This window comes from Phyllobates terribilis, unplaced genomic scaffold (assembly GCF_046119375.1).
Source record: "Phyllobates terribilis strain yellow unplaced genomic scaffold, ASM4611937v1 Scaffold_8__6_contigs__length_399053987, whole genome shotgun sequence".
In the NCBI taxonomy this organism is placed as follows: Eukaryota; Metazoa; Chordata; class Amphibia; order Anura; family Dendrobatidae; genus Phyllobates; species Phyllobates terribilis.
In genome coordinates this window covers 174,604,968-174,893,325 of record NW_027362768.1, presented here as the reverse complement: position 1 = coordinate 174,893,325, position 288,358 = coordinate 174,604,968, and the positions used below count along the sequence as shown (strand labels likewise).

The 288,358-nt window shown below is 45.7% G+C and overlaps 5 protein-coding genes across 20 annotated transcripts in view; 1 reads left to right on the top strand and 4 right to left on the bottom strand.

The window, feature by feature from the left end:
* Positions 1–101,583: 101,583 nt before the first annotated feature.
* On the bottom strand, positions 101,584–123,394 carry ATG4C (autophagy related 4C cysteine peptidase). 2 transcript variants are annotated; one of them, XM_073643809.1, is made up of 11 exons: positions 123,249–123,394; positions 121,378–121,500; positions 120,711–120,794; positions 120,178–120,411; positions 119,124–119,439; positions 112,817–112,887; positions 112,513–112,634; positions 108,410–108,488; positions 106,657–106,733; positions 104,444–104,563; positions 101,584–102,287 (listed from the first exon to the last, which is right to left on the bottom strand). In XM_073643809.1, exons 2-11 carry the CDS (start codon positions 121,445–121,447, stop codon positions 102,117–102,119), a joined length of 1,344 nt encoding a protein of 447 aa, XP_073499910.1. In that variant the 5' UTR covers positions 121,448–121,500; positions 123,249–123,394; the 3' UTR covers positions 101,584–102,116. The 2 variants fall into 2 exon arrangements, with proteins under 2 accessions (XP_073499910.1, XP_073499911.1); XM_073643810.1 differs by lacking the exon at positions 123,249–123,394 and adding an exon at positions 123,004–123,151.
* Positions 123,395–142,131: 18,737 nt separating this feature from the next.
* Positions 142,132–261,700, top strand: DOCK7 (dedicator of cytokinesis 7). Of its 15 annotated transcripts, none has more exons than XM_073643795.1 (51): positions 142,132–142,379; positions 163,914–164,010; positions 164,129–164,304; positions 164,388–164,456; positions 165,090–165,219; positions 166,489–166,701; positions 166,945–167,030; positions 168,783–168,849; positions 169,063–169,212; positions 169,877–169,957; positions 170,553–170,718; positions 173,759–173,901; positions 175,054–175,147; positions 175,736–175,898; positions 206,685–206,802; positions 207,466–207,536; positions 207,848–207,986; positions 208,073–208,174; positions 208,406–208,492; positions 209,684–209,915; positions 210,061–210,225; positions 210,647–210,816; positions 212,659–212,751; positions 216,593–216,679; positions 218,801–218,896; positions 220,787–220,927; positions 221,096–221,209; positions 221,295–221,465; positions 223,603–223,742; positions 224,424–224,593; positions 228,303–228,457; positions 228,552–228,734; positions 231,726–231,852; positions 233,989–234,085; positions 234,284–234,301; positions 236,704–236,800; positions 236,911–237,045; positions 237,261–237,413; positions 243,082–243,240; positions 243,577–243,677; positions 244,039–244,231; positions 244,608–244,751; positions 246,492–246,623; positions 247,313–247,327; positions 251,475–251,600; positions 255,050–255,139; positions 255,314–255,550; positions 258,182–258,325; positions 258,595–258,701; positions 259,493–259,660; positions 259,833–261,700. In XM_073643795.1, exons 1-51 carry the CDS (start codon positions 142,342–142,344, stop codon positions 259,873–259,875), a joined length of 6,393 nt encoding a protein of 2,130 aa, XP_073499896.1. In that variant the 5' UTR covers positions 142,132–142,341; the 3' UTR covers positions 259,876–261,700. The 15 variants fall into 15 exon arrangements, with proteins under 15 accessions (XP_073499896.1, XP_073499899.1, XP_073499894.1 ...); XM_073643793.1 differs by having other exon boundaries at positions 142,133–142,379; positions 231,726–231,861; XM_073643798.1 differs by lacking the exon at positions 234,284–234,301.
* Positions 180,517–196,878, bottom strand: ANGPTL3 (angiopoietin like 3). The gene is made up of 8 exons (XM_073643792.1): positions 196,763–196,878; positions 188,924–189,599; positions 187,854–187,964; positions 187,399–187,510; positions 186,670–186,789; positions 184,828–184,923; positions 183,050–183,316; positions 180,517–182,102 (listed from the first exon to the last, which is right to left on the bottom strand). Exons 2-8 carry the CDS (start codon positions 189,410–189,412, stop codon positions 181,924–181,926), a joined length of 1,374 nt encoding a protein of 457 aa, XP_073499893.1. The 5' UTR covers positions 189,413–189,599; positions 196,763–196,878; the 3' UTR covers positions 180,517–181,923.
* On the bottom strand, positions 216,950–218,669 carry LOC141156616 (uncharacterized). The gene is made up of 3 exons (XM_073642814.1): positions 218,589–218,669; positions 217,621–218,136; positions 216,950–216,991 (listed from the first exon to the last, which is right to left on the bottom strand). The coding sequence occupies exons 1-3, from the start codon at positions 218,667–218,669 to the stop codon at positions 216,950–216,952; spliced, it is 639 nt and encodes a 212-aa protein (XP_073498915.1).
* A 15,987-nt stretch (positions 261,701–277,687) lies between the features above and the next one.
* The window catches only part of USP1 (ubiquitin specific peptidase 1), a 27,824-nt gene continuing 17,153 nt past the window's right edge, over positions 277,688–288,358 (bottom strand). The window contains exons 2-9 of the mRNA XM_073643791.1: positions 282,746–282,972; positions 282,352–282,478; positions 282,111–282,218; positions 281,859–282,019; positions 280,289–280,929; positions 279,955–280,119; positions 279,318–279,519; positions 277,688–278,946 (exon numbers count right to left, since the gene is read on the bottom strand). Of these exons, the coding sequence (XP_073499892.1) occupies positions 278,244–278,946; positions 279,318–279,519; positions 279,955–280,119; positions 280,289–280,929; positions 281,859–282,019; positions 282,111–282,218; positions 282,352–282,478; positions 282,746–282,918 (2,280 nt within the window). The 5' untranslated portion in view covers positions 282,919–282,972 and the 3' untranslated portion in view covers positions 277,688–278,243. The remainder of the gene's footprint in view (positions 278,947–279,317; positions 279,520–279,954; positions 280,120–280,288; positions 280,930–281,858; positions 282,020–282,110; positions 282,219–282,351; positions 282,479–282,745; positions 282,973–288,358) is intronic.

Sequence of the window (288,358 nt, the reverse complement as noted above, 5' to 3'; positions counted from 1 at the left end):
ATACTGCTCCCTATGTACAAGAATATAACTACTATAATACTGCCCCCTATGTACAAGAATATAAATACTATAATACTGCCCCCTATGTACAAGAATATAACTACTATAATACTGCTCCTATGTACAAGAATATAACTACTATAATACTGCTCTCTATGTACAAGAATATAACTACTATAATACTGCTCCTATGTACAAGAATGTAACTACTATAATACTGCCCCTATGTACAAGAATATAACTACTATAATACTGCTCCTATGTACATGAATATAACTACTATAATACTGCTCCTATGTACAAGAATATAACTACCATAATACTGCCCCCTATGTATAAGAATATAACTACTATAATACTGCCCCATATGTACAAGAATATAACTACTATAATACTGCTCTCTATGTACAAGAATATAACTACTATAATACTTCTCCTATGCACAAGAATATAACTACTATAATACTGCTCCTATGTACAAGAATATAACTACTATAATACTGCCCCTATGTACAAGAATATAACTACTTTAATACTGCCCCCTATGTATAAGAATATAACTACTATAATACTGCCCCATATGTACAAGAATATAACTACTATAATACTGCTCTCTATGTACAAGAATATAACTACTATAATACTGCTCCTATGTACAAGAATGTAACTACTATAATACTGCCCCTATGTACAAGAATATAACTACTATAATACTGCTCCTATGTACAAGAATATAACTACTATAATACTGCCCCATATGTACAAGAATATAACTACTATAATACTGCTCTCTATGTACAAGAATATAACTACTATAATACTGCTCCTATGTACAAGAATGTAACTACTATAATACTGCCCCTATGTACAAGAATATAACTACTATAATACTGCTCCTATGTACAAGAATATAACTACTATAATACTGCTCCTATGTACAAGAATATAACTACTATAATACTGCTCCTATGTACAAGAATATAACTACTATAATACTGCTCCTATGTACAAGAATATAAATACTATAATACTGCCCCTATGTACAAGAATATAACTGCTATAATACTGCCCCTATGTACAAGAATATAACTACTATAATACTGCTCCTATGTACAAGAATATAACTACTATAATACTGCTCCTATGTACAAGAATATAACGACTATAATACTGCCCCCTATGTATAAGAATATAACTACTATAATACTGCCCCATATGTTCATGAATATAACTACTATAATACTGCTCCTATGTACAAGAATATAACTACTATAATACTGCTCCTATGTACAAGAATATAACTACTATAATACTGCTTCTATGTACAAGAATATAACTACTATAATACTGCTCCTATGTACAAGAATATAACTATTATAATACTGCTCCTATGTACAAGAACATAACTACTATAATACTGCTCCTATGTACAAGAATATAACTACTATAATACTGCCCCATATGTACAAGAATATAACTACTACAATTCTGCTCTCTATGTACAAGAATATAACTACTATAATACTGCTCCTATGTACAAGAATATAACTACTATAATACTGCTCCTATGTGCAAGAATATAACTACTATAATCCTGCTCCTATGTACAAGAATATAACTACTATAATACTGCTCCTATGTACAAGAATATAACTACTATAATACTGCTCCTATGTACAAGAATATAACTTCTATAATACTGCTCCTATGTACAAGAATATAACTACTATAATACTGCTCCTATGTACAAGAATATAACTGCTATAATACTGCCCCTATGTACAAGAATATAACTACTATAATACTGCCTCCTAGCTGTGAGGACGTGTGTCAGTGGTTCTCCTGATGTCTGGAGCAAGCCCGGGGAGGGGCCTCCCTGGGCGGGTAAGCTCTCCAAGCAAGGCCCAGGCTTCCAGGCCTACACTGGGAGGAAACTCCCAAGCTCTTTCTAATGTGGATGCAAATCCCAAAGTGACTTTTGAGGAGAAGAAAGCTCCGAATGGAAGTAACAGCAGCAACAAGAAAGATGGAGTTTTGAAAGTGAGTAAAGTAAAGGAAGAAGGAAAAGCCGTGGTCGTATGTAAGAAGGTCGCAGTAAAGCAGTCGGCCAGCCAAGGCAAGCAGAGTGAAGTGCAATTAGGAAAGATCCAGAAGGAATCTACTGCTGGGAAGCTGAATGGAGGAAAGCAGCTTGTTGGCCAGGAGGTGAGGCAGATCCCATCACCAGCCTCAGGTGTGCAGCTCACTCCAAGCCGGCAGAGGAGGACATCTCTGGAGAGATAGACCCTCCAGGAGAACCTGCAGCAGAAGCACGTGGTGACCAGCATGGCGGGCTCTGGACGCACGAGGTCGCAGTCAGGTAGCAGCAGTAATAGTGCTGTGGAGCCTGGAGCCACGAAACCAACGGTGGTAAAACCCAAGGAGACATCTAAGTCCAAGCAGCCAGAGAGCTCGCTGAAGGCAGGATCCCAGGAGACTCCATGTGCACCTGGGCCACAGATTGCAGAGGACATCCCAGGACTGGTGGAGAGGTTGCGTGTGTTACAGCAGCAGAAGCAGCTAATACAGGTATCAATAGACTGTGCATATAAAATAAAGGCTGAGGATCCCGGGGATCACACTGTGTATGACTGGAAGCTGAACTCAATGGGGGTAGAGCTGGCAAATGTGGTGAAGGACATAGACTGTGTGTTTGAGACGATGGGGCCCCTGGCAGAGACTTACAGGAACCAGAAACCGTTTATGTTCAATATACCGTACTCTGCTGATTCGCAGTCAGACATTGTCCCAGGTGGGCCCCAGAAGCAGGTGCGGCCAGTGCTGCAACCCGCAAGCTTCTTGTTCCAAAAGGGACTGCACCAGGAGCCGCAACAGCCTGCAGCAGATCCCAAGCAGGAGCATGGAGTGCAGGGTACAACGGTGGTACCACAAGTCCCAGGATGCCCAGCACAGCAGCCGGACAGTGGACATGTGTCATTAGTTTCTGGTGGTGCCCAGCAGGACTCTCATGCTGGGGATAATCATACTGTATCTGTGGGGTCGGGGGCTGGAGGGAGCACAGAATCTGTGGTGGACATGGCGCAGTATGATAATGACATTGATGTTGATGATAACAATGTGCATGATGTCTGTGATTTTCCTCCTTTGATTCCAAGCACACAAGGTCCCCCTGCAGCAGACCCTCACCCTGTCAGTCAGCCCAGTGTGACCCCGCAAGTTCCCCCCAGTAATGCCTGGAGCCGTGGTGCTCCGTCCTTTACCTCTGGCGCTAATTATACCGGCCAGGCGTTTAAACGGAGGAACGTCGTGCGTTTCAGGCACAGAGGTGCCAAGGAAGATCTGCCGGACAGGAGGTTTGTGGTCAGGGAGCTCCTGTGCCACCAGATGGGGTTTGCGCCAGTTAACATCTGGGCGGTAATTAATCTACCAGACAGGCAGGGCTATGATGTCAGCTTTAAGCTCATGTCTGATCTGGACAGATTCTGGGCCAATTTCCCCAAGTTCAGAGACGCTGAGGGCTGGAGTAAGTTCAGCTTTATTCCCATCTCTAAGCCAGATACGGTTACGGTTAATGTCATCTTCTGGAATGAGTCTGTTCCCCCGCAGGACATTGTGGTGTGGCTCCGGAGGCATTGCGACCTCGTCTCTGACCTCACCAGAAGCAGAGATAACGATGGCATCTGGACGGGTGGGTGGAAGGTCCTGGTGAAGCTGCGCCAGTGTAATAACATCACTGCCCACCTACCCAACTCCTTCTTTATTGGGAGGGAGAAGGGTGTATGTTTCTACCCCGGCCAGCCAAGAAAGTGCTTCAAATGTGGCAAGGCGGGTCACCTGGCGAATACCTGTACAGTGGTGAAGTGCAGCCTGTGCGGGGAAGTCGGCCATGTAGCTGCAGACTGTCAGAACATCAGGTGCAACCTCTGTGGTAAGATCGGCCACCCTCACCGGGACTGTCCAGACGCCTGGCACAACATCTGTAAGGACTTTCCTGATGAGGATTTGGTGGCGGGGGCAGAGGTTCTGGAGGAGGAGGCTTTATTGTCAGAGGTCCACCAGAGGTTCACTCAGGTACCACCAGAGCAGCCATGCTCAGAGGGGACACAGGGGAGCATGGAGGTCGTCCCTCAGGAGCAGCAGTCACAGGAAGGCGCTACTTCAGTATTACCATCTGTATCTGAAGGAAATAGCCAGAATCAGAGTAAAAGGAAGAAAAAGGACAAGACCTCCCGTAAACCTGAGGAGGAGCATGACACTGGCCAGAGTGCCAGGAGGAAGGTCCAGAGTTCTGCAGGAGTAATGGTCGTGTCTAATAGGTTTGATGTTCTGTCTAACGGGGATTTTGAGGATGAACTTAAAAAAATAGACACAGAGTGTGATAGGGATGTAGAGGACTGTCCCCCGCCAAAGCGGAAGCCCTTACCTGTGGGCACTCAGGTAGAGACTGGTATGGAGACCGGTGGTGGACAGGATGACTCCGACTCAGATCTATGAACCGTCAACCAGATATTGTCCGAGCCCAGATAAAATCATAAGAAACTACTAGGAAGAGTCAGAAAAGTGTAAAGTTATGGAAGGACGTGTAACTGTGCTGAAATATGATGGTTTCTTTTACAAAGTGTTTATTTTTCATTTTTCCAACCACAGGTGTGGACTCTTTATATTGACTTTATGTGTATAATCTAGAGATGTAACGAATGTATGTACAATTCAAGTGAATCTAGTTTTGTATTATTGCAGGAATTTTGTTAATTTTTAATTGTATTTGTTTGGTTTTTATAATAAAAATTGCCCCCTACGTACAAGAATATAACTACTATAATACTGCCCTCTATGTACAAGAATATAACTACTATAATACTGCCCCTATGTACAGGAATATAACTACTATAATACTGCTCCTATGTACTAGAATATAACTACTATAATACTGCCCCATATGTACAAGAATATAACTACTATAATACTGCTCTCTATGTACAAGAATATAACTACTATAATACTGCTCCTATGTACAAGAATATAACTACTATAATACTGCTCCTATGTACAAGAATATAACTACTATAATACTGCCCCCTATGTATAAGAATATAACTACTATAATACTGCCCCATATGTACAAGAATATAACTACTATAATTCTGCTCTCTATTTACAAGAATATAACTACTATAATACTGCTCCTATGTACAAGAATATAACTACTATAATACTGCTCCTATGTACAAGAATATAACTACTATAATACTGCTCCTACGTACAAGAATATAACTACTATAATACTGCTCCTATGTACAAGAATATAACTACTATAATACTGCTCCTATGTACAAGAATATAACTACTATAATACTGCTCCTATGTACAAGAATATAAATACTATAATACTGCCCCTATGTACAAGAATATAACTGCTATAATACTGCCCCTATGTACAAGAATATAACTACTATAATACTGCTCCTATGTACAAGAATATAACTACTATAATACTGCTCCTATGTACAAGAATATAACGACTATAATACTGCCCCCTATGTATAAGAATATAACTACTATAATACTGCCCCATATGTTCATGAATATAACTACTATAATACTGCTCCTATGTACAAGAATATAACTACTATAATACTGCTCCTATGTACAAGAATATAACTACTATAATACTGCTTCTATGTACAAGAATATAACTACTATAATACTGCTCCTATGTACAAGAATATAACTATTATGATACTGCTCCTATGTACAAGAACATAACTACTATAATACTGCTCCTATGTACAAGAATATAACTACTATAATACTGCCCCATATGTACAAGAATATAACTACTATAATTCTGCTCTCTATGTACAAGAATATAACTACTATAATACTGCTCCTATGTACAAGAATATAACTACTATAATACTGCTCCTATGTACAAGAATATAACTACTATAATACTGCTCCTATGTACAAGAATATAACTACTATAATACTGCTCCTATGTGCAAGAATATAACTACTATAATCCTGCTCCTATGTACAAGAATATAACTACTATAATACTGCTCCTATGTACAAGAATATAACTACTATAATACTGCTCCTATGTACAAGAATATAACTTCTATAATACTGCTCCTATGTACAAGAATATAACTACTATAATACTGCTCCTATGTACAAGAATATAACTGCTATAATACTGCCCCTATGTACAAGAATATAACTACTATAATACTGCCCCCTACGTACAAGAATATAACTACTATAATACTGCCCTCTATGTACAAGAATATAACTACTATAATACTGCCCCTATGTACAGGAATATAACTACTATAATACTGCTCCTATGTACTAGAATATAACTACTATAATACTGCTCCCTATGTACAAGAATATAACTACTATAATAGTGCCCCCTATGTACAAGAATATAACTACTGTAACACTGTCCCCTATGTACAAGAATATAACTACTATAATACTGATCCTATGTACAAGAATATAACTACTATAAGGCTGCCCCCTATGTACAAGAATATAACTACTATAATACTGCCCCCTACGTACAAGAATATAACTACTATAATACTGCCCTCTATGTACAAGAATATAACTACTATAATACTGCCCCTATGTACAGGAATATAACTACTATAATACTGCTCCTATGTGCAAGAATATAACTACTATAATACTGCCCCCTATGTACAAGAATATAACTACTATAATACTGCTCCTATGTACAAGAATATAGCTACTATAATACTGCCCCTATGTACAAGAATATAACTACTATAATACTGCCCCCTATGTGCAAGAATATAACTACTGTAACACTGTCCCCTATGTACAAGAATATAACTACTATAATACTGCTCCTATGTACAAGAATATAGCTACTATAATACTGCCCCTATGTACAAGAATATAACTACTATAATACTGCCCCCTTTGTGCAAGAATATAACTACTATAATACTGCTCCTATGTACAAGAATATAGCTACTATAATACTGCCCCTATGTACAAGAATATAGCTACTATAATACTGCCCCTATGTACAAGAATATAACTACTATAATACTGCTCCCTATGTACAAGAATATAACTACTATAATACTGCTCCTATGTACAAGAATATAACTACTATAATACTGCCCCTATTTACAAGAATATAACTACTTTAATACTGCCCCCTATGTATAAGAATATAACTACTATAATACTGCCCCATATGTACAAGAATATAACTACTATGATACTGCTCTCTATGTACAAGAATATAACTACTATAATACTGCTCCTATGTACAAGAATGTAACTACTATAATACTGCCCCTATGTACAAGAATATAACTACTATAATACTGCCCCCTATGTATAAGAATATAACTACTATAATACTGCACCCTATGTACAAGAATATAACTACTATAATACTGCTCTCTATGTACAAGAATATAACTACTCTAATACTGCCCCTATGTACAAGAATATAACTACTATAATACTGCTCCTATGTACAAGAATATAACTACTATAAAACTGCTCCTATGTACAAGAATATAACTACTATAATACTGCCCCCTATGTATAAGAATATAACTACTATAATACTGCCCCATATGTACAAGAATATAACTACTATAATTCTGCTCTCTATTTACAAGAATATAACTACTATAATACTGCTCCTATGTACAAGAATATAAATACTATAATACTGCTCCTATGTACAAGAATATAACTACTATAATACTGCTCCTATGTAAAAGAATATAACTACTATAATACTACTCCTATGTACAAGAATATAACTACTATAATACTGCTCCTATGTACAAGAATATAACTACTATAATACTGCTCCTATATACAAGAATATAACTTCTATAATACTGCTCCTATGTACAAGAATATAACTACTATAATACTGCTCCTATGTACAAGAATATAACTACTATAATACTGCTCCTATGTACAAGAATATAACTGCTATAATACTGCCCCTATGTGCAAGAATATAACTGCTATAATACTGCCCCTATGTACAAGAATATAACTATTATAATACTGCTCCTATGTACAAGAACATAACTACTATAATACTGCTCCTATGTACATGAATATAACTACTGTAATACTGCCCCATATGTACAAGAATATAACTACTATAATACTGCCCCCTATGAACAAGAATAAACTACTATAATACTGCTCCTATGTGCAAGAATATAACTACTATAATACTGCTCCTATGTGCAAGAATATAACTACCATAATACTGCCCCCTATATACAAGAATATAACTACTATAATACTGCTCCTATGTGCAAGAATATAACTACCATAATACTGCCCCCTATATAAAAGAATATAACTACTATAATACTGATTCCTATGTAGAAGAATATAACTACTATAATACTGCTTCCTATGTACAAGAATATAATTACTATAATACTGCCCCTATGTACATATAACTACTATAATACTGCCCCTATGAACAAGAATATAACTCCTATAATTTCTGCCCCTATGCACTAGAATATAACTACTATAATACTGCCCCCTATGTACAAGAATATAACTACTATAATACTGCTTCTATGTGCAAGAATATAACTACCATAATATTGCCCCCTATTTTCAATAATATAACTACTATAATACTGCTTCCTATGTCCAAGAATATAACTGGTATAATACTGCCCCTAAGTACAAGAATAAAACTACTATTATACTGCCCCTATGTACAAGAATATAACTACTATAATATTGCTCCTTATGTAAAAGAATATAAATACTACAATATTGCTCCCTATGTTCAAGAATATATCTACTATAATACTTCCCACTCTGTACAAGAAAATAACTACCCCCTATGTACAAGAATATAACTAATACAATATTGCTACTACGTACAAGAATATAACTACTATAATACTGCCCCCTATGAACAAGAATAAATTACTATAATACTGCTCCTATGTGCAAGAATATAATTACCATAATACTGCCCCCTATATACAAGAATATAACTACTATAATACTGCTTCCTATGTACAAGAATATAACTAGTATAATACAACCCCTATGTACAAGAATAAAACCATTATACTGCCCCTATATACAAGAATATAACTACTATAATACTGCCCTCTATGTACAAGAATAAAACTACTATTATACTGCCCCTATATACAAGAATATAACTACTATAATACTGTCCCTATGTGCAAGAATACAACTACTAAAATACTGCCCCAATGAACAAGAATAAAACTACTAAAATACTGCTCCTATGTACAAGAATATAACTACTATAATACTGCCCCCATGTACAAGAATATAACTACTATAATACTGCCCCCTTTGTACAAGAATATAACTACTATAATACTACTCCTATGTACAAGAATATAACTACTATAATACTGCCCCCTATATACAAGAATATAACTACTATAATACTGCTCCTATGTGCAAGAATATAACTACCATAATACTGCCCCCTATATAAAAGAATATAACTACTATAATACTGATTCCTATGTAGAAGAATATAACTACTATAATACTGCTTCCTATGTACAAGAATATAATTACTATAATACTGCCCCTATGTACATATAACTACTATAATACTGCCCCTATGAACAAGAATATAACTCCTATAATTTCTGCCCCTATGCACTAGAATATCACTACTATAATACTGCCCCCTATGTACAAGAATATAACTACTATAATACTGCTTCTATGTGCAAGAATATAACTACCATAATATTGCCCCCTATTTTCAATAATATAACTACTATAATACTGCTTCCTATGTCCAAGAATATAACTGGTATAATACTGCCCCTAAGTACAAGAATAAAACTACTATTATACTGCCCCTATGTACAAGAATATAACTACTATAATATTGCTCCTTATGTAAAAGAATATAAATACTACAATATTGCTCCCTATGTTCAAGAATATATCTACTATAATACTTCCCACTCTGTACAAGAAAATAACTACCCCCTATGTACAAGAATATAACTAATACAATATTGCTCCTACGTACAAGAATATAACTACTATAATACTGCCCCCTATGAACAAGAATAAATTACTATAATACTGCTCCTATGTGCAAGAATATAATTACCATAATACTGCCCCCTATATACAAGAATATAACTACTATAATACTGCTTGCTATGTACAAGAATATAACTAGTATAATACAACCCCTATGTACAAGAATAAAACCATTATACTGCCCCTATATACAAGAATATAACTACTATAATACTGCCCTCTATGTACAAGAATAAAACTACTATTATACTGCCCCTATATACAAGAATATAACTACTATAATACTGTCCCTATGTGCAAGAATACAACTACTAAAATACTGCCCCAATGAACAAGAATAAAACTACTAAAATACTGCTCCTATGTACAAGAATATAACTACTATAATACTGCCCCCATGTACAAGAATATAACTACTATAATACTGCCCCCTTTGTACAAGAATATAACTACTATAATACTACTCCTATGTACAAGAATATAACTACTATAATACTGCTCCTATGTACAAGAATATAACTACTATAATACTGCTCCTATGTACAAGAATATAACTTCTATAATACTGCTCCTATGTACAATAATATAACTACTATAATACTGCTCCTATGTACAAGAATATAACTGCTATAATACTGCCCCTATGTACAAGAATATAACTGCTATAATACTGCCCCTATGTACAAGAATATAACTATTATAATACTGCTCCTATGTACAAGAACATAACTACTATAATACTGCTTCTATGTACAAGAATATAACTACTATAATACTGCCCCATATGTACAAGAATATAACTACTATAATTCTGCTCTCTATGTACAAGAATATAACTACTATAATACTGCTCCTATGTGCAAGAATATAACTACTATAATCCTGCTCCTAAGTACAAGAATATAACTACTATAATACTGCTCCTATGTACAAGAATATAACTACTATAATACTGCTCCTATGTACAAGAATATAACTACTATAATACTGCTCCTATGTACAAGAATATAACTACTATAATACTGCTCCTATGTACAAGAATATAACTACTATAATACTGCTCCTATGTACAAGAATATGACTACTATAATACTGCTGCTATGTACAAGAATATAACTACTATAATACTGCTCCTATGTACAAGAATATAACTGCTATAATACTGCCCCTATGTACAAGAATATAACTGCTATAATACTGCCCCTATGTACAAGAATATAACTACTATAATACTGCTCCTATGTACAAGAATATAACTACTATAATACTGCTCCTATGTACAAGAATATAACTACTATAATACTGCCCCCTATGTATAAGAATATAACTACTATAATACTGCCCCATATGTACATGAATATAACTACTATAATACTGCTCCTATGTACAAGAATATAACTACTATAATGCTGCTCCTATGTACAAGAATATAACTACTATAATACTGCCTCTATGTACAAGAATATAACTACTATAATACTGCTCCTATGTACCAGAATATAACTATTATAATACTGCTCCTATGTACAAGAACATTACTATAATACTGCTCCTATGTACAAGAATATAACTACTATAATACTGCCCCATATGTACAAGAATATAACTACTATAATTCTGCGCTCTATGTACTAGAATATAACTATAATACTGCTCCTATGTACAAGAATATAACTACTATAATACTGCTCCTATGTACAAGAATATAACTACTATAATCCTGCTCCTATGTACAAGAATATAACTACTATAATACTGCTCCTATGTACAAGAATATAACTACTATAATACTGCTCCTATGTACAAGAATATAACTTCTATAATACTGCTCCTATGTACAAGAATATAACTACTATAATACTGCTCCTATGTACAAGAATATAACTTCTATAATACTGCTCCTATGTACAAGAATATAACTACTATAATACTGCTCCTATGTACAAGAATATAACTGCTATAATACTGCCCCTATGTACAAGAATATAACTACTATAATACTGCCCCCTACGTACAAGAATATAACTACTATAATACTGCCCTCTATGTACAAGAATATAACTACTATAATACTGCCCCTATGTACAGGAATATAACTACTATAATACTGCTCCTATGTACAAGAATATAACTACTATAATACTGCTCCCTATGTACAAGAATATAACTACTATAATAGTGCCCCGTATGTACAAGAATATAACTACTGTAACACTGTCCCCTATGTACAAGAATATAACTACTATAATACTGATCCTATGTACAAGAATATAACTACTATAATACTGCCCCCTATGTACAAGAATATAACTACTATAATACTGCCCCCTACGTACAAGAATATAACTACTATAATACTGCCCTCTATGTACAAGAATATAACTACTATAATACTGCCCCTATGTACAGGAATATAACTACTATAATACTGCTCCTATGTGCAAGAATATAACTACTATAATACTGCCCCCTATGTACAAGAATATAACTACTATAATACTGCTCCTATGTACAAGAATATAGCTACTATAATACTGCCCCTATGTACAAGAATATAACTACTATAATACTGCCCCCTATGTGCAAGAATATAACTACTATAGTACTGCTCCTATGTACAAGAATATAGCTACTATAATACTGCCCCTATGTACAAGAATATAACTACTATAATACTGCTCCCTATGTACAAGAATATAACTACTATAATAGTGCCCCCTATGTACAAGAATATAACTACTGTAACACTGTCCCCTATGTACAAGAATATAACTACTATAATACTGCTCCTATGTACAAGAATATAGCTACTATAATACTGCCCCTATGTACAAGAATATAACTACTATAATACTGCCCCCTATATGCAAGAATATAACTACTATAATACTGCTCCTATGTACAAGAATATAGCTACTATAATACTGCCCCTATGTACAAGAATATAGCTACTATAATACTGCCCCTATGTACAAGAATATAACTACTATAATACTGCTCCCTATGTACAAGAATATAACTACTATAATACTGCTCCTATGTACAAGAATATGACTACTATAATACTGCACCCTATGTACAAGAATATAACTACTATAATACTGCCCCCTATGTACAAGAATATAACTACTATAATACTGCCCCCTATGTACGAGAATATAACTACTATAATACTGCTCCTATGTACAAGAATATAACTACTATAATACTGCTCTCTATGTACAAGAATATAACTACTATAATAGTGCTCCTATGTACAAGAATGTAACTACTATAATACTGCCCCTATGTACAAGAATATAACTACTATAATACTGCTCCTATGTACAAGAATATAACTACTATAATACTGCTCCTATGTACAAGAATATAACTACCATAATACTGCCCCCTATGTATAAGAATATAACTACTATAATACTGCCCCATATGTACAAGAATATAACTACTATAATACTGCTCTCTATGTACAAGAATATAACTACTATAATACTGCTCCTATGTACAAGAATATAACTACTATAATACTGCTCCTATGTACAAGAATATAACTACTATAATACTGCCCCTATGTACAAGAATATAACTACTTTAATACTGCCCCCTATGTATAAGAATATAACTACTATAATACTGCCCCATATGTACAAGAATATAATTACTATAATACTGCTCTCTATGTACAAGAATATAACTACTATAATACTGCTCCTATGTACAAGAATGTAACTACTATAATACTGCCCCTATGTACAAGAATATAACTACTATAATACTGCTCCTATGTACAAGAATATAACTACTATAATACTGCCCCATATGTACAAGAATATAACTACTATAATACTGCTCTCTATGTACAAGAATATAACTACTATAATACTGCTCCTATGTACAAGAATGTAACTACTATAATACTGCCCCTATGTACAAGAATATAACTACTATAATACTGCTCCTATGTACAAGAATATAACTACTATAATACTGCTCCTATGTACAAGAATATAACTACTATAATACTGCCCCCTATGTATAAGAATATAACTACTATAATACTGCTCCTATGTACAAGAATATAACTACTATAATTCTGCTCTCTATTTACAAGAATATAACTACTATAATACTGCTCCTATGTACAAGAATATAACTACTATAATACTACTCCTATGTACAAGAATATAACTACTATAATACTGCTCCTATGTACAAGAATATAACTACTATAATACTGCTCCTATGTACAAGAATATAACTACTATAATACTGCTCCTATGTACAAGAATATAACTGCTATAATACTGCCCCTATGTACAAGAATATAACTGCTATAATACTGCCCCTATGTACAAGAATATAACTACTATAATACTGCCCCCTATGTATAAGAATATAATTACTATAATACTGCTCCTATGTACAAGAATATAACTACTATAATACTGCTCCTATGTACAAGAATATAACTACTATAATACTGCTCCTATGTACAAGAATATATCTATTATAATACTGCCCCCTATGTATAAGAATATAACTACTATAATACTGCCCCATATGTACATGAATATAACTACTATAATACTGCTCCTATGTACAAGAATATAACTACTATAATACTGCTCCTATGTACAAGAATATAACTACTATAATACTACTTCTATGTACAAGAATATAACTACTATAATACTGCTCCTATGTACAAGAATATAACTATTATAATACTGCTCCTATGTACAAGAACATAACTACTATAATACTGCTCCTATGTACAAGAATATAACTACTATAATACTGCTGCTATGTACAAGAATATAACTACTATAATACTGCTCCTATGTACAAGAATATAACTACTATAATACTGCTCCTATGTACAAGAATATAACTACTATAATACTGCCCCATATGTACAAGAATATAACTACTATAATTCTGCGCTCTATGTACTAGAATATAACTACTATAATACTGCTCCTATGTACAAGAATATAACTACTATAATACTGCTCCTATGTACAAGAATATAACTACTATAATCCTGCTCCTATGTACAAGAATATAACTACTATAATACTGCTCCTATGTACAAGAATATAACTACTATAATACTGCTCCTATGTACAAGAATATAACTACTATAATACTGCTCCTATGTACAAGAATATAACTACTATAATACTGCCCCATATGTACAAGAATATAACTACTATAATTCTGCGCTCTATGTACTAGAATATAACTACTATAATACTGCTCCTATGTACAAGAATATAACTACTATAATCCTGCTCCTATGTACAAGAATATAACTACTATAATCCTGCTCCTATGTACAAGAATATAACTACTATAATACTGCTCCTATGTACAAGAATATAACTACTATAATACTGCTCCTATGTACAAGAATATAACTTCTATAATACTGCTCCTATGTACAAGAATATAACTACTATAATACTGCTCCTATGTACAAGAATATAACTGCTATAATACTGCCCCTATGTACAAGAATATAACTACTATAATACTGCCCCCTACGTACAAGAATATAACTACTATAATACTGCCCTCTATGTACAAGAATATAACTACTATAATACTGCCCCTATGTACAGGAATATAACTACTATAATACTGCTCCTATGTACAAGAATATAACTACTATAATACTGCCCCCTATGTACAAGAATATAACTACTATAATACTGCCCCCTACGTACAAGAATATAACTACTATAATACTGCCCTCTATGTACAAGAATATAACTACTATAATACTGCCCCTATGTACAGGAATATAATTACTATAATACTGCTCCTATGTGCAAGAATATAACTACTATAATACTGCCCCCTATGTACAAGAATATAACTACTATAATACTGCTCCTATGTACAAGAATATAGCTACTATAATACTGCCCCTATGTACAAGAATATAACTACTATAATACTGCCCCCTATGTGCAAGAATATAACTACTATAATACTGCTCCTATGTACAAGAATATAGCTACTATAATACTGCCCCTATGTACAAGAATATAACTACTATAATACTGCTCCCTATGTACAAGAATATAACTACTATAATAGTGTCCCCTATGTACAAGAATATAACTACTGTAACACTGTCCCCTATGTACAAGAATATAACTACTATAATACTGCTCCTATGTACAAGAATATAACTACTATAATACTGCCCCTATGTACAAGAATATAACTACTATAATACTGCCCCCTATGTGCAAGAATATAACTACTATAACACTGCTCCTATGTACAAGAATATAGCTACTATAATACTGCCCCTAGGTACAAGAATATAGCTACTATAATACTGCCCCTATGTACAAGAATATAACTACTATAATACTGCTCCCTATGTACAAGAATATAACTACTATAATACTGCTCCTATGTACAAGAATATGACTACTATAATACTGCTCCCTATGTACAAGAATATAACTACTATAATACTGCCCCCTATGTACAAGAATATAACTACTATAATACTGCCCCCTATGTACGAGAATATAACTACTATAATACTGCTCCTATGTACAAGAATATAACTACTATAATACTGCTCTCTATGTACAAGAATATAACTACTATAATACTGCTCCTATGTACAAGAATGTAACTACTATAATACTGCCCCTATGTACAAGAATATAACTGCTATAATACTGCTCCTATGTACAAGAATATAACTACTATAATACTGCTCCTATGTACAAGAATATAACTACCATAATACTGCCCCCTATGTATAAGAATATAACTACTATAATACTGCCCCATATGTACAAGAATATAACTACTATAATACTGCTCTCTATGTACAAGAATATAACTACTATAATACTGCTCCTATGTACAAGAATATAACTACTATAATACTGCTCCTATGTACAAGAATATAACTACTATAATACTGCCCCTATGTACAAGAATATAACTACTTTAATACTGCCCCCTATGTATAAGAATATAACTACTATAATACTGCCCCATATGTACAAGAATATAACTACTATAATACTGCTCTCTATGTACAAGAATATAACTACTATAATACTGCTCCTATGTACAAGAATGTAACTACTATAATACTGCCCCTATGTACAAGAATATAACTACTATAATACTGCTCCTATGTACAAGAATATAACTACTATAATACTGCCCCATATGTACAAGAATATAACTACTATAATACTGCTCTCTATGTACAAGAATATAACTACTATAATACTGCTCCTATGTACAAGAATGTAACTACTATAATACTGCCCCTATGTACAAGAATATAACTACTATAATACTGCTCCTATGTACAAGAATATAACTACTATAATACTGCTCCTATGTACAAGAATATAACTACTATTATACTGCCCCCTATGTATAAGAATATAACTACTATAATACTGCCCCATATGTACAAGAATATAACTACTATAATTCTGCTCTCTATTTACAAGAATATAACTACTATAATACTGCTCCTATGTACAAGAATATAACTACTATAATACTGCTCCTATGTACAAGAATATAACTACTATAATACTGCTCCTATGTACAAGAATATAACTGCTATAATACTGCCCCTATGTACAAGAATATAACTGCTATAATACTGCCCCTATGTACAAGAATATAACTACTATAATACTGCTCCTATGTACAAGAATATAACTACTATAATACTGCTCCTATGTACAAGAATATAACTACTATAATACTGCCCCCTATGTATAAGAATATATCTACTATAATACTGCCCCATATGTACATGAATATAACTACTATAATACTGCTCCTATGTACAAGAATATAACTACTATAATACTGCTCCTATGTACAAGAATATAACTACTATAATACTGCTTCTATGTACAAGAATATAACTAGTATAATACTGCTCCTATGTACAAGAATATAACTATTATAATACTGCTCCTATGTACAAGAACATAACTACTATAATACTGCTCCTATGTACAAGAATATAACTACTATAATACTGCTCCTATGTACAAGAATATAACTACTATAATACTGCTCCTATGTACAAGAATGTAACTACTATAATACTGCCCCTATGTACAAGAATATAACTACTATAATACTGCTCCTATGTACAAGAATATAACTACTATAATATTGCTCATATGTACAAGAATATAACTACTATAATACTGCCCCCTATGTATAAGAATATAACTACTATAATACTGCCCCATATGTACAAGAATATAACTACTATAATTCTGCTCTCTATGTACAAGAATATAACTACTAAAATACTGCTCCTATGTACAAGAATATAACTACTATAATACTGCCCCCTATGTACAAGAATATAACTACTATAATACTGCTCTCTATGTACAAGAATATAACTACTATAATACTGCCCCATATGTACAAGAATATACCTACTATAATACTGCTCTCTATGTACAAGAATATAACTACTATAATACTGCTCCTATGTACAAGAATGTAACTACTATAATACTGCCCCTATGTACAAGAATATAACTACTATAATACTGCTCCTATGTACAAGAATATAACTACTATAATACTGCTCCTATGTACAAGAATATAACTACTATAATACTGCCCCCTATGTATAAGAATATAACTACTATAATACTACCCCATATGTACAAGAATATAACTACTATAATTCTGCTCTCTATGTACAAGAATATAACTACTATAATACTGCTCTCTATGTACAAGAATATAACTACTATAATACTGCTCCTATGTACAAGAATATAACTACTATAATACTGCCCCCTACGTACAAGAATATAACTACTATAATACTGCCCTCTATGTACAAGAATATAACTACTATAATACTGCCCCTATGTACAGGAATATAACTACTATAATACTGCTCCTATGTACAAGAATATAACTACTATAATACTGCTCCCTATGTACAAGAATATAACTACTATAATAGTGCCCCCTATGTACAAGAATATAACTACTGTAATACTGTCCCCTATGTACAAGAATATAACTACTATAATACTGATCCTATGTACAAGAATATAACTACTATAATACTGCCCCCTATGTACAAGAATATAACTACTATAATACTGCCCCCTACGTACAAGAATATAACTACTATAATACTGCCCTCTATGTACAAGAATATAACTACTATAATACTGCCCCTATGTACAGGAATATAATTACTATAATACTGCTCCTATGTGCAAGAATATAACTACTATAATACTGCCCCCTATGTACAAGAATATAACTACTATAATACTGCTCCTATGTACAAGTATATAGCTACTATAATACTGCCCCTATGTACAAGAATATAACTACTATAATACTGCCCCCTATGTGCAAGAATATAACTACTATAATACTGCTCCTATGTACAAGAATATAGCTACTATAATACTGCCCCTATGTACAAGAATATAACTACTATAATACTGCTCCCTATGTACAAGAATATAACTACTATAATAGTGTCCCCTATGTACAAGAATATAACTACTGTAACACTGTCCCCTATGTACAAGAATATAACTACTATAATACTGCTCCTATGTACAAGAATATAACTACTATAATACTGCCCCTATGTACAAGAATATAACTACTATAATACTGCCCCCTATGTGCAAGAATATAACTACTATAACACTGCTCCTATGTACAAGAATATAGCTACTATAATACTGCCCCTATGTACAAGAATATAGCTACTATAATACTGCCCCTATGTACAAGAATATAACTACTATAATACTGCTCCCTATGTACAAGAATATAACTACTATAATACTGCTCCTATGTACAAGAATATGACTACTATAATACTGCTCCCTATGTACAAGAATATAACTACTATAATACTGCCCCCTATGTACAAGAATATAACTACTATAATACTGCCCCCTATGTACGAGAATATAACTACTATAATACTGCTCCTATGTACAAGAATATAACTACTATAATACTGCTCTCTATGTACAAGAATATAACTACTATAATACTGCTCTCTATGTACAAGAATATAACTACTATAATACTGCTCCTATGTACAAGAATGTAACTACTATAATACTGCCCCTATGTACAAGAATATAACTGCTATAATACTGCTCCTATGTACAAGAATATAACTACTATAATACTGCTCCTATGTACAAGAATATAACTACCATAATACTGCCCCCTATGTATAAGAATATAACTACTATAATACTGCCCCATATGTACAAGAATATAACTACTATAATACTGCTCTCTATGTACAAGAATATAACTACTATAATACTGCTCCTATGTACAAGAATATAACTACTATAATACTGCTCCTATGTACAAGAATATAACTACTATAATACTGCCCCTATGTACAAGAATATAACTACTTTAATACTGCCCCCTATGTATAAGAATATAACTACTATAATACTGCCCCATATGTACAAGAATATAACTACTATAATACTGCTCTCTATGTACAAGAATATAACTACTATAATACTGCTCCTATGTACAAGAATGTAACTACTATAATACTGCCCCTATGTACAAGAATATAACTACTATAATACTGCTCCTATGTACAAGAATATAACTACTATAATACTGCCCCATATGTACAAGAATATAACTACTATAATACTGCTCTCTATGTACAAGAATATAACTACTATAATACTGCTCCTATGTACAAGAATGTAACTACTATAATACTGCCCCTATGTACAAGAATATAACTACTATAATACTGCTCCTATGTACAAGAATATAACTACTATAATACTGCTCCTATGTACAAGAATATAACTACTATTATACTGCCCCCTATGTATAAGAATATAACTACTATAATACTGCCCCATATGTACAAGAATATAACTACTATAATTCTGCTCTCTATTTACAAGAATATAACTACTATAATACTGCTCCTATGTACAAGAATATAACTACTATAATACTGCTCCTATGTACAAGAATATAACTACTATAATACTGCTCCTATGTACAAGAATATAACTGCTATAATACTGCCCCTATGTACAAGAATATAACTGCTATAATACTGCCCCTATGTACAAGAATATAACTACTATAATACTGCTCCTATGTACAAGAATATAACTACTATAATACTGCTCCTATGTACAAGAATATAACTACTATAATACTGCCCCCTATGTATAAGAATATATCTACTATAATACTGCCCCATATGTACATAAATATAACTACTATAATACTGCTCCTATGTACAAGAATATAACTACTATAATACTGCTCCTATGTACAAAAATATAACTACTATAATACTGCTTCTATGTACAAGAATATAACTACTATAATACTGCTCCTATGTACAAGAATATAACTATTATAATACTGCTCCTATGTACAAGAACATAACTACTATAATACTGCTCCTATGTACAAGAATATAACTACTATAATACTGCTCCTATGTACAAGAATATAACTACTATAATACTGCTCCTATGTACAAGAATGTAACTACTATAATACTGCCCCTATGTACAAGAATATAACTACTATAATACTGCTCCTATGTACAAGAATATAACTACTATAATATTGCTCATATGTACAAGAATATAACTACTATAATACTGCCCCCTATGTATAAGAATATAACTACTATAATACTGCCCCATATGTACAAGAATATAACTACTATAATTCTGCTCTCTATGTACAAGAATATAACTACTAAAATACTGCTCCTATGTACAAGAATATAACTACTATAATACTGCCCCCTATGTACAAGAATATAACTACTATAATACTGCTCTCTATGTACAAGAATATAACTACTATAATACTGCCCCATATGTACAAGAATATACCTACTATAATACTGCTCTCTATGTACAAGAATATAACTACTATAATACTGCTCCTATGTACAAGAATGTAACTACTATAATACTGCCCCTATGTACAAGAATATAACTACTATAATACTGCTCCTATGTACAAGAATATAACTACTATAATACTGCTCCTATGTACAAGAATATAACTACTATAATACTGCCCCCTATGTATAAGAATATAACTACTATAATACTACCCCATATGTACAAGAATATAACTACTATAATTCTGCTCTCTATTTACAAGAATATAACTACTATAATACTGCTCCTATGTACAAGAATATAACTACTATAATACTGCTCCTATGTACAAGAATATAACAACTATAATACTGCTCCTATGTACAAGAATATAACTGCTATAATACTGCCCCTATGTACAAGAATATAACTGCTATAATACTGCCCCTATGTACAAGTATATAACTATTATAATACTGCTCCTATGTACAAGAACATAACTACTATAATACTGCTCCTATGTACAAGAATATAACTACTATAATACTGCCCCATATGTACAAGAATATAACTACTATAATTCTGCTCTCTATGTACAAGAATATAACTACTATAATACTGCTCTCTATGTACAAGAATATAACTACTATAATACTGCTCCTATGTGCAAGAATATAACTACTATAATCCTGCTCCTATGTACAAGAATATAACTACCATAATACTGCTCCTATGTACAAGAATATAACTACTATAATACTTCTCCTATGTACAAGAATATAACTTCTATAATACTGCTCCTATGTACAATAATATAACTACTATAATACTGCTCCTATGTACAAGAATATAACTGCTATAATACTGCCCCTATGTACAAGAATATAACTACTATAATACTGCCCCCTACGTACAAGAAAATAACTACTATAATACTGCCCTCTATGTACAAGAATATAACTACTATAATACTGCCCCTATGTACAGGAATATAACTACTATAATACTGCTCCTATGTACAAGAATATAACTACTATAATATTGCTCCCTATGTACAAGAATATAACTACTATAATAGTGCCCCCTATGTACAAGAATATAACTACTGTAACACTGTCCCCTATTTACAAGAATATAACTACTATAATACTGATCCTATGTACAAGAATATAACTACTATAATACTGCCCCCTATGTACAAGAATATAACTACTATAATACTGCCCCCTACGTACAAGAATATAACTACTATAATACTGCCCTCTATGTACAAGAATATAACTACTATAATACTGCTCCTATGTGCAAGAATATAACTACTATAATACTGCCCCCTATGTACAAGATTATAACTACTATAATACTGCTCCTATGTACAAGAATATAGCTACTATAATACTGCCCCTATGTACAAGAATATAACTACTATAATATTGCCCCCTATGTGCAAGAATATAACTACTATAATACTGCTCCTATGTACAAGAATATAGCTACTATAATACTGCCCCCAAGCTGTGAGGTTGTGTTTTGTAGCTCTCCTCATGTCTGGAGCAAGCCCAGGGCGGGGCCCCACTGGGCGGGGAAGCTCCCCAGGCAAGGCCCAGGCTTCTCGGCCTACACTGGGACAAGGCTCCCAGGCTACTTCCAATGGGAATAATACACCCAGAGTCACTGTGAGACCTGTGACTGCAGCACAAAGCTCCAGCAAGAAAGAAGGAGATAAAGAATCTGTGTGTAAAGGTTTGGGAGGAAAACCAGCTCCAAGTGCAACAAAGAAGCCAGATGTGAGTAAAGAAATGCAGCAAAGTGTGAAGCTTTGTAATCCACCCAGTGGAAGTCCAGTCCGTGCACAGCCCCAGCCGGCAGCTCAGCCTCCATCACCATCAGGTGTGCAGTTCAGCTCTCCAGTCTGCAGACAGAGACGGACGTCTCTGGAGAAACAAACCCTCCAGGAAAATCTCCAGCAGCAGCATGTGGTGTCCGGCATGGTGAATTCAGGTCGCACGAGGTCGCAGTCTGGTGTCAGCGGTAAACTTGCCGCAGTGCCTGAATCCAGCAAGGTAGCCACAAAAACACCTGTGGTGGACGCAAGGGACAAGTCAGTATTCAGAGTCCCTGACCCTGTGGCCAAGCCTAAATCTGTGGAGACGCAGCGTGCCCCCGAGCTGCAGCTGGCGGAGGAGATACCCGGACTGGTCAGGAAGATGGGTGAGTTGCAGCAGCACAAACAACTGCTGCAGATGCAGATAGACTTTATCTATAATCTAAAAGCAACTAACCCTGAGAGTAACGCTGTATGTGACATGAAACTGAACTCACTTGGTGTAGAGATGGCGAGTGTGGTGCAGGACATGGACAGTGTGCTGGAAAGCATGGGGCCCCTGAAGGAGACCTACGCAAACCGGGCACGGTTCGCCTCCTATAAGCAGGACTGTGCTGCGGAGTCCAGAACCCCTGATGTGAAGTCAGAGACCCCCCAGCTGCAGGCACGACCGGTGTTACAGGCTCCCCGCTTCTGTTTCCAGGTTGGAAAAACACTGCAACAGCAGGCAGCGGCGTGTGAACGGGAGTGTATACCTCAGATTCCAGCAGAGGCACCACAAGTCCCAGAGTGCCCCATTGCATGTTAGACTGTTTGTGCTGATGAGGCCGAGGCTGAAGCACAGACTGGCGCTAATGATGCTGTGCCTATGGGGTCGGGGGCTGGGGGGGATTTACAGGCTGTGATGGACGTTGTACTGTCTGATGATAATAATGCTGTTCATGATAATGTGCATGATATGGGTGATTGTCCCCCTTTACCATCTAGTACACAAGGTGTGACAGCCCCTCCTGCTGCAGACCCTATCCCTGTCAGCCAGCCTAGTGTGACCCGGCAGGTGCCCCCCAGGAATGCCTGGAGCCGCGGCGCTCCGTCTTTCACCTCCGGAGCAGGGTATACGGGCCAGACATTTAGGCGCATAAATGTAGTGCGTTTTAAATTCTTAGGTGCCAAGGAGGATCTCCCACAGCGCAGGTATGTGGTGAGAGAGCTACTGTGCCGCCAGATGGGGTTTGTGCCGACTGAAATCCTGGCGGTAACTAATCTGCAGGACAGGCAGGGCTATGATGTCAGCTTTAAGCTCATGCCTGACCTGGATAGATTCTGGGCCAATTACCCCAAGTTCAGAGAAACTGAAGGCTGGAATAAGTTTATACTGGTTCCCATTTCCAGGCCAGATACCGTCACTGTGAATATCACCTTCTGGAATGAGGCCGTTCCCCCACAGGACATCCAGGTGTGGCTCCAGAGACATTGTGACCTCGTCTCTGGACTCACCAAGATCAGAGATGAGGATGGTATCTGGACAACGGGGTGGAAGGTCCAGGTGAAGCTGCGGCAGTATAACAACATCACTGCCCACCTACCCAACTCCTTCTTCATTGGGAGGGAGAAGGGGGCATGTTACTATCCCGGGCAGCCAAGAAAATGCTTTAAATGTGGTAAAACAGGTCATCTGGCTAATGCCTGTACTGTACTAAAGTGCAGCCTGTGTGGGGTAATCGGCCATGTCGCTGCAGACTGCCGGGACGTTAGGTGCAACCTCTGTGGTAAGATGGGCCACCCTCACAGGGACTGTCCAGACGCCTGGCACAATATCTGCAAAGCCTTCCCTGATGAGGAGGTGGTGGCAGGGGCAGAGGCTCAGGAGGTGGTGGCAGGGGCAGAGGCTCAGGAGGTGGTGGCAGGGGCAGAGGCTCAGGAGGTGGTGGCAAGGGTGCAGGAGGAAGAGGATTTAACTTCAGCAGGGATACTGAATAGCTCAGGTGCCCGCCAGGAGTCCACCCATGTAACACCAGAGCAGCGGGGTACAGAGGGTGCAGAGGGGAACATGGAGGTCGTGCCTCAGGTAGCCCCCCCTTCAGCATCAATGTCTGTATCTGATGACTGGAGCGTAAATCATAATAAAAGAAAGAAAAAGAACACGTCCTCCCGTAAACCTGAGGCAGAATATGACTCTGGTCAGAGTGGTAGTAAGAAGGTCCAGAGTTCTGCAGATGTGATGGTTGTGTCCAACAAATATGGAGTCTTATCTGAGGATAATGATGATGACTATGAGGAAGAGTTGAGGAAAATTGATGCTGAATGTGACAGGGACACAGAGGACCATCCCCCGCCAAAGCGAAAGCCCTTATCTGTGGACCCTCAGGTGGAGGCTGACATGGACACCGGTGGTGGACAGAATATTTCTGATTCACGATGATGGCTGTTACTCTGCTCCTTCTATATTGTGTTGTGATGGCGGGGTTCTCATTAACACTGACATCAAGTAACGTGAATAGTATTAAGGTGAGGAGGACGAGACACGCAGTGTATGAACATCTCAGATACCTGGACACAGATGTCATCTTCCTGCAGGAGACACGACTGACATCTCTGGGGCTTTTGAGAGAGGCAGAGAGGGAATGGCGGTCCGGTCCATCTTTCTGGTCACTGGCTGTGGAGCCTTACGCCGGGGTTGCTATCCTGTTTAACACCCATGATGTGACTGTACATAGGATGACAGAAGTGGTCATGGGAAGGTGTCTGGTCCTGGAAGTCACTATCCATGGTAGGCGACTCCGGCTTATTAACATCTATGGGCCACAGACGGTGACTGACAGGATCCAGCTGTTTAATGACGTCAGGCCTTTCCTCTTCACCTCTCTCCCGGTGGTGATGGCGGGAGACTTTAATGCCATACTGACATCAGGTGACAGCTCCTCAGGTAGGACAGTGACCAGGGACGGCAAGGTCCTACATAACATCATAATGCAGGCAGGACTGACTGACATTTTCACACAGGGAGGTCGTCAGCCAAAATTTACGTATTCTTGTTCCAACAGGAGCAGTAGGATAGATTTTGTTTTTGCGAGTCCTACTGAGGCTGTCAGCTCCCTGAGTGAGAAGGTCGTCCCTTACTCTGACCACCTCGCCTTGTGCTTCTGTCTGGGGACCTCTAACCGCCCGGACATTGGTAGAGGGTTGTGGAAGCTTAATTCCAGTCTCCTAGGTGATGCCTATGTCCAGAGTCGTGTCCACTCCCTTATTCAGGTCCATCTAGACAGGGTTGATTTTTATGACAACATGACCGACTGGTGGGAGGACGTCAAGGAGGATATCAGATCCTTCTTAAAGAGACTGTCAGTTAATAAAGGGAGGAACAAGTACAGCCAGTACCTAAAGCTGCGTAAAGAATTGGAGTCATTGTATTCGGCAGGCGGGGATGATAAAGTGAAGATCGACCGGCTGAAATCTGAGATAAGGCAGTATCAGTACAGCAGGTACACCTCCCTGGTTCTTGAACGGGATTATGGGTCCTTAGGGGCACCTGATCCCTTTGAGAATTGCAGGGAGAGGGTGGCCAAAAAAATGGTCCCAGGTCTCACTGACTCCCAGGGTGTATTGCAGGATTCACGGGAGGGTATTCTGGGGGTCGTGAGATCTTACTATGCTGACTTGTTTCAGAGGAAAGTTTTGGATAAAAATAAGATGGCTCAATTCTTGGAGGCAACTCCAGTGCCTGATACTAACGATCTGGACTTTTCTTCTTTGACAGCAGAATTAACGGTGGAGGAAGTTAAGGCGGCTATTGATAAATTATATCTGAAGAAGGCACCAGGTCCAGATGGTATAACAGCAGAATTTTATAAGGAATTCAGAGACCTCCTGGCTCCAATCCTTGTGGATGTGTATAGGAATTGTCTAGAAAATCACCTGATGCCTCCATCCATGAGAGTGTCCTCGTTAATTCTGCTGTCTAAAGGTAAAGAGCCGAGTGACATCAAGAACTGGAGGCCGATTGCCCTCTTGAATGTAGACAGGAAGATTCTGGCAAAGATCCTGTTTTCTAGGTTAGTTTGTTTGTCCCCGGCACTGTTGGCAGGCTCTCAGTTTGGCACAGTAAAAGGGCGGAACATCTCTGGAGCAGTCATCTCGATACGGGAGATGTTTGAGAGATGTAAAGCTCTGCGGTGTGGGAGATATGTTGTCAGTCTGGACCAGGCTAAAGCCTTTGACAGGGTTGATCACGATTATCTGTGGGCCACTTTGTCAAAGTACGGTGTTCCGGGACAATTCGTGGATTGGCTGAAGACTTTGTATAGAGAGGCGCTGAGCTTTCCTCTGATTAATGGTTGGCAGGGTGATACTTTTGGAGTTGAGGCAGGGGTGAGACAGGGCTGCCCACTGAGTCCGCTCCTGTATGTTTTCGCCATAGACCCGTTTCTGAGGTCACTGCAGGAGTGTGATTTTCAGGGGGTGCCGGTCCCCCACTGCCTGCCTCTGACTGTTGTTGCCTATGCTGATGATGTGACGTTGGTGATCTCCAATCCTCAAGAGGTGCGGATGTTATCGGCGGCCATCAGAAGCTACTCTGAGGCCTCCGGGTCTCTGGTCAACCTTGAGAAGAGTCAAGCTCTGTGGACGTTAGACACTGATCCCGGCTTTGATCTGCCACAGTTTGCTAAGGCCTCCACCCATATTAAGATCTTAGGGGTTAAATTTGGGAGGGATGATAATGCCAAGCTAAATTGGGAAGAGAAATTGGAAACCGGAAATGCAAAGGTTCAGCGATGGAAGAACTGGAGGCTGACCTACAGAGAAAGGGTCGCTATGTTGAAGACCTACCTGGTCCCCATCTTCTTGTATGTCTCTGTTATTTTCCCTTTGCCAGAGTCTTTCTCAGCGAGGCTTTTCAGCTTGTTCTTCCAGCTCTTGTGGGGGAATAGGTTGAACCTAATAAAGAGGGGAGTAACGTACCTACGGCGGAGAGATGGTGGGCTGGATATGTTAAATCCAAGGGTTTTCTTTGACTCCCTGTTTCTAAAAGTGAATTTTGGGAACATGGACTCAAACAGTAGCTCCCTGTGGGTGAATAGTATCAAGGACTGGATATTGCCTTTTGCAGAGTCTTGGGTGCGAGGTGGCAGTCTCAAGAGGAGGAGATGGACAGGTGGCCACCTCCCCCAGTATCTGGACTACGGTCTGAAGTGTGTCAGGAAGTGGGGACTGGAGAGGTCTTACATTGAGAGCAATACGAGAAGAGACCTATATGCTCATGTATGTGGGACGTTCTTCTTTTCTCCACTGGCCCTGAGAGATTGTGTCACCACCACCCTGCAGGAAAGTCTCAGGTTCCTAAACGGGAAACGACTTCCTCCCAAACTGTTTGACATCTCTTGGCTTTCACTACATAGTCGGCTCTTTGTCAGGGGGAACCTGAAACATCTGAGTGTCTCTGATCGGAATTGTCCCCTTGGTTGTCAGCAGGAGGAGACTATGGAGCACTTTATCTGTGATTGCTGGGGAGGGAGGAAGATCTGGGAGGAGGTGTCAGGTAATCTAAAAATCCCCAGACTTCTGACCCTAAAGTATCCTGACATAATCTATGGTGTCCCATCCACTGTCAGTAATATCGACAGAGAGACCATGTACATTATAATCAGTGTCATAAAATACTGTCACTGGCACATGAGAACCCGGGTATCACTGCACAATGAGCCGTTCGATCACACCGCTGCAGCCAATCAGGTGATATCAGAACTCCGGTGGATAAAATCACTAGAAGTTGGAAGGAGTCAGAAAAACATAAAGTTATGGAGCAACGTAAAATTCAGTTAGGGAATATGATGATGATGATTATTATTATTATTATTTTTTTTTTTTTTTTTTTCCGCAGGCGTGGACTTTTTAATTTATTTATGTATATGATCTGATTATTTTAATGTTGTTTTTTTTTTTGTATATATAACCCATGTGATTTGTCTTTTTGTAATACTGGATGATTTTTGTTTGTTATAATTGTATTTATGTTTGTTTTTATAATAAAAATTGCCCCTATGTACAAGAATATAACTACTATAATACTGCTCCTTATGTACAAGAATATAACTACTATAATAGTGCCCCCTATGTACAAGAATATAACTACTGTAACACTGTCCCCTATGTACAAGAATATAACTACTATAATACTGCTCCTATGTACAAGAATATAGCTACTATAATACTGCCCCTATGTACAAGAATATAACTACTATAATACTGCCCCCTATGTGCAAGAATATAACTACTATAATACTGCTCCTATGTACAAGAATATAGCTACTATAATACTGCCCCTATGTACAAGAATATAGCTACTATAATACTGCCCCTATGTACAAGAATATAACTACTATAATACTGCTCCCTATGTACAAGAATATAACTACTATAATACTGCTCCTATGTACAAGAATATGACTACTATAATATTGCTCCTATGTACAAGAATATAACTACTATAATACTGCTCATATGTACAAGAATATAACTACTATAATACTGCTCCCTATGTACAAGAATATAACTACTATAATACTGCCCCCTATGTACAAGAATATAACTACTGTAACACTGTCCCCTATGTACAAGAATATAACTACTATAATACTGCTCCTATATACAAGAATATAACTACTATAACACTGCTCCTATGTACAAGAATATAACTACTATTATACTGCTCCCTATGTACAAGAATATAACTACTATAATACTGCCCCCTATGTGCAAGAATATAACTACTATAATACTGCTCCTATGTACAAGAATATTGCTACTATAATACTGCCCCTATGTACAAAAATATAACTACTATAATAGTGCCCCCTATGTACAAGAATATAACTATTTTAATACCGCCCCCTATGTACAAGAATATAACTACTATAATACTGCTCCTATGTACAAGAATGTAACTACTATAATACTGCCCCTATGTACAAGAATATAACTACTATAATACTGCCCCTATGTACAGGAATATAACTACTATAATACTGCTCCTATGTACAAGAATATAACTACTATAATACTGCTCCCTATGTACAAGAATATAACTACTATAATAGTGCCCCCTATGTACAAGAATATAACTACTGTAACACTGTCCCCTATTTACAAGAATATAACTACTATAATACTGATCCTATGTACAAGAATATAACTACTATAATACTGCCCCCTATGTACAAGAAAATAACTACTATAATACTGCCCTCTATGTACAAGAATATAACTACTATAATACTGCCCCTATGTACAGGAATATAACTACTATAATACTGCTCCTATGTACAAGAATATAACTACTATAATACTGCTCCCTATGTACAAGAATATAACTACTATAATAGTGCCCCCTATGTACAAGAATATAACTACTGTAACACTGTCCCCTATTTACAAGAATATAACTACTATAATACTGATCCTATGTACAAGAATATAACTACTATAATACTGCCCCCTATGTACAAGAATATAACTACTATAATACTGCCCCCTACGTACAAGAATATAACTACTATAATACTGCCCTCTATGTACAAGAATATAACTACTATAATACTGTCCTATGTGCAAGAATATAACTACTATAATACTGCCCCCTATGTACAAGATTATAACTACTATAATACTGCTCCTATGTACAAGAATATAGCTACTATAATACTGCCCCTATGTACAAGAATATAACTACTATAATATTGCCCCCTATGTGCAAGAATATAACTACTATAATACTGCTCCTATGTACAAGAATATAGCTACTATAATACTGCCCCTATGTACAAGAATATAACTACTATAATACTGCTCCTATGTACAAGAATATGACTACTATAATACTGCCCCTATGTACAAGAATATGACTACTATAATACTGCTCCCTATGTACAAGAATATAACTACTATAATATTGCTCCTATGTACAAGAATATAACTACTATAATACTGCTCATATGTACAAGAATATAACTACTATAATACTGCTCCCTATGTACAAGAATATAACTACTATAATACTGCCCCCTATGTACAAGAATATAACTACTGTAACACTGTCCCCTATGTACAAGAATATAACTACTATAATACTGCACCTATGTACAGGAATATAACTACTATAATACTGCTCCTATGTACAAGAATATAACTACTATAATACTGCTCCCTATGTACAAGAATATAACTACTATAATAGTGCCCCCTATGTACAAGAATATAACTACTGTAACACTGTCCCCTATTTACAAGAATATAACTACTATAGTACTGATCCTATGTACAAGAATATAACTACTATAATACTGCCCCCTATGTACAAGAAAATAACTACTATAATACTGCCCTCTATGTACAAGAATATAACTACTATAATACTGCCCCTATGTACAGGAATATAACTACTATAATACTGCTCCTATGTACAAGAATATAACTACTATAATACTGCTCCCTATGTACAAGAATATAACTACTATAATAGTGCCCCCTATGTACAAGAATATAACTACTGTAACACTGTCCCCTATTTACAAGAATATAACTACTATAATACTGATCCTATGTACAAGAATATAACTACTATAATACTGCCCCCTATGTACAAGAATATAACTACTATAATACTGCCCCCTACGTACAAGAATATAACTACTATAATACTGCCCTCTATGTACAAGAATATAACTACTATAATACTGTCCTATGTGCAAGAATATAACTACTATAATACTGCCCCCTATGTACAAGATTATAACTACTATAATACTGCTCCTATGTACAAGAATATAGCTACTATAATACTGCCCCTATGTACAAGAATATAACTACTATAATATTGCCCCCTATGTGCAAGAATATAACTACTATAATACTGCTCCTATGTACAAGAATATAGCTACTATAATACTGCCCCTATGTACAAGAATATAACTACTATAATACTGCTCCTATGTACAAGAATATGACTACTATAATACTGCCCCTATGTACAAGAATATGACTACTATAATACTGCTCCCTATGTACAAGAATATAACTACTATAATATTGCTCCTATGTACAAGAATATAACTACTATAATACTGCTCATATGTACAAGAATATAACTACTATAATACTGCTCCCTATGTACAAGAATATAACTACTATAATACTGCCCCCTATGTACAAGAATATAACTACTGTAACACTGTCCCCTATGTACAAGAATATAACTACTATAATACTGCTCCTATATACAAGAATATAACTACTATAACACTGCTCCTATGTACAAGAATATAACTACTATTATACTGCTCCCTATGTACAAGAATATAACTACTATAATACTGCCCCCTATGTGCAAGAATATAACTACTATAATACTGCTCCTATGTACAAGAATATTGCTACTATAATACTGCCCCTATGTACAAAAATATAACTACTATAATAGTGCCCCCTATGTACAAGAATATAACTATTTTAATACCGCCCCCTATGTACAAGAATATAACTACTATAATACTGCTCCTATGTGCAAGAATATAACTACTATAATCCTGCTCCTATGTACAAGAATATAACTACTATAATACTGCTCCTATGTACAAGAATATAACTACTATAATACTGCTCCTATGTACAAGAATATAACTACTATAATACTGCTCCTATGTACAAGAATATAACTTCTATAATACTGCTCCTATGTACAAGAATATAACTACTATAATACTGCTCCTATGTACAAGAATATAACTGCTATAATACTGCCCCTATGTACAAGAATATAACTGCTATAATACTGCCCCTATGTACAAGAATATAACTACTATAATACTGCTCCTATGTACAAGAATATAACTACTATAATACTGCTCCTATGTACAAGAATATAACTACTATAATACTGCCCCCTATGTATAAGAATATAACTACTATAATACTGCCCCATATGTACATGAATATAACTACTATAATACTGCTCCTATGTACAAGAATATAACTACTATAATACTGCTTCTATGTACAAGAATATAACTACTATAATACTGCTCCTATGTACAAGAATATAACTATTATAATACTGCTCCTATGTACAAGAACATAACTACTATAATACTGCTCCTATGTACAAGAATATAACTACTATAATACTGCCCCATATGTACAAGAATATAACTACTATAATTCTGCTCTCTATGTACAAGAATATAACTACTATAATACTGCCCCTATGTACAGGAATACAACTACTATAATACTGCTCCTATGTACAAGAATATAACTACTATAATACTGCTCCTATGTACAAGAATATAACTACTATAATACTGCTCCTATATACAAGAATATAACTACTATAATACTGCTCCTATGTGCAAGAATATAACTACTATAATCCTGCTCCTATGTGCAAGAATATAACTACTATAATCCTGCTCCTATGTACAAGAATATAACTACTATAATACTGCTCCTATGTACAAGAATATAACTTCTATAATACTGCTCCTATGTACAAGAATATAACTACTATAATACTGCTCCTATGTACAAGAATATAACTGCTATAATACTGCCCCTATGTACAAGAATATAACTACTATAATACTGCCCCCTACTTACAAGAATATAACTACTATAATACTGCCCTCTATGTACAAGAATATAACTACTATAATACTGCCCCTATGTACAGGAATACAACTACTATAATACTGCTCCTATGTACAAGAATATAACTACTATAATACTGCTCCCTATGTACAAGAATATAACTACTATAATAGTGCCCCCTATGTACAAGAATATAACTACTGTAACACTGTCCCCTATGTACAAGAATATAACTACTATAATACTGATCCTATGTACAAGAATATAACTACTATAATACTGCCCCTATGTACAGGAATATAACTACTATAATACTGCTCCTATGTGCAAGAATATAACTACTATAATACTGCCCCCTATGTACAAGAATATAACTACTATAATACTGCTCCTATGTACAAGAATATAGCTACTATAATACTGCCCCTATGTACAAGAATATAACTACTATAATACTGCCCCCTATGTGCAAGAATATAACTACTATAATACTGCTCCTATGTACAAGAACATAGCTACTATAATACTGCCCCTATGTACAAGAATATAACTACTATAATACTGCTCCCTATGTGCAAGAATATAACTACTATAATACTGCTCCTATGTACAAGAATATAGCTACTATAATACTGCCCCTATGTACAAGAATATAACTACTATAATACTGCCCCCTATGTGCAAGAATATAACTACTATAATACTGCTCCTATGTACTAGAATATAGCTACTATAATACTGCCCCTATGTACAAGAATATAGCTACTATAATACTGCCCCTATGTACAAGAATATAACTACTATAATACTGCTCCTATGTACAAGAATATGACTACTATAATACTGCTCCCTATGTACAAGAATATAACTACTATAATACTGCTCCTATGTACAAGAATATAACTACTATAATACTGCTCCTATGTACAAGAATATAACTACTATTATACTGCTCCCTATGTACAAGAATATAACTACTATAATACTGCCCCCTATGTGCAAGAATATAACTACTATAATACTGCTCCTATGTACAAGAATATAACTACTATAATACTGCTCCTATGTACAAGAATATAGCTGCTATAATACTGCCCCTATGTACAAAAATATAACTGCTATAATAGTGCCCCCTATGTACAAGAATATAACTATTTTAATACCGCCCCCTATGTACAAGAATATAACTACTATAATACTGCTCCTATGTACAAGAATATAACTACTATAATACTGCCCCTATGTACAAGAATATAACTACTATAATACTGCTCTTATGTACAAGAATATAACTACTATAATACTGCCCCCTATGTACAAGAATTTAACTACTATAATACTGCCCCCTATGTACAAGAATATAACTATTTTAATACCGCCCCCTATAAACAATGCTATTTTTTTCATGGACATGATGCTGATTTTATCTTTCTTACTTTTAGTAGAGTTTTAGTCGGATATGAAGAGAAATGCTTTGCTGGTGAATAAAAATCTTTTTTTATTGGTTGCGTAGAATAAACTTATAGAGAAGTTCTGTGATAATGGAAGCTCGTACGGCCATTACCCCCTCTTCTTGGGAAGGCAAAGAAATTTTTATTCAGGTAAGTAGGACAGGGCCAATAAATTTGACATCGCTTATGCAAGTTAGGCATTAATGAATGTCATCTTCTGTTTTGTCACGAAAAAAAAGATCTTTCTGCTGCTAAAAGAGACGGATTTAGATTATGAATGGCTACAGTGATTTGCAAAAATGGCTCCAGAGAGATGGAATAAGACTCCATGTACTCCTGACACTTCTGGTTTCTGCCCTTTTTGTTGAAAATTAATTTGTCCTGTGGGTTATTGGATTCCAGCTCAGCCAATGTATATTGCTCAGTCATCACAAATTTACTTAAAATATAGTGGAGCTGAAGTTCATTCCACAAGACTGAAAAGTCTAAAGTTGAAAGCCTCTAAAAAATCTGTCTCAAAGTGTTACCATAGGGAGGTCGGGGAAAATGGGTTTGTAATCTCCAAATGTTATGCATAAAGTTTAGAACGTTTTTCTCCTGTCAGGGAGACAAATCAAACGGTGCTCACTAATGATGAATGGGCGATTGGGGAAGACCTGAGACTGAAGATGTCCATGATGATTGACAGATCATCTGATGGGAAGGGGTTGTGATCCGAGCGACGGAGATTGATGTACGTGATACCCTAGAAAGGAGTGATAGTTGCATGGACAGTGCCAGGGGATAGTACCACAAGTACCATCATACTAAAGACCTTTTGTAGATATTGTGATCTAAACCCATTGGAATGCATTTATTGGAACTCTTGGGTCCAGTGCAACATGCATTTACCATGACACACACTTTTTATATGCTGTATAGGATTTACCTATTCCTTTGGGGTGATTTTCAGATACTGCAAATTTTGTACAAATTTGAAATGCAGATTCCTGGGCAAATTTTGTGCAAAATTGCAATATGAATTCCAGGGCAAATTTTTTACAAATTTGCAATACGGATTCCTGGGCAAATTTTGTGCAAACTTACAAGGCAGATTCCAGGGCAAATATTTTGTAGAAAATTGCAATATGGATTCCAGGTCAAATTTTGTGCATATTTGCAATGCGAATTCCAGGGCAAATTTTGTGCAAATTTGCAATGCGCATTCCAGAGCAAATTTTGTGCATATTTGCAATGCGGATTCCAGGGCAAATTTTATGCAAATTTGCAATGCGGATTCCAGGGCAAATTTTATGCAAATTTGCAATGCAGATTCCAGGGCAAATTTTGTGCAAATTTGCAATGCGGATTCCAGGGCAAATTTTGTGCAAATTTGCAATGCGGATTCCAGGGCAAATTTTGAGCAAATTTGCAATGCAGATCCCAATGAACAATCTGCAGCAAATTACAGCACAATTCTGTGCAATTAAATTACCTTTTTATAACGCCATCCAAATGTAGCGATCACCGGCCACATTTACATGCAAAGAAAGAAATGAGCATGCTCACTACACTGCAGAAATACAGAGGATTTTCAGCACAAATTTTATCCCACAGCACAAGCCACATGTAACATATGTGGATTTCTATGCAAAAACACCCCAGATTTGGGAAGAGATTTATGGCAGAAAAATTCCGCCAATTTTCAAACTCGACAATGGGATTATTTTAGACTCTGAGTTTTCAGCAGTTTCTTTATCATCAGAGGCAGGATTGCAATGACAGGTAAAATCTCTATACACAACTGATAACAGGATCCACCAATCACAATAGGTGAAATCACAGCTGACCTTGCTCCCTCTCCCTTCACAATGACCTCTGCACACGCTCATTAGATGCTTCAATACAAAAGAAAGGGTCTGTTCATTGAGGCAAATGTACATGTGAAGTTTTCTAAAAAAATAAAAATAAAAAACAACAGAAAGTTAGGCTTTAAAAGGAACCTGTAATGTAAAAAAATACTATTAATCTGCAGATATGGGGCTAATCTGCAGATTAATAGCATTCAGAAGCCTTACTAAAAAAAAACACCCCACCAGCAAGTGTGAAAATTGCAAGATTTCTAATCATTATTTTTGATAAACATTGTGATATCAGAAAAAAACATTGACAAAAATTGACATTTAACACAAAACTTGATTTAAAAAATACATTCCCTTCAAACCCCATCTACTTTGCTTAGCACTTTTCAAAAGTATCGTGAGAGGTGAGAAGAGTGTCAACTTTTAGGCTGTGTGCCCACTATGCGTTTTTCAAGCGTTTTTGCCGCAGAATTTCGTCAGCGAAAACGCTTAAAAAACGCTTGGTAATACGTGCCCCATGGTCCCCAATGATAATCCGCATGTGGTGTGCACATGCTGCGGAAATTTCCGCTGCAGATTATCATTGCGGAAAAATGCGCAGCATGTCCATTAATTTTGCGCACACGCAGCGTAATTGCCGCCATTGACTTACATTGAATCACTTAATATCCTCATGACTACATGTGCACATGCGGATATTAAGCGATTCAATGTGCGGATGGTACCCGGGTCTGTAGAAGAGGAGACTCATCCAGACCCGGGTACCATGATACCTGTTAAAAAAAGAATTTAAATAAAAAAAAAACATTATACTTACCTTCCGATGGCCCCCGGTCTCCTGTATGATGCGTCCGGTGTGTTGGGCGGCTCGCGATGGTCTAAAAGGACCTTCCATGACGTAATTTAGTCATGTGACAGGTCACACGACCACTGACGTTGGCGGTCGCGTGACCTGTCACATGACTAAATGACGTCATGAAAGGTCCTTTCACACCACCGCGAGCCGTACAAGAGACTGGACGCAGCGGAGAAAAGACCGGGGGCCATCGGAAGGTGAGTATAATCTTTATTTTTTACCATTCTTATATATTTTTTTAACTATTAACTTGGTCAGACTATATAAATCCATGCCGGTTGCATGGATTTATATAGTGTGACCAAGTTGTCAAGCACTTTCCCAGTGATGCTAAAATCGCTCGGAAAAGCGCTTGATAACCCACATGCTCAAATGCATGTGAAGAACGCTTGACAAACGCTTCTACCTGGCAGGAAAAACGCATGTAAAATCCGCATGCGTTTTTCCTGCCAGGGAGATGCGGAGAAAATCAGCAGCATTTCTGCATCGTGGGCACTTAGCCTAAGTGTAAATATGGTTTTGTACCAAAATGTACAACTTTTAGCAGTCAAACAACTGGTGCAAAGCTGTTCATACATTCTCCTATATAGCTGTACTCAAAAACATCAAAATTGTTTTTCAAAATAAAAAGATAAAATAAAACAGAGCTATCTGGTCGGACTATCATTGTGCCGATAGAATAATGACACCACACCACTGTGACATATACCTATGGCATCACTTTCCTTGTGTGACAAGGTGGTCAAAGGGCCCCCAGGTACAGAGTTTTTATCACAATGTCACAGAGGCCCAGTATATCAGTACCATCTGAAAGTTGATTGTTATACTGTATCAATCTTTGGCATTGCTTTTCAGCAGTGCTGGATGCACAAAATGGTAAAGCTACATTACCACAAATTGGTCAAGTTTCCATTGAAGGATGAGATCTGAGCTTGTTCACTTCTTGCTAATCGACACATAGTAGAAATCAGGAAATAGGAGAAAGTAACACATGACTACAGGATCAGACTACACAGGGTTTGTTTGTAGTCTGTAACCATGGAGACACATAGCTCTGCACAGGAGCTGTGAACAAAAAAGGCAGAAGATATGAAATCAAGTTGCTTTGTTACATTTATTTTAGATGCAGAATAGCAATAAAACTTACTTGCTGGGACTTGAAGTGTAAAGAGAAGACAAGGTGCGATCATCTGCGTTGGATGATATATTGTTTTATTTTGGGTTTACGTCGCCTGATGCACTTTTACTTGACTGACATAAGTTGGCCTCCTCCTGGCCGGCTTGTTGTTACACACAATTACAGATACATCATCGCACCAGCGCGCGTTCCATTTAAATGAAAAACCACAAATGAATTACTTGATGAAAGGCCAAGTCCAGCTGTCTGCTCAGAGTCACGGGTGAGAGCATTTCCCAATTCATTTGTTTTGATCCATGGTGGTTTGTAGGACTCGTCTCACACGCTCAGCGAGGAACCCCTACAGAATGTGACAGCAATCAGCTCCAGCCTTTGTTTTAAACAGGAAACAGGATTTTAATGGCTTCTGGAATTTGGGACTGTTTATCACAAAAAAAAAGAATTCCATTGTTCTCAAAATGTAAAAATATTTAATAGGAAGTCATGTAAAAAATCGCAAAATCTTGTTTTTGCTGTCATAAATTGCAAATAATTTTTTACTTTCCAATAAACCAATGATGTCAGTGATGTCACCGCTCCCTAGTGATTGATAGGCTGCATTCTCAGTGATGTCACCGCTCTCTAGTGAATGGATAGGCTGCATTCTCAGTGATGTCACCGCTCTCTAGTTATGGATAGGCTGCATTCTCAGTGATGTCACTGCTCTCTAGTGAATGGATAGGCTGCATTCTCAGTGATGTCACTGCTCTCTAGTGATGAATAGGCTGCATTCTCAGTGATGTCACTGCTCTCTAGTGATGGATAGGCTGCATTCTCAGTGATGTCACTGCTCTCTAATGAATGGATAGGCTGCATTCTCAGTGATGTCACCGCTCTCTAGTGAATGGATAGGCTGCATTCTCAGTGATGCCACTGCTCTCTAGTAATGGATAGGCTGCACTCTCTGTGATGTCACCGCTCATTAGTGATGGATAAGCTGCATTCTCAGTGATGTCACTGCTCTCTAGTGAATGGATAGGCTGCATTCTCAGTGATGTCACCACTCTCTAGTGAATGGATAGGCTGCATTCTCAGTGATGTCACTGCTCTCTAGTGAATGTATATACTACATTCTCTGTGATGTCACCGCTCATTAGTGATGGATAAGCTGCATTCTCAGTGATGTCACTGCTCTCTAGTGAATGGATAGGCTGCATTCTCAGTGATGTCACCACTCTCTAGTGAATAAATAGGCTGCATTCTCAGTGATGTCAATGCTCTCTAGTGAATGGATAAGCTGCATTCTCAGTGATGTCAACTCTCTCTAGTGAATGGATAGGCTGCATTCTCAGTGATGTCAACGCTCTCTAGTGAATTGATAGGCTGCATTCTCAGTGATGTCACTGCTCTCTAGTGAATGGATAGGCTGCTATCTCAGTGATGTTACTGCTCTCTAGTAATGGATAGGCTGCATTCTCAGTGATGTTACTGCTCTCTAGTGAATGGATAGGCTGAATTCTCAATGATGTCACTGCTCTCTAGTGAATGGATAGGCTGCATTCTCAGTGATGTCACCGCTCTCTAGTGAATGGATAGGCTGCATTCTCAGTGATGTCACCGGTCTCTAGTGATGGATAGGCTGCATTCTCAGTGATGCCACCGCTCTCTAGTGAATGGATAGGCTGCATTCTCAGTGATGTCGTCGCTCTCTAGTGAATGGATAGGCTGGATTCTCAGTGATGTCACTGCTCTCTAGTGATGGATAGACTGCATTCTCAGTGATGTCACTGCTCTCTAATGAATGGACAGGCTGCATTATCAGTGATGTCACCGCTCTCTAGTGAATGGATAGGCTGCATTCTCAGTGATGTCACTGCTCTCTAGTGAATGGATAGGCTGCACTCTCTGTGATGTCACCTCTCTCTAGTGATGGATAGGCTGCATTCTCAGTGATGTCACTGCTCTCTAGTGAATGGATAGGCTGCATTCTCAGTGATGTCAATGCTCTCTAGTGAATGTATATGCTGCATTCTTAGTGATGTCACCGCTCTCTAGTGAATGGATAGGCTGCATTCTCAGTGATGTCACCTCTCTTCAGTGAATGGATAGGCTGCATTCTTAGTGATGTCAACTCTGTCTAGTGAATGGATAGGCTGCATTCTCAGTGTTGTCAACGCTCTCTAGTGAATGGATAGGCTGCACTCTCAGTGATGTCAACACTCTCTAGTGAATGGATAGGCTGCACTCTCAGTGATGTCACCACTCTCTAGTGAATGGATAGGCAGCATTCTCAGTGATGTCGCTGCTCTCTAGTAATGGATAGGCTGCATTCTCAGTGATGTCACTGCTCTCTAGTGAATGGATAGGCTGCATTCTCAGTGATGTCTCCGCTCTCTAGTGAATGGATAGGCTGCATACTCAGTGATGTCACTGCTCTCTAGTGAATGGATAGGTTGCATTCTCAGTGATGTCACCGCTCTCTAGTAATGGATAGGCTGCATTCTCAGTGATGTCACCGCTCTCTAGTAATGGTTAGGCTGCATTCTCAGTGACGTCACCGCTCTCTAGTGAATGGATAGGCTGCATGTTCAGTGATGTCACTGCTCTCTACTGAATGGATTGGCTGCATTATCAGTGATGTCACTGCTCTTTAGTGAATGGATAGGCTGCATTCTCAGTGATATCACTGCTCTCTAGTGAATTGATAGGCTGCATTCTCAATGATGTCACCGCTCTCTAGTGAATGGATAGGCTGCATTCTCAGTGATGTCACCGCTCTCTAGTGAATGGATAGGCTACATTCTCAGTGATGTCACCGCTCTCTAGTGAGTGGATAGGCTGCATTCTAAGTGATGTCACTGCTCTCTAGTGAATGGATAGGCTGCATTCTCAGTGATGTCACCGCTCTCTAGTGAATGTATAGGCTGCATTCTCAGTGACGTCACTGCTCTCTAGTGAATGGATAGGCTGCATGTTCAGTGATGTCATCGCTCTCTAGTGAATGGATAGGCTGCATTCTCAGTGATGTCACCGCTCTGTAGTGAATGGATAGGCTGCATTCTCAGTGATGTCACCGCTCTGTAGTGAATGGATAGGCTGCATTCTCAGTGATGTCACCTCTCTCTAGTAAATGGATAGGCTGCATACTGTTAGAACTCTCCTGTTAGTTTTTTCTATCTTGTGTTTTGCGGTCATGTGACCATCTGCCTTTATATTCCAGCTCCGCCCTTCTGGCTTTGCTGGACTTCAGTGTTGTTTGACTGTTTTGCTAGCCTGGTGCTTCGGTGCCTATCTCTGTCAGTTCGCTTGGTCCTCTGGGACCTCTTGTACATTTTTGTCAGTTTGTCTTTTTTCTTCTACAACAACTTCTGTTAGGAGGTGTCCCATTTTTTGTCCCAGTTCTTAGTTCTTTTAGGGACCCCTCCCTTAATTCTATTGGACTTCATTCAGACTAGCTGAGGACTAAGGCGGGTCTGTTCACTAGGAACAGGCAGACCGCTACATTGTAGGGATTCAGCTTAGTCTTACTGTAGGGACAGCTTTCCCCTCTTTCCTTAGTATTTGTTGCAGATCATAACACATTCTCAGTGATGTCACCGCTCTCTAGTGAATGGATAGGCTGCATTCTCAGTGATGTCACTGCTCTCTAGTGAATGGATTGGCTGCATTATCAGTGATGTCACTGCTCTTTAGTGAATGGATAGGCTGCATTCTCAGTGATATCACTGCTCTCTAGTGAATTGATAGGCTGCATTCTCAGTGATGTCACCGCTCTCTAGTGAATGGATAGGCTGCATTCTCAGTGATGTCACCGCTCTGTAGTGAATGGATAGGCTGCATTCTCAGTGATGTCACCTCTCTCTAGTAAATGGATTGGCTGCATACTGTTAGAACTCTCCTGTTAGTTTTTTCTATCTTGTGTTTTGCGGTCATGTGACCATCTGCCTTTATATTCCAGCTCCGCCCTTCTGGCTTTGCTGGACTTCAGTGTTGTTTGACTGTTTTGCTAGCCTGGTGCTTCGGTGCCTATCTCTGTCAGTTCGCTTGGTCCTCTGGGACCTCTTGTACATTTTTGTCAGTTTGTCTTTTTTCTTCTACAACAACTTCTGTTAGGAGGTGTCCCATTTTTTGTCCCAGTTCTTAGTTCTTGTAGGGACCCCTCCCTTAATTCTATTGGACTTCATTCAGACTAGCTGAGGACTAAGGCGGGTCTGTTCACTAGGAACAGGCAGACCGCTACATTGTAGGGATTCAGCTTAGTCTTACTGTAGGGACAGCTTTCCCCTCTTTCCTTAGTATTTATTGCAGATCATAACACATTCTCAGTGATGTCACCGCTCTCTAGTGAATGGATAGGCCACATTCTCAGTGATGTCACTGCTCTCTAGTGAATGGATAGGCTGCATTCTGAGTGATGTCACCGCTCTCTAGTGATGGATAGGCTGCATTTTCAGTGATTTCACTGCTTTCTAGTGAATGGATAGGCTGCATTCTCAGTGATGCCACCGCTCTCTAGTAATGGATAGGCTGCATTCTCAGTGATGTCACTGCTCTCTAGTGAATGGATAGGCTGCATTCTCAGTGATGTCACCGCTCTCTAGTGAATGGATAGGCTGCATTCTCAGTGATGTCAATGCTCTCTAGTGAATGGATAGGCTGCATTCTGAGTGATGTCACCGCTCTCTATTGATGGATGGCTGCATTCTCAGTGATCTCACCGCTCTCTAGTGAATTTATGAGCTGCATTCTCAGTGATGTCACCGCTCTCTAGTAATGAATAAGCTGCATTCTCAGCGATGTCACTGCTCTCTAGTGATGGATAGGCTGCATTCTCAGTGATGTCACCGCTCTCTAGTGAATGGATAGGCTGCATTCTCAGTGATGTCACCACTCTCTAGTGATGGATAGGCTGCATTCTCAGTGATGTCACTGCTCTCTAGTTAATGGATGAGCTGCATTCTCAGTGATGTCACTGCTCTCTAGTGAATCGATAGGCTGCATTCTCAGTGATGTCACTGCTCTCTAGTGAATGGATAGGCTGCATTCTCAGTGATGTCATTGCCCTCTAGTGAATGTATAGGCTGCATTCTCAGTGATGTCACTGCTCTCTAGTGAATGGATAGGCCGCATTCTCAGTGATGTCACTGCTCTCTAGTAATGGATAGGCTGCATTCTCAGTGATGTCACCGCTCTCTAGTAATGGTTAGGCTGCATTCTCAGTGATGTCACCGCTCTCTAGTGAGTGGATAGGCTGCATTCTAAGTGATGTCACTGCTCTCTAGTGAATGGATAGGCTGCATTCTCAGTGATGTCACTGCTCTCTAGTGAATGGATAGGCTGCATTCTCAGTGATGTCACCCCTCTCTAGTGAATGGATTGGCTGCATTATCAGTGATGTTGCTGCTCTTTAGTGAATGGATAGGCTGCATTCTCAGTGATGTCACCACTCTCTAGTGAATGAATAGGCTGCATTCTCAGTGATGTCACCGCTCTGTAGTGAATGGATAGGCTGCATTCTCAGTGATATCACCTCTCTCTAGTGAATGGATTGGCTGCATACTGTTAGAAAAAACTAACAGGAGAGTTCTATCTTGTGTTTTGCGGTCATGTGACCATCTGCCTTTATATTCAAGCTCCGCCCTTCTGGCTTTGCTGGACTTCAGTGTTGTTTGACTGTTTTACTAGCCTGGTGCTTCGGTGCCTATCTCTGTCAGTTCGCTTGGTCCTCTGGGACCTCTTGTACATTTTTGTCAGTTTGTCTTTTTTCTTCTACAGCAACTTCTGTTAGGAGGTGTCCCATTTTTTGTCCCAGTTCTTAGTTCTTTTAGGGACCCCTCCCTTAATTCTATTGGACTTCGTTCAGACTAGCCGAGGACTAAGGCGGGTCTGTTCACTAGGAACAGGCAGCCCGCTACATTGTAGGGATTCAGCTTAGTCTTACTGTAGGGACAGCTTTCCCCTCTTTCCTTAGTATTTGTTGCAGATCATAACACATTCTCAGTGATGTCACCGCTCTCTAGTGAATAGATAGGCTGCATTCTCAGTGATGTCACTGCTCTCTAGTGAATGGATTGGCTGCATTATCAGTGATGTCACTGCTCTTTAGTGAATGGATAGGCTGCATTCTCAGTGATGTCACTGCTCTCTAGTGAATTGATAGGCTGCATTCTCAGTGATGTCACCGCTCTCTAGTGAATGGATAGGCTGCATTCTCAGTGATGTCACCGCTCTGTAGTGAATGGATAGGCTGCATTCTCAGTGATGTCACCTCTCTCTAGTAAATGGATTGGCTGCATACTGTTAGAACTCTCCTGTTAGTTTTTTCTATCTTGTGTTTTGCGGTCATGTGACCATCTGCCTTTATATTCCAGCTCCGCCCTTCTGGCTTTGCTGGACTTCAGTGTTGTTTGACTGTTTTGCTAGCCTGGTGCTTCGGTGCCTATCTCTGTCAGTTCGCTTGGTCCTCTGGGACCTCTTGTACATTTTTGTCAGTTTGTCTTTTTTCTTCTACAACAACTTCTGTTAGGAGGTGTCCCATTTTTTGTCCCAGTTCTTAGTTCTTGTAGGGACCCCTCCCTTAATTCTATTGGACTTCATTCAGACTAGCTGAGGACTAAGGCGGGTCTGTTCACTAGGAACAGGCAGACCGCTACATTGTAGGGATTCAGCTTAGTCTTACTGTAGGGACAGCTTTCCCCTCTTTCCTTAGTATTTGTTGCAGATCATAACACATTCTCAGTGATGTCACCGCTCTCTAGTGAATGGATAGGCTACATTCTCAGTGATGTCACTGCTCTCTAGTGAATGGATAGGCTGCATTTTCAGTGATTTCACTGCTTTCTAGTGAATGGATAGGCTGCATTCTCAGGGATGCCACCGCTCTCTAGTAATGGATAGGCTGCATTCTCAGTGATGTCACTGCTCTCTAGTGAATGGATAGGCTGCATTCTCAGTGATGTCACCGCTCTCTAGTGAATGGATAGGCTGCATTCTCAGTGATGTCAATGCTCTCTAGTGAATGGATAGGCTGCATTCTGAGTGATGTCACCGCTCTCTATTGATGGATGGCTGCATTCTCAGTGATCTCACCGCTCTCTAGTGAATTTATGAGCTGCATTCTCAGTGATGTCACCGCTCTCTAGTAATGAATAAGCTGCATTCTCAGCGATGTCACTGCTCTCTAGTGAATGGATAGGCTGCATTCTCAGTGATGTCACCACTCTCTAGTGATGGATAGGCTGCATTCTCAGTGATGTCACCGCTCTCTAGTGAATGGATAGGCTGCATTCTCAGTGATGTCACCACTCTCTAGTGATGGATAGGCTGCATTCTCAGTGATGTCACTGCTCTCTAGTTAATGGATGAGCTGCATTCTCAGTGATGTCACTGCTCTCTAGTGAATCGATAGGCTGCATTCTCAGTGATGTCACTGCTCTCTAGTGAATGGATAGGCTGCATTCTCAGTGATGTCATTGCCCTCTAGTGAATGTATAGGCTGCATTCTCAGTGATGTCACTGCTCTCTAGTGAATGGATAGGCCGCATTCTCAGTGATGTCACTGCTCTCTAGTAATGGATAGGCTGCATTCTCAGTGATGTCACCGCTCTCTAGTAATGGTTAGGCTGCATTCTCAGTGATGTCACCGCTCTCTAGTGAGTGGATAGGCTGCATTCTAAGTGATGTCACTGCTCTCTAGTGAATGGATAGGCTGCATTCTCAGTGATGTCACTGCTCTCTAGTGAATGGATAGGCTGCATTCTCAGTGATGTCACCCCTCTCTAGTGAATGGATTGGCTGCATTATCAGTGATGTTGCTGCTCTTTAGTGAATGGATAGGCTGCATTCTCAGTGATGTCACCACTCTCTAGTGAATGAATAGGCTGCATTCTCAGTGATGTCACCGCTCTGTAGTGAATGGATAGGCTGCATTCTCAGTGATATCACCTCTCTCTAGTGAATGGATTGGCTGCATACTGTTAGAAAAAACTAACAGGAGAGTTCTATCTTGTGTTTTGCGGTCATGTGACCATCTGCCTTTATATTCAAGCTCCGCCCTTCTGGCTTTGCTGGACTTCAGTGTTGTTTGACTGTTTTACTAGCCTGGTGCTTCGGTGCCTATCTCTGTCAGTTCGCTTGGTCCTCTGGGACCTCTTGTACATTTTTGTCAGTTTGTCTTTTTTCTTCTACAGCAACTTCTGTTAGGAGGTGTCCCATTTTTTGTCCCAGTTCTTAGTTCTTTTAGGGACCCCTCCCTTAATTCTATTGGACTTCGTTCAGACTAGCCGAGGACTAAGGCGGGTCTGTTCACTAGGAACAGGCAGCCCGCTACATTGTAGGGATTCAGCTTAGTCTTACTGTAGGGACAGCTTTCCCCTCTTTCCTTAGTATTTGTTGCAGATCATAACACATTCTCAGTGATGTCACCGCTCTCTAGTGAATGGATAGGCTGCATTCTCAGTGATGTCACTGCTCTCTAGTGAATGGATTGGCTGCATTATCAGTGATGTCACTGCTCTTTAGTGAATGGATAGGCTGCATTCTCAGTGATGTCACTGCTCTCTAGTGAATTGATAGGCTGCATTCTCAGTGATGTCACCGCTCTCTAGTGAATGGATAGGCTGCATTCTCAGTGATGTCACCGCTCTGTAGTGAATGGATAGGCTGCATTCTCAGTGATGTCACCTCTCTCTAGTAAATGGATTGGCTGCATACTGTTAGAACTCTCCTGTTAGTTTTTTCTATCTTGTGTTTTGCGGTCATGTGACCATCTGCCTTTATATTCCAGCTCCGCCCTTCTGGCTTTGCTGGACTTCAGTGTTGTTTGACTGTTTTGCTAGCCTGGTGCTTCGGTGCCTATCTCTGTCAGTTCGCTTGGTCCTCTGGGACCTCTTGTACATTTTTGTCAGTTTGTCTTTTTTCTTCTACAACAACTTCTGTTAGGAGGTGTCCCATTTTTTGTCCCAGTTCTTAGTTCTTGTAGGGACCCCTCCCTTAATTCTATTGGACTTCATTCAGACTAGCTGAGGACTAAGGCGGGTCTGTTCACTAGGAACAGGCAGACCGCTACATTGTAGGGATTCAGCTTAGTCTTACTGTAGGGACAGCTTTCCCCTCTTTCCTTAGTATTTGTTGCAGATCATAACACATTCTCAGTGATGTCACCGCTCTCTAGTGAATGGATAGGCTACATTCTCAGTGATGTCACTGCTCTCTAGTGAATGGATAGGCTGCATTCTGAGTGATGTCACCGCTCTCTAGTGATGGATAGGCTGCATTTTCAGTGATTTCACTGCTTTCTAGTGAATGGATAGGCTGCATTCTCAGGGATGCCACCGCTCTCTAGTAATGGATAGGCTGCATTCTCAGTGATGTCACTGCTCTCTAGTGAATGGATAGGCTGCATTCTCAGTGATGTCACCGCTCTCTAGTGAATGGATAGGCTGCATTCTCAGTGATGTCAATGCTCTCTAGTGAATGGATAGGCTGCATTCTGAGTGATGTCACCGCTCTCTATTGATGGATGGCTGCATTCTCAGTGATCTCACCGCTCTCTAGTGAATTTATGAGCTGCATTCTCAGTGATGTCACCGCTCTCTAGTAATGAATAAGCTGCATTCTCAGCGATGTCACTGCTCTCTAGTGAATGGATAGGCTGCATTCTCAGTGATGTCACCACTCTCTAGTGATGGATAGGCTGCATTCTCAGTGATGTCACCGCTCTCTAGTGAATGGATAGGCTGCATTCTCAGTGATGTCACCACTCTCTAGTGATGGATAGGCTGCATTCTCAGTGATGTCACTGCTCTCTAGTTAATGGATGAGCTGCATTCTCAGTGATGTCACTGCTCTCTAGTGAATCGATAGGCTGCATTCTCAGTGATGTCACTGCTCTCTAGTGAATGGATAGGCTGCATTCTCAGTGATGTCATTGCCCTCTAGTGAATGTATAGGCTGCATTCTCAGTGATGTCACTGCTCTCTAGTGAATGGATAGGCCGCATTCTCAGTGATGTCACTGCTCTCTAGTAATGGATAGGCTGCATTCTCAGTGATGTCACCGCTCTCTAGTAATGGTTAGGCTGCATTCTCAGTGATGTCACCGCTCTCTAGTGAGTGGATAGGCTGCATTCTAAGTGATGTCACTGCTCTCTAGTGAATGGATAGGCTGCATTCTCAGTGATGTCACTGCTCTCTAGTGAATGGATAGGCTGCATTCTCAGTGATGTCACCCCTCTCTAGTGAATGGATTGGCTGCATTATCAGTGATGTTACTGCTCTTTAGTGAATGGATAGGCTGCATTCTCAGTGATGTCACCGCTCTCTAGTGAATGAATAGGCTGCATTCTCAGTGATGTCACCGCTCTGTAGTGAATGGATAGGCTGCATTCTCAGTGATATCACCTCTCTCTAGTGAATGGATTGGCTGCATACTGTTAGAAAAAACTAACAGGAGAGTTCTATCTTGTGTTTTGCGGTCATGTGACCATCTGCCTTTATATTCAAGCTCCGCCCTTCTGGCTTTGCTGGACTTCAGTGTTGTTTGACTGTTTTACTAGCCTGGTGCTTCGGTGCCTATCTCTGTCAGTTCGCTTGGTCCTCTGGGACCTCTTGTACATTTTTGTCAGTTTGTCTTTTTTCTTCTACAGCAACTTCTGTTAGGAGGTGTCCCATTTTTTGTCCCAGTTCTTAGTTCTTTTAGGGACCCCTCCCTTAATTCTATTGGACTTCGTTCAGACTAGCCGAGGACTAAGGCGGGTCTGTTCACTAGGAACAGGCAGCCCGCTACATTGTAGGGATTCAGCTTAGTCTTACTGTAGGTACAGCTTTCCCCTCTTTCCTTAGTATTTGTTGCAGATCATAACACATTCTCAGTGATGTCACCGCTCTCTAGTGAATGGATAGGCTGCATTCTCAGTGATGTCACTGCTCTCTAGTGAATGGATTGGCTGCATTATCAGTGATGTCACTGCTCTTTAGTGAATGGATAGGCTGCATTCTCAGTGATGTCACTGCTCTCTAGTGAATTGATAGGCTGCATTCTCAGTGATGTCACCGCTCTCTAGTGAATGGATAGGCTGCATTCTCAGTGATGTCAATGCTCTCTAGTGAATGGATAGGCTGCATTCTGAGTGATGTCACCGCTCTCTATTGATGGATGGCTGCATTCTCAGTGATCTCACCGCTCTCTAGTGAATTTATGAGCTGCATTCTCAGTGATGTCACCGCTCTCTAGTAATGAATAAGCTGCATTCTCAGCGATGTCACTGCTCTCTAGTGAATGGATAGGCTGCATTCTCAGTGATGTCACCACTCTCTAGTGATGGATAGGCTGCATTCTCAGTGATGTCACCGCTCTCTAGTGAATGGATAGGCTGCATTCTCAGTGATGTCACCACTCTCTAGTGATGGATAGGCTGCATTCTCAGTGATGTCACTGCTCTCTAGTTAATGGATGAGCTGCATTCTCAGTGATGTCACTGCTCTCAAGTGAATCGATAGGCTGCATTCTCAGTGATGTCACTGCTCTCTAGTGAATGGATAGGCTGCATTCTCAGTGATGTCTTTGCCCTCTAGTGAATGTATAGGCTGCATTCTCAGTGATGTCACTGCTCTCTAGTGAATGGATAGGCTGCATTCTCAGTGATGTCACCGCTCTCTAGTAATGGTTAGGCTGCATTCTCAGTGATGTCACCGCTCTCTAGTGAGTGGATAGGCTGCATTCTAAGTGATGTCACTGCTCTCTAGTGAATGGATAGGCTGCATTCTCAGTGATGTCACTGCTCTCTAGTGAATGGATAGGCTGCATTCTCAGTGATGTCACCCCTCTCTAGTGAATGGATTGGCTGCATTATCAGTGATGTTACTGCTCTTTAGTGAATGGATAGGCTGCATTCTCAGTGATGTCACCGCTCTCTAGTGAATGAATAGGCTGCATTCTCAGTGATGTCACCGCTCTGTAGTGAATGGATAGGCTGCATTCTCAGTGATATCACCTCTCTCTAGTGAATGGATTGGCTGCATACTGTTAGAAAAAACTAACAGGAGAGTTCTATCTTGTGTTTTGCGGTCATGTGACCATCTGCCTTTATATTCAAGCTCCGCCCTTCTGGCTTTGCTGGACTTCAGTGTTGTTTGACTGTTTTACTAGCCTGGTGCTTCGGTGCCTATCTCTGTCAGTTCGCTTGGTCCTCTGGGACCTCTTGTACATTTTTGTCAGTTTGTCTTTTTTCTTCTACAGCAACTTCTGTTAGGAGGTGTCCCATTTTTTGTCCCAGTTCTTAGTTCTTTTAGGGACCCCTCCCTTAATTCTATTGGACTTCGTTCAGACTAGCCGAGGACTAAGGCGGGTCTGTTCACTAGGAACAGGCAGCCCGCTACATTGTAGGGATTCAGCTTAGTCTTACTGTAGGGACAGCTTTCCCCTCTTTCCTTAGTATTTGTTGCAGATCATAACACATTCTCAGTGATGTCACCGCTCTCTAGTGAATGGATAGGCTGCATTCTCAGTGATGTCACCGCTCTCTAGTGAATGGATAGGCTGCATTCTCCGTGATGTCACCGCTCTCTAGTGAATGGATGAGCTGCATTCTCAGTGATGTCACTGCTCTCTAGTGAATCGATAGGCTGCATTCTCAGTGATGTCACTGCTCTCTAGTGAATGGATAGGCTGCATTCTCAGTGATGTCACTGCTCTCTAGTGAATGGATAGGCTGCATTCTCAGTGATGTCACTGCTCTCTAGCGAATGGATAGGCTGCATTCTGAGTGATGTCACCACTCTCTAGTGATGGATAGGCTGCATTCTCAGTGATTTCACTGCTTTCTAGTGAATGGATAGGCTGCATTCTCAGTGATGTCACCGCTCTCTAGTAATGGATAGGCTGCATTTTCAGTGATGTCACTGCTCTCTAGTAAATGGATAGGCTGCTTTCTGAGTGATGTCACCGCTCTCTAGTGATGGATAGGCTGCATTTTCAGTGATTTCACTGCTTTCTAGTGAATGGATAGGCTGCATTCTCAGTGATGTCACTGCTCTCTAGTGAATGGATAGGCTGCATTCTCCGTGATGTCACCGCTCTCTAGTGAATGGATAGGCTGCATTCTCAGTGATGTCAATGCTCTCTAGTGAATGGATAGGCATTCTGAGTGATGTCACCTCTCTCTATTGATGGATGGCTGCATTCTCAGTGATCTCACCGCTCTCTAGTGAATGGATGAGCTGCATTCTCAGTGATGTCACCGCTCTCTAGTAATGAATAGGCTGCATTCTCAGCGATGTCACTGCTCTCTAGTGGTGGATAGGCTGCATTCTCAGTGATGTCACCGCTCTCTAGTGAATGGATAGGTTGCATTCTCAGTGATGTCACCACTCTCTAGTGATGGATAGGCTGCATTCTCAGTGATGTCACTGCTCTCTAGTTAATGGATGAGCTGCATTCTCAGTGATGTCACTGCTCTCTAGTGAATCGATAGGCTGCATTCTCAGTGATGTCACTGCTCTCTAGTGAATGTATAGGCTGCATTCTCAGTGATGTCACTGCCCTCTAGTGAATGTATAGGCTGCATTCTCAGTGATGTCACTGCTCTCTAGTGAATGGATAGGCTGCATTCTCAGTGATGTCACTGCTCTCTAGTAATGGATAGGCTGCATTCTCAGTGATGTCACCGCTCTCTAGTAATGGTTAGGCTGCATTCTCAGTGATGTCACCGCTCTCTAGTGAGTGGATAGGCTGCATTCTAAGTGATGTCACTGCTCTCTAGTGAATGGATAGGCTGCATTCTCAGTGATGTCACTGCTGTCTAGTGAATGGATAGGCTGCATTCTCAGTGATGTCACCGCTCTCTAGTGAATGGATTGGCTGCCTTATCAGTGATGTCACTGCTCTTTAGTGAATGGATAGGCTGCATTCTCAGTGATATCACTGCTCTCTAGTGAATTGATAGGCTGCATTCTCAGTGATGTCACCGCTCTCTAGTGAATGAATAGGCTGCATTCTCAGTGATGTCACCGCTCTGTAGTGAATGGATAGGCTGCATTCTCAGTGATATCACCTCTCTCTAGTGAATGGATTGGCTGCATACTGTTAGAAAAAACTAACAGGAGAGTTCTATGTTGTGTTTTGCGGTCACGTGACCATCTGCCTTTATATTCAAGCTCCGCCCTTCTGGCTTTGCTGGACTTCAGTGTTGTTTGACTGTTTTACTAGCCTGGTGCTTCGGTGCCTATCTCTGTCAGTTCGCTTGGTCCTCTGGGACCTCTTGTACATTTTTGTCAGTTTGTCTTTTTTCTTCTACAACAACTTCTGTTAGGAGGTGTCCCATTTTTTGTCCCAGTTCTTAGTTCTTTTAGGGACCCCTCCCTTAATTCTATTGGACTTCGTTCAGACTAGCCGAGGACTAAGGCGGGTCTGTTCACTAGGAACAGGCAGCCCGCTACATTGTAGGGATTCAGCTTAGTCTTACTGTAGGGACAGCTTTCCCCTCTTTCCTTAGTATTTGTTGCAGATCATAACACATTCTCAGTGATGTCACCGCTCTCTAGTGAATGGATAGGCTGCATTCTCAGTGATGTCACCGCTCTCTAGTGAATGGATAGGCTGCATTCTCAGTGCTGTCACTGCTCTCTATTGAATGGATAGGCTGCATTCTGAGTGATGTCACCACTCTCTAGTGATGGATAGGCTGCATTCTCAGTGATTTCACTGCTTTCAAGTGAATGGATAGGCTGCATTCTCAGTGATGTCACCGCTCTCTAGTAATGGATAGGCTGCATTCTCAGTGATGTCAATGCTTTCTAGTGAATGGATAGGCTGCATTCTGAGTGATGTCACCGCTCTCTATTGATGGATGGCTGCATTCTCAGTGATGTCACCGCTCTCTAGTGAATGGATGAGCTGCATTCTCAGTGATGTCACCGCTCTCTAGTAATGAATAGGCTGCATTCTCAGCTATGTCACTGCTCTCTAGTGATGGATAGGCTGCATTCTCAGTGATGTCACCACTCTCTAGTGATGGATAGGCTGCATTCTCAGTGATGTCACCGCTCTCTAGTGAATGGATGAGCAGCATTCTCAGTGATGTCACTGCTCTCTAGTGAATCGATAGGCTGCATTCTCAGTGATGTCACTGCTTTCTAGTGAATGGATAGGCTGCATTCTCAGTGATGTCACTGCTCTCTAGTGAATGGATAGGCTGCATTCTCCGTGATGTCACCGCTCTCTAGTAAATGGATGAGCTGCATTCTCAGTGATGTCACTGCTCTCTAGTGAATCGATAGGCTGCATTCTCAGTGATGTCACTGCTCTCTAGTGAATGGATAGGCTGTATTCTCAGTGATGTCACTGCTCTCTAGTGAATGGATAGGCTGCATTCTCAGTGATGTCACTGCTCTCTAGTGAATGGATAGGCTGCATTCTCAGTGATGTCACTGCTCTCTAGTGAATGGATAGGCTGCATTCTCAGTGATGTCACCGCTCTCTAGTGAATGGATAGGCTGCATTCTCAGTGATGTCACTGCTCTCTAGTGAATGGATAGGCTGCATTCTCAGTGATGTCACTGCTCTCTAGTGAATGGATAGGCTGCATTCTCAGTGATGTCACCGCTCTCTAGTGAATGGATAGGCTGCATTCTGAGTGATGTCACCACTCTCTAGTGATGGATAGGCTGCATTCTCAGTGATTTCACTGCTTTCTAGCGACAAGAAAAAGGACAGCCAAGAAGGGAAGAAGAGTGGTGGTGGTGGGAGACTCACTACTGAGAGGAACAGAAGCAGCTATCTGCAGACCGGACATAACCGCAAGAGAAGTATGCTGCCTCCCAGGGGCGAAGATCAAGGATGTTACCGATAGGATACCAAAGCTCATCAGTCCCAAGGATGTCCACCCATTTCTTCTGATACATGTTGGCACCAATGACACGGCAAAGAAAGACCTACCGACAATCTGCAAGGACTTTGAAGCATTGGGGAAGAAAGTAAAAGAACTGGATGCGCAGGTAGTTTTTTCTTCTATCCTTCCAGTAGACGGGCATGGCGTCAGGAGATGGAACAGGATCCTTGATGTGAACAGCTGGCTGAGACGATGGTGCAGACAACAAGGATTTGGATTCCTGGACCACGGTGTGAATTACCTCTATGACGGACTCCTTGCCAGAGACGGACTACACCTCAACAAACCCGGGAAACACACATTCGCCAGGAGACTCGCAACACTCATCAGGAGGGCGTTAAACTAGAAGAAGAGGGGATGGGAAGAAAAACGCCGGACACGAACATGCAACCAGAGGACATACTAATGAAAGATATGAAGTGCGACAAAGAAGGTCCAAGACAAGATACTTGGAAGGGAGGTAAGAAAATTTCTAATACAATCCACAGGGAGAAGATTGGAACAAAACAAAATCGTGTAAACTGCGTGCTAGCAAATGCCAGGAGCCTGACAAACAAGATGGATGAACTGGAAGCAGAAATATCTACAGGTAACTATGACATAGTGGGAATAACCGAGACATGGTTAGATGAAAGCTATGACTGGGCAGTTAACTTACAGGGTTACAGTCTGTTTAGAAGGGATCGAAGAAATCGGAAAGGGGGTGGAGTCTGTCTATATGTAAAGACGTGTCTAAAGCCTACAATACGGGAGGATGTATGGGAGGGAAATGAGGAGGTCGAGTCCTTATGGGTGCAGATACATGGGGCAAAAAACAATAATAAAATTATCATAGGAGTCTGTTATAAACCACCAAATATAGCAGAAGCCACGGAAAGTCTATTAATGAGACAAATAGACGAAGTAGCAAAAAATAACGAGGTGATTATTATGGGGGACTTCAACTACCCCGATATAGACTGGGAAACCGAAAGCTGTAGATCTCAGAAAGGAAACAGGTTTCTGTCAATTATCAAAGACAATTATTTGTCACAAGTTGTGCAGGAACCAACTAGAGGGACGGCCCTTTTAGACTTAATATTAACTAACAGGCCAGACAGAATAACTGAGATGAAGGTCGGGGGGCACCTGGGAAATAGTGACCACAACATTATACAATTCCACATGTGCTTCAGTAGGTGCCCAGCAAGGGAGTCACAAAAACACTGAACTTCAGGAGGGCAAAGTTTGATCAGCTAAGAGATGCCCTTCACCTTATAGACTGGGATAGTATCTTCATTAATAGGAGCACGGATAGAAAATGGGAAATTTTCAAAACAGTCCTACATAGTCACTGTAGAAGGTACATACCTTATGGGAATAAAAGGGCTAGGAATAGGAGGAAGCCAATGCGGCTAAATAAGGAAGTCAAGAGGGCAATGAAAAACAAAAAAAGGGCTTTCGGTAAACTTAAACAAGAAGGCAGCGAGGAAGCGCTAATATCTTATAGGGAAAAAAACAAAATCTGTAAGAAACAAATAAGAATAGCAAAAGAGGAGACAGAGAGACTAATTGCCAAAGAAAGTAAAACGAATCCCAAACTGTTCTTTAACTATATAAACAGTAAAAGGATTAAAACTGATGGAGTTGGCCCATTGAAAAATAACCTGGGTAAAATCATAGAGGGCGATGAGGGTAAAGCAAACCTACTCAATAGCTTCTTCTCCACTGTTTTCACAAAAGAAAACAATTTATCGGAGGAAATGCAAAGTGATAAAGTAAACCCTCCGCTAAATATCACCCACCTAACCCAGGAGGAAGTTCAGAAACGCCTAAATAATATCAAAATAGACAAGTCACCAGGCCCAGATGGCATACACCCCCGGGTACTAAAAGAATTAAGTAATGTGATAGACAGACCGCTGTATCTTATATTCAAGCACTCTTTATGGACAGGGACTGTCCCACTAGACTGGCGCCAAGCAAATGTGGTACCAATATTCAAAAAGGGGTCTAAAAGTGACCCTGGGAACTATAGACCAGTCAGCTTAACGTCTGTTGTGGGTAAATTGTTTGAAGGATTTCTTAGAGATGCTATTGTAGAATATCTTAATGATAATAACTGTCTAACTCCATATCAACATGGATTCATGAGAGATCGCTCCTGCCAAACAAACCTGATGGCCTTCTACGAGGAGGTGAGCTCACAGCTGGACCGGGGAGAGTCAGTGGATGTTGTATACCTTGACTTCTCCAAAGCGTTTGATACCGTGCCACACAAAAGGTTGGTATATAAAATGAGAATGCTTGGTCTGGGGGATAATGTGTGCAAGTGGGTAAATAGCTGGCTGAGTGATAGAAAGCAGAGGGTGGTTATCAATGGAGTAAGCTCAGGGTGTGTCAGGGTTACTAGCGGGGTGCCTCAAGGGTCTGTCTTGGGCCCTATATTATTTAATATATTTATTAATGATCTAGTGGAAGGGTTGCATAGTAAAATAGCAATATTTGCAGATGATACTAAACTTTGTAAAGTAGTTAATACAGATGAGGATAGGGCACAGCTACAGGAGGATTTAGATAAATTGGGGAGTTGGGCCAAAAAATGGCAAATGGGGTTTAATGCCGATAAATGTAAGGTCATGCACATGGGAAAGAAAAACAGCAGTCACCCATACATATTAAATGGGAAAACGTTGGGGAAATCTGACATGGAGAAGGACCTGGGCGTCTTGGTTAATAGCAAATTAAATTGGAGTGCCCAGTGTCAGGCAGCAGCTGCGAAGGCAAATAGAGTCATGGCATGCATCAGAAGAGGAATAGGGGCATATGATGAGAACATTGTTCTTCCTCTGTATAAAGCGCTGGTAAGGCCGCACTTAGAATATTGTGCACAGTTCTGGGCTCCGGTGCTCAGGAAAGACATATTGGAGCTAGAGAGGGTACAAAGGAGGGCGACTAAGGTAATAAAGGGAATGGAGGGACTAGAATACCCAGAGAGGTTGTCAAAATTAGGCCTATTTACGTTGGAAAAGAGAAGGCTTAGGGGAGACCTCATAAACATGTATAAATACATCAGGGGGCAGTACAGAGATCTCTCCCATGACCTGTTTATACCAAGGATGGTGACAAAGACGAGGGGGCACACTATGCGTCTGGAGGAAAGGAGGTTCCTGCACCAGCATAGAAGGGGATTCTTTACGGTCAGAGCCGTGAGACTCTGGAACTCTCTGGGAGAGGAAGTGGTGATGTCCAACTCACTTAAAGAGTTCAAGAGAGGCCTGGACGCCTTTCTTGAGAACAATAAAATTACATCTTATGCTTAGTGATAGTTAATTAATCCAGATTGGTGTCGGGAAGTGAATTTTTTCCTCAATGATGTCAATTGGCCTATACCGCATGTTTTTTTTTGTTTTTTTTGTTTTTTTTTGCGTTCCCCTGGATCAACGCTGCGGAATAGCTGCAGTGCACAAGAAATAGGCTGAACTGGATGGACGCTTGTCTTTTTTCGGCCTTATAAACTATGTAACTATGTAACTATGAATGGATAGGTTGCATTCTCAGTGATGTCACTGCTCTCTAGTAATGGATAGGCTGCATTCTCAGTGATGTCACTGCTCTCTAGTGAATGAATAGGCTGCATTCTCAGTGATGTCACCGCTCTCTAGTGATGGATAGGCTGCATTCTCAGTGATGTCACCGCTCTCTAGTGAATGGATAGGCTGCATTCTCAGTGATGTCAATGCTCTCTAGTGAATGGATAGGCTGCATTCTCAGTGATGTCACCGCTCTCTAGTGAATGGATAGGCTGCATTCTCAGTGATGTCAATGCTCTCTAGTGAATGGATAGGCTGCATTCTGAGTGATGTCACCGCTCTCTATTGATGGATGGCTGCATTCTCAGTGATGTCACCGCTCTCTAGTGAATGGATGAGCTGCATTCTCAGTGATGTCACCGCTCTCTAGTAATGAATAGGCTGCATTCTCAGCGATGTCACTGCTCTCTAGTGAATGGATAGGCTGCATTCTCAGTGCTGTCACCACTCTCTAGTGATGGATAGGCTGCATTCTCAGTGATGTCACTGCTCTCTAGTGAATGGATGAGCTGCATTCTCAGTGATGTCACTGCTCTCTAGTGAATCGATATGCTGCATTCTCAGTGATGTCACTGCTCTCTAGTGAATGGATAGGCTGCATTCTCAGTGATGTCACCGCTCTCTAGTGAGTGGATAGGCTGAATTCTCAGTGATGTCACTGCTCTCTAGTGAATGGATAGGCTGCATTCTTAGTGATGTCACTGCTCTCTAGTAATGGATAGGCTGCATTCTCAGTGATGTCACCGCTCTCTAGTAATGGATAGGCTGCATTCTCAGTGATGTCACCGCTCTCTAGTGAGTGGATAGGCTGCATTCTAAGTGATGTCACCGCTCTCTAGTGAATTGATAGGCTGCATTCTCAGTGATGTCACTGCTCTCTAGTAATGGATAGGCTGCATTCTCAGTGATGTCACCGTTCTCTAGTGAATGGATAGGCTGCATTCTCAGTGATGCCACTGATCTCTAGTGAATGGATTGGCTGCATTCTCAGTGATGCCACTGATCTCTAGTGAATGGATTGGCTGCATTCTCAGTGATGTCACCGCTCTCTAGTGAATGGATAGGCTGCATTCTCAGTGATGTCGCCGCTCTCTCGTGAATGGATAGTCTGCATTTTCAGTGATGTCACCGCTCTTTAGTGAATGGATAGGCTGCATTCTCAGTGATATCACTGCTCTCTAGTGAATTGATAGGCTGCATTCTCAGTGATGTCACCGCTCTCTAGTGAATGGATAGGCTGCATTCTCAGTGATGTCACTGCTCTCCAGTGAATGGATAGGCTGCATTCTCAGTGATGTCACCGCTCTCTAGTGAGTGGATAGGCTGAATTCTCAGTGATGTCACTGCTCTCTAGTTAATGGATGAGCTGCATTCTCAGTGATGTCACTGCTCTCTAGTGAATCGATAGGCTGCATTCTCAGTGATGTCACTGCTCTCTAGTGAATGGTTAAGCTGCATTCTCAGTGATGTCACTGCTCTCTAGTGAATGTATAGGCTGCATTCTCAGTGATGTCACTGCCCTCTAGTGAATGTATAGGCTGCATTCTCAGTGATGTCACTGCTCTCTAGTGAATGGATAGGCTGCATTCTCAGTGATGTCACTGCTCTCTAGTAATGGATAGGCTGCATTCTCAGTGATGTCACCGCTCTCTAGTAATGGTTAGGCTGCATTCTCAGTGATGTCACCGCTCTCTAGTGAGTGGATAGGCTGCATTCTAAGTGATGTCACTGCTCTCTAGTGAATGGATAGGCTGCATTCTCAGTGATGTCACTGCTGTCTAGTGAATGGATAGGCTGCATTCTCAGTGATGTCACCGCTCTCTAGTGAATGGATTGGCTGCCTTATCAGTGATGTCACTGCTCTTTAGTGAATGGATAGGCTGCATTCTCAGTGATATCACTGCTCTCTAGTGAATTGATAGGCTGCATTCTCAGTGATGTCACCGCTCTCTAGTGAATGAATAGGCTGCATTCTCAGTGATGTCACCGCTCTGTAGTGAATGGATAGGCTGCATTCTCAGTGATATCACCTCTCTCTAGTGAATGGATTGGCTGCATACTGTTAGAAAAAACTAACAGGAGAGTTCTATGTTGTGTTTTGCGGTCACGTGACCATCTGCCTTTATATTCAAGCTCCGCCCTTCTGGCTTTGCTGGACTTCAGTGTTGTTTGACTGTTTTACTAGCCTGGTGCTTCGGTGCCTATCTCTGTCAGTTCGCTTGGTCCTCTGGGACCTCTTGTACATTTTTGTCAGTTTGTCTTTTTTCTTCTACAACAACTTCTGTTAGGAGGTGTCCCATTTTTTGTCCCAGTTCTTAGTTCTTTTAGGGACCCCTCCCTTAATTCTATTGGACTTCGTTCAGACTAGCCGAGGACTAAGGCGGGTCTGTTCACTAGGAACAGGCAGCCCGCTACATTGTAGGGATTCAGCTTAGTCTTACTGTAGGGACAGCTTTCCCCTCTTTCCTTAGTATTTGTTGCAGATCATAACACATTCTCAGTGATGTCACCGCTCTCTAGTGAATGGATAGGCTGCATTCTCAGTGATGTCACCGCTCTCTAGTGAATGGATAGGCTGCATTCTCAGTGCTGTCACTGCTCTCTATTGAATGGATAGGCTGCATTCTGAGTGATGTCACCACTCTCTAGTGATGGATAGGCTGCATTCTCAGTGATTTCACTGCTTTCAAGTGAATGGATAGGCTGCATTCTCAGTGATGTCACCGCTCTCTAGTAATGGATAGGCTGCATTCTCAGTGATGTCAATGCTTTCTAGTGAATGGATAGGCTGCATTCTGAGTGATGTCACCGCTCTCTATTGATGGATGGCTGCATTCTCAGTGATGTCACCGCTCTCTAGTGAATGGATGAGCTGCATTCTCAGTGATGTCACCGCTCTCTAGTAATGAATAGGCTGCATTCTCAGCTATGTCACTGCTCTCTAGTGATGGATAGGCTGCATTCTCAGTGATGTCACCACTCTCTAGTGATGGATAGGCTGCATTCTCAGTGATGTCACCGCTCTCTAGTGAATGGATGAGCAGCATTCTCAGTGATGTCACTGCTCTCTAGTGAATCGATAGGCTGCATTCTCAGTGATGTCACTGCTTTCTAGTGAATGGATAGGCTGCATTCTCAGTGATGTCACTGCTCTCTAGTGAATGGATAGGCTGCATTCTCCGTGATGTCACCGCTCTCTAGTAAATGGATGAGCTGCATTCTCAGTGATGTCACTGCTCTCTAGTGAATCGATAGGCTGCATTCTCAGTGATGTCACTGCTCTCTAGTGAATGGATAGGCTGTATTCTCAGTGATGTCACTGCTCTCTAGTGAATGGATAGGCTGCATTCTCAGTGATGTCACTGCTCTCTAGTGAATGGATAGGCTGCATTCTCAGTGATGTCACTGCTCTCTAGTGAATGGATAGGCTGCATTCTCAGTGATGTCACCGCTCTCTAGTGAATGGATAGGCTGCATTCTCAGTGATGTCACTGCTCTCTAGTGAATGGATAGGCTGCATTCTCAGTGATGTCACTGCTCTCTAGTGAATGGATAGGCTGCATTCTCAGTGATGTCACCGCTCTCTAGTGAATGGATAGGCTGCATTCTGAGTGATGTCACCACTCTCTAGTGATGGATAGGCTGCATTCTCAGTGATTTCACTGCTTTCTAGCGACAAGAAAAAGGACAGCCAAGAAGGGAAGAAGAGTGGTGGTGGTGGGAGACTCACTACTGAGAGGAACAGAAGCAGCTATCTGCAGACCGGACATAACCGCAAGAGAAGTATGCTGCCTCCCAGGGGCGAAGATCAAGGATGTTACCGATAGGATACCAAAGCTCATCAGTCCCAAGGATGTCCACCCATTTCTTCTGATACATGTTGGCACCAATGACACGGCAAAGAAAGACCTACCGACAATCTGCAAGGACTTTGAAGCATTGGGGAAGAAAGTAAAAGAACTGGATGCGCAGGTAGTTTTTTCTTCTATCCTTCCAGTAGACGGGCATGGCGTCAGGAGATGGAACAGGATCCTTGATGTGAACAGCTGGCTGAGACGATGGTGCAGACAACAAGGATTTGGATTCCTGGACCACGGTGTGAATTACCTCTATGACGGACTCCTTGCCAGAGACGGACTACACCTCAACAAACCCGGGAAACACACATTCGCCAGGAGACTCGCAACACTCATCAGGAGGGCGTTAAACTAGAAGAAGAGGGGATGGGAAGAAAAACGCCGGACACGAACATGCAACCAGAGGACATACTAATGAAAGATATGAAGTGCGACAAAGAAGGTCCAAGACAAGATACTTGGAAGGGAGGTAAGAAAATTTCTAATACAATCCACAGGGAGAAGATTGGAACAAAACAAAATCGTGTAAACTGCGTGCTAGCAAATGCCAGGAGCCTGACAAACAAGATGGATGAACTGGAAGCAGAAATATCTACAGGTAACTATGACATAGTGGGAATAACCGAGACATGGTTAGATGAAAGCTATGACTGTGCAGTTAACTTACAGGGTTACAGTCTGTTTAGAAGGGATCGAAGAAATCGGAAAGGGGGTGGAGTCTGTCTATATGTAAAGACGTGTCTAAAGCCTACAATACGGGAGGATGTATGGGAGGGAAATGAGGAGGTCGAGTCCTTATGGGTGCAGATACATGGGGCAAAAAACAATAATAAAATTATCATAGGAGTCTGTTATAAACCACCAAATATAGCAGAAGCCACGGAAAGTCTATTAATGAGACAAATAGACGAAGTAGCAAAAAATAACGAGGTGATTATTATGGGGGACTTCAACTACCCCGATATAGACTGGGAAACCGAAAGCTGTAGATCTCAGAAAGGAAACAGGTTTCTGTCAATTATCAAAGACAATTATTTGTCACAAGTTGTGCAGGAACCAACTAGAGGGACGGCCCTTTTAGACTTAATATTAACTAACAGGCCAGACAGAATAACTGAGATGAAGGTCGGGGGGCACCTGGGAAATAGTGACCACAACATTATACAATTCCACATGTGCTTCAGTAGGTGCCCAGCAAGGGAGTCACAAAAACACTGAACTTCAGGAGGGCAAAGTTTGATCAGCTAAGAGATGCCCTTCACCTTATAGACTGGGATAGTATCTTCATTAATAGGAGCACGGATAGAAAATGGGAAATTTTCAAAACAGTCCTACATAGTCACTGTAGAAGGTACATACCTTATGGGAATAAAAGGGCTAGGAATAGGAGGAAGCCAATGCGGCTAAATAAGGAAGTCAAGAGGGCAATGAAAAACAAAAAAAGGGCTTTCGGTAAACTTAAACAAGAAGGCAGCGAGGAAGCGCTAATATCTTATAGGGAAAAAAACAAAATCTGTAAGAAACAAATAAGAATAGCAAAAGAGGAGACAGAGAGACTAATTGCCAAAGAAAGTAAAACGAATCCCAAACTGTTCTTTAACTATATAAACAGTAAAAGGATTAAAACTGATGGAGTTGGCCCATTGAAAAATAACCTGGGTAAAATCATAGAGGGCGATGAGGGTAAAGCAAACCTACTCAATAGCTTCTTCTCCACTGTTTTCACAAAAGAAAACAATTTATCGGAGGAAATGCAAAGTGATAAAGTAAACCCTCCGCTAAATATCACCCACCTAACCCAGGAGGAAGTTCAGAAACGCCTAAATAATATCAAAATAGACAAGTCACCAGGCCCAGATGGCATACACCCCCGGGTACTAAAAGAATTAAGTAATGTGATAGACAGACCGCTGTATCTTATATTCAAGCACTCTTTATGGACAGGGACTGTCCCACTAGACTGGCGCCAAGCAAATGTGGTACCAATATTCAAAAAGGGGTCTAAAAGTGACCCTGGGAACTATAGACCAGTCAGCTTAACGTCTGTTGTGGGTAAATTGTTTGAAGGATTTCTTAGAGATGCTATTGTAGAATATCTTAATGATAATAACTGTCTAACTCCATATCAACATGGATTCATGAGAGATCGCTCCTGCCAAACAAACCTGATGGCCTTCTACGAGGAGGTGAGCTCACAGCTGGACCGGGGAGAGTCAGTGGATGTTGTATACCTTGACTTCTCCAAAGCGTTTGATACCGTGCCACACAAAAGGTTGGTATATAAAATGAGAATGCTTGGTCTGGGGGATAATGTGTGCAAGTGGGTAAATAGCTGGCTGAGTGATAGAAAGCAGAGGGTGGTTATCAATGGAGTAAGCTCAGGGGGTGTCAGGGTTACTAGCGGAGTGCCTCAAGGGTCTGTCTTGGGCCCTATATTATTTAATATATTTATTAATGATCTAGTGGAAGGGTTGCATAGTAAAATAGCAATATTTGCAGATGATACTAAACTTTGTAAAGTAGTTAATACAGATGAGGATAGGGCACAGCTACAGGAGGATTTAGATAAATTGGGGAGTTGGGCCAAAAAATGGCAAATGGGGTTTAATGCCGATAAATGTAAGGTCATGCACATGGGAAAGAAAAACAGCAGTCACCCATACATATTAAATGGGAAAACGTTGGGGAAATCTGACATGGAGAAGGACCTGGGCGTCTTGGTTAATAGCAAATTAAATTGGAGTGCCCAGTGTCAGGCAGCAGCTGCGAAGGCAAATAGAGTCATGGCATGCATCAGAAGAGGAATAGGGGCATATGATGAGAACATTGTTCTTCCTCTGTATAAAGCGCTGGTAAGGCCGCACTTAGAATATTGTGCACAGTTCTGGGCTCCGGTGCTCAGGAAAGACATATTGGAGCTAGAGAGGGTACAAAGGAGGGCGACTAAGGTAATAAAGGGAATGGAGGGACTAGAATACCCAGAGAGGTTGTCAAAATTAGGCCTATTTACGTTGGAAAAGAGAAGGCTTAGGGGAGACCTCATAAACATGTATAAATACATCAGGGGGCAGTACAGAGATCTCTCCCATGACCTGTTTATACCAAGGATGGTGACAAAGACGAGGGGGCACACTATGCGTCTGGAGGAAAGGAGGTTCCTGCACCAGCATAGAAGGGGATTCTTTACGGTCAGAGCCGTGAGACTCTGGAACTCTCTGGGAGAGGAAGTGGTGATGTCCAACTCACTTAAAGAGTTCAAGAGAGGCCTGGACGCCTTTCTTGAGAACAATAAAATTACATCTTATGCTTAGTGATAGTTAATTAATCCAGATTGGTGTCGGGAAGTGAATTTTTTCCTCAATGATGTCAATTGGCCTATACCGCATGTTTTTTTTTGTTTTTTTTGTTTTTTTTTGCGTTCCCCTGGATCAACGCTGCGGAATAGCTGCAGTGCACAAGAAATAGGCTGAACTGGATGGACGCTTGTCTTTTTTCGGCCTTATAAACTATGTAACTATGTAACTATGAATGGATAGGTTGCATTCTCAGTGATGTCACTGCTCTCTAGTAATGGATAGGCTGCATTCTCAGTGATGTCACTGCTCTCTAGTGAATGAATAGGCTGCATTCTCAGTGATGTCACCGCTCTCTAGTGATGGATAGGCTGCATTCTCAGTGATGTCACCGCTCTCTAGTGAATGGATAGGCTGCATTCTCAGTGATGTCAATGCTCTCTAGTGAATGGATAGGCTGCATTCTCAGTGATGTCACCGCTCTCTAGTGAATGGATAGGCTGCATTCTCAGTGATGTCAATGCTCTCTAGTGAATGGATAGGCTGCATTCTGAGTGATGTCACCGCTCTCTATTGATGGATGGCTGCATTCTCAGTGATGTCACCACTCTCTAGTGAATGGATGAGCTGCATTCTCAGTGATGTCACCGCTCTCTAGTAATGAATAGGCTGCATTCTCAGCGATGTCACTGCTCTCTAGTGAATGGATAGGCTGCATTCTCAGTGCTGTCACCACTCTCTAGTGATGGATAGGCTGCATTCTCAGTGATGTCACTGCTCTCTAGTGAATGGATGAGCTGCATTCTCAGTGATGTCACTGCTCTCTAGTGAATCGATATGCTGCATTCTCAGTGATGTCACTGCTCTCTAGTGAATGGATAGGCTGCATTCTCAGTGATGTCACCGCTCTCTAGTGAGTGGATAGGCTGAATTCTCAGTGATGTCACTGCTCTCTAGTGAATGGATAGGCTGCATTCTTAGTGATGTCACTGCTCTCTAGTAATGGATAGGCTGCATTCTCAGTGATGTCACCGCTCTCTAGTAATGGATAGGCTGCATTCTCAGTGATGTCACCGCTCTCTAGTGAGTGGATAGGCTGCATTCTAAGTGATGTCACCGCTCTCTAGTGAATTGATAGGCTGCATTCTCAGTGATGTCACTGCTCTCTAGTAATGGATAGGCTGCATTCTCAGTGATGTCACCGTTCTCTAGTGAATGGATAGGCTGCATTCTCAGTGATGCCACTGATCTCTAGTGAATGGATTGGCTGCATTCTCAGTGATGCCACTGATCTCTAGTGAATGGATTGGCTGCATTCTCAGTGATGTCACCGCTCTCTAGTGAATGGATAGGCTGCATTCTCAGTGATGTCGCCGCTCTCTCGTGAATGGATAGTCTGCATTTTCAGTGATGTCACCGCTCTTTAGTGAATGGATAGGCTGCATTCTCAGTGATATCACTGCTCTCTAGTGAATTGATAGGCTGCATTCTCAGTGATGTCACCGCTCTCTAGTGAATGGATAGGCTGCATTCTCAGTGATGTCACTGCTCTCCAGTGAATGGATAGGCTGCATTCTCAGTGATGTCACCGCTCTCTAGTGAGTGGATAGGCTGAATTCTCAGTGATGTCACTGCTCTCTAGTGAATGGATAGGCTGCATTCTCAGTGATGTCACTGCTCTCTAGTAATGGATAGGCTGCATTCTCAGTGATGTCACTGCTCTCTAGTAATGGATAGGCTGCATTCTCCGTGATGTCACCGCTCTCTAGTGAGTGGATAGGCTGCATTTTAAGTGTTGTCACTGCTCTCTAGTGAATGGATAGGCTGCATTTTCAGCGATTTCACTGCTTTCTAGTGAATGGATAGGCTGCATTCTTAGTGATGTCACCGCTCTCTAGTAATGGATGGGCTGCATTCTCAGTGATGTCACTGCTCTCTAGTGAATGGATAGGCTGCATTCTCAGTGATGTCACTGCTCTCTAGTAATGGATAGGCTGCATTCTCAGTGATGTCACTGCTCTCTAGTGAATGGATAGGCTGCATTCTCAGTGATGTCACCGCTCTCTAGTGAATGGATAGGCTGCTTTCTCAGTGATGTCACCGCTCTCTAGTGATGGATAGGCTGCATTCTCAGTGATGTCACTGCTCTCTAGTGATGGATAGGCGGCATTCTCAGTGATGTCATTGCTCTCTAGTGATGGATAGGCTGCATTCTCAGTGATGTCACTGCACTCTCGTGAATAGATAGGCTGCATTCTCAGTGATGTCACCGCTCTCTAGTGATTGGATAGGCTGCATTCTCAGTGATGTCACCGCTCTCCAGTGAATGGATAGGCTCCAGTCTCAGTGATTTCACCGCTCTCCAGTGAATGGATAGGCTGCAGTCTCAGTGATTTCACCGCTCTCTAGTGAATGGATAGGCTGCCTTCTCAGTGATGTCACTAATCTCTAGCGAATTGATAGGCTGCATTCTCAGTGATGTCACCGCTCTCTAGTGAATGGATAGGCTGCATTCTCAGTGATGTCACCGCTCTTTAGTGAATGGATAGGCTGCATTCTCAGTGATGTCACTGCTCTCTAGAGAATGGATAGACTGCATTCTGAGTGATGTCACCGCTCTCTAGTGAATGGATAGGCTGCATTCTCAGTGATGTCACTGCTCTCTAGTGAATGGATAGGCTGCATTCTGAGTGATGTCACCGCTCTCTAGTGATGGATAGGCTGCATTCTCAGTGATGTCACTACTCTAGTGAATGGATAGGCTGCATTCTCATTGATGTCACCGCTCTCTAGTGAATGGATAGGCTGCACTCTAAGTGATGTCACTGCTCTCTAGTGATGGATAGGCTGCATTCTCAGTGATGTCGCTGCTCTCTAGTGATTGGATAGGCTGCATTCTCATTGATGTCACCGCTCTCTAGTGAATGAATAGGCTGCATTCTCAGTGATGTCACTGCTCTCTAGTGAATGGATAGGCTGCATTCTCAGTGATGTCACCGCTCTCTAGTGAATGGATAGGCTGCATTCTTAGTGATGTCACTGCTCTCTTGTGAATGGATAGGCTGCATTCTGAGTGATGTCACCGCTCTCTAGTGATGGATAGGCTGCATTCTCAGTGATGTCACTACTCTCTAGTGAATGGATAGGCTGCATTCTCAGTGATGTCAATGCTTTCTAGTGAATGGATAGGCTGCATTCTGAGTGATGTCACCGCTCTCTATTGATGGATGGCTGCATTCTCAGTGATGTCACCGCTCTCTAGTGAATGGATGAGCTGCATTCTCAGTGATGTCACCGCTCTCTAGTAATGAATAGGCTGCATTCTCAGCTATGTCACTGCTCTCTAGTGATGGATAGGCTGCATTCTCAGTGATGTCACCACTCTCTAGTGATGGATAGGCTGCATTCTCAGTGATGTCACCGCTCTCTAGTGAATGGATGAGCAGCATTCTCAGTGATGTCACTGCTCTCTAGTGAATCGATAGGCTGCATTCTCAGTGATGTCACTGCTTTCTAGTGAATGGATAGGCTGCATTCTCAGTGATGTCACTGCTCTCTAGTGAATGGATAGGCTGCATTCTCCGTGATGTCACCGCTCTCTAGTAAATGGATGAGCTGCATTCTCAGTGATGTCACTGCTCTCTAGTGAATCGATAGGCTGCATTCTCAGTGATGTCACTGCTCTCTAGTGAATGGATAGGCTGTATTCTCAGTGATGTCACTGCTCTCTAGTGAATGGATAGGCTGCATTCTCAGTGATGTCACTGCTCTCTAGTGAATGGATAGGCTGCATTCTCAGTGATGTCACTGCTCTCTAGTGAATGGATAGGCTGCATTCTCAGTGATGTCACCGCTCTCTAGTGAATGGATAGGCTGCATTCTCAGTGATGTCACTGCTCTCTAGTGAATGGATAGGCTGCATTCTCAGTGATGTCACTGCTCTCTAGTGAATGGATAGGCTGCATTCTCAGTGATGTCACCGCTCTCTAGTGAATGGATAGGCTGCATTCTGAGTGATGTCACCACTCTCTAGTGATGGATAGGCTGCATTCTCAGTGATTTCACTGCTTTCTAGCGACAAGAAAAAGGACAGCCAAGAAGGGAAGAAGAGTGGTGGTGGTGGGAGACTCACTACTGAGAGGAACAGAAGCAGCTATCTGCAGACCGGACATAACCGCAAGAGAAGTATGCTGCCTCCCAGGGGCGAAGATCAAGGATGTTACCGATAGGATACCAAAGCTCATCAGTCCCAAGGATGTCCACCCATTTCTTCTGATACATGTTGGCACCAATGACACGGCAAAGAAAGACCTACCGACAATCTGCAAGGACTTTGAAGCATTGGGGAAGAAAGTAAAAGAACTGGATGCGCAGGTAGTTTTTTCTTCTATCCTTCCAGTAGACGGGCATGGCGTCAGGAGATGGAACAGGATCCTTGATGTGAACAGCTGGCTGAGACGATGGTGCAGACAACAAGGATTTGGATTCCTGGACCACGGTGTGAATTACCTCTATGACGGACTCCTTGCCAGAGACGGACTACACCTCAACAAACCCGGGAAACACACATTCGCCAGGAGACTCGCAACACTCATCAGGAGGGCGTTAAACTAGAAGAAGAGGGGATGGGAAGAAAAACGCCGGACACGAACATGCAACCAGAGGACATACTAATGAAAGATATGAAGTGCGACAAAGAAGGTCCAAGACAAGATACTTGGAAGGGAGGTAAGAAAATTTCTAATACAATCCACAGGGAGAAGATTGGAACAAAACAAAATCGTGTAAACTGCGTGCTAGCAAATGCCAGGAGCCTGACAAACAAGATGGATGAACTGGAAGCAGAAATATCTACAGGTAACTATGACATAGTGGGAATAACCGAGACATGGTTAGATGAAAGCTATGACTGTGCAGTTAACTTACAGGGTTACAGTCTGTTTAGAAGGGATCGAAGAAATCGGAAAGGGGGTGGAGTCTGTCTATATGTAAAGACGTGTCTAAAGCCTACAATACGGGAGGATGTATGGGAGGGAAATGAGGAGGTCGAGTCCTTATGGGTGCAGATACATGGGGCAAAAAACAATAATAAAATTATCATAGGAGTCTGTTATAAACCACCAAATATAGCAGAAGCCACGGAAAGTCTATTAATGAGACAAATAGACGAAGTAGCAAAAAATAACGAGGTGATTATTATGGGGGACTTCAACTACCCCGATATAGACTGGGAAACCGAAAGCTGTAGATCTCAGAAAGGAAACAGGTTTCTGTCAATTATCAAAGACAATTATTTGTCACAAGTTGTGCAGGAACCAACTAGAGGGACGGCCCTTTTAGACTTAATATTAACTAACAGGCCAGACAGAATAACTGAGATGAAGGTCGGGGGGCACCTGGGAAATAGTGACCACAACATTATACAATTCCACATGTGCTTCAGTAGGTGCCCAGCAAGGGAGTCACAAAAACACTGAACTTCAGGAGGGCAAAGTTTGATCAGCTAAGAGATGCCCTTCACCTTATAGACTGGGATAGTATCTTCATTAATAGGAGCACGGATAGAAAATGGGAAATTTTCAAAACAGTCCTACATAGTCACTGTAGAAGGTACATACCTTATGGGAATAAAAGGGCTAGGAATAGGAGGAAGCCAATGCGGCTAAATAAGGAAGTCAAGAGGGCAATGAAAAACAAAAAAAGGGCTTTCGGTAAACTTAAACAAGAAGGCAGCGAGGAAGCGCTAATATCTTATAGGGAAAAAAACAAAATCTGTAAGAAACAAATAAGAATAGCAAAAGAGGAGACAGAGAGACTAATTGCCAAAGAAAGTAAAACGAATCCCAAACTGTTCTTTAACTATATAAACAGTAAAAGGATTAAAACTGATGGAGTTGGCCCATTGAAAAATAACCTGGGTAAAATCATAGAGGGCGATGAGGGTAAAGCAAACCTACTCAATAGCTTCTTCTCCACTGTTTTCACAAAAGAAAACAATTTATCGGAGGAAATGCAAAGTGATAAAGTAAACCCTCCGCTAAATATCACCCACCTAACCCAGGAGGAAGTTCAGAAACGCCTAAATAATATCAAAATAGACAAGTCACCAGGCCCAGATGGCATACACCCCCGGGTACTAAAAGAATTAAGTAATGTGATAGACAGACCGCTGTATCTTATATTCAAGCACTCTTTATGGACAGGGACTGTCCCACTAGACTGGCGCCAAGCAAATGTGGTACCAATATTCAAAAAGGGGTCTAAAAGTGACCCTGGGAACTATAGACCAGTCAGCTTAACGTCTGTTGTGGGTAAATTGTTTGAAGGATTTCTTAGAGATGCTATTGTAGAATATCTTAATGATAATAACTGTCTAACTCCATATCAACATGGATTCATGAGAGATCGCTCCTGCCAAACAAACCTGATGGCCTTCTACGAGGAGGTGAGCTCACAGCTGGACCGGGGAGAGTCAGTGGATGTTGTATACCTTGACTTCTCCAAAGCGTTTGATACCGTGCCACACAAAAGGTTGGTATATAAAATGAGAATGCTTGGTCTGGGGGATAATGTGTGCAAGTGGGTAAATAGCTGGCTGAGTGATAGAAAGCAGAGGGTGGTTATCAATGGAGTAAGCTCAGGGGGTGTCAGGGTTACTAGCGGAGTGCCTCAAGGGTCTGTCTTGGGCCCTATATTATTTAATATATTTATTAATGATCTAGTGGAAGGGTTGCATAGTAAAATAGCAATATTTGCAGATGATACTAAACTTTGTAAAGTAGTTAATACAGATGAGGATAGGGCACAGCTACAGGAGGATTTAGATAAATTGGGGAGTTGGGCCAAAAAATGGCAAATGGGGTTTAATGCCGATAAATGTAAGGTCATGCACATGGGAAAGAAAAACAGCAGTCACCCATACATATTAAATGGGAAAACGTTGGGGAAATCTGACATGGAGAAGGACCTGGGCGTCTTGGTTAATAGCAAATTAAATTGGAGTGCCCAGTGTCAGGCAGCAGCTGCGAAGGCAAATAGAGTCATGGCATGCATCAGAAGAGGAATAGGGGCATATGATGAGAACATTGTTCTTCCTCTGTATAAAGCGCTGGTAAGGCCGCACTTAGAATATTGTGCACAGTTCTGGGCTCCGGTGCTCAGGAAAGACATATTGGAGCTAGAGAGGGTACAAAGGAGGGCGACTAAGGTAATAAAGGGAATGGAGGGACTAGAATACCCAGAGAGGTTGTCAAAATTAGGCCTATTTACGTTGGAAAAGAGAAGGCTTAGGGGAGACCTCATAAACATGTATAAATACATCAGGGGGCAGTACAGAGATCTCTCCCATGACCTGTTTATACCAAGGATGGTGACAAAGACGAGGGGGCACACTATGCGTCTGGAGGAAAGGAGGTTCCTGCACCAGCATAGAAGGGGATTCTTTACGGTCAGAGCCGTGAGACTCTGGAACTCTCTGGGAGAGGAAGTGGTGATGTCCAACTCACTTAAAGAGTTCAAGAGAGGCCTGGACGCCTTTCTTGAGAACAATAAAATTACATCTTATGCTTAGTGATAGTTAATTAATCCAGATTGGTGTCGGGAAGTGAATTTTTTCCTCAATGATGTCAATTGGCCTATACCGCATGTTTTTTTTTGTTTTTTTTGTTTTTTTTTGCGTTCCCCTGGATCAACGCTGCGGAATAGCTGCAGTGCACAAGAAATAGGCTGAACTGGATGGACGCTTGTCTTTTTTCGGCCTTATAAACTATGTAACTATGTAACTATGAATGGATAGGTTGCATTCTCAGTGATGTCACTGCTCTCTAGTAATGGATAGGCTGCATTCTCAGTGATGTCACTGCTCTCTAGTGAATGAATAGGCTGCATTCTCAGTGATGTCACCGCTCTCTAGTGATGGATAGGCTGCATTCTCAGTGATGTCACCGCTCTCTAGTGAATGGATAGGCTGCATTCTCAGTGATGTCAATGCTCTCTAGTGAATGGATAGGCTGCATTCTCAGTGATGTCACCGCTCTCTAGTGAATGGATAGGCTGCATTCTCAGTGATGTCAATGCTCTCTAGTGAATGGATAGGCTGCATTCTGAGTGATGTCACCGCTCTCTATTGATGGATGGCTGCATTCTCAGTGATGTCACCACTCTCTAGTGAATGGATGAGCTGCATTCTCAGTGATGTCACCGCTCTCTAGTAATGAATAGGCTGCATTCTCAGCGATGTCACTGCTCTCTAGTGAATGGATAGGCTGCATTCTCAGTGCTGTCACCACTCTCTAGTGATGGATAGGCTGCATTCTCAGTGATGTCACTGCTCTCTAGTGAATGGATGAGCTGCATTCTCAGTGATGTCACTGCTCTCTAGTGAATCGATATGCTGCATTCTCAGTGATGTCACTGCTCTCTAGTGAATGGATAGGCTGCATTCTCAGTGATGTCACCGCTCTCTAGTGAGTGGATAGGCTGAATTCTCAGTGATGTCACTGCTCTCTAGTGAATGGATAGGCTGCATTCTTAGTGATGTCACTGCTCTCTAGTAATGGATAGGCTGCATTCTCAGTGATGTCACCGCTCTCTAGTAATGGATAGGCTGCATTCTCAGTGATGTCACCGCTCTCTAGTGAGTGGATAGGCTGCATTCTAAGTGATGTCACCGCTCTCTAGTGAATTGATAGGCTGCATTCTCAGTGATGTCACTGCTCTCTAGTAATGGATAGGCTGCATTCTCAGTGATGTCACCGTTCTCTAGTGAATGGATAGGCTGCATTCTCAGTGATGCCACTGATCTCTAGTGAATGGATTGGCTGCATTCTCAGTGATGCCACTGATCTCTAGTGAATGGATTGGCTGCATTCTCAGTGATGTCACCGCTCTCTAGTGAATGGATAGGCTGCATTCTCAGTGATGTCGCCGCTCTCTCGTGAATGGATAGTCTGCATTTTCAGTGATGTCACCGCTCTTTAGTGAATGGATAGGCTGCATTCTCAGTGATATCACTGCTCTCTAGTGAATTGATAGGCTGCATTCTCAGTGATGTCACCGCTCTCTAGTGAATGGATAGGCTGCATTCTCAGTGATGTCACTGCTCTCCAGTGAATGGATAGGCTGCATTCTCAGTGATGTCACCGCTCTCTAGTGAGTGGATAGGCTGAATTCTCAGTGATGTCACTGCTCTCTAGTGAATGGATAGGCTGCATTCTCAGTGATGTCACTGCTCTCTAGTAATGGATAGGCTGCATTCTCAGTGATGTCACTGCTCTCTAGTAATGGATAGGCTGCATTCTCCGTGATGTCACCGCTCTCTAGTGAGTGGATAGGCTGCATTTTAAGTGTTGTCACTGCTCTCTAGTGAATGGATAGGCTGCATTTTCAGCGATTTCACTGCTTTCTAGTGAATGGATAGGCTGCATTCTTAGTGATGTCACCGCTCTCTAGTAATGGATGGGCTGCATTCTCAGTGATGTCACTGCTCTCTAGTGAATGGATAGGCTGCATTCTCAGTGATGTCACTGCTCTCTAGTAATGGATAGGCTGCATTCTCAGTGATGTCACTGCTCTCTAGTGAATGGATAGGCTGCATTCTCAGTGATGTCACCGCTCTCTAGTGAATGGATAGGCTGCTTTCTCAGTGATGTCACCGCTCTCTAGTGATGGATAGGCTGCATTCTCAGTGATGTCACTGCTCTCTAGTGATGGATAGGCGGCATTCTCAGTGATGTCATTGCTCTCTAGTGATGGATAGGCTGCATTCTCAGTGATGTCACTGCACTCTCGTGAATAGATAGGCTGCATTCTCAGTGATGTCACCGCTCTCTAGTGATTGGATAGGCTGCATTCTCAGTGATGTCACCGCTCTCCAGTGAATGGATAGGCTCCAGTCTCAGTGATTTCACCGCTCTCCAGTGAATGGATAGGCTGCAGTCTCAGTGATTTCACCGCTCTCTAGTGAATGGATAGGCTGCCTTCTCAGTGATGTCACTAATCTCTAGCGAATTGATAGGCTGCATTCTCAGTGATGTCACCGCTCTCTAGTGAATGGATAGGCTGCATTCTCAGTGATGTCACCGCTCTTTAGTGAATGGATAGGCTGCATTCTCAGTGATGTCACTGCTCTCTAGAGAATGGATAGACTGCATTCTGAGTGATGTCACCGCTCTCTAGTGAATGGATAGGCTGCATTCTCAGTGATGTCACTGCTCTCTAGTGAATGGATAGGCTGCATTCTGAGTGATGTCACCGCTCTCTAGTGATGGATAGGCTGCATTCTCAGTGATGTCACTACTCTAGTGAATGGATAGGCTGCATTCTCATTGATGTCACCGCTCTCTAGTGAATGGATAGGCTGCACTCTAAGTGATGTCACTGCTCTCTAGTGATGGATAGGCTGCATTCTCAGTGATGTCGCTGCTCTCTAGTGATTGGATAGGCTGCATTCTCATTGATGTCACCGCTCTCTAGTGAATGAATAGGCTGCATTCTCAGTGATGTCACTGCTCTCTAGTGAATGGATAGGCTGCATTCTCAGTGATGTCACCGCTCTCTAGTGAATGGATAGGCTGCATTCTTAGTGATGTCACTGCTCTCTTGTGAATGGATAGGCTGCATTCTGAGTGATGTCACCGCTCTCTAGTGATGGATAGGCTGCATTCTCAGTGATGTCACTACTCTCTAGTGAATGGATAGGCTGCATTCTCAGTGATGTCACTGCTCTTTAGTGAATGGATAGGCTGTATTCTCAGTGATGTCACCGCTCTCTAGTGAATGGATAGGCTGCATTCTCATTGATGTCACCGCTCTCTAGTGAATGGATAGGCTGCATTCTCAGTGATGAGATGAATGGATAAGCTATATGAACTTACCCCCCTAAAAAGTACAAAAAAAAATGTAATTCTATTTATCCTCCGAATACCGTCACGCTTCTGTTCTTGACTTTGTATTATTAAAACATCCTATTTGTTCTTTTATTTCCATTTGTGCGCCTGGGGAAGGGGGAAAGGTTCATCCTTCTATAACAAATGCAACAACTATGGCGTACTGATTTCATTCTCATAAATCTTATTCCTGAGGAGAAGAAGACGAAAATAACGTTTACGGTCTTAACGTGAAGCCTATTTATTTCTCTGAAGATTTATGAGCAGCTTGTAATGTATGCATCTTATCTCTCTGTCTACAGATTAAAAGAAGATGATCCTTAATCGGTGAGTGGCATAATCTGGAATTGCGGATGATCTGGCTTAAAAAATATTAATCACGAACGTGCAAGTCAGATGAAAACATATCTACGGGCGTCAGGTGCAAGAAAACAAAAAAAACAAAAACATCTTACATATGGCCCCAAGTCACTAATCACTTGTTATCAGACCCTGATATAAGCCGGTTTCTTATCAGCCAGGTGCGATCTCCACATGGTTAGAAAGAAATTAGAGAAATTTTCTATATACTGGAGCTTCGCTTGATTGATGCAAGAAGTTTACAGCCTAAAACCCCATCCGGGCTTTATTAGAATTTAAGAACCTTGGAGCCAAAGTCTCTGGCTTGGAAAACAATTGAAATTGGCAGACCAAGCCGTCATACTGCAAGGGATGTTGTCTTCTGCATCTACCATAGGCTTGACTTGAAAGACACATGTACTTGGAATCAAGAATCAATTGAACACTTAATGGACAATTATCTGAACAGCTGTAAGGACTGTCAAGGAGTCAAGGACCCATCTGTACACTGCTCAAGCAGATTCGGGATAGGCAAGGGAGGGAGGGAAAAAAATCACCAAAATATTCTGCTCCGGGGCATCAGTTTCTATTATCCAATGTCCCTTTCGTGTGGAATTTAATGTTAATAGAGTGTCTTTCTCATTCCAAACTATAACATGTGTAGAACATTATGGAAATTGCTCTCGCCATTTGTCAACCCAGCTTGCGTCGAGGACGGAGGGGGTGGCGGATCGATAAATTTCACCATTTGGTGGCTAATATAGATAAATTTTGGCATTTAATTAAGGTATGGAAAAACGCTGCTACATTTATTTTTCAGCAGATGTTGACCTTTTCTCTTCTCTTGACAAACTCCGCGACAACCTACAGGGAGAAACTAATATTTTTGGGCAGGTGTTTTGAAACATTTTTTTTTTCCATTTTTGAAAAAATGTATCAATTTATCAGAATTAGTGATTTTTTTGTATGATAAAAATTTAAAGATTACAAGTAAAAAAGAAAAAAAAATACATTCAAATATTTAGACATAAAAGATACTAATTTTCTTAAAATGTATCATTCAAATTGTTTTTGCTTTTTTTTATTTATTATTTTATGTTTTAGCTTTTGCTATGAAGGTTTTTTGTTTTTGTAATGTCTTTTAGTCTGGGGATTACTCCAATTCGGGCATTATGTGCTTCTATTGACCCGACAATCATTTTCTACGTTATTTTTTAGTCACTTTTTCTTTTTTTTATGGTCTTGCAATATTTACTGACTTCTTTTGCTCCAGATACTTCAAACTGGTGAACATGGTTCAATAAATTTAAAATGTCCTTTTTTTTTTTTTGCCATTTTGCCATGTTTCGTTAAACTGCTGCAAAGTTTGCGTGAAAAAAATTCAGGCGTACTTAAAATCACTCAAAGGTGGATACAGGATACAGAAAAATGTTGAGACTTTTTAAAACGTTGCAATTTATAAAACGTCCACAAATATCTGGAAAATAACAAAACGCAGCCAACAATGGTGAACATAAAAAAACAAAAGCAAACACAAATAAAAATAGACTTTGAAAAAGATGTAAATGAAAATAAAAAAAAAATTGGTGCAAATGAAAAACAGGCGAAAACCTCAAATGCAAAAATGAGTCAGGTCCTATAAATCTCTTTATTGGACAAATTGTATTTAATTAAAATGTATTATTCAATATATTAGTTTTATTGCCTCTTTGTTTTTTCTTTTTTTATTTCATATTTTTTGTTTTTACTATACTTTTTTTTTTTTGTAGTGTCTTTTAGCCAGGGGATTTAACTCTCCAATCCGGTCATTATTTGCCTTCGGCAAAGTCTATAACTCTCTTAACCACTTCAGTTGTAACGATCCTGAAATACATAGCCCAGGCCTTGCCTCCTGGCACTGGAGAGATTACATCCAGTTGGACATGACAAACTGCTTTGTCTTACTGGGGTGTTACGTCTGCTACTTGCAAATGGTTCTCTTGGGAGCAAAGAGGTTAAAATACTGTTCCCCCGGCAACTGTCATTTGCGGTAATTAATGTTGTATTTAATGTTAAAAGATGAACTGGAGGAATAATTGTGTTTCTTTAGAATGTATACACCCAATGCTCAGATAACACTTTGCCAAGTTTATTACTAAAGTCATGAAAATAAAATATAAAAAATAAATAAATCAATGACTATGTATCTATTGCACTTTGCAACCAGAGTTTAGGTTGCATTTTTTTATGCACATTTTAAGGATTTTGATTGTAACTTGAGGTCACATGACTATTTTATAAAAATCTCAGAGGGCAAAGGAAACCTCAGCGGCAAATTGGAGTATTGGGGAATTGTTATGACAATGTTCTATACATTCTGTCAAGTGCAAGTTTAAAGATTGAAAGTCATGTTAAAAGACAACATTGTGTGGGAGTTTGTAAACTAAGACCCCCACTAGTTACTAGGGGGCTCTTTATTCTGTTATTTGGTGACTCGGTGTTGGAAGTTGATGCATTACTTGGATTTTCGGACATAGCTCTTGATACAAAGGCATTGACGTTTATGATGCTTTTTAAGTCGTAGAAAGCAACAATGGGTTAATGTGTTGTGCAGTGCCCTACAGAATCAGCGGGGGTCCCAGCTGACAGATTGCCCCCAATGTCTCCATGGCACACCAGAAGATAATATGTATAGATAACATAGGATGGTGAAGTCACAGGTGGGGGTGGGTTTTTATCTTCGAACAGGAAATGAGGGCTGTTCTTTATCTCCTAACAGGAAGTGGGGTCTGGTCATTCTCTCCTAACAGGAAGTGGGGTCCGGTCTTTATTGCCTATCAGGAAGTGGGGTCTAGTCTTTATTTCCTAACAGGAAATGGAGGCAGGTCTTTATCTCCTAACAGGAAGTGGGAGATGGTCTCTATCCCCTAACAAGAAATAGGAGATGGTCTCTATCCCTTAACAGGAAATGGAGGCAGGTCTTTATCTCCTAACAGGAAGTGGAGTCTGGTCTTTATCTCCTAATATCAAGAGGGGTTTGATCTTTATCTCCTAACAGGAAGTGGGGTCTGGTCTTTATCTCCTAACAGGAAGTGGGGTCTGGTCTTTACCGCCTAACAGGAAATGGGGTCTAGTCTTTATCTCCTAAAAGGAAGTGGGGTCTGGTCTTTATCGCCTAACAAGAAGTGGGGTCTGGTCTTTATCTCCTAACAACAGCAAATGGAGTCTGGTCTTTATATCCTTACAGGAAGTGGAGTCTGGTCTTTATATCCTAACAGGAAGTAGGGTCTGGTCTTTATCGCTAACAGGAAGTGGGGTCTGGTCTTTATATCCTAACAGGAAGTGGGGTCTGGTGTTTATCGCCTAACAGTAAGTGGGAGATGTTCTCTATCCCCTAACAGGAAGTGGGGTCTGGTCTTTATCTCCTAACAGGAAGTGGGGTCTGGTCTTTATTGCCTAACAGGAAGTGGGGTCTTTGTCTCTGTACAGGAAATACAGGCAGATATTTAGTTCTGTACAGGAAGTCAGGTGGATCTTTGCCTCTAGATTAAATGGAGGCACATAAAGATGAAGGCCTGTCAAACAGTCCTAGTTATTCAAAATGTCCTTCATCTATTGTGCACACTGCTTCCTCCTGCTATCTGGATATTGCTTAGTTTTTAAAGGATTACAATAAAGAAGACTATTTTTACAGATGGTGAGTGCTGCTTATCTTTTATCGTCTTACTGAATGGAGGCAGATATTTATCTCTTTATTGGAAGAGGGGGCAGCCTTACCTTTATAGGAAGTGGGTGAGGGTCTTTGTATTTGTAAAGGAAGTCGGGCCAGGTGTTTATTTCTTTATAGGAAATGAGAGTGGGTTTTTGTCTCTCAACAAGAAGTAAGGGGGTGTCTTTTATTTTTCCAGGAAGTGTCAACGAGTCTTTGTCTCTTTACAGAAAGTGAGGGTGGGTCTTTGTCTCTCTACAGGAAGTGGAGGATGGGTCTTTGTCTCATTACAGGAAGTGGAGGATGGGTCTTTGTCTTTCTACAGGAAGTGGAGGATGGGTTTTTGTCTCACTACAGGAAGTGGAGGATGGGTTTTTGTCTCACTACAGGAAGTGGAGGATGGATCTTTCTCTCTACCGGAAGTGGAGGATGGGTTCTTGTCTCTACAGGAAGTGGAGGGCAGGACTTTGTCTCTCTACAGGAAGTGGACGGGCAGGACTTTGTCTCTCTACAGGAAGTGGAGCGGCAGGTCTTTGTCTCTCTGTGGGAAGTGGAGGGGCAGGTTTTTGTCTTTCTACAGGAAGTGGAGGGGCAGGACTTTGTCTCTCTACAGGAAGTGGAGGGGCAGGACTTTGTCTCTCTACAGGAAGTGGAGGGGCAGGACTTTGTCTCTCTACAGGAAGTGGAGGGGCAGAACTTTGTCTCTCTACAGGAAGTGGAGGGGCAGGACTTTGTCTCTCACTAGGGTACAGAATGAAACAATGATGATTTTCATCAATCTGTCCCATCGTGTTAAAAGATGCAAATGTGTTCTACATTAAATTCCTCTTTCATAATCTGCAGAGGGAAACCATTCACCTAAAAACCCTCCCGCCTGGTCCTGGGGAAACCTTACAAACAGTCCTCAGTCTTGTGAACTATGTAAACAGAAGATTTCTGAATTCTCAGCTTCGGTTTTTGAGCCGTCACCATTTTTTACAGCAAAGACATCAATATTCACTATCAATAAGCCGCTTCCTTTCTTCAATTGTCAGATCTACATTAAACCGAAACATAAAAATGATCCTAACTTATTGAAATATTATCCCAGGGCTGCGGCAGAGATCAGAACCCGTCACTCACAATCCCATTATTTTCTCAGTAGTGGAGGAAATGGACACAAATCAAGGCCTTTATTCGTGACTAAATTCTGCTCCAGCGGACTGCGAAGAAAAATCACTTCTCACGCTCCCAAATTTCTGAGGATCATCTGCCGGCTAATTTAGAAAACCTCTCACTTATTCAAAAATAATATTTCACTTAAAGAGGAACGAGCGTCGGATAATCTGATCTATTGCTCCACATATAACAGAGAAAAGATGGAGGAAATACCTGGCGCCAGCAGCTGCACGGCTCCTCTGGCATCGGCTTATCTTCCCTGAGAATAAAAGGATCAGGCAGTAAAATTCAACATGTCCAATCCTTATTTCCCCCGCCTGATATTTTGTGTCGGGTAAAGTTGGTAAAATTGAAATGGGCTGGTTCATCCAACATTAATCTTCTGTGTATGGCCAGCGTGGGGTCATTTTTCCATCTTTTATTTTTACCCCTATTACACCCATATATTGCAGTTAACTTTTAAAGGGACTGTCCCCTACTTATTGGCTCATGGGGGTCATGAAATGAAAAAAAAAACAAAAACACATTCTTACTTACCAGATCTGGCACTTCTGCCAGCTTCCCTCTTTAGTCTCCAAGATCTTTCATCCGGACTTAGAAGAAGTAAAGAGACAGTCGGAGGACATTGGCAATAGTACGGAGGAGCAGCAGGGGTGGAGAGGGAATGTGTTTTTTATTATTATTATTATTATTACTATTATTATTATTAGATCACCATGGACCCATTTTTTTTAAATAATTCTAAGTAATGGACAGCCCCTTTAAGGAAATCTTAATCTTTTATCATTATTTCATTTTAAAGTCGAACATCCTGCTCTGGTTTACTTCTTGATATAGCCTTATGACAAACAGAGCTTTGCTTTTGTGATACAGAGCCCTATGTCCCCTGCATAGACATAAAGCTCAAGGATTGCATTCTGGCTGCCTGTAGCCACCACTAGAGGGACCTCACTGCATATTCTGTTACTATTGAATTCAACGTAAGGGCATCTCCAGTGGGCTCCCCCTAGTGGTGGCTGCAGGCTGCCAGAATGTTCTGATTTAAAGGGAACGTGTCATTGGGTTTACACATTATGAACTGTTATTATGAGGATATGGCATGGAATGGTTTGGGGGCCACTTAATGTAACCTATGAGGATACGGCATGGAATGGTTTGGGGGCCACTTAATGTAACCTATGTGAATATAGCAGGGAATGGTTTGGTGGCCACTTAATGTAACCTATGAGGATATGGCAGGAAATGGTTTGGGGGCCACTTAATGTAACCTATGTGGATACGGCAGGGAATGGTTTGGGGGCCACTTAATGTAACCTATGAGGATATGGCAGGGAATGGTTTGGGGGCCACTTAATGTAACCTATGAGGATATGGCAGGAAATGGTTTGGGGGCCACTTAATGTAACCTATGAGGATATGGCAGGGAATGGTTTGGGGGGCACTTAATGTAACCTATGTGGATACGGCAGGGAATGGTTTGGTGGCCACTTAATGTAACCTATGTGGATACAGCAGGGAATGGTTTGGGGGCCACTTAATGTAACCTATGAGGATACGGCAGGGGATGGTTTGGGGGCCACTTAATGTAACCTATGAGGATACGGCAGGGAATGGTTTGGGGGCCACTTAATGTAACCTATGAGGATACGGCAGGGAATGGTTTGGGGGCCACTTAATGTAACCTATGAGGATACAGCAGGGAATGGTTTGGTGGCCACTTAATGTAACCTATGTGGATACGGCAGGGAATGGTTTGGGGGCCACTTAATGTAACCTATGAGGATATGGCAGGGAATGGTTTGGGGGCCACTTAATGTAACCTATGAGGATACAGCAGGGAATGGTTTGGGGGCCACTTAATGTAACCTATGAGGATATGGCAGGGAATGGTTTGGGGGGGCACTTAATGTAACCTATGAGCATGTAGCAAGGAATAGTTTCCTTAGGTGTCTGCTGACACTTCTTGTGTCTTCGTGAATTGTGAGCCCCTATTTATACGGATCTGCGTACCCCCTCGTCTGTGCAGCCAAAATCCACCATTAAAGAAAGATCAGAAACATTTACTCTACTCTCTGCTCATTCTCATAGGACAGCACAAAATAAGCATTAGCTTGAAATGAACCATCTCTCCCTTATAAAATGGATTCGGGTCCTCGCCATTTACGTGTAAATATGTATAAATATTTACAGTGTAGCATAATCCCGCTGAAGAGCGCGGTAAATAGACCCAGTGTGTGTTTTATCAGGAGGAAAGTCTTAGATTAGAACATTAAACCAGCTCTCGTTAAAGCGGTAATAGTTACATTGATTCACTGTTGCAATTACTGCCAGATCTTCCTTAATTACCACAGTGGTATAGCAACTTCATTATGTTCCTGCAGTAATGCATAGAGGCTCGTAGAAGCCCCAGAGCAGAACAGAGCAGCTCGGAACCAACAACAACTGCGGAAGCACCGGCTGCCGGCATAATAATCACCGGGACGCTGACGCTATCTGTCATCTGTGTCACGCTGCAAAGGTGGAATATTCAGAGAGCACTAATATCTTACAGTCTGCAGCAACCGGTGCCCCCGGCTTCTGGTGGTTACAGCACAATTCTGCAAACCAAAGAATATTATCAAATATTTGGACTGAAGGGTCCAAGATTCACACTGCAAAATGCAAGATACAGAAGTGGTGTGATCGTACCGTCCAACGTTCTCCGAGGGGAAGGTACTACAGGTGTGCGGTATTCAGTGCTCAATTTACTCATAACAATATCAGCCATGGTGCCCCAATAATAGTGCCAGCCACAGTGCTCCAGTAACAGTGCCAGACAAAGTGACCCAGTAACAGTGCCAGCCACAATGCCCCAGTAACTGTGCTAGCCATAGTGCCCCAGTAAGAGTGCCAGCCATAGTGCCCCTTAAGAGTGCCAGCCATAGTGCCCCAGTAACAGTGCCAGCCATAGTGCCCCTTAAGAGTGCCAGCCATAGTGCCCCAGTAACAGTGCCAGCCACAGTCACAGTAACCCAGTAACAGTGCCAGCCACAATGCCCCAGTGACAGTGCCTGCCAGAGTGCCACAGTAACAGTTCCAGCCACAGCGCCCTGGCAACGGTGCCAGCCACAGTGCCCCAGTCACAGTGACAGCCCCAGTAACAGTGACAGTTACAGTGCCCCAGTAAAGGTGCCAGCCACAGTGCCACAGTCACAATGACAGCCACAGTACCCCAGTAACAGTGTCAGCCACAGTTCCCCCAATAGCAGTACCAGAGACAGCCAGAGAGCCTTCCAATAACAGTGGCAGTACCAGACATGTTGCCCCATAAACAGTGACAGCAACAGTACCTCAATAACAGTGCGAGCTAGGGTGCCCCAGTGACAGTCACGGTGTCCCTATAACAGTAACAGCCTGAGTGCCCCAGTAACATTGCCAGTAACAGCCTGAGTTCCCCAGTAACACTCCCAGTAACAGCCTGAGCGCCCCAGTAACACTCCCAGTAATAGCCTGAGTGCCCCAGTAACACTGCCAGTAACAGCCTGAGTTCCCCAGTAACACTCCCAGTAACAGCCTGAGCGCCCCAGTAACACTCCCAGTAATAGCCTGAGTGCCCCAGTAACACTGCCAGTAACAGCCTGAGTGCCCCAGTAACACTGCCAGTAACAGCCTGAGTGCCCCAGTAACACTGCCAGTAACAGCCTGAGTGCCCCAGTAACACTGCCAGTAACAGCCTGAGTGCCCCAGTAACAATGCCAGTAACAGCCTGAGTGCCCCAGTAACACTGCCAGTAACAGCCTGAGTGCCCCAGTAACACTGCCAGTAACAGCCTGAGTGCCCCAGTAACACTGCCAGTAACAGCCTGAGTGCCCCAGTAACAATGCCAGTAACAGCCTGAGTGCCCCAGTAACACTCCCAGTAACAGCCTGAGTGCCCCAGTAACACTCCCAGAAACAGCCTGACTGCCCCAGTAACACTGCCAGTAACAGCCTGAGTGCCCCAGTAACACTGCCAGTAACAGCCTGAGTTCCCCAGTAACACTCCCAGTAACAGCCTGAGCGCCCCAGTAACACTCCCAGTAATAGCCTGAGTGCCCCAGTAACACTGCCAGTAACAGCCTGAGTGCCCCAGTAACACTGCCAGTAACAGCCTGAGTGCCCCAGTAACACTGCCAGTAACAGCCTGAGTGCCCCAGTAACACTGCCAGTAACAGCCTGAGTGCCCCAGTAACACTGCCAGTAACAGCCTGAGTGCCCCAGTAACACTGCCAGTAACAGCCTGAGTGCCCCAGTAACACTGCCAGTAACAGCCTGAGTGCCCCAGTAACACTGCCAGTAACAGCCTGAGTGCCCCAGTAACAATGCCAGTAACAGCCTGAGTGCCCCAGTAACACTGCCAGTAACAGCCTGAGTGCCCCAGTAACACTGCCAGTAACAGCCTGAGTGCCCCAGTAACACTGCCAGTAACAGCCTGAGTGCCCCAGTAACACTGCCAGTAACAGCCTGAGCGCCCCAGTAACACTACCAGTAACAGCCTGAGCGCCCCAGTAACACTGCCAGTAACAGCCTGAGCGCCCCAGTAACACTGCCAGTAACAGCCTGAGCGCCCCAGTAACACTGCCAGTAACAGCCTGACTGCCCCAGTAACACTGCCAGTAACAGCCTGAGCGCCCCAGTAACACTGCCAGTAACAGCCTGAGTGCCCCAGTAACACTGCCAGTAACAGCCTGAGCGCCCCAGTAACACTGCCAGTAACAGCCTGAGCGCCCCAGTAACACTACCAGTAACAGCCTGAGCGCCCCAGTAACACTGCCAGTAACAGCCTGAGCGCCCCAGTAACACTGCCAGTAACAGCCTGAGTGCCCCAGTAACACTCCCAGTAACAGCCTGAGTGCCCCAGTAACACTCCCAGTAACAGCCTGAGTGCCCCAGTAACACTGCCAGTAACAGCCTGAGTGCCCCAGTAACACTGCCAGTAACAGCCTGAGTGCCCCAGTAACACTGCCAGTAACAGCCTGAGTGCCCCAGTAACACTGCCAGTAACAGCCTGAGTGCCTCAGTAACATTGCCAGTAACAGCCTGAGTGCCCCAGTAACACTGCCAGTAACAGCCTGAGCGCCCCAGTAACACTGCCAGTAACAGCCTGAGTGCCCCAGTAACACTGCCAGTAACAGCCTGAGCGCCCCAGTAACACTGCCAGTAACAGCCTGAGCGCCCCAGTAACACTGCCAGTAACAGCCTGACTGCCCCAGTAACACTGCCAGTAACAGCCTGAGCGCCCCAGTAACACTGCCAGTAACAGCCTGAGCGCCCCATTAACACTGCCAGTAACAGCCTGACTGCCCCAGTAACACTGCCAGTAACAGCCTGAGCGCCCCAGTAACACTCCCAGTAACAGCCTGAGCGCCCCAGTAACACTGCCAGTAACAGCCTGAGCGCCCCAGTAACACTGCCAGTAACAGCCTGAGTGCCCCAGTAACACTGCCAGTAACAGCCTGAGTGCCCCAGTAACACTGCCAGTAACAGCCTGAGTGCCCCAGTAACACTGCCAGTAACAGCCTGAGTGCCCCAGTAACACTGCCAGTAACAGCCTGAGTGCCCCAGTAACACTGCCAGTAACAGCCTGAGTGCCCCAGTAACACTGCCAGTAACAGCCTGAGCGCCACAGTAACACTGCCAGTAACAGCCTGAGCGCCCCAGTAACACTGCCAGTAACAGCCTGAGCGCCCCAGTAACACTGCCAGTAACAGCCTGAGTGCCCCAGTAACACTGCCAGTAACAGCCTGAGCGCCCCAGTAACACTGCCAGTAACAGCCTGAGCGCCCCAGTAACACTGACAGTAACAGCCTGAGCGCCCCAGTAACACTGCCAGTAACAGCCTGAGCGCCCCAGTAACACTGCCAGTAACAGCCTGAGCGCCCCAGTAACACTGCCAGTAACAGCCTGAGCGCCCCAGTAACACTGCCAGTAACTGCCTGAGTGCCCCAGTAACACTGCCAGTAACTGCCTGAGTGCCCCAGTAACACTGCCAGTAACAGCCTGAGTGCCCCAGTAACACTGCCAGTAACAGCCTGAGTGCCCCAGTAACACTGCCAGTAACAGCCTGAGCGCCCCAGTAACACTGCCAGTAACAGCCTGAGCGCCCCAGTAACACTGCCAGTAACAGCCTGAGCGCCCCAGTAACACTGCCAGTAACAGCCTGACTGCCCCAGTAACACTGCCAGTAACAGCCTGAGTGCCCCAGTAACAGCCTGAGTGCCCCAGTAACACTGCCAGTAACAGCCTGAGTGCCCCAGTAACACTGCCAGTAACAGCCTGAGTGCCCCAGTAACACTGCCAGTAACAGCCTGAGTGCCCCAATAACACTGCCAGTAACAGCCTGAGTGCCCCAATAACACTGCCAGTAACAGCCTGAGTGCCCCAGTAACACTCCCAGTAACAGCCTGAGCGCCCCAGTAACACTGCCAGTAACAGCCTGAGTGCCCCAGTAACACTGCCAGTAACAGCCTGAGTGCCCCAGTAACACTGCCAGTAACAGCCTGAGCGCCCCAGTAACACTCCCAGTAACAGCCTGAGCGCCCCAATAACAATGCCAGTAACAGCCTGAGCGCCCCAGTAACACTGCCAGTAACAGCCTGAGCGCCCCAGTAACACTGCCAGTAACAGCCTGACTGCCCCAGTAACACTGCCAGTAACAGCCTGAGCGCCCCAGTAACACTGCCAGTAACAGCCTGAGTGCCCCAGTAACACTGCCAGTAACAGCCTGAGTGCCCCAGTAACACTGCCAGTAACAGCCTGACTGCCCCAGTAACACTGCCAGTAACAGCCTGAGTGCCCCAGTAACACTGCCAGTAATAGCCTGAGTGCCCCAATAACACTGCCAGTAACAGCCTGAGTGCCCCAGTAACACTCCCAGTAACAGCCTGAGCGCCCCAGTAACACTGCCAGTAACAGCCTGAGTGCCCCAGTAACACTGCCAGTAACAGCCTGAGTGCCCCAGTAACACTGCCAGTAACAGCCTGAGTGCCCCAGTAACACTGCCAGTAACAGCCTGAGTGCCCCAGTAACACTGCCAGTAACAGCCTGAGTGCCCCAGTAACACTGCCAGTAACAGCCTGAGTGCCCCAGTAACACTGCCAGTAACAGCCTGAGTGCCCCAATAACACTGCCAGTAACAGCCTGAGTGCCCCAGTAACACTGCCAGTAACAGCCTGAGTGCCCCAGTAACACTCCCAGTAACAGCCTGAGCGCCCCAGTAACACTGCCAGTAACAGCCTGAGTGCCCCAGTAACACTGCCAGTAACAGCCTGAGTGCCCCAGTAACACTGCCAGTAACAGCCTGAGCGCCCCAGTAACACTCCCAGTAACAGCCTGAGCGCCCCAATAACAATGCCAGTAACAGCCTGAGCGCCCCAGTAACACTGCCAGTAACAGCCTGAGCGCCCCAGTAACACTGCCAGTAACAGCCTGAGTGCCCCAGTAACACTGCCAGTAACAGCCTGAGTGCCCCAGTAACACTGCCAGTAACAGCCTGAGCGCCCCAGTAACACTGCCAGTAACAGCCTGAGTGCCCCAGTAACACTGCCAGTAACAGCCTGAGTGCCCCAGTAACACTCCCAGTAACAGCCTGAGCGCCCCAGTAACACTGCCAGTAACAGCCTGAGCGCCCCAGTAACACTGCCAGTAACAGCCTGACTGCCCCAGTAACACTCCCAGTAACAGCCTGAGTGCCCCAATAACACTACCAGTAACAGCCTGAGTGCCCCAGTAACACTGCCAGTAACAGCCTGAGTGCCCCAGTAACACTGCCAGTAACAGCCTGAGTGCCCCAGTAACACTGCCAGTAACAGCCTGAGTGCCCCAGTAACACTGCCAGTAACAGCCTGAGTGCCCCAATAACAGTACCAATGACAGCAGCAATACCTACAAAACAATATCAGCTATTGTCTACATAACAATGACATCTACAAGACCTACATAACAGTGATAGCCCCAGTGCCCTTATAACAGAGTCAATGACAGCCACATTGTTCGAATAACAGACAGTGAAAGCTGCCATACCCTAATGACAGCCAGTGACACTGCGCTCATTCCTGTGCCTGCCAGAGCGCCCACATAAGAGAGACAAAGACTGCACAGTGCCCCATTAAAAGATTCAGTAAAAGAGTGACAGCCACAGTGCCCCCATATCAGATCCAATGTCAGTGCCCACCATTAGAACCACAGTGTCCCAATAACAGAGACAGTGGTAATGCTCACCATTAGAGTGATGGCTGCAATACCCAAATAATCGAGCCAGTGATAGTGCCCCTATTATAGTGACAGCTACAGTGCCCCCATTAGAATAACATCCAAAGGAAGTAACCCCCTCTCCTGGGGCAGTGCGACTTCTCTAGTAATCTAGGACTGTCTAACTGAATATAGGACACTTGGGATTCACGGTGCATCCGCCTGATACATATGCATTTTGCTAAATGTTAGACAGGAGGAAGGTGATGAATGTATTCCTACTTTTCTTTCAAGGTTACGCTTTTTGTCATGTCAAAAACATATACAATATGTAGAATAAAAATATACAGCTTGGACAGTCCCATTCATGCAGGGGTGCGAGACATATTTTAGATGTTATTATTGTTGGCCATTTGCTAAGACCTTCAGCAATCACTAAAACACTGGAGCCGCAGCACCTTGGAGAGCACCTTGTCTCCTCAGCCTCAGCTGTAAAGGGAATGTGTCCTCAGTAAATAAATCACTTCTTCTATCAAGAAAAAAATATTTACTAATGTTTCACAATCTGTATTAAAAGTAAACATTTGAAATTTTGCAATTTTCACACTGACAAATGAGGTTAACTTCCTGCTGTATTAGGAAAGTCACATGTACGTTAACCACAATGTACAGACCCTGACCCTATCTTATATATTGGAGCATCAAATGAGTGTGTGCAAAGATTGTACAGGAGGAGGAGGTGAGCTGTGACATCGCCTATTGTGAATGGTGGATCCTGTGTTATCTACTGTATATAGAGGTGTTATCAGTCATTGTACAGGAGGAGGAGGTGAGCTATGACATCGCCTATTGTGAATGGTGGATCCTGTGTTATCTACTGTATATAGAGGTGTTATCAGTCATTGTACAGGAGGAGGAGGTGAGCTGTGACATCGCCTATTGTGAATGGTGGATCCTGTGTTATCTACTATATATAGGGGTGTTATCAGTCATTGTACAGGAGGAGGAGAGCTGTGACATCACCTATTGTGAATGGTGGATCATGTGTTATCTACTGTATATAGAGGTGTTATCAGTCATTGTACAGGAGGGGGGTGAGCTGTGACATCACCTATTGTGAATGGGTGATCCTGTGTTATCAGCTGTATATAGAGGTGTTATCAGTCATTGTACTGGAGGCGGGAGGTGAGCCGTGACATCCCCTATTGTGAATGGTGGGTCCTTTGTTATCAGCTGTATATAGAGGTGTTATCAGTCATTGTACAGGAGGGGGGAGGTGAGCTGTGACATCACCTATTGTGAATGGTGAATCCTGTGTTATCTACTCTATATAGAGGCGTTATCAGTCTTTATACAGGAAGAGGAGGAGGTGAGCTGTGACATCACCTATTGTGAATGGTGGATCCTGTATTATCTTCTGTATATAGAGGTCCATTTTCAACAAACTTTACATAAATCAATAGTAAATGGGAATATTAGAAATTTTTTAATATATTGTATCAGAGAAATCTGCTCTTTTTCCACTTATGAGCCACTTCTTCCTCTCTCCCTCCCTCCTAAACTTATCATCCACTCTGGAAAAAAAAACTGCTCAACCCCATCTTGATCAAGAGAAAAGGGATGTCCAGCTCAGTGAGGTATCAGGTTACACAGCCCATTATACTCTAAGCAGAGGAGGAGTTAGGAGCAGAACCAGAAAACAAGCAGATGGAGACAGAAAGATCTTGGTGAGCCTTCTAACAAGTCTATTATCTCATTTCAGAGCTGGATTCACATCTACACTATTCAGTACTGCTGTGTAATGTCCTCCATGCTGCTGCTACTTCTGTCTTCATGATAATCAAGGAAGGAATAGCAGCAATCCCTCTTTTTGTGAACTGTATGGGAGAGATCATAGCAGCTTTCCACTACCCACTAGCTCAGAGTCAATTGTAAAGTAAGCAATAGAGCCTGCAGAGAGGAAAATGCAGAATACAAGTCATATAATGGCCAGAAATAGTGTAATTTCTCATGTACATATACAAGATAGCTTAATCTGAAACGATACTTGAAAGTACCATTACAGTTTTAGTCCTTTAATGCTTCACAGCTAGTAATGTGCTTTCTGTTCAACATGCGTTTTATGCATAATGCCCTATATACAAAGTAACCGTATATACGCAGAGACCAGCCGCAGGGTTCCCCTTAATCACCCTTTGCAATTTTTCTGCATTAGCACCGGCCTAGATCATTCAGAGAAGCATTTAGGACCATTCCTTGGGAAGCATCTTCTGAGATCAGTATGAATTGTTTTCCTCTATTGAGTACAAGTTGAGTAATAGGGCCATTAACCCATAACCTCCTTGACATATCTTGACAGATCTTGGTCGGGTCGACTTCGCATCAAAGTGGAAATGTAACAACTAAGGCTTTTGTGCATTTTCAGCTATTAAAATAGTTTTTGTATGAAGGTTCTCTTGAGTTTGTCAAGTTCTGAAGAAGTAAAAACAAAGAAAAATATGTAAGTGGGAGAAAGCAAAGATGGTGGTTATGTAATGTCTGATGCTATCTGATGAGAGATTGCCAATAGAAATGTCCGCATACAAACAATGTAACACTGCAGCTCTTACACTGTAACCACACGCAAAGCTCATTGCTTTTTACAGTTCCTTAAAGGGCACATTAAGTGACTATTCATATAAATGCTGCAGAAAACATGAGAAACATTAAGGAATTAAAGTAGTTTCCCTACAAATCATTTCCATTTTAAGATACTGTTAGTCTGTTTTACAGTAATTTCTACCATAAAAATACCTTTTTTTTAAGTGTTTTTGCTCTTATTTGTCTCCCTTGGTGCTGCTGGGGTTAGGCACTGTACAGAATCAGTCTACTTTCCCCTCTGGCAGCTGATAAAATAGTCCCTTCCTACCTAGTGTGCAAACGGAGACTTTTTAGCTAGAGTTGAACTAAAATATTCACATGACTCTGGTTCAGTGACCACATTGGTCAACATTGGACATGTTAGGATTACCTTTGTAAAGTAGGATAGTGGATATAGTGGGATTTCCTCTATAAACCAAGGACATGCTGGGACTTCCCCTGTAAGCCAGGATGGAGGGATATGCTCGGACTTCCTCTGTAAACAAGGGTGGAGGGATATGCTGGGACTTCCTCTGAAAACCAGAGTGGAGGGATATGCTGGGACTTCCTCTATAAGCCAGGGTGGAGGGACATGCTGGGACTTCCTCTATCAACCAGGGTGGAGGGATATGCTGGGACTTCCTCTATCAACCAGGGTGGAGGGACATGCTGGGACTTCCTCCATCAACCAGGGAGGAGGGACATGCTGGGACTTCCTCTATAAACCAGGGTAGAGGGACATGCTGGGACTTCCTCTATAAACCAGGGTGGAGGGACATGCTGGGACTTCCTCCATCAACCAGGGTGGAGGGACATGCTGGGACTTCCTCTATCAACCAGGGTAGAGGGACATGCTGGGACTTCCTCTATAAACCAGGGTGGAGGGACATGCTGAGACTTCCTCTATAAACCAGGGTGGAGGGACATGCTGGGACTTCCTCTATAAGCCAGGGTGGAGGGACATGCTGGGACTTCTTCTATAAACCAGGGTGGAGGGACATGCTAGGACTTCCTCTATAAACCAGGGTAGAGGGACATGCTGGGACTTCCTCTATCAACCAGGGTGGAGGGACATGCTGGGACTTCCTCCATCAACCAGGGTGGAGGGACATGCTGGGACTTCCTCTATCAACCAGGGTAGAGGGACATGCTGGGACTTCCTCTATAAACCAGGGTGGAGGGACATGCTGAGACTTCCTCTATAAACCAGGGTGGAGGGACATGCTGGGACTTCCTCTATAAGCCAGGGTGGAGGGACATGCTGGGACTTCTTCTATAAACCAGGGTGGAGGGATATGCTGGGACTTCCTCTATAAACCAGGGTGGAGGGATATGCTGGGACTTCCTCTATAAACCAGGGTGGAGGGATATGCTGGGACTCCCTATATAAACCAGTGTGAAGAGATATGCTGGGACTCCTTCTATAAACCAGGGTGGAGGGACATGCTGGGACTTCTTCTATCAACTTCTATCAACCAGGGTGGAGGGACATGCTGGGACTTCCTCTATAAACCAGGGTGGAGGGACATGCTGGGACTTCTTCTATAAACCAGGGTGGAGGGACATGCTGGGACTTCCTCTATAAACCAGGGTGGAGGGACATGCTGGGACTTCTTCTATAAACCAGGGTGGAGGGATATGCTGGGACTTCCTCTATAAGCCAAGGTGGAGGGACATGCTGGGACTTCCTCTATAAGCCAAGGTGGAGGGACATGCTGGGACTTCCTCTATAAGCCAAGGTGGAGGGACATGCTGGGACTTCCTCTATAAGCCAAGGTGGAGGGACATGCTGGGACTTCCTCTATAAGCCAAGGTGGAGGGACATGCTGGGACTTCCTCTATAAGCCAAGGTGGAGGGATATGCTGGGACTTCCTCTGTAAGCCAAGGTGGAGGGATATGCTGGGACTTCCTCTATAAGCCACGGTGGCGGGACATGCTGGGACTTCCTATATAAACCAGAGTGGAGGGACATGCTGGGACTCCCTATATAAACCAGGGTGAAGAGATATGCTGGGACTCCTTTTATAAACCAGGGTGGAGGGACATGCTGGGACTTCTTCTATCAACCAGGGTGGAGGGACATGCTGGGACTTCCTCTATAAACCAGGGTGGAGGGACATGCTGGGACTTCCTCTATAAACCAGGGTGGAGGGACATGCTGGGACTTCCTCTATAAACCAGGGTGGAGGGACATGCTGGGACTTCTTCTATAAACCAGGGTGGAGGGATATGCTGGGACTTCCTCTATAAGCCAAGGTGGAGGGACATGCTGGGACTGCCTCTATAAGCCAAGGTGGAGGGACATGCTGTGACTTCCTCTATAAGCCAATGTGGAGGAATATGCTGGGACTTCCTCTATAAGCCAAGGTGGAGGGACATGCTGGGACTTCCTCTATAAGCCAAGGTGGAGGGACATGCTGGGACTTCCTCTATAAGCCAAGGTGGAGGGACATGCTGGGACTTCCTCTATAAGCCAAGGTGGAGGGATATGCTGGGACTTCCTCAATAAGCCAAGGTGGAGGGACATGCTGGGACTTCCTCTATAAGCCAAGGTGGAGGGACATGCTGGGACTTCCTCTATAAACCAAGGTGGAGGGATATGCTGGGACTTCCTCTATAAGCCAAGGTGGAGGGATATGCTGGGACTTCCTCTGTAAGCCAAGGTGGAGGGATATGCTGGGACTTCCTCTATAAGCCACGGTGGCGGGACATGCTGGGACTTCCTATATAAACCAGAGTGGAGGGACATGCTGGGACTCCCTATATAAACCAGGGTGAAGAGATATGCTGGGACTCCTTTTATAAACCAGGGTGGAGGGACATGCTGGGACTTCTTCTATCAACCAGGGTGGAGGGACATGCTGGGACTTCCTCTATAAACCAGGGTGGAGGGACATGCTGGGACTTCCTCTATAAACCAGGGTGGAGGGACATGCTGGGACTTCCTCTATAAACCAGGGTGGAGGGACATGCTGGGACTTCTTCTATAAACCAGGGTGGAGGGATATGCTGGGACTTCCTCTATAAGCCAAGGTGGAGGGACATGCTGGGACTGCCTCTATAAGCCAAGGTGGAGGGACATGCTGTGACTTCCTCTATAAGCCAATGTGGAGGAATATGCTGGGACTTCCTCTATAAGCCAAGGTGGAGGGACATGCTGGGACTTCCTCTATAAGCCAAGGTGGAGGGACATGCTGGGACTTCCTCTATAAGCCAAGGTGGAGGGACATGCTGGGACTTCCTCTATAAGCCAAGGTGGAGGGATATGCTGGGACTTCCTCAATAAGCCAAGGTGGAGGGACATGCTGGGACTTCCTCTATAAGCCAAGGTGGAGGGACATGCTGGGACTTCCTCTATAAACCAAGGTGGAGGGATATGCTGGGACTTCCTCTATAAGCCAAGGTGGAGGGATATGCTGGGACTTCCTCTATAAGCCAAGGTGGAGGGACATGCTGGGACTTCCTCTATAAGAAAAGGTGGAGGGATATGCTCGGACTTCCTCTGTAAACAAGGGTGGAGGGATATGCTGGGACTTCCTCTGAAAACCAGGGTGGAGGGATATGCTGGGACTTCCTCTATAAGCCAGGGTGGAGGGACATGCTGGGACTTCCTCTATAAGCCAAGGTGGAGGGACATGCTGGGACTTCCCCTGTAAGGCAGGGTGGAGGGATATGCTCGGACTTCCTCTGTAAACAAGGGTGGAGGGATATGCTGGGACTTCCTCTGAAAACCAGGGTGGAGGGATATGCTGGGACTTCCTCTATAAGCCAGGGTGGAGGGATATGCTGGGACTTCCTCTATAAGCCAAGGTGGAGGGACATGCTGGGACTTCCTCTATAAGCCAAGGTGGAGGGACATGCTGGGACTTCCTCTATAAGCCAAGGTGGAGGGATATGCTGGGACTTCCTCTATAATCAAGGGTGGAGGGATATGCTGGGACTTCCTCTATAAGCCAAGGTGGAGGGACATGCTGGGATTTCCTCTCTAAGCCAAAGCGCAAGGACATGCTGAGACTCCTTCTGTAAACTAGGATGGATGGTTACAGTGGGGAAAATAAGTATTTGATACACTGCTGATTTTGCAAGTTTTCCCACCTACAAAGAATGGAGGAGAGGTCTGTAATGTTTATCGTAGGTCACTTCACCTGTGAAAGACAGAACCTAAAAATAAAAATCCAGAAAATTACATTGTATGATTTTTACATATTTCATGCAATAAATGCAAATTAATTATTTGATACAATAGAAAAACAGAAGTTAATATTTGGTCCAGAAACCTTTGTTTGCAATTACAGTGGTCAGATGTTTCCTGTAGTTCTTGACCAGGTTTGCACACACTGCGGCAGGGATTTTGGCCCACTCCTCCATACAGATCTTCTCCAGATCTTTCAGGTTTCGGGGCTGTCGCTGGGTAACATTGAGTTTTAGCTCCCTCCAAAGATTTTCTCTTGGGTTCAGGTCTGGAGACAGGCTAGGCCACTCCAGGACCTTGAAATGCTTCTTACAGAGCCACTTAGTTTCCCTGGCTGTGTGTTTCGGGTCATTGTCATGCTGGAAGACCCAGCCATGACCCGTCTTCAATGCTCTTACTGAGAGAAGGAGGTTGTTGGCCAAAATCTCGCGATACATGACCTCATCCATTCAGCCTTCAATACAATGCAGTTTCCCTGTGCCCTTTGCAGTAAAGCACTCCCAAAGTATGATGTTTCCCCCACCATGCTTCATGGTTGGGACGGTCTTCTTGGGGTTCCACTCATCCTTCTTCTTCTTCTAAACACAGCGAGTGGAGGCGATACCAAAAAGTTCTATTTTGGTCTCATCTGACCATAAGATCTTCTCCCATGCCTCCTCTGGATCATCGAGATGGTCATTGGCGAACGTCAAACAGGCCTGGACATGTGCTGGAGTGAGCAGGGGGACCTTGCATGCCCTGCAGGATTTTAATCTATGACGGTGTAGTGTGTTACTAACGGTAATATTTGAGACTGTGGTCCCAGCTCTCTTCAAGTCATTGACCAGGTCCTCCCGTGTAGTTCTAGGCTTATTTCTGACCTTTCTCAGAATCATCCTTACCCTATGAGGAGAGATCCTGCATGGAGCCCCAGACCGAGGAATAACAACAGTCAACTTGTGTTTCTTCCATTTTCTAATAATTGTGCCATCAGTTGTTGCCTTCTCACCAAGCTGCTTGTTTATTGTCCTGTAGCTCATCCCAGCCTTGTGCAGGTCTACAATTTTGCCCCTGGTGTCCTTGGAGAGCTCCTTAGTCTTGGCCATGGTGGAGAGATTGGAGTGTGGGAACAGGAGTCTTTTATACAGGTAACGATTTAAAACAGGTGCAAATAATCCAGGTAATGAGTGCAGAGTAGGAGGGCTTCTTATAGGAAAACTAACAGCTCTGTGAGAGACAGAATCCTTGCTGGTTGGTAGGTGATCAAATACTTATTTCATGCAATAAAATGTAAATTAATTATGTAAAAATCATACAATGTGATTTTGTTTTGTTTTTTTTAGATTCTGTCTCTCACAGGTGAAGTGACCTACGATAACAATTACAGACCTCTCCATTCTTTGTAGGTGGGAAAACTTGCAAAATCAGCAGTGTATCAAATACTTATTTCCCCCTTGTATTTGGGGATTTCCTCTATAAACCAGGAATATGCTTGGACTCCTTCTATAATCTATTATGTATGGATATATTGGAGTTTCCTCTATAAGTCAGGGTGAAGGGACATGTTGGACCCCTCTCAGTACGTCAGAGTGATGAGCTGCAGATCAGAGCTGCTATAAGTCTCTGACGCCGTTAGTTCAGGTCATTACCACTGTGGAAGGTCCAAAGATTTGTAGCATCTGTACCAAAATCTGCCTTGATTACAGTAACACGACGGAGACCTTATACGTCCATCACCAAAATCTTCCCTATAGAAGAACTGCCCAGACCCCATAACATTCCCCAAACCCGGCAAATCCCAAAAGGAAGAGCAGGGTCCGTGGCGGGTAAGGAGTCTTGTTTTGCAGGGTAGCTTTCTTGGGCCACGTGTCACAACTTGTTTCCATAGGGGAAAAAAAAATCTTTAGAAAGACTTGGTAAATTGATCTTGCAAGAGCTTAAGCCCAGATCACTGAATAATGTCTCTCTGATCCACTGAACGCTCTCGCAGGAATACATTACCCGGAGAGAAGGCCGCCGTGTCAGTGTCGCGATTGGCAGCTGTGTTAACAGTGAACGAGGCGCTTTTCAAAAGAGGCTCAATAATCACATTTCTCCCGAGACCGCGACTCATTAATCAAATATTCATACATCTCTGTAAATACTCTCTAAACAGAGGGCGACACAGGCGAGCGTTCACCGCACCATGCTGCAAAAAAAGCATCGTGCTTAACATTTTTTATATATTTTTTTTGTTCTGTCCCAAAACCTCCTCAGAAAACAGAGGCCAAGTCATGGCAAAGGCTCCCAGCGGTACACGGCCACAATTAACATGATTCCACCATTGCTTCATCTGCAAATGAAGACCCTGAATCAATTCTTCTGTTCATTGTCCACTGTCAGGAACAGAAGCAAATTTTTTCCCCTCCTCGTACAGATGGAAACCAAAAGGGCCGAGCACCCGATAATGGGGGAATTTGTATTAGCATTAAAACAAGGAGCAGAACACAGAAGGCTTGTAATACCGCCATCCAGTGACATTCTAACCATTCCAGCAACACAGCACAAACAACCAATATCCTGCGGGCACATAGCAGTAACCGCTCATCCCGATACTCAATCTACAAATTCTATTATTCTGGCTTTTGCTTTTCTCTGCCCCCTATGTATAAGAATATAACTACTATAATACTGCCCCCTATGTACAATAACATAACTACTATAACACTGCCCCCTATGTACAAGAATGTAACTACTATAACACTGCCCCCTATGTACAAGAATATAACTACTATAATACTGCTCCTATATACAAGAATATAACTACTATAATACTGCTCCCTATGTACAAGAATATAACTACTATAATACTGCTCCTATATACAAGAATATAACTACTATAATACTGCTCCTATGTACAAGAATATAACTACTATAATACTGCCCCCTATGTGCAAGAATATAACTACTATAATACTGCCCCTATGTACAAGAATACAACTACTATAATACTGCCCCTATGTACAAGAATATAACTACTATAATACTGCTCCTATGTGCAAGAATATAACTACTATAATACTGCCCCTATGTACAAGAATACAACTACTATAATACCGCCCCCTATGTACAAGAATATAACTACTATAATACTGCCCCCTATGTACAAGAATATAACTACTATAATACTGCCCCTATGTACAAGAATACAACTACTATAATACTGCCCCCTATGTACAAGAATATAACTACTATAATACTGCCCCTATGTACAAGAATACAACTACTATAATACTGCCCCCTATGTACAAGAATATAACTACTATAATACTGCCCCTATGTATAAGAATATAACTACTATAATACTGTCCCTATGTACAAGAATATAACTACTATAATACTGTCCCTATGTACAAGAATATAACTACTATAATACTGTCCCTATGTACAAGAATATAACTACTATAATACTGCCCCTATGTACAAGAATACAACTACTATAATACTGCTCCTATGTACAAGAATATAACTACTATAATACTGCTCCTATGTACAAGAATATAACTACTATAATACTGTCCCTATGTACAAGAATATAACTACTATAATACTGTCCCTATGTACAAGAATATAACTACTATAATACTGTCCCTATGTACAAGAATATAACTACTATAATACTGCCCCTATGTACAAGAATACAACTACTATAATACTGCTCCCTATGTACAAGAATATAACTACTATAATACTGCTCCTATATACAAGAATATAACTACTATAATACTGCTCCCTATGTACAAGAATATAACTACTATAATACTGCCCCTATGTACAAGAATATAACTACTATAATACTGCCCCCTATGTACAAGAATATAACTACTATAATACTGCTCCTATGTACAAGAATATAACTACTATAATACTGCTCCTATGTACAAGAATATAACTACTATAATACTGCCCCTATGTACAAGAATATAACTACTATAATACTGCCCTCTATGTACAAGAATATAACTACTATAATACTGCTCCTATGTACAGGAATATAACTACTATAATACTGCTCCTATGTAACAAGGATGTAGCAGCACTTAGACATGAAATTTTTAAGGTTTATTTTTTTTATGCGCTTCAAGAACAATAAACACAAGACACAAGGTCCAGTAATAACTTTATGACAAAACACAATTAGGATATTCATCAGAAATTCTAGATTTGCAGAAGTCTTAAGGGAAAATTTACACAAGAAAGTTTTTGGTGCCAAATTCTTTCAAAAACAACATCAAAAGAGCCTTGTGTGAATGAGCCCCAAGGTGAGGCGACCCCACAGCGAGCGCTCAGGTCCGGCCATAGTTTGCGCCTGTTGTACGGTTTTATTCCTGCCAAACAAGACCAATGACGAATTCACATTGATACCAGATCAGTTTTATTCGGAGCGGACATCCTAAGTGTGCAGCGAGTATCAACAACATCTTATAAATCACAGTGATGCTGCAAACCTGGGGAATTGTGCCTCAATCACAAATAGTTTTTAATTAAAAAAAGACTAACAAAAAATAAAAGATCATTAAAAAAAAAAATGTAAAAAACATCACTAAGTTCTAGTGTTTCTGTAAGATGAACCCAAATAGAACAATTAACTAATAGATGACACGAAGGGGGGAAAAAGAAAATAAAAAATATATATACAAGTCACAGCAAGACAAACTCCTCGGTGTTAAAGCTTTTTAATTTGTTCTTTTCCTCCTCCGTGAAAAGGTCATTCTGCTCGTAGACCGGAGCGCAGACAAAGTCAAAGTCCTGAGCATGTCCGTCCACAAAGGTAAATAAAGGATAATTCTGCCGGCTGGAAGATTTCAGTACCTGGAATACAGAATAACGGCTGCCGTCAGATGAATCCTGATAAATCGTGCGCAAACTTCATACAGAATATATATATATATATAGCAAAGTGCAAAAAAAAGGGAGAAAAAAATAAATTATTGCAAAATCTTCTTTAGCTGAAGTCCTGGTAGATAACGATCCAGAGAAAGGAATCAAGGAACTGATGTCTTAATAGCGCCACCTTGTGGCAAGAAAGATTTGGCTTTTAACAAGGACATTCATTTTGATACAAACTTTGGTTTTAGGCAATATTAATATAAAAAAGTCAGATTGTAACCGGTGATAAACAGACATTTCTCTCCCAAATACAAAAATCACTATTACATGTAAATATTCATACAGGTTACATTACATCACTTATGGCGGCGTGTGAAAGACGGGAAACAAAATGAGCTCGCACAGGTGTCATCACCCCGCTCAGGATCAGTACTGTAGTGAGCGTACACAGTGACTGCACCAGCAGAAGAGTGAGTGCAGCTCTGGAGAATAATACAGGATGCAACTCAGGATCAGTAATGTGATGTATGTACACAGTGACTGCACCAGCAGAATAGTGAGTGCAGCTCTGGAGTATAATACAGGATGTAACTCAGGATCAGTACAGGATCAGTAATGTAATGTATGTACACAGTGACTGCACCAGCAGAATAGTGAGTGCAGCTCTGGAGTATAATACAGGATGTAACTCAGGATCAGTAATGTAATGTATGTACACAGTGACTGCACCAGCAGAATAGTGAGTGCAACTCTGGAGTATAATACAGGATGTAACTCAGGATCAGTACAGGATCAGTAATGTAATGTATGTACACAGTGACTGCACCAGCAGAAGAGCGAGTGCAGCTCTGGAGAATAATACAGGATGTAACTCCGGATCAGTACTGTAATGTATATACACAGTGACTGCACCAGCAGAATAGTGAGTGCAGCTCTGGAGTATGATACAGGATGTAACTCAGGATCAGTAATGTAATGTATGTACACAGTGACTGCACCAGCAGAATAGTGAGTGCAGCTCTGGAGTATAATACAGGAAGGTCACATCAGCGGGTAGGTGCAATGATAATTACAGCTAGCTCTGAACACTGCCTTTAAAAGGGTCTCTGAGCACAGAATGACTTAAAACCCAGTACAGGTGCTCGGTGCATCACAGCAGGGCCAACTATCTCTGCCCTTCTCTTGCTCTATGAAGCCAGAGCGGTCAAAGAGGAAGGGGTGGAGATAGCGGGAACACAAGCAAGTGGGAAGGTGTGTTCGGCTTAACCGTGCAGCCCTGAGCCCCTCTGTGCTGACAATCCCACTATTACTCTTGGCAGCGGACCTTACGGTATGCACGCCATTTCTAGCGCCTATAAGGTCCTCTCCCCTTCCATGAAGCGACCACAGCTTCACAGAACACAGATTTTAGCTGTACGCTGCAATACCACGGTACTGTAGTATGCAGAAGAAATCATTGAGGGTTCAAGTAATGCAAGAGGTCTTAAGGGGGTTTCCAGTGTTGAACAGGCCTCCGCCTCCTAGAAAATAAAAATAATGTATACACCGCCTCCCTCAGCTGCCAGTGTTACAGCGCTCCTGTTCTTGACATTGTATCATGTGCAGTCAGTGATCGGCTGCAGCTCATCAATATTCCATCAGTGCAGTCAGTGATCGGCTGCAGCTCATCAATATTCCATCAGTGCAGTCAGTGATCGGCTGCAGCTCATCAATATTCCATCAGTGCAGATCTGACAAAATAGTAAAGGCAGCAGCCGGTCACATCACCGGAGGAGGGCCACTACGGGAGGAGAGCATACATTGGCACTCCATAAGAGCAAAGTGATAAAACAGGCCTTCAAATTAAAATAAATAAATAAAATATTCCCATTAAAATTATAATCACCCTCATTTATAAAAAAAAAGAAAAAAAAAAAAAAAAAAAAAGGGGTGGGGAGCAATTGTTTTTAAACCACCAAAAAGAAGATATGCAACTTTATTAAAAATAAAAAAATATAAACCGAATATTAGCCATAGTGGGGTGAATCGCAGCCATGGATCAGGGGAGCGACGGCTCTGCAGCCCCGAGTACTAGCGGAGTCCCCTGTGTATGTACGTGATGGGGCGCTCACGGGGGATCAGTCACGCCGTATTCATACCTTTGTCAGTTCTTCTACCACCTTCTCAAAGTCCCGGGAGTTTCTGCAGTAAAATCCCAGCGCGCAGCTCGGGTCCATTTTCTTGAAGGGCATTTTCTTTGGTGAAGGACAGTGGAATGACTGCGGAGGAAGAAAGATGTAAGACGACATCAGAATACACAACTGTATATAAAGGGGTCAGCCGAGCAATGCTCTGAGCCAAATACAATGTACCAGTGCAGACAGGACGCCGTGGTAACAAACAGCAGCTGAGCGGGTAGAATCTGCTGTATCATAATGTAACAGATCAACAACCCGTAAGTCACAGGATGGTGGCGGTCATCGCCTGCGAGGGGATCCTCAGTGATCGCTGGGGTGGACTGACCAGACAAGGGACAAGACCAGATTGATGGAGGAGCAGCGGAGATCAATCTGTGACTATATATTTGTTTTTAGCACCAATATGCCAACTTAAAGAATGGGGGTCCCAACAACCCTCGAGTACGAGAGGAGACCCCTTAACGTTTAGCAGTCCTGCTTCAGTGATACAGAACTCCAAATCCCCAGCAGAGAAAGTTTAATCCTCTTGCAGCCACCACTAGATGGCGCTTAGTACATGTGATTTATTACAGAGTTCAATGGTGGAGAAGCCATGTGCAGTGAGCTCCCCCTAGTGGTGGCAGCAGGAAGGCAAAATGTTAAAATCTATTTGTCTCTGCAGGGATTTGGAGCTTTGTATCAGAGATCCGACCAAAGTTCAGAGCTTTGTAATTGGGTGAACATCTAAAATGAACAAGACCAAGTATTAGCCATTAGGAGGCGTCCATCCAGTGAATCTAAGAAATGGCGTCTAAGAGTCCAATATCTTATAGACATAGCAATGGTCTCTGCTCATCCTCAGCTCCATTTCTCTTTCACCTCGACTAGGATTTCCTCTCCCTCCACATTGACGGGGAGCAATGTTTGAACGCGGTAATGTGCATGTGATTCTACCTAATTAGATTTGCAAATCTTTCTGTGCGGAGTCTGAGCTGTAGTGAAATGTACATTACTCCGCTGGGGTCCATCTATCATTGTCAGGATATCCGGACGCCGGGCTCCTACAGTCAGCGTGCCAAGATTTTGGAAGAAGAAGTAGAGAGGGGAAAAAAAAAAAAAAAGGAATAAACTTCTTCGTGGGCGCACAGCTCACGTGCAGGTAGTACAAGGTAGCGGGATAAAGGATTTATGATTGGGGAGGTGGGGTGGATCATTTTGTAGACAATTTTTCAGTGCAGTTTGTCAAATGATCACGATATCTTCAGCGGCACAACTTTCCTTGCTCTAGCAAGGATTTTTTATTTTTTTTGCTTAATGCAAATTTAATAAATTAGAAAAAGCCGCAACTTTGTGACACCGAACATAAAGCTTCCATTCCCTGCCAGCAAGCAGAGGTCTCAAATAGGGAGATAGACGGAAACCATCAGCTGTGAGAGGTTACAATCTGGTGGTTTAGACACTTCTGTCTGGATAGTTTGTTACAATGTATCTGCGCAAATACATTGTATCAGTGTGTTCAGCTCAGGATTAGCTGCCGCATTCTCCAGGGTTCTTTTCGGTTCAGGATTTGAGACAGTAATTTTTTAGTGTCCGCATCTCGCAGCCAACTAAGCGCACAAAGCAAATGTCTCGGCACCACTGTACCTAAAGCAGAGCGACGTCCTAGCTCTTCCGACAACTTAATACCCCATAAGACCTGCGGTAAACCCTCACCTGTCAGTGGTTTCGTGATTATGGCTGATCGCTGTAGGGTCGTGACAGTGTACGAGTACAAATATAATACATTGAGATGTTTTGTTTTTTTTTGTTGTTTTTTTTTTTTATTGGAGGTTAGAACTCATAAGACTTTGATCACTGGCACCCCCACCAATCTTGAGGATGGGGTCAGAGTCACCCGCTTGCGTAGAACAGCCGCTGAGCATGCTCAGTACCACTCCATGGAACTGACAGATACTTGAGCGCTGTACCAAGCCATCTCTATCCGTTCCATATGGTTTTAAAAGGCTCCGCAGTGCACACGATTGCCCTACAAATAGTCCCGATCTCATGATCACCGACCAGACACATCTCAAGTATCTTTTGGATCCACCCCTTTAAAATGTCCGGAGATGCACTGGATGAGGCAGATAATCTCACTTCATAATTAGTGCATAAATTAGAGGGCGATACCGGTGCCAGAACCTCGGTGACTTTACCTCGAGAGGGAAATCCTTTGTGCTGACATCTACAAAAGATTGGCAGTAATGAGGATCCATGTATATCAAGCTGTCATCTGCAAGGACAAAACAGGAGATAAGTAATTCCAGATCCACTTTATTACCGCGCCGCTTACAATCCAATTTCTATGCAGAAGATCAGTCGAGAAAAATCGCAGACAAAAGGCCCCTGCCACGCCGCGGCTCCTTGACGGATGCGCGCTCCTTTAACGGGACAGATTAACTTCTGGAATCATTGAAGATGCTTGTGTAAGCGGAATTTTTTTTTTTTTTTTTATATAAAAAAAAAAAAGTGATGAGTCTGTCATTTAATTTTTTTTCTTTTTTTTGGTGATGAAATTACTTTCACAAACACACAATTATATTCCGGAGTTTGCTGATGAAAAATGTGTTGGAAAAGCGCGGTCGACACCCAGGACGTATTACTTGTCATCTTAACGTCAACTCGCGGAGCTTAAACTGCTCGAATGTAAATATGTAAATAAAATCTGCCAAATGAGGAGAGCGAAGGCGCTTAAACTTTCATTAGACGAAAGGTAAAATATGCCTTGTTTATGCAGCGCGGGAAATTAAAGATGCAGTTTGCAGAAACCAATTACAATGGAGGCTAAGTGACAAATGAGTGGACTTTGGTGGGATCTGATGAATTAATAGCGGCCTCGGTGCTGCCGTAATTATTCAGTCAGAGAATGGTCATTTATAAAAATCTGTTTTTTTCAATAAGTCCAGGGCTCCAATAATTGCAGCAGGTCCCTGCCGTATCCTGAAGCATGCCATGCATTTCCCTGCAGCTGGCAGAGTTAAGCAAGAAGATTCGTAGGACCCTTATTCAGCGGTGACGTTGGCTGTCTGCGAGCGTCGCACCGGAGCCCTGCAAACTTTCTACTACTTGCCAGCGTCTCTTCTGATAAGTAAACCTGGCGAGATCATTACGGTGTGACACACGCATGACAACACAAGGGGTCAACTAATCAGAAGAGGCGCTGAGGATGCCGGCAAGTAGGAGCAAGTTTGCAGGGCTCCGGTGCAACGCTCACGGACTGCCAACGTCACCGCTTCACCAGGTCTTGCAAATTTTTTTTTTGTGCAGTTTTATAGACAAGACGCGATCAAATATTTATACTCGTTTTTTGCATATTGACCTATTTTTATTCAGGATTTTTTTTTTTTTTTTAAGTTTATATTTACTTTACTCAGCGACTTGATTGGTCATCTAATACACAGCAATACTTCTGCATTTCAGGGCATTATATATAAAGGAGATGGTAGACCCGGGAACCCTTATTAGGCCACATTTGCATCCTATGATGGCATTATGGAAGGACTTATTGGGGTGATAACAGACCCCCCTACCACTACTTAACCGCTTAGCTGCAATGGTAGCTACCGAATATGATGGTATCTAAAAAAGGTGTTGAAAGCGTTGGATCAGAGTTCTCTGATCCCGGCCAATAAAGTGTAAGCTGTAAAATTTCCCCAATACCAGCTGCGCATGGTGTGGTTTCATTTTGTGCATGTGTGACGGATTCTGTGAACTCCATGGGGGGAGTGGATTGGAGCAATGGCCGTGTGACCTCCGCTCCATTCATTCTCTATGGAGATATCCAAGTGCAGCACTTCGTACCACAGAGCATGGATGTAGCAGCGGCTCCATTTCCTCGAGGGACCCCAGTGCCCCATTCCCAGTGGTCGGAATCCCCATTTTATATAGTAATTTTATTCTTGTACCTACCTTGAAATCCTACAAAGTAATAGGACTGCTTTGGTCGGCCACCGATGATCCCAACACAATATTCCAGGCTTAGAATCCCCTGAGGACGAGAAAACGCCAGAAGTTACGTACGACCATAAAGTGATAAGATGTAGACACTTCTATAGGAGGCTCCCGATTAAACCTGACCGTCCTGTAAGTGAGCGTATTCATGCCTATGTGGGAGTTAGAAAAAAAACCAAAAAAATAAAACTCTGCGGCTGCTTTTCTCAGTGACAGGGATCCAAGAAAAAAAACTTATTGTGAACAGTTGTTACATATGGCAGTAGTGGTACGGCTATATAGGTTCTGGACTCCCGATAAGATTGACACGTTTCTTGTATAGATACGATGTGCCAGTCCTGAGATATCTAGAGTAGAAGCTGTATGCAAATCCAGTAGGAAGTGCACTGGGGGTGTGTCAGGAGTGATTCTTACAAGTGTACCGACACACCCCCAGTGCACTTCCTGCCTGATTTGCATACAGCTTCTACTCTAGATATCTCAGGACTGGCACATCAGATCTCTACAAGAAAGGTGTCATTCTTATTGAGGGACAAGAGGCTACCCAGCTATACCACTACCTCTATATGTACAAACACCCTGACAGGTTCCCTATATGAAAAAAAATGAATAAAAGGGAAAAAAAAAACCTCAACAGATTAGTTAACCTTTAAATACCGAGAGTGGGTCCCTGCAAAAAGATCTGGCAACCCCCTCCTAACTCGCTCTACACCTCCACATTTAGTTGACCTCACACATTTGACATCTGAACTTTCTACTCAGTTCATTATATTCCAGGTTTTCCGCCATCTTTATGAACCATATTCATGTTGAAAGCAAACTTATGCCGAGAATCAGTGGTGTTACGCGTGTGCCATGTACATGTGTGCGTTGAAATATGTATGTTTATATATTTTATTGTATTATTCTAACTTGTATGTATGTTAATAGTATATGTAGATGGCCAGGTATAGACACAGTGGCAGTATGTGACAGCACGTGTATGAGCGCGCGTGAGCGAGCGCGACACAGTGTGCGCGTGCGTGACAGTGAGTGTGCGTGAGAGTCTTCCACATTTATATATCCTGACTGCACAGATGAGAGCTCATAGGTGTAAACATATCGGCAATCATTCAATGAATGGGCACAATGCTGCTCATTCATCGGGTGATAGTTTTGTTTATGGCGGAACAAACATTCTCAGCAGCACATCGCCCGGTGTAAACTGCAGATGTGCTGCTGATAACATGATAGTTACGTGGACAGACTCATCTACACTGTGTTCCAAATTATTATGCAAATAATATTTTCTCAGATTTTCCCAAATTACCTATATGAATTGCAGTCATTGTAATTTTCCAGTCCAATAACTATTAGAGTACAATTGAAAGGTTTTTGTACAAACTGCCTATGATAACAGTATCTTTTAAAAAAAATAAAAAACTCAAACTGCACTCAAAATGCATGTTCCAAATTATTATGCACAGCAGAGTTTTCAACCTTTTCATTTTAATAAAGAACAAAAAAAATGGTCATTTTTGAAATTATAAGCATTAGCAGGTTATTACAAACTGAAATCAAACAGTTTTCAACTCAAAACTTTATTCTAGGTGATGTTACATTTGCACATAGGACCCCTTGTTCGAAAGGAGCTTCTGAACTCTCTCGTCCATTGAATTTGGCAGGTTTTGGATGGTTTCTGCTTCAATTGTTTTGCATGAGGACAGAATACCCTCCCAGAGCTGTTGCTTAGATGTGAACTGCCTCCCGCCATCATAGACACTCCTTTTGATGATGCTCCAGAGGTTCTCAATGGGGTTGAGGTCAGGGGAGCATGGGGGCCACACCATAAGTTTGTCCCCTTTTATGCCCATAGCAGCCAGAGATGCAGATGTGTTATGTGCAGCATGAGACGGGGCATTATCATGCATGAAATGATCTCGATGGTCCAGATGGATGGAGTGGAGGATGGCTGGTTGATGGACACCCCATGCAAACACGGCTACAGCGCTAACAAGGAGGAGGTGGAGTAATGTTTTGGGCTGGAATCATGGGGAGAGAGATTTTCTGCCCCTTTAGGATCCCTGAAGGGGTAAAGATGAACTCCATAATGTATGTTGAGTTTCTCAAACAGCACTTCCTTCCATGGTTCAAGAAGAAGAACCGTGTATTCCACAGCAAGATCATTTTCATGCATGATAATGCCCCGTCTCATGCTGCACATAACACATCTGCATCTCTGGCTGCTATGGGCATAAAAGGGGACAAACTTATGGTGTGGCACCCATGCTCCCCTGACCTCAACCCTATTGAGAACCTCTAGAGCATCATCAAAAGGAGTGTCTATGATGGCGGTAGGCAGTTCACATCTAAGCAACAGCTCTGGGAGGGTATTCTGTCCTCATGTAAAACAATTGAAGCAGAAACCATCCAAAACCTGACAAATTCAATGAATGAGAGAGTTCAGAAGCTCCTTTCGAACAAGCGGTCCTATGTGCAAATGTAACATCACCTAGAATAAAGTTTTGAGTTGAAAACGGTTTGATTTCAGTTTGTAATAACCTGCTAATGCTTATAATTTCAAAAATGACCATTTTTTTGTTCTTTATTAAAATGAAAAGGTTGAAAACTCTGCTGTGCATAATAATTTGGAACATGCATTTTGAGTGCAGTTTGAGTTTTTTATTTTTTAAAAATATACTGTTATCATAGGCAGTTTGTACAAAAACCTTTCAATTGTACTCTAATAGTTATTTGACTGGAAAATTACAATGACTGCAATTCATATAGGTAATTTGGGAAAATCTGAGAAAATATTATTTGCATAATAATTTGGAACACAGTGTATATTAGTGATCGTTCTGTCCCCATCATTCTTCCTCAGCCGGTGTAAAGTGGCCGGGGAAAAAGTGTAGAACGACTTCAGTATTGTCAATCACGCCCGTTTAATGGCCTGTGCTCAGAGCATGTAAATACAACCGAAACGTTGAGTGTGATGGTGCACTATGTCAGCATTTGTGGCCCCACTTTAAACTTTTGCCTACAGCCCCACTGTCTAAAACCGGCCCTGCCTCTCCCATCATTCCCCTCTGTCTGATGCAGCGGCGCGATGACGTCACTTCACCACGTCACTCCTGCAGGCAGTGGAGCTGAGGAGCCGCTCTGCAGAGACTGAAGCAGCCGGGAAACAAGGAGCGGCGAGTGTGTATTTATTTAAATGTGGTGCCCATATTACTGGAGGACTGTGGCCGCACTATGCCCTATGCATGATCATGGAGGCTGCAATATATTCTGTGGAGGACTATGAGGAGTGCAGTATACTATATGGAGGACCATGGGGTGCATTTCATTGCATGGAGGACCATGGAGAGTGTATTATACTATATGAAGGATTATGGGGGGCACATTATACTATATGGAAGGCTATGTGGGGCCATTATACGGTGTGAAGGTTTGTGTGGGGTCCATCATACTGTTTGGAGGGCTAGTGAGGGACATTATACTGTATGTAGGCCCACTATACTGTATGGAGGGCTGTGTGGGGGATCATACTGTGTTGGGGTCAGCATACTTTGCCTTGGGAGTTGAGGTGGGGTAATGTAGGGTCATTATACTGTGCATGTGGAGGCTAATGTAGAGGAATGTATCATGGGGGTATCACACTGTGTTTAGGGGCACTTTTGTTGGCATCATACTCTTATGGGGGCAATGAAAGAGGAATCTAGGACTTCAGCAGGAGGAAAATTACTATGTAAAGGCTGGAAAGCTTTGAGATCTGCTCTTCTGTGACCCCGACAATTATTTTATTTTTTTTATTTTTTTTTTGGGGGGGGGGGGGGGGGGCCCAATTGGAACTTCTGCTATGGGGCCCCCTGATTTCTATGTACACCCCAGCTGAGAATCCCTCTAAAACTTGTATTGTGAATGCGACGTAGGCGTCGTTATGAGGAATAACAGGGTTTTATTTTGGCACTTAAAATATAAAAACGGAAACGAAATACCAAAATTGTTCCATTCCAGCAAGATATAGATATTCTCTTTCATGAAGAGGGACATCCGCCGACCCCCTCGTAGTCCCCTACCTTCACAAATTCAAAATATTCAGTATTGGTCCTTTCTCCACCGAGTCGGACAGGAACCAGAATGAGAACGGATTGATCACTGTCTGATTTATCCTGCAGGTCGTACACATCATCGAGGTAAACTGCGGAAAGGACAATGCAGGCGATCAGGACGGATATTTGTATCACACTGTGATTCTACCTAGAAGGTTCCTACTCAATGACCGCAAGAAGAGATCGGGAAGACATGGTAAAAGTTTCAGAACTTTTCATTGACAATATAACAATTCTCAAAAACTAATAAAAAAAAAAAAAGGAAACTTACTTGTACAGTCCTGAGCGACATATATGGAGAAGTTCTGCAGCTCGGGGTCAGCGGATTCCTTCTTTGCTTTCCTGGAAAATATTGCAAACAGGTTTCATTGTAGACAATTTTTTCTCCAGCAAAGTTATAATGAATCCTCCATTTCTTCAACGCACAGCGATGCCGACCATATGTACAGGACGTGACGCATGACGTCGCTGTGGAGCCAGACCAAAAATAGAATTAGACTTACCGGTAATTCGGTTTCTAATAACCCACCATGACAGCACACAGGAGGATGTAACCCCACCCTAATAGGGACAGGAAATACGAAGAGGTTTAAATAGCCCCTCCCACATCCTCCCTCCAGTGTTATTACAAAGGACCACAAGAGATAGATGCTTCAAATTAATTTTTATTTCTACCGATCTACGACAGCTTGAAACAATAAGCAAGGGGGAGGGAATTACCCGTGCTGTCGTGGTGGGTTATTATAAACCGAATTACCGGTAAGTCTAATTCTATTTTCTCTAATAACCCCCCACAACAGCACACAGGAGGTATACCAAAGATATACTATAGCCTGAAGGACCTTCCTTCCGAAAGCTAAATCTCCAACAGACATTAGGTCTAGTCTGTAGTGTTTGGAGAAAGTATGAATTGAGGACCAGGTGGCAGCTCTGCAAATCTGTTCGATGGATGCGCTGGCTTTTTCAGCCCAGGAGACAGATATCGCCCTTGTAGAATGGGTCTTGAGCTTTGCTGGAGGAGGTAGATCCTGGATCTGGTAAGCCTCCGTAATTGCCCTCTTAAATCCAGTAGGCTACTGTGGATTTTGCGGCTTTCTTTCCTCTGTTTGGACCTTGTGTATGGACAAATAAGTTCTAGTCTTTCCTTCTTCTGTTTCCTGAAGATAGTGCAGTACTATTCTCCAAACGTCCATAGTGTGGAATTCCATTTCTTTTTTGTCCTTTGAGTTGTCACAAAAAGATGGAAGGATTATCTCCTGAGATCTGTGGAAATTTGAGACCACCTTAGGTAGAAATGAAGGGTCAAGTTGGAAAAGTAGGCGATCTTCCAGGATTCTCAGGTAGGGTTCGTTGATCGAAAGGGCCTGTAGTGAACACACTCTTCTGGCTGTAGTTATTGCCACCAGGAAAGCAGTTTTCCAGGTCAGCCTGTCCAGTCTTATGGTTGTTAAGGGCTCAAAGGGTGGAAGGGTTAACCCTTTCAGAACAATGTTAAGGTCCCAGGGGGGAACCAGGTCTGTTACTCTAGGGTGGATGCGGGTGGCTGCGGTCATAAATCTTCTCACCCACTGATGTTCCGCTAGCCTTTGATCGAAGTATGAACTTAACGCCGCTACCTGGACCTTAAGAGTACTAGGTCTGAGACCTTTGTCCAGGCCTTCTTGTAAAAAGTCTAGAATCTGAGCCACATCAGCCCTATGAGGGTCTGGGCGAGTGGGTGCACACCACCTTAAGAAGGTTTTCCAGATCTTATGGTAAATGGTGTTCGTTACAGGTTTCCTGCTCTTCTGGAGAGTTTTGATGACTTTCTCTGAGAGGCCTCTTGTCTTTAATATCAGGAATTCAGAAGCCAGGCAGCTAGGTGCAATCTCTCTGGATCCGGATGGTGAATCGGTCCCTGGAGAAGGAGATCCTTGATGGGAGGAAGGATTAGAGGGCTCTCCACACTCAGACTGGTTAACGTTCCGAACCAACTCCTTTTTGGCCAGTGAGGGGCCACTAGGATTACTCTGGTTCCTTCGGTCCTTATCTTCTGTAAGGTTTTTGAAAGGATAGGTAGTGGAGGAAAGGCATATGCTAGTTTGAACTCACATTTGTAAGCGAATGCGTCCACGCCCAGGCAAGGGCCGTTTGGATCCAGGGAGAAATATTGAGGTACTTTCATGTTCTGGTGTCTGGCGAAGAGATCTACCTCTGGATAGCCCCATCTCTCGACTAACATCTGGAAGACGTCTGGGTTTAGGCTCCACTCTCCTGGATTAATCTTTGTTCTGCTTAAGAAGTCGGCCTGGATATTGACTGAACCTTTGATATGAAGAGCCGACAAGGATAGATGTTCTTCGGCCCAGGAGAATATTCTTGCTGATATTGCTTTTAAGCTTTCGTATCTTGTGCCCCCTTGATGACGAAGGTGGGCTACTGTGGTGATATTGTCTGAAAATATCTGAATGTGAGATTTCTGGACCGGAGGCTCTGCTGCTCTGAGGACTTCCTCTAAGGCCTTTAGTTCTCTGAAATTCGATGAGCGTTGGCTCACCTCTTTGGTCCATATACCCTGGAATAGCTCTTGGGAGACCATGGCTCCTCATCCCTTTTCTATGGCATCCACCTTTATGGTTACCAGCGGATTCTGGATCCATGGTACTCCTCTGTTCAGATTTTTTCCGTTCAGCCACCAGAATAGAGAGGTCCTTACTCGTGGTGGTATAGTGATTCTCCTGTTCAGAGACCGTGGAGATCCGTCCCAATTCGTAAGGATGTGGGTCTGTAATGTTCGGGTGTGCACCTGAGCCCAGGAAGTCATAGACCCGAGGACCGACATGGCGTCTCTTAATGATACTGATCTTCAGCTCTTTAGGACATTGATTTTTGCTTTTATCATGACCTGTTTTTGTTTGGATAGGAATGACATCAGGCTGTGGGAATCCACTAGTACTCCTAGAAATGTTTTTGTCATGGAGGGAACCATCTCTGATCTTTCCTGGTTCACTAACCAGCCCAGAGACTATAGGATCTGAGTGGTCAACTGTAGATGTTCTCGGAGAACTGGTACTGAGGGCCCGATTAATAACAGGTCATCGAGGTATGGTACTATTGAAGTGTTCTGACCCCTGATATAAGCCATGACTTCTGCCATGACTTTTGTAAATATTCGCAGGGCTGATGAAATTCCAAATGGGAGAACATTGAATTGATAGTGGACTATTTGATCCCCTTGAGCCACTGCGAATCTTCGGAACCTCCGGTGAAGTGGATGTAGGGGGATGTGGTAATATGCATCCTGGAGGTCGATTGTGGCCATGACATGGTCCGGTCCTATCAGAGGGACAGTCGACCTGATGGATTCCATCTTCAATCGTTGGTAGTGAATATACTAATTCAGTGGCCTTAGATTGATTATAACTCGGTGTGAGCCATTTGTTTTTTTTATTAGGAAGAGCCTGGAATAATGTCCTGTGCCTATCTCTCTTGTAGGAACCAGGGATATCACCCCTGAGGACAATAGGTCTGTAAGACGGGATATCAGGGTGGCCTTATCCTTATCCTCTCTGGAGGATAGGAGGAGAAATTTATTTTTACTCCGAACTCGACAACCCTCAGGACCCATGGGTCTGAGCAGATTTCTTTCCACTGAGGGAGAAAATTTGAGATGCGGCCCCCGACTGTCCTGACATCATGGTCTGTTCTGACATTGGTTTTGGGAGAGAAAAAGATTTTTGCCTCCTCTACCTTTTGGGTAGCTCCATCATCCTGTTTTGCCTTTACCCCTATATTGAGGGGTCTGCTCTTGGGAGGGACGAAAAGGCCTCTTCCTCACATTCCTAGGTCCCGAGAGGGCCTTCTTCTTGTCTGAGGCCTTCTCTAGAAGATCATCTAGAGCGGGCCTGAACATTTATTTCCCCTTAAAGGGGATGGAACACAAAGTAATTTTTGATGCCACGTTGCCGTTCCAGGATTTCAACCATAGGGCCCTTCTTACAGAGTTTGATAGCTCAGATGCTCTTGCAGCCACTCTCACGGATTCTGCAGAGGCGTCTGTAAAAACCCAGTAGCCTTCTGTAGAAGTAGGGATGCCAAGATGTCTTCTCTGGGGGTGCCTGAAACTAGGTGTTCCTCCAGTTGATCTAGCCAACGAGCCATTGATCGAGCTACGCCCGTAGAGACTGCGTTGGTGCTTAATAGTGTTGCCGAGGTCTCCCAGGATTTCCTGAGTAGTCCCTCCATTTTGCGTTCCAAGGGGTCTTTTAATTGAGAGGAATCTTCAAAGGGCAGTGTGGTTTTCTTTGCTACTCGTGCAATTTGGATATCCACTCTTGGGACTTCAGATCAGCATTCTGCTGTCTCATTGTCCACAGGAAGTCTATCCCTTAACTCTGTAGGGGTATTTAATCTCTTTTCTGGAGATTCCCACTCCTCTAAAGCCCCCGTCTCACATAGCGAGATCGCTGCTGAGTCACGGTTTTGGTGACGAAACAGCGACCTCACCAGCGAGGTCGCTATGTGAGACACTTCGCAGCGATCAGGCCCCTGCTGTGAGGTCGCTGATCGCTGCAAAGTGTCCTGGACCATTTTTTGGTCCTTGCCCTCCCGCTGGTCAGCACACATCGCTGTGTGTGACCAGCGATCAGGCTGGTAACCATAATAAACAGCGGTTTACTAGGTGCACACGCGCACTTAGTAACCCGCTGTTTATCATGGTTACCACTCTGCTATGGTTAGCAGTGACCTTCCGCTCACCGTAGTAGAGTGGTAACCATGATAAACAGCGGGTTACTAAGTGCGCGTGTGCCCCTAGTAACCCGCTGTTTATCATGGTTACCAGCCTGCTCCTGCTTCAGCAGGCTGGTAACCAGGAACAGGACATCGTGGAAAGATTCTTTCCACGATGTCGCTGCTCCCCTGATCGCTGGTGAGCCTGCCTGTTTGACAGCTCACCAGCGATCACTTAGCGACGCACCAGCGATACCGGCCAGGTCACATCGTTGTCGGGATCGCTGGTGCGTCGTTATGTGAGACGGTACCCTAAGACTAAGTCCCTAATACTCTGGTGTATAGGGAACACCAATTTTTTCCTGGAACGTAGCCCCCCAAACATCTGATCCTGTACTGTTTGGGGCACTTTTTCTTCCTCGACCTCCATAGTTCTCCTTACTGCCATGAGGAGTTCCTCTGGAAGATCTTCTGAGATATACATCTCCTCTTGAGAGTCTTCCTCCCCTCCCTCTGGCGGGCTAATCTTCCTCTTTTTGGCTGCTGAGGGAGTAGATGTAGAACCCTGCCTAGGTGAGGGAGTAGGGAGAGTGACCGAGGATAAGGAGGATTTGATCTCCTGGCGTACAATCCCCTTTATCTCCTCCATTAAGGAAGGTTGCTCCTGCCTGATAATCTTCTCCGTACAGTCCTTGCATAGGGGCTTTCTATGGGAGGGCGATGGTTTTCTTGTACAGATGGGACATCTGCGTGACGGTTTAACTTTTTCACCAGATGCAGGTTCCTTGCCCCCCTACAAGAGTGGGGAGAAGGGGAGGGGAGCTATAATCACTATTTCCTGCATCTGGGAGATGGACTACCAGTGCCATACTTACTGGGACCGGACTGGCGCTGGGCTCTACAGATACAGAGCGAGAAGCTTCAACAGACATGGTTTTGTCCTACCTGCAGATGTCTTCCTGTCCAGGGCTCCTTTTATGGGCGACCGGACCAGCGCCTCCCTCTGTTTAGAGAGCTCCTTCCCCGGTGTCCAGGTGAAGATTTCTGATCACCGCCGGCATTCCGCTCTTCTTCCCCCATAGTTTTTTGATGCGGTTCACAGTGGAACGCAACTGCCGGAAGGGACGTCATCATCCACCGCCCGGCGTCCGACATCACCTCTGGCGCCGCGGCGTGCGCTCCACATCCGGAAGCCAGCATCGCCCACGCATCCAGAGGGGGAGAGGAGGAGGAGATGGACCGGAGAGCTCAGGGAGGCCTCCGGTAAGAAGATCCTGCAGACCTTGCCCGAGAGCGCGGACTGCAGGAGGGGGTTCTGAATCCAGAGGAGACGGGAGCAGCGCCCTGAGGAGGAGAGGTAAAGACTGCTCGATCCTCCGCTGCCCGACTAGTAGCTTTCCCCCAGTGCCTGTCGCCGGCCCAGCACACCGGGGATGACCTCTTCATCCCTGATAGGGGCAGGAAATAACACTGGAGGGAGAATGTGGGAGGGGCTATTTAAACCTCTTTGTATTTCCTGTCCCTATTAGGGTGGGGTTACATGCTCCTGTGTGCTGTTGTGGGGGGTTATTCGAGAAAACCAACTTTATTTTGAGGTGACGTCATCAAGGGCCTTGCTCACAAGAACTTTTGATCACTTAAGTTACAAATTGTACCTTTTCACACCTCTCGCCATTCAGTGGACAGGATCTCCCGCTGACTGACCGATCTGCCATCACATATGCACATTATCGAGCAACGTTAAATAGAAGTTGATTCAATTTCTGGCATAAATACAACCAAAATAAGACTGGTGCCTCCTAACAGATCTGCTGCATTGCGCCCCACGCACTCCGGATCACGACCAGCTGTACGTATAGCGAGCGTACCTCAACAGGTGGGAGACAATGGCAGGACCGTACCAGTCTCCAGCCATTTTCCCAGACTTCCTCCCGATCCTGATCAGCTGATGGATCCCAAAGTCGGCACCGGGGTGATCCGAGAACCAGGAGACGATTTTCCGGTGATAGAACGCGCTTTGATTTTCGTCTTCGTTTTCTGTGGATGCTCCGGGTCTGCTGGGCGCTGTATTGTAGGTGGGAGCGTTGTAGGATGCCTCGATGGGGGCGAGCTTTCTGGCGCTGTTTTGTAACCAGAATTCTGCCTCTGGCCGGTAAAGGTCCAGCGCCTTTGGCCACAACCAGTCTGTAAAAAGGAGACGTTAAGAGGCATCAAAAGCATAAATGACGACACAGGACGACCAGCTTTCTTGACACTTAGGGAATCTGCCATAAAGGTCATTTATCAGAGTTTCCCTTTAACCCCTTCCTGGCAATGGGATGTACGTGTGGTGCGGGGGTTATGGAATAGGAAGCCCACTACATCTCTATGACCAACGACCGAAGTCTAACTCTTATCGCTTATAATATATTCATCACACTTGCAATTTTATTTATCTTTTTAAGTAAATTATATGGTAAAATGAACAGGGTCATTGAAAACTACATCTGGTCACACAATAAAACGCGCCGTCGTACGGCCGAGGGGATGGAAAAAGACGAGAAAAAAACCCTGCAAAAACAAAAATGGCCTGCAGCAGGGATGTGGTAATATGCAATATAGACATAAACTTATCATCCATCCCCCGCCAAACTGCAAGGATTTACCCAAATACAAGCAGAATTCTCAGTTTTGTGTACGCAGCTCCTATGCAAACAGGTTTATATGGTTACAGACCACAAACTGTTGGTTATCAAGAGGATGCAAAGGTAATGAAGGCTCAGAGTGCACTCAGGGTTTGTTTATAGGCCGACCATTGAGACATGTTTTCATGAGAGCTGTGTACACAAAACGGAAGAGTCTGCAAAGCAGCATTTTATTTTATCTTATCTTTTTAAACTTAATTGGGGCAGAATTGGTGACAACCAGTAAACCAGCACCCACCTCGGCCTATGAAGTGAACCAGAAGCCCCTGAGCCAGTAACATCTGCCCGGTCCTCAGGGTGCAGCCCCAGCCGCAGTCTGTGCTCCACGTCGACCCCTCCAGCTGCGGGAACTCCTCCCTGTACGTCAGCCATATCCTGGAAATAAAATCCTTCCGGAAATCCTCCGCGGTGCCGAAAACATCTTCATTAGTCACCGACCCGGAATCGGAGCAGTCGGGAGAAGATTCCGACTCTGATCGAAAACGGGGGGGAAAAAAAAAAAAAAAGTTAGGAAATGTCGATCAATGTCTCTAGGAAAAACTATTGTTAGGGCATCACATGAGGCATCAGGGGGAAAACGTATTTCTCTTTTCTAACCCCTCCCCCCTCCAATAAGTCCATACATTAACCCTTATGGTACCAGATTGTATCTGAACACACCAGAAACAGGCCATGTGCGTTGGTTCTGGGGTCGGAGGTTGGCACTTTGATCACAGCTGGTGATGTCCAATCATGGCGGACCACCTGCCCGGCCCTCCTACAGGGACTCACCTTCAAATTTAAAATGGTAGCATTTGCCAAGCAAAAACACAGGGGAGTTTCGTCTAAAATAGGTTCTCGTCCTAAGTACCCAGCCTAAAAAAGAAAAAATTAGAAGAATTAAAGGGGATGTCCACTAATTAGATATTGAACATTGGGATAGGTCATCAGTATCAGATCAGAGGGGGTCTGACAGCCAGGACCTCACAGATCCGCCTAGTGGCCGCCCTTGGCTACTGCAGTTTAGCTCCTCTTTACTTCAATGGGAGCTGAGCTATAGTACCCACAACGGCCATGTGTGACGCTGTGGAATTTTGGCTCCGTACCGGCTGGCCCATTATGAGCAGCTGCAGGCTCAGAGCTCGGTGGGCGTTCCCCGCTTGCAAAGCTACGAGCTCAAATGGGGGGGGGCCGGAGTCCCGAGCTGCAGATTCAGAAGAAATCCTTGCACAAATATGGAGAGCGCCATCATTTGAAACTTTACAATAGTAAGTCGCCCCCCCTAATGTTTGTCAAACAGCAATAAGTCCAGACGTCCCCTCCCCCTCCATCCTGGGCGCCCGGCTGGTACACTACACTGATACATAGTAGCGAATTACAGCTATAAATCATATTAACCAAGTAGTTGCTGCAGAAAATTTAAAAAAAGTGATAATGAGGGATTAGAAAAGGCGCTTACTGTATTTTACATTATGCCATGCAGATAAAATCATTGACTTCACTCTTTCATCGCTGCCGCTGGCCTCCATATTCACCCCGTGAGAATGAACCCATAACGCGCCGAGGCCGGAAAGTCACAGACCTGAAAGAAAAGGTGACGCAGCAGGAAGAACAGGGATAAAAAGTTATAAAAAGTTCAGCAAAGTTATTTCTGAGGAAGATCTCAGCTTCATGTGAATGAATCTTGAGGTTGAACACAGTCCAGAACTTCACAGCTGAACGTTTGCAACAATTGTATCAGATGGAGAGAATCCTCTGAGCTGCACAGGTCCCATCACAAGTCTCCTGCTTGTCCTGGGGTTTGTTACAATGTATCAGGGCAGGTAAAAGTATCAGTGAGGAGTTAAAGGGGTTGTGCCAAGTATATAAAAAGGCACTCAGCAGCCCATTATTATACTGCAGAGTATGGCGGCATTACTGGAGAACTCACCTGCAGTGTTGTATATGGCTGCGTTATTCCAGCCGTTTACTGACATATCATATAGAGATTGTAGATCATTCGAGGACCATATGGCGCCATTATGTGGGCTGTGATACTGTAGTATTATCTTGGCCATATATATTATTTGCATTCTGCGAGTTGTGATATGGGAGTGTAATCTCAGCAGCATATACCGATTGTACATGGGCTGCTGTGATATGGTTGTGGTATTTTGGTAATTACATGGCAGTATTATGTGGGTTGACCTGTGGCAACATTATCTCAACATAATATGACAGTTTTATTTAAGCTGTGATATAGAAGTATTATCTTCGCAATATATTGCAATGGTATATGGGAGTATTGTACGGTAGTATTACCGCAGCATTATATGGTGGTTTAATTTAGGCTGCTATATTGGCAGTATTATGGCAATATTATGGCACCATCTTGCAGTATGAAGACAGTTTTATTTAGGCTGTGATATAGCGGTATCATCTTTGCACCATGTAACAGTATTGTGGGAGCTGTGATATGGTGGTATTATCTTTGCACCATGTAGCAGTATTATGGAAGCTGTGATATGGCGGTATTATCTTTGCACCATGTAGCAGTATTATGGGAGCTGTGATATGGTGGTATTAGCTTTGCACCATGTAGCAGTATTATGGAAGCTGTGATATGGTGGTATTAGCTTTGCACCATGTAGCAGTATTATGGAAGCTGTGATATGGCGGTATTATCTTTGCACCATGTAGCAGTATTATGGGAGCTGTGATATGGTGGTATTATCTTTGCACCATGTAGCAGTATCATGGGAGCTGTGATATGGCGGTATTATCTTTGCACCATGTAGCAGTATCATGGGAGCTGTGATATGGCGGTATTATGTTATCACTGTATAACAGCTGTACATTGGCTGAAATTTCTAGACCGACTTAAAATCCAAGCAGCGGGGGTCTTTTCTATAAAACCCACCCAACAACACCAGGAAACAGCAGCAACATTGTATAGACACAACAGTCATCTGTTGGGGTCTGCCCGCCTCTGATCTGGGGGGCAAAAGGCAGACAAGACAGCACACAAGCTACATGACTATTACACCACATAACCGAGCACTGCGGCCGTCTGGGGACAATATGGACCGAGCAGCACCGCACTCACCCACTACAACTTCTCCCAGCAGCTGACTGCCCCGATTGTTCCCTAAAAACTACATTTCCCATGATGCTCGCACAGGCGGCTCTACGGGATGGCATGACGGGAAATGTAGTGTAAGAGGGGGCCAGGGGGAGAGAATGGAGTCAGCTGACAAACGGGTGGTCAGTTATAGTCCACAGAGCGGCGGGTGACGGGGAGCCGGAGGGTGAAAGACCCCGGGACAAGGGGGCCGGGCCCGCTCTCCTTACCGTGCAGGGTCCGCGGCGTCAGCCACACCGGCGGCTTCTCACCTCACCCGGCGGATGTTGACAGGCCACAATCACCGCAGACTTCCGAGAGGAGGCGGGAGCGGCGCTGCGACGCATTTATACTACGGAAGGGGGCGCTGCGGAGTGTTTATACTAGAGGAGGGGGCGCTGCGGAGTATCTATACCCCAGGAGGGGGGCACTGCGGAGTATTTATACCCCAGGAGGGGGGCACTGCGGAGTGTTTATACTAGAGGAGGGGGCGCTGCGGAGTATTTATACCCCAGGAGGGGGGCGCTGCGGAGTATCTATACCCCAGGAGGGGGGCACTGCGGAGTGTTTATACTAGAGGAGGGGGCGCTGCGGAGTATTTATACCCCAGGAGGGGGGCGCTGCGGAGTATCTATACCCCAGGAAGGGGGCACTGCGGAGTGTTTATACTAGAGGAGGGGGCGCTGCGGAGTATTTATACCCCAGGAGGGGGGCACTGCGGAGTGTTTATACTAGAGGAGGGGGCGCTGCGGAGTATTTATACCCCAGGAGGGGGGCGCTGCGGAGTATCTATACCCCAGGAGGGGGGCACTGCGGAGTGTTTATACTAGAGGAGGGGGCGCTGCGGAGTATCTATACCCCAGGAGGGGGGCACTGCGGAGTGTTTATACTAGAGGAGGGGGCGCTGCGGAGTATTTATACCCCAGGAGGGGAGCGCTGCGGAGTATCTATACCCCAGGAGGGGGGCACTGCGGAGTGTTTATACTAGAGGAGGGGGCGCTGCGGAGTATTTATACCCCAGGAGGGGGGCGCTGCGGAGTATCTATACCCCAGGAAGGGGGCACTGCGGAGTGTTTATACTAGAGGAGGGGGCGCTGCGGAGTATTTATACCCCAGGAGGGGGGCACTGCGGAGTGTTTATACTAGAGGAGGGGGCGCTGCGGAGTATTTATACCCCAGGAGGGGGGCGCTGCGGAGTATCTATACCCCAGGAGGGGGGCACTGCGGAGTGTTTATACTAGAGGAGGGGGCGCTGCGGAGTATCTATACCCCAGGAGGGGGGCACTGCGGAGTGTTTATACTAGAGGAGGGGGCGCTGCGGAGTATTTATACCCCAGGAGGGGGGCGCTGCGGAGTATCTATACCCCAGGAGGGGGGCACTGCGGAGTATCTATACCCCAGGAGGGGGCGCTGCGACGCATTTATACTACTGGAGGGGGCGCTGCGGAGTATCTATACCCCAGGAGGGGGGCACTGCGGAGTATCTATACCCCAGGAGGGGGGCACTGCGGAGTATCTATACCCCAGGAGGGGGGCACTGCGGAGTATCTATACCCCAGGAGGGGGGTGCTGCGGAGTATTTATACCCCAGGAGGGGGTGCTGCGGAGTTTTTATACCCCAGGAGGGGAGTGCTGCGGAGTATCTATACCCCAGGAGGGGGGCGCTGCGGAGTATTTATACCCCAGGAGGGGGGCACTGCGGAGTATCTATACCCCAGGAGGGGGACGCTGCGGAGTATTTATACCCCAGGAGGGGGGTGCTGCGGAGTATTTATACCCCAGGAGGGGGTGCTGCGGAGTATTTATACCCCAGGAGGGGGGCACTGCGGAGTATCTATACCCCAGGAGGGGGGCGCTGCGGAGTATTTATACCCCAGGAGGGGGGCACTGCGGAGTATCTATACCCCAGGAGGGGGACGCTGCGGAGTATCTATACCCCAGGAGGGGGACGCTGCGGAGTATCTATACCCCAGGAGGGGGGTGCTGCGGAGTATTTATACCCCAGGAGGGGGGCGCTGTGGAGTATCTATACCCTAGGAGGGGGCGCTGTGGAGTATTTATACTAGAGGAGGGGGCGCTGCGGAGTATCTATACCACAGGAGGGGGGCGCTGTGGAGTATCTATACCCTAGGAGGGGGCGCTGCGGAGTATTTATACTAGAGGAGGGGGCGCTGCGGAGTATCTATACCCCAGGAGGGGGCGCTGCGGAGTATTTATACTAGAGGAGGGTGGTGCTGCGGAGTATCTATACTAGAGGAGGGGGCGCTGTGGAGTATTTATACCACAGGAGGGGGTGCTGCGGAGTATCTATACCCTAGGAGGGGGTGCTGCGGAGTATTTATACTAGAGGAGGGGGGTGCTGCGGAGTATCTATACCACAGGAGGGGGCGCTGCGGAGTATTTCTACTAGAGGAGGGTGGTGCTGCGGAGTATCTATACTAGAGGAGGGGGCGCTGCGGAGTATTTATACTAGAGGAGGGGGGCACTGCGGAGTATCTATACCCCAGGAGGGGGCGCTGCGACGCATTTATACTACTGGAGGGGGCGCTGCGGAGTATCTATACCCCAGGAGGGGGGCACTGTGGAGTATCTATACCCCAGGAGGGGGGTGCTGCGGAGTATTTATACCCCAGGAGGGGGGTGCTGCGGAGTATTTATACCCCAGGAGGGGGCGCTGCGGAGTATTTATACCCCAGGAGGGGGCAGTATAGAGCTGACTATAAAATAGCAGTAATACAATAATAGCAAATAATTTATATTATTGAATTTTATTTACTGACTAGATGGTGGCCCAGTTCTAACGCATCGGGTATTCTAGAATATGTATGCGGCCGACCGGGCGCGACTAATCAGCGAAGCAGTGTTTAAATGGGTTGTGCACTACTTTAAATTAACCCCCCAATGTATAACCCCGGGGACCCAAATTCATTTTGTAATTACGTCATGTTGTCAATACTGCTTGTGACAACATCGCTGACGACGCACAGCCAGCACGTAATCCCCCCGGCTGCAGCCGGATCTTGCTTCCGCTTACATCACGAGTATTTGCGGCTGCAGCCGGGGGTCTGCTGCTCCGCGTACCACGGTGAATGAAACGTGATAGAAGTACGTCACACTGTGACTGACAGAACGTGTTCAGTACGTCATGGGCAGTTGGTGAGTCACATGACCACATGGGCGGAGTCAGCCCTGCTATCTCCCGACTTATTCTGAAATCCCGCGTCGCTGATTGGCCGCGACCAGACCAATCAGCGACGCGGGATTTCCTGGACAGACAGACAGACGGGATAAGCCGATTATATAGTAGGTAATTTATCACAATTAAAAATTACAAATATTCACTTCCTCTTCCGTTCTTTATTTACCTTTAGGCCACGGCCCCACTATCAGTATTTGGTCAGTATTCGGTCAGTATTTTTTCTCAGGAGTGGGAGCTAAAACCAGGTGAGGAACAATCAGAGAAAAGGTGTAATAGAAACAAGTCACCAATTCTGCATTTATCACCCACTCCTGGTTTTCACTCCCACTCCTGAGAAAAAATACTGACTGAATACTGATAGTGGGGCCATGGACTTATTGTTACCATTGACGCCATGGAATATGCAGGTGCAAAATCAGCAACGGAAAAGGAAAAGTGTCAGGACTCGCAGAGCATCGCAGATCTGTGCTATGATATAATTCTAACTTCCTGGCCCTCACCACCAGGGGGAGCCCTTCACCTCCATATTTATACAGCTGCCAATGAAGGAGGGCAGCTGTATCAGACAGCGCTCCCTGGTGGTGGCAGTGGCAGCAAAGGCTCTATAAAGACATTAGGAACGTCAACAGAATATAGCCAAAGTCCTAGATAACACTTAGATCTACATTAGATATAACAGTGGATATTCTCCGTAATGTTATACGTGCTATTATTATTACATTGTATGTTATTGTACATTATTCATCATTATTACGGTGTATGCCATAACAATATTATTATACATTGGGACACTGGCATAATGATGAAATGAGGATAAGAGGGAGAAACTGGCAGAAAATACCCCTCTCCACTTGATCAGATTAGTACAGCTCAGTAATCAGGATCCCTCTCTCCCCTGATCAGGATGGTACAGTCTGTACTCATGATCCCCCTCCCCTGATCAGGATGGTACAGTCTGTACTCAGAACCCCCCTCTCCCCTGATCAGGATAGTGCAGTCTGTACTTGAGATCCCATTCTCTCCGTGATCAGGATGGTACTGTCTGTACTTGGGATCCCCTTCTCCCCTGATCAGGATGGTACACTCTGTACTTGGGACCCCCCTATCGCCTGATCAGGATGGTTGTAGTATCGGCGTCTCTGCACGCCATCCCTCTTACCGACGCGCTCCCTGCCCGGCGTCCCCCGACGCTCCTGCTGCTGCTGCCGCGCGCACGCTCCCTCCCTCTTAAAGGGGCCGCGCGCGCCGTCCTAAGGAGTCCCCGGCCAATGGCCGGAGGACCTCTCGTATAAAAGGCACCTCCTCCAAAATGGAGGTGCCCGTGCAAGGTTGTAGCTTTGTGTCCTAAACTCTGCTTCAGCCCTCAGGTCCCGCTGCTAGCCTGACTACCAGTCCAGTCCGCCAGCCTGACTACCAGTCCAGTCCGCCAGCCTGACTACCAGTCCAGTCCGCCAGCTTGACTACCAGTCCAGTCCGCCAGCCTGACTACTAGTCCAGTCCGCCAGCCTGACTACCAGTCCTGTCCGCCAGCCTGACTACCAGTCCTGTCCGCCAGCCTGACTTCCTGTCTCCGCCAGCCAAGTGTACTCCAGCCCGACAGTCTGCCTACGATCCAAACCCGCCAGTCTGTCTATGGGCCCGGCTTGCCTGCCTACCCGGAGAATGTACCAGTTACCTGCCGTGCCTATCTGTCAGCCTACCTGGAGGCTCCTGCAAGGTACCTGCCGTGCCTATCTGTCAGCCTACCTGGAGGCTCCTGTCAGTTACCTGCCGTGCCTACCCGGAGGCTCCTGCCAGTTACCCGTGGGAGTCACCTGCTCTCATACAAGGACAGGCCCAGAGTAGCACCTGGTCCCTCTGCTCGGTCCTTCCCTGGTTCACGGAGTCGATTGAGCCGCCGTGCGACCTTGGTCAGTCCGAGTTGATACCTAGTTACGCCCCTCTGGTCCCTCCCTGCACCGCAGCACAGAGGTTCCACCACCCGGATCCGTAACAGTTTGCACGGGCCATGGAACCCGGTGGCCCCCAGTCCCCTTTGCTTGCTGACCTGTACCAGGAGGTTTCTCGTCAGAGATCCCAACAGGAAACCATCCTGACCTACCTGCGGTCTGTCAACTCTCGCCTGGACACGCTGTCTGTTCCACCTGTGTCCGCCTCGAGCCGAGCGACACCCGCTCCGGGGCGCCGCTGCCTACCAATACCACGGCATCCAGTCTAGGACCCCGGCTTTCTGCGCCTCCTCGTTTTGGAGGTGACCCCTTCATATGTCAGGGTTTTCTGAACCAGTGCACCCTGCACTTTGAACTTTTGGCACATCAGTTTCCCTCCGACCGGGCCAAGGTGGCGTTCATCATGTCTTACCTCACCGGGGGAGCTTTGGCATGGCTAAACCCTCTATGGGAGAGAGGGGATTCCCTGGTGTCCGATCTTCCGGCTTTCCTCACTGCCTTCCGGAAGGTCTTCGATGAACCCGGACAAAGGATTTCTACTGCCTCCTCATTGCTCCGTCTCCGCCAAGGGAGTCTCACCGTGGGCCAGTATGCTATACAGTTCCGTACCCTCGCTTCTGAGCTTGCCTGGGACAACGAGGCCCTGGTGTCCACCTTCTGGGAGGGTCTTTCCGGTCGGATTAAGGACGAGTTAGCCGGCCGGGACATTCCTACCACCCTGGATGACCTGGTGTCTCTAGCTACCGGATTGACATCCGTTTCCTAGAACGTGCTAAGGAGACTATTGGGAGAGAAGATTGCTCCTGTTTTCCAGAAACCTGCTTCCCAACCAGCAACTCCCCGGGCACGCTCGCCCGAACCTATGCTGATCGACCAAACCAAGATGGTCAAATCTCGCCAAGAAACACACCGAGCCGAGGGAAGCTGTTTCTACTGTGGTAATAAGGAGCACCTTATCCGTTCCTGCCTGGTGAAGCTGGGAAACTCCAGTGTCTAGGACCACTCGGAGAGGTCGTCCTAGGCAAGAGTAAATCCTCTCCGTTCTTGACTTTATCCACCTCTATCTTCTGTGGAGAGAACCGCTTCTTTGAAACCGCACATCTGGATTCCGGAGCCGCTGGGAATCTCATTTCCCAGTCCCTTGTAGAGAAGTATCAGATTCCTACCAAACCTTTGGCTGAACCATTGGCAGTCGCTTCCGTCGATGGAAGACTCCTTCCGGTGACCATCTTGCTCGTCACAGAGCCTGTAACCCTGCAGGTGGGAATGCTGCACTCAGGGAGGATCTCCTTCCATGTGCTTTCCAGACTCACTCCCTTTTGCTAGGTCTACCCTGGCTACAGAGACATGAACCCGTTCTGAATTGGCAATCTGGTGAGGTGCTCCGTTGGGGGCAGGATTGCCATGAGACCTGCCTGGTTCCGGTTCGCCCGGCTCGACCTCCGTCTACGGCTAATTTACCTGGTCTACCGGCACCTTACTGGTCCTATGCAGATGTCTTTCTTCAAGAAGGAGGCAGAGACACTGCCACCTCACAGGCCATATGATTGCCCTATCGACCTGGTACCCGGTGCCACTCCACCCTGTGGGCGTATTTACCCGTTGTCGTTGGCCGAAACCCGGGCCATGTCGGACTACATCGAAGAAAATCTGGCTAGGGGATCCTACGTCCCCGGCTGGAGCCGGATTCTTCTTCGTAAAAAAGAAAGACTGTTCACTACGTCCCTGTATCGATTATAGAGGACTCAACCAAATTACCATCAAATACCCCCTGCCGCTCATCTCTGAGCTGTTCGACCGCCTTAAAGGCGCGAAGATCCTCACCAAGCTCGATCTTCAGGGGGCGTATAACTTGGTCAGGATCCGCCAAGGAGATGAGTGGAAGACGGCATTCAATACCCGGGACGGTCACTATGAATACCGTGTAATGCCCTTCGGTCTCTGTAATGCTCCCTCCATCTTCCAAGAATTAGTTAACGACATCTTCCGTGACCTCTTATATTCTTGCGTGGTGGTGTACCTGGACGACATCTTAGTCTTCTCTCCGGATGTTCCCACACACCGGACGGATGTTCGTCAGGTCCTGCTTAGGCTCAGGCAGAATCACCTATATGCAAAATTTGAGAAATGCCTCTTCGAGCAGACCTCTCTTCCGTTCCTGGGCTATATTATCTCTAAGAAAGGTCTACGGATGGACCCCGAGAAGGTCTCTGCCATCTTAAAGTGGCCCTGTCCGGAGGGGTTGAAGGCGATTCAGCGATTCCTGGGCTTCGCCAACTATTACCGTCTCTTCATCCCACATTTCTCTTCCCGGACTGCTCCCATCTCTGCGCTCACCCGAAAGGAAGCAAATCCTAAGGAATGGCCGTCCGAAGTGGAGGAGGCCTTCCTCTCCTTAAAACAAGCCTTCTCTTCTGCCCCAGTGCTGCACCGTCCAGATAGCAACAAACAGTTCTTTCTGGAGGTTGATGCTTCCTCTTCCGCAGCCGTAGCGGTGCTCACCCAGAAATCTCCATCCGGGAGAATGGTAACCTGCGGCTTCTTCTCCAAACTCTTCTCGTCTGAGCGCAACTACTCCATAGGAGACCGAGAACTGCTAGCCATCAAATTGGCCCTGGAGGAGTGGCGTTACCTGCTCGAGGGGACTCTGCACCCGGTGGTCATCTGTACTGACCACAAAAACCTGGCATATCTACAGAATGCCCAAAGACTCAGGCCCGGTGGTCTTTGTTCTTCACCCTCTTCAACTTTACCCTACATTACCGCCCGGCGGACAAGAACGTTAAAGCCGACGCCTTGTCCCGATCCTTCCTGTCTTCCGATCAAGAGGAGGAGCCTATGCATATCATCGATCCCTCCAAAGTGATGAATGTGGCCCCCTAGGACCTGTCTCGTCTCCCACCCAGTAAGACGTTTGTAGCGGTTCCGGATCGTAAGAAGGTTCTTCACTGGGGTCATTCATCCAAACTAGCCGGCCATGCTGGCCAGAAGAAGACCTTCCTGCTCATTACCCGGCCTACCCTGCGCAAGGATGTGGTAGACTTCGTCGCAGCCTGTTCGTCCTGTGCCCGCAACAAGGTTCCCAGACATCTTCCAGCCGGCCGTCTCCTGCCTCTTCCCGTACCTGCTGCCCCGTGGCAACACATTGCTATGGACTTTATTACTGATCTCCCTGTTTCTGCCGGTTGTACGGTCATTTGCGTGGTCGCTGACCCCTTTTCTAAAATGGCTCACTTCATCCCTCTGCCTGGTCTCCCGTCTGCATCTGTGCTGGCTAAGGACTTCATCCATCAAATCTTTCGTCTCCACGGCCTAACCATCCACATTGTGTCTGATCGAGGGGTCCAGTTCACTTTGCGCTTCTGGAGAGCTACGTGTAAGCTGCTGGATGTCACCCTGGATTCCTCCTCTGCTTACCATCCGCAGTCCAATGGCCAAGTGGAACGTATCAACCAGATTCTTACCAGCTTGCTCCGGCATTTCGTCAACGCTCACCCTACCGATTGGGTGGAGCTCCTACCATGGGCCGAGTTCTCCTATAACAACCATGACAGCGAATCTTCTTCCAAGTCCCCGTTCTTCGGTCAACATCCCCAGATTCCGTTTCCCGTTTCTGCTTCAGTGGACAACCCTGCCGCGGAGTCTCTGGTCAGCGAATTTTCCACCATTTGGGAAGACACTAGGTCCGCACTTCTTCAACCCTCCGAGTGGATGAAGAAACATGCTGATAAGAGACGTCTGGATCCTCCTCAATTCCGTCCGGGAGACAAGGTTTGGCTCTACTCCAAAAATGTTCGTCTCAAAATACCCTCCTATAAGTTGGGTCCACGGTTCATCGGTCCATTTGAAGTCCTCAAGCAAATCAACCCATTAGCCTACAAGTTAAAACTCCCGGCCACCTTACGGATTCCCAACTCCTTCCACGTATCTCTCCTCAAACCAGTTGTGCTTAATTCTTTTTCCGACAATCCAGGTACCTCCCCAGCTCCGGTCTCCGCTGAGGATGTCTATGAGGTAGAGAACATTCTGGCCACCAAGAGGGTAAGAGGAAAAACCTTTTTTCTGGTGGATTGGAAGGGGTTTGGCCCAGAGGAGAGAACTTGGGAACCCAGGGAGAACATCCACGCCCCGCATCTCCTTAAAAAATTTCTTTCAGGCCTAAAAAAGAGGGGGCGTAAAGGGGGGGGGGTTACTATAGTGTCGGCGTCTCTGCCCCCTGACAGGCAGAGACGCCGTCCCTCTTACCGCCGCGCTCCCCGCCCGGCGCTCCTGCTGCTGCTGCCGGCGCGCACAGCTTCCTGGGCACTGTGCTTAGGGCACGCGCGCACGCTCCCTCCCTCTTAAAAGGGGCCGCGCGTGCCGTCCTAAGGAGTCCCCGGCCAATGGCCGGAGGACCTCTCATATAAAAGGCACCTCCTCCAAATGGAGGTGCCCGTGCAAGGTTGTAGCTTTGTGTCCTAAACTCTGCTTCAGCCCTCAGGTCCCGCTGCTAGCCTGACTACCAGTCCCCCAGCCTGACTACCAGTCCCCCAGCCTGACTACCAGTCCAGTCCGCCAGCCTGACTACCAGTCCTGTCCGCCAGCCTGACTACCTGTCTCCGCCAGCCAAGTGTACTCTCCAGCCCGACGGTCTGCCTACGATCCAAACCTGCCAGTCTGTCTATGGGCCCGGCTTGCCTGGGTACCCGGAGAACGTACCAGTTACCTGCCGTGCCTATCTGTCAGCCTACCTGGAGGCTCCTGCCAGTTACCTGCCGTGCCTATCCGTCAGCCCACCTGGAGGCTCCTGTCAGTTACCTGCCGTGCCTACCCGGAGGCTCCTGCCAGTTACCCGTGGGAGTCACCTGCTCTCATACAAGGACAGGCCCAGAGTAGCACCTGGTCCCTCTGCTCGGTCCTTCCCTGGTTCACGGAGTAGATTGAGCCGCCGTGCGACCTTGGTCAGTCCGAGTTGATACCTAGTTACGCCCCTTTGGTCCCTCCTTGCACCGCAGCACAGAGATTCCACCACCTGGATCCGTAACAATGGTACAGTCTGTACTTGGGACCCCCCTCTCCCCTGATCAGGATGGTACAGTCTGAACTCAGGATCTCCCTCTCCCCTGATCAGGATGGTACAGCCTGTACTAGAGATCTCCCTCTCCCCTGATCAGGATGGTACACTCTGTACTCATCATCCTCCTCCTCCCTGATCTGGATGGTATAATCTGTATTCAGGATCCCACTCTCCCTCTGATCAGGATGGTATAGTCTGTACTCAGGATCCCCTCTCCCCTGATCATGATGATACAGTCTGTACTCAGCATCCCCTCTCCCCTGATCATGATGATACAGTCTGTACTCAGCATCCCCTCTCCCCTGATCATGATGATACAGTCTGTACTCAGCATCCCCTCTCCCCTGATCATGATGATACAGTCTGTACTCAGCATCCCCTCTCCCCTGATCATGATGGTACAGTCTGTATTCATGATCCCCTCTCCCCTGATCAGGATGGTACAGTCTGTACTCAGGATCCCCATCTCCCCTGATCAGGATGGTACAGTCTGTACTCAGGATCCCCCTCTCTTCCTGATCAGCATAGTACAATCTACACTCAGGATACCCCCTTTCCCCTGATCAGGATCGTACAGTCTGTACTCAGGATCCCCCTCTCTCCCTGATCAGTATAGTACACTCTACACTCAGGATCCCCCCTCTCCCTGATCAGGATGGTACAGTCTGTACTCAGGATTCCCCGCTCTCCCTGATCAGGATGGTACAGTCTGTACTCATCATCCTCCTCCCCCCTGATCTGGATGGTATAATCTGTACTCTGGATCCCCTCTCCCCTGATCAGGATGGTACAGTCTGTACTCATGATCCCCTCTCCCCTAATCAGGATGGTACAGTCTGTACTCAGGATCCCCTCTCCCCTGATCATGATGGTACAGTCTGTATTCATGATCCCCTCTCCCCTGATCAGGATGGTACAGTCTGTACTCAGGATCCCCATCTCCCCTGATCAGGATGGTACAGTCTGTACTCAGGATCCCTCTCTCCCCTCATCAGGATCGTACAGTCTGTACTCAGGATCCCCCTCTCTCCCTGATCAGTATAGTACACTCTACACTCAGGATCCCCCCTCTCCCCTGATCAGGATGGTACAGTCTGTACTCAGGATTCCCCACTCTCCCTGATGAGGATGGTACAGTCTGTACTCATCATCCTCCTCCCCCCTGATCTGGATGGTATAGTCTATACTCAGGATCCTCCTCTCCCCTGATCAGGATGGTACAGTCTGTACTCATAATCCCCTCTCCCCTAATCAGGATGGTACAGTCTGTACTCAGGATCCCCCTCTCTCCCTGATCAGTATAGTACGCTTTGCACTCAGGATCCCCCTCTCCCCTGATCAGGATGGTACAGTCAATACTTGGGATCCCTTTCTCCCCTGATCAGGATGGTTGTAACATACCTGGCGGCGTCCTTGCATGGTGGTCCATCTCCCACTGTGCAAGAGGGCGCACTTGATCTCCTGTCCAGAATGTCTCTCTGGCTTCCCTCCATGCTGTCTGTTTGTGTCTGTTTCTGCTGCTTAAGGGCGGCGCCCGATCACTTCCTGCCTTTTGTACCTGCTGTGGGTCACACCCCTTGTGCGTCCTCAGCCTATTGCTGTCTGTCACTTGGTATATAGCTCAGCAGCTCCCTTCTATCCCGGCCTGAGCATAGTGTTTCCTTCAGTGTGTGCTTGCACTCTGAAGGTGCCAGGTCCCGTCTCTTGTCTCCTGCTTTTTGTATCAGTTCCCGTGTCTGAACTGAGTCCTGTATGTCTCCTGCTTTTCGGTATCAGTTCCCGTGTCTGAACTGAGTCCTGTATGTCTCCTGCTTTGCGGTATCAGCTCCCGTGTCTGAACTGAGTCCTTTCTGTGTTCTCTTGTCTGTCCTGTCTGAACACGCTCCTAGCCTGTTCCTCCTGCCTTCTAGGGGCCGATTACCTAGACCCGTTCCTGTATCTTGTCTGACCTGTCTGAACACGCTCCTAGCCTGTTCCTCCCGCCTTCTAGGGGCCGTTTACCTAGACCCGCTCCTGTATCTTGTCTGTCCTGTCTGAACACGCTCCTTGCCTGTTCGTCCCGCCTCTCTGGGGGCAGTATTCCCAGACCCGCTCCTGTATCCCGCTGCAGTGTCGGTCTCCTCCGTACACTCAGTTCCAGTCTGAACTCTCTCCTATCCTTTACCTGTTTTGCCTCTATGTCCGTTCCCTTCCTTTTTCTGCAGAGTCTGAACTCGTACCTAACTCCTGCTTGTTGTCTCTGCAAGTACTGTGTGAGTATCTGGCTCTGTCTTTCCCTTCCTGTCTGTTCCGTGTGAACAGAGCCCTGTCCTCCCTGCTCAGCCTTGTCTGCACTCTAGCTGTGCTTGCCTGTAACCCTCTGCCTGTATTGTTCCTGAGTCCCGGTGTGTACTGGGTTCTATCCCGCCTGTGTTCCTACCTGCTAGTGCCTCCCTGTCTGCACTCTAGCTGTGCTTGCCTTTACCCCCCTGCCTGCATACCCGCCTGCCTGCATACCAGTCGTGCCTGCCTATACCCTCCAGTCTGTGTGCCAGCCTACCAGCCTGTTCCTGTATTCCCCTGTGTGGGTCAACAGCCGTGTCCGGGGTCTGTCCTGGAGTAGCACCTGGTCCCTCTGCTCGGTTCCTCCTTGGTGCACTGGCGTCGTATGCCGTCGTGCGACCCTGGTCGGATCGGGTGAATACTTAGTCACGCCCCTCCAGGCATTCACTCTCCGGCACGGTCCAGTGGAATCACTACCAATCACACGCACACGCCGCTTAGCCCGGGCGTGTGCATAACAGCATGCTCAGGCCATGGTTCCCGTTGAGCCCCACGGCCTTCGCTCTTTGAGAAGTTTTTCCAGCGAATACATGCATTAAAATAAAATAAATAATTTTTTTTCCCCCTTTAGCTGAGTTCCAGGCGAATTACGCACCCGTCCAGATGGATCTATCAGCCCTCGTTCCTGCGGATCCGCCACGTTACTATGGGGATCCAAGACAGTGTCGTGCATTTGTGGAGCAATGCATGCTACACTTTAAGGCCTACCCTCTCTATTTTCCTTCCGATTGGGCTAAAGTGGCCTTTATGATTGACTACCTAGCGGGTGATGCCTTGAAATGGGTCACCCCCCTATGGGAAGCATGGGATCCTGTCATCCTTGACCTGCAGGCCTTCCTGGTGGCCTTTCGTATGGTCTTCGAGGACCCTAACCCTGAAGCCCCTGCTGAAGCTTCACTTCCCAATATCCCGGAGCAGCCCCGACGGGTAATGTGTGTGGGTAGCGCAATAGTCCTCCAGCCCAATGAGACTACTGCCCACCCAGAATCCTCACAGGGTGACTACGCTTTCCGGAATACTTCTCTCAACCTCAAGAGGCAGCCCAGACGTGCTAGACTTAGAGGCAAGCCGTCACGCCAGGGTCTGTCCTCCCTGAGACCTCCTGACCCCAACCTTGAAGTCCCTACTGAAGCTTCATCTCCCTGTATCCCGGAGAAACCCCAATGGGTAATGTGCGTGGGTAGTGCACCAGTTCTCCTGGCCGAAGAGACTTCTGCCCATCCAGACTCCACACAGGAGAACTTCCTGCACCCGGCATCAGATGCTTCTTTCTCTTTAACTGGTGTGCATGTCCAAGGATGCTCCAAAGCTGTGGTTACCTCAGAGTCTGTGCACCTCTACTACCTGGCGGAGGATCCCCTGTTGCCTCCTGAACCCTCCGGGATACCACTCGATGACAAATGGAGAGAGACTTCTCTACACCCGGTACTCAATACTTTGTCCGCTTCGTCCTGTGAGCCTGACAATGGGTACCCCAAAGTGGTAGTTACCTCCGAGTCTCTACACCCCTCCGACCAGGCGGAGGATCTCCAGTTGTCTCCTGAACCCTTCGGGGTGCTACCTGGTAGCGAAAGGACAGAGACTCTCCTATACTCTGTACCTGATACCTCGCTCGCTTCGTCCAGTGAGTCCAACTTAGTGTACTCCGAAGCAGAGGTTACTCCTGAGTCTCTACACCCCTCCGACCAGGCGGAGGACCTCCAGTTGTGTTCAGAATCCTTCGGGGTGCCACCTGGTGGTGAATGGACAGAGACTTTCCTATATCCTGGATCTGATACCTCGCTTGCTTCGTCCAGTGAGTCCGACCTAGTGTACTCTGAAGCAGAGGTTACCCGTGAGTCTCTACACCCCTCTGACCAGGCGGAGGACCGCCAGCTGTCTCCAGAACCCTTCGGGGTGCCACCTGGTGGTGAATGGACAGAGACTTTCCTATACTCGGTACCCGATACCTCGCCTGCTTCCTCCAGTGAGTCCGACCTAGTGTACTCTGAAGCAGAGGTTACCCGTGAGTCTCTACACCCCTCTGACCAGGCGGAGGACCGCCAGCTGTCTCCAGAACCCTTCGGGGTGCCACCTGGTGGTGAATGGACAGAGACTTTCCTATACTCGGTACCCGATACCTCGCCTGCTTCCTCCAGTGAGTCCGACCTAGTGTACTCTGAAGCAGTTGTTTTCTCTGAGCCTCTGCACTCTTCTGACCCGGCGGAGGACCTCCAGTTGTTTCCTGAATCCTCCGGGATACCACCAGATAACAAAGAGACAGTGACTTTTCCTCATTATGTACGTGATAACCCGTCTATTTCTTCCTGTGAGCTTGACAAGATGTACCTCGAAGCAGAGATTACCCTTAAGTCTCTGTCCCCCTCCAACCCAGTGAACGACTGGCCCTCGAATTCCCTGCGGAAGATTCTGGCAGGCCTGAAGAAGAGGGGGCGTAAGGGGGGAGGTACTGTAACATACCTGGCGGCGTCCTTGCATGGTGGTCCATCTCCCACTGTGCAAGAGGGCGCACTTGATCTCCTGTCCAGAATGTCTCTCTGGCTTCCCTCCATGCTGTCTGTTTGTGTCTGTTTCTGCTGCTTAAGGGCGGCGCCCGATCACTTCCTGCCTTTTGTACCTGCTGTGGGTCACACCTCTTGTGCGTCCTCAGCCTATTGCTGTCTGTCACTTGGTATATAGCTCAGCAGCTCCCTTCTATCCCGGCCTGAGCATAGTGTTTCCTTCAGTGTGTGCTTGCACTCTGAAGGTGCCAGGTCCCGTCTCTTGTCTCCTGCTTTTAGTATCAGTTCCCGTGTCTGAACTGAGTCCTGTATGTCTCCTGCTTTTCGGTATCAGTTCCCGTGTCTGAACTGAGTCCTGTATGTCTCCTGCTTTGCGGTATCAGCTCCCATGTCTGAACTGAGTCCTGTATGTCTCCTGCTTTTCGGTATTAGTTCCCGTGTCTGAACTGAGTCCTTTCTGTGTTCTCTTGTCTGTCCTGTCTGAACACGCTCCTAGCCTGTTCCTCCTGCCTTCTAGGGGCCGATTACCTAGACCCGTTCCTGTATCTTGTCTGACCTGTCTGAACACGCTCCTAGCCTGTTCCTCCCGCCTTCTAGGGGCCGTTTACCTAGACCCGCTCCTGTATCTTGTCTGTCCTGTCTGAACACGCTCCTTGCCTGTTCGTCCCGCCTCTCTGGGGGCAGTATTCCCAGACCCGCTCCTGTATCCCGCTGCAGTGTCGGTCTCCTCCGTACACTCAGTTCCAGTCTGAACTCTCTCCTATCCTTTACCTGTTTTGCCTCTATGTCCGTTCCCTTCCTTTTTCTGCAGAGTCTGAACTCGTACCTAACTCCTGCTTGTTGTCTCTGCAAGTACTGTGTGAGTATCTGGCTCTGTCTTTCCCTTCCTGTCTGTTCCGTGTGAACAGAGCCCTGTCCTCCCTGCTCAGCCTTGTCTGCACTCTAGCTGTGCTTGCCTGTAACCCTCTGCCTGTATTGTTCCTGAGTCCCGGTGTGTACTGGGTTCTATCCCGCCTGTGTTCCTACCTGCTAGTGCCTCCCTGTCTGCACTCTAGCTGTGCTTGCCTTTACCCCCCTGCCTGCATACCCGCCTGCCTGCATACCAGTCGTGCCTGCCTATACCCTCAAGTCTGTGTGCCAGCCTACCAGCCTGTTCCTGTATTCCCCTGTGTGGGTCAACAGCCGTGTCCGGGGTCTGTCCTGGAGTAGCACCTGGTCCCTCTGCTCGGTTCCTCCTTGGTGCACTGGCGTCGTATGCCGTCGTGCGACCCTGGTCGGATCGGGTGAATACTTAGTCACGCCCCTCCAGGCATTCACTCTCCGGCACGGTCCAGTGGAATCACTACCAATCACACGCACACGCCGCTTAGCCCGGGCGTGTGCATAACAATGGTACAGTCTGTACTCAGGATCCCCCTCTCCCCTGATCAGTATAGTTCACTCTACACTCAGGATCCCCCTCTCCCCTGATCAGGATGTTACAGTCTGTACTCAGGATCCCCCGCTCTCCCTGATCAGTATAGTACACTCTGCACTCAGGATCCCCCTCTGCCCTGATCAGGATGGTACAGTCTGTACTTGGGAGCCCCTTCTCTCCTAATCAGGATGGTACATTCTGTACTCCTCATCCTCCTCCCCCCTGATCAGGATGGTACAGTCAGTACTTAGGATCTCCCTCTCCCCTGATCAGGATGGTACAGTCTGTACTAAGGATCTCCATCTCCCCTGATCAGGATGATATACTCTGTACTCATCACCCCCCCCCCCCCCCATGATCTTGATGATATAGTCTTTACTCAGGATGCCCCTCTCCCTCTGATCAGGATGGTATAGTCTGTACTCAGGACCCCCGCTCTCCTGATCATGATGGTACAGTCTGTACTCATAATCCGCTCTCCCCTGATCAGGATGGTACAATCTGTACTCAGGATCCCCATCTCCCCTGATCAGGATGGTACAGTCTGTTCTCATGATCCCTCTCTCCCCTGATCAGGATCGTACAGTCTGTACTCAGGATCCCCCTCTCTCCCTGATCAGTATAGTACACGCTGCACAGGATCCCCCTCTCTCCTCATCAGGATGGTACAGTCTGTACTAAGGATCCCCCTCTCCTCTGATCAGGATGACACAGTCTGTACTCAGGATCCCCCTCTCTCCCTGATCAGTATAGTACACTCTGCACAGGATCCCCCTTTCCCCTGATCAGGATGGTACAGTCTGTACTCGGGATCTCCTTCTCCCCTGATCAGGATGGTACAGTCTGTACTCAGGATCCCCTCTCCCCTGATCAGGATGGTACAGCCTGTACTAAAGATCTCCCTCTCCTCTGATCAGGATGGTACATTCTGTACTCATCATCCCCCCCCTGATCTGGATGGTATAGTCTGTACTCAGGATCCTCCTCTCCCCTGATCAGGATGGTACAGTCTGTACTCAGCATCCCCCTCTCCCCTGATTAAGATGGTACAGTCTATACCCAGGATTCCTCTCTCCTCTGATCAGGATGGTACAGTCTGTACTCAGCATCCCCCTCTCCCCTGATCAAGATGGTACAGTCTATACCCAGGATTCCTCTCTCCCCTGATCAGGATGGTACAGTCTGTACTCATGATCCCCTCTCCCCTGATCAGTATAGTACACTCTGCACTCAGGATCCCCTCTCCCCTGATCAGTATAGTACGCTTTGCACTCAGGATCCCCCTCTCCCCTGATCAGGATGGTACAGTCTGTACTCAGGATCCTCCTCTCCCCTGATCAGGATGGTACAGTCTGTACTCAACATCCCCCTCTCCCCTGATCAGGATGGTACAGTCTGTACTCCTGATCCCCTCTCCCATGATCAGGATGGTACAGTCTGTACTCAGAATCCTCCTCTCCCCTGATCAGGACGGAACAGTCTGCACTTAGGATCTCCCTTCCTCTGATCAGGATGGTATAGCCTGTACTCAGGATCCCTCTTTTTCCCTGATCAGAATGGTACAGTCTGTACTTAGGATCCCCCTCTCCTCTGATCAGGATGGCACAGTCCTGTACTCAGGATCCCTCTCTTTCCCTGATCAGGATGGCACAGTCTGTACTCAGGATCCCTCTCTTTCCCTGATCAGGATGGTACAGTCTGTACTAAGGATCCCCCTCTGCTATGATCAGGATGGTATAGTCTGTACTCAAAATTCTTCTCTTTCCCTGATCAGGATGGTATAGACTGTACTCAAGAGCCCCCTCTCCCCTGATCAGGATGGTATAGTCTGTACTCAGGATCCCCCTCTGCTCTGATCAGGATGGTATAGTCTGTACTCAGGATCTCGCTCTCTCCCTGATCAGTATAGTACACTCTACACTCAGGATCCCCCTCTCCCCTGATCAGGATGGTACAGTCTGTACTCAGGATCCCCCTCTCTCCCTGATCGCGATGGTACACTCTGAACTCATCCTCCTCCTTCCCCCTAATCTAGATGGTATAGTCTGCACTTAGGATCTCCCTTCCTTGATCAGGATGGTACAGTCTGTACTCAGGATCCTTCTCTTTCCCTGATCAGGATGGTATAGTCTGTACTCAGGATCCTTCTCTTTCCCTGATCAGGATGGTATAGTCTGTACTCAGGATCCTTCTCTTTCCCTGATCAGGATGGTATAGTCTGTACTCAGCATCCCCCTCTGATCAGGAAGGTATAGTCTGTACTCAGCATCCCCCTCTGCTCTGATCAGGATGGTATAGTCTGCACTTAGGATCTCCCTTCCTTGATCAGGATGGTACAGTCTGTACTCAGGATCCTTCTCTTTCCCTGATCAGGATGGTATAGTCTGTACTCAGCATCCCCCTCTGATCAGGAAGGTATAGTCTGTACTCAGCATCCCCCTCTGCTCTGATCAGGATGGTATAGTCTGTACTCAGCATCCCCCTCTCCCCTGATCAGAATGGTATAGTCTGTACTCAGGATCTCCCTCTCCTCTGATCAGGATGGTATAGACTGTACTCAGGATCCCCCTCTCACCTGATCAGGATGGTATAGTCTGTACTCAGGATCTCCCTCTCCTCTGATCAGGATGGTATAGACTGTACTCAGGATCCCCCTCTCCCCTGATTAGGATGGTATAGTCTGTACTCAGGACCTCCCTCTGCTCTGATCAGGATGGTACAGCTTCTACACCTCTGTCCGCTATGTGGAGTGCGCTTCCCTTCTGGTCGCTACGGTAGCCGGCAGCCGCCACCGTATTCCTTCGCAGCAGCGCGCACTCCGCTTCCCAGCGTTCCCGATCTTCCCTCCGCCGGGAGTGGAGTCTTCGGCTGCGGCGGACATGGCGGAGCGCAGAGCCTTCGCCCAGAAGATCAGCAGGTACCGGGGCCGGGGCCGCCGCCATCCGCACCGGCAGGACAGGAGCCGGGAGACGGGGATTCCCGGCCTGTGATCCCGGCACAAGCCGCCCCCGCCCCCGGGCTGCCAGGCCCGACCGAGCCCTGCACCGCTGACAGCCGGGCCCGGGGCTGTGTGTGCGGGAGGACGGCGGAGCCGAGAGCCCACAGTGTCACCCGGAATAATGCCTCACCCCGATATATCACCCCGAATTACACCTCACCCCGATACATCACCCCGAATTACACCTCACCCCGATACATCACCCCGAATTACACCTCACCCCGATACATCACCCCGAATTACACCTCACCCCGATACATCACCCCGAATTACACCTCACCCCGATACATCACCCCGAATTACACCTCACCCCGATACATCACCCCGAATTACACCTCACCCCGATACATCACCCCGAATTACACCTCACCCCGATACATCACCCCGAATTACACCTCACCCCGATACATCACCCCGAATTACACCTCACCCCGATACATCACCCCGAATTACACCTCACCCCGATACATCACCCCGAAGTACACATCACCCCGAAGTACACCTCACCCCGATACATCACCCCGAAGTACACCTCACCCCGATACATCACCCCGAATTACACCTCACCCCGATACATCACCCCGAATTACACCTCACCCCGATACATCACCCCGGAATTACACCTCACCCCGATACATCACCCCGAATTACACCTCACCCCGAATTACACCTCACCCCGAATTACACCTCACCCCGAATTACACCTCACCCCGAATTACACCTCACCCCGAATTACACCTCACCCCGAATTACACCTCACCCCGATACCTCACCCCGAATTACACCTCACCCCGATACATCACCCCGATACATCACCCCGAAGTACACCTCACCCCGATACATCACCCCGAAGTACACCTCACCCCGATACATCACCCCGAAGTACACCTCACCCCGATACATCACCCCGAAGTACACCTCACCCCGATACATCACCCCGAATTACACCTCACCCCGATACATCACCCCGGAATTACACCTCACCCCGATACATCACCCCGGAATTACACCTCACCCCGATACATCACCCCGAATTACACCTCACCCCGATACATCACCCCGAATTACACCTCACCCCGAATTACACCTCACCCCGAATTACACCTCACCCCGAATTACACCTCACCCCGAATTACACCTCACCCCGAATTACACCTCACCCCGAATTACACCTCACCCCGAATTACACCTCACCCCGAATTACACCTCACCCCGAATTACACCTCACCCCGAATTACACCTCACCCCGATACCTCACCCCGAATTACACCTCACCCCGATACCTCACCCCGAATTACACCTCACCCCGAATTACACCTCACCCCGAATTACACCTCACCCCGAATTACACCTCACCCCGATACATCACCCCGAATTACACCTCACCCCGATACATCACCCCGAATTACACCCCACCCCGAATTACACCCCACCCCGAATTACACCTCACCCCGAATTACACCTCACCCCGAATTACACCTCACCCCGAATTACACCTCACCCCGACTTATACCTCACCCCAATAATATTACACCCCAAATCTCAGCCTATAACTGCCGTCTACATTACCCCTGTAAGATCCCCAGATACCTGCCCTCTTATAACACCCTATACCCCTCCCCTATGTTATCCTGCACCTATGTTACACCATTTCCTGATACATCACCCCTAAATATCTCCCCCGTATAACAGCCCCTGCACCCGTTGTCACCTCCATCACAATAACCCTGCGGCCCTATAATAACCCCCCAATAATGACCCCTTATAATATCCCCGGACTCCGGGATCCAAAATGTCCGTCCTTATAATCAACTCTTAAGTGCCCTTCCCCCGTGATAATCCCCTCCGGTACCTGCGCCCAAATCTCACTCCTCCCTAATAACAATCACCTGAAAATAACCTCAGACACCGGCGTTCTAAAATCTCCCATTCCAAGAACATCACCCCCAGAAATCAACCCAGACCCCAAATCCCCCCCGAGTCTTGTCTGTCCCATCAGTGTTATCTCTGCACGGCTGAATATTGGGGCTGCAGGGAGGGAGCGGTGGCTGGGGGTGTAGACGCTTTCTGTCATTTTTGTTTTGTTTTCTCATGAAGTCTGAGCAATGATTATAAGAATCTGTTGTTCTCTGATATCAGCCGAATCATGAGGGGAGAACAAAACCCTTATTAACCCCTCATCACACCCCACCTATCTATCTGTAATGTATGTTCACCATGACTACACCAGCAGAATAGTGAGTGCAGCTCTGCAGAATAATACAGGATGTAACTCAGGATCAGTACAGGATAAGTAATGTAATGTATGTACACAGTGACTACACCAGCAGAATAGTGAGTGCAGCTCTGGAGTATAATACAGGAGGTAGCTCAGGATCAGTACAGGATAAGTCATGTAATGTATATACATAGTGACTGCACCAGCAGAATAGTGAGTGCAGCTCTGGAGTATGATACAGGATGTAACTCAGGATCAGTAATGTAATGTATGTACACAGTGACTGCACCAGCAGAATAGTGAGTGCAGCACTGGAGTATAATACAGGATGTAACTCAGGATCAGTACAGGATCAGTAATGTAATGTATGTACACAGTGACTGCACCAGCAGAATAGTGAGTGCAGCTCTGGAGTATAATACAGGATGTAACTCAGGATCAGTACAGGATCAGTAATGTAATGTATGTACACAGTGACTGCACCAGCAGAATAGTGAGTGCAGCTCTGGAGTATAATACAGGATGTAATTGAGGATCAGTGTAGGATAAGTAATGTAATGTATGTACCCAGTGAGTGCTGCTCTGGAGTATAATGCAGGATGGAGCTCATTGTTGCAGATAACGGGCCTCTGCAGTCCTCCTGTATGAGCTGATGATTGCACATTGCGGTTTCCTCTGTGCTGTTATCAGGTGATATCTCGCAGTCTTCATTCCTTGCTCATTACTCACAGAGCGGCTGCCAGGATGGAGGAAATCTCTGTGAACTCTCAGACGATTCAGTGATTTTCTCTGATGTTCGCTCCGTTAGGCTCCTGTTGGTTCTGTCTGCCGTTCTCTGGTTATATTTTGGGGTCACTGTTGATTATATCCCAATGTTAAGTAATGTGCACCTGCATCAGCACCAGGTCGCTCTGAGCAGATGCTGTGTATTGTGGGGTCTCTGTGACCGGCGGCCCCCCTGCACCTCTGGATCCAGCGATGTGAGGGAGAACAAGGACCCTTGTAAAACCGCCACCTCCATTGTTCTTGTAGTAATTGTTAGTGTTGATGGGGCGGAAATGATCGGTCAGTCGGGCGTGAGGGCGTCTGTCGCCTGTGCCCTAGATTAGTTTCTGTTTGGATATTATTATTATTATTATGGGGCTTCGCAGATTCAGTGTTTTCTTCTCAAGATCTCCGGTTGCTGACATTTTTTTAGTTGACTTTCATAGAATCTTAGTCTGATACTTTTTCCAATTTGCACTTTGTTACAATGTATTAAACGGTTATATGAAGGTTTCTGCATCTCTGCTCTGATCTCTGAGGCCGTGTTCACACTGGGATTTCTGGTGAGCAGAAATTGCTCCAAAAAAAAGCTTCCAGTCCCATTTCAGGTACCAGGAATCTGCAGCTACAGTACAAGGCTGATTAAAGGGTCTGACAGTGACTTATTGGGGGCTGCCGCTCCTCAGTGACTCTTGCTTCCTTTGTTCTGTGAGCGACAATTTACATAACTTTGTCCCATGGAGCATTGCCTGGAGGACTCCACAATTAGCTGGTCTTGTTAAGACCTTCACAATATAGGGCAAAAAATATATATGTATGTTTTTATTTTATTTTTTTACTTAATTTTTTTTGGGGGGAGGGGAGAATTTTCTTAATTTAACATGATTTTTATTTTTTATGGTTTCGACAGTTTTTTTTTTTTTTTTTTTTTTTTACAGACCCTTCTATAAATCTGATCTGATTCTTCTTTTTTTATGCTTAAAAAAAAAAAGTTCTTATTTGTCTTAAAATAGAAACAAAAAAGCAAACAAAAAAAAAAAATCAGATGCCCACCGGCTGAACCCCCACCATTCTTTATCATCGCTTCCCATGTTCCCTGTCTTTCTTTGCTTCCTCATCCGGCAGGGACATCACATGACTAATGCGGCCAATCACCAACGACGTTCCTTCCAAACTCTTAGCTGTCTTCTTTGAGTTAGAATGCCATCGCTGCAGACAGTCGGTGGGCGCTGCAGACGATCCGTGATGATCCCTGCTCAAAGAGGAAGCGAGTAGTCGGGCTTGTTGCTTCCTATTCTACCATCATTTGCCCTATTTGTAAACAAGAAAAGAAACAAACAGACTAGTGGACAATCCCTTTTAATATAGTGTTTATTGTTCGGGTTGAATAACTTTATAGTTGATCAGTCTTTTACAGATGTGACAATATTAAACAAAATTATTATTTATTTTTTGCTAATGGGAAAATTTCAAAATAAGATTTTATTTCTTTTTTAGTATTGCAGTTTTTAGTGAAAAATGCTACCTCTTCTGAAGGTCAGCCAAAGGCCGGGTGTCATAGGAGTATAAAGATGGCGGCGCGTGGGACCTCGTGCAGGATCCTGGATGATATAGTGACCCGATGCCCCCTGCGGTCGCTTTCTGATGGGCTCCTGAGTCGGCGTTTCCTGGGATTCTGCTGCTGTCAGAGATTGACAGTGGTATTTAAATGGGTAAACGGCAGCGATCAGAGTCAGCTCCGATCACTGCTGTTAGAGGCAGGTGCCGGTTGTATAACACAGCTGGCACCAGCCCTGTATGGTGCAGGCTCAGCTCTTGAGCCCGCCTTACCTGACCGCACATGATGTGCGCCATTAATGTACTGTGGGAAATTGCATAAAATAATTTTTTTTGATTTTGGAAAACCCCTTTAAGCTATGCTATTGTATTTAGGAGGTTTCCTGGGAAAATTAAAGGGGTATCCCTGGCAATAATGCACAGGATTTGTACTAAATGTGTGATAGATGGCGCCACCTCCAGACTTGACCCTTAACGTTTACAACATCCAGACTGGACCCTTGTGGTCCCCCCACCTCGGGACTTTACCTTTTTTTGTGGTCCCCCGACCTGCGGGCTTCCGGTTCCAGATGGAAAGTTGCGGCACTTGCGCTCTCCTCTTGGTCTCTGCTTACTTGGGACCGGCATCTATCGGACATTAATCCTGAGGATAAATCCTAAATGTATAAATCAGGAGTGCCCCTTTTAATATACCGATAGAGGGCATAACGCAGTGTCGGCTTTGCTCGGAGTGCTCTTTTATCATCCGTACACTTTTTGTATATTTGAAGCATTTATCCACCAGAAACAGTAACTTAGTAGTTTACAGTCAAGCTAAGCAAAGACTACAACCCCCAGCATGCCCTGTTAGCATGTGACACATTTTCTGCTGCCATCCCCATAATAGTAAGTAAAGGTCACTTGTCTCATTTCCCTTTATTCCAGGGCTCGAGGTTGGGGCGTCCTGGTGACGTCGCCCGCACTCCCTGTAATTGGGGAGCGCTGCTTGGTGATTGCCCTGCACCCCTCGCCTCACCCTGCCTTATACCCATTACTTCTTCTTTCTCTTTGCGAGCAATGACTCAGAATATGTGGAGTTTTTTAAATTCCAAATATATATATCCTGTTTACCGAGTGTGAACCCTGCGCAGCGTACTCCTCCTTCTAGATCTGTCCTCTGCCTTAGACCGTTGACCACTGCCTCCTACTACAGATCCTCTCTTCCTTTGGCGTCACAGACCTTGCCCTATCCTGGATCTCCTCATACCTTTCTAACCCTCCTACACTACCTCCTCACCCCGCCCCCTCTCTGTTGGAGTCCCTCAAGGCTCTGTATTGATGAACAGAGGTTGGTATCTTGGGGAGGGAAGAAGGATCTTGAATGACCATGATTACTATGAAATGTTGTCTCATGACCCCTTCGTTTCTATATTTTTGAAATATAAAGAACTTGTAAAAACTGCATATGCCAATGGCCTCCTAAACAAAAAAGAGAATAAGTTCCTTGATATAACACAATTCAGGGTTCCCTTCTTCTATTTCCTCCCCAAGATACACAAAAGTCCTACTAACCCCCCCCCCCCCCCCCTCCCCACGGCCGTCCAATCATCTCGGGAATTGGTTCTTTTACCAGCAACCTTTCTCATTTTGACCTTTTCCTTCAAAAATACGTTCTCAAACTTGACTCATATTTAAGAGTTTCTTCCCAATTGATCAAACTCTTAAGAAGTCTCCCCCCCATGAACAATTGTCTTATTCTGACTCTTGATGTCAGTGCCCTTTACAGCAACATATCCCATGAATTGGGGTTAAAAGCAGTCAAACATTTTTTGCTGGTTGATGATAATATCCCAATAGAACAAAAGAATTTTCTTAAGACGTCTATTATGTTCATACTGAACAATAACGTTCACATTTTGAAGGGTGGTCTACCGTCAGTTGAGAGGCTGTGCGATGGGGACGAGATTCGCCCCTAGTTACGCTAATTTGTTTATGGGGGTTTTTGAGTCCGTCTTCATCGCACAGTCCCCTGTGGCGGTGAGCCATGTGGTTTTTTTACCGTCGTTATATAGACTATTTGTTCTTCTTATGGAGGGGCGCAAGCGAGAGTGCACTTAAATTTGTTGATGAGCTTAATTCCAACTCGTGGGGTTTATCTCTCACAGCAACCATTTCTGAAACTGCCCTCTAATTTTTGGACCTGATGGTGCAGTTTGACACTATGGGAAGATTGTTCACATCAACCTTTTTCAAACCAGTGGATGTCAACAGTTATCTGAGGTTTGGTAGTTGATATCTCCCAAAGTGGATTACTAACGTTCCCTATGGACAATATTGGAGGGTTCGCAAAAACTGTACTAGAGATTCTTTATTCTTGCAAGAATCAAAAATATTGAGGAAACTGTTTATACCGAAGGGTTACCCCAAAAGATTACTAAATGATGCCTTCTCTAGGACTAGAGTCCTTACCCAGGACACTTTTGCATTGATAGGATAGAATCATCTACTGGTAAAAAATAAAGCGGCTTCAGAATTGGCTAGATGGAGTATGGTCACTACGTTTAGTCAATCCAGAGTCACCGTTCAGAATATTCTGAATAAGTTTTGGTTCATTTTGAAGGGTGATCCAATTTTAGGGCCATTCATACCCAACAAACCAAGAATCCTCTATAGAAAGAATAAAAATCTACGAAGTTTAATTGCGCCTAGTAATACATCTCTGAAGTCAAAAACGCAGTCACCATAAGATAGTTTCCGGTTGGGTTGCCATCCTTGCAACACGCCAAAGTGTTTATGTTGTAAAGCCATTCAAAATGCCACCCAAAAGATTTTTTTCATCAAAGACTACATGAAAAAAAATTTCTATTAAATATGACGTGAATTGGCAATCAACACATGTAATCTACTTATTGGAGTGTACATTATTATTATTTATTATTATTATAGCGCCTTTTATTCAATGTGACCTTCAGTATGTGGGCCGAACGATACAAAGGATGCATGCACGCCTCAATAAACACAGACCTAATATTCGGATAGGTTATCAATTACACAGTGTATCCAAACACTTCAGTACTGTCCATCAGAAGGATCCAGGAGTTCTGGGGCTCACTATTATTGACCATGTATCAGGTACTGTCTCAGATCGATTGGCGAGTCTAATTAATAAGGAGAGTTTTGGGATTTTTAAACTTGGCACATTAGTCCCTGAAGGTTTGAATTTGGCTCTTGAAAATGTGGTCAGTTCCTAGTGACTCCATCTTTTTTCTTCTCCCAGACTTCTTGGTGATTTTATCCTTTCTTCTCCCTTTTTATCATCATTGTTATATTTGGAATGCGTCACAACATTATAATATTTCATCTTTGTGTTTTTAATACTAATATTGTTTTTTTTTCAATATTTTTTTATCAATATGTATTGCTATATTCCACCACTTATCCAGCGCCGGACTGGAGTACCTGGGGCCCACCAGGAAAAAAAGCAATCTTGGGGGCCCACCAGCACCATGCAGTTACCATATATAGGAATAATATAAGTCACAAACTCTTTCAAAATGAATCAACTTTATTAACCAATAAATAACCAATATAATGAATAAATAACAAACTAAAGAAACACTCCTGGCAAAAGAGGAACACTGTTATCTTATTCACACCAGTGTGTGATAAAGTGCCATAACAGAACAATAACAAGAAATACTTTCAAGGTACATTCTCTTAAAGTATAAGTGCCACAAATTGAACCTGCATCTATCTGGCATCCCAGCAGCCAGCATCATTGTAGCAGCACCAAACTTGGCCCACTGGGAAAACTTATAAGCATTTTGGAAGTTTGTATTGCACGTTTTCCTCTCCTCTATAATACAGTACCATTCAATTGTTAGTGAAAGGCCCAAAACAACAAATAAACACACACTAACAGTCATTCAGCAGCAAAATTACAAAAGTGTTTTTTTTTTTTTTCAGAACAGAAGATGACATTGCATACTTCTTAATAATGTCATCATAGTCTAAGTTCCTTGAAATGTCATACTCAATGTAAAACAGAAGGAGTGACTCTAAAAGCTCCTGTCCAATCGAAGACCTCAGACGATATTTTACAATTTTCAGCTTTGAGAACACTCTTTCACATGAAACCTGGGTGCAAGCAAGTGTAAGAAGTGTCTTGTAAACTGCAAAAAATGTTTGCATAAGCAGCAGAATGTAAATTGTAGTCATATAAAAGTCTGTAGCAGCGGGAAAGACAGTTTTTTGCGGGACGAGTTGTACTTTCAGATGCAATCATTTATTTTACCATATAGTGTACAGGGAAATGGCAACAAAAATTCCAAGTGCAGTAAAATTGCAAAAAAAAGTGCAATTACACGTTTGTTTATTGTTTTTTTTTTAGTCACCGTGCTCACTATATGGAAAAACCGACGTGACAGGGTGATGCCTCGGGTCAGTACGAGTTTGTAGATACCAAACATGTATACCTTTACTGGTATCTAAGTGGTGAAAACAAATTCAAAAGTTTGAAAAAAAAAAATCACACTTTTCGCTCCATGTTCTGTGCACCGTAGTGTTCTCATTTTTTTTGGATCTGGGGCTGTGTGATGGCTTATTTTTTGCTTCTTGAGCTGATGTGCATCTCTGCTGCTGTGTAGTAGTCACAACACAGGGAGAGGTTAACCATCCAAGTATTTAATATGTATTGCCAATAAAGAATGTTCCCATTCTTAATATCCGAAAAAACAAATGACTGCAACCATCCCTAGACTAATAATACCATTTAGAAGAGAGAAATACCGCCACACCATGACCAGAACACATACCACCACATAGTGATCAAATACTACCAAGTGCAAGGTATATATACTGCCACACCATGAGAAGACCACATATTACCACCACATAGTGACTGTCCGAATAATACCACATACAAGGGACAAATTCCACCACGCCATGACCATGGCACATAATGGCACCAGATAGTGACTGATAATGAAAATGTAAAACAGCTCTGTATATAGAGTCAGTGTACAGATAATGTAGAGATTATCAGTGACATTACACACAGGAGCTCTGTGTATAGTGTCAGTGTAGAGGTAATACAGTGATCACCAGTGACATTATACACAGGAGCTCTGTATATAGTGTCAGTGTACAGGTAATACAGGGATCACCAGTGACATTACACACAGGAGCTCTGTGTATAGTGTCAGTGTAGAGGTAATACAGTGATCACCAGTGACATTATACACAGGAGCTCTGTATATAGTGTCAGTGTGTATGTGTGTGTGTGTGTATAGGTAATACAGTGATCACCAGTGACATTACACACAGGAGCTCTGTATATAGTGTCAGTGTAGAGGTAATACAGTGATCACCAGTGACATTACACACAGGAGCTCTGTGTATAGTGTCAGTGTACAGGTAATACAGGGATCACCAGTGACATTATACACAGGAGCTCTGTGTATAGTGTCAGTGTACAGGTAATACAGGGATCACCAGTGACATTACACACAGGAGCTCTGTATATAGTGTCAGTGTAGAGGTAATACAGTGATCACCAGTGACATTACACACAGGAGCTCTGTGTATAGTGTCAGTGTACAGGTAATACAGGGATCACCAGTGACATTATACACAGGAGCTCTGTGTATAGTGTCAGTGTACAGGTAATACAGGGATCACCAGTGACATTATACACAGGAGCTCTGTATATAGTGTCAGTGTTTGTGTATAGGTAATACAGTGATCACCATTGACATTATACACAGGAGCTCTGTATGTAGTGTCAGTGTACAGGTAATACAGGGATCACCAGTGACATTATACACAGGAGCTCTGTATATAGTGTCAGTGTACAGGTAATACAGGGATCACCAGTGACATTACTCACAGGAGCTCTGTATATAGTGTCAGTGTGTGTGTATAGGTAATACAGTGATCACCAGTGACATTACACACAGGAGCTCTGTATATAGTGTCAGTGTGTGTGTGTGTATAGGTAATACAGTGATCACCAGTGACATAATGCACAGGATCTCTGTATATAGTGTCAGTGTACAGGTAATACAGGGATCACCAGTGACGTTATACACAGGAGCTCTGTATATAGTGTCAGTGTACAGGTAATACGGTGATCACCAGTGACATTACACACAGGAGCTCTGTATATAGTGTCAGTGTGTGCGTATAGGTAATACACATACTCACCAGTGATGTCTCTAGGTGAAGTTCTTTATCTGTCGCAGACCGATATATCACATCTTCTATGCAGGACTTATCTCTGCAGAAAATAACATAGTTAGCTATAACTGATCACTTCCAGAGCACAATCCACACTTTTCCCAAGATTTCTACACTGCATGAAATGACAAAAAAAGGAATCTAGTGCCGCACTACACAGTAACATTGCCCCAGTGTCATTCTGTGCCGGCTCATCTGTCAGCAGACATATTTGTCTGATGGCAAAGATGTAGCAGAGCTGAAGACAGAAGACCTATGGATTACGTTGGAGTGAGGATTTTTCTTTATTAAAGATGGAGTCCCTAAGGCTGCGTTCACACATTGCGTATTTTCACGCGCTTTTTCAAAATACGCAATGTGCCTTGTGTCTGCCAGCAAAGTGAATGGGAAATTCACTTTGCCGTTCAGACACTGTGTAATTTTACGCATGACATTGACATGTCAATTCTTTACGCAGCTGCGTCCTGCGCTTTCTCCTATATTGCCCATTATAAGCGATGGAATTACGCAGCGGTGTTCACACACTGCGTAATTCCAGCGCTTTTCTATGGAGGCGCAGGAGAAACTATGGATACTCTCCTATCCGATGGATGGGAGAGGCGTCCGGTCCGGTCCCGCGCTTCCAGCATCTGCCGGTGAAGCGGTCAGGTAACAGTAGCTTACCGGCTTCCGGTCAGCTGATTACAAGCCGGTCACTTGACAGTCAGCTGATCGCTTCACGGCAGATGCTGGAAGCCGCGGGACCGGAGCAGGCGCCTCTCCCATCTATCGGATAGGTGAGTATCCATAGTTTTTTTTTCTTTTAAAGCAGTGTATGTACTGCAGCCAGATGCTGTCTGTCCATACACTGCTAGGGGGACACTCACACACACGACACATAGACACAGACAGGACACACAGACACATACATTACATTACATACATACACATACAGACACATACATTACATTACATACATACACATACATTACATTACATACATACACATACATTACATTACATACATACACATACAGACACATACATTACATTACATACATACATACACATACATTACATTACATACATACACATACAGACACATACATTACATTACATACAGACACACACATTACATACATACACATACATTACATTACATACATACACATACAGACACATACATTACATACATACACATACATTACATTACATACAGACACATACATTACATTACATACATACACATACAGACACATACATTACATTACATACATACACATTACATACACATACAGACACATACATTACATTACATACATACACATACATTACATTACATACATACACATACATTACATTACATACACATACATACACATACATTACATTACATACAGACACATACATTACATTACATACATACACATACAGACACATACATTACATTACATACATACACATACAGACACATACATTACATTACATACAGACACATACATTACATTACATACAGACACATACATTACATTACATACAGACACATACATTACATTACATACAGACACATACATTACATTACATACAGACACATACATTACATTACATACAGACACATACATTACATTACATACAGACACATACATTACATACATACACATACAGCCACATACATTACATTACATACATACACATACAGACACATACATTACATTACATACATACACATAAATTACATTACATACAGACACATACATTACATTACATACAGACACATACATTACATACATACACATACATTACATTACATACAGACACACACATTACATACATACACATACAGACACATATATTACATACAGACACATACATTACATACATACACATACATACACATACATTACATACATACACATACATTACATACATACACATACATTACATACATACACATACATACACATACATTACATACATACACATACATTACATTACATACATACACATACATTACATTACATACATACACATACATACACATACATTACATTACATACAGACACATACATTACATTACATACATACATACACATACAGACACATACATTACATTACATACATACATACACATACATTACATTACATACAGACACACACATTACATACATACACATACATACACATACATACACATACATTACATTACATACAGACACATACATTACATTACATACATACATACACATACAGACACATACATTACATTACATACATACACATACATTACATTACATACATACACATACATACACATACATTACATTACATACATACACATACAGACACATACATTACATTACATACATACACATACAGACACATACATTACATTACATACAGGTGTCAATGCTCCTCACACTTCATTTTCTCCTGCACCTCCGTAAAAAAACGCAGGAAAAAATGCAGTGTGTGAATGGAGGTGCTTTTTTTACCTGCATAAAAAAACGCAGGTAAAAAAAGCAGGAAATACGCAATGTGTGAACGCAGCCTAAATGTGTTTTATTTTTAATAAAAAAAAAAATTCTAAATGTCTTTTTTTCTTTCTGTTTACTACAAATTCATAGTGGCTATGTCTAATTTGGTGTGACACCATGAATTTCGGGCTTAGTACCAGCTGACAATACAAAGCTGGCCTGGTACTAACCCTATTATTACCCAGGGTGCCACTCACCACCAGGGCCGCTGGAAGAGCCGGGTAAAGCACCTGGAAATGGTGCTATGATGAATGCGCCATTTTCAGGGGTGGCTGCGGGCTGCGATTTTCAGCGTGGGGGGCCAAGAACGCTTGGGCCTTACCATGCTGCGAATCCCAGCCCCCAGCTGCCTTGTTTTATCTGGCTGGCGATGAACATATGCCGGGAGCTGGGCAATGGGCATGATTATCAAATAATATATACCTGACAGGGGCCCATAGATTCTGCTGGCTCCAATAATATATACCTGACAGGAGCCCATACATTCTCCTGCCTCCAATAATATATACCTGACAGGAGCCCAGAGATTCTTCTGCCTCCAATAATATATACCTGACAGGAGCCCAGAGATTCTTCTGCCTCCAATAATATATACCTAACAAGAGCCCATACATTCTCCTGCCTCCAATAGTATATACCTGACAGGAGCCCATACATTCTCCTGCCTCCAATAATATATACCTGACAGGAGCCCATACATTCTCCTGCCTCCAATAATATATACCTGACAGGAGCCCATACATTCTCCTGCCTCCAATAATATATACCTGACAGGAGCCCATACATTCTCCTGCCTCCAATAATATATACATGACAGGAGCCCATAGATTCTGCTGCCTCCAATAATATATACCTGACAGGAGCCCATACATTCTCCTGCCTCCAATACTATATACCTGACAGGAGCCCATAAATTCTGCTGCCTCTAATAATATATACCTGACAGGAGCCCATACATTCTCCTGCCTCCAATAATATATACCTGACAGGAGCCCATACATTCTCCTGCCTCCAATAATATATACCTGACAGGAGCCCATACATTCTCCTGCCTCCAATAATATATACCTGACAGGAGCCCATACATTCTCCTGCCTCCAATAATATATACCTGACAGGAGCCCATACATTCTCCTGCCTCCAATAATATATACCTGACAGGAGCCCATACATTCTCCTGCCTCCAATAATATATACCTGACAGGAGGCCATACATTCTCCTGCCTCCAATAATATATATCTGACAGGAGCCCATGGATTCTGCTGCCTCCAATAATATATACCTGACAGGAGCCCATACATTCTCCTGCCTCCAATAATATATACCTGACAGGAGCCCATAGATTCTCCTGCCTCCAATAATATATAACTAACAGGATCCAATAGAATCTGCTGCCTCCAATAATATATACCTGACAGGAGCCCATGGATTCTGCTGCCTCCAATAATATATACCTGACAGGAGCCCATGGATTCTGCTGCTTCCAATAATATATACCTGACAGGAGCCCATAGATTCTGCTGCCTCCAATAATATATATATGACAGGAGCCCATACATTCTCCTGCCTCCAATAATACATACCTGACAGGAGCCCATGGATTCTGCTGCCTCCAATAATATATACCTGACAGGAGCCCATGGATTCTGCTGCCTCCAATAATATATACCTGACAGGAGCCCATAGATTCTGCTGCCTCCTATAATGTATACCTGACAGGAGCCCATACATTCTGCAGCCTCCAATAATATATACCTGACAGGAGCCCATGGATTCTGCTGCCTCCAATAATATATACCTGACAGGAGCCCATGGATTCTGCTGCCTCCAATAATATATACCTGACAGGAGCCCATGGATTCTGCTGCCTCCAATAATATATACCTGACAGGAGCCCATGGATTCTGCTGCCTCCAATAATATATACCTGACAGGAGCCCATACATTCTGCTGCCTCCAATAATATATACCCGACAGGAGCCCATAGATTCTGCTGCCTCCAATAATATATACCTGACAGGAGCCCATACATTCTGCTGCCTCCAATAATATATACTTGACAGGAGCCCATAGATTCTCCTGCCTCCAATAATATATACCTGACAGGAGCCCATACATTCTGCTGCCTCCAATAATATATACCTGACAGGAGCCCATACATTCTCCTGCCTCCAATAAGATATACCTGACAGGAGCCCATACATTCTCCTGCCTCCAATAATATATACCTGACAGGAGCCCATACATTCTCCTGCCTCCAATAATATATACCTGACAGGAGCCCATACATTCTCCTGCCTCCAATAATATATACCTGACAGGAGGCCATACATTCTCCTGCCTCCAATAATATATATCTGACAGGAGCCCATGGATTCTGCTGCCTCCAATAATATATACCTGACAGGAGCCCATACATTCTCCTGCCTCCAATAATATATACCTGACAGGAGCCCATAGATTCTCCTGCCTCCAATAATATATAACTAACAGGATCCAATAGAATCTGCTGCCTCCAATAATATATACCTGACAGGAGCCCATGGATTCTGCTGCCTCCAATAATATATACCTGACAGGAGCCCATGGATTCTGCTGCTTCCAATAATATATACCTGACAGGAGCCCATAGATTCTGCTGCCTCCAATAATATATATCTGACAGGAGCCCATACATTCTCCTGCCTCCAATAATACATACCTGACAGGAGCCCATGGATTCTGCTGCCTCCAATAATATATACCTGACAGGAGCCCATGGATTCTGCTGCCTCCAATAATATATACCTGACAGGAGCCCATGGATTCTGCTGCCTCCAATAATATATACCTGACAGGAGCCCATGGATTCTGCTGCCTCCAATAATATATACCTGACAGGAGCCCATAGATTCTGCTGCCTCCTATAATGTATACCTGACAGGAGCCCATACATTCTGCAGCCTCCAATAATATATACCTGACAGGAGCCCATGGATTCTGCTGCCTCCAATAATATATACCTGACAGGAGCCCATGGATTCTGCTGCCTCCAATAATATATACCTGACAGGAGCCCATGGATTCTGCTGCCTCCAATAATATATACCTGACAGGAGCCCATGGATTCTGCTGCCTCCAATAATATATACCTGACAGGAGCCCATACATTCTGCTGCCTCCAATAATATATACCTGACAGGAGCCCATGGATTCTGCTGCCTCCAATAATATATACCTGACAGGAGCCCATGGATTCTGCTGCCTCCAATAATATATACCTGACAGGAGCCCATGGATTCTGCTGCCTCCAATAATATATACCTGACAGGAGCCCATGGATTCTGCTGCCTCCAATAATATATACCTGACAGGAGCCCATACATTCTGCTGCCTCCAATAATATATACTTGACAGGAGCCCATAGATTCTCCTGCCTCCAATAATATATACCTGACAGGAGCCCATACATTCTGCTGCCTCCAATAATATATACCTGACAGGAGCCCATACATTCTCCTGCCTCCAATAAGATATACCTGACAGGAGTCTATACATTCTGCTGCCTCCAATAATATATACCTGACAGGAGCCCATAGATTCTCCTGCCTCCAATAATATATACCTGACAGGAGTCCATACATTCTGCTGCCTCCAATAATATATACCTGACAGGAGCCCATACATTCTGCTGCCTCCAATAATATATACCTGACAGGAGCCCATACATTCTGCTGCCTCCAATAATATATACCTGACAGGAGCCCATAGATTCTCCTGCCTCCAATAATATATACCTGACAGGAGCCCATAGATTCTCCTGCCTCCAATAATATATACCTGACAGGAGCCCATAGATTCTCCTGCCTCCAATAATATATACCTGACAGGAGCCCATAGATTCTCCTGCCTCCAATAATATATACCTGACAGGAGCCCATAGATTCTCCTGCCTCCAATAATATATACCTGACAGGAGCCCATAGATTCTCCTGCCTCCAATAATATATACCTGACAGGAGCCCATAGATTCTCCTGCCTCCAATAATATATACCTGACAGGGGCCCATAGATTCTGCTGCTTCCAATAATATATACCTGACAGGAGCCCATAGATTCTGCTGCCTCCAATAATATATACCTGACAGGAGTCCATACATTCTGCTGCCTCCAATAATATATACCTGACAGGAGCCCATACATTCTCCTGTCTCCAATAATATATACCTGACAGGAGCCCATACATTCTCCTGTCTCCATATAATATATACCTGACAGGAGTCCATACATTCTGCTGCCTCCAATAATATATACCTGACAGGAGCCCATACATTCTCCTGTCTCCTATAATATATACCTGACAGGAGCCCATACATTCTGCTGCCTCCAATAATATATACTTGACAGGAGCCCATAGATTCTCCTGCCTCCAATAATATATACCTGACAGGAGCCCATACATTCTGCTGCCTCCAATAATATATACCTGACAGGAGCCCATACATTCTCCTGCCTCCAATAAGATATACCTGACAGGAGTCTATACATTCTGCTGCCTCCAATAATATATACCTGACAGGAGCCCATAGATTCTGCTGCCTCCAATAATATATACCTGACAGGAGCCCATAGATTCTGCTGCTTCCAATAATATATACCTGACAGGGGCCCATAGATTCTGCTGCCTCCAATAATATATACCTGACAGGAGTCCATACATTCTGCTGCCTCCAATAATATATACCTGACAGGAGCCCATACATTCTGCTGCCTCCAATAATATATACCTGACAGGAGCCCATACATTCTGCTGCCTCCAATAATATATACCTGACAGGAGCCCATAGATTCTCCTGCCTCCAATAATATATACCTGACAGGAGCCCATAGATTCTCCTGCCTCCAATAATATATACCTGACAGGAGCCCATAGATTCTCCTGCCTCCAATAATATATACCTGACAGGAGCCCATAGATTCTCCTGCCTCCAATAATATATACCTGACAGGAGCCCATAGATTCTCCTGCCTCCAATAATATATACCTGACAGGGGCCCATAGATTCTGCTGCTTCCAATAATATATACCTGACAGGAGCCCATACATTCTCCTGTCTCCTATAATATATACCTGACAGGAGCCCATAGATTCTGCTGCCTCCAATAATATATACCTGACAGGAGTCCATACATTCTGCTGCCTCCAATAATATATACCTGACAGGAGCCCATACATTCTCCTGTCTCCAATAATATATACCTGACAGGAGCCCATACATTCTCCTGTCTCCATATAATATATACCTGACAGGAGTCCATACATTCTGCTGCCTCCAATAATATATACCTGACAGGAGCCCATACATTCTCCTGTCTCCTATAATATATACCTGACAGGAGCCCATGGATTCTGCTGCCGCTGCCTGGGGCAACGCCGGGTCCGTTGTCCACAGAGCGCACAGGAAGCAGTCCCAGGGCGATGACGTCATCGCCCTGAGACTGACGCGCTGCGCAGAGGGGGCAGAGGGGCACTGCGGCAGCAGGCAGAGCAGGGAGATCGCTCTCCCTGCTTTGCCGCTGCCGAGGACCCATCACTAATCATATCGGCAGTGCTGCGAACCGGGGGGGGGGGGCCCTCTGTTCTCTGTACAGGGCCCAGGGGGGGTAGGGGGCGTGGCCAACGGGACCGGGGGTTTTCTCGATCCTCCGGTGGGCCAGCCCGCCCCTGCACTTATCTATTTTGTTCTTTAATTCTGAACTCCTATGATTGTTGTCCATGTGCTCACATCAGAAGTACCTGCACACTGGCACATGAAGGGTTCTTTGAACCCATGATTAACTAATTAGCCTGTTGGACCAATCGTTGTGAAACCTTGCCTATAAATGTCTTTCTTGTGTTCATATCCTCAGACCACCTGATGAAGATAGTTTGGCTATCGAAACGTGTTGTGGAGAGGGCTTATTAAATGTTTTTTAGCCCCATTTCTGTCTTTTAGTGATCAATCCATTGCTCCATAGACCGCTTTTGTTCTTCTTTCATTCCGCCTGTCCTCTGCCTTTGACAATGTTGACCTCTGCCTCCTACTACAGATCCTCTCTTCCTTTGGTGTCACAGACCTTGCCCTATCCTGGATCTCCTCATACCTTTCTAACCGCACATTTAGCGTCTCCCACTCCCACACTACCTCCTCACCCCGCCCCCTCTCTGTTGGAGTCCCTCAAGGCTCTGTCCTAGGACCCCTACTCTTCTCAATCTATACCCTTGGCCTGGGACAGCTCATAAAATTCCATGGCTTCCAGTACCATCTGTACGCTGACGACACCCAGATCTACCTCTCTGGCCCAGACGTCACCTCTCTGCTGTCCAAAATCCCAGCATGTCTATCAGCCATATCCTCCTTCTTCTCCTCTCGCTTCCTCAAGCTCAATGTGGACAAATCTGAACTCCTCATCTTTCCTCCATCTCGCGTATCTTCCCCACCTGATCTATCTATGTCAATAAATGACATCACACTTTCCCCTGTAATGGATGTCCGCTGTCTCGGAGTAACCCTTGACTCTGCCCTGTCCTTCACACCCCTCACCCAAGCTCTCGCCACCTCCTGTCGCCTCCAGCTCAAAAATATTTCCAGAATCTGTCCTTTCCTCCACCCTCAATCTACTAAAATATTAGTGCCCTAATCATCTCCCGCCTTGACTACTGCAACATCCTGCTCTGTGGCCTCCCTGCTAACACTCTCGCACCCCTCCAGTCCATCCTTAACTCTGCTGCACGATCTGTTCATCTCTCGCCTCGCTACTCCTCTTCTTCTCCCCTCTTCAAATCCCTTCACTGGCTCCCAGTTGCCCAACGTATCCAGTTCAAGCTACTAACACTGACCTACAAAGCCATCCATAACCTCTCTCCTCCGTACATCTCTGAACTAATCTCCCGATATATTCCCTTACGTAATCTCCGATCCTCCCAAGACCTCTTTCACTCCTCCACACTTATTCGTTCCTCACCCAATGGCCTCCAAGACTTCTCTCGAATATCCCACTGCTGCTATTTCTAACACTAAGACAAAAAAGAGAGAAATCTTGTAGTCAGGAGCAGGGAGCTGTCATATCTGTGTCCAAAGCAGCCGGACAGCCAGCTAGGTGAATATGTTGCACAGGATCTACAACAGCTGAATGGTAGTTTTAGAGCATAGGTATCCATAGCCTTCAAGTCTTATACATAAGATGAAGAGCAGACAGTACGGTACGAAGGCAGGTGTATAATGGCAATAGATTAGGTACAGGTCTAGTCATCGGACCACCTATGCGGGATCAAGCCCCTAGGACCGTTTGTCTACCATGTTCTTAAGAGCTGCTCATCCTATCACCTTTGTAGGATCTCCGGTCAGTCCTCAGATCACCTTTTGTAGGGTTAGTCTTCTAGGTCGTATGATCTGGTATGACCGCACCTGGGAGATCCTCTCATTTATTGATGCACTGCCTCTTTAAGTGAATCAGTTCCGACCTCATCATTTTGTGCTATCACCTTCCTTTTTCTATTAGATGCAGTTTTTCTTTTTATATTTTAATATTTTTTTGTGAATCTGTAACCCCCGGTCATCTATCTGAGCCGGCAGCCGAATTCCATCAGTCACAAAGATCTATTGACTTTTTTTTGCAGCAGCTGCAGAGATATTTTGCACGCGGAGCCCGGATGGCCGGTGGGCACGTTCTGCCGCTCTCCCACCTACGCTTTTTATGAATTTCAGAAAGTCGCTATTAATATTAATCTGTTAATGCATAAATATCCGACACGGAGATTTAGATTGGAGGTAATTGCTTGGTGTTAAAGTAGAGACACTTAAAGGGCCAGTACGCTCCCTGTGTATTGCTCTGGTCACTCCTTTTGTCATGGTTTCCATTTCTTAAGGATACATTTAGTAAAAAACCTCCGTGATATCTCTTATTGCTGACTCAACTCAGCCGAGCATCTATGTGTGCTATATGGGGAGTTAGAGAAGTCTGACACATCTGAAAGCAAAAGGATTGGGCATATTGAAATTGAGCTGCCTGATCCCCCTTTTTTTTTTTTTTTTTCCCCCCATCGGGGAGAATATACACATTAGACAGTCAGTTTCTCCCCTTGAAATCATTATGTTCTGTTCTCCCAATTTTTCTGTCCGACTTCTTCCACTGTCGAAATTCTAAACTTTTTTTTATTTCAGGACTGTGGCCGCAGAGGTCCGCAAACAAATCTCAGGTCAGTACGGCTCCCCGCAGCTCCACAAGAACCTGAGCGTCGGGGGATCCCACCATGCCTCGGTGAGTTCAGCGTTTGCTCACTGGTGTCATGACTTTCGATATTACGGCACTTATTCCACCGTTGGGCGCTGCAACTTTACTGTTGTTTTTTGAGGGTTTTCTCTTACTTACCATTCAGGTCCCTCTCACCGAAGTGGTCGACCCTGTGGATTTTGAAGAATATCTCACCAGTCATCCTATAGTGGCTGACTCCGGCCCTTTAAGAGATCTGTACGAGTTTCCTACCGATGACGTGGAGGTCGTCTATACGCCGAGGGAATGCCGGACGGTGGCGTCGTCCGTGCCGGAGGAGAGGTAATTCTGGTTTTTAAGGATTGACCACTGATCAATCGATTGATCGATCGGCCCCCGAGTGAATTTTTTTTTTTTTCTTAAAGTGACATGGACTCGCACGTGAAGGATTGTATACGGAGCTACACCGAGGACTGGGCCCTCGTCAATCGGAAGTGAGTGACCCCCTAATCCCATCTGTAGGGTCTCTGGTAGCCACTGTGCCATCTACCAGAATTAATAAGGCTGGGGGTGTGCTTACTTTTCCCCAAAAATGGAAATATCCCTGCAGACCAAAGGGGTCGTTTGTCTGAAAAAAAAAAATGTCCGACGTTAATATGGACTTTTATTCAACGTAATGTCTTAGTTTGGACGGAGATAAGCGGCTTCCGATCTCACGCAGCGCTGCTTATCTCCGGAATAAGTTAGATTACAGTCGAATAATCCCAGTCCGTGACGTCCAGGAGTTTGTAACATCAAGAGGAAATCTAATTAACACAGAATTTTGGGATACTTACTAGCGATGAGCAAATCGATTCCCGCCGTGACGTCGCTGGGCCTGGTAAGCGGCAGAGACGACTACAACGCCAGGCACAGAAATGAAGACCGGCTGCCATGGCGGGACCGGACTCTAATACTTCCCGGATTATGATTCCCCCCCCCCCCCCCCCTTGTCACAATAGAACCCAGCACTTTGTTTATGATTATAAAACAGCAGCTGATGTGAAGCAGAGCTGCAGTGTAAAGCATGGGGAAGAGATACAGTAGGAAATTGAGCCTCTGATGAGACATCTTTCTGTGTGTGACAGATACCACAAGCTGGGCACAGGCTTCAACCCCAACACCTTAGACAAGCAGAAGGAAAGACAGAGGGGGCTTCCCAAGCAGGTCTTCGAGTCAGATGACGCCCCGGAGGGCAGCAGTTACCAGGATGAACAGGTGCGGAGTTTTTTTTTGTTTTTTACATACACGTTCTTTACTGCTACTCTCAGCCCCGCACTAAGAAAACTTTATGAACTGTGTATTAGAGGATAAAAAAATTGTCTAAAACTCACAACACACTGGAGGGCACGCTCCCCGAAACATTGAGCTTTAATTTATATAACAACTGCTTTATTTTTTATTTGTTATATATATTTTTTTTTATAAAGTAGCCCCCCTCCAATTCATCATAGTTGTTTCTACACTTTTCTGGAGTAATTTGCTCTTTATTTGAGACTTTCGTATTTGCCTCTTAAGTTTTGCAATACTTTTTAAATTGTCTTTTTCTTTTATGTTTTTTTTTTTTTCTTTAATTTTTCATGTTAAACTTTTTTGCTTATCCTAATGTTAAATACAGATTCAGGAAAAGAGACTATTTTAAAATGTTGCTTTTTTTTTTTTTTTTTACCCCCGCACATCTCACTTCAGTCCAAACTGGGAAAAAGTTTCTAAAAACTTTTTTTTTTTTTTTGGGATGCAATTAAAAGGATTACATTACTTTTCTGTAAAATAAATAAAATATAACAAAAGGCTTTTTATTTTTGGCAAAATTTATTAACCCCTTTTGATGAATTTGGTACAAAAAAAACAACAGGCAAAAGTCACTTTAAAAAAAAAAAAAAAAGGGAAAAAAGATTAACAAAAATTAAAATAGGTAAAATTAATGCAATAATTCTGCCATGTGAAGGCTCCAATGTGTAATGTACCCGTATGTTATTACCCAGCCAGTGCCAAAAAGAAGGTCCTTTTAGCGTCTTGTCAGGGAAGGTGTCAGTTGTAGGATTCGGCCATATCTGCCACTAACAGCAGGGACTGGCGTTAGCTCTGATCGCTGCTGTTTAACCACTTAGATGCTGCTATCAGTCTTTGGTGCGCCCTCCATATCACAAAGGATTGAATATGCAGGGAGACAAAGAGCCTGTAAAAGTAAAACCGTGCAACATTTTTAATGAAGCTAAATTGCAAAAATATTTGCTCCAAAAATAAATAAAATTGTCCCCCAAAGGTGGACGACCCCTTTAAGGAAAGCTCATGCTGTGCTTTTCCAAGGAGTGTCCTGCTGTGAATGTGGGTAGATATTTCTTTCCATTTCTAGGTCTCATTAACATTTTTATTCTGGAAGGAAAATCTTGTCTCGTGAATCTTTGTTCCCCGGGGAGGTAATTAGCGCAGAATCTTCGTGTTCGGTATCTGCAGAGATGTGTTTGTTCCTTCTGCCCCCCGCAGGATGATCTGAAGAGACGCTCCATGTCCATTGACGACACGCCTCGGGGGAGTTGGGCTTGCAGCATCTTTGACCTGAAGAACTCCCTGCCAGATGCTCTGCTCTCTAACCTCCTGGACCGGACCCCGAACGAGGAGATCGACCACCAGAACGAACACCAAAGAAAGTCCAACCGGCACAAAGAGATCTTTGCACTACACCCGGCTCAGGACGAGGTGGGCTTTTTTTCGGGGAAAAATGAAAAAAGCATTTACCCTTTTTGGGATTTTTTTTTTTTTTTTCGTTCTGGATGATTTTCCGTACGTCACATTGAGAGCGCTGCAGCCAATCAGTGGGCTCTGCTCAAGTTAACGGAAGAAGCCACTGATTAGCTGCAGTGCTGTCAGACATGGGAAGCAGCGGTGGAGACTCAGCGCTGGACTTTCATTCACCTCATCCATATTTTGCTTTATCCACAGGATGAACCCATCGAGCGCCTCATCGTGCCCGAAGTACCCAAAGAACATTTTGGGCAGCGGCTGCTAGTGAAATGCTTGACCCTCAAGTGAGTTCTGCACCCGACTACACAGGGTTTGTTTGTAGTCTGTTACCATGGAGACACATAGATCTGCACAGGAGCCGCACACATATTTGCAGCCTCGAAATTTTACAACCGGGGGAGAGCGGAGGGAGCACATGCCTTCCCGGCAATGGTCAGGTCCCACTCCGAACAGTCATCAACTAGCAACTGGGTCCAAAATTCCTTTCCTGGCTGCGAGACTGAGGAGTTGAATCGGGCGCCATTGTGCCTCTTGACACCCCATACAACTCCTCCTAGCAGAAGTCTTAGGACTGAAGGAGAATGGGTGCGCCTGCCTTCCCAGGTTTCGGCAGCTAATGGCTTCGCTAGACTGGAATAAGGATAAAAGGGTCTCGGGTCATGATGCAGCGGGGGCTGTGACTTTATAAGATTTCTTGCTATTTCCTGTTAACGTTCGAGTGCCAATTAGAAATAATTGTGACTCTCGTTTTCCCCCCCTTATATGCATAACATTACGACTGCGCCCGGCCCGAGTGTCACCTCGCTCACCGTTTACGAGGCACCGGGGACGTCGGCCTCAGCGGCTTTCTTGCCCGGGGACGTGATTTCTGATAGAAATTTCCTTCCCTCATTAATAATAATATCTTATTAGTCCTAATCTGCATCCGTGGCCGCGGTGTCGCTCCTCCGATGGCCGCATTATACGTATACCGGAGGCAACGTGCGGCTGCAGAGGACCACCGCTCTTTGGCATTTACCAACCACATATTAAGTAAAATGACTTTCCCGTTTATGAGCCGAGCTCCCGGCTTTATATGCACGTGTCAAAGGGGAATTCTGCCGATTAATATCCTTAGGGGCGAGGATGGTGGGACGCCGTTACAGAGACGCGAGGTTCTGGTTGTATAATATTAGGGAAGATTATTTCACCGGACATCGCAGTACATGTGAGTGGCCACTTGAGGGAGCCACACTATTATCCCTAGTACTAATTATATTATATACAGTATGTGTGAATTATAAAGTCGTCCCGATCTTCAGATGTTGGCGACGGTCCATGCGGCTCCAATATTGGCTTGTAGAGTTGTCAGAAGCACCCCTAAAGCCAGAGAGGGTGGGGCCGAATTGTATGTGCCTCCCCTAGGGCCCGAGAAATTTAAGGAAGACTCAACAGTGCCCCCTATGGCCAGAAGGGTTAGGGGGGTGCATCAGTAGTGCCCCCCCTAAGGTGTGAAGGGCTGGGGGAGCGTCGGCAGTGCCCCCCTAAGGTGTGAAGGGCTCGGGGAGCGTCGGCAGTGCCCCCCCCAAGGCGTGAAGGGCTGGGGGAGCGTCGGCAGTGCCCCCCCCAGGGCGTGAAGGGCTGGGGGAGTGAGGGAGCGTTGTTGGTCTCCCTTATCGCTAGAGTGGGTGTCTTGTCGGTGCCTCTTAATGCCAGGATTCGGGGGGCGGATTTAGGCTGTGGGGGCGGCATAAGCAGTAGCTGTAGTAACTATGAAGCTGTTAGGAACATACCGGCCCCTCCTGCCACCACTGAACCACTAATGTACATACAGGTAATGTGACACAGCTGAGTCTTTCAGGGGTCCGGGGGACTTCCCTCTTTTCTGGGAATCTCCTGGGCGTTGTACACAGCGCAGCCATGTTCTCACAAGTAAACATAGATGGCAGAAATTGAGGGGTCTCATCACAGGGTCTTCACCGCTGATCGTCTCTCACTTCTTATCTTTATTCTGATAAGTAAAATTACTTTTTTTTTTTCTCTTTTCTGCATCTTAGATTTGAGATCGAGATCGAGCCGATCTTCGCCAGTTTGGCTTTGTACGATGCCAAGGAGAAGAAGAAGGTGAGTGACTGTGGCCGCTGCCCCAGGGATGGGCCTTCACCTTGTGCCCCTCTCATTGGGGGTCCATAGTATGTGACTGATGTCGGTCACGGCCCCGGCCCTCTCTCTTCTGTGTTCTGCACCCTCCATCATCCTATAGTCAGGGGTCCTAATGGCTCCATAGGGTCCTAATATCCCAATCTCAGACTTTCATAATGATTTCTATTTTTCCAGATTTCAGAAAACTTCTACTTTGATCTAAATTCAGAACAAATAAAAGGCATGCTGCGCCCGTACGTCACCCCGGCGGCCATCAGCACGCTGGCTCGCTCCGCCATATTCTCAATCACTTACCCGTCTCAAGACGTCTTTCTGGTTATTAAAGTGAGTGTTGTATCACCATTATCGGGGCGATGCATTTTCTAGCGTTCTTCTCACTGTTGGGGAATAATCCTCCTGTCGACACCTAAAGGCTGAAAACGATGCTGACATAGGACTGATGACAACTGTGGGTTTGCTTCAGCTGTGTCCTGTTCAGACAATGCTGTGTGCACTAAGTCCAGGCTGACACATCATCTGCCCCCCCTGTGCCAGGTGCGGAGCGTTGTTGTGTGACCCTTCCACTCTGCCAGGTCCGGAGTGTTACTGTGCATCCCTTCCTCTGTCCTGGATGCAGTGCATTGCTGTGCACCCACCTGTGCCAGGTGCGGAGTGTTGCTGTTCCCCTTCTGCTGTGCAGAACATTGCTGTGCGCCTCTTCCTCTTTGCTGGGTGCAGAGCTTTGATGGGCATCCCTGCCTCTGTTCTGGGTGTATGCGGAGCATTGCTGTGCGCCCCGGGGTGCGGAGCATTGCTGTGCGCCCCGGGGTGCGGAGCATTGCTGTGCGCCCCGGGGTGCGGAGCATTGCTGTGCGCCCCTTCCTCTGTGCCGGGTGCGGAGCATTGCACTGTAGGTTCACCGGTTGAATTTCTGAATCTTTGGGCGATTTGTTGTGATTTATTCTTGGTGTAGCCCTGACATTAATATTTCTGGTATGTTTGTTTCCAGCTGGAGAAGGTTCTGCAGCAGGGTGACATCGGGGAGTGCGCCGAGCCGTATATGATCTACAAGGAGGCGGATACAGCCAAGGTGAGTGGTGATGACACACAGTACCCCATCAGCTCTGAGATCAGATCATCACATATCAGTCCTGTTACCGGCCCAGAAATATTTGTTTCCAAAGATACTGATGATGGGTGTAACATTCATTGTAATAACCGCAGCTGCTGCATAACCTCTCTTTGTACAGAAGCATTAATAATGATTATTCTACTATAATGGCACAACTGCTTTACCCCTCAGATGCCACGGTCTTTGCTCAGCTCTTTCCACTTCTATAATGCTTGTGCATCCGTAAATAGGTGATGGTGGCCGGCTGTGATTAGTTTTTGGCAAACCCCTCTAAGAGGCTGAATAACATGATTTCCGTTCCTCAAAGTAGATTTACCAGCTGCTCAGAGGTGTAATGTCTTGTGCACCACCAATAGAATCCGCGCTGCAGCGGCCCTCCGCGCTGCAGCGGCCCTCCTGTAATAGGCAGGCAAGTTCGGAGGAATTGGCTGCAGATTTCTGGCAGCACATATGATCAATGTGACATGGACTTGATCCTTGTGCTGTAAGTGACCCCTGTGTTCTTTTCTTCTGCTTGTCCTGTCCTGATTCCTCCTTGTATATGACTTTACAGAATAAAGAGAAACTGGAGAAGCTGCGAAGTCAGGGCGAGCTGTTCTGCCAGCGGCTGGGGAGGTATCGCATGCCCTTTGCATGGACAGCAATTCATCTAATGAACATAGTGAGCAGCGCCGGGAGCCTGGAGCGCGACTCCACAGAGTTAGAAATAGGACCTGGAGGTATTACGCTGGCATTTTTATACTCGTGTGTAGAAAGGTTGTCGGAGGTGGGAATTGTTTAAAGACCATTGATTATTAAGAAAACCAGGAACACCAACTTCCTGAACTTTAATTGCTTTATTGCTTGGCATTCACCATGTCTGGTATGAAAAAGATCAACTAATAACTTATATTAGAGGATCAACAACAATCCCACAAGTACAATCTCTATTTCATCTAAACATAGTCTTATATAATAAAACCTTTGACCGTTTTGTGTATACAGCTCCTATGCAGACCTATATGTCTCAGTAAATGCAGAGTTTGTTTGTAGTCTGCACCTGTGCAATACTCTTGCATTTCGTGCACTGCAGGGTATATCCCATATGAGACTTATGACCTGCAATTTTTTTTTGTGAAATCCCAGCTGGCAATGTCATGTTAGTGTAAGGGAGGGATGGGGTGAGGAAGATACAATTTAAGCCTTCAGGAAATGTTAATTGGGGTCTGCGGCTCAATGTGAAGGGAGGTAATGCCCTCTGAAGTCTGGTTCCAAAGCACTACATACAGGGAGGTAATGCCCACTAAGGTGTAGATCTGAAGCACTACATACTGGGAGGTAATTCCCAATGAGATCTGGATCTGAAGCACTACATACAGGGAGGTAATGCCCACTAAGGTCTAGATCTGAAGCACTACATACCGGGAGATAATGCCCACTGAGGTCTGGATCTAAAGCACTGCGTACAGGAAGGTAATGCCCAATAAGGTCTGGATATGAAGCACTACATACAGGGAGGTAATGCCCACTAAGGTCTGGATATGAAGCACTACATACAGGGAGGTAATGCCCACTGAGGCCTGGATCTGAAGCACTGCATAAAGGGAGATAATGCCCACTGAGGTCTGGATATGAAGCACTGCATACCAGGAGATAATGCCCACTGAGGTCTGGATCTGACGTTGGTAATTGACTCGCCCCCTGGGCCGTGGGGCACTTGGAGCCGGGCAGTAGGGAGACGCTGGGGGGTAGTGGTGGCGACCCGGTTCCGTGGCTCAGGGTGGTCAGACCAGTGGCGGATTTACTGGTATTGTCCGACTACGCCACCCGTGGATTGCGGTCAGGGCGAACCGCCGCTGCAGGGCAGACTGCTGAGACTGGTGTTGTGGGTGCAGCAGAGTGTGGTATAACTCCCCACGGGAGGAGTATAGCCTCAGGGCAGTGTGTAGGGAGGATGGGGGAGATGGTGCAGGGAGTCCCAGTACCGTTAGTGCTGGCGAAGCAAAAAGCACAAAGACAACGTGTTGCAGTCCAGGGTCTTTTACTCACAGTTCGTATATTCCCAGTCACTTCTGTCAGCAATGACCGCCCGAGCCGTGCTGCGTCCACCAGGTGAGGGGCACTGTCAACCCCCAGGCAGTTCAGGAATATGGCACAGGACCCCCTTCCATCCTTTCTCTGGCCTGCCCCACCAGTGACCAACTTTTGTCCAGCTACCGTGGATCTGCGCGGGTAAACGTGGGCCCCGTTCCCCGCTGTCCTATATGGTGCCTACCTAGCAGGTTTGGTGAGGTGTCGCACCAATAAATGATCACGATGTCCAGTCTTTGGCTGAGGGCTGTTTCTCCTCCACCAACTTGGGATCCGGTACCCTTAATCTGCCTGACTCTTCACCCGGTATTCTCATGGGCTCTTAGGGTCCCTTCTGCCTTCTTGTTTCTGAGCCCTTCTACACTTTGGGTACTTCTCTTTTCTTTGCTGTTCCTTTCTGTTTCTGTTCCTTTCTTCTGGCTCCGGCCTTCCTCCTAGGCCTGCCTCGTGGAGCTGGGCCCAGACTGAGCCACAACCCCCTGTCAGCCCTCTCTGGCTGAACTCCTTCTCTCACTCCACTGACTGAACTTCTCCTCTTTCTGTACACAGAACTAAGATGGTGCCCACCTTATATACCCTCCCCTAGTGTGTGAGCTCAGGTGACCAGCAACCAATGAGCTCCTATCTATGCTCAGAAACCGTCCCCTTCTGCTCCTACATCACTGGGTTTTCCTCCCCCCTCCCCACTCCAGCCAGGGACAGATTCTGTCGTGCCTGCATTACTGTCTAATGGGAGCACCTTTGAGCTGTCCCCCGGAAATGGGGTGTGTGTGATGCATGCAGCCTACCGAACCCTGGTCCACACTCCATCCTTACCCGGGAGTGGAATATCACACCTCTGGCAGAGGTGCCATACCCCTGTAGCGGCCGAACCCTCGGGGCGCTACATAATTCCCACTAAGGTCTGGATATGAAGCAATACATCGTGGGAGGTAATGCCCACTGAGGTCTGGATCTGAAGCACTACATACAGGGAGGTAATGCCCACTGAGATCAGGACCTGAAGCACTAGGTTCATTGGAAGAATGCTTACTGAGCTCTAAATCCTGTCGCTCTGCACTAAGGTCTGAACCCTACAGTTTTACATGCAGGGTGGTAATGTCCACTGTAGCTGCAGCTCTACATGCCATAAGTTAATGCCCACTAGGTGTTCAATTCTGTAGCTGTACATGCAGGGAGGTGATGCCCATTGAGGTCTGGACCTGAAGCACTATGTTCAGTGGGAAAATGCTGACTGAGCACTGAATTCTGTCGCTCTGCATGCAGAGAGAAAATGCACACCGAAATTCTAACATGTCACTTTACATGTAGCGAGACAAAGCCCACTGAGCTCTGAACTTGCAGCTCTACATATAGAGAGGTAAAGTCCACTTAGTTTTGAACCAGTAGCTCTACACGCATGGAGGAAATGCCCATTACAGTCTGAACCCTACAGTTTTACATGTAGGGTGGCAATGCCTACTGAGCTCTGAAGCTGCAGCTCTACATGCCAGAAGGTGATGCCCACTAGGGTTTTAATTCTGCAGCTCTGCATGTAGGGAGGTGATGCCCATGACAAAGGCTCTGGCATAAAATTACTTAAAGCGTCCTGTAATATACTTTTTTTTTTTTTATCCAAATACAGAGGCTTCCTTATGTTTCCATGGATTATTTGCAGATAATATTCTAATCTATTTCTCGTTTCTTCAGAACGCAAAGGCTCCTGGTCAGAACGTCGCAATTCCAGCATTGTTGGCAGGAGGTCCTTGGAGCGCACCACTAGCGGAGACGAGTCCTGCAACCTGACAAGCTTCCGGCCCGCAACGCTGACTGTCACCAACTTCTTTAAACAGGTGGGAAGACCGATCCCAGACACAGTCATCCACAGTGGGACAAGCATAAGAAATTACGCCTCTACCATTACACTAACTCCCCCACACACACACACACACACACACACACACACACACACACACACACACACACACACACACACACACACACACACACCCGTCTGTTTCACTAGAAAAAAAATTTTAACTAGAAGGAAAAAAATTGTAAAAAAAACCCCCATATTTTACAAAGTTAAAAACTCTGTCACCTTGGTCCATTCTGCACAGGATAGGTGCCGGGAACCGGCCTCTAAAGCGGGACGGGTGCCGGGAACCGGCCTCTAAAGCGGGACGGGTGCCGGGAACCGGCCTCTAAAGCGGGACGGGTGCCGGGAACCGGCCTCTAAAGCGGGCCGGGATCCGTCCTCTAAAGCGGGACGGGGGCCGGGATCCGTCCTCTAAAGGGGGCCGGGATCCGGCCCCTAAAGCGGGATATCGCACCAGTAATCGCAGGGTGCTAATGGGCTGCCGTCGCCAGGTGCCTGCTGAAGACCCCTGTAGCCTCTGTATTGGTGCTCCTGTGAGATCATTATTGTGCCATATATAGTACAAAAGAGCAAACCGTTGCGGGCTGAAGTCCTGTACGGAGGCTAAAATAAAAAATATTAAAGCAAAACATGAAAAATGGGAAAAAAAATAACAATTCTTGTCAACCCTCTTATTTCTCCCTATAGAAACATAATTTAAAAAGAATGTAAAAAAGTAAGCCTATTCCATATTTGCATTAGACAAAGTAAAATTAAATTATTTATCTCACAAGGTAAACTCCACCTAAATAAGTTATGAGTCTCAAAAACTGGCGGCACAAGAAGCTAATTCTTTTTAATGTAATTCAGGAAAAAGAAGCCACTAAAAAATTAAATTGATATCCTCATAATCGTACTGATGTGAAGAATCTTCTCTTAGGAAGAAGGGAAAGAAAAAAAAAAATGTAAAATCGGTGTAATCAATGGTGTAACTACATCTAGATACAGAAAGTTTTGGGCATATTTTTTTAACCCCTTAATGATTACACCAATGTTACAGTTTTGTAGCCCCCAGGACGTGAACCTGGAAATGTATTTATTCCCCCGTATTCTGTGGAATCCTTCTCATTTATTGTTGTTTTTTCAGGAAGGCGATCGATTAAGTGATGAAGATCTGTATAAATTCCTGGCAGACATGAGGAGACCGTCTTCTGTTTTAAGAAGGCTGCGCCCCATTACTGGTAATTGATGTCCTCCGTCATGTCACAGCTCACCACCTCCTCCTCCTCCTGTACAGTGACTGATAACACCTCTATATACAGTAGATAACATATGATCCTCCATTCACAATAGGTGATATCACAGCTCACCTCCTCCTCCTGTACAATGACTGATAGCACCTCTATATACAGTAGATAACACAGGATCCACCATTCACAATAAGCAATGTCACAGCTCACCTCCTCCTCCTGTACAATGACTGATAACACCTCTATATACAGTAGATAACACAGGATCCACCATTCACTATAGCTGATGTCACAGCTCACCTCCTGCACCTCTCTGCACAGACTGGCTGCTATAAATCCGTAAAACACACGCTCAGATGAGATGGGCGCTCCCATAACCCTATAAAGAAAGTAAAACAAAAATAATCCACGGTCAGAAAATAGAAACCAATTACAAGAAACAAACAAATCTGCATCACTCTCTGGACTTAATCAGTAAACCATACCTATGTGGTACATTCCCTTTAAAGGGGGTAGAATATTCAGCAACTTTTATAAAAGGGTGTAAGACTCTGAATCCCAGCTTGTTCTATTTTCCAGCTCAGCTGAAGATCGACATCTCGCCGGCCCCTGACAACCCCAATTATTGTCTGACACCCGAACTGTTACAAGTGAAGCCGTATCCGGACAGCAGAGTGCGGCCGACCAGAGACATCCTGGAGTTCCCCGCCCGAGACGTCTATGTCCCCAACACCACCTACAGGTGACTACCACACGCTCCTCATCTTATCTGATGACTCTGCAGAAAAGAAACCTGTTGGGGTTGTTGTCACCTCTTCTTCAGGTTTATGCTTCTCAGTCAGACTTCAGCATAGAGCAGGGGCAGAGCGCCTGATTCCAGCAATGTCACTTACTGGGCTGCTTGCTGCAGTTTTGATACTTTCACTGTTTTATCTGCTGCAGCTCTGCTAGTCTTCACAGTGATGAGCTTTATCTATCCACATCATTGATTGACAGCTCTCTGCCTACTCTGTGCATAGGCAGCAAGATGCCAATGAATCGTGGGTGGTCGGGTTATATAAAGCTCATGTTAGTAATATATGTAGTCAGTGACTGCATCAGCAGAATAGTGAGTGCTGCTCTGGAGTATAATATAGGATGTAACTCGGGATCAGTACAGGATCAGTAATGTAATGTATGTACACAGTGACTGCACCAGCAGAATAGTGAATGCAGCTCTGGAGTATAATACAGGATGTAACTCAGGATCAGTACAGGATCAGTAATGTAATGTATGTACACAGTGACTGCACCAGCAGAATAGTGAGTGCAGCTCTGGAGTATAATACAGGATGTAACTCAGGATCAGTACAGGATCAGTAATGTAATGTATGTACACAGTGACTGCACCAGCAGAATAGTGAATGCAGCTCTGGAGTATAATACAGGATGTAACTCAGGATCAGTACAGGATCAGTAATGTAATGTATGTACACAGTGACTGCACCAGCAGAATAGTGAGTGCAGCTCTGGAGTATAATACAGGATGTAACTCAGGATCAGTACAGGATCAGTAATGTAATGTATGTACATAGTGACTGCACCAGCAGAATAGCGAGTGCAGCTCTGGAGTATAATACAGGATGTAACTCAGGATCAGTGCAGGATAAGTAATGTAATGTATGTACACAGTGACTGCACCAGCAGAATAGTGAGTGCAGCTCTGGAGTATAATACAGGATGTAATGTATGCACACAGTGGCTATACGTAAACTTTTCTACAAAGAAGAACAAACACAAGAATAAGTCGGCTCATTGTAAGTAAAGTGATTATTTTATATACACAATTCCCTGTAATTGCTTTTTTTCCTGTTCTTGTTGTTGCTGCTCAGTATAATCCCCTCCTTGGTCCTGGTGTTCGGGCTTCGCAGGTTCTTCGCTCTCTCATACCAGTCTATATCAGCTTTTCTGACTCCTCTATTGATGACCCTGGCCTCTTCACATCCTCCGCGCCTCCATTGATGATCCCGGCCTCTTCACATCCTCCGCGCCTCCATTGATGATCCCGGCCTCTTCACATCCTCCGCGCCTCCATTGATGATCCCGGCCTCTTCACATCCTCCGCGCCTCCATTGATGATCCCGGCCTCTTCACATCCTCCGCGCCTCCATTGATGACCCTGGCCTCTTCACATCCTCCGCTCCTCCATTGATGATCCCGGCCTCTTCACATCCTCCGCTCCTCCATTGACTATCCCGGCCTCTTCACATCCTCCGCTCCTCCATTGATGATCCTGGCCTCTTCACATCCTCCTCGCCTCCATTGATGATCCCGGCCTCTTCACATCCTCCGCGCCTCCATTGATGACCCTGGCCTCTTCACATCCTCCGCTCCTCCATTGATGATCCCGGCCTCTTCACATCCTCCGCTCCTCCATTGACTATCCCGGCCTCTTCACATCCTCCGCTCCTCCATTGATGATCCTGGCCTCTTCACATCCTCCGCGCCTCCATTGATGATCCTGGCCTGTTCACATCCTCCGCGCCTCCATTGACGATCCCGGCCTCTTCACATCCTCCGCGCCTCCATTGATGATCCTGGCCTCTTCACATCCTCCGCTCCTCCATTGATGATCCTGGCCTCTTCACATCCTCCGCTCCTCCATTGATGATCCTGGCCTCTTCACATCCTCCGCTCCTCCATTGATGATCCTGGCCTCTTCACATCCTCCACTCCTCCATTGATGATCCCGGCCTCTTCACATCCTCCGCTCCTCCCCGCCAGTTGCAGAGGTAGCTGCCGTCAGATCTCCTCTGAACAACCTCTAGTCTCCCGGACCGCCGTAGACCCCCGGCGTCGGCCCAGGAGACGACTTGACATTTTCTTTGAAGGTTAAGAGAACTAGGAGAGTGTAATCAATATGACGCGATAATTGCTGTCACCTGTAATGTAGTCGTCCCCGAGGGCCGCCGGCCCGGCTGATGATCGCTGCGAGACATGAATTATGGGGAAGGGAAGGTATTTACTTGTGCCGTTCTGCGCTCCCGAGCTGCGATTCCTTCTGGAAACAAAGACTTTTAAAGGAGTTTTTTTTCATTATAAGTAACAAGCTGCTTATCCTGAGCGAGCGCTAAGTAAAGATCACGGCTCACTTTCCATAAAGCTGCAAAAACAGGCGGCAGATGATATTAACCAAAGCAAATACTTCATAAGTATGGGAAGGAGACAGAGCAAGACGTCCACATACTTACCTGGGGCAATGCCAGCATTTAAGGGGGTCGCCCAGGGTAAGTCCTGAATATCATACTTGTGGGGGTCCAATGCCTGGCACCACCATGGATCAGGTGGCAGTGCATGGAGCGCAGCTCCGTACATTATGTAGTGGCTGTATTCTGGTACTGCAATTCAGCTCCCATTCACTTCTATGAGATTCATTCACCTTTGTCCGATTCATGTCCATATCGCTTTGTGTTTAAGTCTCAAATCCGGGGCTGATGTTCCTCAATGCCATTCCCCCAGTGTTGTGCACGTGACCCCATATGTTACTTATATAAGGGAACGGAGGCAGAAAATACATGTTTTCTGATGTTTTAGATCTGCTCTATTTTTTGGATAACAGAGAGATATGTAGTTTGAGCCACATGTACGGCGAACGTCTTGCGTAGGAAGCCGATGCATTCAACAACCAGCGCCTCGTCTCCTTTCAGCCAGAAAATCTCTCCATAGAGCAGCGAGATCCGCCTTTCCCTGATGGTCACCGTGCGCCACGTCACTGCTGGAACGGCGCTGTTTGCTTTGGCGTAACATGGAGCAGTGAATGGGTAGAGTGACCGAGTTCTGGAGTGCAGCGTTTAAGAAGATCATCCAATCTTGTAGGTTTAATTTAATTAATTGATACTTGCCTTACTACTGATGAAGAAAGGAAAGGCGGGAGAGCAAGGGAGGCACGACCACGATGGAGAGGTGATAGGAAGGAGGGAGGCCGGAGAGCAAAGGAGATGGAAAGAAGAAGGGAGGTGGGAGGTAAGAGGGAGATGGAAAGGGAGGCCGGATAGCAAGGTAGATGGAAAGGAAGGATTGAGGCAAGAGAGGGAGGGAGACTGAAAGGAAGGAGAGAGGCGAGGGAGACTGAAAGGAAGGAGAGAGGCGAGGCAGACTGAAAGGAAGGAGGGTGGGAGGTGAAGGAGGCTGAAGGGAAGGTGGATGGCTGAAAGAAAGGAAGGAGAGAGACTGAAAGGAAAGCGGGAGGGGAGACTGTAAGGCGGGAGGGAGGCGAGGGGGAGACTGTAAGGCGGGAGGGAGGCGAGGGGAGATTGGAAGGCGGGAGTGAGGCGAGGGGGGAGACTGGAAGGCGGGAGGGAGGCGAGGGGGAGACTGTAAGGCGGGAGGGAGGCGAGGGGAGATTGGAAGGCGAGGGGGAGACTGGAAGGCGGGAGGGAGGCGAGGGGGAGACTGGAAGGCGGGAGGGAGGCGAGGGGGAGACTGGAAGGTGGGAGGGAGGCAAGGGGGAGACTGGAAGGTGGGAGGGAGGCGAGGGGGAGACTGTAAGGCGGGAGGGAGGCGAGGGGAGATTGGAAGGCGAGGGGGAGACTGGAAGGCGGGAGGGAGGCGAGGGGGAGACTGGAAGGCGGGAGGGAGGCGAGGGGGAGACTGGAAGGCGGGAGGGAGGCGAGGGGGAGACTGGAAGGCGGGAGGGAGGCGAGGGGGAGACTGGAAGGTGGGAGGGAGGCGAGGGGGAGACTGGAAGGCGGGAGGGAGGCGAGTCGGAGACTGAAAGGAAGGAGAGAGGCGAGGGAGACTGAAGGGAAGGTGGATGGCTGAAAGAAAGGAAGGAGAGAGACTGAAAGGAAAGCGCGAGGGGAGATTGGAAGGCGGGAGGGAGGCGAGGGGGAGACTGTAAGGCGGGAGGGAGGCGAGGGGAGATTGGAAGGCAGGAGTGAGGCGAGGGGGGAGACTGTAAGGCGGGAGGGAGGCGAGGGGAGATTGGAAGGCGGGAGGGAGGCGAGGGGAGATTGGAAGGCGGGAGGGAGGCGAGGGGAGATTGGAAGGCGAGGGGGAGACTGGAAGGCGGGAGGGAGGCGAGGGGAGATTGGAAGGCGAGGGGAGATTGGAAGGCGAGGGGGAGACTGGAAGGCGGGAGGGAGGCGAGGGGGAGACTGGAAGGCGGGAGGGAGGCGAGGGGGAGACTGGAAGGCGGGAGGGAGGCGAGGGGGAGACTGGAAGGCGGGAGGGAGGCGAGGGGGAGACTGGAAGGCGGGAGGGAGGCGAGTCGGAGACTTGAAGGCGGGAGGGAGGCGAGGGGGATACTGATGTTTCTGGGATTTCCTGTAGATCTACCATAAATATCCCAGAGGAGGAATAACCCCACAATGTAGGAAGTCTGTAGTCTTCATCTTTATTATTACAAAACATATTAAAAAATCCCAGCAATATAATGTCACGTCTCTAAACGTCTATAATACAATAATGTAACATAAAAAACTGTAAAGAAGCCAAATGAGCAGTGTATCCAGTGTGTACACCTACAGACGTTGCGGCTATTAATATAATAAGCTTACAGTACAGAAGTCAATATGACTTAGTGATATTTAAGCCCACGACTGCTTAAAGGGGCAGTCTAACTACTGATCCAAAAGAGGCTCTAGATAAATACAGTGGAAACGGGTCTCTCTTACAGTTTGGGGTACCAATATTTACACATTTTGGATATTTTTTGCAGTTCAGACTTAAAATTAGCAATATGCCCCTCATTCTTAATAATTTAAAAGTCAGGAATCATCCGAATTCTGGTTGAATTAGACAGTTGAGTCAGTCTATAAATTTTGCTATCCCACTGCCATCTTGAATATGGCCTTTAAAGAAGACCTGTGATTTGCCATAAATCTAATTTTTTTACCTGGTGTGAACGCCGCTGTTCTCCTGAATCCGTCAATGTTTTTCTTTTGTTCCTGCTCCTCTCCGTTCCTGAGATATGGCCTTTTCTTCTTGTCATCTTATCCTAGTGGGCGTGGTCCTCTGCTCTTCTCTGTGGGCGTCGTCTTGATGACCACACCCAGGTGGCCAAATAGACTAGATTTATATACAGGGCCATATCTCAGGAGCAGAGAGGCGCAGGAAGAAATGAAACACATCAGTGGATTCAGGACAACAGCGGCATTTACACCAGGGGGAAAAAAAATAATTATCCAGTGACAGGCCTGCTGAAAATGGAAAGAGGAGCTGACTTTTCATCCTGATGTGTTCACTTATAAGAAACATTGTAACATTCTACCTTATTCTACATTTTCATTCTATGCAAATTTGCACTCATCAAGATGAGAGGGTTGGGCTAATTAACATATTAATTTTCCCATGACTCATTGGCTGTAAATAAGTTTCCATACGCTGCTGCGTCTCTTCAATAAGAGCCAGTACACCCCCTCCCCAAGTAACATTTACATATGAGTCATTTCCAGGTAGCTGCTGCTACAGTTTGGTCCTTCTTCGTTATATAATGGGAATACCCCTTTAAGAGTAACTTTCTCCCGGCTGTACATCAGTCATTATTAATGGTGCGGTACCCTGCGGCCTGTTGTGTTTTTATGAACCCCACTGGCTACATCGCGGTGCGCCATTCTTACGGGCCGGTTTACGCCTTCTTGTAGAAGTCCCGTCGTACACCTCACGTGGAATCGAATGATCTCTGCAGTCCCCGGAGGACCGCTGTTAGTTCCCCGGTATCGGAAAGTCCTCATCGGTTTCTAGTGACCGATGTGAGGCTTGTTCCTCAGTCGAGGAGCCCTTTGACACTAATCAAAGTTTTCCATCTCTGTGCGGTAGAGCATGATCTTGGTGGACCTGAGCGAGTACATTCTCCTCTTCTCTGGTTTCCAGGACAAGCCTTGTCCTTGCCGTCTTTCTCCTTTCACCCTGGATCTGTACTTTGCGTTCAGGTTGGTTCCTCCGCAGGACGCTTTCCACCAGCCGCCTGCAACAAAGGGTGAGATATTTAGCCTAAACCTCGGAGGTGAAAACTCTTCCACCAAAGCAGATTTCTTGGTTTGTTGTGAACCTTGTAAGTTCTTTCTCCAGGACGTATCGGGAACCGCCATATTGTTGGGAAGTTTGGAAAAGTGGGCTGCAAAGGCTTAAAGGGGTTGCTCTTGATATATTGATGACCAAACTGTCGAATAGAGCACAGCTGATCAGTGGAAGTCCTATATGATTTAGGAAAAGCCATTTGGTCCAACACTTGGCACCTCCACCGCTCAGCTGATAGCTGGGGTCATGACCACGTGAAGCTTACAGTGTGCACAGGTCAGATCACATTTACTTCAATAGGAGCTTAACTGCAGCCCCCGAGAGTGGCCTCTATGCAGTGTCCGGAGCTGTGCTGTTCCAGCTCTTACACATGTTACTCCCTGATGCCATGAAACCTGCAAACAGCTGATCTGTTGTACCGGGTGTCTAACTCCTACCAACTGATATTGATGACCTATCTTATTGATAGGCCATTAATATCAAAGTCCTGGACAACCCCTTTAGAAGGGTTGTCCCCTACTCGGCCATCCTTTTCTCAATCACGGTCTCCCCCAAGTAAAATTATCGAGGGTTAACATTTAAGTGCTGCATTAAGCAACTTATCCCATTGTGCAAGTATTAGGCAAACAGAGGGATTTGTTCATCTGTTTCCCAAGTATGTGCACAGTGTCTTAAAGGGGTTCTCCAGTGCCTCTTGCTTGCTCATTGGGAGGTGCTGTACTTTGCTGACTGTCTGATATGGGTAGGCCTCTTAATTTAGGAGATATGCATGAGACCTACAGATACCAGTCTGACGTCGATGCATCTCAATGCAGAAGTGGTGGGCGCTGGATGACCCCTATAAGGCAGACGGGGGGGCTCCACTGCAGCACATCGTTCTGCTCGGTGCATTACCTGATGACGTTTCTGCAGGACACTTGAGATGTTGGGAGTGGTGGTCGCTGGTCGAGAAGGGCAGCGATGTGTGTTCGGGCAGAGCACCCGACACGTTCCCCATGAGATGGGACAGTTGCAGGGTGTAGCTTGTGTCTTCATTCCCCAGTGAGAACGAATACTCCACGGAGCGAATGTTATTCTTCCAGTCCTGCAGCTCTATGTGCAGGATGTAGTCCGCCTGCTGGGACAGAGAGAAGATCTTCTGCAGGCCGAGCCAGAATTCACCTGGAAATGAGAGGAAACCATCAATGTCTTTAAAGGGGTTGTCCAAGATGATGAAAAAGCTGCACATTGGCTAAAACAACATTTTGTCGATACCAGTATATCCCTTTAAGATTTAAAGGGGTTGTCCATGGTAATGAAAAAGCTGAACACAGCATCAGCAATACAGGTAAACTGAAGAAATAGCACAAACTTGGCGCTTTATTCTCATCCCCGATGCTCCGGACTCCAGATTTCTGTATATTCCAGACGACTCGAGCAGGAGCATCGGGGCCACAGCGCTGGAACGGTCTGGAGTAAGAAGGGGAGTATAACTTATTTCCTTATTTTACAAGTATTCTTCTGCTATGTGCAGCTTTTTTCCTTATCTTGGATAACCCCTTTAAGAATCTTAAAGGGATATACCAGTGTCGGCCATTTTTATGTATTGTAACAGTTAAAGTATTTTAGAAAATTGCACAAAGTGTCAGTATTATTTATAGACTGGGTCATTGGTTTCTGTCTTTACTGACCCCTTTATCTCGGTACATCTGTATTTATAGCGGTCTCGTGCCGCCGTAGTCGCCCCCTGGTGCATGTTTTGACCCAGCGCAGTGTCAGAGAGTGCAGCTCCGTTAGTTTTGGGTCCGTGCGCGGTGATTTATTAACCAGTGTAAACAAAGGCGGTGTGGTCTGATCCGGCAGCGGCCCCGGTGATTGGCCCTCCGGGGTTGGACCATGGGCTTCTCAGCTTGTTTGCCTCTGTAGATAAATATGGGATCTCTGCCGGCATAAACGGTGTCTGCATGGGGACTGCGTGATGCAACGGGGACAGCGCGGCGGGTCATAGAGTAATGGGGTGAGGTTGCCTCAGTCCTCTGGCTTGTGCCAAAAGCGAGCGTCACGCTGCCGTCTGCACGTGGGATCAGTCCACTAGTATCGTTCTCGATATTAAAAGGGTCGTCCCAAAAATAATTATCACCTAGTCACGCAATAGATGATAAATGCATGAGACCCCCTCACCTGCCTTAGTCCCCCCACATGTGAATGCATGGAGTGATAATGAGCATGTGCGACCAGAGAGTGCAGCAGTGGTTGCACATGCTCAGTGCTGATCCGTGCACAGACACTTTGAGCCCAGCGTTGTCCTCATCAGTGGGGGTCCTAGCGGTTGGGGTCCCACATTTATCACCTGCTCTGTGAATAGGTGGGCTGTCACATAAACCTATATTAGCCCTCCATAGTTATCCGTTCCGGAGAAAGCTGGGTGACGGCAGTGAATGAGCCATGGTGGCAGCTTCTGTACTGGCGGTTACTGGACGTCCTGATGCTACACCTGTGAGAGCCGCGGCCCCGGCACCTGGCAGAGCTGGGTGATGACACTCATTGGATGTCACCCAGCTTTCCCGGGAACGGATATAACCAAGAAGCATCTGCATGTAATGCGTCTTCACTGCCCCTTTCTGCCGGATTTATCTTTTTTAAGCCTTTTTTGAAGGGATTTCGAGGGATGTGACATTTCAAGACGAACTCACCCCCGAGGTCACCGAAGCCTCTGGTGTAATCTTCCCAGGTCTGATTAAAGTCCACGGATCCATCTGTTCTCCTCTGGATAACTGTCCATGGCGTGTCTGAAAGACATGAGGGTGACTTAGGACTAATGTCGGACGCAGGACTCCTGCGGGGGGCAGAAGTGTTGTGCAATCTGCAGATTTGGGTCTTTCTTTTTTTTTTAATCTTATCCTACTGGGCTTTAGGGATCTTTTTTGCTGCCAAGCACAGCTCTTACCGAACAGGAAAAAAACCAAGGAACTGCAGCTGCATCTCCCTCCTCCCCTCCTGCATTTCTGCATTCCTTATTACTACAGTAGGATTTTTTTTTAATAGAGAGACTAAGATGGCACCTGCCCCTCTAAGAAGTATATTAAAGCATTATAATTAGTAAATATTGTCCACCCCTTGTTAAAGGGATTCTGGACTTTGTTGTACCCAGCGATCAACTAGGAAGAAACCCGGCAGTGAGTGTAGGTTCAGACGGTGCTGCCGACCACTTATGGCTGAAAGTTCTCCCACTGTGATGGCCGATATTATTTCACGATCATGCAGCCGTCGGGCAGAGAGTCAGCCGCGCTGCCACTTGTCTGGCTGCACCCGGAGAGCCCGATTCATTATTTGTGTGTTTTTAATTAATTTTTTTTTTTTTTAAGTCACTTTTCCTTTTTGACTTGTGGTTTTTGCTGCCATTTTTTCCACCCAAATCATCCTAATTGCGCGTGCAATTCATGAAGTTTGTGCAGAATCAAAAATTGTCTAGTGGAAATGCAATGATGAATTGAGCACTAAGGGTCCGGTTTCCCTGCAGCTCCCCCGAAGGAGATATAAAGTATTGCACGGTATCCGATCATATCAGTGCGTTGTTTGCTCTCCTCTCTGCCCAATAGATGAGGGTCCCAGAGTCCCTGGATATATGGAAAGTGCTCCTTAAATTGGACAACCCCAGGGGTGCAACTATTGTGGGTGCAGTCGCCCAGCTAAAAAGGTTCCTTTGGCCCATATAAGACGACCATGACTTTTTAAGACCTGTGATAGTTGGGGCTCTGGTTGGAAATTTTACACTGGGACCCGCACAAGGTTTAAGTTATGCCACTGGACAACCCCTTTTAAGTAGTTCAAGAAAATGCATCTACATGATCCCTCTTGGCATTTCTGATTGGTGAAGAACAAAATAAACCCCAAATAGGGCCCAATTCATTCTTGCATTTACGCTTTTTTTTTATAATGTTTCTGTGTTTTCGCCTGTTTTTCATTTTCATTCATGCCTTATTCTGCTTTTAATTTTTGCCTTTTTTAAAAACCTATTTTTTTTTATTTTTTTTTTGTTTGATTTGTCAGTTTTTTTTTTGTTTTTTTTTTTTAAAAAGTTGCAACATTTTTTCTCAAATCTACTCCAATCCCCTTTGTAGAGTGACTTTACGCACACTTGAAGTTTTTGCACACGTTTTTGCAACATTTCAGCTGAACATTCTCTAAAAAGTCACAAAAAAGGTTACAAAAATAGTAATTTCTTTTTATTATCTTGCGCAAAATTCATGTACCCCATGCGCCATTTTGAAAAATTTGGCTCAAAAAAGAAAAAATCAATGAAAACTACAAGAGGAAAAAAAAAAAAGAAAAGTGACTGAAAAAGAAAAAAAAAACAACACAAATGATGAGTGGAGCCATAATGTGCATATATAAAACGATCTCCCCGTTCCGTCCACCCCCAGTGATGGGAGTCCCCGCTCCTCATGGGCTCAGCTTGCTGACAATACTCCCTAGAGATGAGCGGAGGAGGGGGATCTCGCCCCTATAATGAGCCCAATGCGCCGCGCTGTTACCTGCTGTGAATTCACAGTAGACGCTGAACTCCGTGCTGTTATTGGGTCTGATGGTGTAGACGCCGCTCCGCCGCCCGCCATCGTTGTAAATGTCATTGCAGTCCCGCGGAAGATCTGAAACTGGGGGTGAGAAATCTTGAGGTTATCAACAGGAACGAGACCGTATTACTGGCAGATTTGCATCTGTTTAATATTGGAAATGGTTAATAAATTATCAATCATGGCCAAGGAGTGAAAGTTGGGGGAGTTAGAACTATTAAAGGGGTGCTAAACTTTCAAAAACTTTCAAAAGTTATCATAATGCTTGGAAAAAGAGGTCATAATTGTTTGTTTTTCAGCTATATGAATGTAGGCTGCACTGTAAAGTACCAAGGCCATGTGTATATATCCTGAGTGTATAATATATATGTATGTATGTATGTATGTATGTATGCCTGGCTATAGCAGGCGTAGCTACCAAGATGAAAACCTCCATTCTTACACTGCAGGCTGCAATAAAATGGAGCAAAACTGAAGTCTTTTTTTTTTTCCTTTGAGAAACTTTATAAAACTTTTCCTACGGCAGCAGGAACTCTCCTACCCCTGCGCAATAAACAGTAACCTTTAAGGTGACACAAGAAATGACTGTATTGGGAAGATCAGTGCCCCCGATCCTTCCTGCCCTCAGTGATAGTTATGCCTGCAGGAGCCCCCCCTAGTGGTCATATGCAGCCTTTACAATGTCTTTACCATTGGGATCCAGCATCTGCTCTGTTAAGCTTGAATTGACGGAGCGGGGGTCATCGAGCTTGTTGCTTCTGGGTGAACTCTTCTTACTCTCCACGACGCTGGCATTGCCGATCTGGAAGAGAGAATAATACTGAATATCTGCAGCCATCATCCACCACAACAGAAAGTGGAGTCTCTTCTCACACTGAATCATGCTTGCAGAATTTAAAACTGTACTGGGACTGAATAACATTATTACATCATTGCTGTTTTCTTCCCAAAACAGCGCCACCATAGTCCACAGGTTTTGTGTGGTATTGCAGCTCAGCTCCATTGTCGTAAATGAAGCTGAGCTGCAATACCACACACAAACTGCAGATGTGTGGGGGTGTTATTTGCTTAACAACTATTTCAAGGCTGCGCCATTGCTTACAGGGGGAAGCCCGTGCACCCCGGTGTTAAATAATATTTCTTACCTTGTCTTCAAGATCCTTAAGTTGGCTGTTCTGGTAATCGAGTTGCACGTTCTGGTCGGCGACCACCTTCAGGAGACGGCGTATGTTCGTGTCTTGCTGCTCCACGTATTGCTGAAATATATATATATTTTTTGTTATTTTTAGTAATTTTTGGGGTAAAATGTCAGTGATGGAGACAAATCAACACCAAACCTTTAATTCATTGCAGAATATAAAGTTTTGCAATTTTCTAGACTTTTTTAGTTTTGTTTTTTTTTTCATTTCCATATTCAGGATCTCTGCTTGCTTTCAGCAAATGAAAACACTCACAGGGTGGAAAAAAAAACTTCTTTTCACAGCTGGTGCTTTGTCACAGTTGTATCCAGTCATTACCCTTGGGTAACCTGCGCTGATACACTGTATCGACTGTCAGGACAGAAGAGCTTTGTGCCTCTGATGAGTTCAGCACTTGGGTTTATATGGCAGATAACGGAGAGCACTAGCTTGCCCTGCAGTTGATTTAACAAACTCCACCTTGGCATGTTTTGTCTGTGTAGCCTGAGGCCTGGCACAGAGCAGTGAATAACTTGGTTTGTCGGGGTATAATTTGGGCACACGAGGTATTTCCTCTGCATATAATGGTGGCATGGTGCCATCTGTGCGGGCTACAAGTCTGGGCACAGCAGCGCTGGCCATTTTAGATCGCTTTGCATGTGACCAAATGAAAATAATTGGGTGGTCCCGGACCCCTAATATGGAACCTCTGGAAAGTCTATAAATCCACCATTACAGTTCCTCCTGAGATCATCACCCAGCTTTTCCAGGCCCCTGAATGCCAAATATTCCTAAAAAAAACGCAGCATGCACTAATTGTGCGGTAGACAAGTTTTGCAAAGTTTGTGCATCCAAGGAGTTGCACGTGGAGATGCCGTCATGATGTGATGTGGCCCCTGTGGAGGAATTCAAGATCTCTGCTACCTTTGTGGTACCCATGAGCCTTCATTACAAGCTTAACTGGTTGTGAAACTACAACTCACAGCAGGATTTTGGAGTTGCCCTTTAAGCGCTTTCCCAGCGCAATCATCTCTTACCTTGAGCGCGGCCAGTTCTTTGTGGTCCTGGAACTCTTGGTGGCCCTCGGTGATCTGGTTGAGCTTCTCCTCCAGGCGGCCGATCTTGGCCTGAAGTTGGACCTTGTCCTGCAGGAGATGCTCGATATGGGAGTAGATTTTACTCGACAGGTTTTTCAGCTCCTCGTTGTTTTCTTGCAACCTGGACGTCTTCTCCTTCAGCTCCTCTTCCTTCTCCCGGATCTCGTTGGTCTGTTCCGAGAGGTCGTAAAAGGATTTGTCGAAAAGGTTGAGCTTCTGGAAAATCTCGTTGATCTGCCCCTTGGTCTTGTGGACGAAATCCTTCAGGCCGTGGCCGAGCTGCAGGAGGCCGTTGGCCAAGATCCTCACGTCGTCCAGCATGGCGAAGCGAGACTTGGGTTCTGCGGGTAAAGAGTCGAACTGGCCGTCATCATGTTTCTCGATGGACGCGCAGAAGACCAGAGGCAGGAGGAGGAGAAGGGCTTTCATCGTGGCTGCCGAGGGCTCCTGCTGCTGAGTGTCTCCTTCCTGCCTCACTATTAGGCTATATATATCGCTGCGGAGATTAGCCACAGACAGTGCACGGGTTGATAATTAAACGAGACGCTTGAACTAATGTAACCTCTGTCCAACTTTTTTTTTTTTCTGCTTTCCGCAACGTGGTGCTGACAACAGCCTGGAGGGAAAAAATCATTCATATAAGATCCCAAATGCACAAACAATCACCATCATCATCCTCACGGTATCAGCAGGGGCGGCCTGACCTTTGTGTGGTGTAAACTCCCTGCACAGAAAACTATCTGCTACTTTACATGTAAACCTCCCCCTTAGTTTCTTCTTTTCCAAGGATACTCTGAAGGAATTTGCTGTTTTCTTAGTATTGTTGTGTTATGTGATTGCACAGAGTTTACATCCAGGATGGTTTGTTACTCTGTGTGGATGTGATAAATATGGCACTGAATGATCTGTAGTTATAGATGTGAACATCATGGACTCTGCCGAGGTTGTGTCTCTTCTACAAACCGCTAGCGTGTTATGAGCTGTTACTATCGGCCAAAGATTTATTAAAAAAAAGATTTTGGTACCCCTGCCCCCCCCCCCTCCCTATTCAGTGTCAGGTAGTCCCCAACACTGCTGTGTCCTCAGGCTCTCCTCCTGCCCTCGCTGGCTCGCCTGCCTCTCCACCTGCCCTCGCTGGCTCGCCTGCCTCTCCGCCTGCCCTTGCTGGGCCAGCCTGCCCCTCCGCCTGCCCTCGCTGGGTCGCCTGCCCCTCCCCTGCCCTCGCTGGACCGCCTGCCCCTCCCCTGCCCTCGCTGGACCGCCTGCCCCTCCCCGTACCCTCGCTGGGCCGCCTGCCCCTCCCCCTGCCCTCGCTGGGCCGCCTGCCCCTCCCCCTGCCCTCGCTGGGCCGCCTGCCCTCGCTGGGCCGCCTGCCCTCGCTGGGCCGCCTGCCCTCGCTGGGCCGCCTGCCCTCGCTGGGCCGCCTGCCCCTCCCCCTGCCCTCGCTGGGCCGCCTGCCCCTCCCCCTGCCCTCGCTGGGCCGCCTGCCCCTCCCCCTGCCCTCGCTGGGCCGCCTGCCCCTCCCCCTGCCCTCGCTGGGCCGCCTGCCCCTCCCCCTGCCCTCGCTGGGCCGCCTGCCCCTCCCCCTGCCCTCGCTGGGCCGCCTGCCCTCGCTGGGCCGCCTGCCCTCGCTGGGCCGCCTGCCCCTCCCCCTGCCCTCGCTGGGCCGCCTGCCCCTCCCCCTGCCCTCGCTGGGCCGCCTGCCCCTCCCCCTGCCCTCGCTGGGCCGCCTGCCCCTCCCCCTGCCCTCGCTGGGCCGCCTGCCCCTCCCCCTGCCCTCGCTGGGCCGCCTGCCCCTCCCCCTGCCCTCGCTGGGCCGCCTGCCCCTCCCCCTGCCCTCGCTGGGCCGCCTGCCCCTCCCCCTGCCCTCGCTGGGCCGCCTGCCCCTCCCCCTGCCCTTGCTGGCTCGCCTGCCCCTCCCCCTGCCCTCGCTGGGCCGCCTTCCCCTCCCCCTGCCCTCGCTGGGCCGCCTTCCCCTCCCCCTGCCCTCGCTGGGCCGCCTGCCCCTCCCCCTGCCCTCGCTGGGCCGCCTGCCCTCGCTGGGCCGCCTGCCCCTCCCCCTGCCCTCGCTGGCTCGCCTGCTTTCCCTGCTCTCGCTGGGCCGCCTTCCCCTCCCCCTGCCCTCGCTGGGCCGCCTTCCCCTCCCCCTGCCCTCGCTGGGCCGCCTGCCCCTCCCCCTGCCCTCGCTGGGCCGCCTGCCCCTCCCCCTGCCCTCGCTGGGCCGCCTGCCCCTCCCCCTGCCCTCGCTGGGCCGCCTGCCCCTCCCCCTGCCCTCGCTGGGCCGCCTGCCCCTCCCCCTGCCCTCGCTGGCTCGCCTGCCCCTCCCCCTGCCCTCGCTGGCTCGCCTGCCACTCCCCCTGCCCTCGCTGGCTCGCCTGCCCCTCCCCCTGCCCTCGGTGGGCCGCGTGCCCCTCCCCCTGCCCTCGCTGGGTTGCCTGCCCCTCCCCCTGCCCTCGCTGGGCCGCCTGCCCCTGCCCTCGCTGGGCCGCCTGCCCCTCCCCCTGCCCTCGCTGGGCCGCCTGCCCCTCCCCCTGCCCTCGCTGGGCCGCCTGCCCCTCCCCCTGCCCTCGCAGGGCCGCCTGCCCCTCCCCCTGCCCTCGCTGGGCCGCCTGCCCTCGCTGGGCCGCCTGCCCTCGCTGGGCCGCCTGCCCCTCCCCCTGCCCTCGCTGGCTCGCCTGCTTTCCCTGCTCTCGCTGGGCCGCCTGCCCCTTCCCCTGCCCTCGCTGGGCCGCCTTCCCCTCCCCCTGCCCTCGCTGGGCCGCCTTCCCCTCCCCCTGCCCTCGCTGGGCCGCCTTCCCCTCTCCCTGCCCTCGCTGGGCCGCCTGCCCCTCCCCCTGCCCTCGCTGGCTCGCCTGCCACTCCACCTGCCCTCGCTGGCTCGCCTGCCTCTCCGCCTGCCCTCGCTGGGCCAGCATGCCCCTCCGCCTGCCCTCGCTGGGCCGCCTGCCCCTCCGCCTGCCCTCGCTGGGCCGCCTGCCCCTCCGCCTGCCCTCGCTGGGCCGCCTGCCCCTCCCCCTGCCCTCGCTGGGCCGCCTGCCCCTCCCCCTGCCCTCGCTGGGCCGCCTGCCCCTCCCCCTGCCCTCGCTGGGCCGCCTGCCCCTCCCCCTGCCCTCGCTGGGCCGCCTGCCCCTCCCCCTGCCCTCGCTGGGCCGCCTGCCCCTCCCCCTGCCCTCGCTGGGCCGCCTGCCCCTCCCCCTGCCCTCGCTGGGCCGCCTGCCCCTCCCCCTGCCCTCGCTGGGCCGCCTGCCCCTCCCCCTGCCCTCGCTGGGCCGCCTGCCCCTCCCCCTGCCCTCGCTGGGCCGCCTGCCCCTCCCCCTGCCCTCGCTGGGCCGCCTGCCCCTCCCCCTGCCCTCGCTGGGCCGCCTGCCCCTCCCCCTGCCCTCGCTGGGCCGCCTGCCCCTCCCCCTGCCCTCGCTGGGCCGCCTGCCCCTCCCCCTGCCCTCGCTGGGCCGCCTGCCCCTCCCCCTGCCCTCGCTGGGCCGCCTGCCCCTCCCCCTGCCCTCGCTGGGCCGCCTGCCCTCGCTGGCTCGCCTGCCTCTCCGCCTGCCCTCGCTGGCTCGCCTGCCTCTCCGCCTGCCCTCGCTGGCTCGCCTGCCTCTCCGCCTGCCCTCGCTGGCTCGCCTGCCCCTCCCCCTGCCCTCGCTGGGCCGCCTGCCCCTCCCCCTGCCCTCGCTGGGCCGCCTGCCCCTCCCCCTGCCCTCGCTGGGCCGCCTGCCCCTCCCCCTGCCCTCGCTGGGCCGCCTGCCCCTCCCCCTGCCCTCGCTGGCTCGCCTGCCCCTCCCCCTGCCCTCGCTGGCTCGCCTGCCCCTCCCCCTGCCCTCGCTGGGCCGCCTTCCCCTCCCCCTGCCCTCGCTGGGCCGCCTGCCCCTCCGCCTGCCCTCGCTGGGCCGCCTGCCCCTCCGCCTGCCCTCGCTGGGCCGCCTGCCCCTCCGCCTGCCCTCGCTGGGCCGCCTGCCCCTCCGCCTGCCCTCGCTGGGCCGCCTGCCCCTCCGCCTGCCCTCGCTGGGCCGCCTGCCCCTCCGCCTGCCCTCGCTGGGCCGCCTGCCCCGCCGCCTGCCCTCGCTGGGCCGCCTGCCCCGCCGCCTGCCCTCGCTGGGCCGCCTGCCCCTCCCCCTGCCCTCGCTGGGCCGCCTGCCCTCGCTGGCTCGCCTGCCTCTCCACCTGCCCTCGCTGGCTCACCTGCCTCTCCGTCCTGCCCTCGCTGGGCCAGCCTGCCCCTCCCCCTGCCTTCGCTGGCTCGCCTGCCCTCGCTGGGCCGCCTGTCCCTCCGCCTGCCCTCGCTGGGCCGCCTGCCCCTCCGCCTGCCCTCGCTGGGCCGCCTGCCCCTCCGCCTGCCCTCGCTGGGCCGCCTGCCCCTCCGCCTGCCCTCGCTGGGCCGCCTGCCCCTCCCCCTGCCCTCGCTGGGCCGCCTGCCCCTCCCCCTGCCCTCGCTGGGCCGCCTGCCCCTCCCCCTGCCCTCGCTGGGCCGCCTGCCCCTCCCCTTGCCCTCGCTGGGCCGCCTGCCCCTCCCCCTGCCCTCGCTGGGCCGCCTGCCCCTCCCCCTGCCCTCGCTGGGCCGCCTGCCCCTCCCCCTGCCCTCGCTGGGCCGCCTGCCCCTCCCCCTGCCCTCGCTGGGCCGCCTGCCCCTCCCCCTGCCCTCGCTGGGCCGCCTGCCCCTCCCCCTGCCCTCGCTGGGCCGCCTGCCCCTCCCCCTGCCCTCGCTGGGCCGCCTGCCCTCGCTGGCTCGCCTGCCTCTCCGCCTGCCCTCGCTGGCTCGCCTGCCTCTCCGCCTGCCCTCGCTGGGCCAGCCTGCCCCTCCCCCTGCCCTCGCTAGCTCGCCTGCCCTCGCTGGGCCGCCTGCCCCTCCCCCTGCCCTCGCTGGGCCGCCTGCCCCTCCCCCTGCCCTCGCTGGGCCGCCTGCCCCTCCCCCTGCCCTCGCTGGGCCGTCTGCCCCTCCCCCTGCCCTCGCTGGGCCGCCTGCCCCTCCCCTGCCCTCGCTGGCTCGCCTGCCCCTCCCCCTGCCCTCGCTGGCTCGCCTGCCCCTCCCCCTGCCCTCGCTGGGCCGCCTTCCCCTCCCCCTGCCCTCGCTGGGCCGCCTGCCCCTCCCCCTGCCCTCGCTGGGCCGCCTGCCCCTCCGCCTGCCCTCGCTGGGCCGCCTGCCCCTCCGCCTGCCCTCGCTGGGCCGCCTGCCCCTCCGCCTGCCCTCGCTGGGCCGCCTGCCCCTCCGCCTGCCCTCGCTGGGCCGCCTGCCCCTCCGCCTGCCCTCGCTGGGCCGCCTGCCCCTCCGCCTGCCCTCGCTGGGCCGCCTGCCCCTCCGCCTGCCCTCGCTGGGCCGCCTGCCCCGCCGCCTGCCCTCGCTGGGCCGCCTGCCCCGCCGCCTGCCCTCGCTGGGCCGCCTGCCCCTCCCCCTGCCCTCGCTGGGCCGCCTGCCCTCGCTGGCTCGCCTGCCTCTCCACCTGCCCTCGCTGGCTCACCTGCCTCTCCGTCCTGCCCTCGCTGGGCCAGCCTGTCCCTCCCCCTGCCTTCGCTGGCTCGCCTGCCCTCGCTGGGCCGCCTGTCCCTCCGCCTGCCCTCGCTGGGCCGCCTGCCCCTCCGCCTGCCCTCGCTGGGCCGCCTGCCCCTCCGCCTGCCCTCGCTGGGCCGCCTGCCCCTCCGCCTGCCCTCGCTGGGCCGCCTGCCCCTCCGCCTGCCCTCGCTGGGCCGCCTGCCCCTCCCCCTGCCCTCTCTGGGCCGCCTGCCCCTCCGCCTGCCCTCGCTGGGCCGCCTGCCCCTCCGCCTGCCTCTCCGCCTGCCCTCGCTGGGCCGCCTGCCTCTCCGCCTGCCCTCGCTGGGCCAGCCTGCCCCTCCCCCTGCCTTCGCTGGCTCGCCTGCCCTCGCTGGGCCGCCTGTCCCTCCGCCTGCCCTCGCTGGGCCGCCTGCCCCTCCGCCTGCCCTCGCTGGGCCGCCTGCCCCTCCGCCTGCCCTCGCTGGGCCGCCTGCCCCTCCGCCTGCCCTCGCTGGGCCGCCTGCCCTCGCTGGGCCGCCTGCCCTCGCTGGGCCGCCTGCCCCTCCGCCTGCCCTCGCTGGGCCGCCTGCCCCTCCCCCTGCCCTTGCTGGGCCGCCTGCCCCTCCGCCTGCCCTCGCTGGGCCGCCTGCCCCTCCGCCTGCCCTCGCTGGGCCGCCTGCCTCTCCGCCTGCCCTCGCTGGGCCGCCTGCCTCTCCGCCTGCCCTCGCTGGGCCAGCCTGCCCCTCCCCCTGCCCTCGCTGGCTCGCCTGCCCTCGCTGGGCCGCCTGCCCTCGCTGGGCCGCCTGCCCCGCCGCCTGCCCTCGCTGGGCCGCCTGCCCCGCCGCCTGCCCTCGCTGGGCCGCCTGCCCCTCCCCCTGCCCTCGCTGGGCCGCCTGCCCTCGCTGGCTCGCCTGCCTCTCCACCTGCCCTCGCTGGCTCACCTGCCTCTCCGTCCTGCCCTCGCTGGGCCAGCCTGTCCCTCCCCCTGCCTTCGCTGGCTCGCCTGCCCTCGCTGGGCCGCCTGTCCCTCCGCCTGCCCTCGCTGGGCCGCCTGCCCCTCCGCCTGCCCTCGCTGGGCCGCCTGCCCCTCCGCCTGCCCTCGCTGGGCCGCCTGCCCCTCCGCCTGCCCTCGCTGGGCCGCCTGCCCCTCCGCCTGCCCTCGCTGGGCCGCCTGCCCCTCCGCCTGCCCTCGCTGGGCCGCCTGCCCCTCCCCCTGCCCTCTCTGGGCCGCCTGCCCCTCCGCCTGCCCTCGCTGGGCCGCCTGCCCCTCCGCCTGCCTCTCCGCCTGCCCTCGCTGGGCCGCCTGCCTCTCCGCCTGCCCTCGCTGGGCCAGCCTGCCCCTCCCCCTGCCTTCGCTGGCTCGCCTGCCCTCGCTGGGCCGCCTGTCCCTCCGCCTGCCCTCGCTGGGCCGCCTGCCCCTCCGCCTGCCCTCGCTGGGCCGCCTGCCCCTCCGCCTGCCCTCGCTGGGCCGCCTGCCCCTCCGCCTGCCCTCGCTGGGCCGCCTGCCCTCGCTGGGCCGCCTGCCCTCGCTGGGCCGCCTGCCCTCGCTGGGCCGCCTGCCCCTCCGCCTGCCCTCGCTGGGCCGCCTGCCCCTCCCCCTGCCCTTGCTGGGCCGCCTGCCCCTCCGCCTGCCCTCGCTGGGCCGCCTGCCCCTCCGCCTGCCCTCGCTGGGCCGCCTGCCTCTCCGCCTGCCCTCGCTGGGCCGCCTGCCTCTCCGCCTGCCCTCGCTGGGCCAGCCTGCCCCTCCCCCTGCCCTCGCTGGCTCGCCTGCCCTCGCTGGGCCGCCTGCCCTCGCTGGGCCGCCTGCCCTCGCTGGGCCGCCTGCCCCTCCGCCTGCCCTCGCTGGGCCGCCTGCCCCTCCGCCTGCCCTCGCTGGGCCCCCTGCCCCTCCCCCTGCCCTCGCTGGGTCTGCCGCCTCTCCGCCTCCTCTTTACTTAATCAGATGGGCTTTCTTACTAAGTGCCATCTGGCAAATATTTTGATTTATCAGGTCCCGTTGGTGCAGGATTGTAGAAATATTGCTCAACATAAAACTGCAACTAAAACTAACCATTCATTCACACTTGGTGCTCATATTGCGATCTTTTTCACCTTGATTTTTCCAAATACAGCATTTTGCAAAAAGGCAGCAAATAATAAAAAGTGTGAATAAAGTCTAATAATAATGTAGTGCTGCAGGTAATTTTGTCTTCCCCTATAGTAACTTTGTAGCAATGTTTAATGTTAGAGACCTGTTGTCCCCATTGCCCTAACTTATTAATAATCGTATTCCTCATTTCCCGGGGATTGTTCTGGAGGAGGACGGTGCTGCTCACCTTCTGTTCCTCCGGTGCTGTCCCTTCTCTCCGTCCTCGCCGCTGCAGATCTGTGCGCTAACCTCCGCACCCTTTACGTATATGGTGTAAGCTGACTCCGCCGCAGGTTTCACAATTACACAGAAGGGGAACATTCTACATTTCTCTTTCCTTTTTTTCTTCTTCTTTTGTTTGAGTCATAGTTGTTGGGTTATCTCGGGGTTTAACAAGAAGAACTTTTACAAAAAATAAATATTACAAATAATATACTAATGAAATAAACACAAAAACTAAAAATCCTTCCAATTTTTCTTTTTATATATTTTTTGTTTTTAATACAATGTAAATCCCGTCTCCTCTTTCTGTTTATTTAGCTTTTCCTTTGCGATTTCCGGCACATCTGGTCTCCATTACCGGTTGGATGCAGTTTTTTTTTCTTTACGCCTTCGTTGACTTTTCACCTAATTTCTTACACCCCTGGCCCAGCACTATGACATAGAAACGTGTCTCCAATCACAAGACCAGGAAACTATGACTCCGCTGTGCTGAGGACAAGCGCCCCTTTCACAAGACTTGACCTTACAGTTCTTCTGTAATGAACCCTGGTAGCATTTCTTTTATGAAATCCCTTATTTTGATCTGTTGGAAGTCGCAGACCTCTGAGCACAGATTACATATAGATGTAAACTACTACGCCTGTCCGCTAAGATCTGTGTGTAAGGGCAGCATGGGGGAGAGGAGGAAATGTGGAGCATGGCCACATAAGATTTCTATTATTTCACTCAGTTCTTTTCATGTAAATAGTTTTTTTTAATGGTGCCCTTTGTGAGTCCTGCTTACCTCGCCTGCAAAGATCGAGACTGTGATAATAATAATCTTTATTTTTATATAGCATCAACATATTCCGCAGCGCTTTACATACATTATCATGGCTGTCCCCATTGGGGCTCACAATCTACATTCCCTATCAGTATGTCGTTGGAGTGTGGGAGGAAACCCACGCAAACATAGGGAGAATATACAAACTCCTTGCAGATGTTGTCCTTGGTGGGATTTGAACCCAGGACCCCAGCGCTGCAAGGCTGCAGTGCTAACCACTGAGCTACCGTGCTGTGATTCCTGCTTACCCCGCCCACATTTGGTGATTGACAGCTTTTCATCTATTGTATAAAGGTAGAGCTGTCAATCACTGTGCAGATGGAGAAAGCTGGACTCAGACTTTCCTTATACTTAAAGGAATCCTAGAAACCTCAGTATCTCCATCTCAGTGGCTCCTCTGCCATCTTATAGCTTAGTTATAATAGCGAAGGCCTATTATTGACATCAGTGGAGGGATATCTGTGCCAGATTGCAGCATCACTTCTAGTTTGCCATATTAAATTCAGCACAAATCCGGACTGACGTGTGCAGGATCCTCGCTCTGTTACATTCACCTCCTTTGAGTAATTAATAACCCGTTTTTGTTTATTTTTTTTATCTTCATCCACTTTGGCAAAATTAACTCAAAGTGCAAGGCAATAATGCCAAGTCTGACGTGTGGGCGTTCAGAGAACGTGTCCTAAAATAACAGGAAAAGCAGTGCAATGCATCGCTGCGCAGACCTCCTCCTCTACAGTGCATCGCTGCGCAGACCTCCTCCTCTACAGTGCATCGCTGCGCAGACCTCCTCCTCTACAGTGCATCGCTGCGCAGACCTCCTCCTCCTACAGTGCATGGCTGCGCAGACCTCCTCCTCCTCTACAGTGCATGGCTGCGCAGACCTCCTCCTCCTCTACAGTGCATGGCTGCGCAGACCTCCTCCTCCTCTACAGTGCATGGCTGCGCAGACCTCCTCCTCCTCTACAGTGCATGGCTGCGCAGACCTCCTCCTCCTCTACAGTGCATGGCTGCGCAGACCTCCTCCTCCTCTACAGTGCATGGCTGCGCAGACCTCCTCCTCCTCTACAGTGCATGGCTGCGCAGACCTCCTCCTCCTCTACAGTGCATGGCTGCGCAGACCTCCTCCTCCTCTACAGTGCATGGCTGCTCAGACCTCCTCCTCCTCTACAGTGCATGGCTGCGCAGACCTTCTCCTCCTCTACAGTGCATGGCTGCGCAGACCTCCTCCTCCTCCTCTACAGTGCATGGCTGCGCAGACCTCCTCCTCCTCCTCCTCCTCTACAGTGCATGGCTGCGCAGACCTCCTCCTCCTCCTCCTCTACAGTGCATGGCTGCGCAGACCTCCTCCTCCTCCTCTACAGTGCATGGCTGCGCAGACCTCCTCCTCCTCCTCCTCTACAGTGCATGGCTGCGCAGACCTCCTCCTCCTCCTCCTCTACAGTGCATGGCTGCGCAGACCTCCTCCTCCTCCTCTACAGTGCATGGCTGCGCAGACCTCCTCCTCCTCTACAGTGCATGGCTGCGCAGACCTCGACCTCCTCTACAGTGCATGGTTGCGCAGACCTCGACCTCCTCTACAGTGCATGGCTGCGCAGACCTCGACCTCCTCTACAGTGCATGGCTGCGCAGACCTCGACCTCCTCTACAGTGCATGGCTGCGCAGACCTCCTCCTCCTCTACAGTGCATGGCTGCGCAGACCTCCTCCTCCTCTACAGTGCATGGTTGCGCAGACCTCCTCCTCCTCTACAGTGCATGGTTGCGCAGACCTCCTCCTCCTCTACAGTGCATGGTTGCGCAGACCTCCTCCTCCTCTACAGTGCATGACTGCGCAGACCTCCTCCTCCTCTACAGTGCATGGCTGCGCAGACCTCCTCCTCCTCCTCCTCTACAGTGCATGGCTGCGCAGACCTCCTCCTCCTCCTCTACAGTGCATGGCTGCGCAGACCTCCTCCTCCTCTACAGTGCATGGCTGCGCAGACCTCCTCCTCCTCTACAGTGCATGGCTGCGCAGACCTCGACCTCCTCCTCTACAGTGCATAGCTGCGCAGACCTCTTCCTCCTCTACAGTGCATGGCTGCGCAGACCTCCTCCTCCTCCTCTACAGTGCATGGCTGCGCAGACCTCCTCCTCCTCCTCTACAGTGCATGGCTGCGCAGACCTCCTCCTCCTCTTCTACAGTGCATGGCTGCGCAGACCTCCTCCTCCTCTTCTACAGTGCATGGCTGCGCAGACCTCCTCCTCCTCTACAGTGCATGACTGCGCAGACCTCCTCCTCCTCTACAGTGCATGGCTGCGCAGACCTCCTCCTCCTCCTCCTCCTCCTCCTCCTCCTCCTCCTCCTCCTCCTCCTCTACAGTGCATGGCTGCGCAGACCTCCTCCTCCTCTACAGTGCATGGCTGCGCAGACCTCCTCCTCCTCTACAGTGCATGACTGCTCAGACCTCCTCCTCCTCCTCCACTACAGTGCATGGCTGCGCAGACCTCCTCCTCCTCCTCCTCCTCTACAGTGCATGGCTGCGCAGACCTCCTCCTCCTCCTCCTCTACAGTGCATGGCTGCGCAGACCTCCTCCTCCTCCTCCTCTACAGTGCATGGCTGCGCAGACCTCCTCCTCCTCCTCTACAGTGCATAGCTGCGCAGACCTCCTCCTCCTCCTCCTCTACAGTGCATAGCTGCGCAGACCTCCTCCTCCTCCTCCTCTACAGTGCATGGCTGCGCAGACCTCCTCCTCCTCCTCTACAGTGCATGGCTGCGCAGACCTCCTCCTCCTCCTCCTCCTCTACAGTGCATGGCGCGCAGACCTCCTCCTCCTCCTCTACAGTGCATGGCTGCGCAGACCTCCTCCTCCTCCTCTACAGTGCATGGCTGCGCAGACCTCGTCCTCCTCCTCTACAGTGCATGGCTGCGCAGACCTCGTCCTCCTCCTCTACAGTGCATGGCTGCGCAGACCTCGTCCTCCTCCTCTACAGTGCATGGCTGCGCAGACCTCCTCCTCCACTACAGTGCATGGCTGCGCAGACCTCCTCCTCCTCCTCTACAGTGCATGGCTGCGCAGACCTCCTCCTCCTCCTCCTCCTCTACAGTGCATGGCTGCGCAGACCTCCTCCTCCTCCTCTACAGTGCATGGCTGCGCAGACCTCCTCCTCCTCCTTTACAGTGCATAGCTGCGCAGACCTCCTCCTCCTCTACAGTGCATGGCTGCGCAGACCTCCTCCTCCTCCTCCTCCTCCTCTACAGTGCATGGCGCGCAGACCTCCTCCTCCTCCTCTACAGTGCATGGCTGCGCAGACCTCCTCCTCCTCCTCTACAGTGCATGGCTGCGCAGACCTCCTCCTCCTCCTCTACAGTGCATGGCTGCGCAGACCTCCTCCTCCTCCTCTACAGTGCATGGCTGCGCAGACCTCCTCCTCCTCCTCCTCTACAGTGCATGGCTGCGCAGACCTCCTCCTCCTCTTCTACAGTGCATGGCTGCGCAGACCTCCTCCTCCTCTACAGTGCATGACTGCGCAGACCTCCTCCTCCTCTACAGTGCATGGCTGCGCAGACCTCCTCCTCCTCCGCTACAGTGCATGGCTGCGCAGACCTCCTCCACCTCCTCCTCTACAGTGCATGGCTGCGCAGACCTCCTCCTCTACAGTGCATGGCTGCGCAGACCTCCTCCTCCTCTACAGTGCATGGCTGCGCAGACCTCCTCCTCCTCCACTACAGTGCATGGCTGCGCAGACCTCCTCCTCCTCCACTACAGTGCATGGCTGCGCAGACCTCCTCCTCCTCCTCTACAGTGCATGGCTGCGCAGACCTCCTCCTCTACAGTGAATGGCTGCGCAGACCTCCTCCTCCTCCTCCTCCTCTACGGTGAATGGCTGCGCAGACCTCCTCCTCCTCCTCTATGGTGCATGGCTGCGCAGACCTCCTCTACAGTGCATGGCTGTGCAGACCTCCTCCTCCTCTACTGTGCATGGCTACTCAGGTCTCCTCCTCCTCTCAGTGCATGGCTGCGCAGGTCTCCTCCTCCTCTACAGTGCATGGCTGCGCAGGTCTCCTCCTCCTCTACAGTGTACACTGTGTGCAGAATTATTAGGCAAATGCGTATTTTGATCACATGATACTTTTTATACATGTTCTCCTACTCCAAGCTGCATAGTCTTCAGAGCCAACTACCAATGAAGTAAATCTGGTGATGTGCATCTCTGTAATGAGGAGGGGTGTTGACCAATGACATCAACACCCTATATAAGGTGTGCTTAATTATTAGGCAACTTCCTTTCCTTTGGCAAAATGGGTCAGAAGAGAGATTTGACGGGCTCTGAAAAGTCCAGAATTGTGCGATGTCTTGCAGAGGGAGGCAGCAGTCTTGAAATTTCCAAACTTTTGAAGCGTGATCACCGAACAATCAAGCGTTTCATGGCAAATAGCCAACAGGGTCGCAAGAAGCGTGTTGGCCAAAAAAGGTGCAAAATAACTGCCCATGAATTGAGGAAAATCAAGCGTGAAGCTGCCAAGATGCCATTCACCACCAGTTTTGCCATATTTCAGAGCTGCAACGTTACTGGAGTATCAAAAAGCACAAGGTGTGCGATACTCAGGGACATGGCCAAGGTAAGGAAGGCTGAAAAACCACCACCTATGAACAAGAAACATTAGATAAAACATCAAGAATGGGCCAAGAAATATCTTAAGGCTATGTGCCCACGATGCAGAAATGCTCCGGATTTTTTCCTGAGCGTTTCTGCATCTCCCTGGCAGAAAAAACGCATGCGGATTGTACATGCGGATTGTACATGCGGATTGTACATGCGTTTTTCCAGCCAGGGACATGCGGATGTGAAGCGTTCTTCACTTGCATTTCCGCATGCGGGTGTCAAGCACTTTCCAAGCGATTTTAGCATCACTTGGAAAGTGCTTGTCAACTTGGTCACACAATATAAATCCATGCAAACGGCATATATAGTGTGACCGTAAAAGAATGGTAAAAAATAAAAAAATAAATCTATACTTATCTTCCGATGGCCCCCGGTGTCTTGCTTCGCTCGATGCTGGCTGCCGGCAGATCGTGGTACACTGAAGGACCTGCCAACGTCGGTGTCACGTGACCCGTCACATGACTATGACGTCAGCGCAGGTCCTTCAGTCCATCGCGATTTGCCGGCAAGGGAGGACTAGCGCAGCGGGGGCCGCCAGAAGGTAAGTATAATATTTATTTTTTATTTTATTCTTTTTTTTTTTTTTTTTCCAGTTTCTATGGTACCCGGGTCCGGAGGAGAGTCTCCTCTCCTCCACACCTGGGTACTATCCGCACATTGGAACGCATGGAATGCGCATCTACATATCCAGTGAGGCGTAATCCATGCGTTCTAATGCAAGTCAATGGCGAAAACACAGCACTTCCGCAAAATAATTGGTAGTGCTGCGTTTTTTTCCCCAATGATGATCTGCAGCGGAAATTTCCGCAGCATGTGCACAGCACATGTGGATTATCATTGGGGAACATGGCAGACCTTCTACCATGCATTTTTTAAGCGTTTCTGCAGCGGAAACGCTTAAAAAACGCATTGTGGGCACACAGCCTAAGACTGATTTTTCAAAAGTTTTATGGACTGATGAAATGAGCGTGACTCTTGATGGGCCAGATGGATGGGCCAGAGGCTGGATCAGTAAAGGGCAGAGAGCTCCACTCCGACTCAGACGCCAGCAAGGTGGAGGTGGGGTACTGGTATGGGCTGGTATCATCAAAGATGGACTTGTGGGATCTTTTCGGGTTGAGGATGGAGTGAAGCTCAACTCCCAGACCTACTGCCAGTTTCTGGAAGACAACTTCTTCAAGCAGTGGTACAGGAAGAAGTCGGTATCGTTCAAGAAAAACATGATTTTCATGCAGGACAATGCTCCATCACATGCATCCAACTACTCCACAGCGTGGCTGGCCAGTAAAGGTCTAAAAGAAGAAAAAATAATGACATGGCCCCCTTGTTCACCTCATCTGAACCCCATAGAGAACCTGTGGTCCATCATAAAATGTGAGATCTACAGGGAGGGAAAACAGTACACCTCTCGGAACAGTGTCTGGGAGGCTGTGGTGACTGCTGCACGCAATGCTGATCGAAAATAGATCAACCAACTGACAGAATCTATGGATGAAGGCTGCTGAGTGTCATCATAAAGAAAGGTGGCTATACTGATCACTAATTTTTTTGGTTATTGTTTTTGCATGTCAGAAATGTTTATTTCTACATTTTGTGCACTGATATTGGTTTACCTGATGAAAATAAACAAGTGAGATGGGATTATATTTGGTTTTTATTAAGTTGCCTAATAATTCTGCACAGTAATAGTTACCTGCACAAACAGATATCCTCCTAAGATAGCCAAATCTAAAAATACCCCACTCCAACTTCCAAAAATATTAAGCTTGGATATTTATGAGTCTTTTGGGTTGATTAAGAACATAGTTCTTGGTCAATAATAAAAATAATCCTCTAAAATACAACTTGCCTAATAATTCTGCACACAGTGTATGGCTGCGCAGGTCTCCCAGCGTATGGCTGCGCAGGTCTCCTCCTCTACAGCGTATGGCTGCGCAGGTCTCCTCCTCTACAGCGTATGGCTGCGCAGGTCTCCTCCTCTACAGTTTACGACTGCGCAGGTCTCCTCCTCTACAGCGTATGACTGCGCAGGTCTCCTCCTCTACAGCGTATGACTGCGCAGGTCTCCTCCTCTACAGCGTATGACTGCGCAGGTCTCCTCCTCTACAGCGTATGGCTGCGCAGGTCTCCTCCTCTACAGCGTATGGCTGCGCAGGTCTCCTCCTCTACAGCGTATGGCTGCGCAGGTCTCCTCCTCTACAGCGTATGGCTGCGCAGGTCTCCTCCTCTACAATGTATGGCTGCGCAGGTCTCCTCCTCTACAATGTATGGCTGCGCAGGTCTCCTCCTCTACAATGTATGGCTGCTCAGGTCTCCTCCTTTACAGCGTATGGCTGCGCAGGTCTCCTCCTCTACAGCGTACGGTTGCGCAGGTCTCCTCCTCTACAGCGTACGGCTGCGCAGGTCTCCTCCTCTACAGCGTACGGCTGCGCAGGTCTCGTCCTCTACAGCGTACGGCTGCGCAGGTCTCCTCCTCTACAGCGTATGGCTGTGCAGGTCTCCTCCTCTACAATGTATGGCTGCGCAGGTCTCCTCCTCTACTGCGTATGGCTGTGCAGGTCTCCTCCTCTACAATGTATGGCTGTGCAGGTCTCCTCCTCTACAGCGTATGGCTGTGCACGTCTCCTCCTCTACAATGTATGGCTGCGCAGGTCTCCTCCTTTACAGCATATGGCTGTGCAGGTCTCCTCCTCTACAATGTACGGCTGCGCAGGTCTCCTCCTCTACAATGTATGGCTGTGCAGGTCTCCTCCTCTACAATGTATGGCTGTGCAGGTCTCCTCCTCTACAATGTATGGCTGTGCAGGTCTCCTCCTCTACAATGTATGGCTGCGCAGGTCTCCTCCTTTACAGCGTATGGCTGTGCAGGTCTCCTCCTCTACAATGTACGGCTGCGCAGGTCTCCTCCTCTACAATGTACGGCTGCGCAGGTCTCCTCCTCTACAATGTATGGCTGTGCAGGTCTCCTCCTCTACAATGTATGGCTGTGCAGGTCTCCTCCTCTACAATGTATGGCTGTGCAGGTCTCCTCCTCTACAATGTATGGCTGTGCAGGTCTCCTCCTCTACAATGTATGGCTGTGCAGGTCTCCTCCTCTACAATGTATGGCTGTGCAGGTCTCCTTCTCTACAATGTATGGCTGTGCAGGTCTCCTTCTCTACAATGTATGGCTGTGCAGGTCTCCTCCTCTACAATGTATGGCTGCGCAGGTCTCCTCCTTTACAGCGTATGGCTGTGCAGGTCTCCTCCTCTACAATGTATGGCTGTGCAGGTCTCCTCCTCTACAATGTATGGCTGTGCAGGTCTCCTCCTCTACAATGTATGGCTGCGCAGGTCTCCTCTTTTACAATGTATCGGTGCAGGTAAATTGTATCAACTGCAAGAAGTTTTGGATCAGCAAGGGTTTGCAGTGTTTCAATGTAAATGTTTCTGTTCACTGACTCAATTTCTCATAGTTTTCAAGATCTCTGTCTGCAAAGTGACAAGTGGCAGCTAAAAAACAGTGATTTTTCGTTATAATGAAAATCCTTTTGAGGTCCGGACCTGCACTGAACTCGGCCCCTCTTGTCTGTGGGTCAGTGGGCGCGCCGGGCCCATCCTGCGCTCATCAGTGCTTTAGTTACTAAATTCTACATTTTCTACAATTCTCATAAAAAGGGGGAACTTTGAGTCAAGTTCTCGCTGGTGTTAGGACACAACACGTAGATTGCTCCATCACTGAAACTTCTTTTTTTGAGGGTTTTCTGTGACCATTTCTGCAGATTAGACAGAACAAAGTCACGAAACATATAGACGAGAGCGTCTTACGGGAATTGGGAAGGTTTGTGTGTAAATGAGGCGACATCGCCGTCTGCGGAGTACAAGGATTTTATATACAAAATATCTGATCTCTGCAGCCGTAAAAACAAATAGCGCATCTGATCTCCCAGGGAATCCGGGCTCCAAGCTAATGTCAGCTTCTGAGATGTGATCAGCTGTGATCTGGGACGGTAGCTGGCATTAAGTGTTCAATTTCCCTACAGTGTCTCCACAGGAGGTATTACAAAATAATTATTGAAATCAGTGGGGGTCTCTGGATACATGGCGTAATTAAGGTTCAGCCAACCTTCGCTTGTGTCTCCAGCGTCTTCACCACCTAAACCTTTAGAAAGCCCATGGGGGGGGGGGGGTGGCGCAGGTTGGTGGTGGAGGATTGAAGAGCAAAAAGCCGCCGACAGGAACGAGCAATAAAATAGGCGGTGACTCTTGTAGGAAAAAGCACAAAATTGCTTTTTTTTTTTTTTTTTTTTTTTTTATAACATGGGTTCTGGCAGCACAGCGCCACCCGCAGGCACATCACTTTAATGTCAGTATCATTGCTTTTATACACAAGTATGAGCAAGCATTTCTTTAAATCTTCCACATTTTTTTTTATTCCACAGGAATATTCTGTACGTTTATCCACAAAGCCTTAACTTTGCAAATCGACAAGGGTCAGCGAGGAACATCACGGTGAAAGTGCAGTTCATGAGCGGAGAAGATCCTAGTAATGCCATGCCAGTAAGTGACTGACTTGTATCCCTGGCTTCATGATGAAAGTTGCATTAATTAAAAATTAAAATAAATAAAATGAAAGGGACTGTCATGTGGATGTCATCCCCCACTTAGCACTCCTAAGTGTATCAAAACAGAGAGTGTAAACCACCAAAGTGGTTAGAAAGGAAAGGTAAGGGGGTCTCCCACTGTAAGCCCATCGGTACCCCTGTCCTGTAATTGCGAGTTTACCACAGTGGCAATTGGCCCCCAGTATCATATCGATGCCCACCAGCGGATGCCATCAAGAAGTTTTGTAATATATTATAAAAACAGATGTTCCAACTGCAGAGTAAAAAAAAAGTTTATAAAAACTACCCCAAAACTTTTTTTTTTTCTATAGCAAAAATATCATTAGAACGATTCGAAGAGGAAAATTGCCCTTTTTTCCATTCCCTATAACGTAAACTGATTAAAGGATGTTTATTGCAATCTCCGCACCACAATATGTTCCCACTAAAAATTTACAAATCCTTCGGCAAGAAAGCAACGGAGAGGCTCAGGGGTCCGGGAAACGAGCTCCGTATACAGATGGTGAAATGCAGCGTCTGAACACGACCCAAGGGGTTTTATTTTATTTATTTATTTTTTATGACTTATTAGACATTAGAAATCCTGTTGCACTTTCAGGTTATCTTTGGAAAATCCAGTTGTCCAGAGTTTTCTAAAGAAGCTTACACAGCCGTGGTATACCACAACAGGTGAGGGGTCCTGAGACCACTGGAAATACGTAAAATGTGCGGGACAAGGGGTGGGTGTTTTTTTATTTATTTATTTTATAACTTTAATAGTTATTTGAATTTGGAAAAAGGGTCTTTGCCCCCTTCCCAAAAAACAGTGCCACACCTATACCAGTGCAGGGAGATGATCCCGACACCGCTGTGCTCTTCTTTTCTTGCACATTTAGACCCCATATTAATAATTAATATAAATTTTATTTTTTTTTCTACTTTTTTATATTTAAAAAAGTAATTTAATCTTTCTTTTTTTTCCTGAATTAAATTCCATTCAGGTCCCCAGACTTCCATGAAGAAATCAAGGTTCGGTTGCCGGCCACGCTGACAGATCATCACCACTTGTTGTTCACTTTCTACCACGTCAGCTGCCAACAGAAGCAGAACACCCCCCTGGAGACGCCGGTGGGGTACACGGTACGGCCCTGTTATGTTACATTGTATCAAGACGTGTTGTTACCTGGATACATTGTAACATCCGACGTTTCCTCTTTTTTTCCAAGTGGATTCCGATGCTGCAAAACGGCCGCTTGAAAACTGGACAGTTCTGTCTTCCCGTATCCTTAGAAAAACCGCCACAGGCTTATTCGGTGCTTTCCCCTGAGGTCAGTGAAACGCGTCTCCGACTATTGGGACTTGCAAAATATTCGTTTTCCCCCAATACGTTACTGAGAAGATTCTGCTTCTAAAAGGCGGCACGGACTGACCGCGCTGCTCGTGTCGGAGAGCGAGGAGAACGCGCGTCCTCCTGTGGCTCCTCCGGATGTGCGGCAGATGTGATCTTAATACTGAAGTGTTCATAGTGGCGCCATTTCACTCTTTTCGCGTTTCCGTAGGTCCCGCTGCCTGGAATGAAATGGGTTGACAATCATAAAGGAGTGTTCAACGTGGAGGTCGTCTCAGTCTCCTCAGTTCACACACAGGTGAGTTTAATTTGTTTGTTTTTTTTGCTCTGAAACTTTTTAATTTAATTAGCAATTTTTTTTATATTTCAAAGTTCAATTCTGGAAAAATAAATAGGAGGTCGGGTGATAAGTTGTGAAAAGTTTTGTGGAGCAGGATCCCTTTTATCATTAATTTCCTCTGCATTCACACCAAGCCAGAAAAACTGTGAATTTTCCAGGCAGTTCTTTGTGGATTTTTCATCGCAGATTTAACACTTTACAATGCAAATATACAGCAAGCTCCACATCCAAATTCCTTCCATCCCCTGTGTGGACATACACTAAGGGCATGTTCACACCTGATTTTTTTTTTCCATGGAAATTGTATGCAGTTTTGATGCATTTTTTTTAATGCAATTTTTGGTGCCAATGCATTTTGATCTCAGAGAAAAAACTGCATAAAATTACTAAAATAATTGTATGGTTTGTGTTTTTAATTCCCACTACAGGTCAAAAGCACTAGGAAAAAAATGCAACATGTGAATGAGATTTTAGAAGTCTCACAGATTTTACCTTTACTGTAAAACGCTGCGTTGTTTTCAGCACAGAAAAAAAAAAGCCTTAAAAAACGCTACATGTGAATAAGCCCTTACAGACTGCACACAACCCCATGTAGTCTGCTCCTCCCGTCTCACCGTTTTCTGCCTTTCCCAAAGGGACAGATAAAATGGGAGTGAGACTGCAGGACCAGACTACGCATGCTTTTTTTTGTAGTCTGTTACTATGGAGACGCATAGATCTTCATAGGAGCTGTATGCACAAATAGTGGGGTTCTAAAATTGATTTCAAAGGAGGACCATCTATTGAATAGTTCATCCTTGGCTTCCATGAGTATCCGGAAAAGAAAATGATCGCATTGGAGTACGCAGTAAGATTTGGCTCCAATATTTTGCCATTAACCCCTTCCCGACATGATTAGTGAGCAGGTGTATGGATCGAGCTAAGGAACTAAACAATCAAAAAGTTATGGCGCTAGGAGGAAGAGAAGGGAAAAAAAAAATCATCCAGTCCTGAAGGGTCTAATAAGTTTGGCGCTTTTGATGTCTTCACTTTTTTAGACTTTTCTTAGTTTTGATTGTGCAGTTATTATTTTGACTTTCGTCCGTCGGTTTTCTGCTGTGTATGATATGTCCGTTTTTTCTTTTTTTTTTTTTTTTTTGTGCTCTGCAGGATTCGTCCCTTGACAAGTTTTTTGCGCTGGTTCACGCTCTGGACGAGCACATGTTCCCCGTCCGTATCGGGGATATGAGGATCATGGAGAATAACCTGGAGAGTGAGCTGAAGAGCAGCATCCTGGCGCTGAACTCGGCTCAGCTGGAAGCCGTGCTGCATTTCCTCCACCTCCTCCTCGACAAGCTGATCCTTCTGGTCGTGCGGCCGCCGATCATTGCCGGTCAGATCGGTAAGTGAAAACATTTGTGGTTTAGATCAAGATTAATGGCGGAGCCCGTCCGTAACGTTTTTTGAGACTTTAGAGATTTTTTCTTCTTATCAATCAAAAAAAGCCGTAAAAAAAAAAAAAAAAAAAAAAATCCCTTTCTTCTTAGTTAACTTGGGTCAGGCGTCATTTGAAGCGATGGCGTCCATCACCAACAGACTCCATAAAAACCTGGAAGGAAATCAGGACCAACATGGAAGGAACAATCTGCTGGCCTCTTACATCTACTATGTCTTCAGGCTTCCGAACGCCGACCCCAACTCACCGTCTCCAGGTAATGGTATCCAGTGTTTTCACCGTTTTTACATACAGCTCCTACGCAGTCCTGTCTGTGAAAATCAGACATGCACTGCTGCTCCAATCACACAGGGATTTCTGGGACCCCCATACTCATGATCGTTGGGAGTTGCAGCGGTTGGACCTCCTGCAATCAGAAACTTTTCCGGTGCATATAGGGAACTGTTTCTTCATTTGTCTTTTCGGCATGACTTAAGATACGTAATGACAATAATATTTGTCCACTGAATTTAGCAATGAGCTGCAGTCCTTGGTTTCTCCTGAAGGAGTGCTGTTGTGAAATCAGATACCTATGCAGTGCCTCTCCTAGTTGCAGTGGAGGGAATTTCTCAACTTTTCTATATTAACCTTGTAAAATTTAACTGAGATTGTTTAATTTCTTTTTTTTTTTCCTCCAGGGCCCGGAGGTCTCGGAGGATCAATGCACTACGCCACAATGGCGCGGACAGCCAACAGACCGGCAAGTCTTAACTTAAACCGCTCCAGAAGCCTAAGCAACAGCAACCCCGACATCTCCGGGACCCCCACATCACCGGATGACGAAGTCAGGTCTATAATCGGTAGCAAGGTAACATACGTCCACAGTCTGATGCTTCTTTATACATCTCAGATCAGGGGTGTCCGAAAACCAGCAAAAATAATCTGGGGACTCTCACTGTAGTGTATAAACTGTGTGCAGGGAGCGCCCCCTGGTGATGGAGGCAGGTAGCCAGAATGTTATAATTTCATTCTGGCTCAGGCTAAAATAGAAATTAATTACAAAAAAAAATGTGTGCAAAATTTTTGAATTTAATTAGATTAAAAATTTAGTATTCAAGAGGGATGGAGAAGGCTGGTAGGGAATGAATGGGGAGGCGGCTGCTACTCTCCCCATTCATTTGTATGGGACCTGTGGGCAGACGTGAGCCCCTTATGTAACACCGTCCTGTATTTCACATGTAAGCAATAGTTGAAAAGTCTGAACAAACCTTCAGGTTTCACAATCGCGGAGGTCAAACACCCTTGACCTCAGGCTGAAGCCATAGATGAAATTTCACCCGGAGGTTGCAGTATGAACTGGATTTCTTTTCTTTCCACTCTCGTGTTTGCATAATACAATTTTTTTTTTTTCATCAGTTTCAAAGGGTTAATAAATACCAGATCGTGCGAAACAAGTGCAGAGCGAGCGGCTCCGTCACACTTCTTATACTTCAGAGCCTTATAAACTCTACTTTTCCCATTCCGGAAAAAATTGAGTCCGTATAACTTTGGTCTATCAACTTGTAAAGTAATTTACAAAATTATAATTTATTTATAAAATTGAAATTACTTTTTTTTTCGGTCACTAAATTGTCTTATGAGACTTCCAAGGATCCCAAGATCGGGGCTCAGAGACCAAGAGGAGTCAGGGATGGGGCAGAGGTGCACATGCTGCCAGAAATAGCAGAGCGCTGTCCTCAGCAGTCCTATGAGGAATGGCGCGCGGACCACCGAGCATGTGCGTTTCCGAGCATGTGCATTTCCGAGCATGTGCACCTCTGCCCCAGTCCTGACTCCTTCTCTTGGTTCCTGAGCCCCAATCTTGAGATCATTGGAAGTCCCGGCAGTCGGACCCCCAGCGATCAGTAAGTCATCCCCTATCAAAAGGATACAAAATAGCTTGATTTTTTTTTGGGGGGGGGGGATATCCCTTTAATTAACTGTAAAGTTGAAATTTTAAAATGATAAATTCTGGAAAAAAAAAAAAAAACGTGTAAAATCTGTAAATGTTGGTGATATAAAATGTATATTTAAAGGGGATGTCCACTACTGGACAAAGCTTTATTAATGGCTTCACTGTGTATCATAAAGTAAAAAAAAAATCTATATTATTCTCATTCGCCAAACTGTGTTACTTGACCGCTGCAGTCAATCACTTATCTCCAAGACCGACCCTGTTTCTTCGATCGTTGGTCGAATGACACAAGCGACGTTTCTCTCCCTGCCATGACTTCTGTGAAGGCTGCCCGTTGATCAGCAGCCGTTGATTGACTGCAGCGGTCACAAAACATAAACCATCCCACATGACCTTTAGAAAGGGACACAGTGGGTTGATCGAGGAGAAAAGGCGCCGATCCGAGAGATTGAATGTAGGGTTTTTCTAATTTTATTACGCATGGTGGAGCAATTATTAAAGGGTTGTTTAGTAGTGGACATCCCCTTTAATTGTTTGTTGCACAATTTTTATGTTTTTTGCTTTTTTTTTTTTTTTTTTTAGATAAAATGTTTTGATGGAAATGGTTTATTAATGTTAATGATTTTCTGTATTTTTATGGTTAACAAAACTAATGACCTCGGAGCTTGCTGGAACCTTCGTGACTTTAATTTGATCCTCTGTAACCGCTAACGCCATCTTTCCTTTCCCGCTTGCCGCCGCGGTCCATGTGATCAGGGCTTGGATCGATCCAACTCCTGGGTCAACACGGGGGGTCCCAAGGCTGCGCAGTGGGGGACTGACCCCAGCCCCGGTGCTGACTCGGTGCAGGTGGAGTTTCTGTGGAGCGACGCCTTTCTTTTAATACTTGGAGGGGGTTTCTTGCTTGTGGTTATATGCAGGGTGGGGATGGGGCGGGGGTCTTCCCGTGTCAAATCTCAATGGTGGTAACGTCATCCTGAAGGATTCTGGGAAGCAATAGTCTTATTCCCCCAAAGCATTTCTATTCATCTCGTTCTATTAAACTCTTCTTGCTGTCAGTGAGCGAAAATTTGGGTAAGATGCAAAGATTTGCAAAGGCCGTAGATCATGTGCAATTTATTAAATCATATGGACGCCTTATATATATTTTTTTGCATAAAATCATGTATTTTGATGTAAAAATAGTTTTTGCAATTGGGTTTCATTAAAAATGTTGCACCATTTTGCTTTTACAGGATCTTTGTTTCCCACACATGCAGACTGAGTTACGTGATAATCAATCAGCGAGCTCGTTCTGACTTGTGACTCTTGCATCTGTCTTTTTTTGAACTCCTCAGCGCTGATTTTTTTGACCGCGGACCACATCAGTGTTAGGTTGAACCTTAATGTGGTCATAAATCGGCTGAGAGGAGCTCAGAAGAAGACTGATAACAGTTGTTTGAATGAGCTCTCTGACGTATTCTCTGTGAACTGCACATTGGCTGGCTGCAGAATAAGTTGACTGAGAGTCCGTCGGTGAGCTCATCCTTTTCCATCTAGCTCCTCTCAGCCGATTCATCATCACCACCATGGACCACATCAGTGCTGAACTGAACTTTAATGTGGACGTAAATCAACTGAGAGGAAATCAGAAGACAAAAAGTTAAGTTGCGAGAATGAGCTCACCTGAGCTCACATTGCTGACTGCATAATGAGTTTACTGAGAATACATCAGTGAGCTTTTTTTTTTTTTTTTTTTATAAATAATATTGTCTCCTCAGGTCCTATTGGCTGATTTATGACCACATCAAAGCTCAACTCCAACTATTATGTTGTCCCTGGTTGTAAATCAGCTGAGAGGAGCTCAGAAGAAAAACAGATTAGAGTTACCAACTCTCCATAAGGAATTAACTCACTGACAGTTTGTTAGTTATCTCTTTAAACAACCAGCAATGTGGAGGAAACCAAGAGCCTGTAGAAGCCAAAAGGTTCAACGTTTTTAATCAAACCCAATTGCAAAAATAATGAGACTGTTTCCATTCACTGACAGTAAGCTGCAAAATGGTTGAAGAATTGCATCATTGTATCAGATGCATAGTCTATTCTATTAAAGGGGTTGTCTCATGGTGGGGGGTGGTCTGATCGCCACCGCTGAGGCTCTCAAGCCCCGATAAACAGAAAGTTGCTGATTTTTCCCGATTGAATCAAAATTCTTAAAATGATTGACGACCGTGTAATACATGGAGGGACCCCGTAGTGAAGAGCGGTAGCTGGGACTTTAAATGGCTCATCGTTGGGTTATGTCCCCCCCCCCACCCCCACCCCCCCAAAAAAAAAACCTGTGACTGTTGCTTTAAATGAATCTGGAAATGGTGACTTCTACCTCTGCATGTGAAAAATCACCTTCATCATTCTGGGGGGTCGCTCCTCCTCTGTCCGTCCACACTGTTCGTGTTCTGTCATGCATGTGATTTTTGCACTCACGCTCTGTCATGGCTGCCGGAGGCGAGATCCATTACTGGTCACATTGAGTTAATTTCTGCCGGGATCACATGTATTTGTGCAAAATTCTTAAAAAAATGCATTTAATATAATTTGGACTGAGCTGCAGTACCAGACACGACCACACAGATACGGGTGGAGCTGTTTCTACAAATAGCCTTGTACAGCCCCTGCCGTATGCACAGTTAGCGGAAAACAGAGTCTGATAAGCGAGAATGCCCCTCAAATCTGCAGCCAAAAAAAAATCGTACCACTTCTGAAAACCCCATTATCCTGTATCGTACCTTTTCTTGGTGCGGAATTGCAATGCTGAAACATCTGTGATAAATCATTCATGTTTGAACATCCAGAGAATCTAGAGAATGCAAGTTAAAAAGTTGTTCCCAACATAGATTCGGCGATGGCTGTGCGGCTCCGAACTGCCGGACCCCCCAATCCTGAGAACGGGGCTCTGAAATGTCCCATCAGGATTGAGCGATGGCCGTGCATGCGCTCCACCCCTCCATTTATGTTCTATGGGACTAGGGGGAACGCCGAGCTCTGTAATCAGCTACCTCCAACAGTGCCGTAGAGCAGGGTTCCCCAACTCCAGTCCTCAAGGCCCACCAACAGGTCATGTTTTCAGGACTTCCTTAGTATTGCACAGGTGATGTAACTATTGCCTGTGCTGATGCTGGAATTATCACCTGTGCAATACTAAGGAAATCCTGAAAACATGACCTGTTGGTGGGCCTTGAGGACTGGAGTTGGGGAACCCTGCCGTAGAGGACGAACAGAGCGGAGGTGCGGAGGCGCTGGCACTGCTCCATTCTGATGGGGCATATCGCAGTGTGTCTGACTGCTGGGAATCCCAACGGGATAGAGCGATGGCCCCGCATGCACTCCACTGCTTCATTCATCCTCTGAGACTTTGGGAAACCTCTGAGCGCTGTAATCTGCTACCTCCAACAGTGCCGTAGAGGATGAACGGAGCGGAGGTGCGCATGTGCTGGCACAGCTCAACTCCGATGGGGCCTATCGTGGAGTGTCTGACTGCTGAGAATCCCAGTAGGATCCAGCGATGGCCCAGCATGCACTCCACTCCTTCATTCATCCTCTGAGACTGTGGGAAAAAGCCGAGCGCTGTAATTTGCTACTTCCAACAGTGCCGTAGAGGATGAACGGAGCGGCTCAGCTCTCCATTTTGATTTTCTTAAGAGCCACTTTCTTGAGATCGTGGTCCCAGGAGTAGGAGACTCCGACCAATCCGCAAGTTATCCCCTCTGCGGTGAACAGACTCTCCGGCGCAGCTCGCTTCCACATTAAAAGGCGCTGATGACTTTGTGTTGATAGATGGCCGGTAGGTATCCTCCACCCTCAAGTCGCGTGCATATCCCGCAAAGTCATCAGCGCCTTTCCTTGTGAGAGATGCCGGAGAATCCTTCCACAGCCGAGGGAATGACTTGCCGATCGCTGGGACTCCACCAATGCCGAGAGCGCTGATCTGAAATGCCACGTTGGGATTTGATCCGCTCATTGCAATCTCCAACAGTCCCATAGACGTTGAGCGGAGCGGTGCTGCGCGGTCGCTGCCACATTACAACCCAACAGGACAGTTCAGATCCCTTCTCTCAGGATCCGCTAGCTTATCCCATGAATAAATGTTGGGAATGACATTTTTAAAGGGCTTTTACTTCCACATCGGGAGGTGCTGGTGACTTTACGCTGATTTGTGCCAGGACACGTGCATGCTTCCTATTCTGATAGGAGTGGTGGTAATGCCTGCCAGCCGGGTGCGCGTCGTGGCACCATCAGCGCCTCCCAATGTGACAGTGCGAGTTGCCGGAGAGCCCCTTTAGCTTCCATTCCCAATAATACACATGCTTGCAATGTTACAGTAATGGTCTGACCCCCTGACGCTTCAGCCCAGGCTATAGTTACAGGGGGTCACTTGTGGACCCTCTGTGTCCCCTCCTGGCAGTGTACACCCCCAATACATCACTTTACTCTGCATGTGCCTGACTGCCCCGTGATTGCCTCGCTTGGATTAACCGTGCCGCACAATAATCAGTCCCCCCTTCTTCTTGTCTCGGCGTTGCTGGGGTGTGGTCTTTTTTGGGGGGAAGTATTGGGGGATGGCACTAATTTATCAACCTGACCACATCCATCGGAGCCAGGATTCATGAGCCGGAGTGTAACGCAGTGTCCTGCTTCATTCATCTCCACCCAGGCCGCGGAGCGCTGTAACCGCATGTCCTCGCACACCGAGACGTCAAGTTTCTTACAAACTATAACCGGACGGTTACCAACCAAAAAGGTAGATTTCCCGGAGCGACTTCTTCCAGGTCGAGATCAGATGCTGAATCGGTGGAGATCCGGCTTCTGAGCAGCGATAACGTTTTATGGCTCGGAGCGGTCAGGAACTCGCGGCTCCGTAACTTGTGGGTGCCATCATTTTACATTGCAGACAGCGGCCGTCAAAGTGAATGAAGAAGAAGAAATGAACAAAAAAAAAAAGTGGCACAAAGTTTTTGCAAAGTTGCAGAACTTTTTATATCTGGTTTAGTGACATTTCAGCAAAAATTCGTTACTTATACTTCTGTGTTGTGCCGTCCCTCTGTTGTTCTGCCTGGAAATGTATTGAAAACTTAATAACGGGTGGTGATCGTGGCACAGGATAAGGGCTTAGAGGCGATTTGTGAGGAGGTAGTGGGTTGTGGTGTGGCAATGCAGGGGTTCAGACGGTGACATACACACGTTTGGTTGCCTGGTGTTTAGGCTTCCTGCCAATAACTGGCCTCTTAGTAGCCGCTGTGGCTATAGTTACACCCCTGGTTTTAGCAGCTGTGGCTGTAGTTGGACCACTGGTTGTGGCAGCTGTGGCTGTAGTTGCACCCCTGGTTGTGGCAGCTGTGGCTGTAGTTGCACCCCTGGTTGTAGCAGCTGTGGCTGTAGTTGCACCCCTGGTTGTAGCAGTTGTGGCTGTAGTTGCACCCCTGGTTTTAGCAGCTGTGGCTGTAGTTGCAACCCTGGTTTTAGCATCTGTGGCTGTAGTTGCACCCCTGGTTGTAGCAGCTGTGGCTGTAGTTGCACCCCTGGTTGTAGCAGCTGTGGCTGTAGTTGCACCCCTGGTTGTAGCAGCTGTGGCTGTAGTTGCACCCCTGGTTGTAGCAGCTGTGGCTGTAGTTGCACCCCTGGTTGTAGCAGCTGTGGCTGTAGTTGCACCCCTGGTTGTAGCAGCTGTGGCTGTAGTTGCACCCCTGGTTGTAGCAGCTGTGGCTGTAGTTGCACCCCTGGTTGTAGCAGCTGTGGCTGTAGTTGCACCCCTGGTTTTAGCAGCTGTGGCTGTAGTTGCACCCCTGGTTTTAGCAGCTGTGGCTGTAGTTGCACCCCTGGTTTTAGCAGCTGTGGCTGTAGTTGCACCCCTGGTTTTAGCAGCTGTGGCTGTAGTTGCACCCCTGGTTTTAGCAGCTGTGGCTGTAGTTGCACCCCTGGTTTTAGCAGCTGTGGCTGTAGTTGCACCCCTGGTTTTAGCAGCTGTGGCTGTAGTTGCACCCCTGGTTTTAGCAGCTGTGGCTGTAGTTGCACCCCTGGTTTTAGCAGTTGGGGCTGTAGTTGCACCCCTGGTTTTAGCAGTTGGGGCTGTAGTTGCACCCCTGGTTTTAGCAGCTGGGGCTGTAGTTGCACCACTGGTTTTAGCAGCTGGGGCTGTAGTTGCACCCCTGGTTTTAGCAGCTGGGGCTGTAGTTGCACCCCTGGTTTTAGCAGTTGGGGCTGTAGTTGCACCCCTGGTTATACTATATTGGCTCAGGTTATTAGCTTGGTCCTACACAGGCTCAGTGTCCAGTAAACTTTCCCATACACCCTTTAAACAAGTTTAATCGTTACCAAATTAATAATGTATTTCCAGGAGGTGTAACTGAGGAAACTCCACACTGCAGAATTCCAAAAATCTGTATTTTAGAATTGGTATTCCATGAAGAATACAGGTGTCATGCACTTTTGGTAAAATACCTTACTTGGGTATTAGAGGACAGAGAGGCCGCGACGAGGACAAATGCCGGCGGTCGTCAGCACTTCATTATTAGCAGAACATGATAGTGTTGTCCCAGCAGTAGGACCACGAGCTCTTACAGCTTGGTACTGGTGCAAAGACCCAGTGGAAGAGGTGGTCTGCCCCTTTAAATGGGAGATATGTTACGGTGGAGATTAGAGAGTGCGGTTACTCTGCAGCCGACGTGTGCCTGCCGCTGACATCGAGCTCTCATCGTCTTGTCTTGTGCTGTGATGAGTTTTGCATCCGACATTCAATCTTGTCATTTTTCTCTTTTTTTTTTTTTCTTTAGTTTTTTCTCCTTTTTTTATTTTTGTTGCCTTTTTTTCCTCTGCTACATTACAGACTGTGCTGACATTGACTTTCTTATTACTGTATGATTAGCTTTTCCATGAGGAGCTGGCGTTACAGTGGGTGGTCTGCAGCGGAGCCGTGCGGGAGGCCACGTTACAGCAAGCCTGGTTCTTCTTTGAGCTGATGGTGAGAAAAAACACTTCACTCATCAATTTCTAGAAACTTTGTAAATGTATTCACTGATAAACTGATCCTGAGTGCAGCTCTGGGGTATAATACAGGAGGTAACTCAGGATCAGTAATGTAATGTATGTACATGGTGACTGCACTAGCAGAATAGTGAGTGCAGCTCTGGAGTATAATACAGGATGTAACTCAGGATCAGTAATGTAATGTATGTACACAGTGACTGCACCAGCAGAATAGTGAGTGCTGCTCTGGGGTATAATACAGGATGTAACTCAGGATCAGTACAGGATCAGTAATGTAATGTATGTACACAGTGACTGCACCAGGAGAATAGTGAGTGCAGCTCTGGAGTATAATACAGGATGTAACTCAGGATCAGTAATGTAATGTATGTACACAGTGACTGCACCAGCAGAATAGTGAGTTCAGTTCTGGAGTATAATACAGGATGTAACTCAGGATCAGTACAGGATCAGTAATGTAATGTATGTACACAGTGACTGCACCAGGAGAATAGTGAGTGCAGCTCTGGAGTATAATACAGGATGTAACTCAGGATCAGTAATATAATGTATGTACACAGTGACTGCACCAGGAGAATAGAGAGTTCAGCTCTGGAGTATAATACAGGATGTAACTCAGGATCAGTACAGGATCGGTAATGTAATGTATGTACACAGTGACTGCACCAGCAGAATAGTGAGTGCAGCTCTGGAGTATAATACAGGATGTAACTCAGGATCAGTACAGGATCAGTAATGTAATGTATGTACACAGTGACTGCACCAGCAGTATAGTGAGTTCAGCTCTGGAGTATAATACAGGATGTAACTCAGGATCAGTACAGGATCAGTAATGTAATGTATGTACACAGTTACTGCACCAGCAGAATAGTGAGTGCAGCTCTGGAGTATAATACAGGATGTAACTCAGGATCAGTAATGTAATGTATGTACACAGTGACTGCACCAGCAGAATAGTGAGTGCTGCTCTGGGGTATAATACAGGATGTAACTCAGGATCAGTACAGGATCAGTAATGTAATGTATGTACACAGTGACTGCACCAGGAGAATAGTGAGTGCAGCTCTGGAGTATAATACAGGATGTAACTCAGGATCAGTAATGTAATGTATGTACACAGTGACTGCACCAGCAGAATAGTGAGTTCAGTTCTGGAGTATAATACAGGATGTAACTCAGGATCAGTACAGGATCAGTAATGTAATGTATGTACACAGTGACTGCACCAGGAGAATAGTGAGTGCAGCTCTGGAGTATAATACAGGATGTAACTCAGGATCAGTAATATAATGTATGTACACAGTGACTGCACCAGGAGAATAGAGAGTTCAGCTCTGGAGTATAATACAGGATGTAACTCAGGATCAGTACAGGATCGGTAATGTAATGTATGTACACAGTGACTGCACCAGCAGAATAGTGAGTGCAGCTCTGGAGTATAATACAGGATGTAACTCAGGATCAGTACAGGATCAGTAATGTAATGTATGTACACAGTGACTGCACCAGCAGTATAGTGAGTTCAGCTCTGGAGTATAATACAGGATGTAACTCAGGATCAGTACAGGATCAGTAATGTAATGTATGTACACAGTTACTGCACCAGCAGAATAGTGAGTGCAGCTCTGGAGTATAATACAGGATGTAACTCAGGATCAGTAATGTAATGTATGTACACAGTGACTGCACCAGCAGTATAGTGAGTTCAGCTCTGGAGTATAATACAGGATCAGGAGTGTAACGTATGTACACTGATTGTAATATATATAGAGTATACATGACTTTCCCTTTAATGACTGCTGTGTACAGTGGTGCTGCCTCCTCCCTGATGGTTACATGGAGATGTCTTCTGTGTCTCTTACAGGTGAAGAGTATGGTGCATCATCTATTCTTTGCCGACAAGCTGGATTCCCCTCGGAAGCACCGATTTCCCGAGCGCTTCATGGACGACATCTCTGCTCTCGTCAGCACAATGGCTAATGATATCGTCACTCGGTTCCAGAAGGTGAGATGGACAGCGCACAATGATGGGGGTTGTTACTTTTGCATCAGCTAAAGATCCACATTTTTGGGAACGCCGCTCTGTAACAACGTGCTTTTCCTGGCTTCATCACTCTAGATACAGTGTTATATTTTTATACATATCATTTCTTTTTTCTCTTTTCGTTCTCAGGATACAGAAATGGTGGAGAGACTGAACGTGAGCCTGGCCTTCTTCCTGAATGACCTGCTGTCCATCATGGACCGAGGGTTCGTCTTCAGTCTGGTTAAAGCTTATTTCAAGCAGGTGAATCCATAGTTGTAACTTTAACCGTCACGTAGAGGGAAGACTTATCGAATATATCTTAAAGTTATGTTCAAATTTCCATCAGGTGTCGTCAAAACTTCATATTCTCCCCAACCCGAGCGTCCTGGTGTCGCTGCGGCTGGACTTCCTGCGCATCGTCTGCAGTCACGAGCACTACGTCACGCTGAACCTTCCCTGCAGCCTGCTGACCCCTCCATCGTCCCCTTCACCGTCCGTGTCCTCTGCCACCTCCCAGGTCAGTAACTGAGACGCCGTGATGTACAAGATAAAGAATCGCTCCAATAATAATGCCTAAGATTAACCCTATGGATACATCTGTACGTTTTATTAAAACTGCAGATTTTACGTTTGGAATTGCATATTGTAAAGTACTAATACCAAAGGGTGATAACATGAAGAAAAGTTCCTGTATTCCCCTGCAATCCCATGGCAGGAATAATTAAATCAGTGATTGGTAATGAGGGTGATAACATGAAAAAAATAAAAGCTCCTGTGTAGCCTCACAGCTTGAGTTCACAGATGACAGTAATGGGCTGTGATAGACAAGAGGGAGATAACATGAAGAAAGGTTCCTGTATCCCCCAGGGGTCCCTGTAAGTCATACAGTGATAAGGATGATGGAACAGGCTGTAAATGGTTATAGGGGTGATAATATGAAGAAAAATTTTCATATGCCGAAAGTTGTACAGTAAGAGATAGTACAGGAACATGCTGTGAACGACAATAGGATAGCATGAAGAAAAGTTCCTTTATCCCTCTTGGGTCACTGGAGGTCGTACTGTGGGTGAGATAATGGAAGAGGCTGTGATTGGTGAGAAGGGTCATCAATGGAGGCTGTACTTGAGATGGTTAATAGTCCTGACTGGGAGCATGAGATGTGATAACATGAAGAAAGGTTCCTGTATCCCAGAGAGCCCCCCACTGTCTCCATTTTGGGGAGTATAATACAGGATGTAACTCAGGATCAGTACAGGATCAGTAATGTAATGTATGTACACAGTGAATGCACCAGCAGAATAGTGAGTGCAGCTCTGGAGTATAATACAGGATGTAACTCAGGATCAGTACAGGATAAGTAATGTAATGTATGTACACAGTGACTACACCAGCAGAATAGTGAGTGCAGCTCTGGAGTATAATACAGGATGTAACTCAGGATCAGTAATGTAATGTATGTACATAGTGACTGCACCAGCAGAATAGTGAGTGCAGCTCTGGAGTATAATACAGGATGTAACTCAGGACCAGTACAGGATCAGTAATGTAATGTATGTACACAGTGACTGCACCATCAGAATAGTGAGTGCAGCTCTGGAGTATAATACAGGATGTAACTGAGGATCAGTACAGGATCATTAATGTAATGTATATACATAGTGACTGCACCAGCAGAATAGTGAGTGCAGCTCTGGAGTATAATACAGGATGTAACTCGGGATCAGTAATGTAATGTAATGTATGTACACAGTGACTGCACCAGCAGAATAGTGAGTGCAGCTCTGGAGTATAATACAGGATGTAACTCAGGATCAGTAATGTATTGTATGTACACAGTGACTGCACCAGCAGAATAGCGAGTGCAGCTCTGGAGTATAATACAGGATGTAACTCAGGATCAGTAATGTAATGTATGTACATAGTGACTACACCAGCAGAATAGTGAGTGCAGCTCTGGAGTATAATACAGGATGTAACTGAGGATCAGTAATGTAATGTATGTACACAGTGACTACACCAGCAGAATAGTGAGTGCAGCTCTGGAGTATAATACAGGATGTAACTCAGGATCAGTAATGTAATGTATGTACACAGTGACTACACCAGCAGAATAGTGAGTGCAGCTCTGGAGTATAATACAGGATGTAACTCAGGATCAGTAATGTAATGTATGTACATAGTGACTGCACCAGCAGAATAGTGAGTGCAGCTCTGGAGTATAATACATGATGTAACTCAGGACCAGTACAGGATCAGTAATGTAATGTATGTACACAGTGACTGCACCATCAGAATAGTGAGTGCAGCTCTGGAGTATAATACAGGATGTAACTGAGGATCAGTACAGGATCATTAATGTAATGTATATACATAGTGACTGCACCAGCAGAATAGTGAGTGCAGCTCTGGAGTATAATACAGGATGTAACTCCGGATCAGTAATGTATTGTATGTACACAGTGACTGCACCAGCAGAATAGTGAGTGCAGCTCTGGAGTATAATGCAGGATATAACTCCCTGTATTGGGGTGGTTATCACTCTGGGACTTGTCTGGTGATGGTTTTATTTGCCGTCTCGGCTGATTATGGTGTAAGCCGTTCTCCTGGGTGTGATCCCATCCTGATGTGTTTATTTAATTCTCTGTCCTTTTTAGAGCTCTGGGTTTTCAACTAATGTCCAAGACCAAAAGATTGCGAATATGTTTGAGCTGTCCGTGCCTTTCCGCCAGCAGCATTACTTGGCAGGACTTGTGCTGACTGAACTGGCCGTCATCGTGGATCCTGATGCAGAGGGGTGAGCCGCGAGGGGGAGAGGAGACCGGAGTGTGGGAGCATGGTATTCCTGCAGAATCACGCACAATTGTACTGATCCAAACCTCTTACCATTCAGTGACACAGCGGCCTCCAGTATCTGTTATATTCATATACTGTGGGCGCACACAGCAGCGGCGGGAACACTGCACAGGGTCGCTGACGGGTTTGCAGCCTGACTTTGCTATGCCGCTAGATAAGTTAATCCAGATTGCAAAAATACATTTTATTTTCCCGTTTTTTCTTACATTATACATTAAAGTGAATGGTGTCATCTAAAAGTCCTTCTTGTTCCGAAAAAAACAAGCCCTCTTATGGCCGTAATGGCAGGAAAATAAAGAAAAGTTATGGCTGTTGTTAGAAGGGGAGGAAAGAGATGGTGCAGTAAATTTGTTCGCATTCCTACAGGGTTAAACCCGTCTTAAAGGGGTCTGTCGTTCTTTACAGTATTTTTGGTTGCATAATGCCGTCGTTTTATTGCTGTTTTTTGCAAGAATACAGTAAATATAAGAGAACAGCTGCCGATGTCCAGACGGGCCGGCCCGGGGCCGCTGTACATTGTCAGGTTACCTGAGAACATGGCGTTACATAAATATTCTGTAGTTAGACAGTGATGTTTGCTCTGCGCTGATCACTAACTGCGGTTACAACACTCCTCGCTCAGGTTATTTGGATTGCATAAGAAGGTGATCAATATGGTACACAACCTGCTATCTACCCACGACTCCGATCCCCGCTATGCTGATCCCGAGGTAAAAGCCCGAGTGGCCATGCTTTACCTTCCTCTGATTGGCATCGTAATGGAGACTGTCCCTCAGCTGTACGATTTTACAGGTACCGTGCGCCTGTCATTGACACCCACTATTTAGAAGGTTCCTCAGTGTGTCGCTTCCTTTTAATGGTCACAGCTTTCTGATACAATCTGCCTTAAAAGTAGCCACCACTAGAGGGAGCTAGCTTCATACATCATTATAATTGAGGATAGTGAGGACTGTATGCAGTGAGCTCCCTCTAGTGGTGACTGTATAAATCTGTATGTAATGAGCTCCCTCTAGTGGTGGCTGTGTAAATTTGTATGTAGTGAGCTCCCCCTAGTGGTGACTGTATAAATCTGGATGCAGTGAGCTCCCCTAGTGGTGACTGTATAAATCTGTATGTAGTGAGCTCCCTCTAGTGGTGGCTGTATAAATCTGTATGTAGTGAGCTCCCCCTAGTGGTGGCTGTATAAATCTGTATGTAGTGAGCTCCCCCTAGTGGTGACTGTATAAATCTGTATGTAGTGAGCTCCCCCTAGTGGTGACTGTATAAATCTGTATGTAGTGAGCTCCCCCTAGTGGTGGCTGTATAAATCTGTATGTAGTGAGCTCCCCCTAGTGGTGGCTGTATAAATCTGTATGTAGTGCGCTCCCCCTAGTGGTGGCTGTATAAATCTGTATGTAGTGAGCTCCCTCTAGTGGTGGCTGTATAAATCTGTATGTAGTGAGCTCCCCCTAGTGGTGGCTGTATAAATCTGTATGTAGTGAGCTCCCCCTAGTGGTGGCTGTATAAATCTGTATGTAGTGAGCTCCCCCTAGTGGTGGCTGTATAAATCTGTATGTACTGAGCTCCCCTAGTGGTGACTGTATAAATCTGTATGTAGTGAGCTCCCTCTAGTGGTGGCTGTATAAATCTGTATGTAGTGAGCACCCTCTAGTGGTGGCTGTATAAATCTATTTATAGTGAGCTCCCCCTAGTGGTGGCTGTATAAATCTGGATGCAGTGAGCACCCTCTAGTGGTGGCTGTATAAATCTGTATGTAGTGAGCTCCCCCTAGTGGTGGCTGTATAAATCTGTATATAGTGAGCTCCCCCTAGTGGTGACTGTATAAATCTGGATGCAGTGAGCTCCCCTAGTGGTGACTGTATAAATCTGTATGTAGTGAGCTCCCCCTAGTGGTGGCTGTATAAATCTGTATGTAGTGAGCTCCCCCTAGTGGTGACTGTATAAATCTGGATGCAGTGAGCTCCCCTAGTGGTGACTGTATAAATCTGTATATAGTGAGCTCCCCCTAGTGGTGGCTGTATAAATCTGTATGTAGTGCGCTCCCCCTAGTGGTGGCTGTATAAATCTGTATGTAGTGAGCTCCCCCTAGTGGTGGCTGTATAAATCTGTATGTAGTGAGCTCCCTCTAGTGGTGGCTGTATAAATCTGTATGCAGTGAGCTCCCCTAGTGGTGGCTATATAAATCTATGTAGTGAGCTCCCCCTAGTGGTGACTGTATAGATCTAGATGCAGTGGCTCCCTCTAGTGGTGACTGTATAAATCTGGATGCAGTGAGCTCCCCCTAGTGGTGACTGTATAAATCTGGATGTAGTGAGCTCCCCCTAGTGGTGACTGTATAAATCTGTATGTAGTGAGCTCCCCCTAGTGGTGGCTGTATAAATCTGTATGTACTGAGCTCCCTCTAGTGGTGGCTATATAAATCTGTATATAGTGAGCTCCCCCTAGTGGTGACTGTATAAATCTGGATGCAGTGAGCTCCCCCTAGTGGTGGCTGTATAAATCTGTATGTAGTGAGCTCCCTCTAGTGGTGGCTGTATAAATCTGTATGTAGTGAGCTCCCTCTAGTGGTGGCTGTATAAATCTGTATGCAGTGAGCTCCCCCTAGTGGTGACTGTATAAATCTGTATGTACTGAGCTCCCTCTAGTGGTGGCTGTATAAATCTGTATGTAGTGAGCTCCCCCTAGTGGTGACTGTATAAATCTGGATGCAGTGAGCTCCCTCTAGTGGTGACTGTATAAATCTGTATGTAGTGAGCTCCCTCTAGTGGTGGCTGTATAAATCTGGATGCAGTGAGCTCTCTCTAGTGGTGACTGTATAAATCTGTATATAGTGAGCCCCCCCTAGTGGTGGCTGTATAAATCTGTATATAGTGAGCTCCCCCTAGTGGTGGCTGTATAAATCTGTATGTAGTGAGCTCCCTCTAGTGGTGGCTGTATAAATCTGTATGCAGTGAGCTCCCCTAGTGGTGGCTATATAAATCTATGTAGTGAGCTCCCCCTAGTGGTGACTGTATAGATCTAGATGCAGTGCGCTCCCTCTAGTGGTGACTGTATAAATCTGGATGCAGTGAGCTCCCCCTAGTGGTGACTGTATAAATCTGGATGTAGTGAGCTCCCCCTAGTGGTGACTGTATAAATCTGGATGCAGTGAGCTCCCTCTAGTGGTGGCTGTATAAATCTGTATGTAGTGTGCTCCCTCTAGTGGTGGCTGTATAAATCTGTATGTAGTGAGCTCCCTCTAGTGGTGGCTGTATAAATCTGGATGCAGTGAGCTCTCTCTAGTGGTGACTGTATAAATCTGTATATAGTGAGCCCCCCCTAGTGGTGGCTGTATAAATCTGTATATAGTGAGCTCCCCTAGTGGAGTCTGTATAAATCTGTATGTAGTGAGCTCCCCCTAGTGGTGGCTGTATAAATCTGTATATAGTGAGCTCCCCCTAGTGGTGGCTGTATAAATCTGTATGTAGTGAGCTCCCCCTAGTGGAGTCTGTATAAATCTGTATGTAGTGAGCTCCCCCTAGTGGTGGCTGTATAAATCTGTATATAGTGAGCTCCCCTAGTGGAGTCTGTATAAATCTGTATGTAGTGAGCTCCCCCTAGTGGTGGCTGTATAAATCTGTATATAGTGAGCTCCCTCTAGTGGTGAATGTATAAATCTGTATGTAGTGAGCTCCCTCTAGTGGTGGCTGTATAAATCTGTATGTAGTGAGCTCCCCTCAGTGGTGGCTGTATAAATCTGTATGTAGTGAGCTCCCCCTAGTGGAGTCTGTATAAATCTGTATGTAGTGAGCTCCCCCTAGTGGTGGCTGTATAAATCTGTATATAGTGAGCTCCCCTAGTGGAGTCTGTATAAATCTGTATGTAGTGAGCTCCCCCTAGTGGTGGCTGTATAAATCTGTATATAGTGAGCTCCCCTAGTGGTGGCTGTATAAATCTGTATATAGTGAGCTCCCCTAGTGGTGACTGTATAAATCTGTATATAGTGAGCCCCCCCTAGTGGTGGCTGTATAAATCTGTATGTAGTGAGCTCCCCCTAGTGGTGACTGTATAAATCTGTATGTAGTGAGCTCCCCCTAGTGGTGACTGTATAAATCTGTATATAGTGAGCTCCCCCTAGTTTGGCTGCAAAAAAGATGCAATTTTAGGGTTTGTCTGGTATTCAAAAAAAAAAAATAAATAAATAAAGCAGGAGGAAATGAGAGAAAGTTAATAAATATATATATATATGACTGCGCTGCTGCTCAGGTTGTTCCTGCCGGTCATTGTTTAATTTTCCGCGCAGTGATGTGCTGTAAATCCATGTGACCACTGCTGCCAATCATTGGCCTCAGAGGTATTGCACCAGCTTCATCACTAAAGCCAGGGATTGCCTGCAGCGGTCACATAGAATATCAATCCTGCAGGAATAACTGCAAAGCTTGGCGGGGATCAGCGGAGCGACACCTCTGAGGGGCGGGGGATTCTCCAGAGGTGAGTTTAATATGAACTTCTATGATGACAGAATCTCACAACCAGCGAGGGCGACCCAACTGCGGGGCCGGAGACGAGCACGAGGGCGACGGCGGGAGCATGATCAGTCAGACTGTCGCCATGGCGATCGCTGGGACTTCCGTCCCGCAGCTGACGAGACCCAGCAGCTTTTTATTGACCTCACAAGTAAGCGCTTATTATAATTATTTATTATTTATTTATTTTTATTTTTATTTTATTTATTTTTTTGTTATTTTTTAACCCCTTTTGTTGTTCTCAGCCGTCTCGGCAGCACTTGTCGTTCTCTGCAGAATCCAGCCGCAGCCTCTTAATTTGCCTCCTCTGGGTCCTAAAGAACGCGGATGAGATTGTGCTGCAGAAATGGTTCACAGACCTGTCCATCCTGCAGCTGAACCGCCTGCTCGATCTGCTCTACCTCTGCGTCTCATGCTTTGAGTACAAGGTGAGTCAATAAATGGCCCATCTTGCCTCAGGTGCCTTTTTGGGGCCAATTTGATTTTTTTTATTTAATGCCTGTAATTAGGGCTAAAAATTATTTTTTCAGATGAGTCCTATTAAAAATGTTGCACAGTTTCCCTTTTACAGTGTTTTGTGCTGTGTTGTCTTTTGCTGGTTACAGAAAGAGTTAACTGAGAATCCATCAGTGAGTTCCTTGTGATGGTTGGATGAGAGAGTTTGTGACTCTGTTATCTGTCTGTTTCTGAGCTCCTCTCAGGTGTTTTATGGCCACAGACCACATCAAAGTTAAATGTGCAGGAAAATAAAGAGCTTGTAGAAGCCAAACTGTGCAAAATGCTTAATGAAACTCTATTGCAAAAATGATTTTTAGGCTCAAATACCGGCAATTCAGGGAAAGAAATCTTTGCACCAAAGGTGGACGACCCCTTTAACAGGATAAAGAAATTTGCTTTACAACAGCCACATGGACAGTAGGAAGTAATAGACTGTAGTTCATTGACCTCTAATGTGGTGTTGTGGGCAGAAAAGGGGGGGAGGTGCGCTGTGACCATCGCCTGTTGTGAATGGTGGATCCTGTGCTGTCTTTGTATATACGCTACCTGCCTGTGAGGATAATGAGACTGCTGAGAAGTGATCTCTAGAGAACAAAGAGTCTCAGACTAATAGAAGGCGCAGAAAGAAAATGGCAACAAATCAATTAAAAAATAATCTATAAATGGTGATATGGAAAATTCTGAAAAATATTCTGTTTTTCTCTCTGTTTCGATTTCTCTGTATTTCTATCAATCCTTTTCTCCATTTTTTTCTCTCTTTTTATTTCTTTGTCTCTATTCCTCTGTTTCTCCATCGCTCTCTTATTCCGTCTATTTCTTTCTTTATTTTTCTATCTCTATCTTTCTTTCTCTGTATTTCTTTCCATCTTAATCTCTATCACTTTTTCTTTACCTCTCTCATCTTTCTCTTATCTTTCTATCTCTATTTTTATCTTTACCTTTCTGTCTCTCTATCTTTCTTTCTTTCTCCTTATCACTTTTTTTCTATTTCTCTATCTCTCAAGCTCTTTCTATCACACTCTTTTTGTATAGCTATCTCTCTTGCTCTCTTTCTTTTCTCTTTCAATCTGTCTTTCTCATCTTTTTTTTATCTCTTATCTTTCTCTTATCTCTTTCTTTCTCTTTATCTTTTTTTCTGTATCGTTCTCTCTGGCTCTCTCTCTGGCTCTCTCTTTCTCTCTGGCTCTCTCTTTCTCTCTCTTTCTCTCTGGCTCTCTTTCTCTCTCTTTCTCTCTTTCTCTCTGGCTCTCTCTCTTTCTCTCTGGCTCTCTCTCTGGCTCTCTCTCTGGCTCTCTCTCTGGCTCTCTCTCTGGCTCTCTTTCTGGCTCTCTCTCTGGCTCTCTTTCTCTCTGGCTCTCTTTCTCTCTGGCTCTCTTTCTCTCTGGCTCTCTTTCTCTCTGGCTCTCTTTCTCTCTGGCTCTCTTTCTCTCTGGCTCTCTTTCTCTCTGGCTCTCTTTCTCTCTGGCTCTCTTTCTCTCTGGCTCTCTTTCTCTCTGGCTCTCTCTCTTTCTCTCTGGCTCTCTCTCTGGCTCTCTCTCTGGCTCTCTCTCTGGCTCTCTCTCTCTCTGGCTCTCTCTCTCTCTGGCTCTCTCTCTGGCTCTCTCTCTGGCTCTCTCTCTGGCTCTCTCTCTGGCTCTCTCTCTTTCTCTCTGGCTCTCTCTCTTTCTCTCTGGCTCTCTCTCTTTCTCTCTCTCTTTCTCTCTCTCTTTCTCTCTGGCTTTCTCTCTGGCTTTCTCTCTGGCTCTCTCTCTTTCTCTCTGGCTCTCTCTCTTTCTCTCTGGCTCTCTCTCTTTCTCTCTGGCTCTCTCTCTTTCTCTCTGGCTCTCTCTCTTTCTCTCTGGCTCTCTCTCTTTCTCTCTGGCTCTCTCTCTTTCTCTCTGGCTCTCTTTCTCTCTGGCTCTCTTTCTCTCTGGCTTTCTCTCTTTCTTTCTCTCTTTCTTTCTCTCTTTCTCTCTGGCTCTCTCTCTTTCTCTCTGGCTCTCTCTCTGGCTCTCTCTCTGGCTCTCTCTCTTTCTCTCTGGCTCTCTCTCTTTCTCTCTGGCTCTCTCTCTTTCTCTCTGGCTCTCTTTCTCTCTGGCTCTCTTTCTCTCTGGCTCTCTTTCTCTCTGGATCTCTCTGGCTTTCTCTCTGGCTTTCTCTCTGGCTTTCTCTCTGGCTTTCTCTCTGGCTCTCTCTCTTTCTCTCTGGCTCTCTCTCTTTCTCTCTGGCTCTCTCTCTTTCTCTCTGGCTCTCTCTCTTTCTCTCTGGCTCTCTCTCTTTCTCTCTGGCTCTCTTTCTCTCTGGCTCTCTTTCTCTCTGGCTCTCTCTCTTTCTCTCTGGCTCTCTCTCTTTCTCTCTGGCTCTCTCTCTTTCTCTCTGGCTCTCTCTCTTTCTCTCTGGCTCTCTCTCTTTCTCTCTGGCTCTCTCTCTTTCTCTCTGGCTCTCTCTCTTTCTCTCTGGCTCTCTCTTTTTCTTTATCTTTTTTTTCCATTTCTCTGTCTCTATCTCTGAAGCCCTCTCTTTTTATCTCTCTTTTTATCTCTCTCTTTCTCTCTCTATATCAAGTTTGGTATCGCCACAACCGTACTGGCATGGAGAATCATGCTGCCCGGTCATTTTTATCGCACAATGAACGCCGGAAAAAAAAAGCTGAAATTGCATTTTATTTTCACAATTTCACTACACTCTAAAAAAATTTAAAACAACAACAAAAAAACCCCTTTCCAGCCTATTTTGTGCATTCGATGGTAAAGTGAATAACGTAATTCAAAACTACAACTCCTTCCGCAAATCGCCCGGCCCCAGTGTTGACTGAAAGATAAAAAAAAAAGTTTTCTTTCTCTGGGAAGAAGTAAAACGAGCACTCGCCCAGGCCTTGCAGGGTTAAACAGTTCATGTTCTGGTGGCAGGTCCCCTTTAAGTGCTCATCTCTTCTATTTCAGGGTAAGAAGGCTTTTGAACGAATGAACAGTTTGACCTTCAAGAAATCGAAAGATATGCGAGCTAAGCTGGAGGAGGCCATCCTGGGGAGCATCGGGGCGCGGCAGGAGATGGTCAGGAGAAGCCGAGGTCAGCTGGGTAGGTCTGTCCAGGCCAGCTCTGCAGGGTGTATGAGGGGGTTGAAACTGGGGTGAACACCAAAGTTTTGACTTTTTTAAGCAAATTTTTCAAGTAATTTGTCACGAAACGTATTTGGAATAAAGTGGAGATCCTAAATGACGCGGACAGCCGCTGCTTGTTGATGGTTTCTAGGTGGCCGTAATATTTGTCTATAGTGTGCGGAGAAAAATAAACTAAAAATAGGACAAATCTGCAAACAAAATAAGAATAGCTGGCACTACAAATCTAGATTTTTATGTACAAAAAAACCCTCTTTTTGTTAAAACAAGAGGTGCTGCCAGCTCACTGAGGGATCAGATCACATCTGCCTAGTGCAGTGCGTTCCTGTTGTAATTTCTAGGGTTTGATCTCACCCAAGAGCAGAATTCACAGCTATACTGCTCAGTACTCCGGTATTATGTCCTCCATGCTGCTGCTTTCTTATATGTATTTTATTTCACCTGAGTGATGGATTCACAGTTAAACTGCTCAGTACTGCTCAATAATCCCCCATCCTGCAGCTTTCTAGTGTTTTATCCCACCATAGTGCTGGATTCATAGTTACACTACTCGGTACTACTTTAATAAAATCATCCATGCTGCTGCTTTCTAGTGTTTTATCTCACCCTAGTTCTGGATTCACAGTTACACTGCTCAGTGCTACTGAATGACTTCCATGCTGCTGATTACTAGAATCCCTCGCCCTGGTGCTGGATTCACTCTAATATTGCTCAGTTCTACTGAATAATGTCCTCCATGCTGCTAATTTTTAGTGTTTTATCCCAGCCTAGTTCTGGATGCACAGTTACACTGCTCAATACTACTGAATAATGTCCTCCATGCTGCTGATTTTTAGTGTTTTATCCCAGCCTAGTTCTGGATGCACAGTTACACTGCTCAGCACTGCTGAATAATGTCCTCCATGCTGCTGATTTTTAGTGTTTTATCCCAGCCTAGTTCTGGATGCACAGTTACACTGCTCAATACTACTGAATAATGTCCTCCATGCTGCTAATTTTTAGTGTTTTATCCCAGCCTAGTTCTGGATGCACAGTTACACTGCTCAATACTACTGAATAATGTCCTCCATGCTGCTGATTTTTAGTGTTTTATCCCAGCCTAGTCCTGGGTACACAGTTACACTGCTCAATACTACTGAATAATGTCCTCCATCCTGCTGCTTTTTAGTGTTTTATCCCAGCCTAGTTCTGAATGCACAGTTACACTGCTCAATACTACTGAATAATGTCCTCCATGCTGCTGATTTTTAGTGTTTTATCCCAGCCTAGTCCTGGATGCACAGTTACACTGCTCAATACTACTGAAGAATGTCCTCCATCCTGCTGCTTTTTAGTGTTTTATCCCAGCCTAGTTCTGGATGCACAGTTACACTGCTCAATACTACTGAAGAATGTCCTCCATCCTGCTGCTTTTTAGTGTTTTATCCCAGCCTAGTTCTGGATGCACAGTTACACTGCTCAATACTACTGAAGAATGTCCTCCATCCTGCTGCTTTTTAGTGTTTTATCCCAGCCTAGTTCTGGATGCACAGTTACACTGCTCAATACTACTGAAGAATGTCCTCTATCCTGCTGCTTTTTAGTGTTTTATCCCAGCCTAGTTCTGGATGCACAGTTACACTGCTCAATACTACTGAAGAATGTTTTCCTTTCTGTTTCTTTTGGTTATATACTTCTTTAAAGATAGGAGAGTGGGAGTCCCTCATGACGGTGTATGGGAGACATCATGTCAGCTAGTAATGACAATTTAATCAAACTTTTCTGCAAAAGGTTTTTCTATTCTAGGGTCACTCCCGTTCTGCCCCCTGGGTTACGGCTCCTCATATTGACTTTATTTGAGGCGCTCAGTGGCGCCCCAATAACTCATGTAATGTCCTTCCTCGGTTAATATACTACTGTAGGAGTCTAGGAGACTTTTTTTGTCCTCGTACAGCTGATGGTTGGAGCTTTTTTTCCTCTGCCGCGACTCTGATTTAGTGTACCGCGCAGAGGTAAATCACCGGTTGTTAGCGCCTTGCAGATTTATTACGTGTCCTGTTGTCCTCTGCGCCTGTAAACGCTGAGTAAGCTGCACTTCTGTTGGCAGAGCGGAGCCCGTCTGGAAGCGCCTTCGGCAGCCAAGAAAACCTGCGGTGGAGGAAGGAGATGACGCACTGGAGGCAAAACACAGACAAGATGGACAAGTACGGACCCCCTCACTCATCTCATGTGTTGTCATTTCCCTATTACTGAAGGGGTCTCCCGGGACCCCACTGACTTAGAAGGGTCTATATGATCCTATGTGTGAATGAGGAATTTTCTCCCAGACCCATCATGGCGCCTCCTCTCCCCCGTCCTAATGACTGATTTTGGTTGTCTCTCCACATGCGCGGTGTAATTAGAAGCCACAAACCCGGCAGGTACAGTGTCCGTAGTGTGTGTCCCCGTAACAATCTGCATCTGATGGGTCCCCATATGTTGTGGTAACCTGAGGTCTGACGTTAATCATCGTTTATTCAGTATGTTCTATGTAACGTGAATTATATTGTTTGTCTTGTGTCCAATTTATCTTCCCAGGACACAATTCTACATTTATTTGTAATTTACATAAAACATCACCGCGCACAAAGATTACATTATTTACCCTGTATTATACTCCAGAGCTGCACTCACTATTCTGCTGGTGCAGTCACTGTGTACATACATTACATTACTGATCCTGTATTATACTCCAGAGCTGCACTCACTATTCTGCTGGTGTAGTCACTGTGTACATGCATTACATTACTGATCCTGAGTTACATCCTGTATTATACCCCAGACCTGCACTCACTATTCTGCTGGTGCAGTCACTGTGTACATACATTACATTACTGATCCTGTATTATACTCCAGAGCTGCACTCACTATTCTGCTGGTGCAGTCACTGTGTACATACATTACATTACTGATCCTGTATTATACTCCAGAGCTGCACTCACTATTCTGCTGGTGTAGTCACTGTGTACATACATTACATTACTGATCCTGAGTTACATCCTGTATTATACTCCAGAGCAGCACTCACTATTCTGCTGGTGCAGTCACTGTGTACATACATTACATTACTGATCCTGAGTTACATCCTGTATTACACTCCAGAGCTGCACTCACTATTCTGCTGGTGGAGTCACTGTGTACATACATTACATTATTGATCCTGTACTGATCCTGAGTTATATCCTGTATTATACTCCAGAGCTGCACTCACTATTCTGCTGGTGCAGTCACTGTGTACATACATTACATTACTGATCCTGAGTTACAGCCTGTATTATGCTCCAGAGCTGCACTCACTATTCTGCTGTTGGAGTTAATCTGGATCAGGATCAGTAATGTAATGTATGTACACAGTGACTGCACCAGCAGAATAGTAAGTGCAGCTCTGGAGTATAAAACAGGATATAACTCAGGATCAGTAATGTAATGTATGTACACAGTGACTGCACCAGCAGAATAGTGAGTGCAGTTCTGGAGTATAATACAGGATATAACTCAGGATCAGTAATGTAATGTATGTACACAGTGACTGCACCAGCAGAATAGTGAGTGCAGCTCTGGAGTATAATACAGGATGTAACTCAGGATCAGTAATGTAATGTATGTACACAGTGACTGCACCAGCAGAATAGTGAGTGCAGCTCTGGAGTATAATACAGGATGTAACTCAGGATCAGTAATGTAATGTATGTACACAGTGACTGCACCAGCAGAATAGTGAGTGCAGCTCTGGAGTATAATACAGGATGTAACTCAGGATCAGTAATGTAATGTATGTACACAGTGACTGCACCAGCAGAATAGTGAGTGCAGCTCTGGAGTATAATACAGGATGTAACTCAGGATCAGTAATGTAATGTATGTACACAGTGACTGCACCAGCAGAATAGTGAGTGCAGCCCTGGAGTATAATACAGGATGTAGCTCAGGATCAGTACAGGATCAGTAATGTAATGTATGTACACAGTGACTGCACCAGCAGAATAGTAAGTGCAGCTCTGGAGTATAATACAGGATATAACTCAGGATCAGTAATGTAATGTATGTACACAGTGACTGCACCAGCAGAATAGTGAGTGCAGTTCTGGAGTATAATACAGGATATAACTCAGGATCAGTAATGTAATGTATGTACACAGTGACTGCACCAGCAGAATAGTGAGTGCAGCTCTGGAGTATAATATGACTGATGGAGGACAGGTAATGTATGTACCAATCACTGATTCCCCATCCTGTACAGCGCTCTTTTGTGATTATGGCGGTGTGATGTGCTGATGAATAACCTGTGCCGTGGGCTGTACGTACTAACCCCGCTTGCATGCCGGACATTACATGGACTGTGACATTTCCCATTTGCTCCTCGCCTTTAAGTTACATTGTGGAATATTAACCGTGAAGTACAAGATTTGCAGCGGCTTCTGGAAACACTCACACTGTTGCGTTGCAGTTGCTGCGTGTTCACACATAGCAGAAGTCGTGCGGTGGGGACACTTTGCAAATTTTCTTGGATTTGCAGCTTTTGTTTCCTGTATTTTCATTTTTTTAATGTCAAATCACCCAACCGCCCCCCCACCCCGCCCAGACCCCTAAAAAGAAGTCTAATATAAGAAATAAAATTACCATAGACGTTGCCATTTCTACCGCAATGAAATTCTCCATTCTTTACACTGCAGGCTGAATTACCAGTCGGAGTAAATTAGACCAGCCCTTGCTTCCGCGCACCCGGAGATAGGACTTACTGTTTCTTTCCTTTGTATTACAATCTCCCGTCTTTCACATTTAGGTCCAGAGCAGAACTGGAGCACGAGGCCCTCATAGATGGCAACCTGGCCACCGAGGCCAACCTGATCATCCTGGACACTCTGGAGATCGTCGTCCAGGTGAGGAGACCTCTAGGGAGGGTGGATTGTAAAAGTTTTTGGTCCTGGTTGGAAAGTTATTAATTACTCCCACAACTTTTTTTTTTTTTCTTGTCCCCCCACATATCTAGACTGTGTCTTTAACAGAATCCAAGGAGAGTATCCTGGGAGGGGTATTGAAGACTCTCCTCCATAGTATGGCCTGCAACCAGAGCGCCCTCTATCTGCAGCACTGTTTTGCCACACAGAGGGCACTGGTTTCTAAGGTACCGGAATATATCAAGTGTAGACTTTTTTGCACTTGTGTTACATTTGTAAAGGGGGAAGAACATTACCTCTTTGTCCGGCTTTACCTGCAGCAGACTGACCTCAGTATACCAAGCTCTGATGTTTTTCGGCCGTGCTAGTCTTCTGCAGCGCCGGCTTCTGTTTTCTGAAATATCCTGATTCCTTTTTGTTTTTGTGCTTTTTCGCCGTCCAGTTTCCTGAGCTGCTGTTTGAGGAGGAGACGGAGCAGTGCGCCGACCTGTGCCTCCGGCTGCTCCGACATTGCAGCAGCAGCATCGGTACCATCCGATCACACGCCAGCGCTTCGCTCTACCTTCTCATGAGGCAGAACTTTGAAATCGGCAATGTAAGTTTTACCACCTTGTCCTAATTTTATCTGGAGCCGGCTGCATAGTAGTTTTTTTTTCCGGAGCCTCTAAAGGATTACCGGTCACGTGCCATATATGTGTAATTTTATTGCCTGGTGTAAATGCCGCTGTTCTCCTGAATCCGGCGATATTTTTCTTTTGTTCCTGCGACTCTCCATTCCTGAGATACGGCCCTTTTTTCCCCGTGTATAAATCTAGTCTTGTTATCCAAGTGGGCGTCTTCCTGAGGACGACACCCACTTGACTGAATAGACTAGATATATATACAGGGAAGATGGGCCCATGTCTCAGGAATGGAGAGTCGCAGGAACAAAAGAAAAATATCGGCGGATTCAGGAGAAGAGCGGCGTTTACACCAGGTAGAAAAATATATATATTATTTTATTGCAAATGACAGGTCCTCTCTATAGGTTCATCCGCTCTGGATTTTCCTTGTATATTAGATGGCTTTAATGAACTGATCACACATCTCACGATACTTCTATTTACTGTGATCAGCCGGAAAAATAATATCCACTGCTCAAAAGAATAAAGGGAACACTTAAACAACAGAATATAACTCCAAGTCAATAAAACTTCTGTGAAATCAAACTGTCCACTTAGGAAGCAACACTGATTGACAATCAATGTCACATGCTGTTGTGCAAATGGAATAGACAATGGATGGAAATTATTGGCAATTATCAAGACACCCTCAATAAAGGAGTGGTTCTGCAGGTGGGGATCACAGACCACATCTCAGTACCAATGCTTTCTGGCTGATGTTTTGGTCACTTTTGAATGTTGGATGTGCTTTCACACTCGTGGTAACATGAGACGGACTCTACAACCCACAGAAGTTGCTCAGGTAGTGCAGCTCATCCAGGATGGCACATCAATGTGAGCTGTGGCAAGAAGGTTTGCTGTGTCTGTCAGCGTAGTGTCCAGAGGCTGGAGGCGCTACCAGGAGACAGGCCAGTACACCAGGAGACGTGGAGGGGGCCGTAGGAGGGCACCAACCCAGCAGCAGGACCGCTACCTCCGCCTTTGTGCAAGGAGGAACAGGAAGAGCACAGCTAGAGGCCTGCAAAATGACCTCCAGCAGGCAACAAATGTGCATGTGTCTGCACAAACGGTTAGAAACCGACTCCATGAGGGTTGTATGAGGGCCCGACGTCCACATGTGCTCACAGCCCAACACCGTGCAGGACGCTTGGCATTTGCCACAGAACACCAGGATTGGCAAAGTCGCCACTGGCGCCCTGTGCTCTTCACAGATGAAAGCAGGTTCACACTGAGCGCATGTGACAGACGTGACAGAGTCTGGAGACGCCGTGGAGAGCGATCTGCTGCCTGCAGCATCCTTCAGCATGACCGGTTTGGCCGTGGGTCAGTAATGGTGTGGGGTGGCATTTCTTTGGAGGGCCGCACAGCCCTCCATGTGCTCGCCAGAGGTAGCCTGACTGCCATTAGGTACCGAGATGAGATCCTCAGACCCCTTGTGAGACCATATGCTGGTGCGGTTGGCCCTGGGTTCCTCCTAATGCAGGACAATGCCAGACCTCATGTGGCTGGAGTGTGTCAGCAGTTCCTGCAAGATGAAGGCATTGAAGCTATGGACTGGCCCGCCCGTTCCCCAGACCTGAATCCGATTGAGCACATCTGGGACATCATGTCTCGCTCCATCCACCAACGTCACTTTGCACCACAGACTGTCCAGGAGTTGGCGGATGCTTTAGTCCAGGTCTAGGAGGAGATCCCACAGGAGACCATCCGCAACCTCATCAGGAGCATGCCCAGGCGTTGTAGGGAGGTCATACAGGCACGTGGAGGCCACACACAATACTGAGCCTCATCAGGAGCATGCCCAGGCGTTGTAGGGAGGTCATACAGGCACGTGGAGGCCACACACAATACTGAGCCTCATCAGGAGCATGCCCAGGCGTTGTAGGGAGGTCATACAGGCACGTGGAGGCCACACACAATACTCAGCCTCATCAGGAGCATGCCCAGGCGTTGTAGGGAGGTCATACAGGCACGTGGAGGCCACACACAATACTCAGCCTCATCAGGAGCATGCCCAGGTGTTGTAGGGAGGTCATACAGGCACGTGGAGGCCACACACAATACTCAACCTCATCAGGAGCATGCCCAGGTGTTGTAGGGAGGTCATACAGACACGTGGAGGCCACACACAATACTCAGCCTCATCAGTAGCATGCCCAGGCGTTGTAGGGAGGTCATACAGGCACGTGGAGGCCACACACAATACTCAGCCTCATCAGGAGCATGTCCAGGCGTTGTAGGGAGGTCATACAGGCACGTGGAGGCCACACACAATACTCAGCCTCATCAGGAGCATGCCCAGGCGTTGTAGGGAGGTCATACAGGCACGTGGAGGCCACACACAATACTCAGCCTCATCAGGAGCATGCCCAGGCGTTGTAGGGAGGTCATACAGGCACGCGGAGGCCACACACAATACTCAGCCTCATCAGTAGCATGCCCAGGCGTTGTAGGGAGGTCATACAGGCACGTGGAGGCCACACACAATACTCAGCCTCATCAGGAGCATGCCCAGGCGTTGTAGGGAGGTCATACAGGCACGTGGAGGCCACACACAATACTCAGCCTCATCAGGAGCATGCCCAGGCGTTGTAGGGAGGTCATACAGGCACGTGGAGGCCACACACAATACTCAGCCTCATCAGGAGCATGCCCAGGCGTTGTAGGGAGGTCATACAGGCACGTGGAGGCCACACACAATACTCAGCCTCATCAGGAGCATGCCCAGGCGTTGTAGGGAGGTCATACAGGCACGTGGAGGCCACACACAAAACTGAGCCTCATCAGTAGCATGCCCAGGCGTTGTAGGGAGGTCATACAGGCACGTGGAGGCCACACACAATACTCAGCCTCATCAGGAGCATGCCCAGGCGTTGTAGGGAGGTCATACAGGCACGTGGAGGCCACACACAATACTCAGCCTCATCAGGAGCATGCCCAGGCTGTGTAGGGAGGTCATACAGGCACGTGGAGGCCACACACAATACTCAACCTCATCAGGAGCATGCCCAGGCGTTGTAGGGAGGTCATACAGGCACGTGGAGGCCACACACAATACTCAGCCTCATCAGGAGCATGCCCAGGTGTTGTAGGGAGGTCATACAGGCACGTGGAGGCCACACACAATACTCAGCCTCATCAGGAGCATGCCCAGGCGTTGTAGGGAGGTCATACAGGCACGTGGAGGCCACACACAATACTCAGCCTCTTCAGGAGCATGCCCAGGCGTTGTAGGGAGGTCATACAGGCACGTGGAGGCCACACACAATACTCAGCCTCATCAGGAGCATGCCCAGGCGTTGTAGGGAGGTCATACAGGCACGTGGAGGCCACACACAATACTCAGCCTCATCAGTAGCATGCCCAGGCGTTGTAGGGAGGTCATACAGGCACGTGGAGGCCACACACAATACTCAGCCTCATCAGGAGCATGTCCAGGCGTTGTAGGGAGGTCATACAGGCACGTGGAGGTCACACACAATACTCAGCCTCATCAGGAGCATGCCCAGGCGTTGTAGGGAGGTCATACAGGCACGTGGAGGCCACACACAATACTCAGCCTCATCAGGAGCATGCCCAGGCGTTGTAGGGAGGTCATACAGGCACGTGGAGGCCACACACAATACTCAGCCTCATCAGTAGCATGCCCAGGCGTTGTAGGGAGGTCATACAGGCACGTGGAGGCCACACACAATACTCAGCCTCATCAGGAGCATGTCCAGGCGTTGTAGGGAGGTCATACAGGCACGTGGAGGTCACACACAATACTCAGCCTCATCAGGAGCATGCCCAGGCGTTGTAGGGAGGTCATACAGGCACGTGGAGGCCACACACAATACTCAGCCTCATCAGGAGCATGCCCAGGCGTTGTAGGGAGGTCATACAGGCACGTGGAGGCCACACACAATACTCAGCCTCATCAGGAGCATGCCCAGGCGTTGTAGGGAGGTCATACAGGCACGTGGAGGCCACACACAATACTCAGCCTCATCAGGAGCATGTCCAGGCGTTGTAGGGAGGTCATACAGGCACGTGGAGGCCACACACAATACTCAGCCTCATCAGGAGCATGCCCAGGCATTGTAGGGAGGTCATACAGGCACGTGGAGGCCACACACAATACTCAGCCTCATCAGGAGCATGCCCAGGCGTTGTAGGGAGGTCATACAGACACGTGGAGGCCACACACAATACTGAGCCTCATCAGGAGCATGCCCAGGCGTTGTAGGGAGGTCATACAGGCACGTGGAGGCCACACACAATACTGAGCCTCATCAGGAGCATGCCCAGGCGTTGTAGGGAGGTCATACAGGCACGTGGAGGCCACACACAATACTCAGCCTCATTTTGACTTGTTTTAACGACGTTACATCAAAGTTGTATCAGCCTGTAGTGTGTTTTTCCACTTTAATTTTGGGGGTGACTGCAAATCCAGGCCTCCATTGGTTAATAAATGTGATTTCCATTGATGATTTTTGTGTGATTTTGTTGTCAGCACATTCAACTTTGTACAGAACAAAGTAGCTGCAAGTGTTTAATCTGCAGCGCCCCCACAGAGACGGTGAGGTATTGCACGGTGCATTTTGCTTTTTTTTTGGCGCATTTTGCAATTTAATTCTTGGACTGTTTTGTTGGTTTATAGCCACATTTGGGAGGACTGACATTTTTTTGCAGCATTGTAAGTAAAGAAGGCAATCACAGAGATTTGTGCCCAATCTTTTAGAGGTGCACGATCCCTTTAAAAAAAAAAATTGGTGCAATTAAAGTGAGCAATGCCCATCTTATTTTTCATGATTTCTAAAGGTACCATCACACTTAAAGACGCCACAGCGATCCCGACAACGATACGACCTGGCAGGGATCATTGCTGCGTTGCTGTGTGGTCGCTGGTGAGATGTCAAACAGTCAGATCTTCCCAACGATACAGCGACCCGTAGTGACCTGTATAACGATGTCGGCGGTCGTTTGGACCCTGTCACATAGCAGCTACTCTGACGATTCAGACCTCTATGAGGGACGACTTCTCAGTTCTGAGTCGCCAACGAGGTCGTTGGTAAGGTGTCAAACACACCGATGCATGCTACCCAGCGGGAACTCAACGATCAAAGAAATGTCCAGACCATTCCGACATGTCCCGCGATCTCACAGCGGGGGCCTGGTCGCTGCTAAGTGTCAAACATAGCGAGATCGCTGCTGAGGTCGCTGTTGCGTCACAAAACTTGTGACTCGGCAGCGATCTCGCTATCGATCTCGCTTAGTGTGACGGGGCCTTTAGAGGCTGAAAACTCATCCTCACAAGTCCTGCTCACACAGCTGTAGTTTGTTACAATGTATCGGTATAGATGAGAGCCTGGAGCAGTGTACAGATTTGTTCTTTTGCGGCTGTGCATGAATATTTACTTTGACCGATACATTGTAACAAACAACTCAACTGTGTTCATATAGGATTCAATTCACTGACAACAACCGGAGAGCATGAATGTAATGATTAATACATTTAGTACAATAAGAAGGGGGAAGATCTTGGACTTTTAATGTATCCAGAATTTACTACTTTTTTTCACTTTATCGTTTATGACAAATTATTTGTGAATTTTGCAGAATTTTGCTCGGGTGAAGATGCAGGTGACCATGTCTCTATCGTCCCTGGTGGGAACATCTCAGAATTTCAACGAAGAGTTTTTAAGGCGCTCATTGAAGACCATATTAACCTATGCCGAGGAGGATCTGGAGCTGCGCGAGACAACGTTCCCGGATCAGGTGCGTTCGCAGGGTCGGGGAAGTGAACAGTGCTGCAAACCTAAACTCCCATAGAAGTGAATGCGACATCAACTCTGCAGATTGTCAGACCTGTATTTCTTATTTACAGCATATCCCTTTGATATATAGGTCTCGGCTGAGAATTGATCTTTAGGCCATGTCCACACTTCGCACTTAGAATGTGGCTCTTGTTTTTCTCGTTGTGCTGCACCGCAGCCTCCAGATACGGAGACTTCTGGGTGCAGACGTTATTCATGGCACTTTTATTTTAGCATTTGTCTTTTTTTTTTACAATTTTTTTTTTTTTTTTATTAATTTGAAGTTTTTGTGAATCAGGTTCAGGATCTGGTATTTAACCTCCACATGATACTTTCCGACACGGTGAAGATGAAGGAACATCAGGAAGACCCTGAGATGCTGATTGACCTCATGTACAGGTGAGGAATAGTTTACCACCGCTTCTGCCATTTTCAATAATCGAGGATTAAGAATTGTGCAAATTGACAACCCTCTGTTGTTTTGTGCTTGCAGCTCATATGAATGCTAATGTGTCCCCGCAGTTATAAACAATCCTTTCATGTAGTCTGATCTCGCACAACCCCATTCACTCTCTGCCCCTTTTTTCTTGCTGCCTAAAGACCGGGAAGCGAGTAATGCGGGACTGCGGGATCTGACTACAAACAGGGTTTGTAGTCTGTAACCGTGGAAACACAAAGGAAGCTGTTACATTTGTTACATGATTTGCAGCACATTGCTGGGTTTATATTTTATTTTTATTTATTTTTTTCATTATTTTAGAATTGCCAAAGGTTACCAGACGTCCCCGGATCTGCGGTTAACATGGCTGCAAAACATGGCGGGAAAACACTCAGAACGGAGCAACCACGCAGAATCGGCACAGTGCCTGGTGCACTCCGCCGCGCTGGTCGCTGAGTATCTCAGCATGCTAGAGGACCGCAAGTATCTGCCCGTTGGCTGCGTCACGTTCCAGGTGAATACTATATCTATAGTAAGGAAGGGCTGCTGAGACCCCCAACCCATCCTGAAAACAAGGGCAGTCCAGAAGCCCCCTGTGGGAAGTGAAGCAATAGTTAGCATGTGCGACCACCTGTCCTATACATGGGAATGGAACAGTGGTCGCACATGCTCACTACTGCTCCAGTCACGCCGGGGATTTTAGGACCACATTCTTGTGATTAGTGGGTGTCAGACCCCCAGTGATCATATATTTATCTCCTTTCCTGTGGATCAGTGATTTGTGTCCTTTAGGGGGGACAACCCCTTTAAGTTTTAATAAAATCAGGCAGACCCCCACCCCTCCTTCTTTTTGTGATGACAAGTTATAAAGATGTGATCGTCCTCCGCAGAATATTTCCTCCAACGTCTTGGAAGAGTCTGCGGTGTCGGACGACGTGGTGTCTCCGGACGAAGAAGGGATCTGCTCAGGAAAATACTTCACCGAGGCCGGACTGGTCGGACTCCTGGAACAGGCGGCGGCGTCATTCTCAATGGTAACGAAGTTTCATTTAATGATGGTTAATTGCTAACGAGTTTTTCAGGAGGAGCGCGGCGTCGTGGCATCGGATGCGTCTCTTCAGGTACCGCATACGGGGAAATGTTAATTCACTCTAAATGCAGGGAAAAAGGCGCCGCTCTTATGTGATCACAGCAGGGAGGAAAGTGAGGTTGTTGTAAATCACCCGGTGCTGGCTGTGCACATAATGTATCCACTCTTCTTAAAGGAGAACTTGCGTTTTTAGATATCAGATATATGCAGAGTTCATACTCGAGTGTTACAGCAAATAGTAGAATCCTCAGTACACACAAAAAAAATTCCATGTAATGTAAAACTGTAAATGGAGGACTAGGAAGGTGATGGAGCTGCAGAGTCTCTCTTTCCCCTGTGAGACTACCGGCTGTGAGAGCAGAGGAGCAGCAACAAGGTGGAGACATCTGCTTATCCCCTCCCCGAGCAGGCTGTGTCACAGGGAAAGAGGGAATCTGCAGCTGTGAGAGTGTAAGACGAAGAGTAGATATCTTCCTGAGTATCTCCTCCTTATCTGTTCTTACAGCTGCAGTTTCCGTCTTTCTTTGTGAAACAGGATGAGTGGGAGCAGATGTCTTCACATGCTGCTGCTCCTTTTTCCCTTTCACAGAGAAAGAGGGAACCTGCAGCTGTAGGGGCTGAGAGGAGGAGCTGCTCAGGAAGATATCTGCTCCTCCTTCCCCCACAGAGAAAGAGGGAACCTGCAGCTGTAGGGGCTGAGAGGAGGAGCTGCTCAGGAAGATATCTGCTCCTCTTCCTCTCACAGAGAAAGAGGGAACCTGCAGCTGTAGGGGCTGAGAGGAGGAGCTGCTCAGGAAGATATCTGCTCCTCCTTCCCTCACAGAGAAAGAGGGAAGCTGCAGCTGTAGAGGCTGAGAGGAGGAGCTGCTCAGGAAGATATCTGCTCCTCCTTCCCTCACAGAGAAAGAGGGAAGCTGCAGCTGTAGAGGCTGAGAGGAGGAGCTGCTCAGGAAGATATCTGCTCCTCCTTCCCTCACAGAGAAAGAGGGAAGCTGCAGCTGTAGAGGCTGAGAGGAGGAGCTGCTCAGGAAGATATCTGCTCCTCCTTCCCTCACAGAGAAAGAGGGAAGCTGCAGCTGTAGAGGCTGAGAGGAGGAGCTGCTCAGGAAGATATCTGCTCCTCCTTCCCTCACAGAGAAAGAGGGAAGCTGCAGCTGTAGAGGCTGAGAGGAGGAGCTGCTCAGGAAGATATCTGCTCCTCCTTCCCTCACAGAGAAAGGGAAGCTGCAGCTGTAGAGGCTGAGAGTAGGAGCTGCTCAGGGAAGATATCTGCTCCTCCTTCCCTCACCGAGAAAGAGGGAAGCTGCAGCTGTAGAGGCTGAGAGGAGGAGCTGCTCAAGAAGATATCTGCTCCTCCTTCCCTCACAGAGAAAGGGAAGCTGCAGCTGTAGAGGCTGAGAGTAGGAGCTGCTCAGGGAAGATATCTGCTCCTCCTTCCCTCACAGAGAAAGAGGGAACCTGCAGCTGTAGAGGCTGAGAGGAGGAGCTGCTCAGGAAGATATCTGCTCCTCCTTCCCTCACAGAGAAAGAGGGAACCTGCAGCTGTAGAGGCTGAGAGGAGGAGCTGCTCACGAAGATTGTCTCAGAGCGCACAGCCCAGCGACGACATCACAGCAGTCGGTGACCATACACCTCTGCTCCTCACCTTCACTCATTTTTTTTCTGGTTAATGACTGTCTTCCAGGCTGGAATGTACGAGGCCGTGAACGACGTCTACAAAGTCCTCATCCCCATCCATGAAGCCAACAGGGACGCCAAGAAGCTGTGTGCAATTCACGGTAAACTGCAGGAAGCGTTCAGCAAGATCGTCCACCAGGTAACGAGAGACTGTCGGTGACAGTGCACCCGACAATTGCCCCAGATAGTAGTCATGTGACCTCAATACTAATTATTGTCACATAGCCCCCTCTAGTGCACGCCACGTGTAATGCAGGGCACAAATTTCTTCTGATTTCCTCTTTAAATATGAAATATCTGCCAAAAATGAAGGCGTCTTGTACATCCGCGCTGACATTTACTGCCAGACAGCGCAGGTCTAAGATGAGGAGCGCGCGGTTACCGCCTCCCTGCAGAGCTGACCTTCTCCAGCAGAAGCAGCAATGCCCCCGGCGGAGCCGCTCACTCGTCATCTCCCGGCTCTTATATAAGTAATAGATAAAAGTCCGGATATTCTGCCCTAAATATAAAGACGTCACCGAAGTGCCGATAATTGTAGAGTTTATAAGAGTGAATTCAGACTAATCATCGATCTCCATCACACTCTGCAAAGAAAAAGAATAATTTAAATATTTCCTTTTTGCACTGACCTGTCATGTAATGTTTTGGGTTTTTTTGTCGCAGGGTAAGAGGAGGCAGCCGGTGCACTACAATTCCCAGAATGCATTTCCCGAGTGTTGGTCACGTTGGCTGTATTTCGAGGCATGCTGGGAGTTGTAGTCCTGCGGCGGCTGCCTCCGCCTGTGAGTGTGCACTGTTGACGCTGTTTTTTATCTCCTTGTTACACAGAGTACTGGCTGGGAGGTAGGTACCGTGCAGTCAGAAAAGACCACTAATAGTCTGAGCCCCTCTGCAATGCTTGACCCACATGTGCTAGCAGTGGGCTGTGTGCTGTGACCATTAACCAGACACATTGCACCCTCTGGTCATGGTAAAGTCCAGCTAGACCTAGTGCATGACGTTCACACCGTGACACTAATAAGTGACCATCACGTCACTCTCATCATCCTCCTCCAGAAGTAGTGCTCTCTCCATCAACACCTGTCTCAACCCCTCCCCCTTCTCCACCCTCCCCTGCACCTTCAAAATCAAGGGGTCGATTCAGCCCTTTTTTATTTTCTTTCTGTAACCTTTAGTTTACAGGACTCAAAAAAACTGCTCACTGGGACCCACATACACCATAAAAACATGGCCTCCATGGCGCTGCCGGCAGTGGACAGGAGACTTTTATGGTCCCAGTGCATCGAAGGAGAAAAACGACGCAACGTTGCAAATATTCTTAATTAAAAACTCCCTACATTTTTGTGTATACAGCTCCTCTGCTGAGCTTTGTGTCTCCGGGGTAACAGACTACAAATTAAGCCTGTGTAGTCTGATCCTGTAGTCATGTACAGTGGGTACGGAAAGTATTCAGACCCCTTTGTTCACTCTTTGTTTCATTGCAGCCATTTAGTAAATTCTAAAATGTTCATTTGTTTTTTTCAGTGAAGATGGGGTGCAGAGTGTACTTTAATGAGAAAATAAATGAACTTTTTAGAATTTACCAGATGGCTGCAATGAAACAAAGAGTGAAAAATGTAAAGGGGTTTGAATACTTTCCGTACCCACTGTATTTCTCCACATCTGAGCTTTCCGACTTAACCTACAAAACACAGTTTGTTTGTAACCATGAAGATGCATAGGAACTGTGTACACAAAACGGGAGAGCAAAGGATTATTTTCCTTCCAAGTAGAGGACACAGGAAGGAGGCGTCACATGATTGCAGGATCCGACTACACAGGGTTTGTTTGTAGTCTGCAGCCGTGGAGACGATTGGAAATTCTTTCTCTATTTGCAAAGTTTTTATTTTCATCCTTTATATTTTTCGTTTGCATCGGAGAAATAAAAGTCCTGAGTGCAGTGGACGGAGACAGAAGGAGCCGGCACATGCCCTAAATGTCTGGTAGAAGAATGCGGCCACCAGGAATGGCTGGAAGGCTGCGCACAACCCAATCTCTTCAGGCATTTATGGCACATCCTGCGCATATGTCTTAAAGGTCTGAGATGGTAATAGCCCTTTATCAGGAACATAATATGTGGACAGCCCCTATTAAGAAAAGTATTAGGTGTGCTCCATCTACTGTGTATCTCCTGCTCAAGCAAATCTGGTTTTATAATAGGATCTCCACCAACAGAATAGTGAGCGCTGCTCTGGAGTATAATACAGGATATAACTCAGGATCAGTAATGTAATGTATGTACACAGTGACTGCACCAGCAGAATAGTGAGTGCAGCTCTGGAGTATAATACAGGATGTAACTCAGGATCAGTACAGGATCAGTAATGTAATGTATGTACACAGTGACTCCACCAGCAGAATAGTGAGTGCAGCTCTGGAGTATAATACAGGATGTAACTCAGGATCAGTAATGTAATGTATGTACGCAGTGACTCCACCAGCAGAATAGTGAGTGCAGCTCTGGAGTATAATACAGGATGTAACTCAGGATCAGTAATGTAATGTATGTACGCAGTGACTCCACCAGCAGAATAGTGAGTGCAGCTCTGGAGTATAATACAGGATGTAACTCAGGATCAGTAATGTATTGTATGTACACAGTGACTGCACCAGCAGAATAGTGAGTGCAGCTCTGGAGTATAATACAGGATGTAACTCAGGATCAGTAAAGTCTTTAGAATCTGAGAAGAAATTTTAATGGTTGAGATCAGATTTTAGCATTTACAGACTTGTTTCCACACAATTTGTGACCTTTTTTAACCTTTGGGCTATTAATTCCTTTCGGGCAGATTATTTAGTCCTGATTATTTGACCTCCGTTTGGCTAAATCGACCCTTGAAGTTGCCGTTCCCCCGTGTGTCGTTCCTCCCGCATGCCGACATCCATCATCATCTTCCGTTGCTTTATAGGATCTGTGGCCGGCTGAGAAGGTGTGGACCCCCGAGTACTTGCTGGTACTTGTAGTACGACAGCCTCCAGTCAGCCACCGATCGCTTACCTTCGCTTTTCACGCATGTCGCTTGTACTTAACACTTTCCTCTCCATCCTAACCCCGCTGGCCTCTGCATCGCCCTCCTCCCCTCCCCCGGCCGGCACCACGTCCCATCATTGCACTTGTACGTTTTCCAGTTAAATATTTTGTTTTTCTCCATTTTAGTTTTTGGATGATCCCTAATTAAAATAATTTGTTTTGTTTTTTTCCCGCCCTTCTCCCACTGTCTCCCCCGGTTGCTGACCCTTCTGTCCCCACTTTTTACTCTTGTCTGTTGTGGTAAGTTCCATCTCCTGGATATTAGTTTTATGTCTCATTTAACTTCAGCCAAGAGAAAAAAAAAAACAAAAAACACGATAATTAACGATTGACCCTTTATGCGCCGGATTGCCGGAAGTTTGTGGAAGTTTTTGAATTGGATGTAACTTTTTAAACAAATAAAAGTCCCCATTTTAGTGAACTGTAACTTTTCCCACTTACAGTTTTCTATGTTGGGTGTAAGGAACGACCCGGCCGCCGGTGCTGCCTCTCCCTCTGTGATGATGTGGATGACCCCCATTCCCCTCCAGCCCCCCGCAGCAATGACGAGAGGGGTTCACCGTGCGTTATATAACCATATGGTGGCTGTGCGCTATCTCTCGGCTCTGTTAACGGCTCTGTGGTGTAATCTCCTCTCTCATGCTGCCCTATTATTTTTTTTTTTCTTCTGGAAAATAATAGGTTAATCAGCGCTTTTAGTTTCCTGTTATCCTCTGTGCTGCTGTGCGCGCCCACCTACACTGGTCCCTTATAGTTATTGTCACATTGAACACACACACTGTAGAGATATTCATCATTCCCAGGTCTAGTCCCTCACAACCGGCTCCAGTCTGTCAGAGCTTGCTGGGAGTTGTAGTTCTGCAACACTTCTAGTTGACTTTGCAGAATGGAGGCTGTCATCATTACTTCACCCTTTCTGCCGCCGTCTAGTCTAACATGGATGATGAGTTATTATATGCACTAAAGGGTGTGCACACTTTTGCAATCAGCATTTTTTTTTATGTTACCGTTTTGTGTATACAGCTTCTATGCAAACCAATGTGTCTCCATGATTGCATCCTACAAACAAACTCTGTGTGTAGTCTGATCTTGCAGTATTTCTGTTTCAGAGGTAGTGATTGTAGGATCAGACTTGTTTGTAGTCTGCACCCATGGAGACGCGTAGAGGCTGTATACATGAAACTGTAAGATTCAAGAACATTTGCAAAGTGGCTTTCCTCTTTTTTTTTTTTTTTGCATTTTTGATGCATATATGAGATGTATAGAGCATCTTCAATCCTTTGGATCTAAAAAAAAAACAGGTTTGCAAAAGTATTCATACCTTTTAAATAAAAGTTATCATTGGTTTAACTGAGTGCAGTGGATGCAGCATTTACAATTAGTGAATCGCGGCTCCATTTTTGCTGCCCGAGTGCAGCAGAGCGGAGCTTTTCTTGCTAAATCGCGGCAAAACTGCATCGTTTTGCATAAAAAAATGCGCCGCTCTGATCGCCGCCTACATTTCCTAATGTAATCAGTGGTCTTCTTGATTCGCCGTGCTTTACTCATCTTGCACCGAGCTGGAGTTGGATCATATTACTTTCCACATTCAGAGCTGTATTCCCGTCCTGTCCTTCTTCTGCTGGTTCAGTGTCTGCACTGATAATGCTCTGCTGTACTGCAGTCTGATGCAGTAACCACTACAGCTCACAATGCATCAGAATACAGTCAGGGTTTGTCTGCCGGACTGGAGTTGTGAGACAGGAGAGTTGTGAATGCAGCTCTGAAGCTTAGGAAAAGCTATAGCTGAAGATCCGTGCAAGATGAGAACAGCAGAGTCTTAATGTTGTGTATTGATGTCCAGAGTGTCCCATGTGGTTCTTTCTGTCGGTCTTTACCCTTGTGATGATTTAGCCTCCCTCTTGTCCCCAGGACGGGAAGAGAATGTTTGGGACGTATTTCCGTGTGGGGTTTTACGGAACCAGATTTGGAGACTTAGACGAACAAGAGTTTGTTTACAAAGAGCCAGCAATAACCAAACTAGCGGAAATCTCCCACCGGCTGGAGGTAAAACACCGATGATATCTGTAGAGATCGGGACTGGAGTAGGAGCTGTGCATGGAGTTCTGCACGTTGGATAAATACATGGTCATTACAGGGAAATATCATCTGTGCCTATCTTATCTATATAGAGAAACAGGGAGGCAGTACTATCTGTGCCCAAGTCATTTATCTAAGGAGACAAGAAGGCAGTACTATCTGTGCTGATGTTATTTATATATGAAGACAAGAAGGAGCTACTGTCTGTGCCTGTCTTTTTATATAGGGAGACAAGAAGGCAGTACTATCTGTGCCCAAGTCATTTATATAAGGAGACAAGAAGGCAGTACTATCTGTGCCCAAGTCATTTATCTAAGGAGACAAGAAGGCAGTACTATCTGTGCTGATGTTATTTATATATGAAGACAAGAAGGAGCTACTGTCTGTGCCTGTCTTTTTATATAGGGAGACAAGAAGGCAGTACTATCTGTGCCCAAGTCATTTATATAAGGAGACAAGAAGGCAGTACTATCTGTGCCCAAGTCATTTATATAAGGAGACAAGAAGGCAGTACTATCTGTGCCCAAGTCATTTATATAAGGAGACAAGAAGGCAGTACTATCAGTGCCCAAGTCATTTATATAAGGAGACAAGAAGGCAGTACTATCTGTGATGATGTTATTTATATATGAAGACAAGAAGGAGCTACTGTCTGTGCCTGTCTTTTTATATAGGGAGACAAGAAGGCAGTACTATCTGTGCCCAAGTCATTTATATAAGGAGACAAGAAGGCAGTACTATCTGTGCCCAAGTCATTTATATAAGGAGACAAGAAGGCAGTACTATCTGTGCCCAAGTCCTTTATATAAGGAGACAGGAAGGCAGTACTATCTGTGCCCAAGTCATTTATATTAGGAGACAGGAAGGCAGTACTATCTGTGCCCAAGTCATTTATATAAGGAGACAAGAAGGCAGTACTATCTGTGATGATGTTATTTATATAAGAAGACAAGAAGGAGCTACTGTCTGTGCCTGTCTTTTTATATAGGGAGACAAGAAGGCAGTACTATCTGTGCCCAAGTCATTTATATAAGGAGACAAGAAGGCAGTACTATCTGTGCCCAAGTCATTTATATAAGGAGACAAGAAGGCAGTACTATCTGTGCCCAAGTCATTTATATAAGGAGACAAGAAGGCAGTACTATCTGTGCCCAAGTCATTTATATAAGGAGACAAGATGGAGGTACTGTCTGTGCCTGTCTTTTTATATAGGGAGACAAGAAGACAGTACTATCTTTGCTGATGTTATTTATATAGACGGGAAGGCAGTACGGTCTGTGCCTAAAATCATTTTGTATATAAAAAAAGGAGGCAATACTAGCGGATCCTACATAATTTTTATAGATAGTATACCTACAAACGACTACACAACAACCATGTCAATCAGATAACATTTTATTAAATATTAAAATATGATCAAATGGGACATAAAACAGGTGGATAAACAAGGCGGGGGACAAATATAAACTCACACAATACTGATTGCCATAATACATACAGAATTTATATAGTATAGACCAATAATTCACTCTAGGTAGATAAATTCCTCTAATAAATTGAATCAAAATAATATAGTGGATGTGGAATCAATTTGCCCAATAGTAATAAAATTCATCAAGCCAAAGATATTCCACCCTGGACAACTACTAAGTATAATGTAAAAAAAAATCAATTCCTAAAATAAATAATGAAGTAAAGTGACAATGCATCAATACATATATATGAATTTGATCTAAATGTAACATGCATGTCCGCAGAAGGATATAATCAATCATATGAGTCCACAACCTACTAAAGTGACAGTGCACTCTTACAGTGACCGTGCGTGATGAAAGCTATTATACCAAGAGGTGGTAAAGGTACACAAACTACTAAAGTGACAGTGCACTCTTACAGTGACCGTGCGTGATGAAAGCTATTATACCAAGAGGTGGTAAAGGTACACAAACTACTAAAGTGACAGTGCAATAGTGTCAGAGCATGGTCAAAGTAAGTATAGATTACATACCGCATCAGTAAGATTGTGTGGTGTCCACGCAGCCTGGTCCCAACGCGCGTTTCGCCATTTGGGCTTTGACGATGGATTGTGTAAGTTTATATTTGTCCCCCGCCTTGTTTATCCACCTGTTGTTTTATGTCCCATTTAATAATATTTTAATAATAAAATTTGTTGTTATCTGATTGACATGGTTGTCTAGTCGTTTGTAGGTATACTAGTAATTCATGGTTATACAGCAGTAACTAGCATGTAAAACTATTCTCTTGGATTAATACTTTTTATAGAGACAGAGAGGCAGTAGTATCTGTGCCTTCCTGTATTTTTATATAGAGGCATGAAGGCAATACTATCAGCACCTATATAATTTATTTAGATAGTGAGGTTGTACTATCTGTACCTACATTATTTATACAGAGTAAAATAGTATTATCTCTGCATATATCATTTGTACAGGGAGGCAGTACTATCTGTGCCCACACTATTTATCTATAGATACAGGGATGCAACACTGTGACAACTTCATTAACCTAGGAATAAAGGGAGATGGTACTTTCTATGCCTACATAATTTATTTAGGAAGACAGTGAAGTTGTACTATCTGTCCCTAGATCATATACAGGGAGAGACAGAGAGGCAGCACTATCTGTATCTGTATAATGCACAGGGAGGCAGTACCATTTATATTTGCATAATTTATATAGAGACAGGGAGCGAATACTCTCTATACCTCCACAATTTATATGGAGAAAAAAAGGCAGTACTATCTACATCTACACAATATGTAGAGACAGGGAGGCAGTACTATCTACACCTAACCAATCTATATTCTATAGAGAGAGACAAAGATGCAGCACTATCTGTGCCTATATAATGTACAGAGTTGTGACAGGGAGGCAGTACTATCTGTGTGTAACCAATCTGTATTATAGAGAGACAGAGATGCAGCACTATCTGTGCCTATATAATGTACAGAGTTGTGACAGGGAGGCAGTACTATCTGTGTGTAACCAATCTATATTCTATAGAGAGAGACAGAGATGCAGCACTATCTGTGCCTATATAATGTACAGAGTGACAGGGAGGCAGTACTATCTGTGTGTAACCAATCTGTATTATAGAGAGACAGAGATGCAGCACTATCTGTGCCTATATAATGTACAGAGTGACAGGGAGGCAGTACTATCTGTGTGTAACCAATCTGTATTATAGAGAGACAGATGCAGCACTATCTGTGCCTATATAATGTACAGAGTGACAGGGAGGCAGTACTATCTGTGTGTAACCAATCTGTATTATAGAGAGACAGAGATGCAGCACTATCTGTGCCTAGATCATTTACGGTTAATGGCAATTTTTGTGTCTTCATTGACCGGTGAATGTCTGACTCTGTGTAATCCGCACCCTTCTCTTTCTGTAGGGGTTTTACGGTGAGCGTTTCGGGGAGGACGTCGTGGAGGTCATTAAGGATTCCAACCCAGTCGACAAATGTAAATTAGATTCTAATAAGGTAACGGAGAAGATTCCAGATCTCTTTTTTTGTTGTTTTTCTGTTGGGTACTGATCTATTCTGCAGCGGCTGCATCAGTATGATGGATCTCTATGTGTGGAGCCTTCAGATGTGCAGACCCCAAATGTTTTTCCTTGGAGGATTACAGCATTTTCCGTTGTCGTCCGTCCGCAGGCGTTCATCCAGATCACCTACGTGGAGCCGTTCTTTGACACCTATGAGATGAAGGATCGGATCACCTACTTCGACAAGAACTACAACCTGCGGCGGTTCATGTACTGCACGCCCTTCACCCTGGACGGAAGGGCGCACGGGGAATTGCACGAGCAGTTCAAGAGGAAGACGATCCTGACCACGTCGCACGCGTTCCCCTACATCAAAACCCGGATAAACGTCATTCACAAGGAGGAGGTGAGGGGCAGCGATCTATGGTCGCACGACCTCTGCCAACGTTACTATAAGCAAGCAGAGATGTTACACAGAAAGCGCAAAGTATTTTCAAAAGTTGCAGAACTTTTTTTTTCTACATTGAAACTCCAAAGTCTAAAAACTCCCAAGTTCTGAAGCTTTGGCGCAACCCGTTGCAGCAATCTGTATAGTCTCTAATGTTCCTCCGGTTTCCAGGAATTTATATTGGAAGTAGTGATCCCTGTAGTTTATTTTGCTCTCAGGGATCTTGGGAAATTGGGCAACAACCGATGTTTCCAGAAGCAGAAGGTTTTTTTTTTTTTTACCTAACTTAAAGGGATATTATCAAGTTGTCTCTTGAGCAGCTCAGAGCTCTGTAGTCTCCCTACTTCCCGCTTTCTTGTAGGGCGGCCTCTCCTCCTTGCGTGACAGTTTTGGTCAGCAGCAGAGCTGAAGTACTTGTAGAAGTATAAAGCTCAGCACATGTTCTGCTGTAACACATTCAGGTAGTGGTGGTTTGTTCTGTTGCTATCACTGTATTTACATAGAGATAATAGGGTGTTTGACCAAGCACACAGCTCAGGACAGTGAGAGCCCTGATTTAGTAGACCTGATCTGAAAGTTGCCAATGCTCGGGCTGGTGATTTTGCAAGATTTACAGTTATATGAAAAAGTTTGGGCATCCCTATTAATCTTAAGCTTAATGTTTTATAAAAATTGGTGTTTTTGCAACTGCTATTTCAGTTTGATCTATGTAATAACTGTTGGACACAGTAATGTTTCTGCCTTGAAATGAGGTTTATTGTACTAACAGAAAATGTGCAATCTGCATTCAAACAAAATTTGACAGGTGCATAAGTATGGGCACCTCACCAGAAAAGTGACATTAATATTTAGTGGATCCTCCTTTTGCAAAAATAACAGCCTCTAGTCGCTTCCTGTAGTTTTTAATGAGATCCTGGATGAAGGTATTTTTGATCATTCCTCTTTACAAAACAATTCTAGTTCAGTTAAGTTTGATGGTCGCCGAGCATGGACAGCCCTCTTCAAATGATCCCACAGATGTTCAATGATATTCAGGTCTGGGGACTGGGGTGGCCATTCCAGAACATTGTAATTGTTCCTCTGCATGAATGCCTGAGTAGATTTGGAGCGGTGTTTTGGATCATTGTCTTGCTAAAAGATCCATCCCCTGCGTAACTTCAACTTTATCACTGATTCTTGAACATTATTGTCAAGAATCTGCTGATACTGAGTGGAATCCATGCGTCCCTCAACTTTATCAAGATTCCCGGTGCCGACATTGGCCACACAGCCCCAAAGCATGATGGAACCTCCACCAAATCTTACTGTAGGTAGCAAGTGTTTTTCTTGGAATGCTGTGTTTTTTTGACGCCATGCATAACGCCTTTTTGTTTCACCAAACAACTCAGTCTTGGTTTCATCAGTCCACAGGACCTTCTTCCAAAAAGAAATTGGCTTCTCCAAATGTGCTTTTGCATACCTCAGCCGACTCTGTTTGTGGCGTACTTGCAGAAACGGCTTCTTTCGCATCACTCTCCCATACAGCTTCTCCTTGTGCAAAGTGCGTTGTATAGTTGACCGATGCACAGTGACACCATCTGCAGCAAGTTGATGCTGCAGCTCTTTGGAGGTGGTCTGAGGATTGTCCTTGACTGATCTCACCATTCTTCTTCTCTGCATTTCTGATGTTTTTCTTGGCCTGCCACTTCTGGCCTTAACAAGAACTGTCCCTGTGTTCTTCCATTTCCTTACTATGTTCCTCACAGTGGAAACTGACAGGTTAAATCTCTGAGACAGCTTTTTGTATCTTTCCCCTGAACAACTATGTTGAATAATGTTTGTTTTCAGATCATTTGACAGTTGTTTTGAGGAGCCCATGATGCCACTCTTCAGAGGAGATTGAAACAGGAGAACAACTTGCAAGTGGCCACTTTAAGTAGCTTTTGTCATGATTGCATACACCTGGCTATGAAGTTCAAAGCTCAATGAGGTTACAAAACCAAAAAAAGTGCTTTAGTAAGTCAGTAAAAAGTAGGTAGGAGTATTTGAAACAAGAAAATGATAAGGGTGCCCATACTTATGCACCTGTCAAATTTTGTTTGAATGCAGATTGCACATTTTCTGTTAGTACAATAAACCTCATTTCAAGGCAGAAACATTACTGTGTCCAACAGTTATTACATATATCAAACTGAAATAGCTGTTGCAAAAACACCAATATTTATAAAACATTAAGCTTAAGATTAATAGGGGTGCCCAAACGTTTTCATATAACTGTATAATAACATCTCTTCAAAATCTGAGAGGAAGACAGGAGGATTACTCCTGTATACAATTCAAGGGGCTGGAGCGAAGTGACTGGGATGTTGAGAGTTAACTCCTTTCCTGGATTGTAACTACTGTACTTTGGCTCTGAAGGTCGAGCTCCATGGAAACTAGCTGTACACTATAAAAGAGAAAAGCTCTCAGAATGAAAGCAGATAGAACAAGCAAGTCAATTGCAAACTTGCTTATTTTCATGCTAACTAATTAAAAGAAATTTAAAAATGTGAGAGCACCCTTTTTTTAAGTGAATCTTGGGGTGACTGATTGCTTCTGTGCGCGTTGCAGATTATTTTGACTCCTATTGAAGTCGCCATCGAGGACATGCAGAAGAAGACTCAAGAGTTGGCCTTTGCCACCCACCAGGATCCGGCCGATCCTAAAATGCTGCAGATGGTCTTACAGGGCTCTGTGGGGACGACCGTCAATCAGGTCAGTTCTGATCTCCGGCTGCTGCTGTGCGTAGCACGGCGGTGACCTCACATAGAGATGGCGATGACATATTCATCCATTTCTATAAAGCAGAAGCCGTGGTAGAATTTCCAGTAGTGATGTCGCACTGCCCCATGGGTTTTTAAGTATTGGCCTCTACCCTGATCACGGCCAGTAGATACTTCATTCCTTGGTGGCGTTCAATACGGCGGCACACTTGGGGGGGGGGGGGGTGATACATTAATGTCTCATGGTCGCTTCTCTTGCAGGGTCCGCTGGAGGTCGCTCAGGTGTTTTTGTCAGAGATTCCAAACGATCCCAAATTATTCCGCCATCATAACAAACTGAGACTCTGTTTTAAAGACTTCACAAAAAGGTATGTTTCCCTTTAAGGATAACCACTCTCCATAGGATAAATTATGGGTCACCCATGCAATGCCTTTATATCCATTGATTTCAATACATTTCTTTCTGCAAGAGTTAACCAAGAATCCATCAGTGAGCTCATTTTGGTACAGTTTGTGTGGCTTATCTTTTTCTCATCTCCTCTGTCCTTGACTTATGACCACAGATCACATCAAAGTTAAGTTGAACTTTCATGTGGTTTTAAATTAATTAAGAAGAGCTCAGAAAAAGACAGACAAGAGTTACAAACTTTTAGAACGAGCTCACTGATGGATTTTCAATTAAATCATTCTGCAGCCATCAATATACAAAAAGCCAAACTGCAAATTTTTAAAATTATTTTTAGCACCAAATACATAAATTACCTCGAAAGTGTCCATAGTGACTATTCACAAACAGCGCCACACCTATCTTCAGGTTGTGCTTGGTATTGCAGCTTAGCCTCACTCACTTATATGGAGAGGGATCAGAATACGTTCTATTTGGGAATCCTCTGCTTTTCTGTGCTATGATTGTCCGTCTGATAATCCGGAATATCCAGCACTTATCAGGTCCCATTGATGCTGGATTAAAGACATTTTATGCACGACTTTTAAAGAGAGCGTGACCTCTTCTGCCCGGTCCCAGTCGTGCAATGTCCTGTAAGCACCATGAGACTGAAGATCTGATGGTTGTTGTGGATGGATGATGGGAGTAGTTCCTTCCTGTGCTCTAGGGGAATGTCGCAGCCGTTTCAGCCCTGCCCTGTGTATTTTCCAATAGGTGCGAGGACGCTCTACGAAAGAATAAGAGTCTCATCGGTCCGGACCAGAAGGAATATCAGCGGGAGCTGGAGCGTAACTACCACCGCCTGAAGGAGGCGCTGCAGCCGCTCATCAACAGGAAGATCCCACAGCTGTACAAGAACGTGGTGCCCATCACATGTCACAGGTAATCGGCAGCCGCCATGTAGGGGTCCCTGGCTGACCTAGGCCGTAAGAAGGGGGGGTCACTGTTTGTATTTTGCAGTAGTTTTCACATTGATGAGCGGCCGAGATCCCCTCGTCCACTATTCCCGTCGGACCCCTACATTGTTTACATTATTGCTTTCTGTGCTCTGTAGGGATTCGTTCAGTAGAATGAGTCTAAGAAAAATCGACTTGTGATGTGAAGAAAGTTGGGGGTCGCTCCTCCCTAAGGAACCGATACCTAGCAGAAAGCATTGGGGGCAGAGGACACAGGCGCCCGTTGCAGAGAACAGACCCCGGTCCTGCACGTTGCGGCACCGTCCTCACCAGAGTGCTGGGATTTTGCCGTCAGACTGTTACAAGATGGTCCATTATCGCAACGCTCAGCGTTACTCTGGATTCCATCATTTCACGATTATTCATTTCCTGTGGTACAAGAATCCATTATTTTTTATCACTATTTATGGAAATTGCATTTACTTGTATTAAGTTTCTATTAATTTATATTCCACTTTATCATTTTAATATTTTTTAAAGGTACTCCATTTCTGTATGTTATTACCAATGATTTATTTTTAAAAATCACAAATTGAACCACAGCCATAAAGTTGTGAATGATTTATAGGAAGAGACATTGAGTCCCGGCACTAAGCTCCCCGATTCCTGCGCGGTGACCATGGTCCTGACAACTTTGTGCTTTTTGCTGTCTTTTTCTTTCTTTACATAATTTCTAGGGCTTTTTTAGATCTGAAGGTTCCGACAAGAAAAAATATAACTTTCTTCATCTTAAGTTTCTTTTTTTGTTTTTTTTTTCATGGACGGTCAATTATAGCCACCACCGTGGAGATGCAACTATCGGCACGAAAATATTCCCATTATTGGTGGTGATATCATCTCAGCCATTTTTTTTGTTTCCCATCGCTACTTTACATCGGTCGATTACTCAGGGCCATCTGCTCCAAACATGGAAAGGAGTTTTATTACTTTATTTATTGGAGTAGCTAATGATGGTACTTATCTTTTAAGACCCAGAATGCTTTTAAGGTACAATATGGCGGCTCGTGCGTTAATCTTAACGTAACTACATAAATTGCCAAACCCTACGATCTTCCACTGTTATATACACGTCTTGTTGTGACATTAGAGTAGAAGCACCTTGGAGAAATGTTCTCCGGAAGAAGCCATTTATATTTTTTTTATTCAGCATTTTGTGTCCGTATTCTACGTCCATTCGGCTCACACTGGGAGTTGTAGTTTTTGCTGCCAGTTTGGAGGGTTGGGAGTTGTCCGGGTCCACTTCTCTGTTCCCATTAGCGTGGAGAAGATGCAGAATTTTAATCTCCATGAAAGAGCAGAAGCGGTCAACACAGCTTGGGGTGGACTAGGTAGATTTCAAGGTCTCGAGCTAGAGTTCAGGAAACAGATTTGCAGGACTGTGGTCGCCAGCTGAGAGTCTTGCAAACTTGCTCCTACTTGACTGCACCTTCTCGGATTATTATGTCCGGGGCGATATCACTTGCTCCTACTTGACTGCACCTTCTCGGATTATTATGTCCGGGGCGATATCACTTGCTCCTACTTGACTGCACCTTCTCGGATTATTATGTCCGGGGCGATATCACTTGCTCCTACTTGACTGCACCTTCTCGGATTATTATGTCCGGGGGGATATCATCATTCCGGCAGGGCATCACGCTTGGAAAATCGACTGGTAATGGGAAGTTCTCAGAGCTTTGGTCCGGCAGCCACAGCCGACCGGCCCGTGGATAAGGGTACTGAGGCTTTTTGCTCGACTCTCTCCAATTCCTCGTAGGTAGGTGTCCTTTACACAGCACAAGTTACTTTCCAGCCATCCACGCTTAGGAATATTACAAGCATTCAATTGGCAGGTAAACGTTTCCTAGTCACTGATGGGTTACTAAATTGTAGCTATTTATTGCTCTTCAGCCTTTGTGCTCAGATTATATTCCGTGTATATTTTGTATTGTATTATTTGGACACATTAAACTATGAAATATTTTTACTTGTGAAATCTGAGTCATTTATATCACATGATAGATGGGTAAATACAATACTAATAGTACAGAGCTCCACATCCCCCCACACATGAATGAGAAAGGGGGGGTTATTACATGTTACCTCCTGTATGTGGAAATTAGTACTCAGCGTAAAAAATTTTTCCTGTGGCCCTCATTGGGCAATACTGAAACCATGGATGTTGACAATCTGATCATCCCCCTACTTGCACTAGCCTAAACAAGGTAGTGGTAAACAATAGGATAAGCTACAGCACAACACCAACAAACAGGACAAGAGGGGAAAAAAAGCTAAGCTACAGCACAACACCAACAAACAGGACAAGAGGGGAAAAAATGTAAGCAAACAGTTATTTGGGAGGGAACCATGAAATGGCTACAAGACAGATTTTACAGGAATAAAAATCCTCTTTTCTCAGTCCCTTCATTGGGGGACACAGGCACCATGGGACATTGTAAAGCTACCCTTTTGAGGGGGTATTAAGATGTAACATAGCAAAACAGGAGTCAGCCCTCAGATGACAACCTGAACCACAGCTACTTGTAGAAGCTTTCTGCCAAAAGCCTCCATCCACAGATGCAAAAGGTGTGCTCCCTACAAAGGTTTGAGAATGTGTGGATTGAACAATATGTAGCTGAGTTCGGTTGTGCACTACCCATGGGGCTCCTACCTCATGGGTGCAGTGGGACACAATTCTGAAGAGGATTCTGTGACTTGCAGAAGTAGTGCTGTTGCTTTAAAAGCATTCAGCAACTATTAGAAGTAACAAGCACAGGAGACAGGAAGTGGTGTGCTCCAGAAGCATCCAGCAACTAGAGGGGTTAACACAGTCATAGGAGAAGGGGAGTGTTTTAGCAGAGCCCCAGGGGGATTGTGGGGAAGTTGTTTACTGTCTCGCTGGAGCCGAAGAGAAAGGTGGCTTATGATCTGTATCTCACAGAAGTCAAGGGAACAGAATTCAGGTCAGAAGGGAAGCATAACAAAGGTCAGTTAAGACTCCCTGAGCTAACAGTGTGGAGTATTATCGGCCAGGAAGATAAGGACTGGAAGGAAGCCTGTCATAGAGATCATCTCCCTCATCACACCCTTCCCCCCTCCATGTCCATGCAGGATAAAGAATGCTGTGTATTATTGAGTCCTTGTGAAGGAAAAGCCTGTGGTTGTGTATGCATTAAAACTGTGCACTACTGTGCTGCAAAGGAGACACTACTGTTATTACTGGAGCCTGTTGCTCAAAGAGACATTTGCATTGCACTGGTCGTGCCTCATTAAATGTTACTGTTCTATAGTTTATGAAGACTCTTGTCATATGTGTCTGGTCAGCAACTGAATCTATAGTGTGCCTGAGAGAAGCTGCGGCACATTGTCTATGGTCACCCTGAGTAATGGTTCCCCCAGGATTCCAATGAATTCATGTAACCAGTCTCGCCCCTATCTGAACTTAGGCGGCGTGCATGTATTAATTCCTTAGTTGTAAAAAAGGTAAGTCTTAATGGTAGAACGATCATCACACCCTCCCCCCCGCCCCTCCATTTCCATGCAGGATAAAGAATGCTGTGTATTATTGAGTCCTTGTGAAGGAAAAGCCTGTGGTTGTGTATGCATGAAAACTGCTGTACTGTGCTACCGGATAATAGTGTGTGTGCTGCAAAGGAGACTGTACTGTTATTACTGGAGCCTGTTGCTCAGAGACATTTGCATTGCACTGGCTGTGACTCATTAAATATTACTGTTCTACCTTTTATAAAGACCCTTGTCAGATGTCTCAGGTCAGCAACTGAATCTATCGTGTGCCTGAGAGAAGTTGCAGCCTATTGTCGCCCTGAGTAACGGTTCCCCCGGGATTCCAACGAATTCATGTAACCTGTCTCGCCCCTATCTGAACTTAGGCGGTGTGCGTGTAACATTGGTGGCCCATACGGGGAATCCTAAGCGGGAATTAGCCTGTAGAGGGAGAAGAGGAAAAGTGTCTGGAAAAAAAACACAACAGCACAGCACCTCAACTCTGCTACACCAGTTAAAGGGGACCTGCCCTAAAGAAAACTCACTAGCAACAATGGATGTGGAAATACAAATGGACAGAATTAGTGAGCTGCTTCTTCAGTTAACCTGTGAAGAATTGAGAACAGTAGCAGAAAATATAAAGATGTCAGAAGAACAGATTTCTAAAGCACACAACCGCAGGCAACTGTTAGCTGCCATTAATGCAAAAATGGATGAGCTGGGGAAGAAAGAAGCTGAAGACGTCATGGGGACGTTCCTCCAGGAACTAACACAACTTCTGACCAGGTTGAAGTTGGAGGATGGAGGGGCAGCACCAATTACCAAAAGCGGGAATCTCCGTCCGCAGACTGAACTACAGGAATTGAAAGAACAATTCAAAGCCCTAACAGCCCTGCAGGAATCTACCAAAACCTCTGAATGGGTGATAGACTCAGAAAGGACCTTTTGCTCGAGTTGGATAAATCAGGGAGACCGTCTTCTCCAACACCACAAATCACCATAAGGAAAGAATTCAAGATCCTGGGACAGATTGGAGAGTGTCAACAGAAAGAGAGACTGTCTTATATGAACTTGTTGCACCAGATCGATGCAGGCTTACAGAAAGGCTACCAGCCAGATGAGATCGTTGAGGGGGTAGTGAAAGCGATCAGCCCAGGACTGAACCTCCATAGTATGCTAGAAATGAAGAGTCAATTGACCATGCAACAGCTGAAGATTATTTTAAAAGGGCACTATAAAGAAGAGAGTACTTCAGAATTGTTCCACTAACTCATTAACCTCTCACAGAAAAATAATGAATCGCCCCAAAGTTTCTTGTTCAGAGCAATTGAACTGAAGGATAGACTTTTGTTTGCATCCAGAGATGTAGAAGCGGAGAAGTTTGATGCTGGACTAGTCCAGAAGAAGTTCTTGAGATCATTGGGAACGGAATTAATCAGCAAAGACATCAAGTTGCAGCTGAAACAGTACCTAGAAGATCCTGGCATTTTGGACGAAGTCCTAATTGAAAAAATGAATGAGGCCGCTAGTTTGGAGTCAAGGAGCGAACAGAAGTGAAAGAAAGGCTCTGCTCCTAAAATCACCAAAATAAGTCAGCTGAAGTTGGAGACCCCCAGTGTCCAGTCCGAAGATCATCATAGAGACCCTCCAGTGCCACCTCCGAGAGGGAACCTTAAAGCACCAACAAAAGAGAGGACCGCCAGCGCTAACTGGGAGGAAGTAATAGGAGAACTGCGCGCCGAGTTGATTAAGGTGAAAAAGTTGATTCGTTCCAGGCCAGAACCGCTATCCCTGAGACCCAGGAGTGGGTTCCAAAACAGAAGATACCCGGCTTGTGAAGCGTGCCGTTCATCAAATCAGAGTACGGTGTGTGTCCACTGTCTAAGATGTGGTGAGGAAGGACATTATGCCAAGGAATGCCAATGGTCACGGTCGTTTGGGTTAAAAGACAGGAGGTTGCCAGTGCGGGGCGACTGGTAACCGCGACACGGAGGAGACCCAGAAGTAAATCCAAATCTCCCCAAACCCCAGAACGGTGCATGAGGGAAAACAGCTGCATCAGTACTTTCCACAAGTGTGTTCCCGTCTACAACAGCTGCAAGAGATACAGGGGCATCAGTTACTTAATGCCCAGTGCGGAGGTCAAACGATGTACTCCTGGGAGGAAGATTCCTCGGTCAGTAAAGATAGCCTCATCAGTCTAATCGGTGAAAGGTGCTTTATACAGTGCCAGCTAGATGGACTCCTGGTAAAAGCACTGTGAGACACCGGAGCCCAAGCGAGCATTTTAAATGGAGAAGGCGCTACCTGCCACACACTTTCCTTTGGTCACTAAAAGATCTCTTGGGACCAGTGGAACTCCACGGCAAAGTTGTCAACCAGACCAAAATCCCTTTCATAGGCTGGGGGGTGGAAGTGACTTTCCAACTCAGGACCACGAAGAACAGCAACACCATCGATCTTTTTGCACCTTTTCTCGTGACCAGTGATCAAAACGTGGCAGAGGATCCTATCCTGGGTTATAATGTAATCAGTGAGGTCATCACAAAACACAAGGCAGGGACGCTGGTGGATGCAATTGCCATATCACTTGTCATACCCAACGCCGTGGCGGAAAATGTTATTCAGAGTAAAGAGAGCACAGAATACAATGGACCTAAAAGAAGTCAAGGTAGGCTTGCGCCCAACCATCATCCCTGCAAACCAAATGGTGAGGGGAAGATGTGGAGTCTGGGTAGAACCGAGAAGAAAAGTCCCGAAAAGACTGTTTGTGCCAAAAGACTCCTCAGAACTTCCGGAAGGCCTAGTTCAAGGTGAGACTGTGCTTACGATTCCTACTGGTGGATTTGCTCGAGTGACAGTACTGGTGATGAATACTACGAAACACGATATTAGACTGGATCCAAAGACTGTTAGTTCACATCGAAACCGTTAAAACGGTATATCCAGCCAGTGTGAGACCAGCCCAGGGGTCTACCTTGAACTCAGTCTCCCCACCAAGGAACCAGGAGTTGCCCAGGGGAGGAAACTGCGCAACCCACCTCGGGGTCCTGGGATCCCCCAGTACCACTGGAACACTTGTGTGCTGAAGATCTAGCGGTAGCAAAACAGATGCTGAGAGAAGAGTGTCATGCATTCTCCAAAGATTACTCTCATATAGGCAGTATCCCGTCGTTGCATTTGAAAATCAATTTGAAAGACACGACCCCAGTAACCAGAAGTTACATGTCTGTGCCGAAACCATTACATCGTGAAGTGAAAGAATATTTACAAGATCTCATCAACAGAGGTTGTGTCCAAAAGTCGAAGTCGTCTTATTCCTCTCCTATTGTTTGTGTTAGGAAGGACGGTACGTTGAGACTCTGTTGTGATTACCGGAAACTAAACCGAAAGTCAGTACCTGATCGACACCCGATACCAAAGATTCAAGATACGCTGGATAGCCTATCAGGAAGCACCTGGTTCTCTGTCATCGATCAGGGTAAAGCATACCATCAAGGGTTTGTCGAAGAGTCCAGTAGACCCTTGACAGCATTCATCACACCGTGGGGGTTATATGAGTGGATCCGCATACTGTTTGGACTCAGTTCAGCTCCAGCAGAATTTCAGAGGAGAATGGAGACTTGTTTAGAAGGATTGAGGGACAATATCTGCCAACCGTACTTGGATGACAATGTGGTACACAGCAAAATCTTCCGGGAGCATGTTGAACACGTGAGGACTGTATTACAACGGTATCAACACAGAGTTAAGTTGACCCCAAAGAAGTGTGAACTGTTCAAAAGGCAAGTCCGATTTCTAGGGAAAATTGTGTCCGGAGAAGGATATACCATGGGCCCAGCAGAAATCGCTCCGGTACAGGCCTTTAAAGACAAGCGGCCCTCTACCGTCGGGGAATTGAGGCAGATATTAGGATTCTTCTACTATCGTACTTGCGTTCGATACTTCTCGAACGCCGCCCCAATATACCTCCTCTTGGAGAAGATGACAGAGACAACAACACCCACGGAGAAAAAGAACGCGGGTAGGACTGGGCTTAAAAGAAACAACACCGTTTCGTCCCAACAGCCCATTCTCTGGACAGCTGACCACCAGGAGGTATTGGAAGAACTAGTAGACTACCTGGTAAAACCACCCAGCTTGGGATATCCTGATTTCAACTTACCATTTGTTCTTCATTGTGACGCTTCTCAAGTTGGACTGGGAGCTGCCTTGTATCAGCATCAAGATGGAAAAATGATTCAATCGGTTACTGTTCCAGAACGTTGACAGACGCTGAGAAGAATTATCATCTACATTCCGGAAAATTGGAGTTCTTGGCATTGAAATGGGTCTATCTGTGAACGATTTAGAGATTCTCTACTACAGCAAAGAGTTTGAGGTATACACTGACAACAATCCTTTGACCTATGTCCTTACTACAGCCAAACTGAATGCAACGGGTCAGAGTTGGGTTGCTGAACTAGCTGACTTCAATTTCAGCATCAAGTACAGGCCAGGAAAATGCAATGCGGATGCTGACGGATTGTCAAGAATGCCACTAGAGCCTGAGGAGTACATGCAAGAATGCTCGGAGGAAGTCAGTCTGGAAGCAATTACGAGCACTACCCAAGCAGTACAAGCTTATCAGGAGGAACACACATCATTGTGGTGTCCGTTGATGGTGGAAACCACCCTAAAAGCGAGAGATCAAGATCACGCCCGGTTTATTCAACAACTACCAAAAGGGAAACTCTGTAGAGCACAACAGGAAGTTCAGATAATTCGTAGAATACTACTTTGTGGACCAAAATCGGTTTTCAAGTAAACGGGAGAGAGACAGAATCACCAGCAGTATCTGTTTTAATTAAAGAATGGACGAAGCTCTACCTCAGTGAAGACTATCGTAAAGTATTCCGTAGGTTGGTCTTCAAAGAACTCCATGAAAACATGGGACACCTGGGAGTGGAAAGGACAACAAATTTGATCTGTGAACGTTTCTTCTAGCCGTACATGCAGAGAGATATTGAGAGGTACGTGACCAGGGAGTGTGGGTGTCTGAAAGATAAACGTCCCAACACATCAACCTGGGCACTTATGGGCATCATCCAAACTACGTATCCGTTTGAGATGGTCTCAATAGACTTTCTACAGCTCAAGACGTGCAAGGGTGGTTACGAATACATCTTGGTGGTGATGGACCATTTCACTCAATTTGCTCAAGCATATGCCACCACCAATAAATCAGGTCGAACAGCGGCAGAGAAGATCTTCAATGATTTCGCTTTGAAGTTTGAGTTCCCTACGAGGTTACACCACGACCAAGGAAGAGAATTTGAGAACCAGCTCTTTGCCAAGCAGGAAAGTATTGTAGAATTCAGAGATCCCACACAACGCCCTATCACCCAGAGGGTAATGGACAAGTGGAACGTTTTAACCGGACATTGTCGATGTTGCGCACTTTAACAGCTGACGAGAAGACTGGCAGAGTTCTCTGTCAAAAGTGGTACATGCCTATAACTGTACAAAGAGGGATGCAACGGGTTACTCACCCTTTTTCCTATTGTATGGACAATCGCCAAGACTGCCAATCGACATCATGTTCGATACTCCCGGTTTCAGAGACTTACAGAATGTATCCGGAGTACGTTCGGAAATGGATGGCAGAGGCATACAACATAGCGTCCAAAGTGGTTACACAAGGACAGAGCAAGGGTAAGGAGTACTATGATCGAAAATGTCATGGAGCAGAATTGGCATCGGGAAGCCGGGTGCTAGTCAAGAACGTGCGTGAGAAAGGCGGTCCAGGAAAACTTTGTTCGTACTGGTAAGTCAAGGTGTATGTGGTCGTAAAGAGGATGCCGACTCGAGAAGTGAGGAGACCAGTGATGCTGACGTATGAGACACTTGGTGAACCAAGTCAAGTACCAAGGACTGTCGACTAGAAACAGGTATCTCTGCCTACAGACCAGGTAAGCCCACTGGAGTGGTATTCACCACAGAGAGGCAGTATGGAAGATGTTGCCTGGTGGAAAGACTTGTTTTCACGCTTTGATTTTCCTTAAAAGACTTTGGAGAAACAAAACTGTTAAAGCATAGAGAGAAAGAGCTGGTTGATGATGTACAAAAAGTTCAAGCTGAAGAGATGCTGATTGTTGTAATTGTGGTAATTGTTTTATTTCTTTCAGGCGTCCTACAAAAAAAAAGGTCGTAAGATTAGGTTATTAATGTTTATGAACGTTATACCAATTTCACAATGCCAATTTGTATATAAAGTTATCCAACTTTCACCACCGTCTCAGAATTGGTCAGATTGACCAATTAAGACGAACGTCGAGGACGACATTCAAAAAGGAGGGAAGAGTGTGACATGCAGAAGTAGTGCTGTTGCTTTAAAAGCATTCAGCAACTATTAGAAGTAACAAGCACAGGAGACAGGAAATGTTGTGCTCCAGAAGCATCCAGCAACTAGAGGGGTTAACACAGTCACAGGAGAAGGGGAGTGTTTTAGCAGAACCCCAAGGGGATTGTGGGGAAGTTGTTTACTGTCTCGCTGGAGCTGAAGAGAAAGGTGGCTTATGATCTGTATCTAACAGAAGTCAAGGGAACAGAGTTCAGGTCAGAAGGGAAGCTAAACAAAGGTCAGTTAGAATCCCTGAGCTAACAGTGTGGAGTATTATTGACCAGGAAGATAAGGACTGGAAGGAAGCCTGTTATAGAGATCATCTCCCTCATCACACCCTTCCCCCCTCCATGTCCATGCAGGATAAAGAATGCTGTGTATTATTGAGTCCTTGTGAAGGAAAAACCTGTGGTTGTGTATGCATTAAAACTGTGCACTGCTGTGCTGCAAAGGAGACTGTACTGTTATTACTGGAGCCTGTTGCTCAAAGAGACATTTGCAATGCACTGGCCGTGCCTCATTAAATGGTACTGTTCTATAGTTTATGAAGACTCTTGTCATATGTGTCTGGTCAGCAACTGAATCTATCGTGTGCCTGAGAGAAGCTGCAGCACATGGTCTATGGTCACCCTGAGTAATGGTTCCCCAAGGATTCCAATGAATTCATGTAACCGGTCTCGCCCCTATCTGAACTTAGGCGGTGTGCATGTATTAATTCCTTAGTTGTAAAAAAAAAGGTAAGTCAATGGTAGAACGAATCCAGTGTGGGATAGTCAATCATTGTGGGCTCCTTCTGGAATAAGGATGAAGAATTAAAATTTCTGAAAGGGGAAGAGATGGAGCGGTACCAATGAAAGGCTCTAATCACATCTGGCTGTAACAAGATTGTTCCCTGGGATGGAAAGGGACAGAAGGAAGGGTGGATTACTTCTACATTGTGGTCAAAAGAAGAGACCACCTTGGGGGAAAAGGAAGGGTCCTATAAAGGATAAGACAGAAACCAATGGAGACGTACTAAGAAAGCTACCATGTTGTCTAGGACTTGTGCAGAAAAGGGAGAGCGTGAGAGTAGATGAAGAAAAGACACAAAAGAGCGTTAGGCACAGTACCGTGGGAAAGGAGGCCGATGTGATTGTTACAGGGGAGTCATTCCATGTCAAGTGGACCAGTGGTCCCCACTCGACCTTCTCCGATTTTGCTGAAAATTTATAAGGATGTACATGTATGTTTGAAAAGAGGTTCTGTAAATTTTTAGGGCCAGTTCTCAAATACATTGGGCGCTGTTGACCTTTCACTGGAGGTTCCACCAAGCCTGCGGCTTCAGCTAAGAGGATTTTGCAAACTTTGGCACATAGCCATTAGAGTTCTATACTGGCTATGATGCTGAAATTTGGCATACTAGCTCAACTTTTGCTGCTAAACACGATAAAATTATTACCGGCTATGACAAAACAATATTTCGGCCGCAATTTTGTGTCAAAGCTTGTAAAACGCGTCGCATAAAATTTATGCCAAACTTTGCCCATATATAACTCAAGACCAAAAACCAATAGTAACTGGTGCTTTGCCCTGTACACCAAACATCTACATGACTTTGCATTGCTGCAATATCACGGTCAAACCATATGTATTTGTGGAAATATTCACACCCACATATGATGAAAAACTTAAAAAAAAAAAACGAATTTTACCTATTTTTAGGTAAAATTTCTCAAAAAGGGTACCCCTAAAATATATTAATTCTGATATCATTAGAAAGAGCACATTTTTCTCTACAAGGATCATTGTTTTTTTTGTTTTTTTGGAGTCTCTCAGTTTAAGAAAAGAAAAATGCCACTGAACATGGTGTTATTTATTAATAAGCAATGAATGGTAACTGCACTATTCAAACCCTTGCGTTGGTCCATGGTGGTTATACCACAACCAATTCCCTAAGAATTGGTATTATAATCCTTTTAAGAATTGTAATAATGCTTTCTTTCGAGAATTGGCAGCCCCATCGCCTAGGAGCCATGGCCGATAGCCGTGCAAGGCCAGCCGCGGCCGGTCTCTTTATCGCAGGTTCCGAAGCCTGAGGGTGGGTGTCTTTGCCTAGGATCCCAAGCCTAATATTGGGTATCTTTTGTTGGTTCCCAAGCCATAATGTTCAGTCTAAGTGGTCTGGAATTGTTGCTGAATTTGCAACATAATCGGTTCAGAGAAGCTATATTGTCGGCCCATTGCTGTTGCAGCTGGTGCTGGAATTATTGCAATGATTGACTGCTCGGGAATCCAGCATGTATCATTTCTCACAGGCCAGTGAAAGAAGCTAGCTGGTCCATGAGGATGCATAAAATTTATTAAAGCATCATGGTCGTCGACTGAAATTTCAGAAATATTTCCAATCCACCAGTTCCTATCGTAAATGCAGGCAATGTATTGCCCTGGCTGGAGGTTTGCAATTGGCACAAAAGGCATTTCTGATCTGACAGATCTATCTACATGGGCAATGAAAGATGATGGGTCATTTGACACCCTTGAAATGCGAATCTTTTTGTCATTAATTGGCACAAACTGGTGATTTTCTCTTGTTCCAGCAATTGTATGTCCATCTTTGAACCTTTCCTCTTGAACTACCCGTATTTCGTAAATTTTTTCTTTTGGAACAAAAAAAAATTTGATTCCATGCAGTTGCTCGTTGCAAAAGTTGAATAAATCCACCGGGGTCAGTATTTGGTTTTCAGTTGGGCGTTGAAGACTGGCACGAGCTGCCAACCTCTTTGCTGTTCCTCCAATCCCATCACAGGGCGACTTTCCATGACTGGTACCAAAAAAATTCCATTCAGCGCTGATATTGAAATCAGCATTGTGGCGGCACAAGTTGAGAAAATTTTTGAAATTTTTGTACTGGGCTGTAGATCCATCGCTGAAGTAGTGGATATGACGAATCCCATAGATGAGAGTCTTGAGATACTCCACAATTACTGTTAAGAAAGTGTGGACTGCAACTGTGTCATGTCGTGAGCAATCACTGATTATGCACAAGCTGATGTTCTGTGCAGCTTCACCATTTAACTCCTTGAAGTAAATTACAAATGGGTGTACTGTAGCTTGACTATTTTCCCAGTGGAAACCTTGAATGGCATCTTGAACAATAAATGAGTAATTTTCAGCAAAGTCCATAAGGATCACAAGCTCTCCAGGTCTCAGATTTTCCTTCAACGATTTCAAATAGCTACTCTGATGCTTGGCGATGTAGTGATGGCTACAAAGTTTAGAAATTTTCAAAACCAATTCTTCAATGAAATCTTCTATAGTCAGTTGTTTGGTATCAAGCGTGTCTTGATCAGTGTGAATCCATTGTTTGAACTCAATAATATCTTCAGGGTCACTGTTGACAAACACATTGACTAGAAATTCTTTTAAAACTTCAGGACCCGGGCATTTATCACAACGGCCAAGCATACAGTCCTTGGATTCAATTCCACAGACCATTTTGCATATGAGCTCTTTGTAGTCATCATTGATTGTGCATGCTGCAAGCATTAGTTTGACATTTTGGTGAATGGTACACACACAAACGGAATGTGTTCCAGCAGATCCAACGGTTACGCACCACTTTGGCCGAAGCTCACAAAACTTGGAATTTCCAATTTCAGGGCCATTCCGATCCCGATAGGCAACAAACATTCCCCTCATATTGCTCAGTCGCTTTTGCATCTGCTTTACTCTGTCACCTCATTGGGGGACATAGAATCATAGAATAGTAGAGTTGGAGGGGACCTCCTGGGTCATCTGGTCCAACCCCCTGCTCAATGCAGGATTCACTAGATCATCTCAGACAGATGTCTGTCCAGCCTCTGTTTGAAGACGTCCATTGAAGGGGAACTCACCACCTCTCGTGGCAGCCTGTTCCACTCATTCATCACCCTGTCAAAAAGTTTTTTCTAATATCTAATCTGTGTCTCCTCCCATTTAGTTTCATCCCATTGCTTCTAGTCTTTCCTTGTGCAAATGAGAATAAAGATGATCCTTCTACAATGTGACAGCCCTTGACATATTTGTAGACAGCTATTAAGTCTCCTCTCAGTCTTCTTTTTTGCAAGCTAAACATTCCCAAATCCTGCAACCGTTCCTCATAGGACATGGTTTGCAGACCAGTCACCATTCTGGTCGCTCTTCTCTGAACTTGCTCCAGTTTGTCTATGTCTTTTACACAGGACCTTGGGTGTTATGCTGCTGTCCACTAGGAGGCGACACTATGCTTATCTGAAAAAGATTAAGCGTGGCTCTTCCTCTGCAGTATACACTCCCGGACGGCATCAGCCTGCTCCAGTTTTTGCTTAGTGTCGCAAGGAGGCACACCTCAGACCTTCACTCGTCCCTCGCTTCAGCACGGGATTACAGATGAAGAAAAGCCTTTTTTTCCAGGACAAGGTAGTCCTTCGTACGGTTCCATCCTTCCTTCCGAAGGTTGTATCCAGCTTTCATCTCAATGAAGAAATTTCACTACCATCCCTCTGTCCGGATCCGGTTCATAGAGTGGAGAAGGCGCTGCATACGCTTGACCTTGTCAGGGAACTGCGTATCTATGTGTCTAGGACTATGCCCTTCCGGCAGTCTGATTCTCTTTTCCTTCTTCTGGAAGGTGGCCGCAAGGGTCTACCAGCTTCCAAAGCTACCCTTGCCAGGTGGATCAAATCCACCATACAAGAGGCCTACCACCTCAAAAATTCACCTATTCCAGCAAGTATTATGGCACATTCTACACGTGCGGTAGGGGCCTCCTGGGCCCTTCGGCACAACAAGTGTTAAGGCAGCCACCTGGACTAGCCTACACATGTTTACAAAACACTACAACGTTCATACCCAGTCCTCAGCAGATGCGAGCCTGGGCAGACGTGTTCTGCAGGCGGCGGTGCCCCAATTGTGGGGACCCGTCTACACAATATTCGTCCATTGCTTCCCACCCAAGGACTGCTTTGGGACGTCCCAAGGTCCTGTGTCCCCCTATGAGGAAACAGAGTAAAGGAGATTTTTGTGTACTCACTGTGAAATCTCTCAGCCTCTTAACCATACCTATAAGAAGGCAACTATGTATGTTCTCTATGTTACGTTCCTCCTACTGCTTTTGCACAAAACTGGAGTAGACTGATGCCGTCCGGGGGTGTATACTGAAGAGAAGGAGCCACGCTTAATCTTTTTCAGATAAGCATAGTGTCGCCTCCTAGTGGACAGCAGCATAACACCCATGGTCCTGTGTCCCCCAATTAGAGGCTAAGAGAAAGAGATTTTACGGTGAGTACACAAAAATATCCTTTTTTTCTCCTGCTATTCCCACTGATACATAGTCTTTTTTACCAGGACCCATTCGACTGAATTCATCATCCTCAAAAAATGCATGCACCTTTTTCTTCACTTCCTCAGAAACTTTCTTGCCACACTTGATTCTAGGTAAGGCTAAGATCCCATGTTCACATTTAAGCTTTCGAGCTTGTTTGACCATTCGTTCAGAGACACCGAATTCGTCTGATATAGCCTTAATGGACCAACTTTTAGGTGCCAATGTCAAGATTTGGACCTTTTCTGCCTGACTGGACACCTGCAGCTTTTGCTTCAAATCTACCAAAAGGTGATTGTAATCCAGACACATTTTGCACTGTGCTGTTTTTGTTTGCTCAATGTCTTTCGGCTCAAGCCCTCCAATTGAAGCAATCTTGCTAGAAAATGCATTTTGTACCTGGCTTATCTTTCTCCTTCCATATCCAAGTGAATCCCGCTGGCTTACCCGTGGATATTTCAGAGGAGAGATGCCAATGGATGTTAAGCTTGAATTTAGACTTTCAGGAGAACATTCCATTCCATCTGGATCTGATTCAGAGGAAACTGGATCAGCTGATTTTTTCCTGTTAGCAAATTCTTTTCGACATGATGCACACATCTTCTGGCCAGGCTTCACATCATTCTTTGTAAATTCGTTCAACTGGTCAGCTGCTAACAAATTGATAGCTCGCAAATTCTTTTTGGTGTTATGACCTTTCTTCCCAAAAGGATTGCAACACGATTTTTGCAAATGCTCATATTTGGTCAAGAATGAAGCTTCATGGTGTAAACAGATTTGTGAATGTTCGTCAAAATTTAGTCCCACTCGTTGACGCAGCAATTTCTGTTCATCCAATCCAAAGCTTGTAAACAATTTCAACTCATCCTTGCTATGGGTGAATGTCTTAAGGTGGCACTTCGAATTGTTCGCAAGGCCAATAGAGCATTGGGCCGATTCTTCATCAATTTCATTCTCCATCGCTAAAAAATAAATATATGCATTAAAATGTAACAATAGTCAATAACTTTTCATAAACAAAAAGGTTCATAGGTTTTTGATTAGAATAGACATTGCTAACAATACAACTCTAACGTGATAAGAATCTGAAAATCAAACACAAAATCAATGCATTACGCGCATAAACACCACCATGTTCAGTGGCATTTTTCTTTTCTTAAACTAAGACTCCAAAAAAAAAAAAAACAATGATCCTTGTAGAGAAAAATGTGCTCTTTCTAATGATATCAGAATTAATATATTTTAGGGATACCCTTTTTGAGAAATTTGACCTAAAAATAGGTAAAATTAGTTTTTTTTAAGTTTTTCATCATATGTGGGTGTGAATATTTCCACAAATACATATGGTTTGACCGTGATATTGCAGCAATGCAAAGTCATGTCGATGTTTGGTGTACAGGGCAAAGCACCAGTTACTATTGGTTTTTGGTCTTGAGTTATATATGGGCAAAGTTTGGCATAAATTTTATGCGACGCGTTTTACAAGCTACTTTGACACAAAATTGCGGCCGAAATATTGTTTTGTCATAGCCGGTAATAATTTTATCGTGTTTAGCAGCAAAAGTTGAGCTAGTATGCCAAATTTCAGCATCATAGCCAGTATAGAACTCTAATGGCTATGTGCCAAAGTTTGCAAAATCCTCTTAGCTGAAGCCGCAGGCTTGGTGGAACCTCCAGTGAAAGGTCAACAGCGCCCAATGTATTTGAGATCTGGCCCTAAAAATTTACAGAACCTCTTTTCAAACATACATGTACATCCTTATAAATTTTCAACAAAATCGGAGAAGGTCGAGTGGGGACGATTTTTAAAACTGGTCCACTTGATGTGGAATGACCCAGCGATGGACTGTGCCTGAACAGCATGGAAGGATGAAGCAGTCATACTAATCCCTCAGAGGCGGCAGAGACCAGCACGTAGGTGATAGTTTTCTTTACTGTAGATGTAGCAGAGCTCGGAATGCTGATCTGTGCATAGCCCCGCCCCCACCACTGATTATATTGACAGCTGCCAATCAGAGGTGGGGGCGTGGTTGGACCAGGAGGCACAAGACACCTAGTTCTGTAGTGATAATCTCCTGCTGATGAAACATTGATTTTATTGTAACAAAAACACAGGCCAGTATGTGATACATCACTGGAATCAGGCTCCCTGACCCTACATTACGCTCAGATTACAGAGCAAAAAAAAAAACCCTGACTCCCTTTAAGTTGTACATGAAAAAGAAACAAATCTGGAAAACCTGGATGTGTCGGCTTCTTGCGTGACACCACACTGGTTTAGCTTCAAGCTTGCCGATAGGTATAGCCTTCAAAGTAGGAGCCAACTTTTTTCTTGCCGTGCTGCAGCTAACATCCATGGCTCCTGTGTCTCTACCCCTCACACCCACTTTAGACCTTGCAGCATTTGTCTTCCCAACCCCTAATAAAAGGGGCACATACACATTACTTTCGGTCAACAACCATCTCTCCAGACCCCTCTTACTTGTGCATGGAGAGTGAAATAAGCTGCTGACAAGACGCCTCTGCAACTACTCCTGTCAGTGGATTCAGGAGGCTTTTAAGGTTAGGGACCGGAGGATAAAACTAAGATAATTACTTTGCATGGAGTAAAATTCCATCATAGTCCTGAACAGGGGGATTGGTGGCAGCGTTTTATGTAGGTTGATGAAAATTAACCAAGGCGGTCCAGAAACCCCCTTAGTGTATTTGAACCCAATAATTAACACCCGATCTGAGGAATAGAAAAAAAATATATACAGAAGCCGGTAGAAATCTAAAAAACAAGCTTTTATCCAATTACAAATCCTGTGCATGGTCACATTAGACAACACTCAATTACAAAGATTCATAAGAAAAATTCTATTAAACAACATTTAGAAAATTCTTAGTTTTCCTGAAGTCGCCTGTCGTCCTGTAAAGGCCGCAGTCTATGTCTGGATATCATAGACCTGTTAATAAATAGGTTGTAGAAGTCTATACATTATTGCTGATCTGACAAAATAACTTTGCATAAAGTTACGTTACCCAAAAGCTGCCACGTTCTGGTCACTAGACCAATATATTTCACTTAGTATATAGAATAGGAAACTTTATTTAAAAAAAATATTGGTAAGTATAATAAGTGACTATATGGGGAGGGAAAAAAAAATGTACATAAATCTATATATAAAGGATATACATACCAGGGCTCTACATACAATCTGTGAGATTGTAGCGTGTCAGTTGCACATAGATCTCTATATATACAGGATACAGATATATACATACACTGGCAGACATGGAAACTTTACATATGATACAGGCAGCTGCGGACCGGAGCGGGGACTACTCTGCAATCCTTTTATAAAACAGCAGGTAGGGAGTGGATGTGGATCGAGCGGTCGGGGAAATCGTGGTTAAAAAGTCTCTTTCTTCAGTCACTTTTACTTCCGAATCATCAAAGAGCAGCCACTTTCCCTCGTACTCCTTCAGACTTTGCAGCGCATACAATGCGGACTTGTTGTTGGGTCCATCCGTAGCAGTTTGCAGGATTTTGTCTTTTTCGATGTCACCACTGAGGCCGGACCCTGCTAATCCTTTATCATCCGGTAGGGGGCCCTGATTTTGCTCAGTTTTAGGTGGTTTTGGCAGTTGCTCAAAATCTGGTTTACTTTTCTGCCCTCCAAGGAGTCCAACTGTATCCGTACTCTTTTTGGCTACTTTGCTGCTAGTCGCAGGTAAGTTTGCGCCAGTTCGAAAAGTAACTTCGCCGTCGGGAGATCGAGCTTCCTCTTCCGTCAGCGGCTCGGCCTTTATTAGTTCTTTGTGGTCGGTGGGAGCTTTCACCTTGTCTATCTGGAGGTTGAGGTCACTCAGTTTGACGTATGCCGTGTAGTGTCCACTGCTGATGGTCACTCCGCTGTGCATGACCACCGCAAAAAGCCTATAAATGTCCCTCGATGGCTTGGTACTCCACTCCTCTAGCGATAGCTGCAATGGCGTTAACAAGGGGGTGTTCACTTTAGAAAGTCCGCCGTAACAGTCAAACCTGAAAAAAATAAAGACATGCAAGTTTTTTTGCAACGCTCACACTGTAAGTAATGCCGACTTATCTAGGTGCTCTGTTTTTGACCGTAAATCAAAGAAATACTTGCATATACAGAAAGCTTCGCTCTGCTGGATGAAGACCACACAAAACCCACATTTCTGCAGCCTGTTTATCCCTTTCCAACATGGAATAAACCAGTACGTCCCATGTTTAATTTGCACAGTCGGAAAAAGTTTAAAGATCAGCGCCTCTGTATAGCTGTGTAGGTCTATAAATCTGTCTCATCAACTATGGTTTTCAACTCGAAATATTGAAGAAATTTTCACTCATGAGCCAAAGCAAAATACCTCTTCCCCACAGATGTCACTTACTCGGAGCTTATTGCAGCAAAACATTTGAGATGAATGGTCACAATTTCTGGGATCTTATCAAACAGGAGACTTCTCTCCGCTTCTGTGTAATGACGGCAGGTCTCGCAGAAGTATTTATCTTCTCCAACTATTCTCTCCACGGACGCAAATTGTGAGATCGCCCATTTTAAGGTTTTAATTTCCTGTCTGGGATCTGGCGAAACTGAAAAAAAAAATAAAAAAAGAAGTGATCAATGCACGAGTGTTAAACTACAGACCTCAACTACAGAAGTGATAACATGCACTTAGGATCCCCTAAAGAGGCAAAATTTACACCAGACGTGTACTCCAGCCCCGGCAGTAACATTCCTGGCGGAGCAAAGTTGAAGGCTGCATCGACTTCATTAAGAGGTGCATGGAAGTAATTGACCTTGTTGTATCTTACTCCAGAACGCCCTTCTTTAAGATTGTCATACAAAACATCAGTCTTAAGCTTTAGGCTCAGATTCATCATCAGACATTAAAAATGATGAACATTATATTGGCTGGTTTAGTAGAGCATTGAATAATGTGCAGCCATGGGAAAGAAGGATGACTGACTTAGTTTCTGTTCACACCTCAGATGCAAGTTCCATCACATTTGTGCAGAAATACTTACTGTCAGAGGACTCTTCTGGTTTTGGGGTATCGCTTTCCTGCACAGGGACGCTGATATCTTGGAAGTCTTCCCTCCGCTCGGTGAAACATTCGCACTCCAGACATCGCGTTCTCAGCACCAGCTGGCCCTGGAATAATTTCTCCACCAGCTCAAACTCGCTCATCTCTAGAATAGAGAATCAGAAATCCATCAGGTCTGAAGAATCCACAATCGCTTTACAATTCGGTTTAGTAAAATTTCATATACTATGTAGAGGATTTGCAGTTGCGTGTGAACAGTCCTTACAATAATAAAGTTTAGCTCCTTCACATCACTGGATGATCTTATTACCCACCATTCTTGGTCTCCCCGCTTTCCTCCGGCTTACACTCCTCGCCTTCCTTTGTTGCCTCCTCTTTCTTGGATTGCTCCGGTTTGATGTCAGGGTTTTCGGTGGGGGATCTTTTAGACGAGCTGTCCATTTTACTCAGACTCTTGAACTTGGATAAAATACTCGGTTGTTTACCGGATTTTAACCAGCTCAATCCTAATCTGGATTTTTTGTGCTGGGTGTTGGGAGCCGGGTCAGCACTGACTTTAGTACTGGCTCCTTTATCCTCCTGCTTTTCCAGAACAGATTTCCTTTTTGATCTTGTCAGTCTTTGCTCCTGGGGTGCCGGCTCCTTCGTTAGCTTTGTTTTTTTCTTTGCGTTTCCAACCTCGTTATCGCTCTTTCGTTTGCCGTTTTCAACTTTTGGATCCTCAGATTCAGCAGTAGAAGATGCATCCTCGGACAGGTCGGGAGCCCCAGCTCCGGTCTCACAACCGCCCGCCGTCTCCTTGCCGTCAGCTTGTGGTGCCACCGCTTCATTCACACGGAAACTACTCAGCTCCTTTTTGAGGTCCTGACAGGCCTCCTGAATGTTTCCCAAAATGCACTGCAACACTTCCTGTGCGTCGTGCTGGAGAAACCCCTCATACATCGGGTTCAGTTCCCTGGTGAAAAGTTAAAGATGAAACCTTCAGATGGAGACGGCTTTTAGATCATTAAGTTATTTACATAAAAAAGGCTATACCAGACCCATCACTAGTTATATACAATATTAAATAGATCCTAGACCTGGTGAACTTACTGTGAAAATCCATGTCAGAATGACTGTCCATGTCAGAATGACTGCATCAAATGCTTAACACCTTGAATGAGCAATTTTATTTCTATTCCTTCTTCCAAAAGCCGTAACTTATTGTTCCACCGATGTAGCCGTACAAGGGCTTTTTTTTTTTTCTTGCCAGATAAATTGTAGTTTTGGATTTTGTTTTTACGGTGTTCATTGTGCGGTATAAATTAATGACCTGGCAGCAAGTCGGTAAAATTACCATACACGTATAAGGTTTTAAAAAAAAAAAAAAAGTTAAAGAAGTTGTACTTTAAAGCTTTTTTTTTTAAGTCTCTTAAGGGGACTAAAGATATTCTCCTATAAAGTCAAGCCTGTGGCTGGCTTTTATAGGAGGACCAAGATGTTGGTCACGCGGGTCTTCAATAGCCGGGAAAACCCATCGTCATGCCACGATTGAAAGCGGCATTTAAACGGTTAAACTGCAGCGATTGGCACTCTCTGGCTGCTGCTTTTACAGGGAGTTGCTGGCTATGTAACACAGCTGGCATATCCCGAGTTTGGGGCTGGCTACGCCATACACCAGCACCTGAAATGTTATATAATATTAAAAAGGGGTTGTCCAGGCTTGCACTCTATGCATACATGCGTTCACGTGCAGACTAGACGTGCACGGCCTTGCTGAATACAAGTGAATTGATCGAGGCCAGACACCTCTAGTCGGAATGTGGCTGGAACTATCCAAAATCGCAGACAGATTAACCCTTTGCATTGTGATCGGTGAACCCACATGCCTGTAGTGTCTCGTACCTCAGCGTGTTCAGAAGTCTTTTGGGTTGTGCAGAAAGCTCGGTATCGTAATTCTCGGCATTTAATAGATAGCTGACTTGTAGGCGCTCGGTGGAATGAATCAAGGAACTCAAACTGCAGATGACCTCGTAACTTGCAGGCAAGTCGTCTTTCGCACTCTCCTGTAAGACATGAGTAATAAAGCAAACATTTTAACATTGTATAACAAAAAAAAAAAAAATACATTTACTATATTAAATATAAAATATTTACTTTATTTCCGACAGCATGTTGATCTTTGCCTTCCTTCTCCCTAGTCTTTGATATAACATCACATAATTGGTTCACACCACTTTTGAACCCGGGACAATAGCATAAAACCTGTACAGAAAAGAGCATATTTGTTAATTTGTATTATTTTTGTGAAGTTAAAGATATAAAAAGGCAATAAAACCAGTTAAAACAAAAGTGACAAAAAATAAAAATAAAATAATGAAAAGTATTGAGTCTGTACCTGAAGTATACTGTTAAGGTAGCAGGTGTTGCCAAGATTGCTGAACCCGACAAAGGGAACCAAGCTTTCTTTCTTCACACAGCAGACGGGTGGAGACATCTGGGCAGCAGGAACCACCTGATCACAGCTTCATGAAAAAAAGAAAAGTATTTCACCTGACATCACACGTGCACGACCTACATATCAGCACATAGGCAAAACTAGACACATTTCCTAGTGCAAAATGCAGAATACAAGTTCCAATCGAGTCCAGTGTGAGGGAGAGAAGAGCCGTCACCCGGTCAGGTCACACCAGGTGCCATCGTCACATCTCCTGACCAATGTGCTGGGGACACATCCGGGGGCCTTGCTCAGACACATTCTCAGCATATAATATACAGATTGTGGTTCTTACGCTTCAGGCTCCTTTTCCTCTACATTTTGCTCTTCGGGTTGTGGCGTTTCGGCAAAGTCCAAAGCTCTTTTTGCCTCCTTTTTCTGGAAGAAGCGCAGAGACAGACGGCTCCTCTTGGTGGGGCTGGCTTTGGCCAGCACAGTCTGACTTTCGCACTGAGTAACCCCCGGCATTTTCCTGCTGTGTTCTCCACCAGAGCCTGGGGACGGCGCTATGAGAGGGATCGCCTGTAAAGAAAACCAGTCTGATATTAGACATCAATTACAATCGAGACAGGAAAGTAATGCCCTGATCAAGGCTACATGTACAAAGCAGAGGTCCGTGCCTGGAGTACACCTGCCAAGCAGCCACACCACGTGCACAAAGTCACCACTGCGATGCTCTGCGTGTCCTGACCCCTTTCTACCACAGCTACGATGCTCTGCGTGTCCTGACTCCTTTCCACCACAGCTGCGATGCTCCGCGTGTCCCGACCCCTTTCCAGCACAGCTGCGATGCTCCGCGTGTCCCGACCCCTTTCCAGCACAGCTGCGATGCTCCACGCGTCCCGACACCTTTCCATCACAGCTGCGATGCTCAACGTGTCCAGACACCTTTCTATCACGGCTGCAATGGCTCTACATGTCCTGACCCCTTTCTATCACGGCTGTGATGCTCTACGTGTCCCGACCCCTTTCTATCACGGCTGCGATGGCTCTACGTGTCCTGACCCCTTTCTATCACGGCTGTGATGCTCTACGTGTCCCGACCCCTTTCTATCACGGCTGCGATGGCTCTACGTGTCCTGACCCCTTTCTATCACGGCTGTGATGCTCTACGTGTCCCGACCCCTTTCTATCACGGCTGCAATGGCTCTACATGTCCTGACCCCTTTCTATCACGGCTGTGATGCTCTACGTGTCCTGACCCCTTTCTATCACGGCTGTGATGCTCTACGTGTCCCGACCCCTTTCTATCACGGCTGCAATGGCTCTACATGTCCTGACCCCTTTCTATCACGGCTGTGATGCTCTACGTGTCCCGACCCCTTTCTATCACGGCTGCAATGGCTCTACATGTCCTGACCCCTTTCTATCACGGCTGCGATGGCTCTACGTGTCCTGACCCCTTTCTATCACGGCTGTGATGCTCTACGTGTCCCGACCCCTTTCTATCACGGCTGCAATGGCTCTACATGTCCTGACCCCTTTCTATCACGGCTGTGATGCTCTACGTGTCCCGACCCCTTTCTATCACGGCTGCGATGGCTCTACGTGTCCCGACCCCTTTCTATCACGGCTGCGATGCTCTACGTGTCCCGACCCCTTTCTATCACGGCTGCGATGCTCTGCATGACCTGACAGGTGCACCAGGGGTTTGCTAAAGTGAGAATATGGGGTGTTTTTCTTTTTTTTCCCCCAATATCATTGTTTTTTTTGTGTGGATTTTTTGCTAATATTTTCCAGGAGTCGCTGCATCATATAATACTGTGTTTTTACATCTCGTTTTGGTTTATGTGATAAGAAAATTAAAAACAAAGCTACACTAAGAGCAATTGGAATTCCCCCAAAACTTCAAGAATTAACACAGCAAAAAAAAAAAGAAAAGGGCAGCAATGTTTACCTGCCCAGGTCTCTGAACTAATGCACTAACAGGATGCAGCAAACCCAAGTAATAAAGATGGCGGCAACACAGGAGCAAAATACTGATGAGACAACCACTCACAACCTCCCAGTTCATGGAGGGGGTGATTGCTTAGTATTAGGATTGCACACAAAAAAGCTTGTATAGGGCGCTGGTCACACACAGGTAGGGCACAGAGTCAGGCTTACAGTCTATTAGTGACGTACATACTATTAGATAAAGCAGCCTGCCCAGCACTGTATAAGTGCACCCCAGGAGGACAGACACCCCAGTTTACAAGACCAATGTTAATGGGCCTGGCTGCACCCTGAATATAAATAGCGTGCAAACAATATCTGGCCAAAATATACAAGCAGTCATGTGATCACTGTATATAGGAAGGGAGCAGGAGCTGCTGGGTTGTAGGAGACAGATAGGAGACTGCATTTAGCACTGAGCAGTATTCAGTCTCCATCTCTGCCACACACCTGTCATTCTGCAGGATTTACTAGCTGGGACATTGCCTTTATTGAACACCTCTTGTACCTGTTTGGAGCAGTGTCTATACATACAGTACTTGTATATATAATTTGGGATCATGTCCTTCCCCTGCTTGTCGTCGCTTTGTTTTTAATGATGTCTGTTAGCACTGCACTGTGCAGCTAGTTCTGGCACTCCTTGTTTTCACCTTTCATAATTTTTTTTTTTTTTTTTGTGGTGCCCACTTTTTTTTCCTTTTATAATAATCCTGTGCTGCCGTCCACACAGTCCCGCATCCGACCAGGCTGCGCCATCCACACAGCCCCGCATCCGACCCCACAGCACGGTCAACACAGCCAGGGATGTGGAGTCGGAGTCAGTATAAAATGGACCAACTCCGACTCCTAAAATATATAATAAATTGGGTACAGTAGTTCAATGCAGTTTGTGGAGAATATTTGTTTCTTAAGAATTTGGGAAAGTTATGAAATGTCCTATAAGGCTGTGAGCCCACTATGCGTTTTTGCCTTGGAATTTCCACAGCATAAACTCTTGAAAAACGCTTGGTAATACGTGTCCCATGGTCCCCAATGATAATCCGCATGTGCTGTGCACATGCTGCGGAAATTTCCGCTGCGGATTATCATTGCGGAAAAATACCCAGCATGTCCATTAATTTTGCGGACACGCAGCGTAATTGCCGCCATTGACTTGCATTGAATCGCTTAATATCCGCATCACTACATGTGCACATGCGGATATTAAGGGATTCAATGTGTGGATGGTACCCGGGTCTGGAGAAGAGGAGACTCATCCACGCCCGGGGACCATAGTACCAGTAAACAAAAGAATTTAGAATAAAAAGTATACATTATACTCACTTCTGATGACCCCCGGCCTCCTCTATGATGCGTCCTGGCTCCCCGGTGGCTTACGATGGTGTAAAAGGACCTGCCATGACGTCATTTAGTCATGTGACGGGTCATGCAACCACTGACGTCGGCAGTCACGTGGCCTGTCACATGACTAAATGACGTCACGGAAGGTTCTTTTACACCACCGCGAGCCGAACAAGAGACCGGACGCACCGGAGAAAAGACCGGGGGCCATCGGAAGGCAAGTATAATGTTTGGTTTTTTGTTTTTTTTTTACATTTTTATTCTTTTTTTAACTATTACTTGGTCACACTATATAAATCCATGCCGGTTGTATGGATTTATATAGTGTGAACAAGTTGTCAAGCACTTTCCAAGTGATGCTAAAATCGCTTGGAAAAGCGCTTGATAACCCGCATGCAGAAATGCATGCAAAAACGCTTGACAAACGCTTCTACCTGGCGGGAAAAACGCATGTACAATCCGCATGCGTTATTTCCTGCCAGGGAGAAGCAGAGAAAATCTGCAGCATTTCTGCATTGTGGGCACTTAGCCTCAGGCTATGTGCCCACGATGCAGAAATGCTCCGGATTTTTCCTGAGCGTTTCCGCATCTCCCTGGCATAAAAAAAAAGCATGCGGATTGTACATGCGTTTTTCCTGCCAGGGGCATGCGGATGTGACGCGTTCTTCACTTGCATTTCCGCATGCGGGTTATCAAGCGCTTTCCAAGCGATTTTAGCATCACTTGGAAAGTGCTTGACAACTTGGTCACACTATATAAATCCATGCAACCGGCCCGAGAGAATGTCAAAAAATAAAAAAATAAATCTATACTTACCTTCCGATGGCCCCCGCAGTCTTGCTTCACTGTCCCGGCTGCCGGCAGATTGCATTACACTGAAGGACCTGCCGACGTCAGCGTCGCGTGACCTGTCGAATGACTCTGACGTCAGCTCAGGTCCTTCAGTCCATCGCAAACTGCTGGCAAGTGAAGAGAAGGAGAGCGAGGGCCGCCAGAAGGTAAGTATATATTTATTTTTTATTTTATTCTTTTTTAGTTTTCTATGGTACCCGGGTCCGGAGGAGAGTCTCCCCTGCTCTAGACCAAGGTACCATTCGCACATTAGAACGCATGGAATGCGCATCTACATATACAGTGATGCGTAATCCATGAGGTCTAATGCAAGTCAATGGCGGCGAAAACGCAGCACTTGCGCAAAATAATTGGTAGTGCTGCGTTTTTTTCCGCAATGATAATCCGCAGCATGTGCACAGCACATGCGGATTATCATTGGGGACCATGGCAGGCCTTCTACCATGCGTATTTTAAGCGTTTCTGCAGCGCTTTTGCCGCTGGGGAAACGCTTAAAAAACGCATCGTGAGCACTTATCCTAAGTATAGGTCCTATTCCTGATCTAAGGGTCTAGACCAGGGGTCTCAAACGCGCGGCCCGCGGGCCGCATGCGGCCCCTGAGGCTGCTTTATGCGGCCCGCAGGCACAGACCCCTTGACGATCCCGACCTGGTCCAGGAGGAGCCGCCGACAGCAGCGCTGAATTGCCACACAGAGACTGTTTGCCAGCACTGCATTTCCAATGCCAGCCGCTGGCCAATCAGAGGCCAGCAGCTGATATCTGCGTGTCGGCGCAGCGAGTATGACGTCATTGCCATATGCAGATGTCAGCTGCTGGCCTCTGATTGGCCGGCGGCTGACATTGAAAATGCTGTGCTGGGAGACAGTCTCTGTGCGGCAATGCAGCGCTGCTGTCGGCGGCTCCTCCTGGACCAGGTCGGGATCGTCAAGGGGTCGGACTCTGTGGTGCCTGCGGGCCACATCTGCAGGAAGGCCGCCGAGGGAACGGAGGACAGGTGAGAATCATCTTTTTTTTTTTCTATTTTATGTGTGTGAAGAACAGCACAGGGGGCACAGAGCCACAGGATGGGGACCTGGATGGGGCACAGAGCCACAGGATGGGGACCTGGATGGGGCACAGAGCCACAGGATGGGGACCTGGATGGGGCACAGAGCCACAGGATGGGGACCTGGATGGGGCACAGAGCCACAGGATGGGGACCTGGATGGGGCACAGAGCCACAGGATGGGGACCTGGATGGGGCACAGAGCCACAGGATGGGGACCTGGATGGGGCACAGAGCCACAGGATGGGGACCTGGATGGGGCACAGAGCCACAGGATGGGGACCTGGATGGGGCACAGAGCCACAGGATGGGGACCTGGATGGGGCACAGAGCCACAGGATGGGGACCTGGATGGGGCACAGAGCCACAGGATGGGGACCTGGATGGGGCACAGAGCCACAGGATGGGGACCTGGATGGGGCACAGAGCCACAGGATGGGGACCTGGATGGGGCACAGAGCCACAGGATGGGGACCTGGATGGGGCACAGAGCCACAGGATGGGGACCTGGATGGGGCACAGAGCCACAGGATGGGGACCTGGATGGGGCACAGAGCCACAGGATGGGGACCTGGATGGGGCACAGAGCCACAGGATGGGGACCTGGATGGGGCACAGAGCCACAGGATGGGGACCTGGATGGGGCACAGAGCCACAGGATGGGGACCTGGATGGGGCACAGAGCCACAGGATGGGGACCTGGATGGGGCACAGAGCCACAGGATGGGGACCTG

What these genes read in the sequence shown, in the direction of transcription:
- ATG4C (XM_073643809.1), bottom strand. Translation starts at nt 121,447, where the DNA reads ATGGAGGCCAGCGGCAGCGATGAAAGAGTGAAGTCAATGATTTTATCT. An exon ending in ATTGTCTCCCACCTGTTGAG is followed by an intron (nt 112,888 to 119,123) that starts GTACGCTCGCTA and finishes AATATTTTCCAG; the next exon opens with GAAAGCAAAGAAGGAATCCG. An exon ending in CAAAGGATTTCCCTCTCGAG is followed by an intron (nt 104,564 to 106,656) that starts GTAAAGTCACCG and finishes CTTCCTCCGCAG; the next exon opens with TCATTCCACTGTCCTTCACC.
- DOCK7 (XM_073643793.1), top strand. Translation starts at nt 142,342, where the DNA reads ATGGCGGAGCGCAGAGCCTTCGCCCAGAAGATCAGCAG. An exon ending in TTCGCCCAGAAGATCAGCAG is followed by an intron (nt 142,380 to 163,913) that starts GTACCGGGGCCG and finishes TTTTTATTTCAG; the next exon opens with GACTGTGGCCGCAGAGGTCC. An exon ending in ATGCCAAGGAGAAGAAGAAG is followed by an intron (nt 168,850 to 169,062) that starts GTGAGTGACTGT and finishes CTATTTTTCCAG; the next exon opens with ATTTCAGAAAACTTCTACTT.
- ANGPTL3 (XM_073643792.1), bottom strand. Translation starts at nt 189,412, where the DNA reads ATGAAAGCCCTTCTCCTCCTCCTGCCTCTGGTCTTCTGCGCGTCCATC. An exon ending in AAGAACTGGCCGCGCTCAAG is followed by an intron (nt 187,965 to 188,923) that starts GTAAGAGATGAT and finishes TATATATTTCAG; the next exon opens with CAATACGTGGAGCAGCAAGA. An exon ending in TTAAGGATCTTGAAGACAAG is followed by an intron (nt 187,511 to 187,853) that starts GTAAGAAATATT and finishes TCTCTCTTCCAG; the next exon opens with ATCGGCAATGCCAGCGTCGT.
- LOC141156616 (XM_073642814.1), bottom strand. Translation starts at nt 218,669, where the DNA reads ATGTCGGATGCAAAACTCATCACAGCACAAGACAAGACGATGAGAGCT. An exon ending in AGGCACACGTCGGCTGCAGA is followed by an intron (nt 218,137 to 218,588) that starts GTAACCGCACTC and finishes GTGCAACTACAG; the next exon opens with CCCCAACTGCTAAAACCAGG. An exon ending in CACAGCTGCTACAACCAGGG is followed by an intron (nt 216,992 to 217,620) that starts GTGCAACTACAG and finishes ATACATTTCCAG; the next exon opens with GCAGAACAACAGAGGGACGG.